This window comes from Megalobrama amblycephala, linkage group LG19 (assembly GCF_018812025.1).
Source record: "Megalobrama amblycephala isolate DHTTF-2021 linkage group LG19, ASM1881202v1, whole genome shotgun sequence".
Lineage (NCBI taxonomy): Eukaryota > Metazoa > Chordata > Actinopteri > Cypriniformes > Xenocyprididae > Megalobrama > Megalobrama amblycephala.
The window spans coordinates 12,755,412-12,999,204 of NC_063062.1; the positions used below are offsets into that span (position 1 = coordinate 12,755,412).

Consider the following 243,793-nt stretch of genomic DNA (forward strand, 5'->3'; position numbering starts at 1 on the left):
ACACAAAATTTCTGAAGAGTTTTAATGCAGCTGATTTGTTGTTAAGCCAAAAAAATGACTTGAAAAACAAATAAAAAACATGGAAGTACATATGACTACACTATTGTTTAAAAGTTTGGGGTAGTTACAATTTTTAAAAAAATAAAAACATTTAAAAAGTCTCTTATACTTACCAAGGCTGCATTTTTTTTATCAAAAAAAAACAAACAGTACAAATAATATTATGCAAATATTATTACAATTTAAAGAACTGTTTTCCATTTTAATATATTTTAAAATGTAATTTATTTTGTGAAGGCAAACTAAATTTTCAGCATCAGTACTACAGTCTTCAGTGTCACATGATCTTTTAGAAATCATTCTAATATGCTGATTTGCTGCTCCTTATTATCAATGTTGAAAACAGTTGCTGCTTAATTTTGTGGAAACCATGATACATTTTTTTTCAGGAGTCTTTGATGAATAGAAAGTTCAAAAGAACAGCATTTACTTGAAATAGAAATCTTTGGTAACATTATAAATGTCTTTACTGTCATTGACTTTTCTGACAGACGGAAGGATGTTGGCGTTGGAGTGTTAGTGTGAGATGAAAACACATTCAAACTCAAAGCACGTAGACAGGATGTTTACCTTTCACTTCTTTGTCCAGCTTATCTTACCACTTCTTGTTCTTTATCCTTATCTTAGTGTGTGTGTGTGTGTGTATGTCTCTTTGTGTTTGTGCATTCCTGCTTTAACAAAATCATTGTTTTACCGCCTTCAGATGGATGATGTTTGTCATGGTTGGACAAACCCATTGCACAAGTGGAATTCTAAAAATTGAGTGTATCTTCCTATAATAACAGCCTTATAATATAAAATGAATGCTATGTCTATGTTGGCACAGTATCCTCCCCTCTGTCCATCATTTGGTATGTTCCCAATGACGCATAAACGTCCCCTGTTCCCTGTTCGCCCATCAACCCCTATCATGCATATCCAGGTAATGCTAATGAGCGGCGCTGCCATGGAAATGTGTGACGAATGGCGCTTTCACGCTGCCTTAGATCTGGCCCTCGGCCGTGCCATTTCCTGTTCCCTGAGCCACTCGCCACTCAAAGCCTGACACTGATATCCACCATCTGCTCCACAACGACGGGACAAATCGCACACAGAGCCCTTCAATTTCCCCCTGCTGCCATTAAAGACAACTGATTCAATAGAGACCGAGAGTGCAGGCATGTGGGACTAATCTGTGAGGCAGTGCAGGAAAAACAACTCCTGCCCTGTAATTGACAAATGTCAGCCCCCAGCATTTATGCGCATTCATTAAAAGAAGGAAACCTTGTGATCCAGAATTTCGTCGTGTACATTGAATGAATTGTGTCTGCTGATAGAGTCGTTTATTTGCACACATTGTCTGTGTTGTTTTAGCACCCAATTTATGGAAGAATGATGCAAATCCGCTTTTGCTGCATCGTGGAACTGTATATATACGTACTGGATTATAATGCTGGATCATTTCTGTGCAAGGAGTCAGTATTTTATAAAATAGTATTTTTTGCAATAATATTTTATAATTTTTACTTTTTAACGCAATTGGCTAATGCTGATGCTTCTATCTGAAGCGACTTATCAGAATTTTCATCCATTTCTCATTTATTATGATGGACCTATAACTAGAACTTTATTCTGACTATATGAGTCTTTGATTACACACCTCACTAAGAAAAGAACAGCAGTGTGAGCCAAATGTAAACCTAAACAGACAATTACCATGCTATGGAAAGCTCTCACGCAGCATAAGGGGGGGTGGGAGAGTGTAGGGAGACTGTCAACAGACTCTCCAGCATGAACATATAATGGGAAAAGCAGAAGCCCCTTTGAGCTCAGGAAGAGGTTCCGTATTACACCCAGAAGTACCTTACAGATGTCCCAGAGAAGTGTAAGCAGATCCAGGGAGCACATCCTGAAAGAGCCCTTACAGGAAACACGGCCAGATGGAACATCCTGTGTCATAAATAGTGAGTGAACTGTGAGCACAATAAAGCTCCTCATACACCACGTCAGATGACTAGTGTTTCTTTAATTCATGACAACAATGATTAGGGCGTGGACTGAAAATAGCTACATCCTGTTCGTGACTTTTTTTGGAGATGAGCTGTGTAGACAGAAACGTCTTCCTGTGAAACGCCAAAGGATTTATTATAGCGAACACATCAATTACGGAAAGGCTAAAAAAATAAAGGGGGACATAGATACAAGTGGAAAAAAAAAATCATATATGTATGATATCTTAAAGGGTTAGTTCACCCAAAAATGAAAATTCTGTCATTTATTACTTACCCCCATGCCGTTCCACACCCGTAAGACCTTCGTTCACGTACACAAATTAAGATATTTTAGTTAAAATCCGATGGCTCAGTGAGGCCTCCATAGGAAGCAATGTCATTTTCCTCTCTCAAGATCCATAAAGGTACTAAAAACATATTTAAATCGGTTCATGTGAGCACAGTGGTTCAATATTAATATTATAAAGCGACGAGAATATTTTTGGAGCGCCAAAAGTAACAAAATAACGACTTATTTAGTGATGACCGATTTCAAAACACTGCTTCATGAAGCATCAGAGCACAAGTGAATCAGTGTGTCGAATCATGTTTCGGATCGCGTTTCAAACTGCCAACGGTTGAAATCACGTGACTTTGGCGCTCCGAACAGCAGATTCGACACACTGATTCACTGTGCTCTGATGCTTCCTGAAGCATTGTTTTGAAATCGGCCATCACTAAATAAGTCGTTATTTTGTTATTTTTGGCGCTCCAAAAAATATTCTCATCGCTTTATAATATTAATATTGAACCACTGTACTCACATGAACCGATTTAAATATGTTTTTAGTACCTTTATGGATCTTGAGAGAGGAAGTGACATTGCTTCCCTCACGGAGCCATCGGATTTCAAGTAAAATATCTTAATTTGTGTTCCGAAGATGAACGAAGGTCTTAAGGGTGTGAAACGGCATGAGGGTAAGTAATAAATGACAGAATTTTCATTTTTGGGTGAACTAACCCTTTAAGATATCAGAAATCTACTCTTCTACATTCAAACAGTGCATCGGAAGGGTCATGAATAGGCCAGCAGAATTCATAAGAAAACTGCAGAATTGGAACGCCAGTCGTTCATAAAATTCTACACATTCATTGTTCCATGTTTTTACTAATTTGATAGTGCTTGCATTATGAAATATTAGTTATTACAGAATTTTTAATTTAAAAAAAATTCTATGTAATTATGCATTCTCAAAATCTGAACCTCATGACCCAAATGTCCCAAATTAATTTTTATAATTAATTACTACTTGTGTAATGTTCTCTGTTACATCAGTGTAGAAAAGAAAGTTACACTTTTAAAAAAAAATAATAATGATAATTTTATTCAGCAAGGATTAACGTTGTTGATAATAATAATAAATGTTCCTTGAGCAGCAAATCAGCATATTAGAATGATTTCTGAAGGATCATGTGACACTGAAGACTGGAGTCATGGCTGCTGAGAATTCAGCTTTGCTGTCACAGGAAATTACATTTATTTTAAATTGTCTGTACTTTTTGATCAAATAAATGTAGCCTTGGAGAGCATACGGGACTAAAAACATTAAAAAACAAAACTATTCAGCGACAGTGTAAGTGTACACTATCATACATTGTGGCCCTCGGGTACGTTTTAAATGGTAAGAGAGAGTAGTTTGACCCCATGAATGTGAAAATGGAAAAGTAGACATCCAAATTGTATTGTAATTTAAATTTGTGACTGGATATCTGAAAGTGTGTTTAATTGCTTACAGAGAGCATTTGGTGTTCTGCAGCAGCGGAGTTTGGCATAGCTGTGCAGTGCTCAGTGGTTGGTTCAAACATTGGCCTCTTTTCCAAAGGAGAACTAATTTAGTGCAGGCAGGCTTCACAGCCAGCAGTGCTTCACTTCTAACAAGAGCAGGGTGCCTGCAGTGCTCTGATACAACCATGTGCTTAGCTAAAACAGGAATGGCCATGAAGGTCTTTTAAACTGCAGCAGACTGTCAGAGATGTATTGAAAATGCGGTAAAGGGAATGATGTCATTATAGCAGCATACCTAACTTTATATGTACAGAAATATCTCAGTATTGTGGAATACATGCTAAGCAGTCAATTACCTGATGCAAAACTGTATTATACAGACCTAATAATTATCATGCAGTGATGTCATTAAAAATGTAAACTGAGATGCTTTAGACACATTAAAGGGTTAGTTCACCCAAAAATGAAAATTCTGTCATTAATTACCTTAATTACCCGTAAGACCTTTGTTTGTCTTCGGAACACAAATTAAGATATTTTTGATAAAATCCGATGGCTCAGTGAGGCCTGCATTGACAGCAAGACAATTAACACTTTAATTGCCCAGAAAGGTAATAAAGAAATATTTAAAACCATTCATGTGACTACAGTGGTTCAACCTTAATGTTATGAAGCGACGAGAATACTTTTTATGCACCAAAAAAACAAAAAAACAACGACTTTATTCAAAAATATCTAGTGATGTGTGATTTCAAAACACTGCTTCATGAAGCTTTACGAATCTTTTGTTTTGAATCAGTGGTTCGGAGCGTGTATCAAACTGCCAAAGTCACGCCCCCCAGTGGTGAACCATTGGAATTTTGAAACACTTATGACGTAACGAAGCCTCGTTTACTGAAATCACGTGACTTTGGCAGTTTGATACGTGCTCTGAACCACGAAACAAATGATTCATAAAGCTTCGAAGCTTCATGAAGCAGTGTTTTGAAATCGCCCATCACCAGATATTGTTAAATAAAGACGTTATTTTGTTTTTTTGGCGCACCAAAAGTATTCTCGTCGCTTCATAACATTAAGGTTGAACCACTGTAGTCACATGAACTGTTTTAAATATTTCTTTAGTAGCTTTCTGGGCATTGAAAGTTTTAATTGTCTTGCTGTCTATGAAGGTCTCACTGAGTCATCGTATTTCATCAAAAATATCTTAAAGGTGGTACAGAAGATGTTTTCGTCGACTGAGTTTTTGAAATGAGCGCATGCGGAAGAACAATCCCCCTCCTTCACAGCTCATTTCAAGTGAACGCCTCCCAAAACTCATGCACGAGTGTTTGTTTACCACCGGCATTCGCTGTGTTATTAAGCCGGGCACACATTTTACGACTAGCTAAAACATTCTGACTGTGCTCAACATACAGCATTTCCTGCTCCTGAAGCAGATTTATATACTTTCACATGGAATTTGAACACCGACTGTAATCGCAGACTAAACGCAACTGACTCTGACTGGACGCGTTTGAGCGTGATCAGTCATAAGTATCAATTTACATTCATAATCGGCCTTACAATCGTTAAGCCGCGCACAAACTTAGTGGATTCATTATGTCGGACTCACCGCAGGTAACTCATAATCTGCAGTTGTTACTCCTGTCTCCCGACAAAAACATTGCAAGTGGTGCCTGTAGAGTGTGGAAAGTTACTAGAGCATGCAGCCACGCGTCTCTCACAAGGAACATGATGGCAGTGATTGACAAGCCAGAGGGCCAATCATCGCGTAAACGATTGACTGATGTTTTTAAGGCCCTACCTCGTGCACAGATGATGTATATAAATAATATTCCGTTCAGTGCACCTAATAAATAGTCTTTTATCAGTTAGTAAAGACAGTTTCAAGTAATATTGCAAAAATGTATAAAACAAAACATCCTCTTTACCACCTTTAATTTGTGTTCCGAAGATGAACGAAGGTCTTACGGGTCTGGAACGACATGAGGGTGAGTAATTAATGACAGAATTTTCATTTTTGGGTGAATTGACCCTTTAAGATTAAGAGTTTGTGTCCAGTCTGCACCATTCCTTGATTCCAAAACCCTCCGAACCTCCCTGGTTTAGTATGGTTAATTAAGTAGCTTCAGGTTCTGCTATCTATCCACATCCCTGCGCAGCGGTTGCTTGTCTTTGTATGGGCATATTTTATCTCCTCCGCTGCAACGCTGTAATATTCCCTTTATTGAGTGCATATCGCTTTTGTTCAGAAATATGAAGGTAAGTCGTGCCTTTGTCTGAGAGAGCCGATGATGAATAACTCCCAGGGCCCATTTGGGGCCTGGCTTGTGTTAACGGCTTGTACACCTAGATTTTCAGGGCGGCGCTGCTCTTTTCAATTGACGCTCGCCGCAATAAAGGAACGAACATTATAATAACCCAGCTGAAAGAGACGTCGGGTTAGCTGTGCGACAGCACTGGCAGCTATGTGCGGGCAGAGTGCCGTGATCCGGCAGGATTATCTGCGGCGGTGGTGTGGCAGGCGCTAAGGGAGAGGGGCTTTTATTATGGAGTGTTTTATTGCTGACGGGGGTAAGACTGGCAGGGGAGGAGATGCAATAAAAGGCAGCTGTAAAATATTGCGCCCTGAGCTTCCAGTTGTCCTGTCGCTTGGTGGAAGAATTACAGTGTGGTTGTGGGGGTGATTGAAGGAGGGTATGTGTATCTTGTCTATGATTTTAATGTGCATATACAAACAAGTGGGGCTATATATGTGTGTGTGTTTGTGTGCTGGGTGTCAGGCAGAAAGCTGGAGTAGGTGTTAATATTGGAGTTAGGCCTCTGGAATATAATAACAATCCTGAAATATCTTTACCTGTGGCGTTGCGAGATATGTGGCAATGACCTAAACCTAATTTCACTTTCACCTCATTCCTCACTGTATGTGTGGAAGATACTGAGCTCTGCTGGAAAATAGATACATCTTTAGCTCGTAGTTTTTGCGTTTTAGTGTTTTAGTACAAGGTGGTAGATTTGTAGCTGGCTGACCAGCTAAAGACCTGCTTAGACCACCTAGAAACCAGCTGCTATATTCCAAAACACAGTTACCACTTTAAGCTGGGTTTTCCAGCAGGGCGAACTGGCTGGCATTTTGAACACGCTGTCACCTCTGTTTTAGGACTTAAAAAAGGTCTGGCTATAATTAAGTGACCCAAATATCTCGCATCAACTCTGCAGTGCGAAAGGGCATTAGTGGGCTCATGCGTGAAATGTAAGAGAGCAATAAATCAGTCTTATGCTTGTTACATTGAGTTTAAAGCACTGTGACTGAGTAAATCAAAATAATAGCGACACATTTGCTTGCTGGTTAGTTCAAGCTCATCACTGCCAGTCACACTACTGTGTATGTGTGTGTGTACTTATACAACTATCTTTGTGAGGAACCAATTTGAGTTTTACACCATTGGAGTGAGGACAAAGAGTGTAAAGTGAGGACATTTTGGCCAGTCTTCACTTTCTGAGACCCTGTTTTAAGGCCTGTTTCAGGGTCAAGACTTTGTTTTAGGGGGTGTGTGTGTGTGTGACTTGGAACTTTTCTAGCTTATAAATATTAATTAGATAAAGTGACTGGGCAACCGAGGAAGATTATCTTATAGAGTGCAACAGTCAGGTTCTGGAAGTAAAAATGACATTCATTTTCTCCATAGAGGAACTAATTTTAAAAATTAACCATTAAAGACAGCTATCTGTGAGCTCAGAGGTTCTTAATCGATGTTATATGCTTTTTTTTTTTGAAAGTGGTATCTGTTCACATTATTTCAACTTATTTTTTAAATAATCATTTTTAACAGCGGAATCCCAGGTTTAAAACTACATTACCCATGATTCTGCAAATAAATCTTCACCAATCAGAGAATCACAACAAAAATCAAAGAACCACTCACTCAGATTATGTAATTGAGTCAGTCTCCCTATACACTCTCCTTTAACACATTTATATATATATATATATATATATATATATATATATATAAAAAAATACTTTTTTATTCAGGTTTGTAGCTGGTTGTTTTGGTTCTTTGCATTTAACTTTTAAAGGCACAATATGTAAGATTTTTGGATTAAAATATCCAAAAACCACTAGAACAATGTTATATATTTTGTTGACTTGTGTACTTACATTATCCCAAATGTTCCCAAGAATGTTTAAATCCAGAGAAATAAGCAATTTTAAACAGGACACGGGCCGTGTCCGTGCATCGCCTATCAATGATACCCGCGTTACCCTCGATTTTATTTTGTAGAAACTGAAAAGCTTTTTCTTTCTTTTGTAGAATGACGCTTTAATGTATTATGTGTTTTATTAGACAGGTGAGCAACTGTTTGGATACATTCATTGACAGAAAACTAATCATGTTATATAGCTCAACACAATGGCCCGGTTTCACAGACAGGGCTTAGCCTAAACCAGTATTAGGCCTTAGTTCAATTTGGATATTTAAGTAGCTTTTATAAAAGTACCCTAGAAAAAAAACATAGGTGTGCATCTTGAGAAAAAACAATAATACTGACATATTTTAAAGGTCCCGTTCTTCGTGATCCCATGTTTCAAACTTTAGTTAGTGTGTAATGTTGTTGTTAGAGTATAAATAAAATCTGTAAAATTTTAAAGCTCAAAGTTCAATGCCAAGCGAGATATTTTATTTAACAGAAGTCGCCTACATCGAACGGCCAGTTTGGACTACATCCCTCTACTTCCTTCTTTAATGACGTCACTAAAACAGTTTTTTGACTAACCTCCGCCCACAGGAATACACAAGAGTTGCGTTTGTAGAGTGTGTTTGTCGCCATGTCGTCGAAACGCTGTTATTTTCATCCTGCAGTCCAATCACCGGGTCTGATTCCGGCTCAAATTGATAGGGTAAAATTAAAGACATGTTTACAATAACATTGAGCGCGTGCATCTCCACGTTATGGTAAGAGGCGTGACCTTTCCGGGCAAGATGCGCTAAACTGCTGTCGAATCACAACACAGGAACCGCTGGCACAATCAGAACTCGTTACGTATTTCTGAAGGAGGGACTTCAGAACAAGGAAGTCATCAGCCCGTTTTTATGACAGTGGAAACAACGGTATACAGATAAGTAAATTATGTGAAAAATACTGTGTTTTTTACACGCTAAACATGAACACGTTATATTGCACACTATAAACACAATCAAAGCTTCAAAAAAACACAAAAAACGGGACCTTTAAGATATGTCAGTGCAAGTTGCTTTCAATTGAAACAGCTCAAACATTTTAGTCTGGGATTAGTTTAAAGGTGCCCTAGAACTTCTTTTTAAAAGATGTAATATAAGTCTAAGGTGTCCTCTGAATGTGTCTGTGAAGTTTCAGCTCAAAATACCCCATAGATATTTTTTGATTCATTTTTTTAACTGCCTATTTTGGGGCATCATTAACTATGTACCGATATATAGGTTGCGGCCCCTTTAAATCTCCCGCTCCCCCTCCCCTGGAGCTCGCGCTTGCCTTGAACAGCATAAACACAGTTTACACAGCTAATATAACCCTCAAAATGGATCTTTACAAGGAGCTCATTGCTTCTACGTTCAGTTAAACTGCTAACAGTGATTGTAAATTAATTGCCTAAATTATTACATTATTTGCTAACTGCATTCTTTAAATTGTAATGTTGACATGCATTCTCTGTAAAGCTGCTTTGAAATGATATGTATCGTGAAAAGCGCTATACAAATAAATGTGAATTGAATTGAATTGAATTGAATGTTCGTCATGCATGCTGCTTGCATACATCGGATCATGTAAGTACAGTGTTTATTTTTATGTTTACATTGATTCTGAATGAGTTTGAGGCTGTGCCCCGTGGCTAAAGTTAACATTACACACTGTTGGAGAGATTTATAAAGAATGAAGTTGTGTTTATGAATTATACAGACTGCAAGTGTTTAAAAATGAAAATAGCAACGTCTCTCTTGTCTCCGTGAATACAGTAATAAACGATGGTAACTTTAACCACATTTAACAGTACATTAGCAACATGCTAACGAAACATTTAGAAAGACAATTTCACAAATATCACTAAAAATATCATGATATTATGGATCATGTCAGTTATTATTGCTCCATCTGCCATTTTTCGCTATTGTTCTTGCTTGCTTACCTAGTCTGATGATTCAGCTGTGCACAGATCCAGACGTTAATACTGGCTGCCCTTGTCTAATGGCTTGATAATGGGCTGGCATATGCAAATATTGGGGGCGTACACCCCGACTGTTACGTAACAGTCTTTGTTATGTTGAGATTCGCCTGTTCATTGGAGGTCTTTTAAACAAATGAGATTTATATAAGAAGGAGAAAACAATGGAGTTTGAAACTCAGTGTATGTCTTTTCCATGTACTGAACTCTTGTTATTCAACTATGCCAAGATAAATTCAATATTTAATTCTAGGGTACCTTTAAGCCTTGTCTGTGAAACCAGGGGAATAAATCTCTTTTTCTTGATTTACAGCGAGTACCATGTTTTACCATGCCTAATATCAATCTAGCTTACTGCAGTGTGCAACTAGTATCTCATAGCAGCCGCCGAGCGAACGCAGAGTAGCACTATAATAATTTTCAACACACAAATGTATCTAATATGATAAAACAGCGCTGCGTTATCCCACACACACTCGACCGGAATGAAGCGGAAGCGGTGTCTGCGGCATAATAAAAGTTCCTGCTGCTCTCGAAGCCGTGTGTCGCACTCATCTCTCATTAGCAATCGGCTTCGTTTCTGCTCGCACAGCACTTGGACCCCTGCTCTGCTTCATACTACAGTAACTTCTGATTTGTGCCCGAGTCACGTCCCTGATTCTTTTCCACCGGCTGTAGACGTGAAGACAACACCTCCCATGATTCCACGAAATCAAGGCGTCCTCAAGCTACGCCTTGTTTTGCATAAGCGACCTCTGGCGGCGAAAGTTTACATATTGTGCTTTTAAACAATGATCTCTATGGGAAAAATGAATGGGAAAAAATACTTATTGGATCAACTGTGTGGGCACTGTCACATTCTATAACGTCACTCTAAGATAATTAATATTAATGAGCTCAATATTTGCCATATAGTGACATAACTACCAGTCCATCTTTGCTGGCCACAAACACTTTTCCAACACCTTACACTAACCGACGAATGTATAACACAGAATTTCTTCTGTCATGAGAGCATAAAAATGAATAGGTAGATTATGGATGGGATTCTGTCTGTGTGTGTGGCATGGTGTGTGATAGTGAGTTTGCTAGAGAGGGCATGTTTGCCGCTCTCTCTCTCTCTTTCTGTGTCTCTTATTACTGCTGTTTTGGCAGCTGACTGTGGGTAATGGACGCCGAGCTGTCAGGGAAATTTGTAGCTGTCTGCTTTACAGGGGCTCTCCATTCCAATCAGCAGCTGTCAGCCTGGGCCCGGGTGGATATTAATGACGGCCACTAACTGCCTCGCAAATTCTCCACACTATTTGGGAGCTGGCATGAAATAGGGTTGTGCTTTCTCAGTGCGCTGCGGTAGACTAATGGAGAGGGCTCAGATATCTCACTGCACCAGAGACACAAGCTCTAAAAACTCCAGCCAGCCACAGTCTCGCTCTTTCTGAAGGATTAGCACTGCCGCTGAAGGCTAAGGTGCCTCTTTAGCGGGTATTTACAGGTGAGTCCTGTTGCCCCCATAATTCTGCCCTCATTAATTGTCATGTACGACACAGTACGTAATAGCTATAATTGGGTAATGATCATAAATAAAGCTCGGCTGACTGGGACGTAGGAGGTTGAACTAATAGAAATGTTCAGGCGAGGCAATAAATGTGCGCCTGACGAAGAGAGCATGTGTGGGCTGACTGGAGAACATGGAGCGCATTTGCTTTTAAAGGGACTTTTGGGAGCAGCTGACCAATAAATCCTTCAGGCCAGAAGGGTAAGGGTGGGCAGAGGCCGCAGCTCATGTGGTCGGCTGCAGCGTGTGGGAAAAAAAATGGCTGGGAGATGGATTGAGCATGTGATGGGACACCTGAGAATCTACTGATGACGACCAGATATCCCCTGTCTGTCCCAGTCACTTCCTGTTTGGAACTCTCATGTGGAACTACTGAGTTAAGCCATGTCATTTCAGTTATCGCAATGTCAAGGTGAAACCCTACATTATCTCTTGAGAGCACAAAGGAAAATTATAGGTCACGTCAAAATGCAAACCTGTTTCATCTTGCCATAGCATCTCTGTTTTGATTTCATACAACCTCATTTTAACTGTGTTTTCATAAGAGTTTTCAGTTTTTATTGATTGATCTGCTGCGTGTGTTGTTCAGCTTTGTTCTGCTTTATCTTTCATCTCTGTCAGTTTTCACTCATCCGATGCCTTGCGATGTAATTAAGACTAATGCCAGTGGCCATTACATTCCTGACCTGTGACAGCCACTTATTATACACTTACAAGGTGTAACAAACCGTTCTTAAGATTTATTTCCCAGTCTCTCTCTGGGGGAAATGCCAGAAGACGTCTTTCACTTTCTTTAGACTAAGAGCAAGCCAAATATGTAAAGTGTAAGCTTTATTTGCAGGCTGTTAATGTATGTTTAAGCAGTATTACACAAACAAGAGTTGTATGCTGTTGTATGGAACACAGCTATGCTTATGGCCATAGGTAATTCAGCACTACAACACACTTGCTTTTATACAATTATATAAAAAGTTCTATAAAAAAAGAAAAAATTAATATTGAGTACATTACATTTAAGACAAAATTTGATCATTTGTATAATTTTTCTCCACCAAAGCATTTATAACACTCCGGTTGTCTTTGCTTGTGTGTTCCAAACAGGTTGTCAGTTTGTGCGTGGAATTTTTAGTAATCATTCAACTGATTTGTTTGAAAACACTGATTCTTTCAGGAAACGAAACAAGTGACCGGCTGCATCTGAAATTACATACTCTAAGAGTAGGTACTTATTTTGAGTAAGTTGTTACTTTGCGAATGTTAAAAAAAGAATGTTCTTTAATAGAATGAATGTGTGTGGTATGAATGTAATCCAGACATACTACATTCGTCATGTCATTGTCATGTGACTTATGGTGTCAGGTGTGTTTTTTTTCACTGCCATTCACATATCCTCCCTTGTGGGATAGTAAGATGTCCATCAGAATCTCGCCTGAAGTCATACACCGTAAAAAAGAATTGTTGGTTTAACTTAAAGTAAGTTACCTGGCTGCCTTAAAGTTCTGAGTTCATTGAAATTAAAAATGTATCACAATGAAGGTGATTGGTTTAATCAACAGAAACGTAATATTATGTTATCTGAACCACATTAATTATTGAAGTTGATTTGACAAAGGAAAAAATGTTGTGATAACAAATCATGAAAATATTTTTTTACAGTGTAGGTCATCTGTACTCTAAAAAGTAAAACATTGGTTCAACAAAAAAAAATATGTTAACGTTTTCCACTAGAATTTTTAACTTAAGCCAATTGGGAGAATTACATTAATTCAAAGCAATATTTTGAGTTGATCCAACATAATGTTTTAAGTAAGGTGAAGACGTTTTTTTGTCACAATAAAAACACATTTCTAAGTAACATGAACTTAATAATTGTCAACATGAATGCAACTATTTAAGTTGATCCAACATAATGTTTTAAGTAAGGTGAAGACGCTTTTTGGACACAATAAAACGCATTTCTAAGTAACATGAACTTACCAAGCACCGCTTGTCACCATGATGGTAAATCTCCAAAAACCCACATTAACAGACACTCCTCTAAATTAGCATAACAAAACACTAATTACTGCTAAATCTCCCTTACCATTAATCTTGTGCAAAAAACATTATATAACACTTAATTTTAGCATTTACTCTCCCTTTCAAGTGCCATGGGCAAAGCATGATGGGAAATATAAATCCCAGCCCAGTTTCGCCTAACTTAAGTTCGTCTAAATTAAAAGAAGTGTTCATACAACTCAAAACAATGAAACACGTTTACACGTCATCAGATTGTATTTTACATTAACAGAAATTAAAATTAAATACATTTTTGATTAACTGAAAATGTTAAACTATGACAAGTCATGATAGTATATTGAATCAATAGGCATAATTTGTGTGTCATCCAAGCTCAATAAAATAACAATTACAATGTAAAAAGTCTAACAGCATTTCAGAACTTGATTTTTTATTTCACAACAATATATATATTTAAGTAATGACTAAAGGTCCCCTGAATTAGTTTTTAGAGTGTGTACTTTTTTAACCTGTTTTATGCATTAATTCAGGTAAGTATAGGGAAGTATGCTTATTCTGATGCAGCCACCATCTTTATTAGTGAGTCATTGACTCATTGATTCAAAAACACAGTTTCTCTCAGATACAAGTCACTCACTGTGTCCGATATCGAATACTTTCCTACTATATAGTGTTCAAAAAACAGTTGGTGAAAAGTCCCCGAATGACCTTTTACTTCCGCCGAGATTCTGCAGTGCGCATTCAAAGGAGACTTTACTATCCCATGAGGCCACGGGAGGTGATTTATGAATGGAAGTGAAGCGACTTAACTTAAGCGACGCTGGTAGGTCACATGATAGTAACAACATGCCAGTTGTTACTGCAAATAAAGACAAAGAAATTTGATATATGTGACCCTGGACCACAAAGCCAGTCATAAGTCACGTGGGTATATTTGTAGAAATAGCCAACAATACATTGTATAGTTCAAAATTATCGATTTTTTCTTTTATGCCAAAAATCATGAGGATATTAAGTAAAGATCATGTTCCATGAATATATTTTGTAAAATTTCCTACCATAAATATATAAAAAATGTATTTTGTGAGTGGATATGCATTGCTAAGGACTTCATTTGGACAAATTTAAAGGTGATTTTCTCAATATTTTTTTTTTTTTGCACCCTCAGATTCCAGATTTTCAAATAGTTGTATCTTGGTCAAATATTGTCCTATCCTAACAAACCATACATCAATGGAAAGCTTATTTATACTATAGCTTTCAGATGATGTGTAAATCTCAATTTCAAAAAACTGACCCTTATGACTGGTTTTGTGGTCCAGGGTCACATATTGTGTCTAAAGTTACTCAACTATAAATTCTTGTTGATTGAACTTTATATAAAAAGCAATATTAATATCACAAATGTTAGAATAGGAAACAACATCACTCTTGCTCATGTGATATTGCGCAAATTGTTATTCTGACATACAGTGACAATTAAATCAAGTTAAGCTTTAAACAGGAAACCACTGCTGTGTTGCACAGATACACACATCAGCACATTGTGCTGTAGCTTCATTTGGAGCGGTTTTTGATGGTGGAGCAAAAAAAGACGACGCAACTTGATATATGTGACCCTGGACCACAAAGCCAGTCATAAGTCGCACGGGTATATTTGTAGCAATAGCCAGCAATACATTGTATGGGTCAAAATTATCGATTTTTCTTTTATGCCAAAAATCATGAGGATATTAAGTAAAGATCATGTTCCATGAAGATATTTTGTAAGTTTCCTACCATAAATATATCAAAAATGTATTTTTGTGAGTGCATATGCATTGCTAAGGACTTCATTTGGACAACTTTAAAGGTGATTTTCTCAACTTTTTGATTTTTTTTTTTTTTTTTTTTTTTTTTTTGCACCCACAGATTCCAGATATCGTAATACAGGTGCTGGTCATATAATTAGAATATCGTGAAAAAGTTTTTACATTTTTTTTTATTGTAAATTATTTTTAAAAATGAAACTTTCATATATTCTAGATTCCCTACATGTAAAGTAAAACATTTCAAAAGGTTTTTTTTTTTTTTTTTTTTAAATTTTGATGATTAGAGCGTACAGCTAATTGAAAGTCCAAAATCCAGTATCTCAAACTATTAGAATATTTCCTAAGTTCAATCAAAAAATGGCATTTTCAAAACAGAAAAGTTCAAGTTCTTTAAAGTATGTTTGTGCACTCAATACTTGGTCGGCAGCACATAATACAGCAAATGACTTTCTCCTAGTACAAATTACAGCCATCAGTGAAGTGTGGCATGGAAGTGATCAGCCTGTGGCACTGCTGAGGCACTACTTAGCCTTCAGATCATCTATATATTGTTGGATCGACTGTTTCTCATCTTTCTCTTGAAAATATCCCATAGATTCAGGGGTCAGGCATGTTGGCTGGCCAATAAAGCACAGCAATATCATGGTCAGCAAACCACTTGGAAGTGGTTTTTGCACTGTGGTCAGGTGCTAAAGTCCTGCTGGAAAAGGAAATCAGCATCTCCATAAAGCTTGTCAGCAGATGGAAGCATAAAGTGCTCCAAAATCTCCTGGAAGATGGCTGCATTGACTTTGCACTTGATAAAACACAATGGACCAACACCAGCAGATGTCACGCCCCCCCAAATCATTACTGACTTCAGAAACTTCCCACTAGACTTCAAGCAGCTTGGATTCTGTGCCTCTCCAGTCTTCCTTCAGACTCTGGGACCATGATTTCAACATGAAATGCAAAATTTACTTTTATCTGAAAAGAGGACTTTCGACCACTGTTCACTGTCCAGTTCTTCTTCTCCTTAGCCCAGGTAAGAAGCTTCTGACGTTGTTTCTGTTTCAGAAGTGGCTTGGTAGTCCTTTTCCTGAAGATGTCTGAGTGTGGTGACTCTTGATGCGCTGACTCCGGCTTCATTTGACTCATTGTGAAGCTCTCCCAAGTGTTTGAATCGGCTTTACTTGACAGTATTCTCAAGCTTGTGGTCATCCCTGTTGCTTGTGCACCTTTGCCTACCCAATTTCTTCCTTCTAGTCAACTTTGCATTTAATATGCTTTGATACATCACTCTGTAAACAGCCACCACATTCAGTAATGACCATCTGTGACTTACTCTCTTTGTGGAGGCTGTCAATGATTGTCTCCTGGACCACTGCCATGTCAGCAGTCTTCCCCATTAGTGTGGTTTCAAAGAACAAGGAGATACCCGGAATTTATACTGTAGGGATGGTCATTTAATGAAACTCAAATGTAAATATTCTAATATTTTGAGATACTGGATTTTGGACTTTCATTAGCTGTACGCTCTAATCAACAAATTTAAAAAAAAAAACTTTTGAAATGTTTTACTTTACATGTAGGGAATCTAGTATAAATGAAAGTTTCATTTTTTAAATAATTTACAATAAAAAAAATGAACTTTTTCACAATATTCTAATTATATGACCAGCACCTGTAGTTGTATCTTGGTCAAATATTGTCCATATCCTAACAAACCATACATCAATGGAAAGCTTATTTATACTATAGCTTTCAGATTATGTGTAAATCTCAGTTTCAAAAAACTGACCCTTATGACTGGTTTTGTAGTCCAGGGTCACATATTGTGTCTAAAGTTACTCAACAATAAATTCTTGTTAATTGAACTTCTTTTAAAAAGCAATATCGATATCACAAATGTTAGAATAGGAAACAACATCACTCTTGCTCAATGTGATATTGCGCAAATTGTTATTCTGACATACAGTGACAATTAAATCAGGTTAAGCTTTAAACAGGAAAAACAATAAGTTATTAAAACTTGTAATATGATACAAAAACAGCCCCAAGCAAATTAATCAGATTATATCTATAGATCTGCTTCCCGATACATCTAACCAGTGCAAGGGCAGATAAACACGCATGACGCATGTCAGTTTTTGCATGCATGCACGGTAATAGGAGATTTAAAAGAAACTTTTTCTTGGCACAGATCTAGTGATGGGGAGAAAGATATAAGCTGGTGTTTATGAGAGCTACTGAAATGTGGTAAAGCAGGTGAGGTGAATTACTTGTGTTTTTACACAAGGTTTAAATGAAGGGTAGAGAGGTGAAGCCATTCAGCCTGGAGGCTTCCTACACCCTTTCTCTACAACACTAGAGTACACACACCCAACCCTGTCAGACAAGCACTTCATGTAACTGCACATTCGCACGCACACACACACACACACACACACACACACACACACACACACAAAGATACACATAATGTGGGCCTGGACGGATCTCTCATCATAGACTTATTGGTTGTTTTGGCAACAGCCAGAAAAGAAACGCAAAGACAACACACTTGATAACAGACAACAGCTCACAAAGAGACTTGTCATAATGATAAATCCTAGCATAGTGATTTGGCCTCTGCTTCCGACAGCCTCTTGTGTTTGTGTGTGTATCTGTCTATCTGTCTGAAACGGCTCATTAAGAACTAGACCACATATGAGACACTGCAGAGATGCATTCCATCACACCTGGAGATGGGCAGCACTGAGTTATGAGTTTGTCTGATTATTCAGGTGATCACAAAAGAGAGTACCGACTGCCCTTGCCTCAATTGGCTTCCTTCAAGAGTGCACTAGAGCGTGTCCGAGCCCGTCCCTGGCACTATATTTAGCAAACTTTGACTACTTATTGTGGCGCATACATTCGTTTATAAAAGATCTGTGTAGCAGTACTGATTGTTCAAGTGGAGTTATGAGCCAAAGAGTTGTTTTGAAGGTATTTATTACTCACCTGAGGCATCAGGTGTGTGTGGGAGCTTGAAGCCTCAGTGCTGAGGTTGAGCCAAAGGTCTCCTGAGGAGCTACATGTAGAATATTGAATTTCTGTGTTTTATAAAGTATTTGGCTTTGTCACAATGATGTGATGTGTATGGGTCAATTACTTTTTTGTCTATATATATATATATATCGACAAAAAAAAAAAAAAAAAAAAATATATATATATATATATATATACACACACAGTATAGGGCGTTTCCTCCGAGGAGGCAAGAGAGGCAGTGTCTCCTCAAAAAATAAAATGGATGAGAAAATAATCGCAAAATATGCAAATATTACAAAATGTGACATTAAAAAGTGTAAAAGTAACTAGTTTTTATAAAGTAAGTGTCTTACAGCGACACCCGCAGGTGAAGTTACAGTGGGAGGCTTGCCTCCTGTGTCCTCATTGAGATAAAACAGAACCCCTAAAGCGTGCGGTGGGTTTAGTGGGGGTAATCGAGAATGAATGGGGGGAAGTCACGTGAGAGGAGGCAGTGCCTCCATTGTGCTTTGATTGGATATGATCGGTTATGAGTGGATATGATTGGTCAGTGGCATGCAGTGGTGTTCTGAAATGAGGAGGCATATATTTTTTTTATGAATCAATGTAAATTCATGTGCATTACTCTTAAAGTTGACACATCTTCCTTGTAAAATGAACATTACAGTACATCAAAAAAGAAAAAAAGAAACAAAATACAATTCTATTTTGCAAATTTAATTTATTAACAATAATTTATATTTACATTCCAAAATAATAACTAGAGGCAATAATAATTTAAACAATGTATTTTATTTGTGTATTGCGGTTTTTCTTTTTAATTGTCAACCTAGGATATTTTGGATCATCAGTCATGCTCCATTAACACCGTCTGTCACAGACACGAATTGTATTTTTAATTTCACCAAGCTGATTGCACTAAAAACCCCCGCAGTCATCATGCTTTCAGTCCATTTCAAGTTTGATTTTGACGTGACATAAAGCAGTGATATCTAACTCGGTGATCTGTTTACTTACTTTTCAATAAGTCTTCCCATTGACGCCATCATTTGTTCAGTCAAACTGACGCGCGGAGCATGCAAGTCAACAAGAGGCGGGATTTATTGCACAAACCAATCCATATCCAATCACAACCAATTACATCCAATCATAGCGCGATGGAGACATTGCCTCCTCTCACGTGACTTTCCCCCATTCATTCTCAATTACCCCCACAAAACCCACCGCACGCCGGGGGTCTGATGATTTTCTATGGATTTCTATGAGACGAAAGGAAGGCATGACTCCTCTGTGTAACTTTACCTACGGGTGTCGCTGTTGCGCAGTGTTTCTTAAGAAATACACGTGACTTGCGCTCTTTTTAATGTCATAATTTGTAATATTTGTGTTGTTTTATATGTAATATGGATTATTTTCTCATCCCATTTTTTTTTTTTTTTTTTGAGGAGGCACTGCCTCCCTTGCCTACTCGGAGGAAAGACCCCTGTGATTGGTTCACGTGATAAATCCTGGCTCTTATTTTTTTCTCATCAGCCTGAATGAAGATGGCGTTAAAGGGTTAGTTCACACAAAAATTACATTTCTGTCATTAATTACTCACCCTCATGTTATCCCAAAACCCGTAAGACCTTCGTCTATCTTCGGAAAACAAATTTTTGATGAAATCCGAGGGTATCTGAACCACACATAGGGAGCAATGTCATTGCACCTAATAGGGCTTTTCACACTTGAAATAGTTAACCCTGGGTCATTCTGAACCCCAGGTAAACGGAATCCTGGGTTATCTTTATTCACGTTTCACACTGCTCATACTATACCCCAGGTTAACATTTAATCCTGGGTATTCATAAGCTACCGTTTCACATTGCACATTTCTAAACCCAGGTTAAAGTCCTTATTTGAATATCTGAAACTGTCTCTCCAATTGTGTTTTCCATCGCCATTTGACATTTTTCCTATCATACGCAGAAACGACTGTTTATATACATCGCGCGGTGTTTCTGTGAATATAAGGCAGGCGATTGGTTGTCAGTTGCTAAGCATCTAGCTGTAACATTCTAACACCGCATCATTTCACACTGTACAAGTTTGGCACCGCAAAGCGGGGTTAACACCACAAAAACGGCGCTGCTCCAGAGCAGGGTTTCATAACCCCAGGTAAAAAGCGGTGCTAACCCTGCATCTAAATTAAGCCCTATTCGGACGGGATTAGTTTTACATGGGGAGGTGGTGGTAAAGTAATTATTACCAGAGCTTCTCTGTGATTTTAGTCCCATCCGAATGTGCCATCTCGGTAATCATGTTACTAACTAATGTTAGTAAAGATTACGGCGACTTTTACCTTCTGTAAAAATGTCCGGAAAAATTACCTCAGGTAATACTAATCCAGTTCGAAATAAATATGTACGGTAAAATTCCGTCATTTCCTGTTTAAAAGTAGTTTTCTGCGCATTTTTCAAGCATGGAAGCACTTGAAGAAACATTAATTTGTGTTGTAGGTGGTGGGACATGTCTGTGACAAACCTCAAGTATTTTCTACATACCATTCAGAGCAAAAAGAAGATCGAAGCAATTGTCAGAGGCACAAAATTAATTTTATCTTTAGCTAAGTGCCTATATCATAATCCAATCAGAATTTAATTAATAAATCAGACCTAACTGTTATTTATAGTTTATATATTTAGATTATATGTGTTTTCGCACATTGTATCAGGAAGCAACGTATACCTACATGACAACAGAGAGGTGACGGCAGTGCGTAAATCGAGTTACCCCTCCCACTTCTGCTAGTTTTACCAAAGTCCCTTTAAGACAAGTCATTTCACTCGGCAGCCATCTTTGAAACGCCTCTCGGGCATCCTGGGCATCATGCCCTATCTCTTTGAATGGGGAAACATCAAATTCTCCACAACTGTTCGCCAACCTTACGATTACATTTCATATTTGAAATCACCAATGAATTCTGACAACAGCTGTCTTATAAATGTTTTATCCAAACACTCGAATCATGACAAAAAAACTGTATTTTTTAGGCTGGATCAAGCTAATGCGCATGCGCAGACCTAAATGCGCGTCTCTTCTGCCATGTTTCAGAGGCGCGCGCCTGATTGTTTCTATAGAAACCGGTGCTTCTAACGGCTGCTGCAGCAGACCTGCCAACATGTACGCATTTTGCGTACCAGGTACGCATTTTGACCTCAAAATACGCTGGTACGATTTGTCATTCTATACTACGCAAAAACCCGGTGACTCCTCTGTGCACGCCTAGTACTCAAATCCAGCAAAAGAGTTCGACCAATCTGAGCGCTGGGTTCATTTCCCTAAATAGCAAGAGGGGATGATTGACAAATGCGTACAGCCTATCAATAAAAGAGACTGCAAATCGACAGCAACACAAAATCCCGCTCGATCCCTCCTTCCACTCCCGCCGTCTGTGACTGAATTCTCAAGCGAGGACAATACAGCAGTTATGGTACTTCTGACACCTTAAGGTAAACGAGTATAAAATGTACAAGTAATGTTGAACAACAAATCTAAATAAAATTGAAATCGCTGATTATGAAAATGTTGTGATGTGTGACTGACTGACAAGCGCGAGTCTGGAGAAACAGGCGTTTATTTATTTATTCTCAGTGTTGAGAAACATATATAGCCTACATGTGTTGCGTTATTGTGTTAATACTAACTAAAGTAACTAATTATGTTACATAGCCTACTTATTTTGTATGAAAACTAGCACATTAGTTACTTATGCATTTAACATGACCGTTGTCTCAATGCTGCGCGAGCCTTCTCTCATAAACACAAACGCGTGCGCGCACAGAGAGGTAAAATGAAAATTGCCGTGTTTGGTTTAAAATTTGTTCTTGCTTGTGTTATTTTTTTTTTTGTCAGAAAAGATTTTTAACTATCCACCCGTGTTTTTAAGATTCGGTAAATGACGAACGCTTTAGTTATCACAACCCCTCGTTATATGACTAACTTCTTGATATTCTTGAATACTCGATGCGTTTGCTCTTTTCTATAAGTATTTTAAATGAATCACAATGTTTACTATTTTCTAAGGGTTTCTTAATTGTAGACTAGTTTTTATTACAAAACCTGTATCAACGACTCAACTGTCAGGTTAGTTGTATGTAAATATAGCCTTCTTGAAATTGCAAACAAAAAATTTTGTCCATATTAAATATATGAATGTGATTTACTTGTGGTTTGTATAAGCACACATTATGCAATGCAAGATTAATCATGAATTTAAAAATGCGTTTTTGAGCAGGTGTAGTAATTAAAATTGTCAAATTAAAAAAACTTTAACAGTCAAAAATAGATTATAGAAGATGGGTTTGTGTGCTTTGTGTATTGTATTATCAAAAATGTAAAAAAATTACATCCTGAGGTAAAATTACTTTACTCCACCTCCCCACGTAAAACTAATCCCGTCCTGGGGGTTAAAAGCGGTGTTTAGAACAGCGATTACCCAGGGTTATGTGCAGTGCGAAAAGCCCTTTTGAGGTCCAGAAAGGTATTAAAGACATTGTTAAAATAGTCCATGTGACTACAGTGGTTCAACCTCAATGTTATGAAGCGACGAGAATACTTTTTGTGCGCAAAAACAAAACAAAAGTAACGACTTTATTTAACAATTTGAACTGTTGTCTTACGCAGTTGACGTAGTGTGTAGTGTTAACGTCCGAACGCCGGCTTATTATTGACTGATGCTGTACACATGAGCAGCAAGACGAATGTGTGTAATGCTGAAGCAGGAGCCGTTCTGTATTTTTTTTCTTCACTTACATTTTTTTTTTCTCACCACCATGTCCTTTAAGGGGCTCCTTAACATTTACTAATATATTATTAAAATCACACTTGTATCTGTTAATAATATTTAATGTATTTAATGTTATTATGTTAACAATGGTAAATATCACCCTGTCCAGATATCATTAGGATGAGAAAAGCCTCATTAAAAGGGTAGTTTGGCATAATCTTTTTGTTGTTATTTTATATATATCTGTTTTATTTATGATTGACCCTTAATCTTTGGAGATAATAGATGCAGACATATTAAAAAGAGCTCAATAGATTTTATGGGGGGAAAAAACATGTCAGAGACCCTTGGGTGTATAACAATCCTGTAATACAGAGGAATAATAGGGCCGGAGGGACAGAGAACAGAGCTAATGGGCGGGCGTTGATCTGTTGGCCCCAAGAAACCTGTATTTAGTGACGTGTGAGCTACGTGACTGAACAGAACACTGCGACCCAGCTGTACCACGGCATCATTAGTGAGGTATGTAATCTTAGATTTCATCAGATAGCATCGTCTATCTCTCAATAACAGTGTGCCTCTCACACCTGTTTTCCCAGTAAACTTTGAGTGAGCAGGCCTGTAAATCACTATCTAAAGGCTTTCATTTGTTCAAGAGTTTAAATGTTGCAACTAAGCAGCTGGCTGTCATAATGAAGTTAGTATACATAGCTTTTAGCATGACTTGATGGCTATGTTGTCCTTCAGCCATGGAAGAGATATATAGCAATTTTATGGTGGAAGTGTGGTTGTGATTGTCAGGTGAGAAGGTTGTTCCTCTACCAGACATGTTTTCGCAATGCTGTGGGATTTTTCATGCCTGACTGGCAGAGAAGTGATTTAATCTAATCCTCATTCCAAAGCGAAGTCGTTTTATTGTTTGGAAACTATGCAGAACCATTCTGGGTTCCTGTTAGTTCAGTGAAATTAATGCTCTGTGTCATCCTGCTTTACGCTTTTAAGTTTGCAAGTTACAGCCGAAGTGGTTTGGTTTATTCTAGGCCACAAGCACTAATTCTTATTTGGAAGAAATAAATGTGTCACTTCCTCTTTTTTTTATAGCCGTTTATCATCCATCTGTGGTGAGGATGATGATGCACGCATACACAAATCCACCCAGAATGCTGTTATTTCACACAAACACATTTCACAGGAATTTATTATTTATTCCATTTTATTGGAGGAGACATTTTAACACTTGTATTTAGCCAACAGATCTAATTTCATAAATACGTTTGCCAAATCATATATCATTTTGCAGGTAACATGCAAAAAATAGTGCAATTTTTTCCCACAAACGCCTCTTTATTTCACAGTGGGTCTTTTAATAAACCACCTTGTACAATGATAATGCTGTTTAGATTATTCAGAATAAATTGCACACTGTAAAAAATTATTTTCATGATTTATCACAACATTTTTTTTCTTTTGTCTAATCAACTTAATTAATTTGATTCAGATAACATAATAAATTGAGTTTCTGTTGATTAAACCAATCGCCTTCATTGCATTAACTCAATTTTTTAATTTCAATGAACAGGTAACTTACTTTTTTGAGTTAAACCAACAATTCTTTTTTATAGTGGCATCAACGAGGATGCACTGTGGCCTATACAAATTCTGTAGTGTGCTGTTGATTACCACAGAAAATAATTTAGACTCAAAAAAACAAACGAAAATGTGTTCTGCACGAACACTCGGGGGCAAGCGCAAACGTTGTTGTCCCATAGACTTTGATTTATAACTGCATTTCTGTACACATATTTTGTTGTTTGCTTTTTATAAAATGGGTTACAATTTATTTAGAAAAAAAAAATACTTTCTGTAAATATTTTAATTTATCTATATGAATTAGTGCCTCAGTGGTGCTAACGTTCATCTGTTATTTCCTGGTGGAATATTTCTTTGAGAAGAATAGTAATATGATCTTGACATCTTAAAAAAACATTTCATTCCAGAACAAGAAGCATTTGATACGTCTACTCAAAGATCAAAAGTAATAGCATGACTGATTTAAATTTTCATTGAAACATGAACGTTGGCACTTTCGTTTCTCACACCACAACGCTTAGGAATCAGATGGCACTGTAATTATTGCTTCTTGATGAGAGGTACAGTCTTTTCCATTAAACTTTGAAACCATCAACAGCCGTTGTTCTCTCAGAATGTGTTGAAGATTAGATTTAAAAAATCTGTTGTCTAGTTTGACATTAGAGAATAAGCTGTGGAGAGTCATGTTGGCTCATGGTCAGTGTAAATCTAATCCTGTTTTTCCTTCTTAGTGAAGTTCCATTGCTTTGAAGAGGTAGAGAAGCATATTATTCATAGGTTTGCCCAGCCACACCATCTGCCAGCCCACATCCTGCATATTATACCTCTCCATGGAGCAAATCATTTTGCTTACCCCACTACAGTCTCCTCACACTTAAATTAGTCCTTTGGACATTATTGTACTGTCATAATTCATTGTAATAATTTGTTGAGTTGGCTCGTGCGAAAGCGTAGCTTAATTTGTTATTCAGATGCTTCACCACCTGTTTGCGAGCCTGTGATTCTTGGTGCACTGCCATGCAAGAAAGGCATTTTAGAACACAAAGGGACCTTTCGTCTGTCACAGAGAGCTAGTTATTAGCGTCTCAGGATGGGAACAGACTGAGAGAGGTCTGAGAAGAGGCCAAAGCTAACCGTTTTACCAGGCTGGAAAATATTGTAAACATCAGACACCCGCAGCCAAAAGCCATGGTGGCCTATTACTGTATGTGGGCAAGTAATTGATCCAAAATAGTGCCCATCCACAGACAAAACAAGAGGAGGTATGGTATGAATTTAAGATATTTAAGGAACAATTTACCATTCAAAGGATTGTGGTCAGTAAGAAAGACATTAGAATTGTTTTATTAAAAAATAGTATTTTTATTGCATTAAAGGTGCCCTAGAATCATTTTTTACAAGATGTAATATAAGTCTAAGGTGTCCCCTGAATGTGTCTGTGAGGTTTCAGCTCAAAATACCCCATAGATTTTTTTAAATTAATTTTTAACTGCCTATTTTGGGGCATCATTAACTATGCACCGATTCAGGCTGTGGCCCCTTTAAATCGCACGCTCCCTGCCCCCTGAGCTCTCGACTATAATACAGTGCATTTACAAAGTTCACACAGCTAATATAACCCTCAAATGGATCTTTACAAGATGTTAACCACATTTAACAGTTTAACCACATTTAACAGTACATTAGCAACATGCTAACAAAACATTTAGAAAGACAATTCTCAAATATCACTAAAAATATCATGTAATCATGGATCATGACAGTTATTATTGCTCCATCTGCCATTTTTCGCTATTGTTCTTGCTTGCTTATCTAGTCTGATTATTCAGCTGTGCACATCCAGACATTAATACTGGCTGCCCTTGTCTAATGCCTTGTGCATGGGCTGGCATATGCAAATATTGGGGGCGTACATATTAATGATCCCGACTGTTACGTAACAGTCGGTGTTATGTTGAGATTCGCCTGTTTTTCGGAGGTCTTTTAAACAAATGAGATTTACATAAGAAGGAGGAAACAATGGTGTTGGAGACTCAATGTATGTCTTTTCCATGTACTGAACTCTTGTTATTTAACTATGCCAAGATAAATTCAATTTTTAATTCTAGGGCACCTTTAAATGCATTATGCATTAAAGGATTAGTTCACTTCAGAATTAAAATTTCCTAATAATTTACTCACCCCCATGTCATCCAAGATGTTTGTCTTTCTTTGTTCAGTCGAAAAGAAATTAAAGTTTTTGAGGAACAAATTCCAGGATGACTTAGGCGAAAGTATCAATCCAGTGTCTACAAAGTGAACGTGCAAAGATTAAGTGAAACGTCCTTTACAAAAAAAGGTAAAACAACGATGTCGGACGACTTTGAAGTTGGAGGAGAAAATTAGAGTTTTTTGCCCTACCGCAGTACTTCCACCTATTTCGTTCGTGACCTTTCCAACGTGATTACATAATACGTGGAGCATCACATTTTTTTTGTTTTTGTTTTTTTTTTTAGAAAATGACAGATTGTTTCGCTAGATAAGACCCTTATTCCTCGTCTGGGATTGTTTAGAGCCCTTTGAAGCTGCACTGAAACTGCAATTTGGACCTTCAACCTGTTGGTAGCTGTTGAAGTCCACTATATGGAGAATGTTTATATAGAATATCCTGGAATGTTTTCCTCAAACATTTCTTTTCGACTGAAGAAAGAAAGACATAAACATTTTGGATTCATTATAATTTTTTTAAAATTAAATTCAACCTTTTAACTCAAATTGTTAAAATAATAATATTTGTAAAGGAAAAAATTATATACCATTTTTAAAAGATGCAAAACAGAAGCATTATCAACTCAGACTCAATACAAGTAATGTATGTAATTTCTCAGGATCACAAATCATCCTGCCCACACAAGCCTTGCTGGTCTCAAACATTCGGTCTCGGTTTGAGGCGAGCCTGTATGTCTGAGGAAGTGGAGCGGATCTATCCGTCCCATCAAAACAAAACACTCAGACAAAAAGCCCTTAAGCATCCGAGCCAGGTATGGCATGGAATTCAAGTTCAACCGCAATGCCACCCACTCGCTTTACCAGCGCAAAGACTACGGATCAAATGAATTCGGAAATGCGCAGTTTTGTGGCTGAGCTATTAGTGGCTTTCGGAGCTGGCAGTTGTGGAGATAGATGGATTAGCTGACTTTAATAGCTGGCACAGCAGCATTAGAGCCGAGCTGAAGCAGGAGAAGAGGAACAATACGGCACATTAGAGAGCCAGCCAGCAAACACGAAGCTAGTTCTAATTAGCATTCATTAACTGTAGGGGAAAGAGCGATTATGGTCTTTAAGAAGTGCATTAGCTAATGTTGCTTTTTCACATGTCAGCAGATCTGAATTGGGGCCGTGTTGCTACATCAAAAGGTATTTGTGTTACGCTCTCGAGATCGGTTGGGGGGGTGTTATCTCAAACAATGTTCAGCCTTTGTTTGTTTGCTTCATATGCAACTCAAGCTCAAACGGAGCTTTAGGCCTGACCCTCAACTTAAACGTTACGCCTGCTTATCCATATCAAATGACCCAAACCAAATACACATGCAGGGAAAGCGAAAGCGAGAGTCTTCCCAGTACCTGTAATATTCCACACTTCGCACAGCCGAGCCAATTATTTGCTCAAATTAGCCAGTCTGACTTATGCATATCAGCACAAATTGTTCGCAGTTCGCCCCACGGCAAGAAAATATATTTTCTTTTGCCGTCATGTTGACACTTTCCCAGAGCCTTGAGGAAATTGCTTTGGGTGTATGTGTTGCTGAGTGAGGCCTATTCCCAGACGGTCAATATTTGTCTGTTTGTTTGCCAGCGAGGCCTATAGATTAAATGGGACAGGTTAGCAAGCCTCATCTAAACAGTGAGACACTGTCATTTGAGAAGTTAATCTTTTCCCCTTATTCGCATTCTCTAATGAGACGCAAGTCAAACATTAGTCAGCCGCTTGTTGTTATTAGCGCATTCACCTGCACAATCACTTCTATGTTAGATTATGATTCATGCGGAAAGCTTTCGGTGCGTTTAGGGTCACATGACAGCCACTGTTGATTCTACCAAACGAACTGTTTGCACAGCTCTCAGGGCATAAAAGTGTCTGTGATTACTGAGCAGACGTGTTGATACGGCCGTAGGTGGGGTGGGCGTGGAGCTTATGATTCAGTTACCTTTGTAAAGACAGACAAAGAGCTGACCTTGGGTCTGTTGTTTGTGTCCTTTGACAAATTGACCTTCCCCTGCAACCCTGAGAAGACACAGCCCTCATTAATCCCACAGCGCGCTTATAATAGGTTGTAAATATGTGCGATGTGGATGGAACGACGGGAATCTCTGACCGATCTTTGTTGGATCACCGGCTCCTTCAGCAAGAGCCAGGAGCAAAAGAAGGAGAAGAATGCTTTGCTAAATTCCTGTCATCTCTTTATCCCATGCTTTGTTGCCTCTGTTGTGAACGGTCAAGGTTCACCAAGAGCGCACACTAGGCCCCCTCACACACACACACACACACACACACTTATAGATGGTGCACTCCCCTCCCCCACCTTCCTCTCGCCCTGTTTGCTCAGCTAATATTGACTCTCCTGGCTAACACTGCCTCTATTGAGCTGAGCCATTCACAATAATGTTTGACCAGCATTAGAACATCATTGAGATAACAGGGGAGGCGAAGACCAGGCCTCGCTAGGGTTACACGGCTAATGAAAACCAGAAGGGGAATAAATGACAGGGGAACTGGGGAAAAACCACCTCAAGATGAACGCGGCTTCCAAACCATACCGTATTTACAGTGTTATGTACTGTGCCATTTCATTGAACAATAATGAGGAGGAACAAACAGCTTTACAGCACTTTTTCAATCCCATTCCAAGTACTTTGTAGTCGTGTATTCACATTTCAGCATTTCTGTCTCGGTAAGCTTCCATTACTCTCTTGGACGTATTTCAAAGGGTTTCTTATCTGTAATCTTGGATCATCATGTTATGTTTTTTGCTAAGAATTCCTAAATAGGATGTTTCATTTGCGATAAGTCACTTTTGGCGACCATCTTGGTAACGTCTAAAGGCGGCTGTTTTTCTATGTGGGTAGAAAAAAATATAATTTTAACATATTATTATATTCATATTAATGTTATTTTAGTATTTTTTTAAATATACTATTATAGAATGAAATTGCTTTATTTTAGAATAAGTTTTATTTTAGTATAGCTTATAGTCATTTAGTAATAAGTTATGTACTTCTGTAATTTTTTAATATTTCTATTTAGCTTAAATTTATATTAAATTCAATTTTAGTACTTTAATTTATATATTTCAGCTAGTTGCCAAGACAGCATTGTTAATTTCTTTAAATATTTTTCAATTTGTTTTTTATCTAATATTTATATTTTATTTCAGCTTTATTTCAGTTAACAAAATTGATTTTTTATTACATTTTGTTATTATTTTAGTTTTATTTAACAATAACGTCCCTGGGATAAGTTGAATAAGGAGAGGCCAAAATCTCAAAATTGCATTTTTTTTTTTTTGTTTGTTTGTTTTTGCATCAAATCATGCTAAATTCTGTATTTTTCAGGTGGGTTCAGTTAATGCTAAATTAAAGTCTATCCACAAAATAAATAAATAAAAGTTCTCTAATAGCATACTACTATTTCTGTCATATGGTAATATGCTGAATTCAACCTCCCATTCATTTTTATACAAGTGGTCCATCTCCTCCCTGACAATGTTTCTACCCAGCAGAGCGGAAATGAGGAGAGGAGATGGAGGAGACACGGTGAGAGCGGAGGAGAGTGCTGCCATCTTATGGTCGTATGCAGTCCTGCTCCTGCCTGCTGCTGGGCCCCAGTTCATGCCTTGTTTGAATGGCTTCAGGTTATATTTCCACTCAGCCATGTAAGCTAAATGAAGCATATATAATGCAAATGAGAGACTGAGTGAGAGAGAGAGAGAGAGAGAGAGGGAAGAAGTGAGGTGTGGAGGAGAGTGATAGCAGAACAGCCCTATAGTGCTGCTGGTTGAGGCAACAGAGGGAGATGAAAGCATGTTTTTGTGTGGAAATCTGCCCATTTTTAGGGGAAGAAACCAGAGAAAACTTTCATTAAAAAAAGATAATAAAGCAATTTTATTAGGCCATATTAATTAGACCATCGAAGGTTTAACTATAATCTAGTCAATTCTGTAACACTTGTCTCATTTGTTAACATTAGTTAATACATTAACGGTAACACTTTAATACGTGGAACAATTCTCACTTTTAACTAGATGCTTATTAAGCTTGCATATTACTAGAATACTGGCTGTTTATTAGTACTTATAATGCACATATTAATGCCTTATTCTGCATGACTATATTCTACATCCCAATACCTAAACTTAAATGCTACAACAACTACCTTACTAACTATTAATAAGCACTAAATTAGGAGTTTATTGAGGCAAAAATCATAGTTGATAGTGAATATGTGTTCCCCATACTAAAATGTTACAGCATTAACTAACATGAACTAATGAGCAAATATATTCTTACAGCATTTATTAACTTTTGTAAATGATAGTTAATAAAAAACATTAATGTTCATGTTAGTTCACAATGCATTAACTAATGTTAAGAGATGCAAATTTAATCTTAAAAGTCTATTAGTAAATCTTGACATTAACATTAAGATTAATAAATTCTGTAGAAGTATTGTTCATTGTTAGTTCCTAATGTAGTTAACTTATGCAAACAAATGAAACCTTATTGTAAAGTGTTACCGTAAATTCTGATGTTGTTTGAGGGAGTTTTATATATGAATAGACAGCATGAAAACATGGGAATAATCTAAAATGGCTGCGTGTCAGCGCAGGTGATTGTTATTTAACTTGATTTGGCAAGGCTGCCTCTGTGATATTTAGAATTAATTATTCTAAATGTCTGTCAGCAGCATTGGCAGACCATATGCATTCACATGACAGGTAGTATCTTGCATAACAATGCAGATTTAACCTTTATCAACAACCAAGTTTGTATATTTTTATATATATACAGTGCCCTTCCACAATTATTGGCACCCTTAGTAATTATGAGCAAAAGCAGCTGTGAAAATAAATCTGCATTGTTTATCCTTTTGATCTTTCATTCAAAAAATTCACGAAATTATAACCTTTCATTGAAGGAAAAGAATTGAAAGTTGGGGGGGGGGAATCACATTATGAAATAAATGTTTTTCTCCAAAACACGTTGGCCACAATTATTGGCACCCTTGTATTCAAAACTTTTTGCAACCTCCTTCTGCCAAGATAACAGCTCTGAGTCTTCACCTATAATGCCTGATGAGTTTGGAGAACACCTGACAAGAGATCAGAGACCATTCCTTCATGCAGAAACTCTCCAGATCCTTCAGATTCCAACTCCATGCTGGTGCTTCTTCTCTTCAGTTTACTCCACTCATTTTCTTTAGGGCTTCAGGTCAGAGGACTGAGATGGCCATGGCAAGAAGCTTCATTTTGTGCTCAGTGACACATTTTTGTGTTGGGTTTGATGTTTGTTTTAGATCATTGTCCTGATGGAAGATCCAACCATGGCCCATTATTGGATTTCTAGCAGAAGCGGTCAGATTTTAGATTTTTTATCTGTTGGTATTTGATAGAATCCATGATACCATGAATCTAAACAAGATGTCCAGGACCTCCAGCACAAAAATAGGCCCACAATATTAAAGATCCAGCAGTAGATTTAACCGTGGGCATGGGGTACTTTTTATCCATGTGTGCACCAAACCCATCTGGTGGGTTTGCTGCCAAAAAGCTCTTTTTTTAGTTTCATCTGACCATAGAAGCCGGTCCCGTTTGAAGTTCCAGTCTTGTCTGACAACTAAATATGCTGCAGATTGTTTCTGGATGAGAGCAGAAGATTTTTCTTGAAACCCTCCCAAACAACTTGTGGGGATGTAGGTGCTGTTTGATCGTTTTTTTAGGCTTTCTGAGACTCAAGACTCAACTAATCTGCTAATTACTGTTTTCCTTCAATGAAATGTTAGAATTTTGTGAATTTTTTGAATGAAAGATCAAAAGGATAAACAATGCAGATTTATTTTCACATCCACCTTTGCTCATATTTACTAAGGGTGCCAATAATTGTGGAGGGCACTGTATATAGTAATTATAAGTAAGCTTAGCTGCCTATATTCTGAAATCGATTTCATATTTAATATATTTTGCAGTATATGTAGCAATACATAGCAAATAGCTTGTACTAGCTATTTGGAATGTGTCCAGTGGACAAAAAAATCTGGCAGTGGCCTTATATTGGCTTTGACAGAGACGAGAGATAACAGAGAGACATTGGCTGTTCTTCATTAGATTCTCCTCTGCCCCTCAGCAAACAGAAGTAGCTCCGGCCAAACAAGCTCAATCAAAAGGTGGCTTCTCTGGACGATGTTAGCTCAGCAAATCCAGCTCTACACACACGGCTTCAAAGAATAGGCCCATCTCCACCTAACCTTTGATGTATTGTGTATTGATCACGAGGAGAGCCGGGAGAGAGTGATGCGATGGATGCCCTAAGAGGGATTAGTGGAGGCCTGGCCAGGCTCAAATACAAATGTTCCTAAAGAGCAGCTTGGTCTCTGGGGCTTGGCCAGCTGCCCTGTCCACAGAACAACACTATAGGAGTGGATGCTTTAAAAATGGTGGATTAAAATTTTTACTTTTAATTAAAACAGACATGCTTTGGTGGATAAGAACTAATTCCTTTTAAGTCGGTTGCTCTGAAATAACTTCAAAATCACTCAAAGCACAAAATGACTCCATATTTCACACTATTTTGCTGGTCTACTCCAAAGGGCTTCATAGACTATCATGTATAAAAAGCTCTTGTGAAGTAAAGGCCCAGTGATATAATCTAGTGCAGTCATGCATGGACAGCGCAGCACTCATCTCCCTACCGCAGATGTCTTTATACCTTGTTTCCTGTCTTTCGTCAGCTAAGTTAAGTTAGAATGACATTGTGATTTTTTGCTTCTTCTTTTTTTGCCACAACAGACAATTGGAACGGCCCGTTTTGGAACAGTGGGCTCACACCTGTAGCTGACAGCCAGTGTGACAGGTCTCTTCAAAGTCTGTGTTTACAGAACGGCTCCTCATGACTACATGAAAGAATGGAAGAGATGAAAATCCTCTTTGAAAGACAAGAGCTGGGTATCTAAGCAGCAGCCTACAACATTTCATTGAAATAATATTTTATTGATAAACGCTCACGGGGTAAAGGCACAGTGCATGTCGCAGCCTGCCAACATTTGCTTTCATTTCAATCAAATCAAACAGATTTCAGCAGGCGAAAAAAGCAAGGCATGCAGGACACTCAGTGCCTAATTTTAAGGAATTGAACTACTACGTGGTAGTGCGTACAATTAGTATACACAGTGCATACTAGAGGTGGTGCATACAACTTTTGTAGTATGTTATAGAATGTTTATGATTGTTCAGGAGGCTCAAGAGCTTTTCTGGACATATTATACCAGTACTAAAGTTATTTTGATCAGTAAGTATCCAATGGAAACAAGGGGGTTAACATTTAGACTTTATACACGGCTCTGTGGAATACTTGATTCTGATTGGTCAATCTGATTGGTCAGTCCTAATCACCCTAGGGGTTTATTCTGACATAACAACCGGCTGGATGTACATTATCCCCAGGGGCGTAAATCGCGGGGGGGACGGGGGGGACGGGGGGTCAGGACCCCCCCTATCTGAGTGCTGTCCCCCCCAAAAAAATATAATTAAAAACCACGCTAAGTATTGTACATAAATTCATATATAATCACCGGGTCTGATTCCGGCTCAAATTGATAGGGTAAAATTAAAGACATGTTTACAATAACACTGAGCACGTGCATCTCCACGTTATGGTAAGAGGCGTGACCTTTCCGGGCAAGGAGCGCTAAGCTGCTGTCGAATCACAACACAGGAACCGCTGGCACAATCAGAACTCGTTACGTATTTCTGAAGGAGGGACTTCATAGAACAAGGAAGTCATCAGCCCATTTTTATGACAGTGGAAACAGCGGTATACAGATAAGTAAATTATGTTGAAAAATACTGTGTTTTTTTTACACGCGAAACATGAACACATGTTATATTGCACACTATAAACACAATCAAAGCTTCAAAAAACCACGAAAAACGGGACCTTTAAGATCCTGATTGTTTGGGTCAGATGAATGAACACTTTTAATTTATGTATTTTTTGTTGTAGATAGCTTGCCTGCTGCATTTTCTAAGTCTCTAGCCCAACACTACACAATAGTAACTGGATGAACCCAACAAGCCATGTAACCGTGCAGCTCTCTGAAGGACTCGCTGTGGTCACAGCAAAAGTGAGTCAACGGAAATCAGTTCTGGCAGACTGTCACCGCTGCGAGGTCACAGCCTGTTAGAGTGTGGGCAGCACATGCACTAGACTTCAAGAATGAAAACAACTGACAGCTGCAGAGAGTTAAAGCACTGTCAGAAACAAAGACCCTGAGGGGAAAATAATGAACAGTTCATTCATCCTCATATTGTGATACACATGAAAGGATATTTATTCTGTGGAAACTACTTGTTTCTTATGCTGCTTATGCTGGAAGACTTCCATGTTTTTTATTATGAGTTTTTTGGCATTTGCGCTAGATCTGTTAATTGTAACATTCCTCTTTTTGGACGAATATCCTTCATAGAGAATCATTGTCTTATTTTTACAAAGATAATTACATTTCAAAATATAATGAAAGTTTCCAAACAGATGTCTGGCAGGCGTCCATTAACTCCATTAAAAAATATTTATCAGTATCTGTTAAAGGGATAGTTCCAAAAATGAAAATACTGTTATCATTTATTCACCCTCGTGTCATGAGTTATTGAAAGCAGAATATCCGAGCTGCTTTGTTCCCATTTTTTTAAGATGAATTTTAGCCTGTTCCTCACGCTATCACTTCCAAATACTTGGAATATGATGCATATGGACCTAGTTTTTGTTGGAGCTTGACAGCCCCTGGTCCCCATGCCAAAAGAGCAGCGTCAACATTCTGCTAAACTTGTTCCACATATAGGTTTGAGTAAATCAGGGCCGTAACCACCAACGACATTGAGGGGGGCAAGACCCCCCACCCCCCCAATAATTAGAAATGGCCAAATTGTTATATTTGATTTGATTATTGATGCTGCACTCTTATCACTTGGTTTGTTGTTAGGATGACAAAAAGTTTTTAAATGTTTTTAGGTTGGTCTGCCTCAGCGGGAATAACTGCGCTCATCAAAATGATTGAGATGGCCAATCAAATCAAGGAAGGCGGGGCTTACTGTTCACAGAAGACGAGTACGAATTCCAACGCAAAAAAATGTGTGGTAAGATGTAAGTAGCTAGACATTTAATATTTGACAACTGTTTATGATAGAAATGTTCAAAGAACGATAGAAATAGCCTATCCAGTAATGCAAACTACTCAACTTTTTTATGAAATTTCGCTGTTTTTAATTGAAAATATGCTATCATTTTACATGATTCATGTAATTCATAACTTAAAAGGTTAGTTCACCCAAAAATGAAAATCCTGTCATTTATTACTTACCCTCATGCCGTTCCACACCCGTGAGACCTTCATTAATCTTCAGAACACAAATTAAGATATTTTAGTTGAAATCCGATGGCTCCGTGAGGCCTTCATAGGGAGCAATGGACACTTCCTCTTTCAAGATCCATAAAGGTACTAAAAACATATTTAAATCAGTTCATGTGAGTACAGTGGTTCAATATTAATATTATAAAGTGATGAGAATATTTTTGGAGCGCCAAAAAAAACCTAAATAGCGACTTATATAGTGATGGCCGATTTCAAAACACTGCTTCATGAAGCATCGGAGCATTATGAATCAGTGTGTCGAATCTGCTGTTCGGAGCGCCAAAGTCACATTTGTGTTCTGAAGATTAACGAAGGTCTAACGGGTGTGGAATGGCATGAGGGTGAAGTAATAAATTACAGAATTTTAATTTTGGGTGAACTAACCCTTTAAGGTGACAAGACAAGAAATGTTTTGCATTATCGACATATTAGACATATAGTGAATGCATTCTTATTTATTTTTCTTTATTCCCTTGAATCCCTTTTAATCCCTTAAAGTTGTCATGAAATCAAAATTTACTTACTTACATTGTTAGCGGGTTTTGGCCTACAAAAATGCGTCACAGTTCCACCACTCTATAATGACAACTTTAATTTTTTGGTGAACTATTCCTTTAATAATCAGTAAAAAGAGTGATTACCAAGGAGGTAAAATTACACCCTTTTTGTTTCTTGAGAAACAAGAAATTCAGAGCATTTTAGATGGTCACATGCAGCAGCGGCAGCTCAGGCGATACAGAACACATTTTCAGTCAGTGCTCTGAACACGCCTCAGGACAAGGCAAAATAGACTAGAACCCCAGTGTATTAAAATGCAGCTCATATCTCAATTTACCCTGCATATTGGTATGCGTGATGATGAGCAGAAGCCAAAGAGGAGTGAAGCACCACAGTAAAGCAAGATGAGACCCCGGGGAGGGCACGAGATACGCTGAATGACAATTGCACCCGACTGTCAACACTCATCTGCATTTTAACCTCCCTTTGGACTGACATACTGGCTCACAGACAGCCACGATCCTGACATATCAAGATGTAGAGCGGGAACCCTGCTCTGGGCCTTCATTAGCAAAGCGCCGGGCTCATGCAGTATTTACAGAGTCGTCCACTAATTGAGTTTTAATGTCAGTGACTGCTCCCCAGGACACATCTAGATAGGTATATGGGCCTTTAAAGGGCAGGCTCATCTGCGGTTCAACCGCCACCAACACCAACATGCCCTTCTAAACCTCATCGCCCCTGAGGGGATCCTGCCATCATGATATGCAAGAGGAAAAACTCCCCCCTCATCTAATTCAGCTAAAAGGCTGGTAGAAAGCATCCTCAGCTGACCACCATAACCAGCCTTTGTCCCAGTGGTTAAATGATTAATAGAGTCAGCCTTGTTTACAGCATCTGAAGGAAGGTTTCCACTGCATAATGCCAAACACTAAGTGTTGACAATCCACTCCCTGAGCGTCTACATAATACATAACATCAACCAAACATGGGAAAACAGCAACAGCCCGTGCGCCGGAGACGAATTCCACTGACATGACCTGACAGGCCGTGAAGCTCAAGGACACCTGGTTTACACGTCAGATCAAAACGCCGATCAAGTCAACAGGCTACGCACAGACTATGATGAAAATCTTCCATTTTACCTGCATCTGTGGTGTCGGTTGAAATGGGAGTGGAATGATTAATGGCAAACTGAATATTGAGATTGTATTAATGAGAAAATGAACCTAGGGTGCACAGGTTCATTACATATACACATGAAATAAACATGGAGAAATTTGCATCTGTAATGGTTTGGTTTGGTGTGGTGGGGAAACGCAGTGAGAAGCTCATTAGACGGTCTGCCTTGCTCCAAATTATTTTGTGTCCGTTTCTCCAGCGGCAAGCGATAGACTAACAGAGGACAAAAAAGAGACTATTTGCTGGAATTAATCATCCAAATAGCAGATAAACCATGCAATCATTTATTTTGAAAAGCCAAGCTGACTAATTAGTGTGAATTCAAGCAGGCAGTATTTTCTCTCTGATTCTTTATTGTGTATTCTGGAGGTTAAGCACTTAAATGGAGAATTACTTTCACTTTGTTAAAAGAACTTCCTTCCTTAGAAAAGAGCCAAAAGACTACTGATGCATTCTGGTAAGTGGTTCTCCCCTGGCTTAGAGAATTTAATTGCTAAATGACTTTCATTTCCTTTTTTTTGAAGTCAACATAAAAATAATCATTTACTTTCTTTTTTCAATTTTAATTCATTTGTGCACTTTATTGCCAATAACTTTTTTTGTGCTTGCAATCGACCATGTTTACTTTCTATTTTCTATTGTAAATATTGCAAATAACTGTTTTGTCCATGTAATCTTTAATCAAAATATAATAACTTGCTCCTTTCTGAAATTATTTTTCTTGGTCCCACTTTATATTAAGTGGCCTTAACTACTATGTACTTACATTTAAATTAATCATTTGATACAATGAACTTATTGTGTACATACATGTTTTTGCATTGTACTTATATTTTAAAAACACCTGCATGTAATTACATCTGTAATTAATTTCTGTAATTGCATTTATAATTACACTGTTGACCCATCCCTTAACCCTTACCCCTACCCTTAAACCTACCCATACCACCAAAGCTTTCCCTAACCTTACCCGTATCTCACCTCAATAGCAGCAAAAGTGTTTTGCAATTCAATATGAACCCAATAAGTACATTGCACTTATTTTTTGGTGTAAATAAATAGTAGTTAAGGCCACTTAATATAAAGTGGGACCTTTTTCTTTTCTGCTAAAGTCACTTGGCTAAAAATTATTTCTGCATTGTTTTAATAGCGGCATATTGAGGTCTTAAAGCCAGTTCACACCAAGAACTATAACTATAAAGATAACGATAAAGATATATTTCTAAAAATCGCTCTAAATATAAAAAAATAGCACTGTCCACACCACAGCTATAACGATAACGATATAGAGAAACGATATTGTTGGGATCAGAACAATTTTTTTCCAACGACAAACACTGACAGCCAATCAGAATCCGTTGTAATGTAAGGGCTCGTGCATTTAAAATGGCAGACGACATTGCGGTTAATCGCCGAGGTCTAGAAAAATTCACCACTGTTTGACAAATCAAGCCCCTTTTCAAAGATAATTTAAAGAAAATGGATATATGAAAAACAATTGGTCATACCCTATTTTTTACAGTCTATGGTCATACCCTCGTAAAATATGGTAAGAGAAGTATAATTAACGGAGATGAGATCATTATGCCAGGCTAGCAAACACATAAAATTACCTCAGGTATCCAGCGCTAGTTTCGACAATACTGTCTTAACATTATTTCCTTTAGAAGTTGCAGTGGAAAACACTAGGCATTGTTTTTATTCCACTATATTGACTTCATCAGCTAAATTCACTGTTAGATTAGATCGATTACACTAGCTATTCACTCGAAACATAGCATGCTGAGGACATCTGCTGGTTAAAGCTGTGTAAATGCAACAAGAACAGCAAAAACATGTTGTACACATTTTGAAAATGCAGCATGTGAGCTTAGAATAAACAGACTGTTATCGTTCATTTGGTGTGGACGCAGATAGTTATTGTTCTCGGTGTGAACGGGCCTTATTCTGTTCTGGTATAGCCTATGTAAAGGCCACTTTTAACCATAAAATGAAAAAAAAAAAAAAACATTCCAGAGGTATACTTCCTTTTTAATGAAGGAAGAATTACAGTGCAACTGCCCTAAAATTGCTTTTCAAAACTGTTACAACATACATAAATCAATAAGCTCACCATAACAGCTTTACAGTGCTTTTCACTCCAGATCTGCTAGCATAAGTGAGTGATATATGCTTATTAGTTTAAAATTGCTATATTTTCAAGTGAGGAGCTCTCTTAGTGGTAGTTGCTCATGTGTCTCTCTTTTTCTTTCTCTCACTTCATTGGATCATAATCCTAATGCAGTAATCTAAAGCTCTATCATAGCATAACATTCTCGCTAGCTCCAGAGCCATTGCCAGCCGAGCCAAATGATTATATTGTAGTGTGGCTCATCAAGCTGTGTATGGTCAAAAAGCAGAGCACTTGATGGCTCGCACAAGTGAGTTTAATGTCTGCTCGTTGCTTGGAGCCCTTGACCCTCTCTTGGAGGCGCTCCATGTTAGTCACTCTCTAGTGCCTCCAAATTGAAATGGAGTCAGAGGAGCAGATGAGATATCCACCATCAGGCTTTGGCTGTGGAGGTAATAGAGAGATAGATACAGGGCCTATAGCTGCTCTCCTTACACAACTGAGACTGAGATGTCATAGAGGACAATTATTGTACAATCCATGGGCGTAGATAGTTTAAAGTGCCCTTATTGTGCTTTTTTTGGATATTACCTTTCATGTAATGTGTTGTATAGCTGTTTGTGAATGTAGAAGGACTGTAAAAGTTTCAAAGATCATGTACATAATAAATTGAGTTATTCGAAGGAAAGAACAGACTCTTAACAGCCTGAAATGAGTCATCAGTAAATCCAGTCTTAAGACCCCGATATACTTCAAAAACGAAATTGAAGAATGAACTGATGTGACGTAATTTCGAACAAAATCAGGCCAAAACGATGTTCGTTTTGGGAGTTCGAAATGGCTTGCTCCAGTTGCAAAACACCTTCGTACTACCATTGGTCCGTAACGATAACGTAATAGGTGTGCGCTGAGGCTCCGCCTTCTTTCACACGACACTCTTCTCTGACTCATTTCGTCTGTTTGAGTCATAGACATCGAGGTAAGATATCCGCGGATGAAAATGTGAACAGACCGGATAGCCGCTTTAGAGTACAAAATTAAGTTGTGCTTCTGATGGAGGTACTGATACTGTTTTTCATGTTTGATACAGTAAAGCTGCTTGCTTTTAAGCAATTTATTGAATAAAATGTCATATAAATAAATGTGATGTGACTTTACTGAAGTGCTAATTCGCAGAGCTCGTGCTAATACCCATGCTTTTCTTATGCTTTCTATAAAAAAATGCTGTTTTCTTATTTTTGTCGTGTTTATTTTGTTACTGAGAGGAAGCACGCAGCACATATTTACATATTCATCTAAACGTCGCTCTCAGCAGTGTGGGCGTCAGATGTTCGATAACAGTATGTCGCTGGTTACGTAGGCTATTTCGTTTTACCCCTAAATGAAGAATGAAAAAGAACTTTGCCGGCAGGGTTGCCAGGTTTTCTCAACAAAACCCACCCAACTGCTACTCAAAACTAGCCCAGTCGCATTTCATGGTGTACTCACACTAGGCACGATTGCCTTGAACCGAGCCTGAGTCCGAGCGCGATTGTCTGGGCACAGTATGTAGCGATCACACTAGTCAAATGAACTAGGCAGTCGGGCACAGTAAATATCATGTTATTTGGGGTCGCTTCAACTCCCGGACATGAAAATTGTGGAATTACAAATTTAAGAATCTGTTTAAAATCTGCGGATCCTACATCCTGACCATTTGGCAGGACAAGCTCAAGATACAGTAGTGCTTTTGTCTCTGATAATGTAAAGGTATAGGTGATACTGCCAGACTGATTGGATTAGCACCTATGCATTTGAATGACACAGTTATGCTGATTAGATCATGGCTGGGAAATGTAGGCAATGATCTGATTCCTGTACTGCATTTGCATCCTTTGTTTAGATTGTCCACACCCCTACTCTATGTATCCCTCCCCCTTGAATGTATATGAACTACCAAGTCACTGCCTTAGTTAGATTTTGGATGACCACAGCGACGCACAGCGTGTTTCTCAATAAAGAGTAACTTCTGCTTCAAGAGATCCCAAAGTCTCCTGGTCTATGCTTCTGAGATTTCCAACAGTTTTGGTGCCGTGACACGGATAGAGCTTCTCACCTCAATCCAGATTGGAACTTCAAGCACAACAAAGATCTGACCCAAAAGAAGATCCAGGCTGAATTTTCCTGTGCACCCAAGGGTTGGTGAGTGATACTCTATCCAAAAGAACCATTAAGACCAGTACAAATGTGTTATCCTCTGCACTGTCAGAGAAGAGTTAACAGACAGCTGTAGGGTTTGGTTAACTAAGTTATCCTCTAAAAATGTTCTTTTAGAGATGAAGTTTAGCCTCTGTTCAGGTAGAGAAGATTAGCATTACGTGCTAATAATTTGTGTTATCCTCTGTTTAATCAGGAAGGTGGTGTGTTAACAGAATAGCCATCCTCTACTTTGCTAGAGAAAAAGGTTCATCCTTTATTAATTCAGGGAAGGTTACAACTGTTACAGTGTGCTAGCAAGTTGGTTCTACTCTGCTCGCCAGAGAAGGTTGAATACATTACGATGTGTATTAACTAGGTTAACCTCTGCTCTGTCAGGGAAGTGTTGAAGTGTATTGTTGTGCCAGAAAGACATTACACAATGTTGAGAAAGAACGCTAGACTAATTCCAACAACTGAGAAAGGTGGACTAGCTACTCCTTTATGGACAGATGATGAGTTCAAATCATTGTTAGGAAAGCACATGGACTCAATAGTGACTGAGTCAGTCAGATTGGATTTGACAAAGAAATTTGGGATTCATCCAGAAAAAGTTTGGTCCATTGAAGAATGCAAAAAGGTACTTGGTGCTTGTATTCGGAAGAAAAATATGAAGGGCATTATCTGCTGCCACAGAGAATTTACTCTATCCATTGCACAAGAACAAATCCAACGTATTGCTAAGTTAGAAGAGCAGAACAAACAGTTGCACACTCGAGTGTCTCGTCTCACTCAGAAGTTGGGCCTTAACAAAGCCTCAACCAAATGTGACTCAAAAGACCAACAGTCAGATGAAAGCTATCCTGACATACAGTCTTTCTGTAGACTAGACGGCAATAGCAATACTGGATTCATGCATAAAGATGTAAATGCAGTTGAAGTGTGTGGAGTGAGACAAAAGGCTCAGAGTAGGGCAAAAGGGGTTGACACAGTTCCATCTGTAACCCCCATACTGCAGTTACAAGCAGTCAGTACCGCTATAGGTCCTGAAGACATAGAAAGAATTGCTGAGAATTTGCCATCAGTGCATAGAAACTTTTCTGAGTTTAGGACAGAGTTGTCCAGAAAAATGAAGCTCTATGATATGTCCCTAGCTGAAGTCACCCAGCTAATGTCACAAATCCTGAAAGAGTCAGAATTCAATGATTTTGAAAGTGCTGTAAATAATTCTGAGTTTCAGCATTCCAGCAAAGGTGAATTGAGAGAAGGAGTTCTGAGAGTGTTACAGAACCTTGTTGGACCAAAGGTAGACTGGTCAAAGATCACTAGTTGTGTACAAAAGAAGGATGAAACTGTAAGTGAGTACACTGAAAGATTTTGTCAGTTAGCTGCAGCATACAGTGGAATAGCTGACACTCCAGAGAAGGTGTTAGAGGATAATGGACCACTGGTCCGCATGTGGTTTGATGGGCTCTCATCAGAATACAGAAATGCATTGCCTTTCTTAGACCTCACATGGTCCAATGGAACTCTGCAAAACAACTTTAATAGGTTAGCTGTTTGGGAAAGAGACTCTGATGTCAAGACAAGAGTAAAATTGCAGCAGCATCCTTTAAGGTCAACACAGAGAATCGACAGAAACGTAAATGTCCTAAGAGAGAAGGCACTTGTCATTACTGTGGTAAACCTGGACATTGGATGAAAGAGTGTAGGAAAAACAAAAAGACATTTAAAGAAATGAACAGCTTTACTCAGCTCCTACTCAGTCTACTTGCTACATTGAAACTGCCCCTCCCCTCTTCTCCAAACTCTTGGAGCAGCAGCTTGCTGACATGCTAACCATTTGGGCTGTGAGTGCTTAATTTCCCCAGTCATTTACAAGAAAGCTGAAAGACTCATTCTGAACAAAAGAAAGTTGACTATCACTTCCACTATTTGGGGACACAAGTTAAGTACACTCACAGCCTTAAATGTATGCTACAGCACACTCCATTCACTTATCCATCCTCAATGGGTTATGATGTCTGCTATGACTGATGTTTCAATGGAAGATGGAGATGTAGCACAGTAAAGTTTGCAAATTAACTACAGGGAGAGAATAGGACACACAGACCAGTGAGGAGCCCAGGGAAGAACCGAAGTGCATAAGGCCTCGGGGGTCAACCCTGTGGTGAAGACTTCCTCATAGGTTTCCCCATCTCAGTTTATCCCCACCTTACTGGTCTATAGGTGTCAAATTGATTAAGACTAGGTTAAGAAAAAGAAGAACAAAACCACTATACGATCACTAGAAGGTTATGATGATCAGAGTTAGACAGAAAAACTATACGATCATCAGAGGTGTAACGTACTAAAGTCTATGCATGAATACTGCTGGTCTGCTGTCTCTTTGTTTTCTTGTGTGCAGGTATGTGTATATGCCATGACGTCTCACAAGCAGCACCTGGTGTAAAGCATCACCTCAGATATCCATGAACAACCTTCATGATGACGGAGTCATCTGAGCAACTCGGAGTTGCACGACGACAAAGAATCATCTTGGGACAAACATGGAAATGGACTCTACGGGGAACAGGCTCCACAGATATTCAGGCGCCATGGACTTTTAGGACTTCCACGCTTATGCTACATGGTTTTCTGTGTCATCATGTAGTTAATACAACATGTTACCACCCTGCGTTGTATATGTGTGTCAACAGTATACTCAAGTTAAAGAACAACACTTATGTAAATGTTGGACACGACACAGAATAAGATGTATGTGCCTGTAACTGTTACAAGTTGCATGACTGGAAGATGGAACTTATGTTAACAAACATATGTTATAGAAGGGATTTAAGAAGGTTTAAATTTGTATTATGTGAGAGTTATTAGAACTCTCAAAGGGGGAACTGTGGAATTACAAATTTAAGAATCTGTTTAAAATCTGCGGATCCTACATCCTGACCATTTGGCAGGACAAGCTCAAGATACAGTAGTGCTTTTGTCTCTGATAATGTAAAGGTATAGGTGATACTGCCAGACTGATTGGATTAGCACCTATGCATTTGAATGACACAGTTATGCTGATTAGATCATGGCTGGGAAATGTAGGCAATGATCTGATTCCTGTACTGCATTTGCATCCTTTGTTTAGATTGTCCACACCCCTACTCTATGTATCCCTCCCCCTTGAATGTATATGAACTACCAAGTCACTGCCTTAGTTAGATTTTGGATGACCACAGCGACGCACAGCGTGTTTCTCAATAAAGAGTAACTTCTGCTTCAAGAGATCCCAAAGTCTCCTGGTCTATGCTTCTGAGATTTCCAACAAAATCAACCCGCTGCAACAGTATTAAAATATCCCAATTCTGCGGTAAAACTGCAGACTTGGCAACCCTGTTCGCCGGGGCCTTTACTTCCTCCATAAACCGTATTGCAACAATTAAACAAATTTGCATAATGCCTGCCTACAGTCCTCATTGGCTGCCCGCGAACAACGTCTACTTTGACCTGCCCTCAAACACTGAAGTTGTAGCTGAAAACTGGAAGAGTTTGGTTCGTTAAAGGTGCCCTAGATTCAAAAATTGAATTTACCTTGGCATAGTTGAATAACAAGAGTTCAGTACATGGAAAAGACATACAGTGAGTCTCAAACTCCATTGTTTCCTCCTTCTTATATAAATCTCATTTGTTTAAAAGACCTCCGAAGAACAGGCGAATCTCAACATAACGCCGACTGTTACGTAACAGTCGGGGTGTACGCCCCCAATATTTGCATATGCCAGCCCATGTTCCCAACATTATGAGAGGGATTACATGTCTGGATGTGCACCGCTGAATCATCAGACTAGGTAAGCAAGCAAGGACAATAGCGAAAAATGGCAGATGGAGCAATAATAACTGACATGATCTATGATATCATGATATTTTTAGTGATATTTGTAAATTGTCTTTCTAAATGTTTCGTTAGCATGTTGCTAATGTACTGTTAAATGTGGTTAAAGTTACCATCGTTTCTTACTGTATTCACGGAGACAAGAGCCATCACTATTTTCATTATTAAACACTTGCAGTCTGTATAATTCATAAACACAACTTCATTCTTTATAAGTCTCTCCAACAGTGTAGCATTAGCCGTTAGCCACAGAGCACTGTCAAACTCATTCATAACCAAATGTAAACATCCAAATAAACACTGTACTTACGCGATTAGACATGCTGCATGACGAACACTTTGTAAAGCTCCATTTTGAGGGTTATATTAGCTGTTTGCACTTTTTTTATGTTGTTTAAGGCAAGCGCGAGCTCTTGGGGCGTGGAGCACGAGATTTAAAGGGCCACACACCCTGAATCGGCTCATTTATAATGATGCCCCAAAATAGGCAGTTAAAAAATGAATTAAAAAAAATCTATGGGGTATTTTGAGCTGAAACTTCATAGACACATTCAGGGGACACCTTAGACTTATATTAAATCTTTTAAAAAAAAGTTCTAGGGCACCTTTAAGACTATTTTCTGCACTCCAAAATCAAATCCACTTTGCATGCACTTCCAAAGGATGAGAACTGAGGCTGGTTTTGAAAGGTAAAACCAAACCATCGTTCAGTTTTTCATGTATATCAAGCGCAGAGGAAGCCTCTGGAGCTGAAATTCAAATATGGTAATGGATGTTTCATTTTCAACACACTGTAAGTGTTAGACCAATCAGAACTGACTGGACCATTTGGCGAATCAGAGCAGAGTAGACTCTCTGAAAGGAGGGGTTTAGAGAGACTGGATCCTTGATCTAACTATGAGCAAAGAGATGCTGCAGTGTATATTATGAAAAAAGTGTTTGTTTTTGACCTTGGATGCATATAATCCTATTGTAGGGGACCGCCAAAACAAAATTAGAAACCTTTAAATTAGCATAATAGGGGCACTTTAATCTTGTGAGAACACGACTATGGTTTCATTTTAAGCTGAAGGAGAAATCCCAAACACTTCAGAAAGACAAGGCAGATTCAGTTACAAAAACATTTTTTCTCAGAGCATGAAAACCTTTGCATAATGTCCACAAACCTCATTTCAGCTTGCTGTGGGAAAGAGTGGTAGAATACCAAATTCTTTCGAAATTAAATTTGCAGTCTGGACCTTGTAAGCAATCTTTTTAATCAAAAGGTAAATCCAGGAAGGAAGTTGAAATATTGGGAAAATATTTTGGAGGAAGTTTGCCTCATTTGAAATGGAATGTCTGGGCTCCAAACTCTTTAGACATGGTCCACTTCAGGTACTTGAGCAGAATTGCTACCGTTCTGATCCCCTTGACCTGTACACATAGGCGCACTTTTTTTTATCCCGATACAAAATTGCTTCCACTCAAAGCAGCAAACACTCAATCCCCCGATAACATCTTAATTCTGACCAACCGTAACCCACCAAAAAATACAATTACAAACATGCAGAATGACTGTATAGTCTTACATTTTGGAAAGGAAAGCTTGATGCAAGGAAAACCCTAAACTTTCCAGAGCCAATAACCTAATGACCCGTTTTAATAATTTACAACCTAATGTAATAGATATTATGCTAAGCACGAAGACAACAATTTTTGCAATATAATTGAACGGTCTGTCCTGGTGTATGAACAAACTGTTGAACTCTCAGGAAAAACAACTGATGGTCTGGGGCTGGGCTCATTCATTCCATCATAAAGATGTGTGTAAATGTTTGTGTTCGTACCACATGTGGGAGATGTGTGAACAGTTTCAGATTATATGAAGGTAATAAGTCTTATTTAAATCCAATATCTTTGTAAGCCTGAGACTGTATTAAATATTTAATTGAAAACAGAGTCATGACACCATACAAACATAAAGAACTCAACTACTCCAATATTCAAAAAGAAAAAGGAAAAAAAAAAAAAAAGCACAGCCCTAATGTTTTTCTTCATTAGTGCCAAAATGGAAGTGGCCAAATCAAGTGTTTCAACAGCTAAGCTTTTGGAACGTGTTTTGTTCTTGTTATACTCAAGCCACTTGTTATAATGTATAAACAACAGCAGTGCATGATTTCAGTAAGATGCATGACATCTGCACATTTACTTCTGGCCTTTGTGAATAGAGGCTTTTAACATTTCATTGAGGTTAAATCAGATTGACATGTTTAGTAAATACAATTACATAATCTAGTTCGTTATAATTATTTTAGACTGGATTAGAAACGTGTAATATAATGCAACTAAAAGATATTTTGTGAGCAGAATAACAAGCTAACAAAAAGGCATTCAATAAAATATGTCCACTGATATTCTAATGTATTTTATTCTTCTTAATGTGAAAATCACAATAAGATAATACAAAGGCCTAATGTGTTAAGCATGGGTTCCTGTAGGCCAAAGTAAATCTGTTGGCTTTTTAATTAGGGTTTTCTCAACTATGGCATGTGAACATTTAAAATATAAACCGCTCTTAAAACACTCATTTGTCTCAGTCCCTACACAAACATGAAAATGTCTATATTTATATTGTTTTATAATATTCCATTATAGAAATGATATTTAAACATTTTGGCAAAAAAAAGGGGAAAGAAAAGACATTGCTAAAGGCCAATTTCTTTAGGATTTTATGCATCTGATGAAATTAAGATTCACTCAACCTTACATAATCTGAAAAATACATTGGGGAACTGCATTGATATTTTCCTTGATTTTTCACCATTTTCTTCACAACTCTCATACTTCATCTTAAAGTATCCATTTACTATATGAAAATAAATACTACTGATGGCAGCCTTAGTGTAGGAATTCAAACAGCTGACCTCAATAGTTTAAACACTACTGCCACCTACTGATTTCTTATAGAATCATATCAAATGCTCTTCATGGCTTCTCAATACAATCAGACCTAAAGGTAAAAGACATAGACATGTGTAAAAATTAACCACTATCAAATAAGTATATCATATGCTGTTTATTAACAGATGTCTGCATCAATATCATACAAATGAAACTACATGGAAAGAGTGCTTTTCCAAGGTGCTGCCTACTGAAGTCATAAGAATGACTCTTAAAAGGAACACCAACAAATGCTTTGATTGTCCTAACTGCCCAATTTCAAAAAAGTATACACTTACAAAATATATATAAAAATACACGCAAATAGCTAATATGCTTGAGACAGTTAGAAAATAAAACATTTGTAACACTTTTTTTTTTTTGAAAACCACCCAGTTACACTAAATGTGAATTTTACATAACATCTAGGTAGAAAATGCAGTACAAGAACAGCTTTGGTGAACTTGTGTAGTGATGTATAAAAAAAAAAAAAAAAAAAAATTTACACATAAAAAGCATTAAAAAGTTAAATATTTTAAAGTGAATTTGCTATTGCACACAGTGAGGAGAGGCTTCGAGAGGAAAGGACTCGTCTGTGATGGCAATGCGAGAGCAGCATCAAGGCTTTCTGCGTCTACAAAACAAAATGGGGGGAGGGGGTTTATTAGTTTTTTATAAATTACTTTTTACCTGTGTGACTAAAGGTGAATGAAACGATATGCAGATAAAAAGCTTACTTTGGATATCCATGATGCTGGTATCCAGGTCCCAGGTTTGAGCCAGCTCTCATCTCCACAGCCACAGAGCACTACAGTAAAGACCACAGATGGATTAGGATTTTTAAGTTTTTTAAAATTTAAAATAAACATGCATGGGCACACACACACATTCAAACCAGAAAATTTTGAACGCAGGTGCTGAGGGGGTGCTAGCGTGATCATTGACCGGGTGAGCAGGGTAATTCTTAGTATATATGACAAAAACAGGGTTTTTTTTGGTGAATAAAATAAGAAAATTTGCCCACTTGATTTTGTAATATTCTTTATGTAGTTGTATGAAATGGTGCATTTCTCTTAAAAGGCAACTTCATCTTTGCAGCCGAAATGGACTAAGAAAACACTAGTTTATTAATAAATAATGTCCGTTTCCCCAAAACATTCATAATCATTTTTGTCTGTGCTTTATGCGTGAGCTTGAGCATGGAATCGAATATGCCTGCCTATGTATTAAACGATGGTTTAGTGTGTCATTATATTAAAATCAATTTAATACAAACGTGCAACTAGTTGACTAGAAAAATCTTTAGTCAGGGGCAGGCCTACTTAGCACAAGGAACTGCTCCATTTAAAAAAAAAAAAAAATGTTAAGACAATAAGAAAATTGCGAGAGTTGTGCAACGCAATATAACATGCGATTTGCAGCTAGTTATGCATGTGTAAGGAGTCAAATTTCTTTATGATCAGCTTATTTATTAAATACAATATAGCCTGTGATTCCAGAAAGAAAAAGAAAAAAAATCTGTGGGGGTGCTTTTTGAAGCATCTGCTAGTCCCTCCCTAAAGCCGCCCATGGTTTATACATATGAAGGCACACGTTTAAGGAAAAAAGGACACATTAAATCAAATCAAAAGTGACAGTTAAGACGATTAATGTTATAAAATAGTTGGGGGCAGGCCTACTTAGCACAAGGAATCGCTCCATTTGTAAAATAAAATGATAAATGCACATTACGAAAAGTGTGAGAGTAGCTGCAAATCCCAAGAAATTCAACAATTTCTTCTCTTCCCTGTCAGTCTTCTACACGGTTTACATTGTAGAGAGTGCAACGCTTCCAGGTTCTACGTCAGTATGCCGTCTCATTGTTGGCCAGCTCCTGCATCAGCATCACACGTGTCCCGTTTAAGCGTTAGTGTACACATTAAAACTAGTTGACACCAGAATGTTTTTTTACCCTCGTCTCCACATCAGTCCAGTCTCCTTCCATAGGTTCACCGTCTGGGTCAGTCTCTGATGATCGCCTCTTACGGCTACAATTTTAAAAAATATATATAATTAAATGAGCATTCAACAACGAGACCTAGAAATTATACACGTATGACCACCAAAGCATTCAAATTTGGCAACAATCACCTGGCTGCAACAGGGTTTTCCTGCTTGAGTGTTTCGATATCCGTGAATTGAACGGACTGTCCTCCACCTCTAGTTTTGAACACTTCACCCTGATGAGGAGCAAAGCATTTTAATTATTAATTATTTGAACTGACAAACAAAACCAGAATGAGCAAGACCACAAAAAAAAAAAAAAAAAAAGCTACCTTGATTAGCTTGGTCTGAATCTCCCCATCCGAGGCCACTTCCTGGTGCGTCAAAACGTACCTGTCACACTTGGACAGAGCTTTCTCATTGGGAGCATTTACTTTGATGGCATTAGGGATGTTTGGCTTGAGAACTGTATCCAGGTCCACATTACTGGTGGGTTTATGATCAACCCACCTCTCTCCACCTGCAGAGTGCGAACGTCTGTGTAGAGGCCGAACCGGCGGCCCAGTCTATTCAATTAAAACAAACACAGTAAGAAACAGAAGATGGGCCTCAAGCTTGCTGAAGCGTTAGTGTGTTAGTGAATTTCTAAGCACAAACTAAACGTACCAAGCTGTTAGGAGGGGGGAAAAAAAAACTGAAGATAAAATCCCATTCAAATAATCTCCAAAAGGAAAAATCTGTTTTTCAGTCTGCAGATATTAAAGCTTAAATAATTTAAGCTTCTACACAACTTGAGCATAATTTGTGCATAAAGAGCAGCTAAACAGTGTTATGAGTAACGGATGACATTGAGAAGATGAAAACTCATTTATTCATCTAAAAGTGCAAAACAAAGCCATTACATGGTTAAAATAAGCAGCACATAATACCTTATAATTTTAAATACAGATCTTCTGGATAATATTTGGTGCAGCTTAGAAACAGATCAAAAGGTCTACATTAGGCTACAATGTCTATATTAGTGTCTTGTTGAAGCTTTACCTACAACTACAGCAAGATACTCCACTGACCCAGTGAGTCGTTTCCTCTAGGTCTACATCTGCTGGCTGGACGGGCACCTCTCTGGCCCAACACCTGCCTCTCCTCCTGCTAAGACTGTTGGGAAGGCCCTGAGCTCTCTTCCTACTGTCTGGAGGCGACTGGCTACCCTGCCTGCGAGACTGCGGGACTCCCTGCTCCCACTCAGAGATGCAGGAAGCCACTGACACACTGCCTGGTCTGGGGAAGTGAGGATCTGACCTGACCGTCTGAGAGAAGTTATATATAGGCTCCAGGGAGGAGAGGGATGACTGCGAGCCATCGTAGGGAGACTGCAAGCAACATGAGATTAGTTCACACATGGTTTGCATGCAACACACACACCGCTACATTAAAAACAACATTTACAGCATTAAAAAGAGGCGGGGAATCTGTGAAAAAGTGCACAGGATAATTACACACACACACATACTGCACAACAGACCATGCATGGACAAATAAAGATAAGGCTCGTGGATTAGGTTAGGCAAAAACGTCAGGGTCAGATGGTCTAGAAACGCAGTTCAGTTAAACGTACAGGAACGGGTGACGGGGATGCAGATCTCTTAGGGGGCACTTTGTCCTTTTCTCTGGAGGGCCGCTGTGGCTGCCGGTTCTCCGTCTTCCCCTCCGTCACAATGGCTTTGAGCTGTTTGAGCTTCTCATCCTTCACCCACAGCTTATTCTGCATCTCCAGCTGCTTGGCATTTACCCGCCTCTCCTGCAGAGAACGGTCAAATGCATTACACCAACAATCAAAATTGTACAGAAATGAAAGATACAGTCTTTCCCAAAACAATCTCATTTCAGATATATGGTCTTTGGAAAGATACTCACACATTCCTTCTCCCACTTGAGCTTGGCATCAGTGACCATGCCCTGCATACGCGATTCCATGCGTCTCTTTTCAGACAGTTCCCTTTGAAGCCTCTGTTCTCTGCTCTCCAGTTCCTGCTGTAGAGATCGCTTGTCCTCTTCATAGATGTTGGTAGTTTTCTGTAGGATGTCAATCTGCATGCAGAAAAAAAAAAGTATTGCAGATGCATTAAAGTAGCCATATTCAACACTTTCGTTAGTCAAGGTTTGTTGCAACAATTTCAACTGGAATTATCATAGATACAGTTCAAAAGTTTGGGTTCACAAGATTTAAACTTTGACAAAGGACTTATTGCTCACTAAAGGCCAATTCACACATGAAAGATGGCGACAGACGGCAACAGACACTTTGTTGTGTTTTGACGGATCATTAGGTTACCCGTCGGAGTCTGTTGGCGTCTGTCAGAGCTTGTTTTCTCCGAACATGCCGAATCGGATCCGAGAAGTGACATGCTGTAATATGGTGACTGTCGGGTGTTGGTCTCCGTCTGTCGGTGCAGTGTAAACTGACCTTAAAGCTACATTTATTTGATCAAAATATTGTTTTTATTGTAATAACCATTTTCTAAATTACCATTTTAGAATGTAATTTATTCCTGTAATGGCTGAGTTTCAGCAGTCATTACTCCAGTGTCACATGGTCCTTTAGAAATCATTCTAATACGATTCAGTTCATAAACATCATCAACGTTAAACAGTTGAAAAGCTTATTTTCAGGATTCGTTGCGGAATAGAAAAGTTCAAAAGAACAGCATTCGTTTGAAATAGAATTTTGTAACAAAGGTCTTCACTGTTATTGAATGATTCAATGACTTTTTTTTAAAACAGTCATTTTGTCGCCACCTGGTGGCGTATCGATGTAATCTATACAATCGTTATTTGAAGTGCCAAGTCATTTTCAAAAGGTGATTTGCACTATTTTGATAGCTTTAGACATCAGTGCTTGCATCCAAACTACAAACATTTATCCCAGTTCTTCTGTAATAGGAATATTTGCAACAGAAATAACGATACTGTGTGGTTGAAAAGACAGCTTGTGAAACCTATACAATGATAACTGCTCTCTCTAGTTCAACAGCAAAGCAAACAGATTTGCATGTTCCAGCGTGATTGACAAAAGGTTTAATAAACAGGCGAATCGTTGTCATTTAGGAATGAGATTGCGTAGGTGTTTGAATCGAGATTGCAATCATTTAACAATTAATGGTGCAACTAGATGTCCTTGTAACAAAAGTATTAAATTAAATTGTACTTGAATTTTTTTTATTCTGACTCAAAAATGGTGCAAATACCTTGTACTCCAGCATCTTGGATTTCTTTTCCAGACGATCAATCTCATTCTTCTGGTTCTGTATCATTTTATCCTTTTCCCCTAGCCTGCCACGCTGCTCTTGGATGAAATTCTCCTTGGAGAGAATGTTGCTGTCCTGCTCTTGAAGAACAGACTTCAGCATGTTAGCTGAAACAGAAAAGGCCAGAAATTGATGGGGGGCAGGAAAGAAAAGAGAAAAAAAAAAAAAAAAAAAAGTTTGTGCTTAAGACAATTTAAACAGATCTGAATGATGATTTTACCAGTTTTATTGTACTCCTCAATCATCATCTGTCGAATCTTGTGTCTCTTCTCCAGGGCCTCAATGAGTCTGGGTAGAGTGACATCATCGTTAGGGCCAGAAATCTCACAGGGAGGAAGTGGAGGAAAGGACTGAAGCAGCTGGTTCAATACTGTTGGAAACTCTGTAAAACATGATCAGTATGAGATACTAGCCTGCATACTGCACATTTTTAAAGATGTTAACATGTTACATTCTCACATGATAGGCAAGTTCACACACACACACACACACACACACAAAAATACCTCCATCTACAGGACCTCCACGTTCCTCCAGTCTGCGGGTCAGCTCCTCTTTGAAGGCTTGGTTCCTCTGTCGGCGACCAGCAGCGAAGCCACAGATGGGCCGGTCAACAGGCCGGGCCACTTCCACCTCCTGAGTCATCTCAGCAAAGCGCATCACCAGCTACACACAGATGAGAAACCCAAATGTCACAGTACAAGTAGTATAAATCAAAAGAGGAACAGTCCATATTTTGACCTGTTGACATTGCTTACCAATGTCTCCTCATAATCATCAGCTTTTGGATTTACACACACAACCATCCTCACTTTGCCTTCACCATCAAAGTAGTTTTTGAACAGATGGGTCACTTTGGAGTCTCTGTATGGAACCATCTGAGGACAGAAGTCAAGAGTGCCTTGATGTTGCTGAACTTAATTTTTAAATCAAATAGTCAAATCTCACACATACCTTGTTCGTGCCACACATCTGGTTCTCCCTCAGTACCTCAATGCATGTGCGCAGAGTCATTAAAGATTGATTTATGTTGCCTGAGAGAGGAAAAAGAAAACCATATGGTCTTCATATAAAAACACACCCTTGAAATCCTGACATCAATCATCTTTAGTTCTTTGTGCCATAGGCAGACCTGCTTCACGGAGACGACTGCCCTCTGCCCGAGTTCTGCTAGTGCGTTCACTGCCAGCCAGATCCACCAGACACAACTGGCTCACGTTCACCTGATTCTTATCCTGAAAAAGGGAAGATCATAAATTAAAATCAATTCAGACCCCAAACAAAGATGTTTAACGAAACCAGAGACCTTTTCATTCCTCCATTCTACCAAAGTTGACGCTTCAAAAAGTTAAAGACATTGTAAAAGAAATCCATATGAATCAAGCAGTTTAATCCAAGTCTTCCACAAAGAAACAATCACTTTTTTAGACTTATTCACACATGACCATTATCGCACAGAGCACATCAAAATATGGTAAACCGAAGCTGATGGAATAGAAACCAATCTTGTGCATCACAAACAAGTTTGAGCTTCTGCAAGAACTACAAGAACTGATTTTGAAGGAATGGACAGAAATTACTTTGGTTTCATTAGAAATGTCTTCATTTATCTTTAAAGATAAGTCTTATGGGGTTTTTTTCTGTGAACTATCCCTTTAATATTTCTCATGATCCATTTAAAAGCTTTATCTCAGCTTTGACAATGTGAAATTACGCAAAAATATAAGTTTCTCAGAGGGTTGTATCAAAGACAGACTTATGGGTTAAATTGAAGGTGAAATTGCTGAATCATAATTGAACACTAGGGGGTGCCAATATACCTACAGATGTCACAATCATTAAAGGTCCTGTTTTTCATGGTTTTTTGAAGCTTTGGTCACGCCTCTTACCATAAGGTGAAGATGCACGCGCTCAGTGTTCTTGTAAACATGTCTTTTATTTTACCCTATCAATTTGAGCCGGAATCAGACCCAGTGATTGGACTGCGGGATGAAAATAACAGCGTTTCGACGACATGGCGACAAACACACTCTACAAACGCAACTCTTGTGTATTGCTGTGGGCGGAGGTTAGTCAAAAAACTGTTTTAGTGACGTCATTAAAGAAGGAAGTAGAGGGATGTAGTCCAAACTGGCCGTTCGATGTAGGCGACTTCTGTTAAATAAAATATCTCGCTTGGCATTGAACTTTGAGCTAACAACAACAACAACAACCTAACTAAAGTTTGAAACATGGGATCACGAAGAACGGGACCTTTAAACCTGAATAAAGATCAGTACACTACAATTGTTTAGCCATGCATAATAATGCGGTATTTAAAAAAAAAAAAAAAAAAGGTCCTCCTGACAATAATATGAACAACACCATTAGCCTAGAGTAGTTTATATATAGTTTGTTCCAAAGGATAAAATCTTTAAGGCATTAGAATTAAACTGACCTGAAGCACATTGTCTCCATCTGCATCCAGAGGTGCTTGTGCTAATTTAACAATGAACACACTGTGAGAGCGGCTGGACTCGCGGTTCAATTGCGTGTTTGCAATCCTGCGCTTCTTCTGACCTGTGTTCAGAAAACAAGTTCTAATACAATAGCTCTGCATGATAACCACAAACAAATCCCCTGAAAAAAATAAAAATAATAAAAAGTTAACATCTACATCAGTTTACCTCTCCAAAAGACTTCAAAAGCTTCCTCTGTTGACTTGACCTCAACCTCAGTGCACCCAGCCACGTACATGTTGTGATTTTGATCTTCTCGCAGTATTTTGGATTGGGGTGGTCTGAAATATGAAATACAGCATGAGATCACTTCTGTAGCCACAGAGTGGGAAAACAAATTATTCAGCCACGTTGCAATAAAGCGCAGTCTCTGCATGGGTGTCTACCGGCAAGTAAAACAAAAGCACAACACAGGCAGCCAAGACAAAAGCTGACAGCACTTGAAAGCAAAAAGACAGGACACGCAAAACAGCTACACAAAGAAAATCTCTAAAGGCAGAAAGTCCATCTATGAATGGATTTCACTGGCCACGTACATGAACTCAATGTTGTTTCTCAGAGGTGTGCCTGCACCATTCCACCTAATGAAAAAACAAAATACATTTGTCTATAAACTAAGCTCATAGATAACTATCTATAACTCAAAAAAAAAAAAAAAAAAAAAAACTGACTAAAAATCTACCAAAAGTTGTCAATTAAATATTTCAATTCAGTAAAAGTTGCCTAAAATTACTATTAAACCAGCTACCTAGTTCTGTGAGCCTAAAGAAAAACTCATTGATACAGAAATATAAAGAAATGGTGATATCGTGAATTATTGCAGTCATTCTCCAGTCTTTACTCACAACTCTTATTAAATGTGAAGTTCAAAAGAAAAGCATTTGAAGTGGCAAACTTTCGTAACATAACTGTCTGTACTGTCACTTTTGATCATCTATGCTGAATAAATGCACTTTCAAAAAAAAAAAAAAAAAAAAAAAAAAAAAAAAAAAAACAGTACTGCATAAAATAAAAGCAGCATACAGAAAACATACAATGCACAATGACAGTGAATGAGAAATAGCCACTAATTGTCAAGTCAACACTTAATATCAAACTTAGCAAGCTTACTTGGGCTTTATTGGATCAAAAGGAGTCTCCTCCAGGAGATCATAGATGTAGTTGTTGTAAATCTCAATGTAAGAGACAAAAACACTGTAACTGCTGTCCTCATCCACTCCATCTGCTTTACAAGCCTCCTCTGGGCTGATCATGTCAGCAAACTCTGGGTCAATTCGCCTACAAAACAAGAACAGCAGATAAACTTACCGTTTCATTTAAATCAGATTAGGCACTCTTGTAACTTTGATTTCAAATGTAAATAACCTTGTAGTTGGAGTCTTCGGTACAGTTGTCTGACTGTCTCGCTTCTGTCGGTCTAAGAGTGCATCGACCTGATTCTGCACCTCCATGCCGTTTTTATCATCAGGCTTGAAAACCTGATGAGGAATAGATCAAGATAGCTCAAGGACGGAAAATGTACTTATGCTCCTTTATTCTGTTAGGCAAGAATAAAAGTAAAGTAAACAGATGAATTTGCTCACATATCTCTTGGCCTGGTAGGGGCCAATGCTGTTGAAGATCATGTCAAGTGAACGTGGAAGCAGCCCACCTTGACCCGGTGATCCAGTCATTGTGTGAGTTTTACCACTGCCGGTGACACCGTAGGTGAACAACAGGCCTAGTTTAAAAAGAAGAAAACCGCTGTCAGTCTGAGTGTTTTTAAAATAACAATAATAATTAAAATGTGGTAAGAGGAGCATATTTACCATTTTTACAGTGAATGAGGTCTTCCACTAAAGGTTTAGCAACATCTTCAAATAATTCCCTCTGTGATGTTTTAATTCCAAACACCTTTTTGAAGGAATATTGTGTCTGAAACAGAAATGATTACAGTTCATTTCAGCAGCCCAACAAAGCCTGACTAGTGCCACAAGCTCTAAAAGAATAGTTTTCATTGAAGAAGGGCAGTTCATTAAAAAGATGGAGAAAAATGACAGTAAAGCACCATAAATGTGGTCTGTATAACTTGTTTTTCATGCTTGACAATCCTAGTACTCATTCACTTTCATTATATAAAAAAAAAGTGCAACCATTACATGCTTCAAAATCCCTTTGTGTTGCACAGAAAAACAAGTCATACAGGATTGGAGAGAAATTGAGGGGAGTAAATTCATTTTTTTAGGCTCAACTAATCCTAATTAACAAAAATAAGATAAATGCATGTTAAATAATTCTTGTGGCCACTCACCTCTTTGTATTCACCATTCCTGTTGGCTTTGAGCCCATCAGGGGCATGTAACTGAATGGTGGTGTTGCTTATAACCTCAATACAGCATTCCTCATCATCTGCACCCAATGGACGCACGCGACAATACACCTGCCAAATGCACATCGCAGATTAATGTGTTTATCATGATTTTGATTATCTTAATGTGAGCAACAAATTACAACATACTCCAACGGGGTCCTTCTGGTTGTTGGAAGGCTTTTTTGGAGGAGGGCGTCTGGGGGTCTTGCCCTTCCTGTTACAAAAACAACAATTCAGACGTCAATCAGTCAGAAAATACGTATAGATCAAGCAAAAGGAGTGTGATTATGTTTGAAAGAGTGCTAACAGGCGATATTTTTGGAGTTACAACAGGAAGATGAAATCAGCTGATTACTGATTTTAACGTGAAAGACCAAGGATGTCGCTTAGCGTACACGTTGATAATATGTATAACAAATAATCAAACTACTAACAAATAGAAAATATGAGAAATGAAGCGTGATTATGAACTGGTCCTAAAGTAAAAACGGTGGTAATAACGAGAAGTAAACTCAACGGGCGGCGAATGAGTTACAACAGTTAACTAATGTCTGCTAAGACCCACTTAACGTCTTTCCTGTGAGACAATAAACTCACTTATATGTTAATAAACAGACCTTTAATAATTCATCGTGGGTCTAATTTAACTAAAGCACAAAATAGGTATAAAATACTTACGCTTGCCTAATCATGTTGAGGTGTTTTAGTTTAATTCCGCGACTCCGTTGCCTTCTTCTTGTCCGTATACAAAATTCGAAGTTCAAACGTTCCCTCTACTGCGTCAGAAGCTGATTTTTCAAATGCGACCAATCAGCGAGCTCAGCCGCGCCTCAGAAATGCGGATGTCCCGCCTTAAGCCCACCCGATTTGCTATTGACAATATCCGGTTTTATCCAGAATATAATAAACTAGGAAAAATAAAACGCGTATATTTTCTGCCGAAAAATAACTAATATCTGCTTGTGTTGAACAAATATTATATATATATATATATATATACAGTACAGTCCAAAAGTTTGGAACCACTAAGATTTTTAATGTTTTTAAAAGAAGTTTCGTCTGCTCACCAAGGCTACATTTATTTAATTAAAAATACAGTAAAAACAGTAATATTGTGAAATATTATTACAATTTAAAATAACTGTGTACGATTTAAATATATTTGACAAAGTAATTTATTCCTGTGATGCAAAGCTGAATTTTCAGCATCGTTACTCCAGTCTTCAGTGTCACATGATCCTTCAGAAATCATTCTAATATGATGATTTGCTGCTCAATAAACATTTATGATTATTTTCAATGTTGAAAACAGTTGTGTACTTTTTTTTCAGGATTCCTTGATAAATAGAAAGTTCAAAAGAACAGCATTTATCTGAAATACAAAGCTTCTGTAGCATTATACACTACCGTTCAAAAGTTTGGGGTCAGTAAGAATTAATATTTTTATTTTTTTGAAAAGAAATTAAAGAAATGAATACTTTTATTATGCATTAAACCAATCAAAAGTGGCAGTAAAGACATTTATAATGTTACAAAAGATTAGATTTCAGATAAACACTGTTCTTTTGAACTTTCTATTCATCAAATAATCCTGAAAAAAAATATTGTACACAAATATTTTGTACAATTGTACACATTAAGTGTTTCTTGAGCAGCAGATCAGCATATTAGAATGATTTCTGAAGAATCATGTGACACTGAAGACTGGAGTAATGATGCTGAAAATTGAGCTTTGCCATCACAGGAATTACTTTGTCAAATATATTCAAATAGAAAACAGTTATTTTAAATTGTAATAATATTTCACAATATTACTGTTTTTTACTGTATTTTTAATTAAATAAATGTAGCCTTGGTGAGCAGACGAAACTTCTTTTAAAAACATTAAAAATCTTAGTGGTTCCAAACTTTTGGACTGTACTGTATATATATATATATATATATATATATATATATATATATATATATATATATATATATGTATATATATGTATGAAGACTTAAGATGCAAAAGCCTCTAAGTGCTTTTTCTATTAATGATAATAGATCCTTTAAAATAACTGAACATAAACATATAAGCTTGATAAAAATTATTTTAGAAGAAACTTTCAGACAGCACTTAGAGGCTTTTTCATCTGAAGTCTTCATATGAAGATATAAAAACATAGGCTAATGGGATATATAGTAAAAACTATTATATATATATACAAAGACATAAGACATAAAATAGGTTATCAGTTTTATTTTGTAAAAATAAAAAATGTTACATATTAACAGGATTTATTTATAAGAAATATAAAGATTTTACAGTTCAAAAAGGCTGATTGTAAAAAAGCACTTGTATATAAATTATGATAAGTGATTCATGTGCTTCAAAAACATGATTTAAATTGTGCAAATATTAAGCATGCAATCTGAAGTACAGAAAAAACAACACTGATCAAACATACAACCTAATCATAAATTATACAGACTTATACTCTTTCAGATTAAATAAAATCTTCTCAGGCTGTTCATAAAATTGTTTCCATTGAACACATGGCTACAATATACAATATATACATTTTTTTTTTTTCTTTCAGTTTTAGGGGAAACTAACTTGGCTGCCCTGAGTAACCTTATCAAATGTCACATTTCAAACGAATTAGTTCTTCACACCTCTGGTGGAGAAAAGTGCCAGACTGAAAACATATACTATACAAAGCCCGCTGATCACACTAAAGAATGCAGCTCCCACAGTGTCTGAAAGGGTGATTGGTGGCAAATGAGCATGAAGCCACTGCTTCCGTGCAGCCATGTCCAGTTCAATAGCAGTCATCTGGAAATACGTGCCAATAATGGCAAACACGTGGAAGAGCTGATGACTGTGACCTGTGAAGAATGCATAAAATTACCAAAGCTTATAATTAATAGAGTTTGCTGTAGTTTAAAGGTGCCCTATATTATGTTTTTAAAAGATGTAATATAAGTCTAAGGTGTCCCCTGAATGTGTCTGTGAAGTTTCAGATCAAAATACCCCATAGATTTTTTTTTTTTTAACTGCCTATTTTGGGGCATCATTATAAACGCGCCGATTTTATGCTGCGGCCCCTTTAAATCCCGTGGTCCACGCCCACAGAGCTCGCGCTTGCCTTGAACAGTGCCTTAAAGTTTACACAGCTAATATAACCCTCAAAATGGATCTTTACAAGTGTTCGTCATGCATGCGGCATGCATGCGTCAGATTATGTGAGTATTGTATACTGTTATATTGTTTACTTCTGATTTTGAATGAGTTTGTTAGTGCTCCGTGGCTAATGGCTAATGCTACTCTGTTGGAGAGATTTATAAAGAATGAAGTTGTGTTTATGCATTATACAGACTGCAAGTGTTTAAAAATGAAAATAGCGACGGCTCTTGTCTCCGTGAATACAGTAATAAACAATGGTAACTTTAACCACATTTAACAGTACATTAGCAACATGCTAACGAAACATTTAGAAAGACAGTTTACAAATATCACTAAAAATATCATGTTATCATGGATCATGTCAGTTATTATTGCTCCATCTGCCATTTTTCACTATTGTTCTTGCTTGCTTACCTAGTCTGATGATTCAGCTGTGCAGATCGAGACGTTAATACTGGCTGCCCTTGTCTAATGCCTTTTATAATGTTGGAAACGTGGGCTGGCATATGCAAATATTGGGGGCGTACACCCCGACTGTTACGTAACAGTCTGTGTTATGTTGAGATTCGCCTGTTCTTCGGAGGTCTTTTAAACAAATGAGATTTATAAAAAAAGGAGGAAACAATGGAGTTTGAGACTCACTGTATGTCATTTCCAACTCTTGTTATTTAACAATGCCAAGATAAATTCAATTTTTCATTCGAGGGCACCTTTAAAAGCATCGCCACTAGCATTATACCATCTGAATTCATGACTCTTTGTTTAAAGGAAATCTAAGGATCTGCAATTGTACCTATGTAGTCAAAACTACCAGGAGCCAACCGTTCAGGTAGGTGTGTGGCAAAAAGAAAGCCAGTGAAGACAGCCAATGACGTGTGCTGATAGTGAACCGCATTGGCCTCATTAACAGTGCAACCCTCACCAGCACACACAAAGATCTACAAAAGAAGGCCAAAAGTACTTTAAATAAATTCATTTTGTTCAATTCCACATTAAATTGAGCCAAAACACTTACTCTATAAAAGAGAGGGATGTTGTCAAAGAGATATGGATAGACAAAGGCGATTATCCTTAGACATTTACAGAGCTTCTGATCTAATTTCCCAGAAAACCTAAAAGAGAATAGCAAGTTTATTTACTGAAAATTAATTTTTACAATCAAATATGTCAAGGTAAGAATTGAAAAGAGGAATTACCTTTTAATGCTGTGATAATTATACTGAAAAAATGGTAAGCCAAGTCTAAAAACAAAGAAAAAAAAAAAAAACATTTTAGCACAATATGTACTTTTAGGAAAAAGTAAATTTGTAAATGTAAATCCACAAAGCAATATTAGAAAGTATTACCAGCTTTTACTGGAATTATATGTTTTATTGATTATCCTACCTTGAGTAGCAGGCCAGTGCAGTAGAGATCACAGAGTTGACAACAGCTATAGGAACATAGTATTTGTGAAATGTGCTATTAACCCATTTATCTGGAAATGAGTAAGAAGAGTAAGTGATGGCCGAACCTGTTGATGATCAAATACACAAAAAGTTAAGGAAAGATAATCAAGACAAAAATATTACAGAAGCTACATTTTGCTGTTGTATTTTCTGCATACCAAGGCTGTAGAAGCTGAGTGCTCCATAATCAAAGAAGAAGCAGATGTGCCTGGCCCGTTCTGACATGGTACTGAAGGTATGAGCACAGCTGGAAGCGAGTGGGTACACACAGCATGACAGCAGGAACACCAGCAAGGGCCAGGTGAAGGGATCCTGCCAGTCGTCCTGCACCAGCACTACTGTCAGCAGTTTCCATAAGAAAAACCTTGCAAAACAAAACACTTCTATTACTTGAAAATCTAAAATTGCAAGCATGCATCAAAGCTGTGGTGTAGAATGCTCTTGCAATAAAAATGCAAAATGCCCCAAATATGCATTGAAGTTACAAATTTGAATAAAACAAATGTACATTTGAGGTTTGTTTTTATTTTAATGTTTTTAAATATTCAGCAACCTCTCTAATGTTTTTAACTGTATACAGAGTAGAGTTCAGTCTCAATTTGCTCATAACAAAACTTCCTGTTTACACCTATATAAAAATGACCATAAATGTAAAATTTTATAATGCATATATGTGCATTATAACATTTTCCAAGACTGCATTTACTTATCAAAAATACAGTAATATTGTGAAATATTATTACAATTTAATTTTTTTTATACATTTAAAAATGTAATCAATTCCTGTGATGACAAATCTGAATTTCAGAGCTCCAGACTTCAGTGTCACATGATCATACAGAAATCATTCTAATATGCTGATTTGCTGCTCAAAAAGCATTTCTTATCATTATTATCATCAATGTTGAGCTGCTTAACATTTTTTGGAAATTGTGATACTTTTCTCAGGATTCTCGGATGAACAGCATTTATTATATTTATTTATTACATTTATTAAATATAAATCTTTTGTAACATTATAAACGTCTTAACTGTCACTTTTGATCAATTTAATGCATCCTTGATGAATAAAAGTATTAACTTCACTCTTTTTTTTTAATCTTACCACGAATCTTTAAATGGTATCATTGTTTCCATAAAAACGTTAAGCAGCAAAAGCTGTTTTCAACATTGATAATAATAATAATAAATCTTTCTTGTGCTGCAAATCAGCATATTAGTATGATTTCTGAATGATTTCTGTGACACTGAAGACCATTTATGATGCTGAAAATTCAGCTGTCATCACAGGAATAAATTACATTTTTAAATTTATTAAAGGTGATAAAGAGGATCTTTTCGTCGACTGAGAAACCAAAGACTGTTAGCGAGTTTTTGAAATGAGCGCATGCGTAAGAACAACCCCCCTCCTTTCGAGGGAACGCCTCCCAAAACGCATGCACGAGTATTGGAACACGAGTGTTTACCACCGGCATTCGCTGTGTCGTGTTAGTGGATTCATTATGTCGAACTCATAATCTGCAGTTGTTACTCCTGTCTCAGGACAAAAACATTGCATGCGGCGCCTGTAGAGTGTGGAAAGTTACTGGAGAGCGCAGCCGTGCACGTCTCTCACAAGGAACGTCATGGCAGTGATTGACAAGCCAGAGGGCCAATCCGTGCACGTCTCTCACAAGGAACGTCACGGCAGTGATTGACAAGCCAGAGGGCCGATTGGCTGATGTTTTTAAGGCCCTACCTCGTGCAGAGATTATGTATATTGATATTATTCCTTTCAGTGCACCTAATAAATAGTCTTTTATCAGTTAGTAAAGACAGTTTCAAGTAATATTGCAAAAATGTATAAAACAAAACATCCTCTTTAGCACCTTTAAAATAGAAAATTATTTTAAATTTAAATAATATTTCAAAATATTACTGTTTTTATTGTATTTTTATTAAATAAATGCATCCTTGGTGAGCATGATATAAATTAATGTGGCAACAATTAAGTTGATCTTACAGGAAGCACTAATAAAATTCTCAATTTCGTCTCAATTTTAACATTAGCAAATGTAATCCTATCCAAAAAGATGAATGCTGAAACTGAATTTACCATGTAGGCAGAAAATGAGTCCAAATATTGAGAGTTTCATTTGTTAGCTGGAAAAGACTAAGCACACAGTCTTTGGCAGAGCTGCATGGGTGGCGATACCCTGTAATGATGCCATCCTCATGGAAGACCTATAATGAAACAAAAATACAATTTTCAGTTAAATATATCAAGTTAATGTATCTGCTATAATAATTCATGACTGACATGTTAAAGTGTCATCTCAACCAGCGTACAACACATTCAACAATGCTTACTTACTTTTGGAACTTGGTTGATGGTGAACACTTGGGGTAGCTTGATGAGATTGAGCATAGTAGAGGACGACTCCAGCAATCACAAGGTGGAGAGACCATCTGCCATCTACAGAGCTTCTTCTTGATTCCCTATGATTGCTTTGGAAGTCTTCTCTTTAGCGTTCCCCTTGATTATAGTAACTCACAATCCAGTCACCAACTCAGGATGTTTCTATAAAACCCCTCCCTAAGTGCAACTATGGGAGTTAACAATTTCAAGATGACATTCTGAACCCATAAATCTTTCATACATAAAGCTGTTTATCTGGAAAAACACAACAAAAGATCACATCACATATTAACAAGTAAAAATGTGTTGCTGTTTAACCAATCACTTGTGTTTTAGGATACAGAAAAACTAAATGTCTCCAATAGCCTTTCACAAAGCTGTTATGAGCAGCAGTGTGATGGATATGGTTATAGTCATAAAACTTGTGGCCGCAATTTTACCTGCCTGAATAAACACCTATTTAATCATTAAACCCCTATTATCCTCATATTTATTCTCACAGAAAAACGGCTACCTGAAAATCACCATCTCTACTTCAAGTACAAAAAGGTTAGTAGATCATTAACTTTCAGACTGGAGAGGGGAACTGAGGAGAGAAAAAAAAAAATCACATATCTTTGCCCTTTGAATGTACAGTAACTTGACACTTTTTTTTGTTAGCCAGTAAAATCATCAATCATTGTTCAACATACATTAGAGGGATGTGTACAATCCTAAAAATAACATATATGACTGGTGTATCAGAGCGCGTATTTTGGGAAAATACATATAGCATAGAATACACATAGGATATATAAATACACCTCATATTGGGTGCTAAATCTTATAAATCAATATCATTAAATGGTGAACAATGAGGTACATTTTTTGTATTTGACACAAAAAGGTCAATGCACAGGTTCACCTGATGGGAAAAAACTGCTAAACATGCACTTAATAATTAGGTGGAATTATTAAGGAATTAAGTAATGGAAGTAATGATTGTTTTTAGCATGCTGATTTCAAATATTGATTTGATCAGTGTATACATCAAAAATGTGAGGACGTTTTAATCCAGAACAACAACCAAAGCTGATTTGAATATTAAAGCTGATAAGAATGTGCACACAACCGATTGTCCAGTTTAAAGTGAAGCGCATCACTCATAATGAACAACACGTGGCACAAGTTCACACTGAAAATGCCAGGCAGAATTAATTATTTGTCCTACACAGCGGATGTTAAATATAAAGACTGCAAAGGAATTGAATACTTTATCTCATTACATATTGTTCATAAAATACCTCACGTTTTATTTCTCAAAAGACAGTAGCTTTCATTAATATATGCAGCTCAAGTCTGTTCTTTGTCACACTTACCTTCAGATGTAGATGTGCTTTCGACGGTCAGTGTGTGAGCTGAATAAACAACAAACAGTGAATGTTTGATTTTTCCCTCCTGACAATGAGTGGCGAGTGGGAGGAAAACATGCCTTTCTTTGTTGTCGTTGTCAGCTGTAGGTCCCTGAGCTTCTGTGATTGGCCAACACACACACGCGTCGTGAACGCGCCGTATCCAAGACGCTGAAATCTCCCACTGCAAGCACGACGCGACGCCCACCGAAGAAGTGGTCTAGTTTTGCAGATGTTAGTATCTGAGATTTTATTTTTCTATTTTATTGTAAATTGATTTAAGATTTTATTTATGTATGTATTTTTGTTTGTTGATGAGATTTTTTTGCAAGTCCCAAAAATCGCAAACTATGTATAAAAATTAATGAAAAATGTATATTTTTTTATTAAATTGTTTCTATATTATAATTATATAGTATTATATCAAGCTCATATGTTATTTGGTTTGAACAGAGACTGCAATCAATTGCCTATGAAGTTTAAGCACCTCTCAGAGTTTTTCAGGCACTATCTGTGTATCCTAAATAGGAAAGGTGCAATGTTTTAATGAATATTTCTAGTTCAGTATATTTTAATATATTTAAAAATGGATAACTGAACAGAAATATAATCATAAAAAATGCTTAAAAAAGCATGTACCTGATTTACTCATGCCAAGCCTCCACTGAAACTGTTGACCATTTATTTTGGGAATGTCCCTTTACTTTGTCTTTCTGGAATAATATTGATGCTCTGATTGTCCAAAATGATTTTTTTGTAACTTTTCTTTATCATATAGACACATTCTTTTTGGGTTTTATGTTAAAGACAATATTCTACTTAATGTAAGTTTGTGTATAAACCTTCTTTTATTTATTGGAAAGTTTTATATCCATAAGTGTAAATACATGAAAAGTAAACCCCACTTTAACTTTTTCAAACAAGAATTAAAGATGTATTTAAATGCAATTTCAACTTCTATTAACAAGAAAGCAATGAAAACATCCAGAATTTGTGCCATGTTTAATATTCTTCCTTAATATGTTTATTTGCCCTCTTTTTTTCCTTCTTTTTCACTTCTCTAATTTCTGAAATATTGTTTATTTTTTGCATGTACCAACTTGTTCTGTTAAAAATTTAAAAAAAAGATTCACTCATGCATGTGAATACTTTAGTGCCATCTAGTGGGTAAATTGTGTATCGCGCTCAACGATTACAAAACAATCGGTCTCATACGTCACTAAATGTAGTCAAAATGCGTGTCTGTGCACGTGTAGAGGTGTTGATCTGAGAGGGATTGCCAGTGTAATGTAGACCGCTTTATATTTGTAGGTAAGAAAGCAAGTGCATGATTCTAGTCGGTCGGATCATATCTATGCGTTATCTTTATGTGTAACTCATAACTGATATGCAATGTCTCTTTGTTGTCCTTTTTCAAGTAGAAAGTAGACATTAAATGGCGCGAGGAAGGGCTCAGACAGACTCAACTGCTTCGAAGCAGATGAAGAACGTCAATTCAAAGAAAAGACCGAATGAAGAACCTCCTCAAACACTCTCCAAAAAGCTCAAAGCCAAACAGCAAGCCAAGACATCATCAAAAACAGGTGAGGAAAGTTATGAGTTATGTCTTAAAAATGCACAGTTTGGTTTAAATATATAAAAAAAAAAAGTTTAATTTAATGGTTTGAATGCAATAATAAAAACTTTTTTTCACAACTAACCAGTCACCAATCTAGATTTTCTAAACTGAGCTAAACTGATTTGTGTAACATAACAGAAACCTACATACAAGCAAGTGTGAAATGGACTGGAGGTCAAAAGAAAGTGGGCCAAACAAGTATCCTTCACTACATTTACAAAAGCTCATTGGGACAGAGCATCCATGCTCAACTGCGCCAGGTGATGATAAGCATATATAACATGTATTATTATGGTGTGGCCTATACACTGTGCACTTCAGCAACAATATAACAGTACTATATACTACTCTCTCTTGTGTTATAGTGTCTGCAAGAGCCTTTCGTACGCTCACTTGGAACCTACAAACTTCACCGCACAGCCAGTCCCTTCGACCGGAGAGTCACTTGTCTGGAATGGCATCCCACCCATCCCACTACTGTTGCAGTGGGATCCAAGGGTGGAGACATCATCCTGTGGGATTACGATGTGCTGAATAAGAGAACTTTCATACAGGGGGTGAGATGAAGCTGGATTGTGAAGTGAAGAAAATACTGTTCAAAATGAAGACAAAAAGTATTTGGACTCTTTCTTGTGTCTATAGCAGCATTTTTTTGCAGATGCAACTTGGTTTGATTTATCTAATCCAATGACATTCATACATCAAGTGTCCAAATACTTTTGGGGTCCCAGTGAAATCAAATTGTGAAATTTATACTATGTTCCTTACCATTGTAGTGTACTCATATAAATGGTTATCACTTCAAATTAAAGGGTTAGTTCACCCAAAAATGAAAATAATGTCATTAATTACTCACTCTCATGCCGTTTCACACCCGTAAGACCTTTAATCTTTGGAACACAAATTAAGATATTTTTGTTGAAATCCGATGGCTCTGTGATGCCTGCATTGCCAGCAATGACATTTCCTCTGTCAAGATCCATAAAGGTACTTAAAACATATTTAAATCGGTTCATGTGAGTACAGTGGTTCAATATTGATATTATAAAGCGACGAGAATATTTTTGGTGCGCCAAAAAAAAACAAAATAATGACTTACATAGTGATGGCTGATTTCAAGACACTGCTTCAGGAAACTTCGGAGCAGTATGAATCAGCGTGTCGAATCTGCGGTTCTGAGCACCAAAGTCATGTGATTTCAGCGGTTTGCCGGTTTGACACGCGATCCGAATCATGATTCGATACGCTGATTCATTATGCTCCGAAGCTTCATGAAGCAGTGTTTTGAAATCACTAAATAAGTCATTATTTTGTTTTTTTGGCGCACCAAAAATATTCTCGTCACTTTATAATATTAATATTGAACCACTGAATGAACCGATTTAAATATGTTTTTAGTGCATTAATGGATCTTGAGAGAGGAAATGTCTTTGCTGCCAATGCAGGCCTCACGGAGCCATCGGATTTCAACAAAAATATCTTAATTTGTGTTCCGAAGATTAACGAAGGTCTTACGGGTGTGAAACGGCATGAGGGTGAGTAATAAATGACATTATTTTCATTTTTGGGTGAACTAACCCTTTAAAGTGTAAATAGCTAAATAGTGTTCTATAAACTATTAAACATCTTAAAGGTGCAGTAGGTGATCTGGGAAAAGCTAATGTTAGCCTGCTGGCATTGAAAGCATACGATCCCACCCTCCCTGCAAATTGCCGTCCAAAGCCACGCCTCCTCCAAAACACATGAAGGCGCACAAACACAGCTGCTCTCGGCAAAGCATCACAAGAGACGGCGTTAAACTACCTCATGTCTCAAAGCACATAACATTACAATAATAATGAACGTGAACAACTTAGCTTATACCTGACTGCTGCAGATTCATTTCAGTGTTGATACTGTTGACAGCTCCAGTTAGAACGGTTAAACTCTGCATAGCATAAAACCAGCTGATGATGCGTGAGGATATGTAAAAATGTACGTTGACAGGCAGGTAGGACATTGTATTATTTCATTCATACCAAATATAATAATTGGAAGAACATTTTATGGTCCTACGCCTTCAACAGATGATATATTCATAAAAATACATTTAGACTGTTTATGAAAATACAATACCGTTTATAAAAATACATTTAGACCGGATATGAGGAGACTTTCAACCAGTATAACAAAAAAATTTTTCTATAGAGAATCACCTATTGCACCTTTTAAAGGATTAGTTCACTTTAAAATGAAAATAATCCCAAGCTTTACTCACCCTCAAGCCATCCTAGGTGTATATGACTTTCTTCTTTCTGATGAACATAATCTGAGTTATATTAATAAATATCCTGATGCATCCGAGCTTTATAATGGCAGTGAACAGGACCAACAATTATGAAGCTGAAGAAAGTGCATCCATCATAAACGTACTCCACACTGCTCCGGGAGGGTTAATAAAGGCCTTCTGAGGTGAAGCGATGCATTTGTATAAGAAAATTATCCATATTTAACAAAGTAAAATATCTAGCTTCCGCCAGACCGTCTTCCGTATTCAACTTAGGAAGAATGTGTAACGCCTGTCGCAGTTCAAAACGCTCACGCTACGTCCGATGCTGCGTCAGCTAAATAAGCTAGATATTTTACTTTATAACTTGTTAAATATGGATATTTTTGTTACATAAATGGATCGCTTCACTTCAGAAGGTCTTTATTAACCCCCTGGAGTCGTGTGGAGTATGTTTATAATGGATGGATGCACTTTCTTGAGCTTCATACTTGTTGGTCCTGTTCACTGCAATTATAAAGCTTGGATGCCTCAGGATATTTATTAATACAACTCAGATTATGTTCATCAGAAAGAAGAAAGTCATATACACCTAGGGTGGCTTGAGGGTGAGTAAATCTTGGGTTAATTTTCATTTTTGAAGTGAACTAATCCTTTCAGTAAGAGTAAAGTTTCAGATTTGAACAGATAATTGTGAAAGATGCAGTTTTAGAGACTGCTGAGATTTTCTCCTGTTCTTTATCCTAGATGGGTCCTGGAGATGCAATAACAGGCATGAAGTTTAACCAATTCAATACCAATCAGCTGTTCATCTCATCTATTTGGGGTGCTACCACCCTTCGGGATTTCAGTGGATCGGTTATACAAGTCTTTGCCAAAACAGATTCATGGGAGTAAGCTCCTTTTTATTATTATTAACAGTTGTAGCTGTTTTCCCATTTACTATCAAAAAAACATAGACCACACAGAGATTTACAATACGTGAAACTGGCACTTTTCTTGATTTGAGGCTTAAAGGGTTAGTTCACCCAAAAATGAAAATTCTGTCATTTATTACTCACCCTCATGCCGTTTCACACCCGTAAGACCTTCGTTAATCTTCGAAACACAAATTAAGATATTTTAGTAGAAATCCGATGGCTCCGTGAGGCCTCCATAGGAAGCAATGTCATTTCCTCTCTCAAGATCCATAAAGGTACTAAAAACATATTTACATCAGTTCATGTGAGCACAGTGGTTCATTATTAATATTATAAAGCGACGAGAATATTTTTGGAGCGCCAAAATAACGACTTATTTAGTGATGGCCGATTTCAAAACACTGCTTCAGGAAGCTTTGGAGCACAAATGAATCAGTGTATTGAATCATGAATCGGATCACGTGTCAAACTGCCAACGGCTGAAATCACGTGACTTTGGCGCTCCGAACAGTAGATTCGATACACTGATTCATTATGCTCCGAAGCTTCCTGAAGCAGTGTTTTGAAATCGGCCATCACTAAATAAGTCGTTATTTTGTTATTTTGGCGCTCCAAAAATATTCTCGTCACTTTATAATATTAATATTGAGCTACTGTACTCACATGAACCGATTTAAATATGTTTTTAGTACCTTTATGGATCTTGAGAGAGGAAATGTCATTGCTCCCTATGGAGGCCTCACGGAGCCATCGGATTTCAACTAAAATATCTTAATTTGTGTTCTGAAGATTAACAAAGGTCTTATGGGTCTGGAATGGCATGAGGGTGAGTAATAAATGACAGAATTTTCATTTTTGGGTGAACTAACCCTTTAAGCCGATACTTTGTCCTGATAGCAAGTGTGCGACATCAGTTATCGGTATTTGATTCAGTTGGCTCTTAAACATGTTTGTGTTTGAAGTTTCACGCGTTTCAATAACATCAAGATATAAAATTCAGTTCTATAGATAAAGTGGGTATATTTTGGTCTTCTGATTGGTATGAAGTTGGATAAACCTTGTGATAGATCAGAGGATGGTCTTTTTTTTGCAGTTAGTTATGCTATACATGACATTATGTTCATCGTCTCCATGTCGTGATCATTTATTAAGCTGCTTTTGTGTAATGTTTAATGTTCTGTTGCCAAGCTAATAGGCTTTAGGTCCAGTCCTGCTCCCACTGTCCTGCAAAGTTAAGCTCCAACCCCAATTAAAAACATCTGAACCAGCTAATAAAGGCATCTTACTAGGCATACTAGAAACTTCCAGGCAGGTGTTTTGAGGCACGTTGGAGCTAAACTCTGCAGGACAGTGGCCCTCCAGGACTGAGTTTGGACACCCCTGCTTTTGGACATTTTGTTAATAACATTGTCATTCATCATTTGTAGTACGTGTATTTGAATGTTAGCATGTTATTGGCGAACATGAAGAACATTATTTGTCTTCACCTTCCTCATGTTGTTGTGCTGGTTTAGTTTCTTTATAAATTTGTAAACATGTTCAACCCATAGTCCTCCCTGACCATTGAGTCCTCCCTCATCACAGCCATACTTGGTTTGGCAGTTGTATCTAGACCTTACAAGCTTGTGTTTGTCTATTGTGTCCATGCAGAAGGGAGCGGGTGACTTTATTGGGGAGATGAAGTTCTGCCCCACAGATGTGTCTAAAATCTTTGTCGCTTCTGGTGATGGCACAATCAGCGTGCAGAGTTTTGAGGGCCTCCAAAGTCAGATATTGTCTCGAACCCCAGACTGTGGCCATGACCACCATGATCTTTGGTGAGGACAGTGCTTGTGTGAATTGTTCAGCAGTGTTGGGAAATATTTTTAGGTGATGTTTGTATCTATTTCATATTTATGTTGTTTAGTATTCCATATTGCTATAAGAACTGCTCTTAAACATGCAGGATAGATGGGTTGTTGATTTATCTGCGATTGCTTGACACACTTGTCTCACAAAGTCTCTTGTTCTTTCACTTTATTAGGTATAAATTGGATATTACATGAATATGTATATTTCTGTATATGGTTTTAATGCCACAAATCTCACTCTCCCAGTTACTGGTACTGCTGTGTGGACGTGTCCGTTAGCCGTCAGATGCTTGCGACTGGGGACAACACTGGAAGACTTCTCCTGCTTGGCCTGGATGGACATGAGGTAAGTGAGGGAAATATCTAAATCAGTTCTCATTGCCAAAATCAAGAATAAAGCTGTCTTATATATGTATTTTTGAAAACATATTAAGATTTTCAAAGAAAAGCTGCACAAAGCCAAGGTGACCCATGCAGAATTCAACCCTCGCTGTGACTGGCTGATGGCAACATCCTCTGTTGATGCTACGGTCAAGCTGTGGGACCTCAGAAATATTAAAGACAAAAGCAGTTATATTGCTGAAATGCCTCATGAAAAACCTGTCAATTCTGGTAAGAGACCAAATGATCAGAAAAGTGAGGAGGGGAACATGTAATAATACATCTGTACAAAAGGTTTAAATGCAAATAAATTGAAATTAATGTTTTTTTTTTTTTTTTCAGCGTACTTTAATCCAACAGACAGCACCAAGCTCCTTACTACAGACCAGAGGAACGAGATCAGGGTATATTGTTCATATGACTGGTCTAAACCTGACCAAATAATTGTTCATCCTCATCGGCAGTTCCAACACTTAACGCCCATCAAGGTCAGAGTTCCTTTAGTCTAAACTGCATGTTTTACCTGCTTGCATTTTCCAAATAGTTTATGTAGTAATCATGTTTATAGGCATCTTAGGCCCTGTTTACACCTGGTATTAAAGGTGCCATCGAATGTTTTTTTACAAGATGTAATATAAGTCTAAGGTGTCACCTGAATGTGTCTGTGAAGTTTCAGCTCAAAATACCCCATAGATTTTTTTAAATAAATTTTTTTAACTGCCTATTTTGGGGCATCATTAAATATGAGCCGATTTATGCTGTGCGGCCCCTTTAAATCTCGTGCTCTCCGCCCACGGAGCTTGTGCTTGCCTTAAACAGTGCCTAAACAAAGTTTACACAGCTAATATAACCCTCAAATGGATCTTTACAAAGTGTTCGTCATGCATGCGGCATGTATGCGTCGGATTATGTGAGTATTGTATACTGTTATATTGTTTACTTCTGATTTTGAATGAGTTTGAGGCTGTGATCCGTGGCTAATGGCTAATGCTACACTGTTGGAGAGATTTATAAAGAATGAAGTTGTGTTTATGAATTAATAATTATACAGACTGCAAGTGTTTAAAAATGAAAATAGTGACGGCTCTTGTCTCCGTGAATACAGTAAGAAATGATGGTAGCTTTAACCACATTTAACAGTACATTAGCAACATGCTAACGAAACATTTAGAAAGACAATTTACAAATATCGCTAAAAATATCATGTTATCATGTATCATGTCAGTTATTATTGCTCCATCTGCCATTTTTCGCTATTGTTCTTGCTTGCTTACCTAGTCTGATGATTCGGCTGTGCACATCCAGACGTTAATACTGGCTGCCCTTGTCTAATGCCTTTTATAATGTTGGGGACATCATGGGCTGGCATATGCAAATATTGGGGGCGTACACCCTGACTGTTACGTAACAGTCAGTGTTATGTTGAGATTCGCCTGTTCTTCGGAGGTCTTTTAAACAAATTAGATTTATATAAGGAGGAGGAAACAATGGAGTTTGAGACTCACTGTATGTCATTTCCATGTACTGAACTCTTGTTATTCAACTATGCCAAGATAAATTAAATTTTTCATTCGAGGGCACCTTTAAGCATTTTGGTCGATTGGGTCACAAGTGGACGATGCTATGGGGTCTATAACATTTGAGCTTGTCCACTTCCAGAGGAAGTCGAAAATGCATTCGACCGGATTGCTTTCATAGTGGAAACGCTCAAGTGGTCCAATGTGTTCGAACAGCCACAAAAGACTCTTCGCCTACTGACCTAAATACGTTAACATTATGGGCAGCACGCTAGCCAGACAGGATTTAAACTTTGTAAGCTGAAGACCAAAGTTTGGTTTGAAGACGAAAAATGTACCAAGCACAATGTTCTCTCACCATTCCTGATTTCTAACACACACTCACAGCATTCGGCGTGGTCTTTGCGGCTGTCAGAGCAGAAATGAAAGCTGTTGTTCTCCGTATGTTTTTCCATCATCTCTGGTCACATTCATATCTAAATTACGTGAGGTTTTTTGTCCGTTACATCGAAAGATCTAGAAAAGCCCTTACATTTACCCACCCATAGACCCTCTCCTCAAATAAATCAGTGGTTGAAAGTGGACAAAAGAGACGGAAAAAACACCAAATGTAAATGGGAATGTGTCTCCCTCATCTACAGGGCCGTAGTGATCCAAGACTATTGATGTCATATAGTTTAATTTTGGTCTTTTTTTTCTCTCTCAGGCAACCTGGCATCCCATGTATGACCTCATTGTGGCTGGCCGTTACCCAGATGATCAAGTATTAGTCAATGATAAGAGAACTATTGACATTTATGATGCCAACAGTGGTGATCTTGTGCACCAGCTGAGAGACCCCAATGCTGCTGGTATCATATCTGTAAGCATGTTTTTTTCCTTTTAAATATTTTACAATATTTAACATTTATAATGTTAATTAAGAATAATAATATATACACTATCGTTCAAACATTTGGGTTCAGTAATCATAGGTTTATACAGGTATATTTACTTGTTTACTGATACACATTGCAGGCGCCACTATCTTAATATCTCACTTTATTGTATTTCAGCTCAACAAGTTCAGTTCAAATGGGGATGTGCTAGCTTCTGGAATGGGTACAATATAGTTTCTTTTTTTATAATCATAGTATAATCAGGAGTGCTACATGATTCATTTAATTTGAAAAGTTGTACACTTTAATTACAGGCTATAACATTTTAATCTGGAACCGAGAGGACACACTGAACAGTATTAATCGGAAACAGGCAGCGGAGAGAGTGGAGAGTGGAGGCAGAGCTGGAACCTCCAGATCCCAGCGCAGCACCCAGCAGCGCACGAACAGAGGTGGAAGAGCAGCTGCTGATGATGCCAAGCTCAAGAAAAAGCTAGCATCATTGTCTTCAACAGAGACCAAATCAAAGACCAAGAGCAAGACCGAATGCAAGACATCAAAATTGAAGAAAAAGTGAGAAAGAATATACTGAGCTTTAGGATTAGATACTTAGTGGATCAGGTCTCATTTGTTCTGTTCGTTTCAATATATAAATCCTGTAACAGTAAAAATTAAAATAAGGGCTTGTTACCATTTTATAGGGCCTAAAATATGTATATTCTGTTCAAAATAAACTTTTGTACTTTTTTACGTTAAAAAAAAAAATGTTGTGTGTCTTTGTGAGTGTATTAAAATATGGCTCAAAATATATGATTGTATTTGCAGAACCAAAAAATAAGCTTAGGTTGAAGGTGAAGAAAATCAAAGCAATTCAAACTGACAACAAAGACATCTGAATTTATTACAAACTGTACTTTGATGAGTCATATAAGCCAGATACAAATGATCAGGATGTTACATTAATAACTGGTATGTTTATTGTTAGTTAAGACTTGCGTAGCTGAACGAAAGTAACATTTGCAAGACGACCAAGAATATCAGTCCAGGCCTGCTGTTCTGACTCCAGCCTCTGGTTTCGGGCCTGGTAGGCTGAGTAGATAGTCCCGAGGATGAGGGTCTCAAAACGGGTTTGAGTGAAAGAGTTGTCTTGCTCTTCCAGCGTAGCCAGTAACTTCTCCATTGCAGACACAGTCTTTGGAATACTGTCGTTTATAAGAGATAAGAAAGCTCGACCTTGTCGCATGGACGCTATTTCTTGATCCCGCATGACAACGTTACTGTCGACATCAATCTCCAGTCCTCTCCATAAGAACTAGGATTTAAAAAAAGAAAAATGGGAATGTAAAAAATACATTTTGTGAGCTCATCTGTATGGAAAATTGCAATGCAAGAAAAATTATATCTCAATGCTTCTGTTTGTTCACCATGTTCATTTAAACGAGAAACTTGAAATATAGTTTTACCTTCCAACTCAGAAGTTTTTTCTTTTTTTTAACAAAATAACGCAAAAGTTTTGCAAGCAAATGCAATGTTTCTTGGAAAAACACAAAATTATTGCAATCCATAGATTTGTTTCTTCAGTATTTGTCTATACCTGTAGTTCAATCAAAAATGTAGATAATAATTATAGTATTTATTTTTATAATTCTGCTTCTGTAAACTAATAAACACTTTAAAACTTTTTAACAAATGGTCATCATCATGTCAGAATGTATTTAAGAAGAGGTTTATCATTCCAGTGACATAAATGATGTTTTAAAGGGATAGTTTACCCAAAAATGAAAATTCTGTCATCATTTACTCTCCCTCAAGTTGATCCAAACCTGTATGAATTTCTTTCTTCTGCTGAACACAAAAGAAGATATTTTGTAGAATGTCGGTAACCAAACATTTGATGAACCCCATTGACTTCCATAGTATTTTTTTTTTCCATACTGTATTAGTCAACTGTTTGGTTACCCATATCCTTAAAAATATCTTCTTTTGTGTTCAGCAGAAGAAAGAAATTCATACAGGTTTGGAACAACTTGAGGGTGAGTAAATGATGACAGAATTTTCATTTTCGGGTGAACTATCCCTTTAACAACAATTGAATTCGATTAATCTAAGGTGGAATTGTGACTTTGAGTGCTTTATGTAATGTATGGTTATATTTTCTTACCTCAAACATCAAGTTAGCATCACTTTCAGATCTGATAAAACCCTGGGTTGCCAGTCCTCCGTGCAGAACCGCTGAAACATCTGCATGACACAGACTCACGAGATTACTGAACTGTGCGACAAACAAGCCTAAGCTGTTCAAGAATTGTTATGCTATGTGAGCAATGCTATGTGAGCAATGCCATGGCAAAGTGAGTATAATTAACATAAAACAAAAGATTTCAGCATTAAACAGTGCTCGTGGAATTTAAAGTAGGAAAATGTTCGATTCTGGCGTCATGATTGGCACGAATCACGCCCAGCATTCCACAGAACTGCCAGTGCCACATTCCAACAGCACTGGAACAGCTATAATAAAAATCAAATAGCCTACTACTACTATGATCATAAGGAAAACCAAAAGCATATATGACTAAAATCAAAATTAAACTGTATAGCAACAAGATTTACTGCACATGTCGACTCGTCAAGATCAAAAGTCTTTACCTGAGGGCTCCCTGAAGCCAGTGAGACACAGCACAACACATGCCACTTTGATCTGAGTCAACAACATTGCCACAAAAAATATAATTGCTCTTGATTCACGAAGCTTTCAGTCGTCATCCGTTTAGCGCCACAAAAAAACAGAATTCCTAAGTGCGTCGCATTTTTCCACCTGCGGAAAAAGACAATTTGAGCCAAACTGGGAGAGCAATAAATTTTACTACAAGACATAGTGACTTATATAATTTCATTTTTATTGCAAATACTAAATAGATGATGTTATATAGGCTAATTAATCTTAATGAAAAGAAAAGTTACTTCAGCATACTTTTTAAATAAATACTTTTATGCAGTGCGATGACAGTCCTCCAACACACGGTGGCAGCAGAGAGGCACGTAAACGCGCGGTGACGTCAATACGAAGAAATGTGCTGTTTACTTCCTAGGGCTGACTTTTACAAGCAGTCTTCTGGTATGGCAAAGATTTAACACATGCTAACATTTATAAATAATATTATCTGAATACGCATGTGCTGTCTACTGCTGCGTTTGATTAGGATGGTAAAAGTTAAATAGGCCCTTATCTAGATGGCTTATGTTAGCATTAGCTACATAGCTGGCCAGTTTACCATAGATGGACATAATTTGGGTAGCAAATTGCTCAGTCAAATTTGACGCTTATTTGAATACCAAGCCGCTCAGTTTCATGTTTTGAACTGGTGGAACCGTATACATGCAAAATCACCCATGAACGTCTTCTTAATCTGCATGAAATATTGTTTGTGTAGATAGCAAGCAGCAGATTCCTTCATAAAGAATGCTACATATGGCTTTACATCAATCTGTCAGTTGTTTTAGAGCCTAGATAGAGTTATATCCCAAGGCAAACCCCAGCCTGCCAGTCAACAATTAAAGCTACATGAATGCAACCATCTGAGAGACAGCTGACACAGTAAGTCATTCATCTAGTGTTCAGGTGAAGCTGCTTTAGATTTAAGGTGCCATGGAGTCCGGTGAGGACGGGGGTTACAGTGTTGGAGGTCCATCAGGGGATGAAAACTACTTCCAGGGCTACACCTTCACCGATCGCTCCCATTCCAGCCGTGTTGTGAAGAGCATCATGGACTTGTGTCTGGAGGATGGTCTGTTTGCAGACGTCATCGTCACTGTGGACAGCAAACAGTTCCAGCTTCACCGTCTGGTGCTCTCGGCACAAAGCAGCTTCTTCAGATCCATGTTCACCTCTAACCTTAGAGAAGCTTATGATCGTAATATTGAGCTGAAGGACGTCAGTGCACCCGTCTTCCAGTCGCTGGTGGACTACATCTACCACGGAACGATAAAACTAAAGGTTGAAGACCTGCAGGACACCTATGAAATGGCTGATATGTATCAGCTCACTGCCCTCTTTGAGGAGTGCTCTCGCTTCCTATCTCGAACTGTGGATGTTAAGAATTGCCTGCAGGTGAAACCTTCGGTTTTTATTAATAATGCATACACAAAAACGCTTTGATTAAGGTCGGCTGAATCAGTAGGAAACTTTTGACCACTCTTTCTTTCAGATTATGTGGTTGGCGGACAGACACAGTGACCAGGAGTTGTATACGGCTGCCAAGCACTGTGCAAAGATTCACCTGGTTCAGCTGCACCAGACAGATGAGTTCCTGAACATGCCTTTGTGTCTTCTCATAGACATCATTAAAGGTGAATGAAATTGGTTTCACTGTATATGAGAGTCTGAGATTAGAAAGAGTCAGAGATAATGTTAACTTCTGTGTGTAATTTGCAGATGGTGTGCCAAGCTCACAAAATCCAACTGCTGCTATTGGATCTTGGATAAATCACAACAAAGTCGAGCGAGAGGAGTATTCTGATATGCTTCTAGACAGCCTTAAGGTTAGTGATGATTAGGAGTTGGGGAAATAATAGGCATTACACAGTATTTTATGCAATATTTTACCTCACAGTGCTGTATTGATATTCTATATCAGGGGTGGTGAACACAGTCCTGCAGAGTTTAGCTCCAACCCTGATGATAACTCACCTGGTTGTAGCTTCCTACTAACACTTAAGACTTTGATTAGCTTGGTGTGTTTGATTAGGGTTGAAGCAAGACTCTGCAGGACTGTGGCTCTCTAGGACCGGAGTTCGCCACCCCTGTTCTATATTCTTCAGATGAAAATATATCCAGGGCTCAACTGTAAGTTACATTTATTTGTAATTTTTTGCTGGCTCAGTCAGGTCAGTAGTTAAGATTGCCACCTGCCTTCCAAAAATGTGCACTGACCCTAACACAAACAAATATAAATTCAATTGAAATTAATTTAAATTGATTATTTTATATATTTACATGTCATTTTAAATGTATATTATTTGCATGTTTAACATATATTTTAATATTTAAAAAAAAAAGTGTTTAAGTTCAAGTTTTTCTATAAAGCACATTTAAAAACAACAAATGTACAAAAGTCCTGTACAATCAAGAAGAAATACAGTATAAAACCAGAATTAAAGGTTTAGTTCACCCAAAAATGAAAATTTTAGACCTTCGTTCATCTTCGGAACACAAATTAAGATATTTTTGTTGAAATCTGATGGCTCCGTGAGGCCTGCATAGGTAGCAATGGACACTTCCTCTCTCAAGATCCATTAATGTACTAAAAACATATGTAAATCGGTTCATGTGAGTACAGTGGTTCAATATTAATATTATAAAGCGATGAGAATATTTTTGGTGCGCCAAAAAAACAAAAAAACGACTTATATAGTGATGGCCGATTTCAAAACACTGCTTCATGAAGCTTCGGAGCACAAATGAATCAGCGTGTCAAACCGCCAAACTGCTGAAATCACGTGACTTTGGCGCTCCGAACAGACACAAAATATTCATAATGCTCCGAATCTTCCTGAAGCAGTGTTTTGAAATCGGCCATCACTATATAAGTCGTTTTTTTGTTTTTTTAGCGCATCAAAAATATAAAACAAAATATACTCATCGCTTTATAATATTAATATTGAACCACTGTACTCACATGAACTGATTTAAATATGTTTTTAGTACATTAATGGATCTTGAGAGAGGAAATGTAATTGCTGTCTATGCTGTCTGTTTTCAACAAAAATATCTTAATTTGTGTTCTGAAGATTAAGGGTGAGTAATTAATGACATTATTTTCATTTTTGGGTGAACTAACCCTTTACATAAAATGTTTAATAAAAAAAAAAAAAAAAAAAAATCCAATCACCCTTGGTTTTCAAGCAGAAACGAGAAGATGAGATTACTGATGGAACAACAATCATTTGACCTGATAGGAAGGTAAAGTTGTGTATCGTCAGCATAACACTGTACACTGTACTTCTGAAAGATAGAGGCTTGAGGAAGCATATACAGAGGAAAAAAGGAGGGGACCCAAAATAGAGCCTTGTGGGATGCCACATGTAATCAGTGTAGAATATGAGGAGTGATTATAAATACTGATAGAAAAAGTTATTAAAGTCATTAAGATATGAGGAAAACCAACTTAATGCAATGCCCTTGATTTTTATTATGTATTTTCTAAGTTTTTTTTTTTTTTTTCAATTTATAATTTTTCTTTGCAAAGAGAATTTGCAATTATAGCTGGAAATGATACAGTTAATATAATTATAAAGGAAACTTTAAAGGAAAAGCACTTTTGACTTTTAATTGTCATTTTAATACAAAGTTCTGTCATGAACTCTAGATGGCACAGGCTAATAGGTCCTTTAACTCAACTGCTCGTAATCACATCATTATCTATAGGACACAGATGATTGGTTCCTGCTGTATTAGTAGCCAATGAGCTTGCATGCTCAGTCTTCAAAAACATGAGTTAGCATTTGCTTTAGCAGTGCAGCACGCTTTCAGAAACCCTCCACCTTCCCCAGCTCCACCTGTATAGATCAGCTACGGGTAATTAATGTACTCTATTGTGCAGCAGCATGCTTGCTCTCAGTAGTGTGTTGTGTATTGGCAGTAGCAAGTCCTGTACTTGCTCTGCAGCAGCAGCAGTGCAGCAGATCTATTTTGCCAAGACCAAACATATCAACATTGTCATTCCCATTACCATGCCAAACACTCAGAGAGCTGTCATGACAGAAATACATTTTCCTACTTATGCTACTATCAGAAGTCATTCTTGCAATGTCCAGAAAACCTCATCTATGTTAACCATCTAGATAGTTTTTCCTATCTAACCAGTTTAAAATGTTGACAAGCAGAATTCACAACCAACTGTTGTTTATTAGTACTGTATTGCCCGCATGCTCATTTTTGGCTTTGTTGTGATTTAGGAGATTGGTGAAAAAGTGCACATATACCTAATTGGGAAAGAAGACACACGCACACACTCACTGGCGGTGTCTCTTCATTGCGATGAGGACGACGCCATCAGTGTGAGCGGCCAGAACAGCCTGTGTCACCAGATCACGGCTGCCTGCAAGCATGGGGCTGATCTATATGTTGTAGGGGGCTCCATACCACGTCGCATGTGGAAATGCAACATGCACACTATGGACTGGGAGCGCTGCGCCCCTCTGCCCCGGGACCGCCTCCACCACACGTTAGTTTCTGTGTCCACAGAGGATGCCATATACTCGTTGGGAGGCAAGACCCTTCAGGACACTCTCTCCAACGCTGTCATTTGCTATACAGTACAGGACAACATATGGAAAGAGACCACTCAACTAGACACAGCCGTGTCGGGTGCAGCCGGAGTCAATTTGGGAGGCACCATTTACCTTTTGGGTGGGGAGGAAAATGACATGGACTTCTTTACCAAACCTTCTCGCCTTATCCAGTGCTTCGACACGGCCACACAGAGGTGTCAAACCAAGCCCTACATGCTGCCTTTTGCCGGATGCATGCATGCAACCGCTCATAAGGACCTTATATTTGTGGTGGCAGAGGGCGACTCTCTGGTGTGCTATAACCCACTGCTGGACAGCTTCACCCGGTTGCGCTTCCCTGAAGTGTGGAGCTGCGTGCCATCTCTATGGAAAGTGGCCAGCTGCAATGGCTGCATTTACGTTTTTAGGGATAAATGCAAGAAAGGTGATGCAAACACTTTGAAATTGAACCCTGCCACGTCGGTGGTCTCGGTAATCAAGGGAATCAAAATCCTTCTTACAAACTGGCAGTTTGTTTTGGCCTGAGATGTTTTAGGTAATGCATAGGACCATGATAAAAATGTACTATGGTGATTTAATAGACAACAGTCATGTAAAAGTTGTTACTGTGATACAGTGGTACATGCTTTATAATGTCATGTGAAGTGTTACACAGTAGGACGCCGTAAAGTGTTAATGAAGGCCAAATGTAACGTGATGTTTGTCAGTACTTGCAGTTGACCATGGTAGTTTGTCAAGATTTAGCGAAACCTTCCAACATGCTCAGTTCATTCATTTGGATTTCAAAAGAAATTTGTTTGAATTTCTTTTTAAACCATTAACATTCCAAAACACATTTCTTTAATCTAACGCCACAAGGACTAAATTGTACACACCATTTACTGTATTAGTCGAATACGTATGTATACAGCTGTGAAATGGATATCATAACTACCCTTAAATGAGTGATAGTGTGCAATATACTGTATGGTGTCTTTCAAATGTCTGCCAAGGTATGCTGAACACAAGGAAATGTTCTCAGATTAACACTGCAAAACATCCTCAAGAATGTTGATAAAAGTATTTTAGTACCACTGTCATGGGGCATTTAAATAATGTTCATAATGAAAGTTTGTCACTTGTATAATTTCTCCATTGTCATCTCAGATCCCCTGTTCTCAGTGGTTTATGACTGTATAGGAACTTTAAATTGGTTCAGGTTCCACCTTAACTGTTTACATTTTACTACATTCTCTTCATGTAGTATATGAAGATGCAGTCCATTTTACATCTGCCAGAGGCATAGGTTAGCATATTCTTGTTGACCTTTTGGGGTTGGTTCAGAATATTGTTACTTAAAATGACTTATTTGACTTTTGAAGTCATAGTTAATCTGTGTTGTTCAACTCTGTACTTTTGGTCAACCTTTATCTTGAATTAAAAGGCAAAAATAAGTTACTTGTTTCATATTTTCCCCCTTTGCCTAACAGTTATGATATCACCTTCACCTTTGTGATCTTCCAAACCTGTATGACTATTTCTTCTGCAGAACAGAAAAGAAGATATTATGAAGAATGTCAGCAAAAGTCAGATTTTGTATATCCAAATGGGTTTTTGAAAGTCTGGAAAGCAAAAAAAACATGAAATCTACAGATGCATCTCAGTCTGTACTCTCTGTATTCTATGGAAAGTGGCCGGCTGCAATGCCAGCATTTATGTCCAAAGATTTTCGGCTGTGACTACGGCACGGAACATCACAATATATACCAGTCTCCTCCATTCCTGAGTTTTTCTTGTGCGACAGAGCAATTCTGCACTACGATTGGACAGGGTGCTTATTTAGAGAGGGAGATGATGCAGATCCATTTTTCTTGCATCAGTTTTGAAAGCCTCGTCATGTGGGTACACCTACATCCTTACCAAAGCAACATAGGATGCAGATAGGTTGGTTATGTCTGGAGTCTGGACACACCAATCTTATTTGATCACTTGCAATTACTAGTGCAGACAGTCTGCCTGAAAAGATCTGATTTGAGGAAAAAATCCAATTTGCCTGCAGTCTGAACATAGCCTTAGTCATTTTTGGCCATATAGTGAAAATCAATGGGGTCCAATGCGGTTTTGAAATGTTCTTCAAAATATCTTATTTTGTGTTTCACAGAAGAAAGTAAGTCACCAGGTGTGACAGAATTTTCGTTTTTGGGTTAACTATCTCTTTAATAAGTCTCTGGTGTCCCCAGAATGTGTCTGTGAAGTTTCAACTCAAAATACCCCACAGATAATTTATTATAGCTTGTCAAATTTGCCCCTATTTGGGTGTGAGCAAAAACACGCCATTTTGTGTGTGTCCCTTTAAATGCAAATGAGCTTCTGCTCCCGGCCCCCTTTCCAGAAGAGGGCGGAGCTTTAACAGCTCGCACTTCGGTTGCTCAACAACAACAATTGCTGGAGAATCTCGCGCAGCAAAAATGACGATTGTCAGTAATGGTGTTCAGCATTACATTGTTCAAACTGGAGTCGGACACTGATGAAGAGACTCAGGAAGAAGTTACAACTTTTAAAATGCATCTGGACATTTCTGAATGGCTAGTGGATAAATTTATGTAGTCGCTGTGGAGTTGATTCAACTCATCGACTAGCACGTGCCGTTATGTTAATCTTTTGTGCAAATCCAGCATTGAATTGACCTTTGTTTGTGAAGCAGTCCGACGTGGTAACAACACTCTACTACAACAACTCTTCCTCTTCACTAAAGCAGCCCAACATGGCCTCACCCCCTCTGTAATGTGTTCTCGCGGGCAGGGTTTAAGTAAATTTTGGGGTTTGTGATGTCACCAACCCTGGAAGAAGCTCATTGTAGTCCCTACCAGCCGTTTGTTTTAGTCCTTAAAAAGCGATTTCTGTAAAAGAAAATATCTCCCTTTGCATTGAACTTTGAGCATTGTAACTTTGCAGATGTTGTTTATGCTCTAACAACAACATTACACACATTAACACCAAAAACTATTGGTTTCGCCATTTTAAAACAGACTTGTATCATTTAAAATAAATACTTGTGTTGCTGTGCTTTCAAACTTATATTTACATATTGACTATTATAAATTCTACACATTACGTTCCCCAAAACATGCTAAGACAGCGCGTTAGCATTTCAGGAATTGTGCTATAACAAAGACGTGACTTACAACCACCAGACGGTTATCTTTGGAAAGATAAACCATCTTGTGAATGGCAAGGTAGTAAATACTCCCAATTTGTCTCCACGAAGCTGGGTGTAAAGGGGGTAGGCAGGGCCGAAGAAAGCCAGGTTCAGTTGAGAACCCGACAATTCGATCCCATTGATGTTTTTCAAGAAGCAGCGGTACTGTAACTCAAGACAAATACCATGTCAGACTTTGTGAACTATTCTAAGCATCAGTTGCTGACACCAAGGCTGGGGGGCTGGGAGGTGGCACACCAAGCGGCTTAACAAGGCCCACCCACAGGAACTGCCACTCTCTATGAGGAGCATTTGACTCGCTCTGCTTCACCGTTGTGAAATATCTGGCTGTTTTTAGACTTGTTCACATGATGTCCAAACCTCTGCCGTGAATGTTTCCGTAAGTTGTTTTTTTTCTTAAGGGTCATTCATAGTTGTGGCGCTTGAGCCTCTTAAGGGTGCGTGGATGTGGAGGTGAACAGCACTACTCTTGATATGAAGATCGGCGGATAAGCGTCTTTTGTGACCTTGGCTCTTTTCAGAGGCTGAAGCTGGATTCCACCAGGGACACATGGTCCAGAGTGACAAGGCCATCTGTTGTAGCGCCAGCACTGCAGTGGGAGGGAGGAGAAAGATGAAGGGGTGGTTTGTAGGGGGTGAGGGTACAGAGAATTCCTCCTCCTCGGGTGTGGAGGGACTAGATATTCTGGGAGATCATTGCCAGCACCTTGGATTGAGACTTATTTCTTTAGCGTCACATTTTTTCCTTCAACTTTCTTTCCAAAGGGACTGAGGTTGGGTCTTTAACGTCAAAAGAGATCATGATTTTGTCATTCATATGAAGTGCTTTCAAAGTGATGAGCAATGGGGATCTGTACTCTGAAGACCTTGCAAGCTGTGGATCCAGTTTCTTCAACATCTCTTTGCACCCAAAGCTGAGAGTTGTGGATCAGCGAAGCAAGTGGGTGCAGATCTCTGGGGTGGATTTGACGGGTGAAAGACAAAAAATTGCACGCTTGCACTTCCCCAGACGGCCGAAGAGCCAAACGGATGGTTATTTTTATGAGGGACTTTGTAGCAGAAATGGGTCAGGACCAAACCAAACAACAGATTGAGAAGGGACTGAAGCTCTACCAGTCGAATGACACAGAAAAGGCTTTATATGTCTGGATGAAAGTGTTAAGGAAGACATCTGACCCTGGGGGGAAGTTTCGAGTTTTAGGGTGTCTGATCACAGCACATTCAGAAATGGGGAAATACAAAGAGATGCTACAGGTAAGAGCTACTTTTACAACAGTCCTCCTGCTCTCGTACCTTGATATTCAGTTTGCCAAAAAAGTTGATTCATATGTATATTCCATCTACTGTCATGTGGAGTAAACTGTTGAAAGGATCATTTAAATTACGGCATTGTTCACTGTATGACTTTATTTCTTCTGTGGAACACAAAATATTCACCATATTTTTTTCCATATAATGAAAGTCAAATTGGGTCGAAAACAAAATTGGACCCCATTGACTTTCATTGTATGGATAAAAAAAGCACTTTTTTGTGTTCCACAGAAGAAATACAGACAGGTTTGGAATAACTTAAAACATTGATATCTGGTAAATAATTGATAAATACACACACTTAGACGTGATTTGCATTAATTTGCTTGCAACCTGATTTCTGACATACTGATATATATACCAATGCGAATAATGCGGAACATGCATATAATATATAACATCCATAGTTACATGGAAGGTAAGGAGAGCCACATGCAATATGATCCTCAGCACTGAGCATCTTGTTGACATAAACCTCCTTGCAGAGGGACCTGCTTTCCCAAGTTCAGCAAAGACTTCATTTGCACTATGATGTGTTTAAACAACTGTAGCTCTCACATAATAACATTAAAGTATGCTTGATATGTACTATTGATGTGTTGTGGTATGAAGACCATTTTAACAGGAGTATTGTCTTGTCTAGAACCATATCCGGTTGCAACAGGATTCGTGTCACCCTATGGGGAACACCTGAACGGGCTTTTAACTATCTGTCATTTTTAGACTCCTATAAAATAATTTTAGTAATGAACAATTTTCTATTGTTTTCTGTCCCCACGTACATGCAACCACCGATCAGTACTCCCTAGCTCAGATAAACACAGCCAGAGAGATGGAGGACCCTGACTACCTGACGGAGGGCTACCTGAACCTGGCACGCAGCAATGAGAAGCTTTGTGAATTCCAGAAGACAGTCTCATATTGTGAGACCTGCTTAAACATGCAGGGCACCACAGTTAGCCTACAGCTCAATGGGCAAGTGTGTTTGAGCATGGGCAACGCCTACCTGGGCCTTAGCGTTTTCCAAAAGGCCTTGGTGAGCTACGAGAAGGCCCTGCGATACGCTCACAACAATGATGATAAGATGCTGGAGTGCAGGGTCTGCTGCAGTTTGGGCAACTTCTACATCCAGCTTAAGGTATCACTGCTAAATCCTACCCTTTTTATCATTGTATTTTGCTTGTGACACATCTACTTATTTTCATTATTACTATTATTTACACATTTTAGTATAATAGTAAAGTCAATGGCTGTTAGGACATTATGGAGTCACCAAAAAAATATACATATATATATATATATATACACAGTCATTTTTGATATTTTTACTAGTGGGTGCAGGACACTATAGTTAATTTATGTAAGTGAGGATAGCAAAATAAAGTAAACTGTGACATATTATACCCAAAAAATTCTTCATACAGTGGACTACCAGTAAAATTGATCAAAATTTGGAACCAAAAATTATTCAGACACTTTGACCTGACCATGTTTTGCTTAAGTGTTATCTGACATAATTAAGATTATTATTTTTTTGGACAGTTTAACTCTGAGATCTTGTCATATTTTATTACCATTTTTTAAACAATAGTGAATGAACTGCATTAATGAATGAAATGTTCAATGTATATATATATGCGAACCGTGAACCATGTTGAAGGAGTTCACAAGACTGCTGGACATGTGTTTCCTTCACTATACACTTATCAATTAAAACTAAATCTATTTAAATAAATAATGTATAGAAAATCATTAATATCATCCACAATCTAGCCTTTAGATCAGGTTTTGGAGATCATGGGAGGCACAAATTCATTCAAGTGTGTCTAAATGTTTGACTGGTAGTGTATACTACTGTCCAAAAGTTTGTGTTTTGTCCAAAAGTTTCTTATGCACAACAAGGCTGCAATTATTTGATCAAAAAATACAGTAGAACAGTAATATTGTGAAATATTACAATTTAACAATAAATTACTGTGATGGTAAAGCTGAATTTTCAGCATCATTACTCCAGTGTTCAGTGTCACATGATCCTCCAGAAATCGTTCTAATATGCTGATTTGGAGCACAAGAAACTCTTCCTTTATTACCAATGTTGAAAATGTTGATATGGAAACTGCAATATATTTTTTCCTAGATGATTTCATGAATATAGTTCAACAGAACAGCATTTATTCAAAATAGAAATCTTTTATAACAATGTAAATGTCTTTAACACATTCTTGCTGTATTAATTTCTTTAAAAAAAAAAAAAACCTTTTGAACAGTAGTGTATGTCTACCAGCATCACTGTATAATGTATGTTCTATTTCACTGACAGAGTAGTAAGCATGACTAACAAACTGCCTACATGTTATGTACAATGTATCCAATTGCAAGTCAGACAAAGTAGGTTTGGCTAGATATAGGCATTTGTACTCACCTTGACACCAGAGATTTAAAGAGAGCAAATCCCTTGGATTCCCAGGAAGGCCTGCTGTAATATGTATGTGATGAAGAGGCATGCAGAGAATGTAAGCGCTACTAGGAGCAATAATAAGACAGCTCCTTTTAGCTGTGGCAGAGTTCAATCTCCCTGCCACAGGGGAAATGATCAGCTTTGAGTGCTTGCTTGCTTTGAGCATTCTCACTTACACACTCTTTGATAATCATATTTATTTAAATTTATTCATGTATTCATGACTTGAAATATCTCATTTTTTGTTTATCAGTTTGCAGAAGTTTTCTTTACTAGTATTTGGTTGCTGTTTTAAATCAACATTCTTTTAAATGTTATAAGTTTATATAATTGATATAAGTTCCTAATAATTACGTACGGCTTGTTTTATGCTTCCAATAAGTGTCCTTATCTGCATATTTTGTGCTGTTGCAGGATTATGAGAAAGCACTCTTCTTTCCTTGCAAAGCAGCTGAACTGGTGAACGACTATGGTAAAGGGTGGAGTCTAAAGTACCGCGCCATGAGCCAGTACCATATGTCAGTGGCCTACAGGAAGCTGATGCGCTTACCGGATGCAATGGAATGCTGTGAGGTACAAATATTTCTTATGATTTTATGTTACATCAACCATTTTTAAATTAATAATGTACGTACAGGCTTTTTATCACATACAGTGTAAAAAATAATTGTAATTTTGGTAACACTTTATTTTAGGGTCTTTTATCTAGTTGCTTATTAGCATGCATATTACTAGAATATTGGATATTTATTAGTACTTATTAAGCACATATTAATGCCTTATTCTGCATGACTTTATTCTATATTCGTAATCTTACCCAATACCTAAACTTAACAACTATCTTACTAACTATTAATAATCAGTAAATTAGGAGTTTATTGAGGGAAAAGTCGTAGTTAATAGTTTGTGTTACCTATACTAAAGTGTTACCGTAATTGTAACTGTAAAAGACTGTACAAACATGAGAGTATAAACCTGTTAATTGGTTAACACTAAATGTCCATACTATATAGGGGTAAAAATAATATATTTTGTGTCATTTTACAGTAAAATACTGTTAAATGTACCATTTTTGGAAGTAAAAAGAACAAATCATCTTATAATTTACAGTAAAAAAAGCATATATTGACATTACCAGAATTCCCTGTGTGAAACTTCACATTTGAGGGTTTTTAATTTTAATTATTTACTTCTTCTTTTATGTACATTAGGGTTTTATGTTACATCTTATGTTGTTTAACCCTCTTGTGTGCTTCATGTGGCGGTCAAAATTTACAGATTTTTTATTTTTATTTTAATGAAATGAATGTAACATATTTTAGTTTGATAATGTTAAATAAATTATATTTACAGTGTAGTTATAATCCATTTCTTCACTTTTTGAGCATAGACTTTACAAAATGTTATATTTATTGTTATGAAAAATGCACAAAAATACTATTTTCACTTTTTATGAACTACATATTTTCCAAAACCACGTTTTACTCTAAATCTGTGAGAAAATCAAAGCCATAAATCTAAACAAGGTTTTAAATTTGAGCTTGATATCTCAAAAAATGAGCTTTCAGTAAGATTTTGTTTGGGCGCAGTATGAAATTAGTTTCTTATGTATTTCCAATGCGATCATTTTGACCGCGAGGAGTATGAGTGTACTTATTTTTTTATTTAACCTTTTCAAATCATGTCCATCATTTGTGTGTTTGTGTTCACATAGTGTTCACAAAGCAAGTGGCAAAACCTTTAGCAAGTTTCGTAGCATCCTGATGAAGTAAAAAATTCGAAGAAAAAAAAAAAAACATAACATTTTCTGTCAAAAATTTATGAAGAGTACCAGAGGGTTAATGAACGTTTATTCCATTAGGTGTTGCGTGTTACCATGATGGAGTTTTGCATTTGTATGCATAACACTGCTTGCACCTTCTATATATTAGTATTTACCTCAGCTTGTGTTACCCCCAGTGTTATGATGAAAGTCAGTTTAAGTAAAAAGTACAAAACAGCTTTTAGTAGCAGCATGACCTTGCTAATTCAGCAGAAAAAGGTGTTGGATTTACCGATTTAATTAATTAATTAATCAATTTTGTAAATTACAGTTTTAAATTGTGAAACGTACAGGTTGTTCTGTAAATATCTTTACATTTTACTGTATTTTTTACAGAATTATTTAGGCAACCTCAGCTGCCAGTTATATTCTGTAAAAATGGCATTTTTATTGGACACTTTGCTATACATTTAGCATGTGCATTTATGTTGTATTGCATCATAAACTTACAAATATGGCAGCTTGTGTCAATGGTCACCTGGCCAAATTTAAGGCAACATCTTAATCCCCCAGGATGCCGCATGTTGATCATATTTATCAGTCCCCTTGGCGTAACCCTGGCCTCTGAATTTCTGCTGCTCGGCCCATGGCACAACTGACAGGTGCAGCTATTTGTAGGACTATTTGTGCCAGCCCCCTTTACTATGGCTGATAAAAATACGCCAGTCGAGAGTCCATCCTGCTGAGGTGCCGTCTGAGTGGAGTGTTAATGAAGAGCAGAGCTTACACTTAGCCCCTCGCTAATGACAAGGAGAGAAATATCACAGCCAGTCATTGCTTTGGACTGTGAGCGTCACAATGTGCTGTCTGCAGCAGTGATTTACTGACGTCTAACAGTGGGGATTAATGCAGGCTCTCTTCCAGCTGTCACGCAACTTTTCGATTGTGTATGGGGTCTGTTGGTACATACACTACTGGTCAAAAGTTTGGAATAATTATGATTTTTGAAATAAGTCTCTTATGTTTTGCATTTATTTGATCAAAATACAGTAAAAATAATTTCAATTGTGTAACTATAACTATACGCACGTTTTATAAACAAGGCCCAACGTGATTACATAATTTCTAGGTAATATTTGAAGCCAAAGAACATCTGATGGTGGGACATTTGAGCCACCTGGGGGAATGTCTGAGGGAGGATATATTGTCTGTCGTAAATGGAAGTGACAGCAAGATTAACTTTATGCTTACTTAAACTGTATACTGTACTGTATGTGCAATATGTGCAACGTGGAGCTGTTCTTATTATGGGTTACAAAAATATGTAAAGCAATATACTTGAAAGGAGTAAAAACAAGCATGCAAAAGCAAATGATGTTGTAAAGAAAAATATAAACCTACATGCTACAGTATTTGTGAAACTGTGGAGAACAATATGCATAAATGATTCCTTAATATTGTAAAAAATGTTATGTCTCTCAGGAATCAATGAAGATCGCACTGCAGCATGGAGATCGACCTCTTCAGGCATTGTGTCTGCTTAACTTTGCTGATATTCATCGCTGTCAGAAAGATGTTGATGTAAGTTTAATGCAAACCCTTTCTTTTCAGTTTTCTTTTTCATTTTTTTTTTTATCCTTAATATCACATTGGATATCATTGTTAGGGATCCTGGTGAAAATGACTAGTGCATTTAGCACATAATGTTCAAACAATTTTTTTCACTGTCCCACTTACACATTATTGGAGAATTGTGCTTTACGGTTATGACTAAAATCATAATTGTCATTTATTTCCTTTTATATTATAATCATGATTAGTTAATGTTGATTAATGGAATTTACATTAAATGGCTAGTTCACCCAAAAATGAAATTTCTGTCATAATTACCCTCATGTCATACCAAACCCGTAAGACCTTTGTTTATCTTCAGAACACAAATTAAGATATTTCTGATGAAATGCGAGAGCTGTCTGACTTCTCCATAGACTGCAATTTAATTGCCACTTTCAAGGCCCAGAAAGGTGGAAAAGACATTGTTAAAATAGTCAATGTGACTACAGTGGTTCAACCTTAATTTTATGCACAAAAACAAAACAAAAATAACTTTATTCAACAAATTCATCTCTTCCCTGTCAGTTTCCTATGCTGTTTATTAGTGATCGACCGATATCGATTTTTTATAACCGATACCGATACAGATTATTTGCATGTTTATGTATCCGATAACCGATATGCAGAACCGATATTTATTTACTGTTATACTTCTGTTTTTGACAATTATTACAACACAAATAAGCTGAACAAACCATTTTATTTATAACAATCCCTCATTCCTTGCATACAAAAAAAAAAAACTTTACTGAATAATATTAGCTGGAATATATAACATTGTCAGGAAAGTAACAAACAAAACAGCATACATCATTGCATTTTCCAACTAGTGTTATTAATTATTATGTTTTGTCGGTCTAGATCATGAAATGCTTTCTGACAAAGTGCTGTAACTTATCTATGCATTTACACAAAACTATAAATTGGGCTACTCAACCGCGATCGCGTGTGGAGATACTAAATAATTTCCACAGAGCTGCATTTATTTAGATTTGTATTAACTAAATAATGGTTATGTAGTAAATCAAATGATTATATAATCTAATAAAGTTAAACAGCACTTGTCAGTTGGCATTTTATGATCTAAATTTAATCTAACGTTAAATCATGAAATGCCAACTGACAAAGTGCTGTTTGACTATAACTTAATCAACCGCGATCGCGCATGGAGATAATAAATAATTAATTTCCACAAAGCGGTAGGCTAATATTTATATGTGTATTAGCGAAATAATTATGTAGTAAATGATAATATAATCTAGGGTGTTTAAACAAGATAATCTTGTCAAAAGTTTCATTCAGTGGCCGTGCTTAAGCCTCCTGATCATCCGTCAGTTGCTAAACAATATGAACGAACTTTTTCTTCTAGACTAATGGTGAGCAAATACAACAGATAGAGAATTAAATTCAGCGCTTTTATTTTCAACATGCACTCATTCATGTCTGTTTTATTTAATTCATGTAAAGTTACGTCTTTATTGGGGCAGGACATGACGAATTACACTACGTGACTCAATGAGTTCGTCTCAATTGTTTAGAAAGCTGCATAAATTAACTATATCATGAATTTATGACTCAGATCTCATTTGTGCATGTCTGTTATTTTAAATAAAGTTGATTAATTAAAGCAAACTAAGTAGAACATATACTTTACCTGTGCACTGAGTTGTTGTTGACTGATCTCCTTAGACGGAGGAAGTCTCAAAACGGCCACAAGATGGCGCCGTAAATCGGCGAATCCGATATTACAAAACCGATACCCGATTATGGAAAAATGCTTAAATATCGGGAAAAATATCGGTAAACCGATACATCGGTCGATCACTACTGTTTATGTTGTATAGACAATGCAGCACTTCCGGTTTCTACGTCAGAACGCCGACTCATTATTGGCTGACTCCTGCATCAACATCACACGCATGCGTCGTGCTGCTCACGTGTACAGCGTCGGCCAATACTAAACTGCCGTTCTGACACAGAACCTGGAAGTGCTGAACCAGTGACGTAGCGCAAATCCCCCTCGTGCGCCAAAAGTCCTCTTAATATTGCCAATATTTGATGCTTTTGACAATATCTCTGGCTACTCTCTGTATGTGATCATCGTCTGTTGACGCAACCCGGGTTATCACGGGGGCCCCCCAACACGTGGGGCCCCCGCTGTGCGTGCCCTGTGTGCCCGTCTGCTACGCCACTGTGCTGAACGTAAACAGCATAAGGAGAATGACACAGAAGAGAAGAAAATGTTGTGTTTTGTTTTGGCACACAAAAAGTATTCTCGTCGCTACATAAAACTAAGGTTGAACCACTGCAGTCACGTTGACTATTTTAGCGATGTCTTTAGGAGTCAGAGAGCTCTCGGATTTCATCAAAAATATCTTAATTTGTGTTCCGAAGATGAACGAAGGTCTTACGGATATGGAACAGCAAATGAAAGAACTTTCATTTTTGGGTGAACTAACCCTTTAATATACAACATTCTTGCAACTAGCTACAATGTTCAACGCTGCAAAAGAAAAGAAAAAAACATGGTAAATATGCATTCTGTAACCAACACTTTTTGCAATTACTTAATTACGGCAGCCATAATCGCAAATGTTTTTCTATTATTCCTGGATTCCTATTGCAGAACACTCAACCAAGCATGTTGTAAATGTTGCTTTTCTTCATGCGCTCACCTTCAATACAGAAAGCATTCCCTCGCTACGAGTCCTCCATGTGCATAATGTCAGAGATTGGCAACCGCCTTGGACAAGCATCCATCTACGTCGGGGTGGGAAAGTGCTGGATTCTGCAGAAGGAATACGACAAGGTCAAGAAATTGATTTGATTGTGTAGTTTTCATGATAGATGTCCATTTGTGATCGACACATCCGAAAAATCTCAAATGGCCAATTTGTTAATGATTATTTCTTTATAATTGTATGGCTTTCACAGGCTCTGGACTCAATGCAAAGAGCACATGATCTGGCCGAGGCGATTGGAAACAAGGTGATGATGAATCTATTTTAGAAAAAGAGACAAGCATCTCATTTTCAACGCTGCTTCAGAAGCAGTGGAGTTTTAATGACATACCATCATCTCTCTATTCTTCTGTTCCAGCTGTGTATCCTGAAGGTGCACAGCCTGTGTGAAGGCATCTACCGCTGTAAGGAGCAGCAGGATGAGTTGAGGGAGCAGGTGGTGAAGTTCCTGCAGTGTGTGGAAGAGCTGGAGCTCTACTGTGGCATGTGTGGGGAGTCTATCGGAGAGAGGAACCAGCAGCTGCAGGCCTTGCCCTGCTCTCACATTTTCCACCTCAAGTATGTATTGGTTATTACTCTCTGTAGCCACCAGCTCATAGCTACACAACTCACTATGTTCTCTTCACACAGGTGTCTGCAGACAAATGGCACAAAGGGCTGCCCAAAATGTCATCGTTCATCAATGAAGCTGGGTTTTGTATGAAATTGCACACCTGCTTTGGACAAAACGGCTGAATCCCATCACAGTGACTCGACTGGGAGCAGAAGTTCCGGGGCCTTCTTCCAGGAAGCTTTCTAACTGGACAAAAGGAGGTTTTCCAGTGTTTCCATCCTGTCTTTATGGCAACTGGGAATAATGTGGAACTGACAGGACATGGATTAATAGTTCAACACAGAGACAGAAGATATTTCTTTGAACTGACCTTATAATGCTGCATTGGTTAAGAAACATTAAAAACTGCCTTTGATTGGACCATGCAGCGTTGCTGTCCTCTCAGTGAGGATATTCATCAAAGAGGTGAGAGCTTTACAGTACATATCACGTGGTTTCATAGTGGACATTATTGTTATATTATCACAGCTGAACAGAACAAAACATGTATTTATAACTTTCTAAGCAAGATTGTGTAAATGATTCATGAATGCTATGATCAGTGTAATTTGAAAAAGATAAAGGTGTTAGACATGCTGTTCTGTTTGAGTTTGTTTGAGGTTTGTTTTGAGCTTGTAGTAAACTCAAATGTCTCTAACTGCCTCCTGAAACTAATATTCTGAAGTAACAGGGGCGTGTGTTCAACTTATTAACTTGACCAATTATGCATTTTGTTAACTATTTATATGACAATTATTTATGTCTTTTAATAAGAAACCTATACAGTACACACATCATTACTTCATTGTTTCTGATAATAGTTGAATGAATTTCTTTTACTTTGAATCAGCAAAATGTGAAAAGTAGTCTTTATTCAGTTCTTTATTTCTTTATTCAATGCATTTATAGGATGTGCGGTTAGAAGTATAGTTTTCTAATATCGCCTTATATTTCGTCTCCATTATTTTCTACAACCTTCAGAGATTTACAAAAGAAAATGTGCTCTGTATTGAATCAACAAATGGTTTATACCTTTGTCCAACCATGTATAGCACTAAAGTATTTGAGTATGTTTAATCAGAAATGGCCCAAAATTAGTTTTTATCCTTATTTCTTTGTGGGCACTTTAATTGAATTTTTCAACCAAAAATAAATAAGCAAATTGTTGTATATATTATCATTTTAAAATATGATTATGCTTACACATCACAATCGGTATACATACGATAGGTTTTCATTTAAACAATCTCTTTGATGATCTGACAAATATTCATATTCATTTATTAATGATTAACTAACAATTGTCTAATCTTTCATTAATTCTCTAAACTGCTAAATTGATTTCTCATCTTTAAGGATTTCAGGTCATGTGCATATTTCTTTTGACTCTTATTTTTATAAGTGGATCTTTTTTCTTTGCCACTTTAATTATTCCACAACTAAAAATAACTAGACATATATTTTATAAAATATAACAAATTTTGCTTATGCTCGCCCCAAGTATAAGAGTTTGCAACGTTTAATGTTGGTTGTGATCAGACATATTATTGCAAATACACTAAACGTGACATGGAGATTTATAATTGTTGAATTGATTAATATATGGGAGCAATATGTAAAAATGCTGCTTATTTATTTCTCTTTTACCTTACTTTCATTTTTATAGTAACTTTTTCTTTCTATCCTAAGCTAATCTCTCTGCATGCTGTGTAAAGCTGTTTCACTTCCTGGTTACATACAGGTCATAACTACCTCTCCACGTTTTCCCCTCACAATACTCGCATGTTTATGCAGCAGAATCTTCTGAAAATGAGACTGGACATATTGTTTAATTAAGAGAAGTCCTGTATATATACATATTCAATAAAAGACATTTTTTGCAGCTTCTTTTCTGATGAATTATGTCTTTTTAATCAGACCACAGCATGACTCATGAACAAAAGACCTAAGCTATATTTAGCCAAGGACATACGTGTCTTCAGAGTAACACAGCGACATTTCTGACATGTTAAAAAATCAGGTCGAACCAGTCTGTCCCAGTCGCACTGCTCACTACTTTCAGATTTGCAGAAAACACCCGTCAAAGACTTTGTTACACATCAAAGACCGTCAAAGGATCTGGAAATTCACAACCGATGGCTGAAGACTGTCCATTCACTGTGGAGGATCTACGCTGTCCTGTGTGCTGTGAGGTCTTCGATGTCCCCGTCACACTGAGTTGTAAGCACAGCTTCTGCAAAACCTGCATTCAGACACACTGGGACAGTAGAGGAACACGGCAATGTCCTCTGTGCCGCCGTACAGAGCGCTCATCCAGGCCTCCAGTCAATCAGGCTCTAAAGATGGCCTTGGATGTCTTTAAAAAGAAGCCGGAGCAGTTCATGGTTAAATCGGTGGAGCTTTGCTCAGTGCACAATGAGGAACTGAAGCTTTTTTGTCGGAAAGATGCAGAACTTATCTGTGTTGTTTGTACGTCATCAAGGGGACACAGAAATCATGATTACTGCCCGATAGCAGAGGCAACATCGGAAATAATGGTAAGGAAACATATGATAACCTGTATGAAGATGAGTCTTATGGTTTTTTTTTTTTTTTGTAGCTAGATAGTAGCATTTTATATAAACTAAAGTGTGGGCTATACAGTATGGAAGGCCATTTCTGCCACACAAGAAAAAAACATGCTTTTGAAAATCATAATTATTACATAAAATGTGTAAAAATTGACATACTAAGTCATAATTATGAGATGAAAAGTCGAAATTATGACTTAAAAAGTAATAATTATGGCATAGAAAGTCAATTTTAACTTCTATCTCAATTTCGACATTTTAAACTCATTATTATGATTTAGCGTAATAATTCTTACTTTATCATAGTTTCATAATTTTGACTTTTTATGTTATAATTTCATAATTTTGATTTCATAATTACCAATTTAGGGGCCATTTACACCTAAAAATATAAATCTTTTTATGCATTTTGGCTGTTCATTTACATAACAATAGCGTTTTGGGGACCTGAAAACTCAAACTTTTGAAAACAGGATTCAAAGTGCAAGTTTTTGAAAATGATACAGTTATCATCTCTGTGTAAAACACAAAAAAGATAGCATCCATATAGAGTGCCCCAGGGATGACGCATTTTTGTAGGCAAAACCCGGAAGCGAGTTAGCATTTTAGGACTTCCGGTTCCAACGCCGTAAAGTCTATGGGTTTTTTGAATGGGTTTTTGCTAAATCGCCTGAAATAAGGTCTGTGGTTAACAAAGCCTCTAAATACTTTCACGTTTTGATCTATGACATAAAACACACCAGTTATAACCCACTTGTGATTTTTTTAAAACTTTTACTGTGTCTTAAAATCTGCAGTTGCTAACAAATTGCTAAAAGGGACTACTTCCTTTGGCGGGGACTTTAGACGTCATCATTAAAAACGGGACATTTGGACAGCATTTCTCATGAAAAAGTGGATAAGTATTAATAACAGCGCAGATCATAATCACCGAGCATGTTTTTAAATAAAGCTGTTTTCTAAATAAAGTTTAAGTTTGGTGGTGACGACGTTGATCCGCGACCATGGTGTGCTGTAGTCCGTTTATAGCCTACTGTTAGCCTTTTATATCTGACGACTTTATTTAGGCTTCAAAATCTATAAATGTTGTGTTAACTTGTAAAGATTATCTTGATAGACAAAACGTGTAAGTGTCATAACCCTTTGTTAAACACAGAGCTTATTTTCTGCGATTTTCCAAAAGTCTATGGGAAAAATGCATAGGCTTTCAACCGAGGGAACCCGTGCGCTGCTAACTTCCGTGTTGGCCTACAAAAACGCGTCATCCCTGGGGCACTCTAGTACTGCCGCGTTCCAGGCAAATCGTAACCAGTGTTTTTCCAACCTTCTAACCGTGAAAGTGCACTGGAACAGCAGTCAAAGCCGTGACTTCCCACCCGTGAACTCGTACTAGATTGATGTACTCCCAGTTACGGGTTCTGACGTCACATATCCGCGAAACAACAATGGCAGCCCCTACGGATGCGGTGTTTATGCAAGTGCGCGGTAAAATAAAAGGTATAACAGCTTCTCTTGCCTTATGCGCCGTTTTCCTCCTCTGTTTCCCTCAAATAAGCAAGGAGTAAGCACCTTTGGCGATAGAAATAATTGTTAATGAGCATAAGCCCCGTACGGTCCGCCATGTTGGTTTGTTTACACTTTTACGCAGTTTGCCGTGACTTTCCTGGAACGCTACAAAGTCGTGAGTCGTGATTTTAAGTCGTGACTTACGGGCTCAAAAACCTGCCTGGAACGCAGCATAAATATTCAGTCTAAGCAGAAAGTCAGAGACACAATGTTTTTACAAAGTGACATCGCCACCTACTGACCTGGCATGCATAACACAGCGTTTTTAGTCATTTTCATCATTTTGACAATGTTGTCATCTGTACGTGAAAAACGCAAAGGAAACATTTTTCTGTTTTTAGTACATCGTTGTTGTGTAAATGTACCCTTAGTATGTCTAAAGCTGTGTTTCCTCCGAAATTACCCAGAACAATTTGTCCCAGGAACTTTTTTCCCCACAGACCTGTTGCTGTCTGCGTTTCCATCACGATCTAAAGTACTGTGAAGATTAGGCAAATTAGTCCAGTGACGTAGGACTGCGCACGACTTTCCAGTTCCCGCTGGATTTCGTCCTCCTCATTTAAGCTTAATAAAGCCTGAACCTCGTCGTCAGTCCATCGGTCGTAATTTTTAAACTCCATTGTTTATTCGAATAGCAAACAACTGTTACTGCACACACAGCAACAGACTTTTAAAAACAGGGAAATAAAATGCTGCGTGGAGTCAACCAATCAGCATATTCAGCACCCAAGTCCCACCTCTGAAAGTTCCTGAACTTTGAGAATGTACTACCTCATGAGCAGGGACTTTCTGAGGGGGAAATTGTTACCTGGAACTTCATTTAGACCCTGGTTCCTGTAGTCAAAATACACTGAATACCACTTGAAAGTCCCTAGTTCCTGGGGAAAGTTCCTGTGGTGGAAACGCAGCTATAATTTTTTCTGTGTGGCAGAAATGGGCTTCCATATACAGCATGTGTCAAAGGTCTCAAGTTCTCTAGGATTGGTTTATAATTTCCCTTTCTATACACTTACCCAACAGAAAGAGCTCACAACTAGGTACAATCCTTTGAAGAAACATCTAACCGACTTTAAAAAATTAAAGGTGAGCTTGGAGGAACTGGAAGCATACATACAGGTAAACAATGTACAAACCTACAGTCCCTCAACATAAACTTCCTCATGAGTCATCCAGTCCAATTCACTGTTATTCTAATTTACAGAAACAAGCAGCTGAAACTGCTGCAGAAGTAAAACAAGAGTATGAAAAGTTATATACAATGCTGAGGGAGGAGGAGGCAGCTCGACTCATGGTGCTTCAAAATGAGAGAGACAGTAAGACCGAGGTGGTGAGAGAGAAACTGGAGGAGGTCAATAAGAGCATTGAACAGCTCTCTGATATCATCAACTACATTGAACCCATCATAGTAGCAGATGATCAGACATTTTTAAAGGTCAATATGCTTTTAAACCATTATTTTTACTTAAAGGTGCTGTGAGCAATGTTATAGATATTCCTGAATTTCCTCTTTTAATTAAATACATGATGATACTATGGTATCATTACTTGTCACTCTTAGCTCCTGTGGGCGACGAAAAGCTTAAATGATTTGCTCTTGGTTGTTACAGAGATCAGCGCAATATCTCAGGACAGTTTTTCAGTGACATCTTTTGGGCATTATATTATGATTGCATAGTATTTCATTAAAAAAATCACTCACAAAGCCTCTAAGTTAGGTTCCTTGTTTGGCCCTATCTGATGCAAGAAATAAAGTCTGGTTCAAAGGATTAAAATTATGCTAATACCTTTACATTTTCTCTACCTGCAGGAATGTAAGGAGGCAATAAGACGGTACTGTAAGCAATAGCTTTTAATTTAATAAGTCTGTTTTCTCTTGTCACACTGAAATCAACAAATAATGCATTTATTATAGGACTAGCTCCACTGTACCTGAACCAGAATATCCAGCAAGGGCACTTATAGATGTTCCTCAGTACCTGGGATCATTAAAGCACGGGGTCTGGAAAAGAATGGAAAGAGATGTCAGCTACTGTAAGTACACATCAAATGTCTTCAGAGTACAACATGAAATGAGAGTTGAGATATTCTTTTCTTCCTTATTGATACTTACATCCGAGTGAAATGGCTCCTAGGACAAGAAAAAATGTACGACGAGACCTGATTTTGTCCATCAGGAATTGATTGGATCATTGGATCGTTGTCATTTGCGCAATCTCATGTGAGTGACAGGTTGTCCCGCCCTTATGCCAGTAAACATGCCTTCAGAGAAGAGAATTTGTTGCAAGGGAAAGAGGAAGTTATTTTGATTAAAACAAATGATGTGCACAGATAAATCATTTACAATAAATACTGCGATATTCAATGGTCAATTTGATCTTTATGGTGACCTTAAAGGGAATGTTCTTCCCAAATTGAAATTCTGACATCGTTTATTAACTCTAGTGTTGTTCCAATATGACTTTTTATTCTTAGGTGTAACACAAAATGAGGCATTTAGCTTACTTATCCAAACTGACCATTTCTGTACAAAAGTATACAGTGAGTGAACAGGGGCTGAAAAAAATCCAATAGTAACTACTTCTCTTCATTTCAATCCTTCTGAAACTAATGTCTTGGTGTCATAGCTCTCAAATTTCGTTTGCACCTCAAGACGTATACATATTGCACAATGTTTGAATGTTTAGGGTTAGGGTTAGTTTTACAAAATGTGTCCGCCAATATCTGAAAAAAGATCTACTAAAGTAAATTAGTAACCACTACACTGCTACAGTAGGCGTATGCAAAATCATGAAAAGACAAGTATCTGTTTTCTTCCTACTATCTCTCCAGGCTCTGTCAATTTTGATCCAAACACGGCACATCCTAACTTGATCATCAGAGATGAACTCGCCACCATCAGCTATGGGGAAAAGCAGCAGCTTCCAGATAACCCTGAGCGCTTCACGGGCCGCATGGCAGTACTCGCTGCTGGCGGCTTCAATTCAGGAAAGCAGCGCTGGGACATAGAGGTGGCACACAGCAAAGAGTGGTACATTGGAGTGGCACGAGTGTCCATAAAGAGGAAGACTGCAGTTTTCCTCAACCCGACAGATGGTTTCTGGGTAATTGCAAATAATGAGGAATCCTATTGGGCTCAGACCTCTCCCCGTACTCGACTGACTCTGAAAAATAAACCACAGATAATCACAGTTGAACTGGACTATGACAAAGGAAAGGTTTCTTTTTCTAACGCTGCAGATGGTGCCAATATTTACTCCTTTAAAGATAAGTTTACTGAGAGAATCTTTCCTTATTTTGCTATTGGGATAAATAAGGGGAACACACTTAGAATCTGTCCAGTTTAATGTGTCAGTAATGGGGTACAAATATGTACACACAGCAGCAGAACACGGTTGTCAGTCATGTATTTGAGTCCTTAAAGGTGATAGAGAGGATTTTTTCTAGTGAGTTTTTGAAATGAGCGCATGCGTAAGAACAGCCCCCCTCCTTCATTTTGAGGGAACGCCTCCCAAAACTCGTGCACGAGTATTGGAACACGAGTGTTTACCACCGGCCTTCGCTGTGTCGTGTTAGTGGATTCATTATGTCGGACTCACCGCAAGTAACTCATAATCTGCAGTTGTTATTCCTGTCTCCTGACAAAAACATTGCATGCGGCGCCTGTGGAGTGTGGAAAGTTACTGGAGCGCGCAGTCGCGCTCGTCTCTCACAAGGAACGTCACGCCAGTGATTGACAAGCCAGAGGGCCAATCGTTTACGCGATCATGTTTTTAAAGCCCTACCTCGTGCACAGATGATGTATATTAATATTATTACTTTCAGTGCACCTAATAAATAGTCTTTTATCAGTTAGTAAAGACAGTTTCAAGTAATATTGCAAAAATGTATAAAACAAAACATCCTATTTAGCACCTTTAATACGGTTACATTTATGGGAGTGACAACCACATTCTATAAGCGAACTCACACCCGTAGATTTTCAGGACTCAAAACTGCATTCTCAGAAAATCTGCGCTGTGTGAACAGAACAGGACTGGGCAAGTAAGAGAATATGAGCTTGACTCTCGTTGCGCGTTCATACAGACAGTGTTCGAGATGCTACTGTAAGTTGCTGTGTGAACGAGACACCTGTAAGTAAATGTGATTGTCAATCCCAAAAACGCAGTGTGAACGTGGCCTATTAGCACACAACTATAAAACAACTTAAGGGTGAATTTCATAAGAAAATTTTAAGGTCATATGCGAAAAAATATTTTATCATAAAGAAATGAAGCTTATTTTAGGATCATTGAGAGTTTGAGCATTGTGCCGTTTTTTATGAGACAGTAATTTTTTTAAAAACTACCTTTATTTTCAAGGGTCATTATCATTTAAATTCCATTAGTGTAAAAAAGCAGTTTTTACTATCAGCTTAAATCAGCATACACAGTTTATGTTCTAGTTTTTAGTAAGGAAAAGCTTACCTGTTTTTGCCAGAATTTGAGTTTGTGACTAGAGTTTATACAATAATAAAGCTGTATGCTGGATCTCATTCAGATATATTTTGATTCCATGTTAATGAAGTTATACAATAAACATTATTGAACTTAAGCTAAGCATGTTCTTTTCATTACTGAACCACTTTTTTATGACATGATTATGATGTGAAATGATGATAAAGTGCAGCAGCACAGTATGTTTCAAACTCCTTTAAGGATATTTCTATTTTGTAACTATTTACTTGAGCTAAATGGTTATTCCTGATTCAGAACATTGCAGAGCTATTTTTAGGGCTAAGCATTTCAAGCGCAGAGTATCATCTACCTGAGTCATCTACAAGTCACACAGGACAGCCAAAGACTGCTACTACTACTGTACTTACAGTAGTACAAATTGTTTCAAACCATGCTCTTAAATTAACATGAAATCCTTTATATAACATATTAAAATGCATTTTTGACACCACTTTGAACTGTACAAGAAAAGGAAGGTCAGCCATTACAAGAACCTCTGTAAAGCATGGTATGAAAAGGTATATGCAAATAAAGCAAACAATTCTGCTTATCTTCTGCATAGCATATTATGATCTTTAACCACTGCTTTATGTTACCATGGTGCTCTACCGTTCCTACTGTAATCATTTGATTATGTTTATGTATGAGTGATTCTGTTAATAAGAACTACTATTCATATTGCAGTTCTTCATCAGAAAAAACTTTTGTTTGCTATTTCTTTTCATTTCATTCAGTTTTGTCCCATTCATAGGCCAACATCTGTAATAAAAAAGACAAATCAAATATGATCATATTGTTTCAGTTTCATACAACCACTGCAATGATATCACACACAAACAAGTGCAAACCAAACCAAGTGGCTTGAGGGAACTTTTAAAAGCATTTTAAGTAGTTAAAAAAAGGATTAAGTAGTGCCACATAATTTCTTGTGTCTATTTGAAATACTGACCCTTGTAGTGCTCCTCCTAATGTGTTCAGAAAGCAAATCCCAAAGCTCACAATGCCACCTCAGTCTCTTATGTCCTCTTGTGGACAGATATACTGTACACAGACACCAAGCTGTGTGAGTACTGTAGTAGACTAAATATATTAAAGGGAGTATTAAATGGACCTAATCCAAAGCTTTGCTTAGACTGTGCTCTTCAAAGCTTAATGGGATAGTATACAATAATCAATGCATCAATCACTGAGAGAGAAAGTGGAGCAACTACCTAAGCTCCCAACAACAATTCTGCAAGACATAAATCTTGTAAAGGGATTTCAGACTAGCATTAGAGGTGGTATTTCAAGCTCAACCCGAGTCATTCATGAACCCATTTTTCATTGTCAGTGCCAGTTGGGAGAATTAGATATGTCTGGTCTTTATGTTTTATCTTTATGTTTGTATTTTTGCTTACCATTTAGCCATGCCAGTATGGATCTGCAATAAATAGCAGCTGTTCTCAGCCTTATTTGGGAACTTATCAGAATCACCTACTGGTTGAAGATCCAAGTTAAAGCATAGAAATCTTTCACATTTAACACACATTTAAATTAAACAGCATTAGAATGTCAGTTCTCTTTGTCTTTGGCTTTAGTTTTTCTTTGAGATGCCATATCCTTAAGTTTAGAGTCTAGTTTTCTCTGCAGATATGCTTTTTTATTCGGATCCATCGATTTGTCCTTCTGCCCACTTCCTGCGTAGAGCACGCCTTCTTTACTTATCCTCATTCTAGCCTGAGCTTTTGCTTTGTCTCCACATCCGTGAACCTAAAAAAAAGACAATATATTATTTACAACACATCTTGCATCAAAAATGTCTTTAGTGTAAATGTTTTAAATGTTTTAAAGATGTCATACAATACATTTTTTATGATTTCATTTTAATGACTCTTTTCAACCCTCTCTCTCTCTGACATATTTATTGTATGACATGGTTACCCTTTGGGCTTATAATAAATTGAACTTGAAACTTTCTAATGTCAGCACCCTTTTGCTTGTAAAATGAGAAAAAGCACTTAAAATGATCAGGAAAAGAACTTCAGGCACACGTTTCAAATGTAGAGTGTTATGTGTTTATAAATAATAGCATCTAACCAGATTCCTCAGTATTAAGTCATTTTGACTGTAATGGCCATATTTCTGATTGCTGAATACAATGAATTCAATAAATGGTTTATTTAGACTGGCAACAAAGTTTCAGTCCGTTTTCATATTAGAATGAACACATTTATTAAAAGATAAAGGACAATGTGGCTCCTCATGATATGACCCCTTTAATATAAAATATAAAGCAAGTTGTACCTCAGGTATATGGTGACTCAGACAGTATTGTCTGTTACAGTAGAGGCAGAGCTGCCCTAGTGTGAGGACGCTGGCTTTGCACTTCACAAAACTACAGACGCTGTCAGCTTTAACCACAGCATCGATGAGAGCATCAAAATCGCCATCAGCTGAGGCAGCTGCAGCTATAGCTGTGACTCCTGCTTTTATCTTGGTGTTTCCTATGAAAGAAAGACCATGATGTTTAAAACAGAGAATGAAAGCAATGAAAGAATTCAGATACTGGAATAGAAATCACAAACCTTTGGAAGTCCCTTTGGGTTTCTTAACAGGCTGGTTTTTACTAGCATTGAAATCTGGTTCCAGTCTCATACTCTGCTGTTTTTGCTGTTTTTTCTCCTCTCGTTTCTGCTGCTCCCGGCGCATTCGCTCCAAATGTAGGCTTTTCAGATCAACAGCTGGCTCTGAGGAGACTTTTTGTGATTCTTCTTGTAGCTTTGCTGCTGTACATCCAGTCACATCTGGTTGTTCAGGCTCCTTTACAGGCTTTTCTGCTCCTGATTTAGGCCGGGACACAGTTACGCGACGGTTTTTCCCTTCTCCCTGGCTTACGTGCCTCAATCCCATTTCTTCAGAGAGTTCATGGATCTGTAGACGCTCATGGGAATTTAGTGTGGAAGGAAACTGTAGTTCTGTCTTGTTTGGGTCTTTCAGAAAGTTCAGAAGCTGCTCCTGTATCTCTTTTCTCATATTTTGCGTCTGATCTGCATCTTTGGGTTTAGAATGGAGTGAACTGGTGTTTTTATGTTGATCGGGCTGAACACTGGACTGACTCGCTCCACTGCTTTTGTTGTTTGCACTTTTCTTGTGTTCTTGCTCTACTTTCTTGCCTTGGTTTTTGGGCTTCTGTTTTGCAGACACTGTGTCTTTGTCTTTGACCCGTTTGTCCTTTTCATCACGGGTGTAATTCTGTGCCACACAGTCTTCCAGGTACTCAAAGCCAGTACGAACTTCTCCGTGTTCAGACATATAGTCCACTAGGGATTTGAGGAAGTCATGGTTTCGAACAGTCTGAGAATCACACACTACCGTGAGTTGGCGTCTGGCACGAGTCACAGCCACATTGATCCTTCTGTCTTCAGCAAGAAATCCAACCTCACCTTTGGGGTAAATGTAAGACAATTAATTTTTTTCAAGTATTCCTTATGTTGAAAAAGCTGATGCATTTTATATGTCACACAGATTTGGAATGTCAGTCATGAATGTAGTCATCATTTAGATCTGGCGTACCCTTCCTGTTGGATCTGACCAATGACAACACCACTGCCTCCTTCTCTCTACCCTGAAAGCCATCAACAGACTTGATCTCCAGCTCTGTATATTTATGGGACAGTTTCTGTCTCAAAAGATCCACCTGAAATAGATAAAATCCTGTTTTTTAAAATGCGTGAATGATATTCATACTGAAACAGCAGTGTAATACTAATGAACGCATTGCTTTGCAGACATATAAAAAGAAAGCATGTGTTTTTTTACACATCGATACTTTGAAAAGTATCTCACCTGGAGATTATAGGGTGCAATAATTGCAATGTCTTTGACTTGAACTCCAGCCTCAGAAAGAGCTTTGATATGAAGAGCCACAATGTCTACTTCTCCTGTTAAGAGAATAAAGACAAAAGCTTTTTCAAGCACTAAAATAATATGGCACTGGCACTACTATATATCAGTATATTATATTAGATATATTAAGTGATATAAGGAGGAGGTTGTATTTGGAGCTGATATCAACCTTGATTGCCTTTGGACTGCTCATCGGTGTCCTCCATCTCATTCAGGCCACAGCCTGCAGTGTCAATGAGCAGAAGGGGAATTCTGGTTTCCTCAACATCAGCAACACCAGCCAGGTCTCTGTTCAAGATACAATCAGTTATCTTCATATTTATCTTCCTCCGTATTACCTCCAACACAAGTTAGCTTGCAAACTTAAAATATACATTAAAAAAATAAATAAAACACTCTCTAAAACAGCAGTACTGGGGGGAAAACAATCTAATTTTAAGTCTTTAGGGGAAACTACAAAGTAGAATTTCCCCAATTTAAAATGTACTTTAAAGGGGAAGTTAAAAAGTACAGTCGAGGGACAAGCCCAAATAGTTCAATTCTACCACTCTTAAAAATTAAGAAAAAGTAATTAAAGATGCACAATAAAAAGTTTGGTCACACTTTAGATTAGGGTCCAATTCTCACTATTAACTAACTATCAACTACAACTCTAACCTCAATAAACTCTTAACTGCTTAGTTGTTAAGTTTAGGTATTGGGTAGGATTAAGGGATGTTTATATATGCTAATATGATAAGGCATTAATATATGCTTTATGCTTTGTACTAATATATAGCCTAGTAATAAGCAACTAGTTAATAATGAGAATTAATTAGTGTTAGCAAACGTTTTTATAAAGCTATTATAACCTACCTTAAAAATTCAGTATTTTTTAAAGGTGCTCTAAGTGATGTCACGCGTTTTTAGGCCAAAACATTTTTTGTCACATACAGCAAACATCTCCTCACTATCCGCTTAGCTGCCTGTCCCCTGAACACACTGTAAAAAAACGCCGTCTCTGTAGTCGCCACAAGCTCCGAAAACGGCAATAAAAACAAACTGGTGCAGCCTGGACCACGAATCATAATAAACATGCTCCAGCCAATAACCGATAAGAATGATTTTAAATGCGCGTTCATGACTGTTTCAGGAAGCACGGAGGGGAGGGGGTGGGGGGGGGGGAGGTCTAGCTAGCCTCTGTTTTGTTTGACATCACTTCGAACATCAACAGGAAGTTACTCCACCCAGGATCACTTAGAGCACCTTTAAATACTCTTAAAGGAAAAGTTTGTCTAATGGAACAATAAAACATTGTAACAATGACCAACAGTGCCAAATAAAATGTTTAAATGTTTTCCCCAGAAACTTCTAACATATTTTACACACCTAAGCAAGTGTTTCTCCACTGAAGGGTGTGCAATCAGCTTTCCCTGATACATCTGCTCTGAAGCCCACTGCATGATGGCACTGTTCATACGGTACTGAGTGGTCAGCATTCGAACCACTGAGTCTCCATATTTCTTTATTAGCCTCTCCATTAAGCTGACAGACAGGCCTTTAGATGCAGCACTGTGAAAGATAAAGATAGATAACATTTATAACACGGACGACATTTTATCATTATGGGAGTATGTTAAACTAAATGTAATTCATACTTGAAGTTACATAAATCAACCAAAAATATTAAGTGTTTAATGAAAACATTAGAGCTCATCAAGAATGAATATCATAAACCAAATAATTCACAATCTTAAGATACATTTCCTTTTCCTTCATACCTCTGTGATTTGATCGTGGGCGGCAGCTGTTTGTAATCCCCAGCCAGTATGCATTTGCGTGCTTTGAGCAGAGTGATCCAACAGCTGCTCTCAAGAGCCTGAGCACACTCATCTATCACCACCAGGTCAAAATGATCTTTAGGAAGATGCTTGAGAGGACCATCATCAGAGGCTCCTATATTACACAAATCAATCATATTTGAGTTTAAATTAGGCATAAACAAACAAACAAACAAACATTTCCTGAAATAAAATTCATGACTGCTAGAGAAGGTTTACTAACCAGTGTTAGTTGCCAGAATAACATCGGCTCTTTTCAAGATCTGAGTGATAGCCGTTTCCTCCCTGGTCCTCAGCTCTCGCCGCAGATCCTTGATTTCCCGTTTCAGATTGCTCCGTTGGCCTTTGTCACGAGTCTTCTTCATTTCATTCTGTCAATGCATTTGATGTTTTTTATCATGACTGTGTTACAAAACACAGTTTGACAGATGGCCCTAAATCATATTTGAACACTTGAAGGATTAGTTCACCCAAAAATGAAAATAATGTCATGTATTACTCACCCTCATGTCGTTCTACACCCGTAAGGCCTTCGTTCATCTTCGGAACACAAATTAAGATATTTCTTATTAAATCCGATGGCTCAGTGAGGCCTGCATTCACAGCAATGGTACTTCCTCTTTCAAGATCCATAAAGGTACTAAAAACATATTTAAAACAGTTCATGTGAGTTCAGTGGTTCTACCTTAATATTATAAAGCGACGAGAATACTTTTTGTGTGCCAAAAAAAACAAAATAACGACTTTTCAACAATATAGTGATGGGCCAATTTCAAAACACTGCTTCGGAGCTTTACAAATTGAATCAGTGATTCGGATCTCCTATCAAGCGGCTAAACTGCTCAAATCACGTGACTTTGGCGCTCCGAGTCACTGATTCAATTTGTAAAACTCCGAAGCAGTGTTTTGAAATCGACCCATCACTATATTGTTGAAAAGTTGTTGTTTTTTGTTTTTTTTTGTTATTCTCGTCGCTTTATAATATTAAGATAGAACCACTAAACTCACATGAACTGTTTTAAATATGTTTCTATTACCTTTATGGATCTTGAGAGAGGAAGTACCATTGCTGTGAATGCAAGCCTCACTGAGCCATCGGATTTAATCAGAAATATCTTAATTTGTGTTGCGAATATCAATGAAGGTCTTATGGGTGTGGAACGACATGAGGGTGAGTAATACATGACATTATTTTCATTTTTGGGTGAACTAACCCTTTAAACCACATTTTAAAAATGTTTGAACTTCATTGTATCATATATTGTAGTATTTATTATTGAGAAATCAAAATTCTTACAAAAGCTTTGTCCATATCCTTGCGAATATCAGAAATGATGTTGGTGTTGTCACTGTGTGCAAGGACCGCATCCAGCGAGTGCTTCTGAATCGACTCGAGGAGACGGGCTGGGTGACCCAATCTTAAAACCTTGACCTTGCTCTTCACCAGGCGCTCCACCAAGTTATCAACAGCCACATTGGAAGGAGCACAGCAAAGGATCTGTTAAGATTTACAAAGATGTTCATCACAATGCTGCATATATACTACATCAAATAATTTATATCTTAATTATCTAAATTTAGAGTTTGATATCTTGCTCGCCTTTTGTTCTTGTTTTACTGTCTGCAGGATTACTTCAACCACTGTAGTGGTTTTGCCAGTCCCTGGTGGTCCATGTATGATTGCAACGTCTTTTTGAGATATTGCAAAGGACACAGCCTCTTTCTGAGAAGTATCCAACCCAGTGTTGCTATATTCCAAAACATCTGCAATAAAAGAAATACAAACAGGATTAGGACCCCATTGAACTAGGCAGAGTGATTTTACTAGAACGATACTGTATTTTAGATCTCTTTCACATGTCATTCCATGTATATGCTTACTTTGATGTGATAATATCCCTGGTTCTGAGTAACCAAAGAGGACACTGATGAGGTGAGATGCAGGACCACTGCTGTATCCATTTAAAGACTTTAAGGCACTGCAAGTAGGTAATACATTACATATGCATCAACAATTTCATGTTGAAAAATATGACAAAACAAATAAACCTGAGCATGCAGAGCATATTTCATCAGCACAGCTGATAAAATCTTCTAAAAAATATGACACTTGATTTTGATGAAAAAAGAATAAGCAATAGTATTTAATGATACGAGCTGTATGAATGAACTGATAATTGCTCGTACTTTGACAGTCGTCTATAGGTCACATCATTTGCCAGCTTCATTAGATTGTAGAGTCCATCTCTGTCCAAATTAATACTATCCTGCGTATCATCAAAAGCCACGGTCAGGGACGTCTGGGTAACACGTGTTACCACACCTGAGCCCAATTGAGATGGCTCACCCTCTGACTGATACAAACCTATAATATCACCTATAAACAGAATACAAAAGAGAGCAAGTAAATCATATTTGAGTTAAAATGTGAAGTGGCTCACTGGTCAGAGGCTTCGTTATTGTATGTATTCGGTTTCAATAGCATTGTTGTGTGAAATAGAAGTTTTTGCACAGAATGTCTCACCAGGTCCAAAGGTATTGCTGGGAAGAACTGAAGGTCCTATACTTTTCCTGGGTTCAAAAACTACTAGACGCCTGCCATACATGCCAGTATGTTGGCTTCCGATCTGAAGTTTCATCAGAAACACTCCTTTGTGCTGTAGATTCTTGTGAGACAAATTCTCCTGCCATGCTCTGACAATACAAACAATATTTCATAGTTAACTAAAACATTTGGGTAATACAAATGAATGGGTACATAAATACACGATTAGAACATGTGTAAGACAGCAAAACGTATGTAATTTACCGTGTTTCTTCTAATTCAGCCTCTCTCTCTTCTTGCAGGAGCTCGAGGGTCTTTGAAACGAAGTTTTCAACCTCCATAGCTGTCAAATCGACTCGAAGAATAACTAAAAGGATAAGCTTGTTGAAATTCTTACTCTGGTTATTTACAACTTATCTATTAAACATTCAGAGGTTTATAATGTCAAAAAAAATAAGTTTGCTAAGTGACACAAGTGTATGTATATGAAGCTGTCATGTCTGTTTGTATATTACAGCGCATGCACTGGAATGGGTCCGTCTCTAAATTCAATCCCACTCTGTACAGACGATCCAGTCAGTATAATTCCGTCCTGAACAGAAATAGTATTCAACTGTTAAAACAAAGAACGGCTACAGAATGATTTCAGGTATATAAATTAACTTTTATTACAGATAAAAAAAATTATAAAATATTTAATTTTAACCACAAAATTGATGCGGAACGGATATTCCCCTTGAGGAGGAATATTGTTGTTGCACCGGTCATGCTTTGGGAGAACGATGGAATGTCAACGGTGAAGATCCATATTCAGTCCTACTCGTTTTTCCGTGCAATATTGTACATTCAGTGGGATATCTAGAAAGTCAGTATATAGAGAATAATGGCTCGGGTGGTGAAAGTGTTTCGGACTTTAAGAAATCACTGGAAAAAGTCCACATTTGCTGTGTGTGTGCTGTCATATGGAGGACACTGGGTGTATGGAAAGCACTGGTTTGTATTGACTGTCCGTCTCTCTGTCTATCTATAAACATTTTAACTCATGTGACGTACTTATTCATTTTAATACTTTTTCACAGTGACAGTGTGCTGCTACGAGAAGCATGTATAGAGGCCAGGGTAAGGAATATTTAGTTTGAAAAAACAAACAAACAAAAAACTCGCTATTTTTTCCATTTAATATTTAATTTATTTCAAGTAATAAATATGTTTTTATGGTTTTAGCTTATGTCAACAATAATAACCTTGATACTGCATTAAAATATATTGTATTTGATGGTTTCACAGGAGTTTGGTCATCAGCTAATTGGACCTCAGGAGCATCTGAAGAAAGCCACAATCATTCTGAACCCTGCTGCCTGTAAAGGGTACGATTATTTATATATATATATATATATATATATATATATATATATATATATATATATATATATATATATATATACTGATTTATGTCCCTCACTGTGTCATAGCCGTGTCGGTTTGTTTGTGTTATTAGAGTTACCTTTCTTTTTTCTTTTTTTTTTTTTTGCAGAAAAGCCAATAATTTGTTTGAGAAGAATGCAGCTCCTATTTTACACTTGGCTGGTATGGAGGTTAAAATTGTGAAGGTATTATTCTCTATCATCCTTTTTACACTTTTTTTGTATGCATTTTTTGAACTTATTATTGATTGTTTGCAATCTGTTGTTCTATCCTGTAACAGACTGATTATGAAGGCCAGGCAAAAAAGCTCATGGAATTGATGGAGCAAACAGATATGCTGATCATTGCTGGTGGTGATGGGACATTACAGGAGGTACAAAAGTATCTTCATAAAGTGGTTTCTGACAATTTGAGCATATTTTAAATGCTTTCATGCATTGTATTTCACACAGGTGATAACTGGGCTACTGCGCAGAGCAGATGAGGTACTTACTAATAATAAATCTGTTTTAAGACTTTAAGTTATGTTGAACATTTCAATGTTTTCTGAATTTGAACTACTATAATAACCACAGGAGACCTTCAGTAAAATACCAATCGGCTTCATTCCTCTGGGTTCCAGTAACTCTCTAAGTCAGAGTTTGCATCTGGTTTCAGACAATAAAGTACAGTAAGTCTCATGACTTGACTTTTCAAGAAAATTCTTTGTCCAAATGTTTGTTGTGATCAAATGTAATTAGATGTTTCTGGTTTTTCAGGCACATTACCTCAGCAACCCTGTCAATACTGAAAGGAGAAACCGTTCCACTGGATGTTCTGCAGATAAAGGTGAATTTGACAGGCATTTTGAATAAGAACTTGACAGCATTGACTATTTTCATTCTTTCACACAGAGTTAATGTAATTCTGTTCTTAGGGTGAGAAGGAGCAGCCAGTGTTTGCTTTGTTAAGCTTACGTTGGGGTGCATTCAGAGATGTCGCTTCTTCTATTAGCAAGTATGCTTCTGCTTAATTTTTTATTCACATAAATAAATACAAATTGCAAATGTGTATTTCTAACGTGATTTAATTTGATTCTTCCTTGTCAAGATATTGGTATCTTGGCCCCTTGAAAACGAGAGCAGCACATTGGTTTAGTAGCCTTAAGGTAAGTATAGTCCTTCATTGACAGTGATCATATTTCAGTTACATCATATATGAGGCCTTCATATCAGTGAGTATTGGATTAATCAGACTATCTCCTCTCCTACAGCAGTGGCCACAGAGTCACCAGGCATCCCTCTCCTATTTGGATCCTGTTCCTCGTCCACCTGACCTGCCCACTGAAATACCACCCCGGCCGAACCTCCTCTACCGCATCTACCGCAGACTCCAGAACTACTGGAACCCTCCTATAGAAGGTATTTTATCATTTTTACAAATATCTCTTCATATAGAATATAGCAGATGAATTGGGACTGGGCATTGACACAAATTTTATGATTCAGTTTTATTCAGATGCTTTGGATTCAATTCAGTTCACATGACATTTTTTCTGAAGGAAAAAAAAAATCTTTTAACCAATGCTGTAAACTATACATCAGTTGGTACATAACTCTAATATTGAAGGTTTAAATTAACAACTGATTTGTATACAAACATAACTTTTTAATGCCATAATTATGGTTCAACTCCAATTGTTTTTTTGTTTTTTTTGTTTTTGTTATATGAATAGGGCTGTCAAGCGACTAATCACGATTAATCGCATACAAAATAAATGTTTGAGTTTGCCTAATATATGTGGCTATACTGTGTGTAATTATTATGTATATATAAATACAAACACATCCATGTATATATTTGAGAAATATTTACAAGTATATGAATTTATTTATATTTTTTAGATAATTTATATTATATATAAATAATTTTTTTGTACATAAATAACATATTTCTCTTAAATATATACATTAATTTGTGTGTATTTATATATTATATATATATATATATATATATATATATATATATATATATACATATATATATATATATATATATATATATATATAATTTAAACACATTACTCAGACATATATTATGCAAACTCAAACTTTTATTTTGTATGCGATTAATCGCGATTAATCGTTTGACAGCCCTAAATATGAATGTTTAAATGGTGGCTGTCATACAAAATTGTTTGCATGACGGATTTATTAAACATTAAATATTGAAAAACAGTTTAAATAAAAATATAATAAATATGTAATATAGTCCATATATATATAGCAAAATTCTCCTCTAGAACACTCTGTAATTACATCAGACATGATACATATCAGTACTGTTTCCTTTTCAACATACCTTCTGATGATCATTCATTCATTTCGAATTATAAGTAGTAGTAAAGAAGAGGAAGAGATGATTGGTTCATGTGCAGCTTGAACTGAGGCAGTTTCAGCGATCTGTCACACCTCATTAAAGAGCTCTAAAATAACATTTATTATTTAAATTTGTTATAAAATGATAATTGACAGAATTTGAAAGCTGAAACTTTGTTTCATATCAAAAGTAAAAGCAGAAAGCTTACTGCGATTTATGAAAACCAACTCAAATTAATTAATGGGATTTAAAGGTAGGTAGGCAATTTCAGAGAGGTTAGCAAAAGCAAGCTAGCTTTGAAAGCATAAGATCCCACCCTCCCTTTAGAGCGCTCTCTCCAAAGCCACGCCTCCTCCAAAACACATGAACGCGCACAGCCAGAGCAGTCTGCAAAGTGTCATGAGAGACAGTGTTAAATTACCTCGTGTCTCAAAACACGCAACATTACAATAATAACAAATGTAAACAACTTACAGAGATCTTACTTGTACCACCTGACTGCTGCAGATTCATTTCACCGTTGATAGTTTTGCCATAGAAGTGCATAAATCCAAGTCTGAAGATTTGAACAGCTCCGGGTCAAATGTCACAGTAATTAAGGTTATGACATGGCGTAAATGCAGCAGAAGCTCATTGTTTTTGTTCAGGAGGAACTAAATGAGAATCAATTAAGATTGATATTTTCAACCCAGCCCTAATAGGAATAATGTTACTTTAACTCTCAAAGCAGGTTTAGACTTATTACTAAGCAAATCAGGGAAATTGTAGTGTATCTGTAGCATTTAATTCGTTTAAATCTGTTTGTGTTGGTAGAGCCACCGAAAGAGCCCGAGCCAGAGCGATGGGAGAGCAGGGACGTTTCCACATTGGAGCTCTCAGTTAGCACACACAATAAGAACCCTGTGAAGAGAGTGAGTACTGACATAGTACTCTTTATTGGAATATTTTGTATATCTAAATGTAATATAGCCTTGAGATTTTGTTCTGATTGGTATTGTCTACTGTCTTCAGCGTGTGGATGATTCTATGCTGATATCTCTGGACCCAGACTCCCTCACAGTCGGTCAGTTCATCACTGAGGGGTGAGTGTCCTTCACAAGACTGCTTGTGAAAAGAGAAATGGAAAATAAAGCAAACTTTCTGTCTGCTGAACTTCCATTACCTCTATAACTTTTATTTAAAAATCGTCATGAAACGGATGTTGCGATAGTGTTTTCTTCCCTATTGTGACGTATATGTCTGAGTGAAATGGCTTCTCGAACATTGAAAAATATAGGGCGGGGCTTGATTTTGTCCGTTGGGAATTAATTGGATGGATGTGGTTTGCTCATGCTGTGATTTCATGTGAGTGACAGGACGCTGCAATATTCCTTAAAGGTGCCCTAGAACTTTTTTTTAAAAGATGTAATATAAGTCTAAGGTGTCTAAGTCTAAGTTTCAGCTCAAAATACCCCATAGATTTTTTTTTTATTAATTTTTTTAACTGCCTATTTTGGGGCATAATTAGAAATGAGCCGATTCAGGGTGTGTGGCCCTTTAAATCTGGTACTCCACGCCCCAAGAGGTCGTGCTTGCCTTAAACAACATAAAAAAAGTTCAAACAGCTAATATAACCCTCATAATGGATCTTTACAAAGTGTTCGTCATGCAGCATGTCTAATCGCATAAGTACAGTGTTTATTTTGATGTTTACATTGATTCTGAATGAGTTTGACGCTATGCTCCGTGGCTAACGGCTAATGCTACACTGTTGGAGAGATTTATAAAGAATGAAGTTGTGTTTATGAATTATACAGACTGCAAGTGTTTAAAAATGAAAATAGCAACGGCTCTCTTGTCTCCGTGAATACAGTAATAAACGATGGTAACTTTAACCACATTTAACAGTACATTAGCAACATGCTAACGAAACATTTAGAAAGACAATTTACAAATATCACTAAAAATATCATGTTATCATGAATCATGTCAGTTATTATTGCTCCATCTGCCATTTTTTGCTATTGTCCTTGCTTGCTTACCTAGTCTGTTGATTCAGCTCTGCACAGATCCAGACGTTCTGCCCTTGTCTAATGCCTTGAACATGAGCTGGCATATGCAAATATTGGGTTACGTAACAGTCGGTGTTATGTTGAGATTCGCCTGTTCTTCGGAGGTCTTTTAAACAAATGAGATTTATATAAGAAGGAGGAAACAATGGAGTTTGAGACTCACTGTATGTCATTTCCATGTACTGAACTCTTATTTAACTATGCCGAGGTAAATTCAATTTTTGAATCTAGGGCACCTTTAAAAACATAAGAATTGTCTTTTTTGATTTCATGGTAAATTTAAATATATAATAGTATATTTTTAAATTACTATTTTTCCAATAATTACATATTTAATTTGCAATCTGAACTTTTATAACATCTCTCAAACCCCTAAAGAATATATTTGTGGACATGAATGAATATTGATTTATGTCATGCAGGACTAAGAAAGCAGTGAACCCAATGGAGTCCATAGAAAATACTTTGCAGTTAGAAGCCAGTGCTGCTCGTCTCAATCTTCCAGAGGTCAGTATGTTTTTTGGAACAGATTTCTCCTTTGATCTATGCTGTGATACAGCCGTTCTCATCTTTTGCTTTTCTTCTCCTGTCCACAGGAGGGCGCTGGATTTTATGACATTGACAATGAGGAATATGAGGCAATGTCTGTGGAAGTGAGACTGTTGCCACGGAAACTGAGATTCTTTTGCAATGCAGAGCGCAGAGAGCAGCTTGCAGAGGCTCAGTGATGACAGTGGTTATGTAACAAATTGTGGAGAGGACTGCTGATTTTTTTGAGATGTTTTCCTAAAACTGGAAAACAAACCAGTGGAGTTAAATGAACTTTGAGTCATCATACTCTGACTGAACAATTTGTGTTCTGTGGACTTTAAAAAATATGAAAAACTTGTCATCATTTACTCACCCTCATTTCGTTCCAAACCTGTAAGACGTTTGTTCATCTTTGAAACACAAAGATATTTTAAATTACATCGGAGCGCTTTTTCTCCCTCCATAGACAGCTACGCAACTGACACAAAAGTTTATAAAGAGATCGTTAAACTAATCCATATGAATCGAGCGGTTCAGTCTAAATTTTCTGAAGAGACTCGATTGCTTTATATGATGAACAGATTGAATTTAGGCTTTTATTGACATATAAACATTCATCAGTGCACACATCTTTTATGGTAAAAAGAAGCTTAAGCATGTTTGCTTGACATTCAAGAACCAATGAGGTTCATTTGAACTTCTATTTATGTTCGCTGATCAATATTATATGTAAAAAAATAAATCTGTTCATCATAAAGCGATTGTGTCTCTTCAGAAAATTGGGACTAAACCACTCAATTCATATGGATTTGTTTTACAATCTCTTACTATCTCTACCAACTTTTTGAAGCGCCAAAGTGGTATTTGCTTGGACTGTCAGTGGAGGGAACGAAATTTCTCAGATTTCATTTAAAATATCTTCATTTGTGTTTTGAAAATGAACAAATGTCTTACAGGTTTGGAACAACATGAGTGTGAGTAAATGATGACAAGTTTTTAATTTTTGGTTGAACTATCCCTTTAAATGAAAAGGCAGTTTTATGTGTTAAAGGATTAGTTCACTTTTAAATAAACTTTTCCTGATAATTTACTCACCCCCATGTCATCCAGGATGTCCATGTCTTTCTTTCTTCAGTCGAAAAGAAATTAAAGTTTTTGATGAAAACATTCCAGGATTTTTCTTCTTATAGTAGACTTCAATGGGCACCAAACAGTTGAAGGTCAAAATTAGTTTCACTGCAGCTTCAAATTGTTCAACACGATCCCAGATGAGAAATAAGGGTCTTATCTAGTGAAACCATTGCTCATTTTCTGAAAAAAAATTAAAATGATATAACCTTAAATGCTCATCTTGAACTAGCTCTCTTCTTCTCTATTTGAATTTCAGCAGTGTAGTCGCTGCTAAGCGTATTACTGCCCTCCACAGGACAAAGTTTGAATAGTATATAACAATTATTTCAGGCTTTGGCAGTGTCTACACTGCTGAAATTCAAATAGAGAAGAAGAAGAGAGCTAGTTCAAGATGAGCATTTAAGGTTAAAACTTATATAATTTTTTTTTTTTTTTTTCAGAAAATGAGCAATGGTTTCACTAGATAAGACCATTATTTCTCAATTGGGATCATGTAGAACAATTTGAAGCTGCATTGAAACTAATTTTGACCTTCAACTGTTTGGTGCCCATTGAAGTCCACTATAAGGAGAAAAATCCTGGAATTTTTTCATCAAAAACTTTAATTTCTTTTCGACCTGAAGAAAGAAAGACATGGACATCTTGGATGACATGGGGGTGAGTAAATTATCAGGAAAAGTTTATTAAAAGTGAACTAATCCTTTAAAGTAAGTTTATGTCTCATTAATGGTGTCATTTTGATGGTTTTTTAACAGCATGGATGAGGTTGTCATACTGTTATTAACGTATTATAGTCCCTGCTGGTTTATTTTGAGAGCGCAAACATGGCTGTAGAACTTGCTTAAGAAACGATACACAATACTGTAAATATCCAACCAGATAAGGACCAAGAAATAAAGACATTATCAATCTCTTATTTTTAAAGACTTTTCCATGCATTTAGGTTATCAGGCATTTTGTCTTAAAACTACCCCCAAATACTGTGCAGACAAAGCATGTGCTAGAAAAGAAAGCTGTTTATTTCAAAATGGCAGTGAATAAGAATCACTGGCTTTAAAACAACAGACACATGCTGTTTGTATTACTGTATAGGTAGTGTGTAAGACAGAGGCATTACACTAGTGCTTTGTGATACCAGTAGAGTAAAACTCAACATTCATTTCGCTTGTTATTATGACAAAGACTTGTGTAACACATAGATAACGCACAAAAAATATCTCACATACACAATACCAGACAATTCAACCTGTACAATTATGTTACATGGCTGCTTACTTTACATTCTCCATTCATTTACAATCAGACACTAAATAACCGACCCACATCCTTCAAGAGGATTTAAAATACAGAAGTTCTCTCTTAATTTCTCTGATAGTTAAATGTAAAAAAAAAAAAAAATCACATTTAAGCAAATCTAGGTTATAAGCAACAGTATTATTGATTAATTTAAATATTTTATTCAATGCAATTTAAGAACCATCAAACTGTTACAAACCTGAGTGCCTGCACTCATTCCTCAGAAATGTGTTATTTCGTTAGCAGGTTGAAATTTAGATGGATAGAGACTTTAAAATGTAAACTGAATAGGTCAAGTAAATACGTTTCCATTTAAATTTTCTTTTAAATTTCACCTATATTAATGCAGCTCTACAAATCATTTGAATAATTAAATGTCTATTTTGGGTTTTCACAGGATGAACATATAAACACACACAAATTCACAATCAATCAGCCTTTTTAAGGCCAGTCTGCTGCTGTTATTCTGAAATGATCGACCCCAATACATTTAAATAAGAAACCCCAAATATATACAGTCTTTCACGAGTAATAATCATGAGCATTCACTAATGACAAAGACAGGAATAGAATCACAATCGTTTCTTCAGAGCAAGTTAAGCTGAATGTCACATTTCTGTGTCCATTTGCATCATATGTGCATCAGCCGGTGCATTAAATGTACAATTTACATTCAATGACAAGGGTGATAGTGATTAAAGGCCTATCCAGCAACAAAAACACAACTCCATTTCATCAGTTTTTAGTACAATGATACCCGTTCAGTGGGCGTAATAACAGCAAATGGGAGGCATTGAAATGACAAATCACATTCATCGGCCAACATTTGGGGAGTGAAATAAGAATGACCGAGAACCTTCTACAGTGTTGTTCATTCCCATTCATATACATGAATAAGTTCTGTGCCAAACTACAGTAGCAAAACTGATGTGTCTCTTTGTTCATGCACAATAGATCACAAATAACACAACAAACACACTGACAGATGACAGTTTTTTCCCCAAAACGAAATGACTGTTCACATGTACATGATTAAGTTCAAAAAATGTGGCAGAGATTGTGAAAATCTTCACCATCACAGTAGTGTATTATATGCAACAACCATAAAACTTTTAGAAATACGGATATGACATTCAAAGCAGACTTTACCAAACCGTCGTTACCAGCAAAAAACAGGAGGATCCAGGAAGTGAGAGTTGCTTTTCCGATTCTCTGGTGTCCGAGTGAAGCAGATTTATATCCACTGGGGACGTCACATCAGTTCCCCCAGACAGCACTGGCTAGAAGAACAAAGTCACAACTGAAGACCACAGATTGAAAAGCAGTAAAGAGAGGCACAGAGATCATGTTTTGGAAACAAGCTTAGGCAGAGTCGAGAAGAAATCCAAGATGGCTGGAAGGATACTAAGCGCACAAACAGACAGACTGACAAGCAGAAAGATGTCACTGGATTGACTGGCCGCAAAGTGCACAAAAAGCCTGCAGTTGGATTGCACCTTGTTGGTGTTGGCAGTATCAGTGTGGTCCAGAGGTGTCAGGAATGGCTCCTGAGATAGCCAAGCCAGAGAAAGAGAGAAAAGAAAGCAGGTAATCAGTAGGCAGTGTGTTGTAGCCCAAATAGAAAATGGGCTCCAGAGAGAGCGGCAGAGACAGAGAGTCTTACGGGCAGCAGGGGTTGTCGATAACCAGCATGACGTCGATGCCGTAGATTTCCAGCAGGTCGACGAGAAAACCGCGGTCGCCCTGAGGATCCAGCCCCATGGCTCTCATGTGCTCAGCAGTCAGGGTAGGATCGGCGCTCCCCGCCAACTCGGACAGAGTCTGGAAGATTCTGTTGTTCTGTTCCATGAAGAACCTGGATCACAAACAGTGGCAAATTCCATTCAGATTAATTACAACAAAATAAATGTTATTTTTCCATTGTTTTTCACAAGAAACAATTTTAGACACTCAAGAAATAGTTGTTGCTTCATGTTACTAACATAAAATAAGGCTTTTTTTTTTTTTTTTACATACTCAATGCAAAGCATAATGCAATTTACATTTACAATGCAATTTATTTCTATGAAATTTACATCAAATATACTACCATTCAAAAACCTGGGGTCAATAAAGTTAATTTTAAATCAGCAAGGATGCATTAAATGAATCAAAAGTAACAGTTAGCAATGCACTGATATGAAAATTTTGGTCGATACCGATATCCGATAATTCTTTATATTTGAAAGCCAATTAATGATATATTGGCCGATAAATCTAAATCCAAATTTTTATATAATTTTTGAGAGCCTGATTACAAAAACAAAAGTCTCAAGCACATAATTATAATGTTCTCATTATAATATTATGTAGCCTATATGACAGACTTGCGTTGTACATTGCACTGTATTTTTCTTTTTTGAAGTGATTTCAATCATATTTTAAGCAATTCAAAACCATCTGAAGTGTCTCAGCTGAAGGAAATAATCCATTATTTATCAGCTTTAATATATCGGCCAAATTTTTTTAACGGGCCGATAACGATAAAATAAAAAATTAACATATATTGGCCGATACCAATATGGTGGCCGATATATATCATGCAACCCTAGTAACAGACATTTATAATGTTACAAAAAATTTCTATTCTAAATAAATTGCTGTTCTTTTGGACTTTCATGGTTTCCTGAAAAAAATTAAATAGCACAGCTGTTTTCAACATGTTTCTGAGAAGCAAATCAGCATATTAGAATGATTTCTGAAGGATCATGTGACACTGAAGACTGGAGTAATGATGCTTAAAATTCAGCTTTGGTCACAAGAATAAATTACTTTTTTAAAAATATATTTAAATAGAAACAGTCAATTTAAATTAATAATATTTCACAATATTGCAGTTTGTACTGAATGTTTAGTCAAATAAATGCAGCCTTGGTACACATAAAAAATTCTTACTAACCCCAAACTTTTGAACTGTGGTGTAGAAAGAGAAATGGATTTAATCAAACTATCCACAATTCAAAGTATGGAAATATAGTTGCATTTTTGCATTTTACATCAATTTTCAAACAATATATGTGAACCTGGACCACAAAACCGGTCATAAGGGTCAAATTTTTGAAATTGAGATTTATACATCATCTGAAAGCTATAGAATAAATAAGCTTTCCATTGATGTATGGTTGTTAGGATATGCCAATATTTGGCCAAGATACAACTATTAGAAAATCTGAGGGTGCAAAAAAAATCGAAATATTGAGAAAATCGCCTTTAAAGTTGTCCAAATGAAGTCCCCAAAAAATACATTTTTGATATATTTACTGTAGGAAATGTACAAAATATCTTCATGGAACATGATCTTTACTTAATATCCTAATGATTTTTGGCATAAAAGAGAAATCGATAATTTTGACCCATACAATGTATTGTTGGATATTGCTACAAATATACCCGTGCGACTTATGACTGGCTTTGTGGTCCAGGGTCACATATATGGTTTCATCAAACTTAAAGGTGCTAAAGAGGATCTTTTCGTCAACTGAGAAACCATGTTAGTGAGTTTTTGAAATGAGCGCATGCGTAAGAACAACCCCCCCTCCTTCACAGCTCATTTCGAGGGAACGCCTCCCAAAACTCGTGCACGAGTATTGGAACACGAGTGTTTACCACCGGCATTCGCCGTGTCGTGTTAGTGGATTCATTATGTCGGACTCACCGCAGGTAACTCATAATCTGCAGTTGTTACTCCTGTCTCCTGACAAAAACATTGCATGCGGCGCCTGTGGAGTGTGGAAAGTTACTGGAGTGCGCAGCCGCGCACATCTTTCACAAGGAACGTAATGGCAGTGATTGACAAGCCAGAGGGCCAATCGTTCACGCGATGATCGCGTAAACGATTGGCTGATGTTTTTAAGGCCCTACCTCGTGCACAGATGATGTATATTAACATTATTACTTTCAGTGCACCTAATAAATAGTCTTTTATCAGTTAGTAAAGACAGTTTCAAGTAATATTGCAAAAATGTATAAAACAAAACATCCTCTTTAGCACCTTTAAAGCTTAAATTATTTAAATTTAAAGTGTATTGAGTTGTTCTTCCATTTCCAAACGCTCTTTCTGTCTCACTAAAAACCACTGATGTGATAAACTGAGGTGTGTATTTCCATCACTTACAAAATGAAGAGGTCTTCCTCACTGGATGCGCAGTCTCCATCCACCTCTTGAGAGTACAGCAGCATCTGCCTGCAACAACAGCAACATAATCATTCATATGCCTGTGGAATTATGTTTTCATGTGTTTTTTCTCCTCATATAAGCCTTTCAGATTTTAAAAGGCTGGTGTACCTCTGCTCACACAGCTTGCGATACTTCTCTCTGTCTGCACTGTTGAGTCTGAGCAGAGGCTGGAGGCTCTCTCTGTGTGTCTTTACATTCTGATTGTCAATGTAGACATCATACAGCTCCTTCTTTTCCTCAAAGATCTTCTCTGTTGTACCTGAGAACCCAAATAAATGCAATCTAAAATGCAAATCACACTGATTTATTCTTACTAATACTAAGTTACTGTACATTCTTCTTTCTCGAATTTATCAACTAATACTGATGTTGGAGGAAATGGTTCTTGTTTTTTGAGGACCAAACAATAACTACACTTATTACGACTTAAAGGATTAGTCAACTTTTAAATAAACTTTTCCTGATAATTTACTCACCCCCATGTCATCCAAGATGTCCATGTCTTTCTTTCTTCATTCGAAAAGAAATTAAATTTTTTGATGAAAATATTCCAGGATTTTTTTCCATATAGTGGACTTCAATGGGCACCAAACAGTTGAAGGTCATAATTCGTTTCACTGCAGCTTAAAATTGTTCAACATTATTACTGCCCTCCACAGGTCAAAGTTTAAAGTAATTGTTATATACTATTGAACTAGCATATTGCATATAAAAATTAAACTTCAAACTTTGACCTGTGGAGGGCAGTAATACACTTAGCAGCGTCTACACTGCTGGAATTCAAATAGAGAAGAAGAAGAGAGCTAGTTCAAGATTAGCATTTCTGGTTAAAACTTATATAATTTTCAATTTTTTTTTCAGAAAATGGGCGATGGTTTCACTAGATAAGACCCTTATCTCTCATCTGGGATCGTGTTGAACAATTTTAAGCTGCAGTGAAATGAATTTTGACCTTCAACTGTTTGGTGCCCATTGAAGTCCACTATATGGAAAAAAATCCTGGAATGTTTTCATCAAAAACTTTAATTTCTTTTCGAATGAAGAAAGAAAGACATGGACATCTTGGATGACATGGGGGTTAGTAAATTATCAGGAAAAGTTTACTTAAAAGTGGACTAATCCTTTAAATGTTATTTACATCAATGGTTAAACATTTTGTGCCTGTGGAATTATGAATTTTGCCAACTTCAGTCCTTCTCTTGACTGGGACACTTACAGGCCACATAAGACGGCTCAGCCTCAAGAGCAGTGATGTCAGCAACATTGATGTAAAAGAAGGGGCGGAACTCCGGAACAGACATGCCCATCCCAGGAATGGACACATTAGCAAGGCAGCAGCAACAGTATACTAATGGATGCAAAACATTACATAGCAAAATGATCATGAGTTAAATGTGAAAACACACATATTTTTATAATATAGTCACAGATTAAAAGAAATGCGCAAATCATTAGCTATGTTTCCATTTATACTTGTGCATTTTTTATGTGATATCCCAAAATTTGCATTAAAAAAACATAGCTAATGACAATTCCAAGACATTGGCAAGTGCATGTAGATAATCTATAACACTGGATTCTCAAGATATTTTAATTTGTTATGTAAAATAAGCAGAAACGTTATGGCAGCCATGTGTCAATGTGCATGTAAGCGAGTTTCCTTTCTCACCTCGATAGCAGACGACACCGACAGGGGGAGGAGAGAAAATAAGGATGCGTTTCCTGAGCAAAGCAAACTTCCACAGCACCATAATCTGCTCTCCAAAGAAGCGGATGAACTGGGACATGCAGCCAGCCGGGTGTGTAATCTAATCAGTGTACAGAGACGAGAAAATTGCCATGATTTGTTGCATCAGATTTTTTATTAAATGACTCCACTTGCGGACACACCACGTATATTAAACCGGCCCTTACAGATATAATTGACAAATATTCGAAATATATAAGACTGTAAGTCTATCCCTCACAGCCTTGTTTTCATCTACGTTTAATTCAATATGCCGTGACTAAGGTCTATTCAGCCAATAATCATGGCTGTTTAGCAGATTAATAGAAGTGGGCATTCTATCTAGTATCGTTTTTAAAATCCTCTGAGAGGCTTATCATTGCATATTGCAGTTATTCAAAGTTCAAAGAGAAATTTCTTTTCAACTACTTTTTTAATATAATTTGATGTACTTTTGTGTACTTCATACATTTACCAGCAATTTTATGTAACTATAAAAACCATAAGCATGGATTTAGAAAGTACATATTCAAGGCCTTATTCAACAAACAGCATAACCAAATCTAGTTCTGAGCTCAAGTATGCATCACCATATATTTCAACAAGAGTATCTCCTCATATGGAATTCTTCTTTAACAATAGAGGATCTTGTGGTTTTTACACAGAGAAATTTGTCTCACAATAGTTCTTTTTTTCTTTTCACGAAACTGAGCTCTCCCATGCTTATTGCTGCCAGGAGACGCAGAAGTAATGCACCCAGATTAATCAGTAACACAAAATTCCCTGAGTGGCCTGGCCTAGATTTCTTCAGAAACTAAAAAAATAACTTTAAAAAAAAAAAAATTAATTATCTAAAACTACTTTCATCAAAACATATTTAAAAGAGAGATCCTTCAAAAAGTTTTGATTGGTGACAGATAATACTGGGTTATATCTTCAAACCTTCATCTCTGGATGCATGCAGCGGTTGACTATGGGTCCAAGAGCACTGGTTGGGCAGGCTGTGACCAAACCGTTCCCTCCTGGGGGCAACACTGCCTTTTTATCCTCATAGAAAGCTTCCAGTGGAGAGTACTGGCCTGGACACTGCAACTGGTGCCTGTAAGAATGCATTTGCAGAATTAAATGTAGTGTAGGCAATGTTTTTCATAAACACTTTTTGTTATACTGGTTGAAACTCTCTTCACATCCTGATAGCAATCAATAATTAATTCATTCATTAACCATTTCAGGTTTACCCAACTCTTGGTGATTCTATGGGCCATCTCATGCCATACGCAAAAGACTGTCCATGAATCCCCAACCCACCCCATCACATGGCTTGGGACTCACACCTACAGACAATTTTTAGCATCTCCAATTCACCTTTACTGCATGTTTTTGGATTGTGAGGGAAACCCACGCAGACACAGGCAACTCCACACAGAAAGGCCTCATGGCTTAGCTGGGACTCAACCTGTGGACCTCCTTGCTTAAGGCAACAGTGCCACCCTCAGCAATCAATTAAAAAATGTACATATCTTCTGTGTTCGTCCAATCATTGCATTCGGTCCTAATGCAATGATTGGACGATGTTATGTGCTTTGAGACATGAGGTAATTTAACGGCGTCTCTCGTGACGCTTTGCAGACTCTGCTCTGGCTGTGCGCGTTCATGTGTTTTGGAGGAGGCGTGGCTTTGGAGAGAGCTCTGAAGGGAGGGTGGGATCTTATATCAAAGCTAGCTTGCTATTGCTAGCCTCTCTGAAATCACCTACTCTACCTTTAAATGGTGTTGTTATGAAATGCATTGCACTTAACAGGGACTTGCTTTATTTAGAGTCAGAAATTAGACAGCAGACATTATAAAAAGGGCTGAGAAACATGGATTTATATTGCAGTTTTAGCATGCTGAATTTTAACTGATTGAAGAGATGAAAAGGGAATCAAAATTAAACAAATTCCATCTACCTATCTATCTCAAACTTAAAACTATTTCAAACTTAAAACCTTTTAAATATCTGGGTAACTTTTTAATCCAAACTAATCTCTAAAAAAAAAAAAAAAAAAAAACATTTTATCTGTCCCACTTTCTGTGGAATAAAGTCCTGGTATTACAGTAGATGCTTTCTGTCTAAACCAAATGAAACTTAAACTAATGGTTCCTGCAATAATGTGTTTAATTATCCACCATATTCCTACCTAAATGAACATCTGCACTGGACAAAATATTTGGCACTGCCTTTTATGCTTAACTTGAACAAGAAAATAATTATTCATCCTAAAATGTGAAATAAATGTCATAGAAAGCATTAAATCTAACTTTCTCATATATATCAACACATTGTTACAACACTAATTTTATGTTTTAAAACAAAATATAAGTAAACTGTTTGCGTTTCTTGAAAAATATTACTTAAAGGTGAATGGATCGAATGGAAAATTGAATTTATCTCGGCATAGTTGAATAACAAGAGTTCAGTACATGGAAATGAGATACAGTGAGTCTCAAACTCCATTGTTTCCTCCTTATATAAATCTCATTTGTTTAAAAGACCTCAGAAAAACAGGCGAATCTCAACATAATACCGACTGTTGCGTAACAGTCGGGATCATTAATATGTACGCCCCCAATATTTGCATATGCCAGCCCATGTTCAAGGCATTACACAAGGGCAGCCAGTATTAATGTCTGGATCTGTGCACAGCTGAATCATCAGACTAGGTAAGCAAGCAAGAACAATAGCGAAAAATGGCAGATGGAGCAATAATAACTGACATGATCCATAATATCATGATATTTTTAGTGATATTTGTAAGTTGTCTTTCTAAATGTTTCGTTAGCATGTTGCTAATGTACTGTTAAATGTGGTTAAAGTTACCATCGTTTCTTACTGTATTCACGGAGACAAGAGAGCCGTCGCTATTTTCATTTTTAAACACTTGCAGTCTGTATAATTCATAAACACAACTTCATTCTTTATAAATCTCTCCAACAGTGTGTAATGTTAGCTTTAGCCACGGAGCACAGCCTCAAACTCATTCAGAATCAAATATAAACATCCAAATAAATACCATACTTACGCGATTAGACATGCTGCATGACGAACACTTTGTAAAGATCCATTTTGAGGGTTATATTAGCTGTGTGAACTTTATTTATGCTGTTTAAGGCAAACACGAGCTCCGGGGGCAGGGAGCGTGAGGATTTAAAGGGGCCGCAGCCTGAATCGGTGCATAGTTAATGATGCCCCAAAATAGGCAGTTAAAAAAATTAATAAAAAAAAATCTATGGGTTATTTTGAGCTGAAAATTCACAGACACATTCAGGGGACACCTTAGACTTATATTTCATCTTGTAAAAAAACGCTCGATGACACCTTTAAATTCATGTTTTGCAAGATAGAACCTTAAAATTTCAAGTAAAAAATTATTTTTTTAGAATTAGAAGGTTCTATCTGCAGCTGTTCCAAAAATCACTATTTAAAATTTGAGAGGATTTTGATATTGTACAATTAGAATAAATTTAGGGTCTCTGTCATTTTCATGTTTGAAAGAAACTTGTTCCTCATATAATTTTTGCTATATGGAATGAAAAAACTTTGAAGCTCAATATCTCAAAACTGCTCAGAATGCAGATAGAACCTTATAATTCCAAGGTGGCGACTGACTTCATATGCAACTCAAGAGTTTATGTTTAATGCATAACAACACCTTAAAATAGTAATGATGCGTGCAAAAGAGTGAGAGATGGGGACATAACAATGTAAAACATGACGCAAGAAAACACTCACCGGACTTGGTTCTCCAGGAAGTGCATGTAACGGTATAGCAGTGTGTAAGAAGGAGACAAAATCCCTACAGATTTCATCCGAGCTCCTCGTTCCAGCTCACTTTCCACAGGCATGTTGGCAAAGCACGCTAGTCCAAAGTAACAGCCTTTACGGAAATATCTACAAAAAGAGACAAGCACATTTAATCTGGATTAATCTACATACAAAATTATCCTGTTTGAATGCAAGAATGAAAATATGAAAATATACTAATCAAACAGTTTGCATCGTGATTACAAATTATCTTGATGAATGTGACAAACACATTACAAAACAAAACAATTAGTCAAACCTTATGTAACAGGATGGGATGGAGAACAACAACAACACACAGTTCACTTTTTTAATGGCCAATATTTGGATTCAAATCATTTATTCCCTTTCTAGGTTGCTGGTTAAAATGTAACATGAATAACAGATAGAAACCATAAAGGATTTTATAATGTGAGGTCCAGGGCAAATGTAACACTAGATATGAAATAGAAATCACATGACTAAATTTTATCTGAATTTCATTTAGAAGATTTATTAAAAAAAAAAAATAAGTCATACTTACTTAAACTTTATTTAAACTGTGCAGAAAATTATTGTAGTGTGTTTTACTAATTTCTAAATCAAATGTATGTTATAGGAAGGTAGGTTTGCAGCAGTGCGTTATGTAGGAACAGGTTAAAAATGTTACAATTGCCCTCGGCTGTTTATAAATGCAATGGGATTTAAGAAAGAGATTCCTACATGAAGTCACTTGAGATCCGATGAGAGCCGCTGGCCATTGACTTGAACTCTACTCCCTCCAGATTCACATCTTGAGGTAGGCACCATTCTATCATATTCCCTGTGAAAGACACAATGAGGGAATATGTAAACAAGTGTGAAGCTGTTGGACCAGGTTTTAGTCAAATAGTGTTTGCAGAAGAACACAAAAACTCTCCAAATGCCTTTCTCTGCAAAACTAGAACCAAAAGAGGAAGTTGGCTAAGAACAGTACAGTAGTCAGCCGGATGACTTATACAACTCTCACTTCATATTCTGTTCATTTCCTTACATATGATATTACAAAACATCCTCCCATATGGGATAAATGGGGATGCCTCTGTCACACACATGAACTATAAATATGATGAACTATAAGTTTTCAGTTTCATAATTAAAAGCCATTTTGATATGTTTTGTTAGCTTGCAGTCAAACATAAGTGGTGTAACTGTTTGGAGACTGCAATAAAGAAACAAAGTCTCATAAAAAGTATATAATTTTTGAATGTAGACATAAGTAGTTCAGCATAACCTTTCATTAACAGCACTGACCTTAACCTCAGTGTAAGTCTTTGGGATGTGCTGGAGGAGACTTTAAAGAGTGCTCACCTCTTGCATTGTCAATACAAGATCTTGACCAAAAAATGTTGCACCTCTCAATGGAAATAAATGTTGTGATGTTATTTCCATCAAGAGGTGCATACATTTTTGGTCAAGATCTTGTATTGACAATGCAAGAGTCGAGCACTCTTTAAAGTCTCCTTCAGCACATCCCAAAGACTTTCAATGAAATTAAGGTCTGGACTCAGAGGTGCCAATTCATGTTTGAAAATTATTCTTCATGCTCTCTGAACCATTCTTTCACAATTTTAACCCTGATGAATATCAGCATTGTCATCCTGCAATATGGCCATGATGTTGTTTAAGAAATTAAAAGCTACACACTCCATCTTTAAGGGTTAAAAGAACCGTTATCCAAACATATAACATGCTAGAAACATAATAATCACTGTAATAATGATTCGTAAGTATCTGCCTATTAAAATCCAAACAGCGACTTTTTTGGGGGGCCAGGCAGGGTACATTATTAAAATCAAAAGTTGTATTTGTTAGTCAACGCAATGTGAACTAACATGAACAAACAATGAATGACTTTTTATTAACTGACATTAACAAATGTTAATAAATACTGTACCAAATGTATTGCTTATTGTTAGTTAATACATTAACTTGTTAACAAATGAGACCTTATTGTAAAAGTATTGCTGATATGGTCAACAGGTGTGGGAACCCTGTACTAAGCAAAGGATAAAAGAAAGGCTGAAATGAAAGCTTAATTTAAACAAAATATTGGTCATACATGATTTCTCAAAGTATTGATGTAATTCAAGATTTGTTTTTGTGTGCATTCAGTGTTTAGATGAATCTTTTACAACTTAAATTAATCTTTAAACCTGTTCTCACATCCTATGATATTTAAAGAACAAACAGCAGAGAGAAAAATATAATAACTCTTTTTTTTTTTTTTTTTTTTTTAAACTAGATATTTCTCCTCCTCTTCATCATCATCTCTGACGTTCTTGTTTGTATCTGCCACATATACAATTTTTTATCTCACTCAGTCATTTTACAGTATCTGATGATTAACCTCACCCGATCTGGTGTCGAAAGTCACAACGAACACAGCAACAATCTGATCTTTTTCTTCCCATCCAGACCCCGTGATCCTCCGATCCCTGACTGACAGTCCATGAAAGGCGCAGTCTCCCTCCTCATCAGTGGCAGAAGCATCTCCTCCCGGGCCGCTGTACTGCTCATAGGGAGAATGTGCACTTTCACCTGGAACAGCTGTTACACTATTCGGTCTCGCTGGGCTTCTGTTTAAGGAGAAATCTGCTCCTACACTGCCCTCGGCCGGGTAACTCGATAGACCGGACTGTATTGCATCCCCAGTCTCCGGTGATGGAACCGATGGGGCAAGTTCGGCCGGGGGAACCTCCTCCCAGTCCAGCAGCGGAGCGCGATCCGATTGCTCAACCATAGCGTTTTTCGATATTGGCTATCGAAGAAATAAACAAAGTCGCCGCACTCGGTACAGAGCGGTCAGTCGGAGCGACCAACGCCACGCGTGAAACGGAACATAGCGCGTGGAATTCAAACAATCCCTAAATGTAGTAATACAGACAGGGTAACAGACGCTACCCAGGCGTACACTGTTTTGATGATGTCACACACTTCCGCTCACGTGGTGCGAAAGGGTTATTGCTATGGGTTATTGTTATCAACCTCCTCCCACCCGAAAAATAAATACACAGTATGATGTCCGTGTGCGCAGTCCCCTAAAATAAATATGCTGACGAGTTTGACGACCATAATTAGCTTTCCTTAACAGTCAGAACTTTTTAAAAAATGTTTTCTATAAAGAAATAATTTATATGATGATTAGTTGTGGTGGTTTCGAATGAATCTTTTCTAAAGCGCGTGACACCTTCACTGCCTTCAAAGACTAATCTACGCCCTCTTTACAGTTAACGTAGTTCACAAGGAGAAAAAAATGGAGTAAAATAATTTGTAAAGATAACTGGTGAGTATAAAGGGGTATAAGGGCGATATTGAAATTCATACTTAATTTAGGCTTATTATATTTTATGAACCTATGCTTAGCCCAGTCACCTGAGGAAAACACTCATGATGCTTAAACCAAACACTTCAATAGAGGAAATACTTGTGATGATCGGTTCTGTTACACACACACAAAATTCACGCCTTCAGATCAAAAACGCTTGATACTAGTTAGCGGAGTTAATTAAAAATGGCGGAGCCACTCCGCCCATAGTTAAAGGACCTCATTAACTTTGACGCGTTAAGATCAAGCGAGGTGGTGGTTGAGCTCGTCTCAAGGTAAGTTGGAATTGCATTTATGTTGTTCAAAATAGCATAATAAGACCATGGAAGCGATATTTATTTTGAGAGAATCTGTGAATATTTAGCTCCACTCACAATAAACGTATGAGATCGTTTGAGGCCTAGTTAAGGAGACATGCTCTCATATATCTCTCATATCATCAAATTTGCTAGTAATATCTTCTCTTCAAATACGTAATGTGTAAACATAAAGCTTCAGCATATCTCAATTGCTATAATTAATTTTAATAATCCCATATACACCATATGACCCTGGACCACAAAACTGGTCATAAGGGTCAGTTTTGTGAAATTGAGATTTATACATGATCTGAATAAATAAGCTTTCAATTGATGTATGGTTTGTTAAGACAGGACAATATTTGGCTGAGATACAACTATTTGAAAATCTGGAATCTGAGGGTACAAAAAAATTAAAATATTGAGAAAATCACCTTTAAAGTTGTCCAAATTAAGTCCTTAGCAATACATATCCACCCACAAAAATATTTATATATATATATATATATATATATATATATATATATATATATATATATATATATATATATATATATATATATATATATATATATATATATACTAGAGATGCACCGAGATATATTGGCCAATAGTCGGTATCGGCCGATAAAAGCAAATTTTCACACTATCGGCTGATAGTTTAAAAACAGCCAATAGTCGGGGCCGATATATCCTGTCAATCAAAAGAGGGCAGGAAAATGCACTGAATTTGTGCTTTGTATAAGGAAAATTCTAAAGAAACTAGTTTGATGTTCCATATTATTAGTAATTATATGAATTAATAACATTCAGAAGGTTAAGAAATATTAATTTAATCTTCAGAACTTAATGTGTTAATATTAATTTTGGTAATGTGTTTGTTTATAACTGATACCAGTTACTCTGAAACAAGTTGAATGAAATGGAGAGAATTAAGTTTTATTTGCATTTCTTTCAAAATATAATTAAAAATATGATTAATTATTATAATGACCTTATCATTAATTTAAAATAAGGTATAAGAGACTGAACCCCCAAACTATTGGTACTGACACATCACTCTGAATAATTGGCTATCGGTATTGGTGGATACATTTAGTATCCGTGCATCTCTAATATTTACTGTATGAAATTATCACTCATATCTTCATGGAACATGATCTTTACTTAATATCCTAATGATGTTTGGCATAAAAGAAAAACTGGTCATTTTGACCAGCCCAGAGTTTTTTTTTTTTTTTTTTTTTTTTTTTTTTGGACCATCCATCACCTCATTTTCTAGTTGTTGGTATTGCATTGACCAACCCATATTGGTTGATGGCTAATTTACAGTATTGTGGTTGCCATTCTAAACCCCTTTTTTCTTATATCTGTGAATTTTTCTTCTGATTGCAGTGGTCTGAAATGGCCTCTGTGAATGCAGTGCAGCAGCATCTGAACTTCTCCAGCAGTGGAGAGGAGGACAGCAGTGACAATAGCTTTGAATGGGCACACAGAAGTGTTCCTCTCAGAAGCCCCTGTCGGACACCCCGGATACAGCGCCACCGCACCAGGAGTATCACGGTTTCCCCTTCCATCCCTACTTCTCCCATACCATATGCTGCCTGGAAAAAACTCCGGCTTTGTGACTCGCCCAGTACACCAAAGGTAATCGTCCAGCACTTTAGTTTCCTGTGAACTTTGATGCAATAACCGTCTACTCTGTGCTTTTGTATTAGCAGTACATTATACATCTGTCCCTAAAGATTTTATATCCTCCAACTTCCTCCGCTTACAGAGTTTGCTATCTAAATCGACCCTCCCTTGCTCTAGCAGCAAGCCGTGTCGGAGTCAAAGGTTCCTTCGTCCGCCTCCTGCTTTTGACCATGTGCCCTCAGTGAACATTAACCCTTTCACACCAGACACGGTGCGCAGGAACAGTGAACGCCACCACAAGAGGAAGAGCCAAAGGAGTGATGATTATGAGGATGATGCACAAAGGTAACACAGCTCTTGCATAGATGCATATATAAGCAATGCCCACTTGATTTGAAGCATCTTTTATTTCACCAGATCTACAGACACTCAGAACTCCTCAGAGGATGAAAATTTCTTCCTCCCCTCAAAGGTACAGTTTCAAACACATTAGTTCATCCTTGTCTTTTATGTAGTAGGTTTAATGGACTTCATAATCTCGCTGGAAGCTTTTGCAAATCTGTGTTCTCTCACATGGTCTCCCATCTGTTGGCCTTTAGAGGCCAGCAGTGTCATCCCGCATGCTGTCACGTTACGAGAGTGAGTTTCTAGAGCTGAGCTGCATCGGCGTGGGCGAGTTTGGTTCCGTGTATCGGTGTGTGAAGAGGCTGGATGGTTGCATGTACGCCATCAAGCGCTCACGCAGGCCTATTGCAGGCTCCGCCAATGAGTGAGTCAGCACTGCCACAGTGCTTAATATTCTTTGTTTCCCAAATGGAATCTTCTAATTTTTCTGGTATTCTCAGAAGCAGAAGTCATGTGGAAAGGGTCCATTTTAAAAACTATAAAACCTCCTATTTGTATCCGTGAACAATTCTGTCCCCTGGTTTCACAGACAAATCTTAAAGGTGCCCTAGAATTAAAAATTGAATTTCTCTTGGCATAGTTAAATAACAAGAGTTCAGTACATGGAAATGACATACAGTGAGTCTCAAACACCGTTGTTTCCTCCTCCTTATATAAATCTCATTTGTTTAAAAGACCTCCGACGAACAGGCGAATCTCAACATAACACCGACTGTTATGTAACAGTCATTACATAATGTGTGAAAAATTGGCATTGAACTTTGAGCGTTAAAATTTTACAGATTTTATTTATACTCCAACAACAACATTACACACTAACTAAAGTTTGAAACATGGGATCACATCTTTTAAAAAGACGTTCTACGGCACCTTTAAGCCTAGTCCCAGACTAAAATGCGTATTTGAGCAGTTTTAGGTCCAGTCCACATGAGCACGGGTATTTTCAAAAGTGCAGCTTTTTCTATGCGGTTTCTGTTTATAAATATACCACTGTACGTGTGGACTAGGCCTTAGTTGAAAGCGACTTGCACTGACACCTTAAAATGTCAGTGCCATTGTTTTGACTACAGATGCACACCTGTAGGTTTTTTTTTTTTCTAAGGCATATTTATAAAAGCTACTTAAATGTCCTAATTGAACTAAGGCCTAATCCTTGCTTAATCTAAGCCTTGTCTGTGAAACCAGGCCTGTATGTAATTAGGTGTTTTTTTTTTTTTTTTTGTTTGTTTGTTTTGTGATTCCTTGATGAATCTTAGACTTTATTAATGTAAAACAAGTTCCTTTTTTTTTTTTTTTTTCAGGCAGTTGGCCTTAAAGGAAGTATATGCCCATGCAGTGCTGGGTCATCACCCTCATGTTGTCCGATACTACTCTGCCTGGGCTGAAGATGACCACATGATTATTCAAAATGAGTACTGTGATGGTATGATAAATCAAAATACAAACACCCAACCCCCCCCCCCCCCCCCCCCTTTTTTTTTTTTTTTTTTTGAGAATTAACTCTCAGGTCTTTTTGGTCTTTTAGGTGGTAGTCTCCACGATGCTATAACTGAAAAGGGAGAGCAAGGGGAGTACTTTAGAGTTCCTGAGCTAAGGGATCTGCTCCTACAGGTCTCCATGGGGCTCAAGTACATCCACAGCTCAGGCCTAGTGCACCTCGACATTAAACCCAGTGAGCTTTGTTTCTTTTGTTGTTTTTCACAAGCCTCTACCACTTAATGAGAAGTTGGACTTTTTGACTGGAACATGCTTAAATTTCCATCTTTTTCAGGTAATATTTTCATCTGCCATCGACCCAGTTCAAGTGCTGGTGGTGAGGGAGAGAGTGAAGAAGAGGATGAAGGCCCCTCCTCTGGGGTTGTATATAAAATTGGTATCTTCTTACCTGTCCATGTCCACCTTTTTAATAAATGTAAATGTTTATAAAAAACATAAATGTTTTGCTGATCATTACATATTCAGGTGATCCGGAAGGTTTATGTAACACGAATAGATCTCTAAACTGCCTCAGTAGTATAAAACTGTACTGATATAATTACTAATGCACCAAAATGTTTTTCTTTTTGCGAAAACCTAAATTAAATCTTTCATTCAGCCAAAGACTTAAATTTGGGTACGGTGCTGGGTAGATTACTTAAAGGTGATGGAGAGGATTTTTTCGTCGACTGAGAATCCAAAGACTTGTTACTGAGTTTTTGAAATGAGCGCATGCGTAAGAACAACCCCCCCCCCCTCCTTCACAGCTCATTTCAAAGGAACGCCTCCCAAAACTCGTGCACGAGTATTGGAACACGAGTGTTTACCACCGGCATTCGCTGTGTCGTGTTAGTGGATTCATTATGTCGGACTCACCGCAGGTAACTCATAATCTGCAGTTGTTACTCCTGTCTCCTGACAAAAACATTGCATGCGGCGCCTGTGGAGTGTGGAAAGTTACTGGAGCGCGCAGCCGCGCACGTCTCTCACAAGGAACGTAATGGCAGTGATTGACAAGCCAGAGGGCCAATCGTTTACGTGATGATCGCGTAAACGATTGGCTGATGTTTTTAAGGCCCTACCTTGTGCACAGATGATGTATATTAATATTATTCCTTTCAGTGCACCTAATAAATAGTCTTTTATCAGTTAGTAAAGACAGTTTCAAGTAATATTGCAAAAATGTATAAAACAAAACATCCTATTTAGCACCTTTAATTGTAATTTGGAATCAGTAATGAACTACATGACAAATTTAACTAACATTTTTATGTAATATAATCTGACTACTTTAGACTACTTTTGACCCAACTCGTTTATCACATTAAATTGAATAAGATAATGTTATACCATTTTTGATATAAAAATAGAATTTGAAAGAAAATATATTCCATTCTTCAAACATGACATGCATTAAACTTGTCAGGGTTTCTCAGACTGGGGTTCACGAAGGAACTGCAGGGTATTTGTATTTTAAAACATTAAATCTAATTAAAAGCATTTAATTTTTGGAGTCTGATTACATAATCCAAATTACATGTAATCAGTTACTACCCAGCACTGCTCGGGTCATAAATTAAACTAGTCATAGTAAAGTTCTTCGGCATCAAGCTGCCTCTTGATTATTTCGGCCAAACACATTTTGCATATTGCTATTCTAGCATAATTTGATCATGTTAAGATCATGGTTTTACAATGTCAGCTGTATGGAGTCAATGTTTTGACATTTATCTATCGTTAATAGCAGACGATATGGCTCCCTTGTTCTTTAGGTGACTTGGGTCATGTAACGTCCATCTCCAGCCCTCAGGTAGAGGAAGGCGATAGTCGTTTCCTGGCCTATGAGGTTCTGCGAGAGGTACAATATCTGTTTGAGCTTTCTTAGGGTGTTCAGTTTGCTGCCGAGGTTAAATGATCGTGTTCTTATGCAGAAAACTGCACTGATCTTATATACAGTCAGTGACTATGAATGTCAAAACAAGATGATTGTGGATGTAACCAACTGTTGCTGATTTTTGCTGGCTGCACTTTTGCTTTTTTGTTCACAGGACTACACTCATCTTGCTAAAGCAGATATTTTTGCACTGGGCCTGACCGTGTTATTAGCTGCTGGAGCTCCACCACTTCCTCAGAATGGAGACAACTGGCATAGCCTCAGACAGGGTGAGCTACCCAGCCTGCCCCAGGAGTTACCAGCACCCTTTAGAGACCTTTTAAAGGTACTGTTTGAGTGAGCACATCTGAGTGGTTTATCTCTTTCCAGAGTAAGTTAAGTTCCAAATAATTAGTTTATTTCATATTTGGTTTTACACCTCAGAGACTGAATGTATGAATCCACTGTAAACCAAAAAAAAAAATCCCCTTCAAAACCACAAACACATTCATGAGAATTCTTCAGAATGGCAGATGACTGAACCTAAACTAAATGTGTCAGCATTTTAAACTTCCTGATATAGATGGAGAGACCTTAAATAGTCAAACCAATAACATTCAGTGGTGTCTAATTCCATTTAAATTACCGTGGTGTGTATATTTCTCATATATTGTGTTAGTCTTGAGTGGTTTATAAAAAGCACTTTCCACCACCAGAGGGCATAAGACCAACTATCATGTAATGCTCAAATGCTTCAGTTCTCTGCTATTATGAAGAATTCTCACAATTAATGTGCTGGTGGCTTTGAAGTTTTGTTTACCATGGATTCATACATTCTGAGGTCAAGATTGAAAACCTAATATGGACAATACATTTGTATTTGATAGACTATGTTAGATCCTGACCCTACTACAAGGCCATCTGCATCCGTGTTGTGTCGGCATGATGTACTGCGCAAGGAGAGAGCCGGCAAACTGGCTGCACAGCTTCGCAAGGAGCTAAATGTGGAGAAGTTCAGAACAGCTATGCTGGAAAGGCGAGTTATCTGGCATTGCACTATTCTCCAAGTACTAGGTAGCACTACTTGTATTGTTTACCTCCTCGAAATCGTATTAAATGCAATGCCTTCTGTTTCTACTTAGAGAACTCAAGGAAGCCAGACTTGCTGCTACCTCACCACAACAATCATCTCAACCGGGGTCTCTTCCGAAAGCTGGGAGGAAGCTTGTGGGTAGAAGCGCAGCCCGTTCCATGAGCTTTGGTTTTCCTGGATACTAGCACTGACTCTGCACTGAGTTTGTCATGTACTGCATGTCAACATGCCTATAAACTGTACTTCTGGTATACAGTAGTCAGACACTTTTGCATGACTTGGCATGTCACTGGTAAAATGGGAACTTCATATCCGCTTCAGTGACTCAATGAACGTGGAAATAAACACTGCCACAGCTGTTTTTTTGGTGCGTGAATCGGCGCATATTTAAGGTTTACTGTTGAATGCCAAATTTATCTTGTCAAATAACCAGTGCATTTTAATTGTAAATAAAGTTTTTAAATGTTTTTCTGAGTGATGCTGTTTGATGTACCTTCAACTCTTTATCTGCTTTGGTGATAAAGAAACATCACTCTTACCAAGAAAAGATGGCAAACCTGGTCCACCAGGTATGCATTTTAGTATTGACCGCCTGGGATGATCCTCCTAGAAGAGTAGATGAAATGGTACAGTGGTTCTCAAACAGGTGGCCTCGGTATGTCTTAATTTTAGTAATATTGACAAAATTAAAAGCTGTACAGCTTAAATCTGACCCCCCCCCCACCCCTTTTTCTTTTTTAGTTTATTACAAAGGGGGGAAGGGGACATAAAAATATAATTTAAGGTTGATTTTGAATACTGTCTCTCTTGTCATAGTCCATGGTGCACGTGGTGTAAAAGTTAATTTCGAGCCAAATCTTCCTCAGAATTCCTTATCTGGCAAGTCCAGTCTAACAGAAGGGGAAATTCGTTTTCAAAAGCCCCTTTTGGAAACTTTTTCTTCCAAAAGTGCAGATCAGAAAGTACATAAACTCAGACTTTCAAGTCAAGTCTGTTTACCTTTGCCTTCTCGGCGATTGCTATATTCAAAAAACACCACATCTTATTTTAATGCCTTAAAACTTTAAACAAACAGCGAGAATAATTTCTATCATGTTTTCAGACTGTTACTGCCACTAGGGGAATTCCGTCAGCCATTGACCACGCCCTCAACGTGACGTGGTAGTGATGTAGAGGAAGGCGGGGATTAAATATTCATTCCACATCATAACACTTTAGCGTTTGTTTGTTTGTTTTTGGGGGGGAATAATGCTTCACCGGTTTTGACTGAAAAGTTAACGTAAGTAACGAATGTTTAATTTTTTCACTCAAAAGCAAGTTGACAGATATATATACACGATTTTGAACATTTGCTGTAAATATTTAATATAGTATTAAAATAGTACACCTCCCCGGTACTTTTGCTAGTCTATCATAGTCCTGTCAAGGTTTGTGTCAATAATGTTACGACAGTTCATGCAGTTCCTTTAAATATAAACATCCATTCACGTGTGTGTAACTTACTCTATTTGACTTCGATAATATTTTACGCTTCCATCAGTTTGACTAAACTTTCTTGTTAGTTCAGAACTGCACGTGATATTAATGTTCAGAAATGTGCTGCAGCTGGCTGATATTTTTAATTTTTTAACTTCATTAATCATTTCGCTAACATCTTGGTGTTGTTTGTGTGGTCCCTAGAGAGGAATTTCGACTTCTTTCTTTGTTTTGATCTGAAAATCTCTCTATTTTGAAACTGTGCAGTTAAATTTGTAATCTAAACGTCACTAAGACATGTAGAACATTAGCCCAAATCCTCAGTAACAGACCGAATAATGTTAGCTAGCTTAGCCACTAATAAACAGGCTAATGTTTTCAGCTGCTTGCTAGAATTGGTTTGAACTTGGATATTTCATCAGCTTGTTACAAGCCAACCGTCACACAACCATGAACTACATGTTTGCGTTCATTTAGCCATAAATAGCTGTCTATAGACTTATGTTTTTATGTACAATGCATTATATTATATATAATACACAGATGTTCCTGTATGGGTTTGATTCCCAGGGAATGCATGAACTGATAAAATGTGTACCTTGAATGCAATCGCTTTTGATAAAAGAGTCTGCCAAATGCACAGAAAGTACTATGTCCTAACAGAAAACGTTATGAAGTTTAACAATTAAAAAAAAGGTCTTTATTTATTGTTGTTTTTACAAAGGATGTTAGGTTTAGTCAGGTTTTTAGTACATATTTGTCCCTAAAATATGGTAAAATCGACACACACACACACACACACACACACACACACACACACATATATATATATATATATATATATAATATAATATATATAAAATATAACATATATATGGAAAAATGTTAAATACATTTAAATATCAATCAGGCTATATATATAGTCTTGAAAATCATTGCTATATCTTTTGTTTTTGTCCTAATGAAACTAACTGCCTTTGTGTTTTTCTTTATATGCAGAGCACCTTAGTGAGGCTTTGCATACGTTTGCAATGGACTGCAATAGAAACTATAACCATTTTCAGCACACTCCCCTGCTGCTCCTTTCCTTCTTGGAGCAAAAAGGCTGCCAAAATAGTGAGCTTGCCAATCACAATTATATTGAAATCGACGAAGAATTACAAACCGACGGTCACAGTTCCTCAGTCACCTACAGAGACTTTTTGAATGACCTTCAGAATCAAGTTCAGCCTCAACTGCCAGGTATTTTTACTATTTTTTTCTGATCTTAATGAAGGCTGCACCTAAATTGATAAGCTAATGATTATATTCATGTTATATGACTGATAACTATGGAAGCTTGTTTCCACAATAGAATAAATAAGGAAATTGCAGCTTTTTATCTCACAATTATGACTTTATTCTCGCAATTGTGAGTATATGTCTCACAATACAGACTTCTTTTCTCAGATATGTGAGATATAAAGTTACAATTCTGAGAAATAAAGTCAGAATTGCAAGATTGTGATTTTTTTTTTCTTTTTTTTTTTTTTCTTTTTTTCTTGAATTTTGAGTTTATATCTGGCAATTCTGACTTTTTCTCTCAGAATTGTGATATAAACTCTAATTCAGAGAAAAACCTTTCTTTGCAATTTCAAGTTTATAACTTCCAATTCTGACTTTAAGGCCCGGTTTCACAGATAGGGCTTAGACTAAGCCAGGATTAGGCCTTAGTTCGATTAAGGCATTTAAGTAGCTTTTATAAATGTGTAAAAAAAAAAAAAAAAAAAAAAAAAAACATTACTAGTGTGCATCTACAGACAAAACAATGGAACTGACATATTTTAAAGGTCCCGTTCTTCGTGATCCCATGTTTCAAACTTTAGTTAGTGTGTAATGTTGTTGTTAGAGTATAAATAACATCTGTAAAATTTTAAAGCTCAAAGTTAAATGCCAAGCGATATATTTTATTTAACAGAAGTCGCCTACAGCGAACGGCCAGTTTGGACTACATCCCTCTACTTCCTTCTTTAATGACGTCACTAAAACAGTTTTTTGACTAACCTCCGCCCACAGGAATACACAAGAGTTGCGTTTGTAGAGTGTGTTTGTCGTCATATCGTCGAAACGCTGTTATTTTCATCCCGCAGTCCAATCACCGGGTCTGATTCCGGCTCAAATTGATAGGGTAAAATTAAAGACATGTTTACAATAACACTGAGCGCGTGCATCTCCACGTTATGGTAAGAGGCGTGACCTTTCCGGGCAAGATGCGCTAAACTGCTGTCGAATCACAACACAGGAACTGCTGGCACAATCAGAACTCGTTACGTATTTCTGAAGGAGGGACTTCATAGAACAAGGAAGTCATCAGCCCGTTTTTATGACAGTGGAAACAGCGGTATACAGATAAGTAAATTATGTGAAAAATACTGTGTTTTTTTACACGCGAAACATGAACACATGTTATATTGCACACTATAAACACAATCAAAGCTTCAAAAAACCACGAAAAACGGGACCTTTAAGATGTCAAGTACAATTTGTTTTCAGTTAAAACAGCTCAAACATGCATTTTAGTCTAGGACTAGCTTAAGCCTTGTCTGTGAAACCAGGGGTATATCTCACAGTTCTGACTTTTTTTCTCAAAATTATGAGATATAAACTTAAATTCAAAGGAAAAAAAGTCACAGTTCACAAAAAGTCACAATTCCCTTGCAATTAGTTTATATCTCACAATTCAGACTCACAATTGTGAGTTTATATCTCACAAATGTGAGTTCAAAAAGAGAAAAAAGAATTGTGAGATAAAAAGTTTTTTATTTATCTTTTATTTAGTGGTGGAAACAAGTGTCAATAGATAACCAATAAATAGACAATATTTTATTTAATGAAAATATACCATACAAAAAAATGATTTTCTCAGTCTCAAATCAGTGATATTGTTTGAGGTGGATTCTCCATTAGAGTAAAGCACTTCAAGTAACAGTGCTACATATTTGCCTTAATCTAGTGTTATCTCTTTAAATTACAGCTATATGATAGCAGAAATTATCTAAAATATAAACATTGGAAATGAGTGGCTGCAATTACATTTTACTTGTACTACTACTTTTACTTATACTCACTTTTTTTTTTTTTTTTTTGATAGCGGTGCATCCCTAATTTTTAGTTATATTAAAACTACTATATAATTTTTGCTGTTGCCTGTATCTGTTAATACCGCTCTCATGTATCTCCATCTCAGTCGATGATGAAGAGGCTCGGGCCGCAAGGGAAATGGCGGCAGAATTGATCAGAATTGCAGACCTGCTTGAGCAGAGAGTCCTGTTCCAAGCCGCTGAAACACTGACTAAGAAACTGGACACATGCCCCGAGCAGGTAAGAAATAAATCTGAGCAGTTATTTATTCTAATGGTTCCTCCTGGCATCGTTTAACACTAATATCTCACAATATTCCTTAAACATTTGCAGTTTTGGGCCAGACATCTATCTGATGGAGTGCAGGGCTTGCTTCGCCAGGTGGCAGAAGCCAAAGAGTTTAAGAAGGAACTTGTGGAGATGGCATTCACTTTTGTGCTCATGAAGACTGTGTGTGAGCGAGTGCCCCAGTTTCTGTTCAGACTTTATGGCTCAGTGGTCCAGTATTTCGGATCCCGCTGATCCGTGTACAAGTTATACAATTGTAAGGTTGAGAATGTGAATGTTTGTATAAATAAAATATATATTTGAATGTCTTTGCCTTCTGTAAAAATCAAAATGACAAAATGAATATCCTTCTTAATTGTTCATGATTATTAGATTTTGAAGTCCTTATGGAAATATATATTTTTATTTTACAGTTGTTGGTTTCCTTTTTTAAATTGTTTTTCATTACTCCGTTTTAATACTGTGTGAAACAAATAAACACTTTTGTCCAGTTTTGTCATGTTTTGTTTTCTTGTTAGGCATTAGATTGTTTCTTTAATTGCCATGGAAAAATAATATCCTGATTAACAAGGAAATTGTATATTAAACCAAATTAGAGGGGGAAAATGTGCATTATTCAACTCTCCTCTGATAACTTTGTTTTGATGTCCCTTAAAAAACCATCACTGAGCCTGTAAGGGAAATCACATGATCACCCGTTCTTTTTACATATAACAAATCTGAGTCATATCTGTACTAAAATAGAGGAACCAAATTTAAGTTTCTGTCAGTTTGCATTGTCTTTATTTTAATTTTATTATAAAATTCATGCTTAAATCAGGACACAAAACACCAGGTTCACCCTTGTTTGAAGTTTTATTTCACAGCTTTTGTCCATCTATGATACAAAAAACCTCACTTGCAAAAAAAATAGCACTTTTTTTTTTTCTCTGACGTGAGGTTGCCAACCACTGACATAACAGGTGTCTGCCTGTAGATGTGACTTCTGGTTATGTTTTTTATTGTTTTGACAAAGGTCTCTATTGGATAGGCACACAACAGGGAAAGGGGGGTGACAAGGCTGTGCCGTGCAGGCCTTTTTAGCTTTTAAAAATCAAACAACAGCACAAGATACAAGCCCGGTGTAAATGAGAGGTTGCAGACAGGCAATACTTTGTATGAAGAGACAAAGAAAAACAGGACTGATGACTCATTTGTGTGGCTGAGACATTCTGGTCCCCCAAACCTGAAGTCAGCACTTGATTTGAGCAACGCAGTTAAAGGTAAGGTAGGCAATATTTTTCATAAACATTTTATTATACTGGTTGAAACTCTCTTCACATCCTGATAGCAATCAATAATAGAAATGGTCTAAATATTTAAAAATATATCTTCTGTGGAAGTCTTAGGACCAACAAAAAAAATGTACATCCAATCATTGCATACATCAAACGTCATCAGCGTGTTTCATGAGTCTATGCAGAGCTGTAGACAGTCAGTCACCGAGCACCACAAACAAACAGCAGCCGCCATTTACAGTTCCTCCTGAACCAAAACAACTAGCATATGCTGCATTCACGCCATAACTTCATGTCAATTTAACTTTCACGTCCTCAGACTCGGATTTATGCGTCTCTTTGTCAACACTATCAACGACGAAATGAATCTGCAGCAGTCAGGCGGTACAACTAGAGTTCTGCAAATTGTTTACGTTCCTTATTATTGTAATATGTGCTTTGGACATGAGGTAATTTAACACTGTCTCTTGTGACGCTTTGCAGACTCTGCTCTGGCTGTGCGTGTTCATGTGTTTTGGAGGCGGCGTGGCTTTGGAGAGCACTCTGATGCTTGCCTTTACGAAATTGCCTACCCTACCTTTAATGTTATCTAACACAGCAAATCTTTTTTTTTTTTTTTTTTTAACTCTAGAATTACAAAATCCATTTGGATGCTTTTGGAACACGTTCTGTGTAATGTTTCATCATATTGTCCTATCAATATTTCACAAAAAGATTTTATTGAAATTGTTTCTGACCCAGAATTAGGGACATTTAATTACAAAATGCATTCTTGGAAACATCATATTAGAAAACTAAATATGATTTTTCTCGTGTAGCATTATCTTCTGATTCCTGATGCTGAGATAAATTCAGTCAATTCAAAATTGACTGTGCTGGTGTAGAATTTTCACATGAGCCCTAAAGAAACATGTTTTAGTTCCTTAAGGAACCAATGTTCACATTAAAGCAAACTGACAAATGACAAAATTCCTAAACAAAATGTAATGGACAAAGTGGAGGGGTTTCCCATTTCAGGCTGTGACCTAGGCTTCTACTTTTAGTTTAAAAAGGGGAATTCAAACAAAAAGCATTCATGCAAGCCTAATCAGGCCCAATTTATTCAAATTTTACACTAACGATGGTTAATATGAATGTCCAACTGATGTGTAAAGGAATCAAGGATGCGTGAAGACCTTGCTTTTGACTGTTGTGAGTAATCTTGTTCAAATATTGATATATTTTAGAAGAGTATCACACAATTCATCTAAAGGGCACGGCCCATGAAGGTTTGCGATTTAATATTTAATAAGGTAAAATCATAATCATGCACTCACACAAGCTAGTGCTTTAAAATCAAACTTAAGTACATTAAATCAACTATATGTTAGAATAAACATGCTTAACAAAAATGAACTTCCTATGGATCTGAAGGAACCAGGCAAAACCTAGGTCACAGCCTAATGAACGGATAACTACCATGTTCACGAGTACAGCACAAAAGTAACCTGAATTTACACCTGCATGTTCCCCTCCAGTCATAAAGCTGGTTTAAAGAACTTAGCCAACAAATTAATGCAAGGAGAACAGAAAACAAAATGGTATGACACATATCAGAGGAGTACTTTTCCCATAAAGTGCAGCTTGTGGCGGCACGATGAGCCACAGGGCTCCATTAGGGCAAGAGATACAGTGGACATTCACAGACTTTCTACTTCTTCCTGTAGGCCAGCGCTCCAAAGGCCAATACTGCAGCAATGGCCACCAGGGCAGCACCGCTGTATAGCAGCACAGGGAGGTCAGTGGACTCGGGTTGTGGCTCTGTCTTTGTCTGCAGAACCTCAGAAGGGGCCGGGACAGGGAAGTCGTAGGCCGGGGACATGGTCTTCAGCTCAACCTCTGGTAGTATCTCTTGCTCCAGGATTGCTTCTGGTTCTAGATCGGGTGGGGATGATGACTGTGGCTCCACAGGAGCTGGAACAGGCTGAGATTGAAGTTCAGGCTCAGGCACGGGCAATGAGGCGGTAGCAGCAGCATGGGTGGTCTCTTGCTCTACTGAGGCCGGAGGTGGAGGGATCTCCATCACGATCGGTTCCACAATTGGCTCTGGTGCAGTTGGTGTCGGCTCTGCGTTTGACTCCGCTTCTTCTCGGACTGCAGCGAGTTCGCTTTCGCTGCCCAGCACGCTAAGTACGCTGCTCTGCAGCTCCCCTTCCTCCGCCGTCTCCCCACCTTCTTCAAGCAGTTCAGCGTCTTCACGCTCCACATGGACAATGTCAGAGTTTGAGGAGTTGTTCTCGCTTTGCTCTTCGGCTAACGCCACTCCTTCGGCGCTGTCCAGACTCTTGGCATCTTCTGGGTCCATCATACCTACCTGCGCCCAAGACTCGTGTCCTGTCAGAGACACAGGAAGACTCTCTGTCTGCCAGGAAGCCGGCCCACTACTATCTCCAAGAGTCAGTAGTGAAGCAGGAGGGCTTAGCTGATCTGAGGCCTGTTCACCCGACAGGATGTAGATGTCGTTACTGTCCTCAGCTATGATCACACCCGGGTCCTCAGCTTCATCCAGGCTGAACACAGTGCCCTGTAATGTAAAGAGAGGAAATATCAATCAGTTGGTTCATCATTGTTTTGTTTTTTTTATTTCAAACACCAGAAAACCTCTATACCTAAAAACCGATGTGTTTATAGAGAATTGGGTAACACTTTACAATAAGGTTCATTAGTTAACATGAACTAATAATGAACTGTACTTATACAGAACTTATTAATCTTTGTTAATGTTAATTTCAACATTTACCAACACATTATTAAAATCTTGTTAACATTAGTTAACGCACTGTGAACTAACATGAACACACAATGAACTAACGTTAATGAAGATTAATAAATACAGTAACAAATGTATTGCTCATGGTTAGTTCATGTCAGTTAATACATTAACTAATGTTTAACTAATGAACCTTATTGTAAAGTGTTACCGAAAATTGTGTATACATAGTTCATGGTCTGTCTGAATACTCAATTCTGATTGGCTGGAAGGTTTGCAATAAAACCGTTTAATGCAAAGTTAGTCAGTTTATTCACCATTCTATATTAATGTGCTGCTTTCATTGAAACACGCACACATTATTCGAACGCAGAGATCGGAGATTGTGCTGCGCACACAGAAGATTCAGGAGCCCAAAAACTTGTTGCCAGTACTGCCCTAAACCTTTTATTGATAACATAGCTTTGCTGCTGAATTGCTATATTACATTTCTCAGCAACGAGGTTAAGGTTGCTGTTGAAGTTTCTGAAACCCACAGCTTCATTATTAGTAGAGACACATTGCACAGATGCATGTAATTCACAAGCTTCTCTCTCTCTCTCGATAATAAATTTAAATAAATGGTAATTTATCTCTGTCTGATTTAAAAGAAGAGAATGCTAGATCGAGCCGTAACTGATGAACATAACCACCATTTAAACCCTTCTGGTCAAATAGTGCTGCAAACATCTATAATATCTTTAACTTGTCAATGTTGGCAAATGACTATGGTATAAGCAGGACAATCCACAGCTAGCTGTGCATTAAACAATCTGAATGCACTCCGCAGAGGTAAAGAACCAAAGCGGAAAAATATATATACACACACACACACACATATTATTACATATGTGTGTATATACACCGATCAGGCATAACATTATGACCACCTTCCTAATATTGTGTTGATCCCCCTTTTGCTGCCAAAACAGCCCTGAACTCCACTAGACCCCTGAAGGTGTGCTGTGGTATCTGGCACCAAGTTGTTAGCAGCAGATCCTTTAAGTTCTGTAAGTTGCAAGGTGGAGCCTCCATGGATCGGACTTGTTTGTTCAGCACATCCCACAGATGCTCTATTGGATTGAGATCTGGGGAATAGGGAGGCCAAGACAACACCTCAAACTCGTTGTAGTGCTCCTCAAACCATTCCTGAACCATTTTTGCTTTGTGGCAGGGCATTATCCTGCTGGAAGAGGCCACAGCCACCAGGGAATACCGTTTTCCATGAAAGTGTGTACATGGTCTGCAACAATGCTTAGGTAGGTGGTACGTGTCAAAGTAACATCCACATGGATGGCAGGACCCAAAGTTTCCCAGCAGAACGTTGCCCAAAGCATCACACTGCCTCCGCCGGCTTGCCTTCTTCCCATAGTGCATCCTGGTGCCATGTGTTCACCAGGTAAGCAATGCAAAAAGAAAACATGATTCATCAGACCAGGCTGCCTTCTTCCATTGCTCCATGGTCCAGTTCTGATGCTCACGTGCCCACTGTTGGTGCTTTCACGGTGGACAGGGGTCAGCATGGGCACCCTGACTGGTCTGCGGCTATGCAGCCCCATACGCAACAAACTGCACTGTGTATTCTGACACCTTTCTATCAGAACCAGCATTAACTTCTTGAGCAATTTGAGCTACAGTAGCTTGTCTGTTTGATCGGACCACACGGGCCAGCCTTCGCTCCCCACGTGCCCATGACCCTGTCGTCGGTTCACCACTGTTCCTTCCTTGGACCACTTTTGATAGGACCACTGCAGACCGGGAACACCCCACAAGAGCTGCAGTTTTGGAGATGCTCTGACCCAGTCGTCTAGCCATCACAATTTGGACCTTGTCAAACTCGCTCAAATCCTTTCGCTTGCCAATTGTTCCTACTTCTAACATATCAACTTTGAGGACAAAATGTTCACTATCCCACCCACTAACATGTGCTGAGATGAAGAGGTAATCAGTGTTATTCACTTCACCTGTCAGTGGTCATAATGTTATGCCTGATCGGTGTATACAGAATGCATATGCCTATTTACACACACTTACATTGTAGTACATTAAGAAATTGAAACATGACTGTAGGTCAGTGTTTCAAGAAGGACTACCACGTGATAAATAAAATTAAGGGTAAGATATAATACAACTTCAGTTACAAGCTTTTCATCAAGATAAGCTTCTTAGCAAACAGTCATAATTACTGTATTTTACGTTTCTTTCTCTTTTTTTCTAAACTGTGGTTAAAGCAATGTACGCATTTCCTTTGTGGATCGTCTCATCGCATAACCTTATGCCACAATAAGACACACACCGTGCATTTCCTTTTATGGTCAGTCTGATCATGCAAACCATTCTCACATAGATTAGTGTGGCTCATTCACAGAAATGATAAACTTTACAAGGAATTGAGAGATACACAGAAGACTTAATAAAGAAAAAAAGGAAAAAAAAAAAGGAACTTGTTCTCATACAATTAAATTATTTGTTAGACATCTTGTTTTATTAATATTATTATACTCCACGTATAGTCATATAGTACTTTTTTCAGCAAGAACACATTAAATTGATCTTACCAACCCAAAAATTTTAAATGGTAGTCTAGCTTGTTAAAATAAAAAGTATTTTACTTTTTTTAAACACACAAAAAAATTGTTTTTAGATCAACAAGTGAAATTCACCATAACAGGGAGCATTTGTCATTTAATTTCACCCAGTATGCCACCCAGTGGAGTGTGAGAGTAATACATCTATAATAATAAATTCTCTTCATTCATGGATTAACTAAACAAAATCAGCTTTAAAAAGACTTACATAACTAGAGATATGATAAGTCAGGTCAAAAATATGGGGGCAAAAGTGCCATCACCTTTTAAAAAAAACACATTCACAATAAAGGAAGAGCTCTATACGAAGTGTGTTAGTCCTCATTTTCAGCCTGTATTCACTGAACTGAGAGTCAGGGTCCTTTCTATTTACAGTCATGTCATCTGCACAATAACGACACCATACAGCTATGGTGTCTGTCTGCTTATGCTGCTGGTTTCTGTATGTCTACCACAACTAGGTCAAGCATGCAAAACAAATCAATTTTAACTCATTGTCTGTTTCTGCTCATTTGCATTAAACAAACTGGAGATATCACCCTAAATGACTCATCATAAAGGACACTCTTCTGCTCGCTGTGCAGGCCTTTCTGGCCTTTTCAGTCATCAACCACTGTGCACATGCATCTAGTATCACATGTAATCCTGCCTCACAGAAACGCTTTCAAAAGCACATTAGATCCCAGCATCTGGCTTAACATCTGATGGCCATCAGAGAGAGGATCATAAGGACACAACCAATGGAATGTGACAGCGCATTATATATTATGTAGAATATCTCACATGGATAACCATCACGTGTAAGTAGTGGTCTACTCTCCACAACCCTATAAATGAATTATTCATGATTTAAACAGTTTCCAAAGAAACCAGCTGACCTTTATGCAGTTTAATAACCATACATGCAGACAGGTGTTCAATTTTCTATGGTCTGCATGATAAACACAACAAGGAAGGAAGGAGGAAGTCTCTTATGCTCACCAAGGCTGCATCAATTTGATCAAAAGTACAGCAAAAAGCAGTATTACAGCTAGATATATATATATATATATATATATATATATATATATATATATATATATATATATATATATATATATATATATATATTTGAATATTTTTTAAAATGTAATTTATTCCTGTGATGGCAAAGCTGAACTTTCAGCATCATTACTCCAGTCTTCAGAGTCACATGATCCTTCAGAAATCATTCTAATTAGCTGATTTGGTGCCTAAAGAATGAAAATAAATGAAAATTCTGTCATTAATTACTCACCCTCATGTTGTTCAACACCTGTAAGACCTTCTTTCATCTTCGGAACACAAATTAAGATATTTTTGATATATAGATATAAGATATATATTGGCGCACAACAAGTATTCTCGTCACTTCATAACATTAAGGTTGAACCACTGTAGTCACATGAACTGTTTTAAATATGTTTTTAGTACCTTTCTGGGCACTAAAAGTGTAAATTAACTTGCTGGCAATAGAGGCCTCACTGAGCCATCAGATTTCATTAAAAATATCTTAATTTGTGTTCCGAAGATGAACAAAAGGTCTTACGGGTGTGGAACGACATGAGGGTGAGTAATAAATGGCATTATTTTCATTTTTGGGTGAACTAACCCTTTAAGAAACATTTCACTGTTGATCCGTGTAACGTAACAAAAACCACATGCACAAAGTCTGATTTGACAACAGCTTTTTACGAAATGGTGGAGCAAGACGTAGGTTTTCTGCAAGATTAGGCTTGCTGTCCTATCCAGAGACTGTCTTAAAGTAGAGTTATGTTGTTAGGCGTTTCCTCTTAGGTGAGCCACAGGTGCCTATGCAAAACTCCACCCAAGATACATGTACCCACCCTCGCCTAAAGACAAAAATTCACGCATACCTGCCAAACTCAATGCTTTCACATTCATATGATGGTGCAATATTGAAGATTTTATTGTAATATATTAAAAACGTTATTTCTTCCTGTAATGGCAAAGCTGAATTTTTTTGCATTAGCATTCCTCATAGACTTGACCCATTTCTCCTCAAAGCATCTGAACACATCCTAAATGTATTGTACATAAGTGAATATTTAATATTGTTAAAGTAAATCCAAACCAACTTTGGTAAAAGATTTGTCTAAAACTCCCAGAGTATGTCAAGCATACAGGTCACCATCTCAACTAGCACAGTGAGCAGTTTTGAGTCAGTCAAACTGGGACAGCCCTGCTCAAGCCGAATTCATACGAGGATTTATCAGATTTATTTCTGTTCTTCATCTGGAGCGTGTGGGGGTGGCGTATAGCCTCTGTCTGTGTGTGAGAGCAGCACATCGCCTGTAAAATGCAGTTACGCAAGAGGCCAGACTGAGCGATGCGCAGGGTGATGCGACCTGACGTGGTTTTGAGCTCTGCTCTCAGCACCTGCTGATATACGGACCGGGCGCTCTGGTAGCAGTTTGACTGTACCACACAAGTGGAGTCAAATTACATCACATCATGCCATCTCAAGAATCTTTGCTGGGCAATGTGACACAGACACACTGAAGGTCACCCCTGTGTTGCGTACATTACAGACAGAGGGACAGGAAGGGGATCACGGGGTGGGGTTACTCACAAGACAAAATGTCACGCACATCCCACATATTGGGTATCCCTTCGGTGGGGTGTACTGAACAGTTTCCCTTGACCTACAGGAGTTTATTATGATCAGACCAGACGGCATGATTCAGCGGGGCATGTCATTGATGCTACGTTTTAGTTTTCAAAATGGCTTCTTGCTGCTTTGCCCTGGGTTTTGCAGAATAGACACACACATGTTAGGTTTTCATGATTTATGAGGACTTTCCATAGACAATGATTTTTATACTGTGCAAACTGAATATGCTATTCTCTAGCCCTAACCCTACCCATTACAGAAAAAGTCTGCATTTTTACATTTTCAAAAAACATCACTTAGTATGATTTTTTTTGGGGACATTTGTCCCCCTAACATAGGGTTTACCTGAACCACACATATGCACACCCACACATAGAGAGAGATCCCTTCTCATTCACGTCACTGACATTAAATCTCATTCATAAAACAATATTCTGCATAAATCATCCATCAAAACAATTCGTACATGAATCGTCACAGTGAATTAATGCTATAATTTACACAAAAGCGCAAGAGCAAACGATATTCTCAGAAATGTATTCTCGCGTGTCACGAGAACTGAGCAAACAAAGTAACTCCCAGCTGCAGTCATTTCTACACTAAGTTAAACGTTAAATTCAGTATTTACTGACTGACCTATTTAATGGAGAACTAAATGTAGAATTAAACCTTCTGAGAGTGTCCTTGCTAAGATTAAGTGTTTGGTATTTTATCAAAGTGATGGAGAGCAAGCGTGTGGACCTAAATTGCAAAATTCTGTTTCGCAAATGGACCATGAAAGTATAATCTCATCTGGTCCAGCGCTCCAGAAGAAAGCAGCTGTCCTACCTGCCTGTGTTCAGCTCCTAAGTGCGCAGAACTCCAGCAGTGACCACAAGGAATACAGTGAATGAGTGACGGAGAGAAAGTATACACAGGATAAAGGTTGCTGTCAGAATAATAGGTCTGGGAGTGCTGAGCAGGAGGTCTGGTTTGTTTGCACACGGTCTCCTCCTCCTTGTCAGACTCCTCCCTCCTGCATTCAAACTCTCACAGACGCTTATCCAGTATCATCTATGCCAAAGCTCTCACTCCATCACTGGAATGTGGTCCTATACCGAGCTGAAGTATAAAACAATGGTCTGCCCTCCTCCCAGCGTAAGTGTCAGTGCTCTAATTAAATTATTCCTTCTGACTGAGTTCTTCAGCTCGCACACAGAACGCATCAACTGAGCCTTTCATAAAGATGGCCCTTCTCTGAGATACAGTGTGACCCAAATAGGATGTCATAAACAAACAAGACTTTATATTCCTTTACAACATCATCTGACAGAAGTGAAGAACTCTTCTCATAAAACATTTGCATGACGGAAAGATAGCCTTCTGAAATGAACAATCTTCAGTTTGAACTGTCAAATTACGTACATTTTGATAAGCTAAATGGGAATGAGTGTGCATATTATGCAAAACATTAAGTTAAAGAGGAATTATTTATTATGCAGTTAAAATGAAGTAGCGAAGAGCTAAACAAATAAGCTCAATCGCAATAAAGTGACAGAAGCACCATGAAATTAGCACTGTCCATGAAAGTGAGAGGAAGAAGAAACACTAAAGTTATCTTGCTCATCAATCCACTGTAGCAGCATAATGTGTTTAACCTACACGTAGCCATACTTTGAGAAAAAATTTGGAGGCAAAGTATTGTTTGTCAACACACAATGTGTTGGTAACATTGGACTAGCATTAGCCACCAGCAGCTGAATGAGATAATTTTTTAAAAAAAAAGGGAAAAAAGAAAAAAAAGGAGCACAGCTCTGGCTCCCTCTCCTGACAGAAGTCTTGAAAAACACTGTGTACTACAGTTTTGTAAAGCAACCCGTTTTGCCTTTTAGTAACTGACCGTAACCACTTAAAGTCAGTGGTTCTCAGCCAGGGGACATGAACTAGAAGTTTTCACAGGTCCACTTAGATCTAACAACAAAAACCGAGGTCCAACAGATTTTAGGACCCGAGAAGACCTCTAGCTGGAACTCAATAGGATGCCTCAGCAAACTTCCGCAGGATGACTTAACATTATTCAAATTAATATATTATTCTTAAAGGTCGGGTAAGTAGATTTTGAAAAACGCTGTTGGACATTGTTGATATTAGAAATCAACCCAAACAAACCCACCCCTCTCTTCACTGCTCCGCCTCCAAAACTCACCCTCCAATCCTAAACACCCTGCTCCGAGTCAGTCTCGAACCCCGCCCCATTCGTTACTGACATGTGAGGTGAATGCACTAACAATGACGCTAAACGCCACATTCTCTAGCGGTCGTCAGTGTGCAGTAATTTACCTGCACAACTCTCATAAGCTGGCCTCTGTTACACACGCAATGCGAGAGTGGATGTCTGGTAATCATAGCTGACGCACAACAAAATTCTTTACGAAAAATGAAGCGCAGATGACGAACAAACGAAAAGCTTGTCCCTCTTGCTCATTCTTTCTCCTCAACCATCATACGCCCCCTAATGTTGATTGGTTACACGTTTGTTGTTGGTGTCGGCCCAACTAACTTCCAAACAGTGTTTTTGAAATTCTACTTACTCCACCTTTAATACAATTACTATTAATATTATTATACTTAAAGTAATTAAAATAATCTAATTAAATGCTAAAAAAAAAAAAAATACATGAAATCAAGAAATTATTTCTGTTCATTTTCTGTTTATAAAAAAAAAAAAAGATTAAAAAGAAACAACTTTGTCATAATTTATGGAAGCTTGTTTCCACCACAGAATAAAAAATTTAAAAGAAAAAGATAATTGTGACTTATCTCCCAATTCTGACTTTCTTTCTCAGAACTGTGAGATATAAACTCGCAATAGCAAGTTATAAAGTCCAATGCTGATGGGAAAAAAAAGACTGACTTTATATCTCGCAATTCAGACTTTTTTTTCTCACAATTGTGAGTTTATATCTTGCAATTCTGACTTTTTACTCGGAATTGGGAGTTGACCCTTCACAAAGACCCGCCCCCCCTTAGTTACTGTTGCTTTGTCCGACAAGCCGTGGCGCTGTCATGCCACACGCAGTGAAAAATACATCGCGGAGCAAAGAGGACAGTGACAACACGTCGACAGACAAGACAAAGCAGGTTACTTATGATATTAAACAAAGTTTTTTAAGAAATTCAAACAATAAAAAACGTTTTGTGGCTCTTTAATGTGTCGTGACAGATTGCTGTAGTGCCTCAGCTCATGAGGCTTGTAAACCGATCATCTCTTCCTACTAGTTCATTTATAGCATCAAATAAACATGAATGAACATGAGAAGGGATGTTGTTTCAAACGCGGAAAGACGTTAATACACAAAATATTTTGAGTTTAATGCCGCGTTCCAGGCAACCCGTAACCCGTGTTTTTCCAACCTTCTACCCGTGAAAGTGCACTGGAACAGCAGTCAAAGCCGTGACTTCCCACCCGTGAACTCGTACTAGATCGATGTACTCCCAGTTACGGGTTCTGACGTCACATAGCCCGCGAAACAACAATGGCAGCCCCTACGGATGCGGTGTTTATGCAACTGCACGGTAAAATAAAAGGTATAACAGCTTCTCTTGCCTTATGCGCCGTTTTCCTCCTCTGTTTCCCTCAAATAAGCAAGGAGTAAGCACCTTTGGCGATAGAAATGAGCATATGCTGAGCATAAGCCCCGTACGGTCCGCCATGTTGGTTTGTTTACACTTTTATGCAGTTTGACGTGACTTTCCTGGAACGCTACAAAGTCGTGAGTCGTGATTTGAAATCGTGACTTACGGGCTCAAAAACCTGCCTGGAACGCAGCATAACTCCACCGAGGTTAATCTTCTAACTCCTGACTGCTTCGTCGGACAAAATGGCGGATTCGGTGTTCTGATGGTTAGATCGCTTGTCAATCAAACTCCCGGCGAAGGGTCAATTCTGAGAGTTATAAAGTCTAATGTTGATGGAAAAAAGACTGACGTTTTTTCTCAGAATTGCTAGTTTATATCTCACAATTGTGACTTTATAACTCGCAATTGCGAGTTTATATCAAGCAATTCTTAGGGAAAAAATCTGAAACGTAAACTCGCAATTGCGAGATAAAAAGTCGCAATTAAGTTTTTTATATTTTATTCAGTGGCGGAAACAAGCTTCCATAATAGTTATATGAGGAAATATCTTGCCTCCAGATTTGTGTTGGACATTGGGGGGAGGGGGCCTTTGAGTCAAAAAGATTGAGAGCCACTGCTTTAAGGCAGTGTTTCTCAACTCCAGTCCTCGGGACCCACTGCTCTGCACATTTTGTATGTATCCCTTATTTAACACACCTGATTTAGATCATCAGCTCATTAGGAGAGTCTGCATGAACTGAATTGAGTGTGTCATTTAAGAGAGACATACAAAATGTGCAGAGCAGTGGGTCCCAAGGACTGGAGTTGAGAACCACTGCTTTAAGGTACACCCATTTAGACTATCAAACATTTTGTAAGTTGCTAACAAGTTGCAGAGATGTTCATTTGTCATTGTGAGTAATCCAAGTTTATTTGGAGAACAACACATTACTGCATCAGAAAGAGAGGCATGAAAATGTGCATTTTATGCTAAATTCTTTTTCATGGATTATAATGTTTTTGGAATTTAAATTTCACTATGATCGCAATTATTAAATATTATCAAATAATCAGTAATAATTATGCAATAATTGCATTATTGATGAAAATAAACTTTTGATATGGTTAAGAATAAACTGGTTAAATGATCCAGCTCGAACTAGACTAAGTCACTCACCCATCCTCCCTGCATAATGATGAAGTCTGCTAGTGATTCCTCAAGGTATCGCAAACCATAGTTTAGCAGAGTTTCCAGCGGCTGCCCCTCAGTCTGCAGGGTCTGTAACAATACTAAGGGTACCAACACCTAAACAGAGTGACACAATGATAGAATGAAAAAATGAAAGACAGAGACATTCACAAACAAGTGAAAACATCCCAAAGGGCTTTGTGTGCACCTACGTGGTGAGTGTTTTGAATTACCTTGCTCCATCCTCCTTGAGCGTGAGAGGACACCTCCTCCACCGCTGCTCTGAAGTGCTCAAAACTCAAATCGCTACACAAGAGACACATTCATATAATCACTGTTCAGAACATTTCTCTGCATTTATTTGAATTTGCTAGTTGTTCCGAAAAACATCAAGATAATATATGTTGAAAGCTTTCAGTCAATATTTAAGTAAAATGTCAAGAATAGTCATTTAAACTCCCTTTCCAAGACAACTTATAATAACTGTGTGTGCAGGCTGTTTACACAATACATTTTTCTAGCATAGACCTCTGCCAAGTACGTTTCAGTTACTAGAGCTTTTTTCCAGCTACTAAAATTGTCCAGGAATTCTCCCTGGACCGTTAAAAGGACCTGCGCAGAAGCGTGTGAGTGGCGGAGGACAGGTGTACATCCAGGTCCCGGGAGATACGGTCCCCCAGCACTGCCAGACTGTCCTCTATGGAGCTCTCTGGATTGGCTGGACTGAACACAGGGGATGTGTGCTGATCAAAACCAGTCCTGGAAAAAGCTGAGCAGAAAAAGAGGCAGACGACTTTAAACCATGTTCCAGACTTCAGATTTATTTTATCATGGAATTACAGTTATAACAAAAAACATCTTACAGGCTGCAATTTCCTCTTCCAGCTGCTTCATCTCATTCTCAATATGTTTCTTCAGGCTGCTGTTCCGCTCTCTTTCCACTTCCTGTGTAGAATGGCTCTCTCCTGCACAGAATCATAACACAGATTTATTTATTACAAAGAAAGTTTATTGAAAATAACATTATTGCTTTCATATTTTATTAAAAAATAATCTTGGGTCATCGGGTGTAAAGAAAACATGTTTAGGCATTATTACATTTTCATCAGCTATTTTGATAAGTACTTAATTTTTGAAAACAATCTTGATTATTTGAATCTTGAACCAAACATATTATGCAAGCAAGCATAAAACAAGCCTGGCAACTCCAAGTATTAAAATATTTAGCTGAATAATTTTCTGCATGACTGATGAAGCTAAAAAAGGTGAAGTGGAAAGAAACTAAAGGTGAAACTGAACCAAAGATACTGGACTGAAACACAAATGCACTCATTTTCTTCAACATAACTTCTAAACAATCCAAAATCTGTGCATTTTATCAGTGGAGATCATATCAACTTTTGCAAAACAGGTCATTGGAGTGACAGAGTGAATTTTGCATGAAATATTAGCATCTCATATCCAACAGACAGAAAGAACAGAAACTAACAAAGCTTTTGACATATTACTGCATTCAGATCTTCTATAATGTCCAGTATGTTACAACCTCAAACACAGCATTTTTGAACACAGTCATATCCTATGCTCCAAATAATATATGTAAACAGCCTGTTTTTGACCATTTCCTCCTAAAGTTCTCATGTGTCCAGGCATTTTAGTTTAAGCTCCTTTTAAATTAATTCCCATTGTTCTCAGCATTGATTCTCATTACTTTTACTACATTTTAATACTGTATTAAAAACCATTCTGTAATACAGCTGGCTTTTCTGTGGCGCCGTTGTGTGGCTGTTCATTCACACACTGGTGAATTATTTAGTGCTCTACAGCCCAGGCTTACAGGGACCAGCAGATTCAACATTCAGCTCTCTCAACCACTCAGACACCAGTGACTGACTATGAAAAGAGGAAGTGTTGGAGACAGAAATAAACAGACAGATAGACTATAAGAGAGAGCAAGAAAGTGTGTAAAAAGACTGAAGTGGACAATATAAAGCCTTTAACAGCATTAAAAAAGTTGATGGGAGCTCACTTTGGTCAGATTTGAGAGGGCTGCGCTTCACTCTGAACCAGTGGCATGTGAACAAGCCAACGCTGATCGCACATGACAGTCTGTCAGAGTGCAGAGCGGGTCGAGTGGAAAGAGGGATCAGAAGCTACTTTCAAAGCTGACTGATTGAAAACCAGAGCAGGACACAGGACATTCCTCACTGAACCGCTGATATACCCAAGGCTCCAAAATCTCCAGCAGGCAGCTTAAGCCCATACCATCCTCTGTGTCAACCAGATTAACTGTCAGTGACATACTGCATGTGTGCTTTGCATCTTCTTCTGAAGTCCACAAGAACTAAATAAAAGGACATATGCTAAGTCAATATCCATGAGAATCAGTACTACAATGACTCCAAGCAAAATGCCAGGGCTTGAAGTGAGAATTGGTCAAACGACATCAGAAGACTAAAAAAATACCACTGTGGGACCAAATTTGCCAACCATATACAGACTGCCACATAAGTATAGACAACACACGCACTCTGAAGGATTTGTTAATGCATTACTTGCAATACCTGAAGGCATTTTTCAATCAAATTACACTAGTTACAGCAGTCTGTATACAGCACTTAGAGTTACAGCCCATGTTCAAGGGCAAAATGGAGATTCCTGGAAGAGGAATGTGACCTCAGTAACTGTGGACAAACCCTTCTAGCGACTGAAACTGTGTAATGGCCGAATTAGCAACCCAGATCCTTAGCAAAGCAGTTCTATGGATAGTATGAACAGTCCTAGGGCAGGTACTTTTAGCCTGTAGAGGGAAAACTCAACTGCATAGATAATTTTTGGAAGTTCTAAGGTACATCCCAATTTGCATACTTATACTACAAAATAGTGCATAAATTATGAGTAGTTTGTTCACACTTAAATTCCAACAATAAGTGGACTTGAAGAACCTGGATGATGTACTTATTTAACTGAAAAAAAGTGAAAATGTGGACACTAAGTATTGTAAACACAAATTTCCTAATCAGAAACTGGACACGAACAGCCTCTCCAGTCGTAATTATGACTGCGAAACTTATTTGTGTTTTATGATAACTGAGTTCAGCGAGCCATAATCTTTAAACATTGTAAAGAAGAGAACTACTGCTATATTGACTGTTAAGTTTTATTCATTTTTCCCCACACCTACATTGCTTTCTCTGGCTATTACAAGTCATGTATATTTTTCGTATATAAATAAAAATTGGATGAATATTTTATTATATTTATATGAATACTTTACATATTGAAAAAAGCATTTATTTGAACGAAATTCCAGAATCTAGATGTCACGGTGAATGTATACAATGGGGCGGGTATGTTTATATGGTTGTCAATGAATGGCACGCTAAATTTTATTCAAATTCCATTGGATATTGACTCACAATAACTCATAATTACGACTTCAAAATTGGGAAGTAGGAAATTTCCAACAGGACTTGAAGGCAGCATTTGTAGTTGTCGTCTTCACCTCCACAGCCAGCCGATGGAAAGCAATCCGACAGGCCTCAGGCAGAATTCACATTCATGGATGAGCTAATGTATTAAAGTTATATTAACATTACTGTGGTATGAAGCAGGGTGGGGCTGGGAGTCTAACATTTTACGTTGCTGTTTTTATTATGCTTATATGCCGCAGTCGGCAGCTGCCGCTCCTTTCATTTTGTTTGTGTTTTTTATGATCAAGGGTATGATTATAGTTACGTTTAATGTCTGCCTCCTTTTCCCCTGAACTTTGTTACAGTTAAATTTGATCACTTAAATTAACATTATTTTATTTCATTCTAATGAAATAGCTGCAAGTGCTGAATTACTACTCATACAGGTCACTTTACCTGACTAATAAAAATTGTGGGTTAACACAGCGCTGTTTTACTTGGTCAAAACAATCATACTAAAAATACATTTGAGTGTGTTGAAAGTTATGTTAAAAGGTTAGTTCACCCAAAAATGAAAATTCTGTCATTTATTACTTACCCTCATGCCGTTCCACACCCGTAAGACCTTCGTTAATCTTCAGAACGCAAATTAAGATATTTTAATTGAAATCTGATGGCTCCGTGAGGCCTCCATAGGGAACAATGGACACTTCCTCTCTCAAGATCCACAAAGGTACTAAAAACATATTTAAATCGGTTCATGTGAGTACAGTGGTTCAATATTAATATTATAAAGCGACGAGAATATTTTTGAAGTGCCAAAAAAACTAAATTACGACTTATTTAGTGATGGCTGATTTCAAAACACTGCTTCATGAAGCATCGGAGCATTATGAATCAGTGTGTCGAATCTGCTGTTCGTAGTACCAAAGTCACGTGATTTCAGCCGTTGGCAGTTTGACATGCAATCTGAATCATGATTCAACACACTGATTCATAATGCTCCGATGCTTCATGAAGCAGTGTTTTAAAATCGGCCATCATTAAATAAGTCGTTATTTTGTTTTTTTGGCGCTCCAAAAATATTCTCGTCGCTTTATAATATTAATATTGAACCACTGTACTCACATGAACCGATTTAAATATGTTTTTAGTACCTTTATGGATCTTGAGAGAGGAAATGTCATTGCTCCCTATGGAGGCCTCACAGAGCCATCGGATTTCAACTAAAATATCTTAATTTGTGTTCTGAAGATTAACGAAGGACTTACGGGTGTGGAACGACATGAGGGCAAGTAATTAATGACAGAATTTTCATTTTTGGGTGAACTAACCCTTTAACGTTACTCTGTGCGTTCACTCGGTGGCTCCTATGAGACACTTGTTGCACACTGCGGTAAGCTAGATTGATATTAGAATATCATATGACTTCTTGCTAAATGGCATGCCATTCATTTTAAAATATATTATATGATGGAGAAAATGCTGTATTACTGTTTACTGTAGTTATGTTAGCCACTTGACAAAATAGCATTGTCTGAGGTAGGAGACAAACATGTTATACTCACAGTAAATCAAGAAAACAAGAGATTCAAACAAGACTAAACGCATTGAGCTATATAACACTGGTTAGTTTTCTGTCTGTAAATGTATCCAAACAGTTGCTCACCTGTCTAACAAAACACATAATATATTAAAGTGTTTGGTGTTTCCATGGTTTCTACGAAAGTAAAACCAGAAATCGAGGGTGACGAGGATATGATGTCATTGACAGGCGACGCAATGACACGGTCCATTTGTTAAAATCGCCTATTTTCTCTGGATTTAAACACTGTTGGAAACATTTGGGATAATTTAAGTACACAAGTCAACAAAACATAACATTGTTCTAATGGTTTTTGGATATTTTAATCCAAAAATCCTACATATTGTGCCTTTAAGAGTATTTGTTCAAACCACTGAATATTGTTAAAGGTGCCCTAGAACTAGTTTTAACAAGATGTAATATAAGTCTAAGGTGTCCCCTGAATGTGTCTGTGAAGTTTCAGCTCAAAATACCCCATAGATGTTTTTTAATTAATTTTTTTAACTGCCTATTTTCAGCCATAATTACATATTCACCGATTTAGCGCGCGGCCCCTTTAAATCTGGCGCTCCCCCGCCCACGAGCTCGCGCTTGCCTTGAACAGTGCATAAACAAAGTTCACACAGCTAATATAACCCTCAAAATGTATCTTTACAAAGTGTTCGTCATTCATGCTGTATGCATGCATCGATAAATGTGAGTATGGTATTTATTTGGATGTTTACATTTGATTCTGAACGAGTTTGAGGCTGTGCCCCGTGGCTAAAGTTAACATTACACACTGTTGGAGAGATTTATAAAGAATGAAGATGTGTTTATGAATTATACAGACTGCAAGTGTTTAATAATGAAAATAGCGACGGCTCTTGTCTCCGTGAATACAGTAAGAAACGATGGTAACTTTAACCACATTTAACAGTACATTAGCAACATGCTAACGAAACATTTAGAAAGACAATTTACAAATATCACTAAAAATATCATGTTATCATGGATCATGTCAGTTATTATTGCTCCATCTGCCATTTTTCACTATTGTTCTTGCTTGCTTACCTAGTCTGATGATTCAGCTGTGCACAGATCCAGATGTTTTGCCCTTGTCTAATGCATTGAACATGAGCTGGCATATGCAAATATTGGGGGCGTACATATTAATGATCCAGACTGTTACATAACAGTCGGTGTTATGTTGAGATTCACCTGTTCTTCTGAGGTTTTTTAAACAAATAAGATTTATATAAGGAGGAAGCAATGGATTTTGAAACTCAACGTATGTCTTTTCCATGTACTGAACTCTTGTTATTCAACTATGCCAAGGTAAATTAAATTTTTCATTCGATGGCACCTTTAAATAAGGTTACATACCATTTTAATTCTACAGGTATTTGTATTGCATAAAGCATGTACACAGAAAACATGATTCCTTGCCTCACTACAATATACATACATTACAATATATACAACATGCTTCCCGTTTTCTTGCATTTGGGACATACGCGGACCACTCAAAGTTGTCATTGTTTTGAGATGAAATTAAACATTAATTGCCAGGCAGAAAATTTGTACATGCTGATTTGTGGATGTGATCTCTTACCCTCCGCTGTCTCTGAGGGTCTTGATCTTGATGGGGGGAGCAGGCTGAGGTAGCTGAGAATGACATACTTGGTCTCATAGTGAAATCCTTCAGGCACTGTGGTGGAGGAGCCAGAGGCAGCCATTTAAGAGAAATGTCAGGCTCTCAGTGACATGCACGAACAAATTACAGTTTTCACAAGTCCTAGAACAAACAAACAAAAAAGGCATTTATAAGCACTAAGTTAAGAGTACAATTTGGGATTGTCTGAACTTCTGGCATTAGTTACACAAAGAAAAAAAGCTATTTTTTCTCTTAAGTATGTGAACAAACTATTATTATGACCTCAAGGGAATGACTTTAACCTGTGGAGCACAAAGGAGAGGTTAGCAGAATGTTAATGACTGACTGACTGAAAACCATTCACGTTTATTGCAACTTTTCTATACATTGAAAGTGACTGAGGTTGTGTTCAACATAAGCAGACATTTTAATGTTAAGTTAGTGGTGGACCATTTAATGACAACTAAACTGCTTTTGTGGGAGTTGCCAGTGTGAAACAAAAATAGATGTTACTAACACGGGTTCGACTTTACAAAACGCTTGACTGCTTGATATGAATTCTTTCCATGCATGCAACACTAAGACATCCACATCCAAAGTTGCTCAAGTTTGTCTCACAGACCACTTAAAAACTGAACAGTTGTTATAATACAGCAACGCACCTTTTTGATAGCAAATGTCCCGAAAGTAAGTGATTTATTTTTTTTTTTTTTTTGCACAAACGATGTCCACCACATTTATTAGAACATTGTGTACAATGTAACGCACGCGGACACCCACTGCACGCCACACCTACTCGCATGCCCGAGCAATCATCAGCTAGCCGCTAAAGTTTAAACATAACCTCTTTAGTGCCACTCATAACATAACATGCTATCTGTTTAAGGTGAACATGCAGCAACTTAGCTTGAATATGTCGTACCTCTGCGCCAGTGATAATTTTGTTCACTCAGAGGGGGCGACTAACCGGTTTCTCTCACTGTTACTATTTTACTGCTTCGACTGTGGGATAGCTAACTGTGTTCAGACATGCGCGTGAGTGGTGTCCATGTTGCGCGTGTGCAAGAGGATGAAGCCACGCTCGCTGCTCCGCCTTGATTGTATTCCTGCTACTATGACGCGGGACGCACACGGACGTGGAAACGAGAAGGTCAAGGATAGAGAGGGGAACAGAGAACAGATTCTTATTCAGCACCTGTTCCATTTTTAGCTAAACTTATTTTCATTTTACATTCAGTTCCGTTAAAAGTTCTCGACGAGCAGAAGTGAATCTTATGAGTCGGTTAATTTTAGTGAATCATGCTGGTCGCGCTGAACATACACAATATGAGTTTTATTGTAATCAAATTTCATAAACATGAATGAATGCAATGTTATTACATTTTTGTATCTACTATAAAGTACCAAAATTGAATTGCACTGTCTGTAAAAACTAAATAATAAAAAAAACATGAAAAGTCAGTCTGTCCATCTTTGCAAGAATGTTATTAAATGTATGTCTGTTCTGTTGCAAGTTTTTGACCTTTATAACCTTTAGAGTTTTCTGTCTGCCCTGAGCTCAAATACAAATATGATGCATGGATATGAAATATAATATGAGCTCCAGATGCAACCATAATACAATCCAACAAGTCATGTGCTCACATGGCCTTTAACTGCATTTGCTTTTGCTGCCCTCAAATGGTGTAAGGCCTGCACATGAATTTCTTTTTTTTAATCCAAAGTAACATGAAAAACATTCACATCCTTGAAAATGTATCACCATGTCAAGTTCACAAATACATTCCATACCTATCAGAACAGAGCGTAAAAAGTAAACTCATATATATATATATATAATATATATTTATATATATATATATATATATATATTATATATTTATATATATTATATATTTATATATATTATATATTTATATATATATACACACACACACACACACTACCGTTCAAAAGTTTGGGATCGGTAAGATTTTTAATGTTTTTAAAAGAAGTTTCGTCTGATCACCAAGGGTGCAAAAATACAGTAAAAACAGTAATATTGTAAAATATTATTACAATTTAAAATGACTTCTCTATTTGAAAATATTTTAAAATGTAATTTATTCTTATGTTGGCAAAGCTGAATTTTCAGCATCATTACTCCAGTCTTCAGTGTCACATGATCCTTCAGAAATCATTCTAATATGTCAATTTGCTGCTCAAGAAACATTTATTGTTTACAATTGTACAAAATATTTGTGTAAAATATTTTTTTTTTCAGGATTCTTTGATGAATGGAAAGTTCAAAAGAACAGTGTTTATTTGAAATCTAATCTTTTGAAACATTATAAATGTCTTTACTGTCACTTTTGATTGATTTAATGCATCCTTGCTGAATAAAAGTATTAATTTCTTTAATTTCTTTAAAAAAAAAATAAAAATAAAAATTCTTACTGACCCCAAACTTTTGAACGGTAGTGTAAAATGTTACAAAAGCTTTGTATTTCAGATAAATGCTGTTCTTTTGAACTTTCTATTCATCAAGGAATCCTGAAAAAAAGTACACAACTGTTTTCAACATTGATAATAATAACAAATATTTCTTGAGGAACTAATCATCATATTAGAATGATTTCTGAAGGATCATGTGACACTGAAGACTGGAGTAATGATGCTGAAAATTCAGCTTTGCATCACAGGAATAAATGACTTTGTAAAATATATTCAAATAGAAAAATTGTTATTTTAAATTGTAATAATTGTTCACAATATTACTGTTTTTACTGTATTTTTAATTAAATAAATTAAGCCTTGGTGAGCAGACGAAACTTCTTTTAAAAACATTAAAAATCTTACCAATCCCAAACTTTTGAGCGGTAGTGTATATACATATATATATATATACATATATAGAGTAGTATATGAAGTGTTGGGGGTAATATGTAATCAGATTCCTTTTTTTCAAGTAACTAGTGAAGTAATGCATTACTTTCACATTTACAACAAAATATCAGTCACTTTTTCAAATAAGTAACACAAGTTACTTTGTTTTCCATGTATTGACTGACACCTTTCCTGTCCCTGTGTTGAGAGAAAGCTGGAGTAAGTGCAGAGGTGTTGTGTGCGCTGCATAAACATGATGATTATTGTAGTTCTAAACTAAATTTGAGCATCCATTTACTCATCTCACTTGCACAAAAACAGATTTAGTATTCCTCAAAATTGATAAAAACAATGAAATGCAAACTCAATATTATGCAAACCTGCAATAATTAAATATGTTAAATTACACAAATATGTATTTAATCAGACTTTATTAACCAATGTCTTTGCAGCTGACCTCTGATGATCCAATTCAACCATTCCAATAAGCAAAAATGACTTTAGATAAACATCACATTTCTTTTTCATTGCTTAAGAGTGTTGAACTTTTCCTTCATTCTATTCTTCTGCAGTCCAGAATATCAGCACAGCTGTAAGGTTTGTTTGAGCTGCGCCCTCTACTGTACAGGTATGATTTTGCATTTCCTTCAGCCTGAGGCTTATTCATTTCACTTTTGGTGTGAAAGGGCCTTTGCATTTGCCAAAAAACATGTTATTAAAAAAACAAACAAGCAATTCCAGCCCAGGTGAGAAAAAGTAATGCAACATTGTAAAGCATTACTTTTAAAAGTAATTTTTCCCAACATTGTATATGTGCACATTTACTACATAATCAAACTCCCTACAATAATTATGATAATTATTGTGATAATAATTGTGATAATTATATATTATAATGCTCTTTTAGGGAATAATACACATTCATGTACTGAAACATTATCATTTGGACACTGTTGGGGCAGAATTCATTAACTTCCTATGAGGTTTCAATCAACAGATTAATTATTGTTATAAAGCATAAATATGTGAAAAAAGACAAATTACAAAGTTTTGTTTTTATAAAATGCTTTATGTTATTACTTTTGAGGTTAGAGAGAGACCATCTATTTGAGATGTCCTGAGGGTGTCAGCACTGAGGCTTTTTGAGGGCTTTTTTGTCAGACAGTTTTCTTTCAATCCTCTTGCACAATAATAATGTCTATTTTTTTTTTTTTAATCTAGCTCTTATTTAGAGCCACTAAATGAATGAATCATAGGTTTTCTAGCCTTTATACAGACTGAATAGGCTATACTTCAGACAAAAATGTTTATTCCAAAGTGATGTTTACTCCATCTAGTCATTAATTGTTTATATCACATTTGACATATGAAAAATGACCAATTTCAGAAAGCAAAAATATAGTTTATAGTGTTTACTGCAAAACAGGACAACAAACTTTTGATGAATATTTGATGTAACATAGATGTAAGTTTTATTTTAAATTACATAGAGTTTGTATTTACATTTCAAAACATGAAATACATTAAAGATAAACATTCTTATGCTCCAAAGCAGTAATAAATATTTGTATTATTGGGGGGGGGATGTTTTATGAGCAGTATGTTAATATCTCTCTCTTCATCCGCACAGTCACGCAGTGCCAAAGCACAACCAAAACAATGTCCTTCCACAAAATGCAAAACTTACATAGTGTACCTTTAAGTTGCTGGTCATTTGTATATGCCATGCTGCAATGTCTGGTCTACTTTTATCTAACTTGCCAGAGAAAAGCACTGTACAAGGTCAAAGGTTTGAGGTGGGATCTTTCATTTAGAAGGTAACTGAAGTGCAGGAGTTGTGAGGTCATGACTGGGTTTTGCAGGTATGCACATCTACCTCCTCTTCGCAGTCCCTGCAGTGAACAGCACAACACCAGTGGAACTTGCACTCACACTTGGTGGTGCGGCTCACACGTGATGTGTCATAGCCCCGCCCACAACACATGACCTCACAGCTGTCAGCTCCACGGGATGTACGGTTGCATACTCGCCCACCAGTGCCCACAGATCCTGCAATAAGACAAAAATGAGACATCATAAGAAACTAAATGGCTACATCAAAAATGTACAAGGTATAGGTCCTCACTCAAATAACCATGTTTTTATGCCCTGGGCACTGATGAACAGCACATGAGTGTCATTTAGCCAACTAACATACAGTAGATGAGGTTTGGTCGAAACTGCAAAAATGACTTGCAATAATCTTGAAGCATCAATAAGAATGTGTTGAAAACTACAAACCAAGTGAATGAAGTGAATAACACTGATTATCTCTTCGTCACGGCACATGTTAGTGGGTGGGATATATTAGGCAGCAAGTGAACATTTTGTCCTCAAAGTTGATGTGTTAGAAGCAGGAAAAATGGACAGTTGAGCGAGTTTGACAAGGGCCAAATTGTGATGGCTAGATGACTGGGTCAGAGCATCTCCAAAACTGCAGCTCTTGTGGGGTGTTCCCGGTCTGCAGTGGTCAGTATCTATCAAAAGTGGTCCAAGGAAGGAACAGTGGTGAACTGACGACAGGGTCATGGGTGGCCAAGGCTCATCGATGCACGTGGGGAGCGAAGGCTGGCCCGTGTGGTCCGATCCAACAGACGAGCTACTGTAGCTCAAATTGCTCAAGAAGTTAATGCTGGTTCTGATAGAAAGGTGTCAGAATACACAGTGCATCACAGTTTGTTGCGTATGGGGCTGCATAGCTGCAAATCAGTCAGGGTGCCCATGCTGACCCCTGTCCACCGGCCGAGGCAGTGTGATGCTTTGGGCAATGTTCTGCTGGGAAACCTTGGGTCCTGCCATCCATGTGGATGTTACTTTGACACATACCACCTACCTAAACTTTGTTGCAGATCATGTACACCCTTTCAAGAAAATGGTATTCCCTGGTGGCTGTGGCCTCTTCCAGCAGGATAATGCTCCTGCCACAAAGCAAAAATGGTTTGAGGAGCACAACAACGAGTTTGAGGTGTTGACTTGGCCTCCAAATTCCCCAGATCTCAATCCAATCGAGCATCTGTGGGATGTGCTGAACAAACAAGTCCGATTCATGGAGGCCCCACCTCGAAACTTACAGGACTTAAAGGATCTGCTGCTGATCTTGGTGCCAGATACAACACACCTTCAGGGGTCTAGTGGAGTTCATGCCTCGACGGGTCAGGGCTGTTTTGGCAGCAAAAGCGGGACCACCACAATATTAGGAAGGTGGTCATAATGTTATGCCTGATCGGTGTATACACACACATATACATACCATATATATATATATATATATATATATATATATATATATATATATATATATATATATATATATATATATATATTTTTAGAACAACAACAACAACAACAATAATCTTATTTTAATAAAAATATAAAAATGCATTGCCACAAATACAAAATAATCATCTATGTAAGAGTATTAGGGCCAAGCAATAATAAAAAAATAAAACCATCTCGAGATTAAAGTTGTTAAATTTCAAGAAAAAACGTGTTAAATTTCGAGAAAAAAGTCGAGATAAAATGTTGAGAATAAAGTCATTAAATTACGAGAACAAATTCGTTAAATTATGAGAAAAATGTTGTTAAATTTCGAAAAAAAAGTCGAGATAAAATGTTGAGAATAAAGTCATTAAATTAACAAATTTATTCTCGTAATTTAACGAATTTGTTCTCGTAATTTAACGACTTTTTTCTCGTAATTTAATGACTTTATTCTCAACATTTTATCTCGACCTTTTTCTCGAAATTTAACGAGTTTTTTCTCGTAATTTAACGAGTTTGTTCTCGTAATTTAATGAGTTTATTCTCAACATTTTATCTCGACTTTTTTCTCGAAATTTAACGAGTTTGTTCTTGTAATTTAATGAGTTTATTCTCAACATTTTATCTCGACCTTTTTCTCGAAATTTAACGAGTTTTTTCTCGTAATTTAACGAGTTTGTTCTCATAATTTAATGAGTTATTCTCAACATTTTATCTCGACCTTTTTCTCGAAATTTAACAAGTTTTTTCTCGAAATTTAATGAGTTTGTTCTCGTAATTTAATGAGTTTATTCTCAACATTTTATCTCGACCTTTTTCTCGTAATTTAACAACTTTTTTTCTCGTAATTTAATGACTTTATTCTCAACATTTTATCTCGACTTTTTTCTCGAAATTTAACGACTTTTTTTCTCGTAATTTAATTACTTTATTCTCAACATTTTATCTCGACTTTTTTCTTGAAATTTAACGAGTTTGTTCTCGTAATTTAATAAGTTTATTCTCAACATTTTATCTCGACCTTTTTCTCGTAATTTAACGACTTTTTTTTCGTAATTTAATGAGTTTATTCTCAACATTTTATTTCGACTTTTTTCTCGAAATTTAATGAGTTTGTTCTCGTAATTTAATGACATTATTCTCAACATTTTATCTCGACCTTTTTCTCTTAATTTAATGACTTTTTTTCTCGTAATTTAATGACTTTATTCTCAACATTTTATCTCGACTTTTTTCTCGAAATTTAATACGTTTGTTCTCGTAATTTAATGACTTTATTCCCAACATTTTATCTCGACCTTTTCCTTGTAATTTAACGACTTTTTTTCTCGTAATTTAATGACTTTATTCTCAACATTTTATCTCGGCTTTCTTTCTTGAAATTTAACGAGTTTGTTCTCGTAATTGAATGAGTTTATTCTCAACATTTTATCTCGACCTTTTTCTCATAATTTAACGACTTTTTTCTCGTAATTTAACGAGTTTAACAACTTTAATCTCGAGATGGTTTTATTTTTTTATTATTGCTTGGCCCTAATCCTCTTCCGTAATCATCTGTTTGTGATAAGGCCAATGGAAATATTAGAGGGGCAGGTAAAATTGTTATTGTTGGTCCTATTAATTAAAAGGGGTCATCAACATACTTTTATCCATTAGTATTGATACGTTGTACTGCTGGAATCTATTAATGCAGTGAATATTTGAACAAATTCCTGAAGCAAGCAGACCTCGACTGAATAGTCATGTGTAGTGCCTGGCAGATGTCTGATAGTGTCCAGACAGCGCTGTCTTGAAGAGGCTGGGTTTGTCGGCACCATGTAAAAGGATGACCGCTTGGTCCTTGGTCAGATGAGGGACTGATGATAGAAGCTATCAACCATTGCTCTGGGTCTTCATCACATACTCATTTCAACAGCTCTAATCTCAACAACCCCGCCCTCTATGAGGCTGACGCGTCGCTGATTGTTGCTGATACAGAAATTGCTAAAGACCTTGTATAAACCCTTGCTTTAATGCCCCCTCTGAGTGACAATCTACAGTCTTTGTTTATAAAGATCCCTTCGATGCCAATCAACACTCAGAGCTATACAAAAAACATTTTTCTTAGTGGTTTAACCAAGGTGAGAACAATCCTACAGAGAAGGCCAGAACTGTAAAACACTTCAGTAGCACCAGCATTGGTATGTCACCGCTGCTCTATTGAACTCAATTGCAAGTAGGCAGGCATGTGTCTGGGCATGACACGGCCACTCCCCCCCACCCCACAGCAGTTCATCAGGCTGGTATGCTGGGCGGATATCGTTTACATCATGGGCAGCCCTTACCTGAGCGTGGATCTGCTTATTGAATTAAGATGAGGGGGTGCCAAGAGATGAGTTTAACATGTGTGACCATGGTGAGAGCTAGTAATTGATTTCACACTTATGCAGGAGAGGTATAGTATATGTCTCCTAAAACTGACATCAAACAGACTGCCCGGCTGAGAGTTTCTCACAAACCACCATGCTAGAGAGGTCAGCACTAAAATATGGTCGTCATGATTTTTTTTTTAAATGCACCTTCAGAGCTAATGAGAAAAAAATGGACAAGATTTAAAAATATTACATTAATAAACATGACATTTCATATCTTCCATCAAAAACGAAACTGTCTCAGACTGCATCCGAAATCGCATACTTAGTTCCCTACTTTATAGTAGGTGAAAAAAGTATGTGAAAAGTACTCGGATGACCTAATTCTTCTGGCGAGATTTTGAAGTGAGCATCTGATGGACACTTTACTATCCCGTGAGGCCTAAGGAGAGGATTTGTGAATGACAGTGAAGCGATGCAACTGACACCGAAAGTCACATGACAATGATAACGTGACGGATGTAGTATGTGCGCATTATATTCATACTACATACATCCATATTACACTGCCCTGGCCAAAAAAAGTTGCTGTTTGGATGCAAACGCTTAAGAGTCTATGATTGGATCATTATTTTTTTTGTTATTAATTGATGGAGTGTGTAGCTTTTCATTTCTTAAACAACCATGTATGAAGACACATCATGGCCATATTCCAGGATGACGAAGCCAAGAGTCATCACGCTTAAATTGTGAAAGAATGGTTAGGAGGGAGCATGGAGAATAATTTTCACACATGAATTGGCACCTCTGAGTCCAGACCTTAAATTCATTGAAAGTCTTTGGGATGCGCTGGAGTAGACTTTACAGAGTGCTCGACTCTTGCATTGTCAATACAAGATCTTGACCAAAAATTGATGCACCTCTTGATTGAAATAACATCACAACATTTATTTTCATCAAGAGGAGCATCAGATCTTGTATTGACAATTAAAGTCTACTCCAGCACATCCCAATGTTGTTTTGGACCCCAATGACTTCCACTGGATTGACTAAAATATTTTGTGTGTGTGTGTTTTTGTATTCTGGCAAAGAAAGTGGTACAAAAAAAAAGTCTAGGAACAAGTTTGGAACAACATTTTTGGATGAACTAGCCTTTTAACTGTATTTTATGATCATACAAAATATATATGCTTATAAATGAGCAGTTATACTGACATACAATAAATAATAAATACCTAAAGTGGGTTCAACCTTCATCTCAGGGCACTTAAAAGAGACATGACCTACCTCTCTAAATATTCCTGCCAGTTTTAGGCAGAAAATATAGAGGTGCCGCCGTGGAAGGCAGTGATTTATAGCATTTGCGCGTAGGGATTAAATTTCAGCTCCCGTTCTGCCCACAAAACTGTGGTAATGTGTCTAAACACAGCGTCACCTGATAGCAGGGATCATCTGCAGTCTGACAGGCACCCCCTCCCTTACTGCTTCCCACATAGGTACACCTGGTGTTATTCAGTATGTACACACACACACACACACACACACACACACACACACACACACAGAAAGGTAAAAAGAGATAAACCTCAGCCTTAGGGAGGGAATCTTTACCGGCATTCGGGTTACAGGATTGGGTTATGACTATTGTGTATGTAATAACCAGCTAAATAGCTCCCGTCCTCTGATTACAACGGTGTTTGGGGGCAAAGACTAATGCCTTGCTGATTTTGAGCAGAGTGTGGGAGTCTTGCAGGGTGGAGACACAAACAATGGGTTATGAAACATGTTGGAACACTACAGATTTGATATAACAACATAATTCACCTCTTGAGGAAATAATTAAAAGGATTGTTCACCAAAAATGAAAATTCTGTTATTTACTAATTTACATGACTTTCTTTCTGATGCAGCACAAAAGACAGTATTTTGAGGGAAAAAAAAAAGTCCATACAATGAAAGTCAATGGGATTCAGTGTTGGTTTGTATGGAAGCTTGTTTCCACCACGGAATAAAACAATTTGCGACTTTTTATCTCACAATTTTGACTTTTTTTCTTATAAACTCACAGTTCTGACTTCTTTCTCGCAATTGCGAGTTTATATCTCACATTTCTGACTTTTTTCTCTTAATTGAGTTTACATCTCGCAATTCTGACTTTTTTCTTATAAACTCGTAATTCTGACTTTTCTCACAAATGCAAGTTTATATCTCGCAATTCTGACTTTTTTTCTCACAACTGTGAGTTTATATCTCACAATTCTGACTTCTTTCACCAAATTGAGGTTACATCTCGCAATTCTGACTTTTTTCTTATAAACACGTAATTCTGACTTTTCTCACAAATGCAAGTTTATATATCTCGCAATTCAGACTTTTTTCTCGCAATTCTGACTTTTTTCTTATAAACACGTAATTCTGACTTTTCTCACAAATGCAAGTTTATATCTCGCAATTCAGACTTTTTTCTCGCAATTCTGACTTTTTTCTTATAAACTCGTAATTCTGACTTTTTTCACAAATGCAAGTTTATATCTCGCAATTTTGACTTTTTTCTCGCAATTCTGACTTTTTTTCTCACAACTGTGAGTTTATATCTCACAATTCTGACTTCTTTCACCAAATTGAGTTTACATCTCGCAATTCTGACTTTTTTCTTATAAACACGTAATTCTGACTTTTCTCGCAAATGCGAGTTTACATCTTGCAATTCTGACTTTTTTCTCGCAATTCTGAGTTTATATCTCACAATTCTGACTTCTTTTCTAAGAATTTTAAGATATACATAAACTCGTAATTGCAAGTTATAAAGTCCAATTCCGAGGGAAAAAAATACTGACTTTTTTCTCAGAATTGGAAGTTTATATCTTGCTATTCTGACTTTATAACAAGCAATTGCAAATTTTGATCATGCAATTCTGACTTTAGAAATTGCAACTGCGATTTCATATCCCAGAATTCTTCTTTATAACTTGAAATTGCAGTTCTGAGGAAAAAAAGTCAGAATTGTGAGATGTAAACTAGCAATTGCGAGAAAAAAAGTCAGGAATTGTGAGACTTTTTTTTTTTTTTATTCAGTGGCAGAAACAAGCTTCCATACATTTGGACCCCACTGACTTTCACTGTATAGACAAAAAAAAAATAAAAAAAATACAGTCATTCTTTTTTGGGTAAACCATGGGTTATGGTTTTCGCCCAGCACACTTACCAGACTCATGGTCCCATATACAGTAGTCAGGCGAGTCTTCAAAGTAGACAAGGTCATTTTTGGTAGGCCTCTTAAACATCCTGTAGGCACTGGTGAAGCCTGTTCCATACTGGTTCATCACCACCTGAATGGCATTGTTGTACTTTTTGCGGAGATAGTCTCCAGTCTGCCTGAAGTCTGCCATGGCTAACCAGCAGGTACGTACATTGCATGAGCCACTGACACCATGACACTTACACTCTAGGTTCATAAAGCGCTTCACTGCCTGTAAATAAAAAAGAAGACAATGTCTGTAGTAAACCTCTGACTGCTCCGTCTCCGATTGCATGAGAATATGGTCATGGATTATTATTTGTCAAGATTTCATTTCGCAATATGTGTCTCAAAATCTGTTTGCAAGAACACAGAATTGTTACCTTCCTCCCTGCACGGTTGTTGTGCAAGTTCATGAGCGCTCGTGCATCTCTCTCCTTCCTCTCCTTGGCGTCAATGAAGACCTGAGTGAACTTGATTGCATGGTCAACATGATCGCTGCACCCACCCCAGTCGAAAGCTCCCTTGGCATCACGAGATGAGCCCTTTTTTCCGGGGTCGCAAGAGCAGTTTTCCAGTTCACCCTGACTGCATGCCCTGGTCAAGGTGTAGACCATACCTGCTGAGGAGATGGCATAGACAAAGGCGGCCTCACGACTGCCTAAAAAAAATAAAATAAATAATAATAATAATAATAAATGGCATCGGAACCCTACAACCCAATAAACCAATATTTACAAGAACAAGAACAAAGTATGTACAAATTAACAACCAAAATACAATCTCAAACACAAAGAGAGGAGCTGGTAATTATATAAACTTTAAAAAAAAAAAAAAAAATGTAATTATATAATTTTATGTTTTTGTGTGTAGTGTATACACAGGCAAAATTATTTTAATAAAAAAAAAAAAAAAAAAAAAAAAAAAAAAAATATATATATATATATATATATATATATATTATAAAAAAAAATTACATTTAAATTTTATAATTAAGATATACAAGAGGGTAATTATTTAAACTAAAAAATATAATACACAAATTTTTGTGTGTATATCTATATATTTATATACTGTATACACACAAAATTTGCATTATATATATTTAATTTGATCTAAAATTCAAGTTAATTACTTAACTTTTGTATAATTGTTAATATATGTAGGCTACAGACACGCATAATTATTTTAAATGTATGTTATATATATTTAATTTTATTTTGTATGTTATATTATATAAGTATTATAAATATAATAATAATTAAGGTAATAAAAATCATAATAAATTATTACTCATAATTTATACATTTCTGTTTAGTCATTACATTTACAGGTCAAGTCGATTCATAAAATAAATGCTGGCTTTATATATTTTCAAACTGATCTCATAATCCATTATAGAAACACAAGGTTTACTTCAGAAAGATATATGTCTGAGAGAAAAACTATACGTCTGCGTTTGAGCATATGTGTGAAGGTTATCACGGTGAAAAGCTGTCTGCTATGAGCGTATAAAGAGAAGGAAGAAAGAACAACAGCAGCCACAAACGACCGCCTGAACAAAAGTTCTAAGCTGCAGCTTTTCACATGTGTACCAAAGATGTTTCCGTTCGGCAGCTTTGTCAGACAGAAGGAGAAAGCCTGCCATGAAATCCCAATTGTTTTAAATTAGTGAGCTGACATTGACAATAAGTAGATTCTCACAGTGTCACAGAGAAGTTAGCAGTCTTTCTGGGAGGTCTGAATACCTTAAAGAAAGAAGATTAAAGTCAGAGGTTTAACCTAACTTTAATGTGCAGAGCAGCTTAGAGGCCTGGGACACAGAGTTACTTTGCGGATGTTCCCATTAATATGATTTTACACGGAATGAGAAAACAGAGACAGAGACACTTACAGTCGCAGACCTAAAGTCACAAAACTGCCAATTACACCTAGTTAAAGCATCAAGCTGCTGAGCAGTTCTGAATTAACTTACCAGACACAATAATCCAGCCTTTGTTCCCTAAACTGACATAAATCTTGAACACAATGGAAAGTAAAGGATACACTTGCATGCTAAGTGAGACTTTTGTGAGGTATCGATTCAGATTACACCTAGACATCTTGAGATGATCACAGAACAGTATTGTGTTGTTTACGGGTCAATGACATGACATTTTTTTCAGATATGTATTTAGTTATTTAAATATATAGCCTAAAATGCAATACATACAGACAATGACTAGAATCGTTTGTGTTAAATTTATAAATTTACACTCTAAAAATTCTGGGTTTATTTCAACCCATGTTTGGGTTAAAAATATGAACAAACCCAACCATTGGGTTTAAGGCTGGGTTTGACTATATTTGACCCAAACATGGGATGAAATTTTTTTTTATAGTTTAAATCATTTTGATATTTCTTATGGGGCTTAAAGTCACAATCCATGTGTCAACTTTACCAGGTGGTATAAATTTGTATTATTTCTTTAGAGAAATACAAGAAGACAAAGTTATTTCAGTATAAAATTTTCAAAGTCAGTGTTGGTATAACCAACATGAAGGGAATTTTGCTGTCAACATGTTGACAACATTTTATTGTCTTGTGGAAAAATTCCTTTTTACTTGGTTACACTGCTTTTTCAAGAGTCAATAAATCAACACCGTTTTGTAGAAAATGGCATAACTGTTTAAAAAAAATGTATGCTAACATGAACAGGATTACATTTCCACACGTTTTAAACTTGATTTTTTCTCCTTTTTAATAATCTCAGATATCCTTTTTATACTATCTGATAAGAATCAAACCACATCAAAACAGTGCTGCACACACAGATGAGCAAAGAAGGGTCAAAAGCACACCCAGTTCATCAAGTTTTACTTTCTGTAATAGGATCTGATATCAGATAAGGAATTTCACTGCAGGTTGAGTGTAGAGAACACACTGTATGTACAGCCCTTATACTTGAAACAATACACTTAAGGCTTACTCACTTCGATGCAAAAGCCTCCCAAAAAGATTGTGCTCGCGCGCCATGGTATTGCAATTCCACCGGTGGTTCCTGAACTGGTGCTGACATTCTCCAATCCAGTTTTTAATCCCAGCTCCTATAGCCTGCATCACCTTGGGATGCTGGCGGCACAACTGGCGTTGTTTGTTAATTAACCCAGGGATGTTGTCGCACATCACTTGCGATCCAAGAGTGCCCATGTACCTGCATAAAAGATGAAAGCAGAGGGAATGAGCGATGGGAATCTCTGAAAGTCATCATGTTTCAACACACAACCGCGTAGTCAGCAAATTCATTTCATAAAATAAAATACAGTTCAGCGTAGTTTAATTTTTCAGTGCAAAATCCAACGCAAACATGACTTTTTTTTAACCACATCGTAGTCTAAAACTATTTTAATTAATTAAAAGCCTCACTAAAACATATTTAAAAGAGAACAAAAACTGTACCCACCACCACGATGCGTCGACCCTTGATGTGAACCAGCAAATTGCCACGGACAGATAAAAACATATTCCACTTGGCAAAAAGTTCATATTATAAAATTAAGTATTGATACACTCATTCGTTCAGGCACTTGTCTGCAGTTTAACAACAAATAAATGAAACGCAGAGTGCATCGAATGCTGAGGCGGTCGGAGCAAATTGGTTATTTACTCTCTCCGATCAAAAATCACTGGAGTGACGCGACACAAGCGAGCTGAGCGTCAAAGCATCGTGAAGTGTGATGTGTGGAGCTGCAGACACAGCCTGATGCTCGTCCTCGGGCTGAAGTGGCTGCAGATAGCTGATGATCTCCTATCAGGTTTAAATTGCTTACACAAGGGGTGGGCGCAGTCCTGCCTCAGGAATGAAGTGAAGAAATTAGATGTCTGAAAGTATCTGTTCAGGCTAGCTTGACACCAGCCACAGGTTTTGGCTCATTTCCAAAGCAGCGAAAGTGTAGAATGTGGTCCAACGTGAAATGCCTATCCATATCCTTCTCCTGAGACCCAGAACTAAATTATAATTATTAGGCCTATTATCTTTATAGCCCGTTATATTAAATTGATCACTTTGTCCATAGCTATTAGGCTATTGTTAAATTGGGGATCAGATTTGAAAAACCTGAAGAATATCTCTAAGTGGTCTTTTCTCAGAGAATAAGGATTAATTGGCTGAAAGCACAAATACTTCTCATCCTATCTTTTCAACAAACAGCTCTTGATGATGTGCATTGAAATTGGATTATCACATTCTTTTGAACTTTTCACGAACTGTTCAATTGTCGCACAGAATTTCCTCTATCTTTGATCACCAGTTATGTGAAAGAATTAATTTGTCCTTCTTCCTTGTATTGTGAGGTCCTTTCTACCGATGGGAACCAAGATTATAAGGAAAACCGGATTCTTCTTGTGATCTCCGTGAAAAAGGAGCGGTCGCGAGAGTGCGGAGAAGACTTGTCATCGGTAATATGATGGAATTTAAATTGGCCTAATTTCATCCTTTTCAAGTCAATACGGAATGACTTCTGAATCCTCTCAGTGGTTTTGAAATATCACTATCCCTAAAAAATACATATATCATTAGTCAAGAGATTGTCTAATGAGCCTGGCAGCTCTGATTTATTTTATTACAAACGTTAAGCCTTCCAAATTGGATAACCAGTGAGCAACTTATTCAATGACTCTCAGGCCAACCAACTTCCTTCACTTCCAACCAACAAAAAATCCTTCTGTAATTGTCTGGGCAGAAAAAAAATTGTCTAAAACAGTACTACACTAATTATTTTTCTGTTACATTTGTAAAACTATAATAATCTGACAATTACCGTTTGTAAGTTTTGTTGCGTATTTCCCCCCGCTAGTGTAGGCCAGTATGGGTGCGCTTAAGTCATGTCGAAAAGATCGTATTTAAGTGTTGAACGCACATGAACGCCACCACAAAGTCGTAAAGAGGGAAGCCGTATTGACCGTAAAGTCGTATTGACTACCATTTGTATAGCCACAACAAAACCATAAAACCATGCTTATTCATGGTTACCATGGAATAACTACAAGAACCATGTTTTTCTGGTTTTATTTGTACTAAAACCATGGTTATTTAAGCCCCGATCTTTACCAGTTGGGGTCGTGTCAGTGAGAAACATGGCGGAATAATTTTTAGCCGTGACATTGTCAGGCTTTTTTATTTACAACAAAATAGGCTAATTCCCTGCACAAAATATAATAGCATTGTAATAACAATATAATATATACACTGTAAAAAAAATAAGCAAAATTTACTTAAAAATATGTGTGCGAAAGAAAAATTTAAGTAAATTTCAAATATGGAATTAACTAACTCTACTTGATAGGTAAAATGAACAAAGAAAATAAGAAATTTTAACTTGGCCAGTAAAAGGTTGAGTAATTTATACTTTGTTGAAGTTTCTTTTGCAATACATTTTACTCAAACAATATAAAACTGAATTAAACCATGCTTTTAAAGTAAATAATACAATAGATATTGTGTAGACACCATATCTTCATATTAGAAGTAACACGGCACCTGAACACAGAGACCTCAATATTTGGTACACAATGACGGTAGCATTCGAGATGGATCGTTTTGAATGTGAATGTGGCATTTTGAGTAGAAAATGAACTTCAAATATCACAAAATGGCAAGTTACTAAAATACTACATCAAAAGCAATGACAAAACAGTGTAAAAACAGTGAAAAATATTCAAGGCCCAGTGCATGATGGGAACACCAGTATCAGAAAGGTTGAGTAGTTTTACTTAATTTTTACGCTTTAATTTCTACAAGCTTAAATTGAGTACTAGTATAGAATTTAGTTTAATTCTTGCCTGAACTAACTTTTTAATGTAAAAATTACATTTGTTTTTTTCTGTAGTATTTACTTCACCATAAAATCATTTTTTACAGTGTACCGATAAAGTTTACTGTGGCTTTTTAAATTAATTAAAAACATCAAAAAGCAAAACACAGCTGATGCACATTCGTTCTAAGTAGATTTCAAAAACCTTGCTGTGTAGTTAAATAAGAGAAGGAAAACCACCATCTTGCTCCGATGAAAGCGACTTGAACACACCTGACATCTTAAACAAAACTTCCCACCTGGTAAATACGAACTTCCCAGGAGGACTTGGAACTTGTAATCATTTAAAAACATTTTCATATACTCTGTAGAAACGCAAGCATGCTTATTCATAAATACAATTATAAACTCAACAGCAGAGAACCTCCAGAACAGTGCTGGAAAATGGTCCAAAAAAAATAACAGTTCTCTGCAAGACTTAATTGCTAGATTTTAGCTTGTAGAAACTGTTTTACACTGCCTTTCCCTCAAGAAATCCCAACATTATTGTGAAAAAGGTTTAAACTCATACCCAACGCCAAATACTTGACATTGTTACAGCACCTTGGAGAACAGGTTCATCTCTCACTTTTTTCCAGTGAGAGTCAGATGTCAAGTGGTTCTTTTAAATGCATATTATTTAGCATAATTTCTGCTTACAAATATACAATGCATGCAACCAAAAGAAATCGCCTAATAAAAGAGCCGCCATAGACACGTCTTATGTTATACTCAGAATGGGGCTTTCAGGAAACTGTATGCACACGCTATATTACATTTCACTGTCAAACAATGAACATGTAACGAGTAATTGTTCAATATAACTGAACAAGACTGATCAAGCAATCAGCTTTCATCATGTGTAAGGGGGTCCTGCACCCCGGTTGGACTCACTAAGCACCCGGAAATGACATTTCAGCACCACAGACAGCGACTGGCAATGACTTTTCTTTTTGGGCCACCCAGCAAAAACAAAACAGGATTTCCAAAACACCCAAGCCTCCAGCACTTACTGACAGATGCTGCTGAAATAGAAGTTGACAACCTAATACAAAGCAATAAGAACGATAACACACTGGGTTGGGAAATGTTTTAATATGTTGGAAGTGCACTGCCTGCAACACCAAAAGAACACTTAATAGATTTACTTAAACAACAGTCTAGAATAGCACCACAAACAATCATAACATACCGTTAACATAAATGCAGAACATATGATGATTAATAAAATACTGAGATAACTTGAAATGCATACATCACAGCAATACGTAACCTCAAAAACAGTTTAATTTTTTGGATTGTGACAGCACAAATAGCAGCCCTGCTCCAAACATTCCAAGTCCAAGCACTGCAGCAAACCTCTTGCGGGCCTTTCCTCGCTGACCAATATTGGAGTTTGGTTGAAGAGGCTGAAAGGTATATTCTGTGTGATCCGTCTAAGGGAAAATTAATGGTTAAAAGAGAATAAATCATTTTGGAATTCATTTTAAAATGTTATGCTAATATTATTCTTTTGTTAAACAAAACTAATTACTGATTGTCTCTAGATTTCAGTGAAAAACCATCCCAAAACCCAGTATTTCACAACATCAGTATCCATTATATGATGTAGTGGAATGTTGTTTATGACTAAAGACAAAACACTGAGAAAGTGTTGTATTTAGGCATTTCTATTCTGATAGTGTGGCACAATAAAATGCTGAATGCTTTGAGAACACCAGGAGCAACAAGCAGCTGCAAACAAGTCTCACTAAACTAATTCCACAGTGGAGATTGATGAGTTGTGGAAATTCCCTGAAAAGTTCTGGCGGATAAGCTGATTCTCAATTAATCAACCGATTACCCTTCATCCTCATGAAAGAGAGTATGGCGACATCGGAATGGGATGCAATGGCTGCCCCTGTTGGTCTCTAAACTATTGTAAATAGAAGCGTCAGAGAAGATGAAAGATGAGGACATAAAGGAATGTGGACAAGACTGACCTTGCTGAGCAGGGTCTTAAGACAGAGTATCTCTTTCTGAAGGTCTCCTGTCTGAGTTACTAGCTCAGTGCAAAGGGCTTGAGCCTCTTTCTTGGGATCACATGTGAGAACAACCTGTCAAACAAAGGCATCACAAACAAGTGAAATGCACTTAAACTCATTTTAAAATACACTTAAACTCATTTGTTCACATCTATTCAAGGCTGTACTCATGGATAAATTCAGGCACTTAGGACAGTCACTCTCAAACTGTTTTTAGCACGTGAAGTGATTTTGACATGTCAACTAACTCAGAGTATTAGTAGACTGTCTACTTAATATCTGCTAACATTTTATTTTGATGATCCCCCAACAGACATTCTACTGACTACAAGTAACTACACGTCAACTTATTTTACTAAGCCTAACCCTAACACTGAACCCTAACAGTCTACCAATTCATAGTTTTGAGTCACATGACTGGCACAGAGACAAAACATCCATATAACTGCATTACAGGCCTGTCAACACATTATAATGGTTTTCTATGGAAATGTTCTGGGTTCATCTGCTTTCCTGTACATTAGTATTCATCAATAAGATGTCTACTGAATTTGGTCTTTTAATATTAATGTCTTACTTCATTAGTACTACAAACCTGATAAAAAAAAAAAAAAATAAAAAAAAATCACTGGCGGCTAATGGAGAAAAGCCTTGTTTTGCCCTCCAGGTGGGCATTCCTATAAGTGTGTGATATCATGTGAAAACTATGAATACTCTAATGAGAGTTAGTTGACATGTAGAATGTCATCATCGAAATAGTGTTACCCAAGCAGTGTGTTCCAGACGGCCACACAAGACTAAAGAAACTGACAGGAATACTTGTTATTGGTCTTATTTTACAAGGGATGCAGATACAGTACACAACGAACCTCAGAGGGGCTACGCGGGAACCTGCTGATGACGTCCTGTAAGGTTTCTGTCAAGTAACAGCACTGCTGTTTCAGGCTGATCAGAAAGTTAAGGAAATCTTCACTCCTGAGGAAAAGATGACATCTCACAAATGACACCCTGTGTTTAAGAACTTATGAAGTAGTTATATAAACATTCCACTTCCTTTATGCTTAGCCTTTTTAACAATGGAGTGCTGCAAGGATGATGTATTTTTATAGACCTAAAGCCAGAAAAGAATTAACAATTTAGCACTTCCAGCTGCATCTTCCTTAAGCCAATGGGTTTTTTTGGATGCGTTTTTGATTAGAAGCCTGAAATAAGGTCTGTAGTTAACAAGCTCAGGATATTTTCACATTTTATTCCACAACATAAAATATATCAGTAATGCCCCTTGTGGTTTTTTTAAAGCTTTTACTTTTTACTACAATTCCTAACAAGTGGCTAAATGGGACTACAGAGGTTGTCTGGTACATTAAACATCACCAGCCGAACAGGTAAACTCATCTACTCATTATTTCGCTTTTACAGCCCCATTGTGTATATAGACAAACTCTTGCAAACTATTCAAACTTTCAGGGAAAATGTTTATTTTTTTTTTTTTTTTAAGACTAAAAGTTGTCGGAAGCTTAGGGATGGTGATGAAGTAACGCTATCATGGTGAAGTTCGTTTACAGCCCATGTTTGGCTTTTTACCTCCAGCAATTGTATTGAGGATTCAAATTTCATAAAGTTATTTTCATTTGTGTAGATTACCATGATGAACAAAACATGTACGAATCATTAAAGGATTAGTCCACTTTTAAATACACTTTTCCTGATAAATTTACTCACCCCCATGTCATCCAAGATGTTCATGTCTTTCTTTCGTCAGTCGAAAAGAAATGAAGGTTTTTGAGGAAAACATTCCAGGATTTTTCTCCTTACAGTGGATTTCAATGGCTACCAACAGGTTGAAGGTCAAAATTACAGTTTCAGTGCAGCTTCAAGGGCTTTAAACGATACCAGATGAGTAATAAGGGTCTTATCTAGCGAATCGATCGGTCATTTTTGAAAAAAATACAACCGTTTATGCTTTATAAACAAAATATCGCATTGAACGTACTTTCCCTATTCTACTTACGGAACGTTTCGGTTTCGTTTTTTTCCGTAACTTGAATAGGGAAGGCGTAGGACATTCAGCGTGAGCGTTATGAAGAATGCGGAAGCGGAAAGTACGTTCAATGTGATATTTTGTTTATAAAGCATAAACGGTTGTATTTTTTTCGAAAATGACCGATCGATTCGCTAGAAAAGACCCTTATTACTCATCTGGTATCGTTTAAAGCCCTTGAAGCTGCACTGAAACTGTAATTTTGACCTTCAATCTGTTGGTAGCCATTGAAATCCACTGTAAGGAGAAAAATCCTGGAATGTTTTCCTCAAAAACCTTCATTTCTTTTCGACTGACGAAAGAAAGACATGAACATCTTGGATGACATGGGGGTGAGTAAATTTATCAGGAAAAGTGTATTTAAAAGTGGACTAATCCTTTAATTTTTGTTTATCACAGAACAATTTCAAAAGCCAACAGAAAAAAATCTATTGGGTTTTTAAATCGAAGGGACCAGGGGGATGCTAACTTCCTACAAAATATACCACACACTATGCTATACCCCTGTACACCTATTCAAGATGATCGCCATGTTTTATATTTTAGCAAAAAAGTACATAAAATCTTTTCTTTTTTCCCCCCAATGACAAACATTGAAAACAATCAAATATTTCTTAAACGACCAATGGTATCGCTTAATTTGTCGACAGCATTCTTGGCGCACTTTTGCCATCACTTACAATTTCAAACTCTTGTAATGGCTCACACATACCATGCGATGTTGATAGTGTTATCTTAACAGAGCATTTCCCCAAGCAGCCGTTTTCTTCTCCTAACACTCTGTCAGAGCCCGTGGTAAACACTGTCAGACGCCGTGGAGTTACTATCTTCTCCAGGACAGAGAGATGGGCTCTGAGCGCCACTTTGTTAGTTTTTCTATGACTGAATGAGTGATAGGCTCTTGTGGGACGACTAAGTGCTGGGTTAATGCCACCGTCCCAACAGGCACCATGAGCAGATCCATCAAATTGTATCAGGGCATGTATGCTGGTAATTAATTGTATTTTAAATAATTTAACCACTCAAAATAAATAATTGCAGTTTAATCTATTAATAATATTTGTAAATCTTTTTCATCCTAAAAATAACATCAGTATCAAAGCTACACATTATTACCGTTATCAGCCGGAAACAACTTATGAACTCTTGTGAAAGCGGCAGTGCTTATGTTTACGTACATCCCATTAGGCAGGAAATCAACTGTGGCAATGAATTTCACTGTAACTCTATATCCTTTTAATGTGTGTTTACGGAGGACCTATCAGAAGAGGATTTAACTGCACAATTTACTGTGTGTCCGTCTGCCCTCTCTGTACCTCCCCGACTTTGAATAAAGAAATTACAGATTGATTAGATTCATTAAGTGTGTACTTTAAAGTTAAAATGGCCAACTCACCATCATCCGTCAGAGCCCGGAGCGTGCAGAAATGGCACTAGTTCATTTCTCACCTTACAAATCACTACTAGAGCTTAAACCATTAAGACAGGCTTACATGGAAGACTTGTCAAGACACTGTTGTCCTGTTATTAGCTTCGCAGCTCATAGCTGCACTGCAGACTATTACCAGCATAAGAAACTGTTCATAGGACTATATAACTGATGATGAATGAATAAATATGGTTTGGATTTGATGTGAATACATAAACATACAATAAAGTTTAGCTTAGCTTGAGGCTTGATGAGCTTTACCCGCTGTCTATGTTATTAAGAGGCGTCAGGGTGTCCAGATCTACTTTATCAAGGTGCATCTGCTCCATGGCGCTGAGAATCTTCTTTTGATCCTCAGGATCAGTTATGCCAATCTACAAAGAGAAAGAGAGCTGATTTATCAATGTAAACATTTTATTGCATGGATATGTGTGTAAACCAAATAAAAATATACATATTTATTTCTGTTTAAATATAATTGTAATTGATCTTGTCAGTGTTATATTTACACACTGCATTATTATACTACACAGTGACTGTCAATAAATTCTTGAGCAAAACAAACTGGGAAAAATAAACACACACAAATAAGCAAAGCTGCTCATATGTCACATAACCAGAGCCTAAAATCAAATCTTATTTAAAACTGAGCAGTATTCTTTCACTGCCTTACAAGAACGTTTCTGCATTTGGAACAGTTCTATCCACTAGCTTTGTAAGTGATTGCTTTGCAAAAAATATATTTTTTTCTCTTGCTATGCTTGACATACCTTTTCTAAATCCCCCTTCTCCATCATCAATAAGTCGCTCCAAGTGACATCATGATCCTGCCAGTGTAAAAAATAAACAGAGGTGTAAATGAAACTTAAATTGAACATTAGAGATGATATTGATTACCTCCGAGTCTGAATTACAGTGTTGGTTACCTGTATTTTCTTTTACAATGCAGGTCTATAGGGTGACCGTAGTATAGCAGTATAATTTAAAAAAATCTTCACAGATCAGATAATAAACATGCAAACAAAATATAAGCTTAATACGTCTTGAACACCAGCCCTATAGAATTTGATTGAAAATGCATTACTGTAAACATTTGTTTTAGCGCAACAATAAAATAAATCAACTGGCTCACCACCATGATGCCTGAGAGATAATCCAGATTCAGACCATGCAGCAGCAGTTCAACATCACTCAGCTTAGAACAACTGTAAGATTAAACTCAAAGAATGAACCCTCATTTACAATATCAATATCTGAGTCCAAGTGTTTCTATATTGATTTGTAAAGCTATTAGATTTATAGTGAGGAACAGAATATGACTTATGTTCTTCTGCTACCCATCTACAGGTGCTGGTCATATAATTAGAATATTGTGAAAAAGTTCATTTTTTTTAATCGTAAATTATTTTTTTTTAAAATGAAACTTTCATTTATACTAGATTCCCTACATGTAAAGTAAAACATTTCAAAAGTTTTTTTTTTTTTTTTTTTTTAATTTGTTGATTAGAGCGTACAGCTAATGAAAGTCCAAAAATCCAGTATCTCAAAATATTAGAATATTTACATTTGAGTTTCATTAAATGACCATCCCTACAGTATAAATTCCGGGTATCTCCTGTTCTTTGAAACCACACTAATGGGGAAGACTGCTGACATGGCAGTGGTCCAGGAGACAATCATTGACAGCCTCCACAAAGAGAGTAAGTCACAGATGGTCATTACTGAATGGGGTGGCTGTTTACAGAGTGATGTATCAAAGCATATTAAATGCAAAGTTGACTAGAAGGAAGAAATTGGGTAGGCAAAGGTGCACAAGCAACAGGGATGACCACAAGCTTGAGAATACTGTCAAGTAAAGCCGATTCAAACACTTGGGAGAGCTTCACAATGAGTCAAATGAAGCCGGAGTCAGCGCATCAAGAGTCACCACACTCAGACACCTTCAGAAAAAGGACTACCAAGCCACTTCTGAAACAGAAACAACGTCAGAAGCATTTTACCTGGGCTAAGGAGAAAAAGAACTGGACAGTGAACAGTGGTCGAAAGTCCTCTTTTCAGATAAAAGTAAATTTTGCATTTCATGTTGAAATCATGGTCCCAGAGTCTGAAGGAAGACTGAAGAGGCACAGAATCCAAGCTGCTTGAAGTCTAGTGGGAAGTTTCTGAAGTCAGTAATGATTTGGGGGGCTGTGACATCTGCTGGTGTTGGTCCATTGTGTTTTATCAAGTGCAAAGTCAATGCAGTCATCTTCCAGGAGATTTTGGAGCACTTTATGCTTCCATCTGCTGACAAGCTTTATGGAGATGCTGATTTCCTTTTCCAGCAGGACTTTAGCACCTGCCCACAGTGCAAAAACCACTTCCAAGTGGTTTGCTGACCATGATATTACTGTGCTTTATTGGCCAGCCAACATGCCTGACCCCTGAATCTATGGGATATTTTCAAGAGAAAGATGAGAAACAGTCGATCCAACAATATATAGATGATCTGAAGGCTCAATAGTGCCTCAGCAGTGCCACAGGCTGATCACTTCCATGCCACACTTCACTGATGCTGTAATTTGTGCTAGGAGCAAGTCATTTGCTGTATTATGTGCTGCCGACCAAGTATTGTGTGTACAAATGAACATACTTTAAAGAACTTGAACTTTTCTGTTTTGAAAATCCATTTTTTGATTGATCTTAGGAAATATAATATTAACTAATATTTTGAGATACTGGATTTTGGACTTTCATTAGCTGTACGCTCTAATCATCAAAATTAAAAAAAAAAAAAAACTTTTGAAATGTTTTACTTTACATGTAGGGAATCTAGAATATATGAAAGTTTCATTTTTAAAAATAATTTACAATAAAAAAAAAAGAACTTTTTCACGATATTCTAATTATATGACCAGCACCTGTATATTTATATGTTCACCAAGGTTGCATAAAAGGTTGCATTTTTTTTTTTTTTTTTTTTTACACCATGTTAGCATCATGGCTATTTACATGGCAAACACAAAGGTCATTATCACAATCTGTAAAATTTACATTATTATATAAAACATTACTCCAGTCTTCAGTGTCACATGATGTTTCTTCAGAAATAATTCTAATATACTGATTTGCTGCTCAAGAACCATTTCTTATGATTATCAATGTTGTAAACCGTTTTTTCAGGATTTTTCTAAGTTCAAATGAGCAGGATTTATTTGAAATACACATCTTTTGTAACATTAAAATGCCTTTTTCTTTAATTTAAAAAAAACTCACTGACCCTAAACTTACAGTAGTGAATAAGCATTCAAAGCATTTCTTTTCATTTTTAGGCACCACTAGAGGGTGTTACAAGCCAAGTCACAGACACAGAGGCTCACCTCTCTTTGCAGGCAGAGTGAGGGTTTTGATTGAGAAATTTAAACAGAGCCTCAGCTTTGGACTGTGCATTGGCATTTGCAGCAGAGAGCTCTGGAGAATCAAAGATCCTGGAGATCTGAAGGAGCACAAGTTAAATATTCCTCATTCTCAAGAGCAAGAGTCATGCATTTTTTTTTAAAAGTGCCCCATTATGTTTTTTCGAATATCACCTTTCATGCAGTGTGTAATATAGCCGTTTGTGAATGTAAAAGGTCTGCAAAGTGTTGAAGATCGAAGTGCATGAGAAATAAAGTGATTGTCTTCTAAAAGAAAGAATTGATTCTGAACAGCTGAAAACAAGTCTTCAGCAACTCCAGTCTCACTTCCTGTGACATACCTACATAATGCAACACATTTGCATAATGGTGTTCGACATGGTGTCGAGAAGACACTATTTTCAGCGTTGCGAATCCTTTGCACACTTCAAAAGGATGAGGACTCGAACTGAAATTGATATGGGGAAAACAGTATAACTGTGTATACAAGTGCTGAGGAAGCCTCCAGAGCTGAAATTCAGATATAGGGGTTTCGTTTCCGACACGCACTGTAAGTGGTAGACCAAGTGATGCAATTGACGCTGGTAGGTCACATGATAATGACAACATGGCAGACATAGTACGTTCAGATTACATTCATTCTATATAGAACATACTTTTTTAGGGGTCGTGAAGTAATTACTTATTCAAAATATGTACCTATAAAATAATTATGCGATTTTGGATGCAGCCTCTATCTTCAAACAAACCGTTTTCAGACTCTTTGAGAAACGAGGTGATGTGCAATGTATATTATGAGAAAATTAAAGTGTTTTTTTGACCTTGGATGTATGTAAACCTATTGTAGGAGACCTCCAAAAACAGGAAATAGCATAATAGGGGCACTTTAACTATAGTCTAAAAGTAACATGTCTATGATTTCTGACATTAGAGATCACAGCAGAGAAAAAGGTGACCTACCTCAGGGTAATTGAACACTTTGGCCATGTCAGCTGCTGTCTTCCCTGATTTGGTTTTGATGGACTTCTCCGCTCCTAGTTGAAGCAGTTTCAACACGGCTCCTTGGTGTCCGTACTGAACTGCTATTATGAGGGCCTGCTCCATCAGAACAATATTACAATGGATTCCAGAGGAGAACGAAACAATATTAGATGCTCAGTTATATTGATCTTTTAAGAACACCTGCTAAAAGAAGCCCGATAATGATTACGATAAAATTGATAATGATTATGATCGTGCAGGAGGAAATAAGTTAAATGTATTCTACATCTAATTATCACAGCCTTTATTGATGAGCTTACCGTATGTCCATTTTCGTTCTGAAAGTTCAGCTCTGCTCCATGTGACACCAGCAAATTAATCAGCTGACAATAGCCATCTCTGGCAGCCAGCATCAGACACGTCATACTGCTCCTGAGCAAGGGCAAAAAACAAGACACAACAGAACTGCCAGATGTTACTGTGATCTTGGTGCTGGATACAAATCACACAGACGAGGGATATGTTCTCTGCCACATTTAGATTTAACACGAGTCATTTATTGCAATAAACTGAGATGGAATTGTTAGAAGCAATGTGTAATAGTGATAAACTAAGCCTAGTGACTTTCTGCTATAGTCACCATCTTAAAGTACACTGCAGAGTGTTTTGGCAGTTTCATGAAAATATCTTAAACAACAACAAATGAAACCCTTGAGAATGACAGATGGCACAGTAATTCAAGCTTGTCACCCTTTACTTCTCACAGTAAATTTATATGTAAACAGTTGCATCGTACCCTTTCAGATTTTTGAAGCAAGTGGATTTTGAACGCAACTTCCACAAATTTTTAATAAATTTGCACAATTAATTGTAGTCAGTGTTATTTTAGTATCATTGAGATACTATAATTATTAATATTATTTTCCATTATCTTTAACTTTAAAAGTTTTTTCATGCTTGTCATTTTCATTTTTTTTTTTTTAAATGTCCATATAGTTTTTAATTAAAAAAAAAAAAAAAAAATTAAAACACTGAATAACAGAACAAAGCTAATCTGTTGTTGTGTGCTTGCTTGTATATATATATATATATATATATATATATATATATATATATATATATATATATATATATATATATATATATATATATATATATATATATATATATATATATATATATTTATTTATTTTATTTTATTTTATTTTTTTTGATGTTTTTGTTTAGTTATTTTAGTACATCAAGTTAAACTAAATTAAAATAAAAAAAAATCCTTTACTTTTATTTCAGTTCATGTGTATATTTTATTTCAAGTAACAAATGTTTATGGTTTTAGTTTACGTAATAACCCCAACTGTAGATTAAAAAAAAACACTGAAACAGAGTCTAAAACACTGAATTTTTTTTAATGTCCATATAATTATTTAATTTAAATTTTAGTTTATTTTAGTATAAAAGTTAAACTAAATGATTTTTATTTTTTCAGATAATGCGTATTTTATTTCAAGTAACAATTTATTATTTTTTATGGTTTTAGTTTACTATATTAACCCTGATTGTAGATTTGATTCATTACAAAAATAACTATATATTATATTAGGTCGCAGTTTTAAATAAAGGCCTCCTTGCATGCTAAACAAAATATGTACCTCTAGGCTAACAAATCTGACAGTTCTTAAAGAACAACTAAAATGCAAATCATCATGTCTGATCTTGCTTAGGGCACCAGGTGAGTGTGGACAACCACTGAACCCCCCCCATGACACCCCTGTTTGTAAATCACTCCTTAAACGAAACCTCCATTTAATCAAATCACCATAAAGAGTACTACTGTGCCAAAGTAAACAAAGACAAAAACATTTTACACCTAGCTCAGGACAATCCATTACCTGCAAAAAGCACAAAAGAGGAACTTTCTAGTCATCTGTCCTCAGAGCTTGCGTCACTGTTGTAAATATACAGTTTTATCTAAAGGTCACGGTGTCAAACATCACACCTCAAGTCTATGGGAAAATCCTGAGGCTATTAATCAACATGGGTGGCATTTCCCAGAGAAGGTGACGATGGCAAACTGAACTCTACAGTGTAAGGCACAGGTAAGCAAGGGCGCCATCATTCTTCATCCTGACATTATCTCCTCGCTATCTACGCATTTCCCCTTCAGTGACTGTATTTGTGACAAATGTGTACAAGTCTTAAAAGCATTTTCCCAGGCTGTCCTTTTACTAGAACCAATGGAGCATGAAGAAAAGTTATTGAATCAATAAAACAAGATGCTAATTGCTGTAAACAGGGTTTATCCTATGGGTAAGATCATAATTTTTAAGTATCTACGTAACTCGGAGTAGTAAGAAGCAGTTATAAATGCTTCTCGTATACTAAACTGATATTTGAAATTAGAATAATTTGGAACAGCATATGCTTATTAAAATGAATGCTCAAAACCCTCACTGGGCACATCATCAAATAAACTACATGAATGAAAGGAAGAGGCACTTGCAGAAGTCTTGCATAATCAGCCAGCAAAATAAGGCCACCCGGGCCCAGTGAATTTTAGATTGCGCTCTCTTCACAATTAAAGCCTGAAACATACTGTACTCTATGGAAGACTTGAATCCAACTGATACACAATTAGCTACACAAGCTCAATATTATATGTTGTTGCATTTCAAAATAAATGTCTGCAATTCACAACATGAAGCAGGTATGCATGCGGTTATACGCAGGTAAAATGACAGGTATAAATGACTTTCTTTGGTGAAACGCAAAAGATGATAATTTTGATACATTTTTTTAATGAAAGTCAAAGGAGTCCAACGTTGTGGACCACATTTGACTAATAAAATGATCGTGCCAGAAGAATAGTGTCAGAACTTTGTCTGCTCTCTCTGTATCATCTCGTGAGCTTTTATTACATCTTACACAAGCGCGGTGAGGCGATTTAAGCATTTTCAGATGTAGATGAGGATGAGCAACTTTTGGAAAATGCTTGAAAACGTTAGTGTGGACAGGGAGTGTTTTGAAATGACATCACATGACATCCAAGTAAACAAAATATCTGTTTACTTATATAAGTAAGTGTTTTATTTTGATGTCAAAGCAAGATTTTAAAATGATTTACATCCAGGGCTGCACAACTTGAACAAAAATTATATGCTAATGTTTTGTCATATATTGCAATGATTATTATTATTATTATTATTATTATTATGATTAGGTTAACACCTTACAATAAGGTTTAATTTGTTAACATTAATTAAATACTTTAGTTAAACTAAAAATGAACAATACTTACAATTTATTAATCTTAATTTCAACATTTACCAATACATTATGGAAATCAAATGTTGTATTTGTTAACATTAGTTAATACACTGTGAACTAACATGAACAAACAATGAACAGCTGGATTTTTATTATCTAACATTAACAAAGATTAATAAATACTGTAAAATGTCTTGCTCATTGTTAGTTCGTGTTAGTTAATACATTAACTAATGCTAAAAATATGACCTTATTGTAAAGTGACTCATTATTAGATCTCCAAATATAAAAAACCCCCAGATAAAACCATTACTGTTATACTGTAAAATAAATCAGGTTACTGTACTAATTTTTCAATTTCAAACACTCAATCCCTCAAGCCTTCAACAGCTTTCAGATGCTGTAAACTTCTGTCCACGTTAGAAATTAAATTATGCCTACATAAAGTAAACCTAGCACACAATGTGTACCCAAATGCACATTAATCTCACAGTTATTGCAGAGATGGATTTTACGACAAGCGGCATTTACTGTAAATTAAGCCACTGAAAACAATGCTGCGCTTCACTCTGAAACACAAATTGCAGCCTTTGGGTGATATTGCTATTTCAGTTTTATTCTGATTGATTTTGCAGCCCCATTTATTCATTTAAATTATACTTTATCAACATACAAACCACCAGCAGTTCACTAATAAACCACTGTTTGAGAAACCCTGGCATAGACATTTGCAGGTGTGTATATAGCAGCTGGTTGGTGCAGTTTGATGACCCCGTTATCGCATGTAATCAGAGACAAAATGTGTGCAAATTAAAACCACTCACCCCAATACCATAATCACAATGTTACATGCATCTATTCTATGCCTGTGATTTCACATGTGAAAGAGAATGGTAACCAAATGCAAAATTTTAGTCTCAGCAATTTTCAAATAATGAATCTCAACTAATCTGAAACAGACCCCCTTCCCAAATTATGTCTGGCTTTGTGTTAGCATGCTGTATTTGTTAAAAGATTTAGGGAAGTGCAGCTGCTGCACATTGTAAGTTATGTGTGGAGCACTGAGAGGGCAGAGGAAGAGGATGAATGTTTCACAGGTCCAATGTCTCCCTGTACCTTGTTACCGAACTTTAAATATTTTGTCTGGATGAGACACAATCACTTTCTCACCAGTCAAGTGAGCAACATGCTTGTTGACACTCCAGATCATGTGAGCGGTTCGGGTGGCAGATGATAAGCAGCTGGAGGCTGCCCTGAAAAATGCCTGAGTCAATACACTATTGAGTACACATCACCTCCCAAATAGAGTCGTTAGGAAGACTTGTTTAAAACACTGTCTGGCCAGTGTTTTGAAGCTGGTGCGAGCATTTTTTCACATACTCTCAAACAACAGAGCTAGACAGTGCTTGTGATTATCTGTTGTTAGATCTGGATTCATGTGGATGAGATTATGGATCACAGGGCCCGTTTACACCTGGTCACTTCATGCGTTTTTACTGATCAGAGATAGCTATATGATTTATCAAAACTCCATTTACATTTGCCACATAAATGTGTCTCCGCAAAACGGATATAAATCCGATCTTCAATTTCCACGCAATAATGCAGATTTAATGGAGTTCACGTCACGGAAAGAAACAAATATGAGCTGCATTTTATTGATCATCGGCTAAGAATAAACTACAGAACCAAGGTACTGTCAGAAAACAAATTAAAAGATTGTAAAATTTATTTTAAACTCAATTGTTTTTTTAATTCTTAAGCCCAAAGTATACTTCACTTTTTACACGTAGGCATGGGGTCAGCGTACAGTGCGCGTGGCGCAAATTTTGTCATCAGAAGAGTATGCGCAAGTCGCACACGTGCATATACATTTTTCTTGCAGTAATTAGTTTATCCTCAAGTAATTTGTTTATCCACAACTGTGCCCTGGGGCATCGATTCACAAGGTATTCAAAGAAAAACTGCATAAACAGAACAGACCGGAACGCATAAAAGCTACACTGACAATGGAGGACGAGAGAATGTGCGAAGAGGTTAGAAAGTACCAATATTTGAGCAACTCTAGCATGAAAGAACACAAAGATGTTTACATGGGTTGTAACTCGTGGCGAAAGGGCTTGAGGGCAACCCAGGGCTTGAGACTGAAAATGGGCTTCCATAATATCTAAAGTATAAAGGTTGACACAATACCATAAAGATGATTTAAAAGAACTTAAGCATTTTACTCCATGTCATTTAGCAAAAATAAATGAATAACATTTGGCTAGTAAAATTCCACAGTAGTATTCATCATAAACTGAACCCCAGCTGCATGCCATGCATGAGCTGTCGCACCTGCAAAATAACTTTCTTACCTGTTGCAGATATTCGGGTCAGCGTTGCGACTGAGCAGCAGAGCCACACACCTGCAGATCATCTCTTCTGAGGCAGACGTTGCTGTGCAAGCAGCCATCAGAACTGTATAATTGTCTATGGAAAAACAGAGACATATTTATCGCAAAAATATCCTGCAATGGTAAATGTTCATACCACAGGATAAACGTGCTTTTACATACGTCATGTGAGTCTCACATGGCCTAATGTTGTTGGACAAAGACACTGTTAGTGCTTCGATCAAGTATCTGACCGGGAGCAGTTCTAGTGTTGTGTTGATGCAAAGAAAGACCGATCTAAGTTAGGGGTTTGTGTGTTGTGATGATAGCCGCGTTTAGACTACAGGAGCAGGTCTGCTAGGGAGTAGGATGCAGACATAGTTTAGTTGCGTCTGCGGTGGAGCAGGAAAATAAATAAAGCTCCGGTGTTGGGCCAACGCAATGACGCCAGCACCACGCTCTGTATACCGCCATTATCAATCACTTCTACATTCTTCCCCTTCTGTGCGGAACACAGACCAGGAAGTGGCAGCTGCATTCACATTTAATTATTTCCTGTCTGTTAGGCCTGCAGCTTCAGTTGCTCGAGACCCCCTCTGGAACTCCCCCTCCGTCTCTTCCCAGCGGACGCAGTGGAAGTGTCTACATCGCTTCAGTCGCTCATGTGCCGACATTTCACCGTGACCAACAGATGCATTCAATTTTGAAAAAAAAAATTAAGAGAGACAATGTGTAAACGAAAAACACCAGCAGATTAATTACACGTTACAATAGTTCGGCATGTGCGTCACAAACATTAAGTAATGGCAGATGAAGGACACTAAGGCAAACTCTAATTGGTTTCCATCCTCGCTAGCATGTGGGTTGAAATCAAAAGAATGTAACCTAATTCAATGTTAAGCGTATTAATGAAAACCAAACTATTCCCCCCTGAAGGATTAAGTCTAGCCATGCTCTTTTGATTTGATATCATTGGGTTTCTTCCCTGTGGCTGATGCAAAACCCCATCCTCTCCAATAAAAACCCACAAGAGTCAAAGGAAGGCCATGTGGTGCAATGCCAGATTGACAGTACTTGCTCTCACCTTATCAAACTAAACTTTAAAAAGGTTCACCAAGTGTAGTGCACCTTTATGCATCTGATAGGTTACTGATGCCATTGTAGAAATGTTCAAAATGGTCATATAACAGAAAAAGGGCCTATATCAATAGACACGCATGTGGTTTTTGCCACTTCAAAGCATGCGCATGCGACAGGAAGTAAGTGTACAAGACTTTCCCAGGTCTGAAAAATGCTGGAGCTCAGGGCCCTTAACACACACTCTCTCTAAGGCCCTGTTTACACCTAATATCAAGATGCATTTTGGTCAATCGGATCACAAGTGGATGACAACAAAGTGTCATAAATTTACCCACCCATAGACCCTCCCCTCAAAGAAATCAGGACAGAAGTGGTCTAAAGTGGACAAAAGAGTTGGATTAAAACACCAGGTGTAAACAGTCATGTGTCCGCCTAGTCTACTTGTGATCCGATCAATCTTAATACCAGGTGTAAAGAGGGCCTAAAACTGCTTTGCACAATATCCCATCATTCATCATGTACAGGAACCCATGTGCCCCAAAATCTTGACTGAGGAAATCTTTCCAGCCCAAGTTAATTTAATTACGTATAATTTGGTGGCAACATGTAAAGTGTTGCGCATTTTATTGGTGCAGAGATGAGTACAAGTATGTGTATTTTGTGAAACGTTGGCAAATGCTTTTAATCACTTTAGCAGAAGCACCACAGTTAAATTGTTTTGTGTTAAATACTACTGAACAGACATTCAGAAGTGTTGAAATGTGTAAAAGCTTAAAAATTTGAACACTTAGACCAATCAATGGAAATGCATCATGTAAGTAGACAAGTGGTCAAGTGCAAAGTATGGGTCCCCTTATCTCACATGAGTTTACATGTTAGTAATATTAATTTCTTTAAGTAAACGTTTCTATTGAGAATGATGTGCTGATTTAAAGACAACCTTAAAGTTAAAAGTGACATTCAGAATATCTTAATATCTCATTTAATCTTGCAATATAAAGCTCTGATACATGCATTAATGTTTTTATGAGTGCCTTTTGAGAATCCTTTGGTACTGGTTTAAAGGGTTAGTTCACCCAAAAATGAAAATTCTGTCATTTATTACTAACCCTCGTGCCGTTTTACACCCGTAAGACCTTCGTTTTTCTTCGGAACACAAATTAAGATATTTTTGTTGAAATCCGATGGCTCAGTGAGGCCTGCATTGCCAGCAATGACATTTCCTCTCTCAAGATCCATTAATGTACTAAAAACATATTTAAATCAGTTCATGCGAGTACAGTGGTTCAATATTAATATTATAAAGCGACGAGAATATTTTTGGTGCTTCAAAAAAAAACAAACAAAATAACAACTTATTTAGTGATGGCCAACTTCAAAACACTGCTTCAGGAAGATTCGGAGCATAATGAATCAGCGTATCGAATCATGATTCGGATCGCGTGTCAAACTGCTGAAATCACGTGACTATGGCACTCCGAACCGCTGATTCGACACGCTGATTCATTATGCTCCGAAGCTTCCTGAAGCAGTGTTTTGAAATCGGCCATCACTATATCACTATCATTATTTTGTTTTTTTTTGGCGCACCAAAAATATTCTCAGCGCTTTATAATATTAATATTGAACCACTGTACTCACATGTACTGATTTAAATATGTTTTTAGTACCTTTATGGATCTTGAGAGAAGAAATGTCATTGCTCCCTATGGAGGCCTCACTGAGCCATCGGATTTCATCGGATTCATTCATTTGTGTTCTGAAGATCAACGAAGGTCTTACGGGTGTGGAACGGCATGAGGATGAGTAATAAATGCCAGAATTTTAATTTTTGGGTGAACTAACCCTTTAAGGAGAAACTCCATCTACCTCTGCTGAAGTTTGCGCTTGCGCCGTGATCCAGCAGCAGCTCAGCGAGCTCATAGTGGGCCACATGGACGGCGCACATGAGAGGAGTCCAACCAAAGCCAAGCCGCGTCTCCACGTCCAGACCTGTTAAAATTAGATTGGCGTATTTTTACCCCTTGTTTAAATTTTGTAGCTTGTGTCGCCATAATAAAAACTTTAAATACAAGCACATACCCCCGTCCAAGAGCTCGCGCACCAGGTCGACATTTCCTGCAGTAATGGCTCTTTTCAAGGTGGATACTTTATCATCTCCATTCAAATGTGCTTGAGCTGAGATCTGCCAGACAGATAAACATGGTTGTTTTTTTTAATCATGCAAATAATTTGTGTACATAACCAGCTTATATTTAGTGGCTGAATGCTAGCCAAAATATAACATGGGACGAGACGAGTGTTGGAGGTGTTAAAGAATCTTTTCATTAAGTTTACCTCAGCGCACGTTTTTTTGTTATTATCAGAATATCCAATGTCCCACTCGTCGTTACTCCCATCACTTTCATCCCCAGCAGGAAAGGCATAGCCAATCTCGTTTGACATAATTATGGCGGACTATTAGAAGTTCCCGTTCACCTGATTGCGTTCTCATTAATGTCCGGCGTAATGACGCATGCGGAAGCCACGACCATATCTGTATATTAATGAAGCGACCAACAGAGAAGCGCGTTCTTCTAAAGCAAATTCTTTTAAAATACCTATTTTATTTTTTTACTATGTAATATTTTGCTGCCTCACATATATCTTAATTTTGCCAGAGGACGCATAAGGATGCATATGGGCACAAGTATAGTTAGATAGATAAATAGTTACTGCATATTTGATAAACTACTCTAATTTAACTGGCTAATTTTGTTAAAATATATGATTTAAATACATATATGAGCTCTGTGATGGACTGGCCATCTGTTCAGGGTGTTTCCCCTGCTTGCAGTCCAAGATGGTGGACAAGTGGTTTGGATGATGGATGGATGGATGGATGGATGGTTAGGCCTATATATAATCTAAATATATATTAAGATTATTCAAAGAAATAATAAACTTCATTTGCAACATTTACAGTCAGTAGTCATATCAATAAAATGGTTAAGATTGTTAATTTGCTAATGCACTTTTCATGTAGAATGAGCACCAATGTTTATTTGTTTTGTTTTTGTACATTATGTGTTGTTAAAGATATGTGTGTTCAAGAAAATGCTATTAAAAAAAATAGTATTTAAGATTGTCAATTTACTAAATTAGTCTGCTCTTGTGACTTGCATGCTGTGGCTTATCTGAAACTTTCTCAGTTGAAACAAAATTGCCAGCTGAGGAACACTGAATAGACTTCATGTGATCTTCTTTCTTATCGCAACATGATGAACTGCATTACAGATCTTGGACTTATCAAAATAAATTACATAATTTAGCCTACTTGGTTAAACAAAGGCAGCCCGGGAAGTAACCTATATTAAAGGGATAGTTAATCCAAAAATGTATATTTTGCAATAATGTAGCCTAGTATACTCTCCCTTGTGTTGATCCAAACCTGTACGAGTTTCTGTCGAACACAAAAGAAGATATTTTGAAAAATGTTGGTACCAGACAGTTGATGGACCCCATTGACTTCCATAGTAGTTTTTTCCACTATGGAAGGCAATGGGGTCCATTGACTGTTTGATTACCAACATTCTTCAAAATATCTTCTTTTGTGTTCGACAGAAACTCGTACAGGTTTGGAACAACTTGAAAGTGAGTAAATGAAGACAATGTTTTCATTTTTGGGCAAACTATCCCTTTAACAAATAGCCTCAAGATGTCACTCTGCTGAGATACATCTAGCCTTTTTACAGAATCATGAATCTGTTTGGGACAATTTAAGTGAAAAGTTAAAATGGAAAAAAAAAAAAAAAAAAAAAAATATATATATATATATCGATAAGCTATTTAATAAGTCCCCTTTTGTTGTAATGGCAGGAGTTCTTGAACTCTACAAGTGAAACCTGATGATCATGTTATCATCCAAAGAGCATCTTGTGCTTGACCTTTTGCACAATGGAATTAAAAAGTCACAAATATGCTGATTTGATTAGTGACCTAAACAGTGCTGCATCTTAAATATTTCTTCCTCATTTTGACAATAAGTGTTTTATTTTTTATTACAGTATTAGGACTATTAGTCTCTTTTAATTGTGTTAAGTCATTCGTTTCTTTCAACTAGCTTGAAAATGTATTAATATAGGCTACATTTATTTTCCCATTTCAAACATTAGGAAATCAGGAAAGGTGCGAAATTAAACAATAGCAACAGAATTTCATGTGTTAAAAGAACTATTAACGTTCTTTTTCGAACACACGAGAATTCTCTGATGATGACACGCCACTTGCTCTTGTAAAGCAACACGTGAGCATCTCTGTAAAAGACTGACAGTTTGAGGATGACATGCCCAAAGGATCTGTGGCATTTGGGGTTGAGAGAGCGCACTTTTCTCACTGAATCACAGCGCTGCTGTCAGCATGAGCTCTTTATAAGCGCGTTACTTCTCATTAACGATTTGAGATACGAGAAATTTTCCTCATCTCCTAAGTACTGGCAGCGAATATCGACAATATCAGCGCTCGACTGTGCGCGCGGTGACGGACAGCGCTCGCGAGCTTCATTCAACGGAGAGGCGTTAAGCTGACACCCGATGTAAGCTCTGTCACCCACGGGGTACTTTTAGGATGCAGCGTTCACCTGTGGAGGATGTCAGCTGCCTCTCAAGATACTTCTTTTGGTAAGACGAAAGCAGAATTTCAAATTCACTTTCAAGTTCACTTTTGGACTAGCAAACCTTAAAACCAAATGTTGTGCTTCAGGACACGTGTGTTTAAATACCATTTTTTCTAGTTACCATAGACATTTTTCTAGTTTATTTACATTTATTCGTCTCTACTGGATGGCTTCTCAGACTGCACCTGATGACTTAAACATTCATTCAAACACTTTAATTACAGACAGTTTATTTATAAACCAAGTTCTAGAACTCTAACCCCCCTAAATAAGTTTTTTTTACTGCTTTACACATACAAGTGTGTGTATATATTCACGTTTCAGTGTTTTCGAATAAACTTTTTACAACCTCACAAGTTACATTAGTACAGTTTAATCAGAGTGCGATAAGTACAGTAGACGCTTACAAACACAAGTTGGGTTCGCCTGAGGAGGTAACCATAGCAACAGCACGCCGCTCGAGCACTTTTCTTTAAGATCAATATTGGATGATATTACAATACTTTATTATTTTGATTTACATAACAGTGATAGCAAAATGTTTAAGGGCCCTAAAAGAAAAATGTTGTTTGCTCTAGAACGATATTACATCAAAAGATTCCGCCCTGTAAGTTACTGGAACAATTTGATCGAGACTCCAGAGTGTTTTTATAGAACATAGACTAGAAAATAACTACACTTTCTTGTACATCTCCTTAGAAAATAACCTAAGTTCATTTTAATTAAAATAATCACAATATTAAAGTTTTCAACATCTGTTCTGGCTGTTTACAGGTGGACAAACCCTTTAATGAGAAAGGGTTTTAGGGAGAAACTGAGGCCATCTGATGTGTATCAAGCTCCCAGTCAAGATGCAGCAGATACTCTTGCAGAGCGTTTGGAAAAGTTAGTATTTGCATTTTTACCTTTTCATGACATATTCAATTTGTGATTTAAAAATGTTATTTACAACTGATTTGTTCATACAGCTCCAAATACATATCCTGGCGAATCTAAAGTGTTTCTTTTCCAATTACACTCAATTTTTAATTTGCACGAGGATTTCATTTATTTATTTTTAACCATTTTATTTAATATTAAAGGTGCCATAGAATTTTAAATTGAATTTACCTTGGCATAGTTGAATAACAAGAGTTCAGTACATGGAAATGACATACAGTGAGTCTCAAACACCATTGTTTCCTCCTTCCTATATAAATCTCATTTGTTTAAAAGACCTCCGAAGAACAGGCGAATCTCAACATAACACTGACTGTTACGTAACAGTCGGGCTCATTAATATGTACGCCCCCAATATTTGCATATGCCAGCTCATGTTCAAGGCATTACACAAGGGCAGGACGTCTGGATGTGCACAGCTGAATCATCAGACTAGGTAAGCAAGCAAGGACAATAGCGAAAAATGGCAGATGTAGCGATAATAACCGACATGATCCATGATATTTTTAGTGATATTTGTAAATTGTCTTTCTAAATGTTTCGTTAGCATGTTGCTAATGTACTGTTAAATGTGGTTAAAGTTACCATCGTTTCTTACTGTATTCACGGAGACAAGAGCCGTCGCTATTTTCATTTTGAAACACTTGCAGTCTGTATAATGCATAAACACAACTTCATTCTTTATAAATCTCTCCAACAGTGTGTAATGTTAGCTTTAGCCAAGGAGCACCATCAAACTCATTCAGAATCAAATGTAAACATCCAAATAAATACCATACTTACGTGATTAGACATGTTGCATGACAGACATTTTGTAAAGATCCATTTTGAGGGTTATATTAGCTGTATGAACTTTGTTTATGCTGTTTAAGGCAGTCGAGAGCTCGGGGGCGGGGAGCACGAGAATTTAAAGGGGCCGCAGCCTGAATCGGCGCATATTTAATGATGCCCCAAAATAGGCAGTTAAAAAAATGAATAAAAAAAAAATCTATGGGTTATTTTGAGCTGAAACTTCACAGACACATTCAGGGGACACCTTAGACTTATATTACATCTTTTGAAAACACGTTCTACGGCACCTTTAAAGACAAATCACTATATTCAAAAATAATATATTGATATTTCCCTTGTATTTTGATGTTAATTACTGAGAACATTTTCTTCAGGGTCTAAAGAAACAGAACTGAAAGGCTCATGTTTTTGTGAAGTGAGCAAATTTACATCATGAAGTGATCCAAACAGAACTCTTGGTTTCTATTGTGACTTTCAGAGTCCTCAGCTCACCTCCTGTGACTCACCAAAGCCAAATATCCCACCTTTAGGTGTTTGTATGCTGTTTTTGACAAAAGAAGGGAGAAAGAAGAATAAAATGTAGGCAACCCCCTTTAAATGTCACCCTGCCCATTCCAGTAAAGTTTCTCTCATGCCACATAAACCACAATACATTCATGCCAGTGCCCTGCTAATGGGCATCAAATGCGACCTTTTAAATGGCCAGGCCCCTGGTGAGTGATAGATGATGAGCATTTTTGTTATTCCTCTAAGGTGAAGCACTGCCGGGAATTTGAACTTTTTTTTTCAATTAACATGTTGGAGCAGTCTCCCCTATTTCCCCAAGCTTGTCAAGGTCTCTATGCTCTGTTTAATAAGTTCGCTAAATCACCTTGGTTATACAGGGGTGCACCAAACAATGTGGACAAACCCATTTAATTGTGGGTGGGTGGGATGCTGTTTAACTGTTCCATTCAGTTTTCTCTCTCTACCTAAACAGAGAATGGGACAGAGAAGTTGCGTCTGGAAGGAAAAAACCCAGTCTCCTGCGAGCCTTGGCACGATGCTTCATAAAACCTTTTCTGTTATTTGGCTTCCTCCTATATATAGGCGTAAGTGTTCAAATAGTCTGTGTTTGTTTTATGATTCTGGGATTGGAGTGTTGATCTCTTAAATCAGCAGTTTGTCGATTTAATTAAGAAATCTACAAAAGGGTTCAAACGCACATGTATATTTGCTAATTGTTTGCACATGGGTGGATATTGCTGGCTCATTGGTATGAAGTTATGTGATTCCTAGCTGTGTACTGCAGGTAACAGTGCAGTGTGACTGTCCCAGTGAAGAAGTTTACAGCATCTAACCTCTTGCTAGATGTTGTTTCACTTGTCACTTTATTATTTTGTTGTTATCATACTTTGGACATCAATTTAGATTTTCTGTAAATAGCAATTATAAGTTTGTCAAATTGAAGGTGTTTTGTCTTTTTCTAGTAATTTCTGTTACTATTTTTCAGGAGGCTACAAAAACAGTTCAGCCACAGCTTTTAGGGCGGGTCATTGCGTCATTTGACCCGGCCCATGAACCGGAGCGAGCCAATGGTTACTTTCTTGCCTTTGGTCTTGGCTTGCTATTTACTGCCCGCTTTCTCCTGCTCCAGCCTGCCATGTTTGGGCTGCACCGCCTGGGCATGCAGATTAGAATTGCACTCTTTAGCATAATCTATAAAAAGGTTTGTTATCTATCTCTACTATCATCTTTCTCTGATATCAGTATCTTTCCCAACAGTATATTAAGGGTATGATTTTCTCTGATTCTTGACCCTTAGACCTTGAAACTTTCTAGCCGAGTCTTGGACAAGATCAGCACAGGTCAGCTGGTCAGTCTGATGTCAGCTAACCTGGGCAAATTTGACCAGGCGAGTATTAAAAAGAGCAAATCACTTCAGTTTTCCCTCATGTTTGCTGGATGATAGGTCACCAAGTCGAAGGGATAGTTCTATTCTAGAGAACATTAAAGGGTTAGTTCACCCAAAAATGAAAATTCTGTCATTAATTACTCACCCCCATGTAGTTTCACACCCCTAAGACCTTTGTTCATCTTCAGCGCCAGAGTCACGTGATTTCAGCAGTTTAGCTGTTTGATAGGATATCCGAATCACTAATTCGAAACAAAAGATTCGTAAAGCTCAGAAGCAGTGTTTTGAAATCGGCAATCACGAGATATTGTTGAAAAGTCGTTATTTTGTTTTTTTGGTGCACAAAAAGTATTCTCTTCACTTTATAATATTAAGGTAGAACCACTGAACTCACATGAACTGTTTTAAATATGTTTTTAGTACTTTTATGGATCTTGAGAGGTTCGGTGGCTTTGCTCTCAATAGAGGCCTCACTGGGCCATCGGATTTCATTAAAAATATCTTAATTTGTGTTCTGAAGATGAACAAAGGTCATACAGGTGTAGAACGACATGAGGGTGAGTAATAAATGACATTATTTTCATTTTTGGGTGAACTAACCCTTTAAATTGTACAAAAATCTGTGCAGTGCACATTATATATATATATATATATATATATATATATTACTATATATTACTACTACAGACTATATATATATATATATATATACATATATATATCTGTAGAAAAAACAAAAAGATAATGGTATTTTTTTTGCCAGGACATTTTCTTTTAAAGGTAGGGTAGAGTTTTTCATGAACAGTTTTTGTTAAAAGTGGTCTAAATATTAAAAAAAATATACATATATCTTTTGTGGAAGTCTCAGGACCAAAAAATGTTCGTCCAATCATTGCATTTGTTCCAAACAATGAGCTTATGCTGCGTTCACGCAATGTTGTAATTACCGAAATTATGGGATGGTAACCCGTGATGTTCTACTCTAAGCTGTTCACGTCCTCAGAATAACTTGTAATAATGTGTTTCTATGGCGATGCCAAAATGAATCTGCAGCAGTCAGGTGGTACAAGTCAGACTAACGCTTTACAATAAGGTTCATTAGTTAAACATTAGTTAAAGTATTAACTAACATGAACTAACCGTGCGCAATACATTTGTTACTGTATTTACTAATCTTCGTTAACGTTAGTTTATGAAAATACAGTTGCTCATTGTTTGTTCATGTTAGTTAACAGTGCATTAACTAATGTTAACAAGATTTTAATAATGTATTAGTAAATGTTGAAATTAACATTAGCAAAGATTAATAAATGCTGTAGAAGTGCAGTTCATTATTAGTTCATGTTAACTAATGTAGTTAACTAATGTTAACTAATGAAACTTATTGTAAAGTGTTACCATTATTATTGTAATGTTGCGTGTTTTGAGACATGAGGTAATTTAATGCTGTCCCTCGTGATGCTTTGCAGACTCTGCTCTGGCTGTGCGTGTTTATGATTTGAAGGAGGCGTGGCTTTGGAGAGCACTCTGAAGGGAGGGTGGGATCTTATGCTTTCAAAGCTAGCTTGCTATTGCTAGCCTATCTGAAATTGACTACCCTACCTTTAAGTTTCTGAACTTTTCCTTTAACTGTAAAACGACACAATGCATTGTGTAATTCAAAATACAGGGAAAACACCTGTGAAAAATGTATTTATTTTTTTCTCTACTTTTTCAGATTTTTTTAGAATATATATATATATATATATATATATATATATATATATATATATATATATATATATATATATATATATATATATATATAAAATGCATCCTTGCTGAAAAAACAATTAATTTCTTTCAAAAAAATAAATCATACTGACTCCAAACTTTTGAACCGGACTATAGCCAATTTGAAAAAGAAAAAAAAAAGAGAGAGTTTGTATCTAGCACAGAGGCCGAACATTTGAAATAAATACACTCCTGCCAACCTGTTGGTTGAGCATTAAATTTAAATTTGTCATAAAGCTTCAGAGGGGAGCGTAGCTGAACTCTGGAACGTCCTAGGAAGGTAGAGCCAATGTGCTGAATATTGATACACTCTGTAAGTGGTCTAAAGCAATTAGCACCTGTGTTTAATGTGGGTTCTTCGAGTGTCCTTTCTTTGGAATGTATGAGATGGTTTTGTTATGTTTTGTAGCCATTGCAAATGTGCTGAAGTGAACAAACTTTTCTAAATGGTTTCAAAGTGTTCTTAGATATGGTTCAGCATGCCTGGTATAGTAGGACATGGGTGGCACAACAATACAAAAAAACTCTGGCATTTAGCTAACATATAAGGCATAGACATAAAGAATGACCATAGATAAAGAAGAGTCTAAATTTAATGGCTCTTTTAAGCTTTTGAAACAAACAAATTTAAATAAAGCTTTTAATTTTTAATTAATGACTAAGATTCAATTTTGTATTCACTGTACCATGATGCTTTTCTTTCTTTTCTTTTCTTTTTCTTTTTTGGTACAGAGCCTGGGTATGGCCCATTTTGTTTGGATATCACCATTGCAATGCATCCTGTGTACAGGGCTTATCTGGGAACTCATTGATGTCAACAGCTTCTGTGCACTTGCTGCCATCTCTTTATTGGGTGTCTTGCAGGCCTTTCTCTCACATAAAATGGGTCCTTACAAGTAAGTCTCGAATGTACTTTCAGCCTACATGCAAACCAAAAAGTTCCCATTGACAGACTTACACTGGCACATATCTGTTTAAGAGATTTCTCTCAAAGTATCCTTTATGCTCCCACAGAAACATTCCATTTATGATTCATGCTGGTTAAAGGCTTTGAAGAGTTTGGACAGGTAGTTCAGTTCTGCTCCTGTAATCAGGAGGCTGGTTAGCCTTGTGCCTTGGAGAAATGTAAACATGTTGGTCAGAACCGCTACTGAGACAGTATCACACACACACAAGCTTACAATCAATTATAATTCAGTCTGTATATTGTCTGTATTCAGTGCCTTCACTGCACCATCGACATTACAACTATGCTTAGTCATATGTATTAAACCCACACTGGAGTGTTTATTATGTACAGGACATGAAGTTCTGTAAGCACAGACACATCATTCCCATTTTCTGTCTTTTTCCGTTTTCCACCAGAGCACAAAAAGTGCTATTGACCAACAAACGGTTGGCTCTGACCTCAGAGATCATGGAGAACCTGCATTCGGTGAAGGCCTACGGCTGGGAGGAGATAATGGAGACCCTCATTAAGAACATCAGACAGTAAGACCCAAACAGTTTGTGGGTGTTCTCCACTTTTTATTAAAAACAAGTCATGAGTGTTGCTTTTATACAGTGAATAGCCTCACATAGCCAGACCTTTGAGAAACTTGAAGAGACCATCTGACTGACATGAAAAACAACCAATTTTTACATGCCATTTTACATGCCATATTTTTAAAGGGTAAGTTCACCCAAAAATGAAAATAATGTCATTTATTACTCACCCTCATGTCGTTCTACGCCCATAAGACCTTTGTTCATCTTCAGAACACAAATTAAGATATTTTTGATGAAATCCGATGGCTCAGTGAAGCCTCCATAGACAGCAATGCCACTGAACTTCAAAACATATTCAAAACAGTTCATGTGAGTACAGTGGTTCAACCTTAATATTATAAAGCGACGAGAATACTTTTTATGCACCAAAAAAACAAAATAATGACTTTTCAACAATATCTAGTGATGGCCGATTTCAAAACACTGCTTCGAATCTTTTGTTTTGTTTGAATATGTTTTGAGTACCTTTCTGGAAACAGTAGTGTGTATATCAAATAGTCCAATTTGTTTTACAGTTTTGCTACACAGATTTGATGCCATAGACCTGGAAAATGTTGGCGAATTGAGTGATTATTTCACATTCAAAGGCACTTGCTGTATCAACCCAGTACTTTGTAAACACAAATTTGTTTCCAGGCGGATTGATAAACAACTGGAACTCCCATATTGAGAAGAGCTTTCCATTTTTGTGTGCAATATGCAACAGATCAAGGTGGATCAAGGGTGTGCTGTCTGAAACTGAGACTAAATAAGTGATTTAATTAAAGTGAACAGTTGATATTTCAGTTAATTACATTTCTGTCCTACACATTCTTTAATTCCTATTCCTTTAATATTAAGTGAGGTTCATTCAGAAGAGATTATGGACCAGAAGAGTGGGCCTGGGTCAGGAAACTTGAAGCCACAGTCTCCTACTGTTTCTCTGTAGTATTACATTTATGGCAGCACACGGCGTGCCTTTGTGTTTTTGTTATCAGCTCAGTCTTGGAGAATCAATGTGCCGTTGTTTTTTTAGCTATTTGATATCTCATGACACAGTCTCCAAATATCCTACCCATCTAGCATTCCCTTTCAGTTTGTTATTCTTGCTTCCCGTAAACTGTTTTTAGGGATGAGGTGAAGTTGACCAGGAAGATTGGCTCCCTGCGCTACTTCTACAGCTCTGCATACTTTTTCTCAGCCATCTTTGTGATTGTGGCTGCAGTGGTGCCCCATGCCCTGAGTCGCGGTATCAACCTGCGTCGCATATTCACCACTCTCTCCTACTGTATGGTGCTGCGTATGACTGTTACTCGACAACTGCCCGGCTCCATCCAGATGTGGTACGACACCATGCGGCTTATTTGGAAGATTGAAGTGAGTCCACACACTCTACAAGAGACACAAGTGTAGCCCATTCTCACGGCACCCTGTCAGGACTGTCAGATGATTAAAATAATTGCGTTCCATTTTAAAATTAAATGGAAAAAAATATTTAAATATAAAATAAATTTTGTCAACTTTTGTCGTTGTCATTTGTAGTGTAGTTTGTACTGTACAAACTATATGCAAATTCTATATTTGTTTGTATTAAAAGGAAGATACTTTGTGAAACAGAGTTTTTTACCAATTGAATAATTTGTGAATCTTTGTAATAATACCATTTTAGTAATATTAATGATAATGCTAAATGATATCTGGTAAAATACGAGTAAAACATCTCTGGTTTGGTGTTGATAAAAGGGAAACACGGCTCTACACTCAAATGCTGGGTTAAAAACAACCCAAGTTGGGTTGATAATGGACAAACCCAGCAATGGGGTTGTTTTAACCCAGCGAATTGGATGTTTTAACCCAGCGGTTGGGTTGTTTTAACCCAGCGGTTGAGTTGTTTTAACCCAGCGGTTGGGTTGTTTTAACCCAGCAAACTGGATTCTTTTAACCCAGTGAATTGGTTGTTTTAACCCAGCAGTTGGGTTGTTTTAACCCAGCAGTTGGGTTGTTTTAACCCAGCGAATTGGTTGTTTTAACCAGCGGTTGGGTTGTTTTAACTCAGCGAATTGAGTTGTTTTAACCCAGCGAATTGGGTTGTTTTAACCCAGCAAACTGGGTTGTTTTAACCAGTAGTTGGGTTGTTTTAACTCAGCGAATTGGGTTGTTTTAACTCAGCAAATTGAGTTGTTTTAACTCAGCGAATTGAGTTGTTTTAACCCAGCAAATTGGGTTGTTTTAACCCAGCAAACTGGGTTGTTTTAACCAGTAGTTGGGTTGTTTTAACTCAGCGAATTGAGTTGTTTTAACTCAGCAAATTGGATTGTTTTAACTCAGCGAATTGAGTTGTTTTAACTCAGCGAAATGAGTTGTTTTAACCCAGCGAATTGGGTTGTTTTAACCCAGCAAATTGGGTTGTTTTAACCAGTAGTTGGGTTGTTTTAACTCAGCGAATTGAGTTGTTTTAACTCAGCGATTTGAGTTGTTTTAACTCAGCGAAATGAGTTATTTTAACTCAGCGAATTGGGTTGTTTTAACCCAGCGAATTGGGTTGTTTTAACACAGAAAATTGGATTGTTTTAACCAAGCAAATTGGTTGTTTTAACCTAGCGGTTGGGTTGTTTTAACTCAGCAAATTGAGTTGTTTTAACCCAGCGAATTTGGTTGTTTTAACTCAGCGAATTGGGTTGTTTTAACCCAGCAAATTGGATTGTTTTAACCCAACGAATTGGTTGTTTTAACCTAACGGTTGGGTTGTTTTAACTCAGCAAATTGAGTTGTTTTAACCCAGCGAATTGGTTGTTTTAACCTAGCGGTTGGGTTGTTTTAACCCGGGGAATTGGTTGTTTTAACCCAGCGAATTGGTTGTTTTAACCCAGCGTTTGGGTTAAATGTTTGCCCAACCTGCTGGGTGTTGGAAATGAACATTTATTAATATATTTACTTATTGAACATTTATTAATAAGTTTAATGAATAATAATTAAACAACAGACATTTATTATATTGCTTATTAATAAATGTTCACATTATTATTGTTGCCTCTAGTAGTTATTTGTCAGATTTTTAATTTCCAACCTATTTTGGGTTAATTTTAAGCCAGCCACATAGTAATATTTAAACAATAGCTGGGTAATTAAACTTCCCAGCACGTTGGGCAAACATGTAACCCAAACCGCTGGGTTAAAACAAACCAATTGCTGGGTTTGTCCATTTTCAACCCAACTTGGGTTGTTTTTAACCTAGCATTCTAACCTAGTGTATTCTATTGTATTTCTGAAGACCACTATTCTTGGCATCAGTAAATTGTAAATATTGAATCAGTAAATATTGTGTAATGCTGTAAAGTGTACTTAACTTCTACTTCCTCCAGGAATTTCTTAGTAAGGAAGAATACAAGTTAATGGAGTACGATCTCAGCATCACAGAGCTGGAACTTAAAGATGTGACTGCTTCTTGGGATGAGGTACAGTCTTTTAGATTATCACACCTTTTTGAAACAGATTGAGACTGAAAACAATTCCTTTTCACTTTTGGGAAGCAGGTTTAGCGAACTAATTGCTATGTCTTTTGTTGACTGATTTGAATAGAATTGCATGTTCAGTTGAGTAGCTACAAGGCTAGTGACCCATGAAGCCTAACTGAGGTCAACAACTAACTTTAAATTACTTGAACCACATTAGGTGATATTCCAAATTAAAGCAAATGACTTTGCTATTCCTTTTCACCACTCAGAGAGAACAGAACAACAGGAAGAATCAATCAATGTTTGAATGCATTCATTGTGTATGTGTAAATACCCTCTATCTATGTTCCTTCAGGGTCCTGGTGAACTTCTAGAAAGGATAAAACAGGAGAACAAAGCTAATGGCCATCACAATGGAGATGCAGGCCTCTTCTTCACCAACCTTTATGTGACTCCTGTACTGAAGGACATCAGCTTAAACCTGAAGAAAGGAGAGATGTTGGCTGTTACCGGTTCTATGGGATCTGGGAAGGTAGGAGTGGTTGCCATTTTTATTCACTTGTAATCTGTCATTAATTCCATGAAATTGTGATAAAATAATATGGAAAAAGTACTGGTAATTTAAGGACATTTCCTTTAATCCTTAAACACAACACAATGCACTTCATAATAAAATGAATGTTGGACAAGAGACTAAGCAATTCTGACAAATAATTCACATTTATAACAATTATAGTGGATACATGAAAAGCCACTACAGTGTGAAACCTTTAATAAGCCTAAATATAAGCTACAATATAAAAGGATGAGTAAAGCCAACTGTTTAAGTGAAAACAAACATTTGCTAAAAGGAAATGGTAAGATTGTCATTGTTCAGACATAATGCCTATATTTATAGAGCTCATTGTTGATGACCATCCTCGGGGAGCTGGTTCCCTCCTCTGGGAAGATCCGACACAGCGGCCGAATCTCCTACTCCTCCCAAACAGCCTGGATCATGCCTGGAACCATCCGAGACAACATCCTTTTTGGCCTGACCTATGATGAGTATCGTTATAAGAGTGTGGTCAAAGCATGCCAGCTCGAGGAGGTACTGACACATTGATGCTCTTCAGTCCACTCTTTGTGTCTGTCATTTCCTTAGTCTTACTCCCATCTCCAATTCCTGTCCCCCTCTCTCATTTATATTTCAATCCCTCTGTCTACAGTATATTGCCTGACGTCACTCATCTCTTTGCTCAACCTAACAAGTCCTCCTCTTTGTCCTGTCTCAAGTTCCTACTTTGCTTCTGTTTCTGTCTTTCCCCTCTCTTTCGCTCTCTACATGGAATGTTCACCTGGCAATGGAACTGAGAACCTTTGTTAGATGTAGAACTGTGTCATATTACCCTGCTCATGGTTTTCTCCCTTCACTCTCAATCTCTTGATACCAAAGCAGCCAATCGTCTGCAACTATCAGCAACCAAAGTGTTGAGTGACAGGGCCCTTGTTTAACCGAGTCTTACATGAAAGAACGGTCAGAAGGGAGATCTGATGAGAATACATTCATGTCCAAGCATTAGGCTCAGTGTAAGATTTATCCATGCTAGTGGATGATATTTGTCTAGCGATAATCATATTGTGAAGCTTTTTCTTACACTGCAAAAATAAATAAGTAAATTAAAATCTTCAACAAACAAACAAACAAACAACAAACTTAAATTTGCTTCACATGATATTTATACTTGTTTTCAGGGAATATACTGAACATTTTTCTATTGATTTGGTAAAAACAAAGCATAAAGCTTACAAACTAAGTGAAGGTATACACTAAAAATAATATAATTTTTCTGAAAAAGATTTTTGATCATTTTTGTAGTCTAAAGTGTATATATATATATACACACACATTATGACTACTGACAGGTGAAGTGAATAACACTGATTATCTCTTCATCACGGCATCTGTTAGTGGGTGGGATATATTAGGCAGCAAGTGAACATTTTGTCCTCAAAGTTGATGTGTTAGAAGCAGGAAAAATGGGCAAGCTTAAGGATTTGAGCTAGTTTCACAAGGGCCAAATTGTTATGGCTAGTCAGAGCATCTCCAAAACTGCAGCTCTTGCGGGGTGTTCCCGGTCTGCAGTGTTCAGTATCTATCAAAAGTAGTCCAATGAAGGAACAGTGGTGAACCGTATATATACACTGCCCTCCAAAAGTTTGAAACGCCCTAGAAAAGTGGGGTTTTGGACAATATTGGCATGAATCCTTTTTAATTTGTGATAATTTCGCACTGATAAGGGATAACACAAACTACAAAAACATATTTTATTACATAAACAGTTAAATTTTCGATTCCTCAAAATATCCACCATTAGCAGCTATCTGACCTAAACTGGGTTCAAATTGGTTCATTGTATTCTAAACTTAATTGGCAATCAATTGTTGAAGCTATTAAGGTGTGCTGACCCAAAAATCTTTTACAAACCTGGGCCAAGTTTAAACCAGTAACCAGGCATCACAGCTGGCAAAGGGGCATGTCTGACTTTGACATGTATATATTACCATTATTATGTAATCAAAATGAAAATTATTATTGCTGGTCTTCAATGATAATGTCAAGTTACTGTAATGTATTTGGACCAAAAAATGATAAGGATTTATGCTGATATCGTCCAAAACCACACTTTGCCCGGGGTGTTTCCAAACTTTTGGAAGGCAGTGTATATATATATATATATATATATATATATATATATATATATATATATATATATATATACATATTCTTGAATGGTTTACAGATGTTCAATCACAGTTAAATGGCGTAGTGTGTTTCTAAATGGTGATCCTGTGATGTTTACAGTCAGCCAGTCTATCATTTTCCATAGGGAGAAAAGTTAACATGTTTCCTCTCAAACAAAGTATGTTTTACAGTAAATGGTTATTACAAGTGTAATTTATGACTGTTTGTTGCGAAACATTCAGACTCTAACAACAGTAGATCTTTAAGAGCAGTGTGAGGTGGCTATTGTCATCACAATGGTTGGCAAGGCCATATCAACAGAGTGTGAGAAGTTAGTCTCTTGTGTGCTAACTAGCAAAAAGTTATTTTTTATTGTACATAATGAGTCTATTCAGTGTATGCTGAAAGATCAAGATGCTGACACTTAGACTTTCTCAGCATACTTAATCTTTTGAGTAATACACACTCGAAACAAGCTCTCAATGCAAACGACAAGAATAGCAGGATCTAATAAATGGTCTTTAAAATGTAAAGTGGAAACGCCCAAGTTTAGTTGGCTTGTGTTATCCATGCATTTCCTTTTGTAGCACTGATATACTAGCACTTCAGCCCTCATTCATGTTGTGTCTGGGCAGTAAACCTCAGCATTTCCATCTTTAAGACATCAGTGCTCCAGTGCTCCCCACTGATTTGTTTGTGTAGTGTTTTAGAGTCTTTCTCACTGCATCACTTCATTTAATTATTATTTTTAATGCTCCTAAAATGGACAAACAGAGTTGATGACAAGGTAAGAACCTTCTACATGAGAATCATTCATCTCAAGTTGCATGTGGTCTCTTAAAAAAAACAACAACCTTAAACCAGCCTAACATTGTAACGCTGCTCTGCTGGTATTAGAGGGGTTTTGGGAACTGACAAAACTAGCTGAAGAATACCTGAAAGCATCTTAGGCTGGTTTAAGTTTTGAGTTTGTTTTAAGCACCAAATATAGACAGTTTACCAACTATTTCTGCTGTGAGTGTGTTGACCTGTGTGTGTCTGTGCACTTCAGAGTCATGTAAAATAGCATGTGGTGTTTTCCCTAAATTTCTCACAATGTCTTACTTGCTCTGTGTGATGACATTGTCTGTTTTATTGTTAGGATCTGGCTGCTCTTCCTGAGAAGGATAAGACGCCTATGGCAGAGGGGGGTTTAAACTTGAGTGGGGGTCAGAAAGCACGTGTAGCCCTGGCCAGGTATGTCACACATTTCCTCACCTACACTTAGACATCTCTCAACTCCTCAGATGTACACCAGCACCTGTAGTTTAATCCACACTAGAGTCCTCACCTGCCTCATGGTTGCTCTTTCCCACAAAACTTTAGGGAAGAATGTAATTCATATAAGTATGGCATTTTAATAACTGTCACAACACATTGTTACATCATGTCAGGAATGTAACAATCTCTTAGATTTACATGGCCATAAAGTCAATATTAAATCTTACAATTGAATACAATCATGCAGCCATAAAATAAGAGTTTGACAACTTTTTATTGTTTGTTTGTATGAAAGCGTCCCTGTGTCTCTGGGCTTGTGACTTTTTTTTTTTTTTTTGCAAAGTATTTATTGTTTTCAAGTCTTATTATAGTGTGAATTTACAGAATTAAAATATTCCGTAAAGTAAACTTCATTTAATATACTTGATTTGTATTTAATTGATCAAATTCTCAGTAGTTAAACTTCATTTTTATCTGCACAGGGCTGTTTACAGAGATGCTGATGTTTACCTGCTTGACGCACCATTTACTCACCTGGATATTGCAACAGAAAAAGAAATATTTGACAAGTATGTATATCACATTCTCTTTGTCATGGTAGGAATTTTGCTCTTCAGGATTGCACTTGGATTCACTTGACTAAGTAATGAACTTATTCATTTCTTGAATAATTAAATAATTACATCATGTAGCATTTTGACTTTCATTAATTCTAAGATTGCTTTTTGCCTGCATTCTGCCATGGAAGACTCGGGATCAGAACTTCTGTCTGTCCAAAAGAAATAAAAACTAATTTGCTACTAAGTTGCATTAAACAAAACCAGTATCTTTTTTTAGAATTTCCATGTAAAGTTAATAGAGTTCAACAGTTGGGTTCTGCAAGTAAAAAATCCCATTCATTTTCTCCATAGGGAATTGATTTTAATCAATTTTAATTTGATAAATTACAATTAACCGTTAAAAGACAGACCTACTGTGAGCTTTGATGTTGTTGATCGAAGGTATATGCTTTTGTTGAAGGCATCGGCCCACATTATTTCAACTTTTTTTAAATAATCATGTTTAACAGGATTCCTAGTGAAAAAGAAACTCTTTAGCGCTTGCTCACTCCCATGAAGCACTGCAAATGACATAATAGAGTCATGTGTGTATTCTATTATGTCATTTGTATATATACAGTGGGTACGGAAAGTATTCAGACCCCCTTAAATTTTTCACTCTTTGTTATATTGCAGCCATTTGCTAAAATCATTTAAGTTCATTTTTTTTCCTCATTAATGTACACACAGCACCCCATATTGACAGAAAAACACAGAATTGTTGACATTTTTGCAGATTTATTAAAAAAGAAAAACTGAAATATCACATGGTCCTAAGTATTCAGACCCTTTGCTCAGTATTTAGTAGAAGCACCCTTTTGATCGAATACAGCCATGAGTCTTTTTGGGAAAGATGCAACAAGTTTTTCACACCTGGATTTGGGGATCCTCTGCGATTCCTCCTTGCAGATCCTCTCCAGTTCTGTCAGGTTGGATGGTAAACGTTGCCATTTTTAGGTCTCTCCAGAGATGCTCAATTGGGTTTAAGTCAGGGCTCTGGCTGGGCCATTCAAGAACAGTCACGGAGTTGTTGTGAAGCCACTCCTTCATTATTTTAGCTGTGTGCTTAGGGTCATTGTCTTGTTGGAAGGTAAACCTTCGGCCCAGTCTGAGGTCCTGAGCACTCTGGAGAAGGTTTTCGTCCAGGATATCCCTGTACTTGGCCGCATTCATCTTTCCCTCGATTGCAACCAGTCGCCCTGTCCCTGCAGCTGAAAAACACCCCCAGAGCATGATGCTGCCACCACCATGCTTCACTGATGGGACTGTATTGGACAGGTGATGAGCAGTGCCTAGTTTTCTCCACACATACCGCTTAGAATTAAGGCCAAAAAGTTCTGTCTTGGTCTCATCAGACCAGAGAATCTTATTTCTCACCATCTTGGCAAACTCCATGTGGGCTTTCATGTGTCTTGCACTGAGGAGAGGCTTCCGTCGGGCCACTCTGCCATAAAGCCCCGACTGGTGGAGGGCTGAAGTAATGGTTGACTTTCTACAACTTTCTCCCATCTCCCGACTGCATCTCTGGAGCTCAGCCACAGTGATCTTTGGGTTCTTCTTTACCTCTCTCACCAAGGCTCTTCTCCCCCGATAGCTCAGTTTGGCCGGATGGCCAGCTCTGGGAAGGGTCATCCCAAACGTCTTCCATTTAAGGATTATGGAGGCCACTGTGCTCTTAGGAACCTTAAGTGCAGCAGAAATTTTTTTGTAACCTTGGCCAGATCTGTGCCTTGCCACAATTCTGTTTCTGAGCTCTTCAGGCAGTTCCTTTGACCTCATGATTCTCATTTGCTCTGACATGCACTGTGAGCTGTAAGATCTTATATAGACAGGTGTGTGGCTTTCCTAATCAAGTCCAATCAGTATAATCAAACACAGCTGGACTCAAATGAAGGTGTAGAACCATCTCAAGGATGATCAGAAGAAATGGACAGCACCTGAGTTAAATATATGAGTGTCACAGCAAAGGGTCTGAATACTTAGGACCATGTGATATTTCAGTTTTTCTTTTTTAATAAATCTGCAAAAATGTCAACAATTCTGTGTTTTTCTGTCAATATGGGGTGCTGTGTGTACATTAATGAGGAAAAAAATGAACTTAAATGATTTTAGTAAATGGCTGCAATATAACAAAGAGTGAAAAATTTAAGGGGGTTTGAATACTTTCCGTACCCACTGTATATATATATATATATATATATATATATATATATATATATATATATATATATATATATTTATCCATCATTTTTATTTCGATTATGCCATTTGTAATTCTTAGGATTGTTGTTCTTTCCCTCATTAAAGTTGATAAGTACTTAGTCTTGTACCTTTGCTTTTCAAATACTTTTTTTATTTCAAATGACTTATAACTCTTTGATAAAAACTTTTTCAAAATTCCTATGGAAAATACTTTTGGAACCATAGCCAAGAAAAAAGTTGATTTTTCGTGGCTATGGCTCCTGTGTATAGAGACACTGTTGCTCTCTATACACGATTAAAAAATTAATAGTGACCTCTTACCAATAGAAGAGACCAAATCGAAAAGAGACGACAGCACATACTATACTGTTAATTTTAGCTTAATTGTGAGTAATATTAATGAGTAATCTCATTCTTATGTCTTTACCCAGATGTCTGTGTAAGCTGATGGCCTCCAAGACACGCATCTTGGTAACAAATAAGATTGAGCATATGAAGCGAGCCGATAAGATCATACTGCTCCACAATGGTGAAAGTTTTTTCTACGGCACCTTTTCGGAGCTTCAATCGGAGCGTCCTGATTTTAGCTCTTTGCTTCTGGGTTTGGAGGCCTATGACAACATCAGCGCTGAGCGCCGCTGCTCTATCCTGACAGAGACTCTCCACCGCGTCTCGGTGGATGAGAGCGCAGGCATGCGACCTGAACGCTCCTCTTATCGCCAGGTGGCCCCGCCCATGCCCAAGTACATAGATGAGAGAAAAGCTTCAGTGATCGTTAACCCCCTTGGAGCAGCTCGTAAGGCATCTTTCATTCAGGTACCAGAGGAAGAGGTCCGCAGGACATTACCTGACCGGAAGTTCTCCCTGGTACCCGAGAACGAGCTAGTAGATGAATCCTTCATGGGAAGCGACGTCTATCATAACCATGGGGTGCACATGGCTGGTCAGAGGAGGCAGTCGGTGTTAGCCTTCATGACCAATGCACAAGGCCAGGGCCGTCGTGACCACCTTCAGTCTTCTTTCCGCAGACGGCTGTCCGTCGTGCCTCAGAGCGAACTGGCTTCTGAGCTGGACATCTACACTCGCCGCCTGTCGGACAGCACGTATGACATCACCGGGGTCCTAGAAGAAGAGAACATTGAGGTGTGGAAAATTCCTGCACTATGCAACACATTAATTTACATACTAGACTTTAACATGATCTGATTCGCTTCTCTTTGCAGGCATGTTTAGTTGATGAAATTGATGAAATAGAGGAGGCATTTGAAACAACAAAGTGGAACACATATGTCAGATATGTGTCAAATAATACAAGTCTTCTTTATGTACTGATCTTCATCCTCATTGTTGCAGCAGCTGAGGTAATCTGAATATTTTCTATGTTTATCTCTATGTATTGTCTACTGTATGTGTACTGACATGTTCTGCATAAGAGATGTCTTTCAAAAACATAAAAAAATCTTACCCGAAAAACTTTAGAACAGAAGCGTACATCTTGATTTACTAATCCTAATGATTTCTTATGTGTTTTAGGTTGCAGGATCTGTAGCAGGGATCTTTCTGATAACTGAGTAAGTGTTTTTCCTTTCCTTAAATACTAGTTAACAAAACATATTTAGTTGTCAAGCATTCTTCAGAATTGTAATCAATCCACAAAAAAAACTGCGTTTTAACTATTTTGTTGCAGTGAACTTTGGAAAGAAGAGCAACAGCGATTTGACCCAAATATGACAAAGCACTCCAACATGTCTTCACCTGGACAAAACTATGCAGTCATCGTGACCCCCACTAGCAGCTATTACATTCTCTATATCTACGTAGCCACGTCAGAGAGCCTCCTTGCAATGGGATTTTTCCGGGGTCTTCCATTTGTGCACACTATGATCACAATCTCCAAGAAACTGCACCAGAAGATGCTGCGTGCTGTTCTCAGTGCACCCATGTCTGTGCTCAATACCATGAAGACAGGTCAGTGTTATGTAAGGCTGAAAATATCTTATTTCCAGAGGTCCAGTTTCTGACTTAATACTTTACCGTTTGTGTCCTAATATCATTTTTTGGCAGGCCGAATCATGAATAGGTTCACCAAAGACATGGCCACAATAGATGACATGCTTCCTCTCCTCATGTTTGACTTTGTCCAGGTTTGTGAATATTTTAGTCAAAAGCATTTAATTGATGGGTAGATGGGTTTCTGTTTAGTGCAGGGTTGCTCAGTCTTGCTTTTGGAGATCTGCCATTCTGCAAGTTCAGTTTCAACCAGGGTTGGCAGGTCTGCACAACAAAACCCCCTGTGGTAGTGATGGTTAACCGGAGTGGTGGTTGATGTCGCATCAACCCGCAGACTACAATAACTACCTGCGGCAACAGTGTAAAAGTAGCCCGATTCCGCAGGAAAACCGCAGCCTTGCCAACACTGGTTTCAACTCTGACGAATTCATACACTATCAGTACTATTTAGCCAAACAATAACATGCTCTAAAATAATTTTTCAAATGGGCAAGAATGTTTCCTATAGGCTTTTTAATGATTTCTAACACACATTTATGCTTTTTGGGACAATATTGCCCACACTGTCTTGCAGTATGGAAGAGGTTTGACACTTCTGTATAGACAAATGTGATGTGTTTAAAGGGTTAGTTCACCCAAATCACCCATGAAAATTCTGTCATTAAAGGTCCCGTTTTTCGTGGTTTTTTTGAAGCTTTGTTTGTGTTTATAGTGTGCAATATAACATGTGTTCATGTTTCGCGTGTAAAAAAACACATTATTTTTCACATAATTTACTTTACTGTTCTATGAAGTCCCTCCTTCAGAAATACGTAACGAGTTCTGATTGTGCCAGCGGTTCCTGTGTTGTGATTCGACAGCAGTTTAGCGCATCTTGCCCGGAAAGGTCACGCCTCTTACCATAACGTGGAGATGCACGCGCTCAGTGTTATTGTAAACATGTCTTTAATTTTACCCTATCAATTTGAGCCGGAATCAGACCCAGTAATTGGACTGCGGGATGAAAATAACAGCGTTTCGACGACATGGCGACAAACACACTCTACAAATGCAACTCTTGTGTATTCCTGTGGGCGGAGGTTAGTCAAAAAACTGTTTTAGTGACGTCATTAAAGAAGGAAGTAGAGGGATGTAGTCCAAACTGGCCGTTCGATGTAGGCGACTTCTGTTAAATAAAATATCTCGCTTGGCATTGAACTTTGAGCTTTAAAATTTTACAGATTTTATTTATACTCTAACAACAACATTACACACTAAAGGCCTTTGCACACTGAGTCCGAAATTTTCGCATGCGTTTTTTCGTATTCGCAATCCTAAAAATTTGTCACGCACAGAGACCTTGCACACTGAGTCTGATGCGTATTAATGAATGCGTTGCGAAAAAATCACAAAACAAATCGCAAAACAATACAAAATGAAGTCTTCAAGCAGTGAGCACGATTAGTTGTCTCCTCTCTTCTTAAAAAGAGAAAAAGAAAGAGGAAATATTGGGTCCCTTCAATCCCGAGATTGCATAGCGAGAAAGGAGAATTCACCTCATCAAGGAGCTGCGGGATTATCCGAGCGTTTCAAAGATTACTTCAGGATGTCAGTGGCTCTGTTTGATGCTTTACTACTGGCACAATCTGTCTTTATATTCGGTCTCTTTGTATTCCTCACGTTGTTTGTCATTCAGTGCTGCTGTTTTGTGCTGTAGACGACGTGGATCAACTTGTCAGATGGCATTCTGGAATTTTGCGTTCGTGTACGGTGGCTCTGAATTGTCAAAACGTCTCTCAAAATGCGTGCCACGGATGCGAAAAACGCAGAAAATCGAACCTGATCCGAATATTTTTTTGACGGACGAAAGTTTCGGAGGCAGTGTGCAAACACGATTGACATAACGTGAGGTCGAATTTATTTTTTAACGTGCGAAAGTTTCGCATGCAAATTTCGGACTCAGTGTGCAATGACCTTAACTAAAGTTTGAAACATGGGATCTCGAAGAACAGGACCTTTAAGTACTCACCCTCATGCCGTTCAATACCCGTAAGACCTTCGTTCATCTTCGGAACACAAATTAAGATATTTTTGATCAAATCCGATGGTTTAGTGAGGCCTCCATTGACAGCAAGATAATTACACTTTCAAATGCCCAGAAAGCTACTAAAAACATATTTAAAACAGTTCATGTGACAACAGTGGTTCAACCTTAATGTTATGAAGCGACGAGAATACTTTTTGCGCAACAAAAAAACAAAATAACGACTTTATTCAACAATATCTAGTGATGGGCGATTTCAAAACACTGCTTCATGAAGCTTCGAAGCTTTACAAATCTTTTGTTTCAAATCAGTGGTTCAGAGCATGTATAAAACTGCATGTAAGTTATGCCCCCCAGTGGTGAAACATTGAAATTTTGAAACACTTATGACGTAACGAAACCTCGTTTACTAAAATCACGTGACTTTGGCAGTTTGATACACGCTCCGAACCACTGATTTGAAACAAAAGATTTGTAAAGCTTCATGAAGCAGTGTTTTGAAATCGCCCATCACTAGATATTGTTGAATAATGTCGTTATTTTGGTTTTTTGGCAAACAAAAAGTATTCTCGTCGCTTCATAACATTAAGGTTGAACCACTGTAGTCACATGAACTGTTTTAAATATGTTTTTAGTAGCTTTCTGGGCATTGAAAGTGTTAATTATCTTGCTGTCAATGGAGGCCTCACTAAACCATCGGATTTGATCAAAAATATCTTAATTTGTGTTCTGAAGATGAACGAAGGTCTTACGGGTGTGGAGCGACATGAGGGTGAGGAATTAATGACAGAATTTTTATTTTTGGGTGAACTAACCCTTTAAATTTTTTCAAATATAAAAAAAGATTTCACCAAGGCTGCATATTTGATCAAAAACACAATAAAAACTGGTGTTGTGGAATGTTATTACATTTTTCTATTCTAATATATTTTAAAAAGTTTATTCCTGTGATGGCAAAGCTGAATTTTCAGCATCATTTCTCCAGTCTTCAGTGTCACATGATTCTTCATAAATCATTCTAATATGCTGATTTGCTGCTCATTTATCAAACATTTATTACTATCAATGTTGAAAATAGTTGCGCTGCTTAAAGGTCCCGTTCTTCGTGATCCCATGTTTCAAACTTTAGTTAGTGTGTAATGTTGTTGTTAGAGTATAAATAAAATCTGTAACATTTTAAAGCTCAAAGTTCAATGCCAAGCGAGATATTTTATTTAACAGAAGTCGCCTACATCGAACGGCCAGTTTGGACTACATCCCTCTACTTCCTTCTTTAATGACATCACTAAAACAGTTTTTTGACTAACCTCCGCCCACAGGAATACACAAGCGTTGCGTTTGTAGAGTGTGTTTGTCGCCATGTCGTCGAAACGCTGTTATTTTCATCCCGCAGTCCAATCACTGGGTCTGATTCCGGCTCAAATTGATAGGGTAATATTAAAGACATGTTTACAATAACACTGAGCGCGTGCATCTCCACGTTATGGTAAGAGTCGTGACTTTTCCGGGCACGGTGCGCTCAGAGCTGTCGAATCACAACACAGGAACCGCTGGCACAATCAGAACTCGTTACGTATTTCTGAAGGAGGGACTTCATAGAACAAGGAAGTCATCAGCCCGTTTTTATGACAGTGGAAACAACGGTATACAGATAAGTAAATTATGTGAAAAATACTGTGTTTTTTTACACGCGAAACATGAACACATGTTATATTGCACACTATAAACACAATCAAAGCTTCAAAAAACCACGAAAAACGGGACCTTTAATATTTTTAGAAAAACATTTTTTTTTCAGAATTCTTTGATGAAAAGAAAGTTCAAAAGAACAGCATTTATTTGAAATAGAAATAATTTGTAACATTAGAAATGTACTTTCTCTTTTGATCAATTTAGTGCATCCTTACTGAATAAAAGTATTAATTTCTTTAAAAAAATACAGAACATAGAGTCTTTGCTTTTTTGCTTTTCTTCCAACAGTTGACTCTGGTGGTGGTTGGATGTATTCTTGTGGTGTCCATCGTGCGGCCGTACATATTCCTTGCGGCTACTCCCCTGGCCATTATTTTCATTGTGTTGAGGAAGTACTTTCTCCGTACCGGTCAACAGCTTAAACAGCTGGAGACAGAAGGTAAGGCCAGATAGTGTGTGCATTCTTTGCATGCAGTTGTTAGATACGTCTTTGCAGTTGGCAAAGGGATTCCTGACGCACTCTGCATGCTGGCGTGTGGCTTGTTGCCAGTGACGAGAAGGCCAGTTTGACAGGGCCCTGATGGGAGGTCAGTGCTAGGTCCGAAAACAGGGGAGGAGCAGAGGATGGATGAGACAACCAGAAAGGGAGAGGATATCTCAGAGGAAGTGGCATGGGCGGGAGGTCAGAGCTTGGTCTCTCAACCAATTATCTATGGTCTATTGCCTCTCTGAATAAGGCAGACCGTTTCTGTTGGTTTTTTGTAACTCAATTGTCGACACTCTTCCCACTGTCAGTCTGTCCAGGGCCACAGAGAAAGCAACTAGGGCTTTCCGTACTTTGTAATACTGGGTTGGCAAAACCCGATCAGGGATTTCCTCTGCTGCTATCCTGATATCATTCACTCATCGTCCACAAGCGATGAGCAACAAGCTTTATGGCGGGGATCCCAGAAAACTGCGCAACTCTATTGTTTTTCAGACAAGAGAAACTAAAGGCATTGTCTTGCCTATAGAAAGAGAAAGGAATGCCGCAAGGAAAGCCGTAATGAATGAGAAAAATGTGATGATTTAGTGATATCATGGGTAGCTGAACTTGAGGATTAGTTAATTTTGTTTATGAGGTTGCCTGGAGGCCAAAGGACAGAGGGCAGGACATTTATTTCTTCCTTCCTGTTCCTGACGCCTTCTGTTATTGGAAATGTGTGGCAAAAATGTTGAAATTCAATAAGTACTTGAGATTGACAGTTGAAGGAGTAGTTGACCCAAAAGACAGAAAATTCTGATCCGTTCTAAACATTTAGAATTGAATTAAGGATGTGTTTTAAATTCTACCTTTATTCCTGGATTTACATTGAATTTGAATTGAGGTAGCAAACAGGATGCAGAATTGCAATTCAAAATTTTAAATGAAAGTAATATTAAAATTAATTGAAATTCATGTGGATTGTAAAGGACTTAACTAGAAACATACATATTAGTACAAACATATTGCACTGAAATTTTTAACTAGAAACAAAGAAAACGAGGTGGAAGGGGTGGGAAAACATAATTTCCCAGAATGCATGAGTTTCTGTGGTCAATTCAATTACATACAGTTCAGGAATTTGGGATTGATAAGATTTTTGTAATGTTTTTAAAAGAAGTCTCTTATGTTCACCAAGGCTTTTTTTTTTTTTTTTTTTTTTTTTTACAGTAAAAACAGTAACTTTGTGAAATAAAATTAGAATTTAAAACTGTTTTTATTTTAATACTATTTAATATATTTTAATATATAATTTTTTGATCCTTGATTTTAATATGCTGATTTGGAGCTCAAGAAACATGTCTTATTATCAATGTTGAAAACAGTTGTGCTGCTCCTTTATATTTTTGTGGGAACCGTAATACTTCTTTTATTTAAGGTTAATTTGATGAATATTAAATTCACAAGAACAGCATTTATTTGAAATATAACTCTTTTATTACATTATAAATGTCTTTACTGGTGTCACGTACTTGCTTGACTTGATAATCCAGATTCGAGAGGCTTGACGCAGATGAACGATGAAATCACATTTAATAAACACAAGAAACAGTAACGAGAAACACCAGCCAGAAACGTTAACACAAGACAATGAACAGACAATGACTGAGGGTTTAAAAAGTAACAAGAGGCTAAATGAAGGACAGGTGTTTGTGATTAATTGACATGGTAACCAACAAGGGTATCTATGGAAACCAACAAGATGGCAATAGAAACAAGGAAACAGAAACTAAACCACAGGAAGAGAACACAAGCTGTGTCTCATTTCATTTAATTTCAAAGGCTGCATCCTCAAGAGGATGAATCCTGTGAAGGATGCGGTATATGGAGTGTCCTTAGCCAGAATTAAACGAGACGTCCTTTGTAGGACACACAGGCAGGAAAGGAAACAGGAAGTATATCGTTGCTATGCCAACGCGTTCACGGCAACCTTGTTACGCTCTCAGCAAATGAATGAAAATTATTAATAAATTTGTATGTAATTTGAAAATAAAATGTATTTACTTGTTTTATTTTGGTTAATGCTTGAGGAGCTGGCTTATGTACAACATATCTGTTACAGAGACAAAAGAGGAGGATATTAGGAAGAACAAAGTTTGAAACAAAAACGAGAATGAAACTACTTACATTTAAACACATCTTCGCTTGTATGTACATTTGATGACGCCCGCCATTTATTTTTTATTTTTTTCAAATAAATGACGGTTGTTAACAGCGACGCAAAGAATTGTGGGCTATCTGCAGCAGTGAAGGATACACCTCATGCATCCTCCGAATTCCTGTGAAAGAAGGACGCATTCCAAGGTCGCGCTCGGAGAGTCCTACTTACTTTTCTGAAACGATACAGCCTCAATGACGTATGAAACCTTCGAATGCAACCTCCGGAGGATGCACCCTTCGAAATGAGACACAGCTACAGGCACAGCAAGACAACAGAAAATCAAAATAAGTGTACATGAAACTCCAATGACAACTGGGACTTTTGATCAGTTTAAAGCAGTGGTCACCAACCTTTTTAAGCCCAAGATCCCTGACTTCGACCTTTTTGAAAGACAAGATCTACTTGATAGAAAAAGACAGCCCAGATTGTATTTAGTATTTTTTTCGTGGTCAATGTAGATTCTGATTTATTTATTTATTTTTACAAGCAAATTGGCCCATTCTGATACTGGTTGCAGATATTTATTATTAATATTATTATAATAAACAAAAATACATAGCCATTTCAAATTAGAGGGAACCACTGCTTTTTAATCACAATCCAAACAAAGATGCTACGCACGTTGCATGAGCAGTTGTTTTTTTATTTGAATTAGATTTAATTTCAAGATTTAAAGCAAAAACAGAACAGTCTGACTTTATCTTTGTAAATGCTACACACACAAAAAAAGCATGAAACAAAAACAGCAGGCTGAATGAGACGTAAATTCACTCTCTGACAGCAGGAGGCGCTTATGGAGCAGCAGTGATACAGCGTTTCCTTGGTTACCGCTGTAAACAAAGCTGAAATGCGCTAATAATTAGCTACTTTATTCGGAGGTAAGAGGAAAATAAAATGCCATTGCCATCGAAATCTTCCTGAAGACTGATCTCCTTTTAGAGATGAATTCATAAGCCCTCACCCCTAATTCAATATTTATATTTTCTTCCTATATTTCGAGCATCGTGAACAGTGAGCTGCTCTGCCTGCTACAAAATTTTCTCCTCTTCGCGTCCGTCTTCAGCGTCTCTGGCCTCTTGTTAACGGCCGTTTACAGGCTCAGACATAATGTGGGCTATTTACCTTTATCTGTCTGCCCCAGTAGTTCCAGAAAATAACATAAAAATAAATACAAAAATACAGTACAAAGACTGGAGAAATGTAATGTATTTTTGTACTCATATTTCTGTTATTTTCGCGAGCTACTGGAACAGTGATAAAGATCAACCGGTCGATCGCGATCGACGGGTTGGCGACCACTGATTTAAAGGGTTAGTTCACCCAAAAATGAAATTTCTGTCATTAATTACTCACCCTCATGTCATTCCAAACCCATAAGACCTTCGTTCATCTTCGGAACACAAATTAAGATATTTTCAATGAAATCCAAGAGTTTTTTTTATCCTCAATAGAAAGCAATGAAAGTACCACATTTAAGGTCAAGAAAAGTAGTAAAAACATCATTAAAATTGTCAACTTGACTACAGTGGTTCAACCTTAATGTTATGAAGTGATGAGAATACTTTTTGTCTGCAAAAACAAAACAAAAATAACAACTTTATTCAACAAATTCGTCTCTCCCCTGTCATTCTACTACGCTATTTATGTTGCAGCGCTTCCAGGTTCTACGTCAGAACGCCGGCTCAGTATTGGCAGATGCTGTTCACGTGAGCAGCACGACGCATACGCCAATACTGAGCCAGCGTTCGGACGTAAACACAGAAGCTCTAAACTGCGTTCGTTGCATCACCTGCGCACACGACTGATTTGTCAAGGTGAGAGACAAATTTGTTGAATAAAGTCTTTATTTTTGTTTTGTTTTTGTGCACAAAATGTATTCTCGTTGCTTCATAACATTAAGGTTGAACCACTGTAGTCACTGTGACTATTTTAATGATGTTTTTACTACTTTTCTGGACCTTGAATGTGGTAATTTCATTGCTTTTTATTGAGGATTGAAAAACCTCTTGGATTTCATCAAAAATATCTTAATTTGTGTTCTAAAGATGAACAAAGGTCTTACTGGTTTAAAAGGACATGAGGGTGAGTAATTATTGATAGAAATTTCATTTTTGGGTGAACTAACCCTTTAATGTGACCTTGCTAAATAAATTTATATTTAAAAAAATCATACTTTTAAACTTTATACGAAAAGTCATCATAAAAATGGCTCATACACCAAAATTAGGTTTGATTTGAGCGTTACAGTGGAGGAAAAGATTTGCACCGAATGACTTGCTGTGCACCGAGCGACACGTCGTATTGCTTAAGAAGTATATACTACCTGACCAAAAATATACCAAAAATTGATGCACCTCTTGATGGAAATAACATCATAACATTTATTTCCATCAAGAGGTGCATCAGTGTTTGGTCAAGCTCTTGTATTGACAATGCAAGAGTCAAGCACTTTCTAAAGTCTACTCCAGCACATCCCAAAGACTTTAAATTAATTTAAGGTCTGGACTCACAGGTGCCAATTTATGTGTGAAAATGATTCTTCATGCTCCTTCCCAACCATTCTTTCACAATTTGTGCCTGATGAATCTTGACATTGTCATCCTGGAATATGGCCATGATGTGTCTTCCTACATGGTTGTTTAAGAAATGAAAAGCTACGTACTCCATGAAATAGGGAACTTTTGCTGCTAGAAACATAATAACCACTGCAATCCAGTCAATCTCTTAAGAATTTGCCTATTTAAATCCAAACAGCGCCTTTTTGTTTTTGGACATTGTTGACATGTTTCATTCTTCTCTCATCACAGCTCGGAGCCCCATTTTCTCCCACCTCATCATCTCCCTGAAGGGTTTGTGGACAATCAGGGCCTTTGAGAGGCAAGGTTACTTTGAGAACCTGTTCCACAAGACCCTCAACACACACACAGCCACCTGGTTCCTCTATCTGTCGACCCTACGATGGTTTCTCTTCCGCGCCGACATCATCTTCGTGTTCTTTTTCACGTTGGCCGCCTGGATTGCGGTAGGAACCAACCGTAAGAGCGCTCTTCCATCTGTATCTAGGCAAGATATGTGAGAGTGACCCAAGCAAGCAGTAGAGCACGTTGAGTCAGCGGATGCCACTGTTTATTTGATGGTTCTCGGTGGGTCCAAAAAGCCAATGAACGCTTGATTTAGTAGGTTTTACAGACAATTGGTTGTATAAAGAGATAATTGCAAACAGTGCTTGGAAAATGCCTTTGAAGTGTAGAAGTGAGGTCATTGTGAGCACCCTTGTACTTGATGTTTATACTTGCTTGTTGGTGCACGTTAATGCATGCGCGTTATTCCACAGAGGATAAACCGGGTGAGATTGGTATCGTCATATGCCTGGCAATGCTCATTCTAGGCACCTTCCAGTGGTGTGTTGCCACCAGCATTGCGGTAGATGGAATGGTAAGTGCCTTTTAGTTTTTCCTCCCTGAAAACAGCATGTTTTTCCATTGTTCTAGACTGCAGAAATTGTCCTGTTCTGTAATGCTGTTGAAAATATTGCCTGAGTGAGTTAAAGCAACATTAACTGGGTTTATCAAGGTGCAGGACGTTTTGTTTTCCCTCACTATGGCCCTATCAGGAGAATAGTTACAATAATACTGATACACATATATATACAGTAGTGGTGCTTTATTTTTGCCACATGGTGTAACTGTTTGCGTACTCATACTGCCTTCCCAAGCACACGCAAACACAGAGGCTAAGCATCATTTAAAGGCTAAACAAACCACATGCAGCTTGGACCTCAGTGGACCTGATTACATCATAGCTCTTCTAATCCTTCTTCCTCCAGATGCGTTCTGTTGACCGGGTGTTTAAGTTCATCGACCTACCGTCCGAGACACCCAAACCAGACAAAAGCAAAGGCTCGGATCTGATTATAGAGAATACCGACGCACAGGCTGACTCAAGCTGGCCTAATCGAGGTCAGATCGATGTGCGGAATTTAACAGTCAAATACACAGAAGGGGGTCACGCTGTCCTTAAGAACCTCTCCTTCGCTGTGGAGGGTGGACAGAGGGTATGTACAAGCAATTCCCAGACTTAAACTCCTCTTTAAATGTTAAAAAAATAAATGCTAACAAGCTAGGTTTTCTTCAAACGGTGCATTTTGTAACAGGGTTGTCTCACAGCAAGACAAAACAATGGGCTATAGCTTGAATTTTGCCTTTATTTTATACGGTGGTGAGTAAAAGTCAAAGGTTACTAGTGAAAATGCTTGTTTTTTTTGTATTAAGTCTAATTTAATCAAATTTTTCATTACAAATTATATTCTCAGCATCACATCTGAGCTTTTGTGTAAAGGAGTTTTGTGGCACAAATTTGCTTATTTGATTAGTGGCCTATAAATAATCTAGAATTGCAAATATTTCTTATTCATTTTTAGTCATAAAATTTCTGTTTTATGTTTTTCAGAATCTATACTTTGAATATAAAACAAGATATTAAATTATATTTTGAATCCCAGATTTTCAATTCGTAGAATTTGGATTGTACTGCTCTGCAAAGGCAAAATGTGGTAATTACACCAACGCTGGAGCTGAGAAAAATGGATTCAAAGTTCTTCGATTTTGATAGTGGTTTTCATGTATCTTTTTCTTTAAATCTGAGCACAGTTGAGCCAAGTCACAGGACTTGATTTTGGTCATATTTCTGTTTTGACAAAGTTACTGCATTTGCCTTTCTAACAATGTCGGTGATAAGCAACATATAGCAAATTAGCTAAAGGCTAAAATTCATTTTTTGCATAAGAGTCTCATGTGTTCAGCCTTATATTTGTCAGATTCTTTTGTACAGTAATTTCTGTGAGTTTTGCGATGTATATTGTGAGAAATCCATGTGGGAAGGGCATAAACACAAGCATCCATTACAACAGTATTGCTAAAGATGCACTTTTGTATTTCCATAGCATTTTTCAGAAATTTCAAGTCATATTCAGGGTTGCCAGGTCTGCACAACAAAACCCGCCCAATTGATAATGAAAACTTGCCCAATCATGGCCAAAACTAGCCCAGTCGTGTTCCAGGGTGGTCCCCCATTAAAAATCTTACTCCGGGGGGTAAAAATCATGTTCGAGGGTGGGGGGACTACATAAACTACCCATGGCAACAGTGTAAAAGTAGCCCAATTCTTGGCAACACTGCTCAGATTGATCATGTGCTCTTTTTCAGGTGGGCATCTTGGGCCGAACAGGTTCTGGGAAGAGTTCTCTGTTCAATGCTCTCCTGAAGCTGGTTTACACAGATGGAGATATCTCCATTGACGGGGTCAACTGGAACAAAATGCCACTTCAGAAGTGGAGGAAAGCCTTTGGCGTGGTGCCTCAGGTAACAGCAGTTCTGGGAACAGCTTTCATCCTCTCTCTTGATCAAGTTATATTTTTGTAAATGTCTCCTTCTGCACCACCACAGAAAGTCTTCATCTTTACGGGACCATTCCGCTTGAACCTAGACCCTTATGGCTGCCATAGTGATGAGGAGCTGTGGCGGGTCACGGAGGAGGTGGGTGTCTTTGCTGCAGGGGTCCAGAGCAAATGATCAATGACTGTGAGGTCAAGTGGTTTGATGACCCTTTTTTCTAGAGCAGTTCAAAGACACTGGAAAAGCATTGTCTTTACTGCCTTTACTATGGCAACACTTTATTTGCCATTGAGCATTTATAGGTGAAGGGTGTAATTCATACAACTTTCAAACACCCCATCTGTCATTGAGCAAACTGATAGCTCTGCTTCAAACTCACACCACTGGTTAAGCCAACGTTGTAACATTGTTTTGTAAAACAAAATAATTTGTTTAAAAAAAAAATGAAGACCAGAGATAGTATAGACAGCAAATAGGATTTTAATACAGTCAAATCCCAATAAGGTAACACTTTACAATAAGGTTAACATGAATTAACCATAAACAATACTTATACAGCATTTATTAATTTTAGGTAATGTTAACTTACAGTACAGTTACTAATACATTATTAAAGTCAAAAGTCTGTCAACATTAATTATTGCACAGTGAAGTAATATGAATAAACAATGAACAATTGTATTTTTATTAACTAACATAAACCCAGGTTAAAATATGCTGTAAAAATATATAGTTCATAGTTAATGTTAACTAAAAAACAATTACAATAAACTCCATATGCAAATAAAATGTTACCTTTCTTAGTTAGCTATACACTTTCATTACCTAATTACCTAACAATTTTGTAAAAGATCACATAAAGGTTTCCCATTTAAAAAATGTCATTAATAAATACAAAATAAATGTATTCTATTTAGTCATGTGATCTTTGTCAGCCACAAAAAAAACATTTTTTAATCCTTGACGAATGTCGGACTGAAACGTTGCATTAAATATATTGCATGTTTTGCAAGCTGTGGTAGTGTGTGGGCTTATTTTTCCTTCTCTGATTAGTTGTTAACTTACACACATACCAATTTCTCCGGCGTTTGAGGTTCCTATTTATTGTTTATAAAATAAGTGACCTTTTCAAAAGCAAAGCATGAGGTCATTTGGTTTATCCATCAAGAAAACCCAGGACTTTTTTGTGAACCAGTGATTACATGCTTAACCTCTAAATGCTGTCATGGCGGGCCAAGAGATAACACACTTCATCTTGTTACAGTACCTTTTTCTTTATTTAGTTTTAACAGTATTTAAATTCAATGTCATTTTTAATTTTAGTCATCAAAATTCAGTGCACCATTTTATGAAGGCAGAACATTAGATCGAAAATAGGGTGAATGCTAGCTGTAATATCTAAGTGAACATACAGTATGAGTGTTATTTAAAGCGTTAGTTCAGCCAAAAATGAAAATTCTGTCATTAATTACTCACCCTCATGTCGGTCCAAACCCATAAGACCTTCGTTCATCTTCAGAACACAAATTAAGATGTTTTTGATAAAATCTGATGGCTCAGTGAGGCCTGCATTGACAGCAAGATAATTACTTTCAATGCCCAGAAAGCTACTAAAGACGTATTTAAAACAGTTCATGTGACTACAGTAGTTCAACCTTAATGTTATGAAGTGACGAGAATACTTTTTGTGCGGCAAAAAAAACCCAAAATAACAACTTTATTCAACAATTTCTAGTGATGGGCGATTTCAAATCACTGCTTCATGAAGCTTCCAAGCTTTATGAATCTTTTGTTTCAAATCAGTGGTATGGATCGTGAAAGTCAAGTGATTTCAGTAAACGATTCTTCGTTACATCATAAGTGTTTCGAAGTTTCAATGGTTCACCACTGGGGGGCGTGTCTTTGGCATTTTGATACACGCTCTGAACCACTGATTCGAAACAAAAGATTCGTAAAGCTTCAAATCTTCATGAAGCAATGTTTTGAAATCGCCCATCACTAGATATTGTTGAATAAAATCGTTATTTAGTTTTTTTCTCATCGTTTCACAACATCAAAGTTGAACCACTGTAGTCACATGAACTGGTTTAAATACGTCTTTAGTAGCTTTCTGGGCATTGAAAATAATTATCTTGCTGTCAATGGAGCCCTCACTGAGCCATCGGATTTTATCAAAAATATCTTAATTTGTGTTCCAAAGATGAACGAAGCTCTTACGGATGTGGAACGACATGAGGGTGAGTAATTAATGACAGAGTATTCCTTAATGAACTGCAAGTATGACCAGTTCCCTTCCTGTAAAAAGCATAGATGATTTGCTGGAAGGTTTGAGTGAGCAGTTATTTCTGTGTTTGTGTGTGAAGGTCGGACTCAAGACACTGATTGAGCAGTTTCCAGACAAACTGGACTTCCAGCTGGAATACGGAGGTTATGTACTGAGTAACGGCCACAAACAGCTCATATGTCTGGCTCGCTCCATCCTCAGCAGAGCACGGATCCTCCTCCTGGACGAGCCTAGCGCCCATCTCGATCCAATGTGAGTCCCAACATCACTGTTCCACAAATAACACCACTGGCTAATTCCAAAGTACAGTGAATTCATGTCATGGTTAATAACGGTAGCTGTGCTTTGTCTTTGGTTTCAGAACAATAAAGGTGTTAAAGAAGACATTGCGACAGTCTTTTTCCACGTGCACTATATTACTGTCCGAGCACAAAGTGGAACCGCTGCTCGAGTGCCAGTCTTTCTTGGTAAAGCTCTTGCACTACCTCTTTCTCCCTTAAAATCAAATCAAATTTTTTTTTTTTTGAGAATTATTATTCACATTTTAGTTATTTTTACTGGTGACAAAAAGGCAACACCTAACAGTAGCAAAAATAATGAGTGCTTTTTACATTTACAGTCATTTCTGTCAGATAGTAGGGACAATTTATCTGTGGTATTCAAAAAAAAAAATGCAAACGTACACTACCGTTCAAAAGTTTAGTGTCAGTATTTTTAAAGAAATTAATACTTTTATTCAGCAAAGATGCATTAAACTGATAAAAAAGGCAGTAAAACATTTGCAAAAGACTTATTTCAAATAAATGCTGCTCTTTTGAACTTTATTCATCAAAGAATTCTGATAAAAATCAGTTTCCATAAAAATATTAAGCAGCATGTTTTCAACATTGATAAAAACAGAAGAAATGTTTGTTTCTTGAGCAGCAAATCAGCATATTAGAATGATTTCTGAAGGATCATGTGACTAAAGAATATATTATTATATTATATTATTAAAAATATATGTTATAATAGAAAACAGTTCTTTTAAATTGTAATAATATTTCACAATATTACTGTTTTAACTGTATTTTTGATCAAATAAATGCAGTCTTGGGGAACATAAGAGACTTTGTTCAAAAACTAGTTTTAGCAGAAAATAGATTTTTAAAAGTTTTCCTCGATCTCTGTCGCAGATGATGGATAAGGGTCAGGTGAAGACCTACGATTCCATTCAGAAGCTGCTGAATGAAACCAGTCATCTAAAGCAGGCCATAAGTCCAGCCGAGCGCCTCAAACTCTTCCCTCGTCGGAATTCCAGCATGCGCACCCCTCAATCCAAACTAAGCTCTGTCACTCAGACACTACAGGAGGAGGCAGAGGACAATATCCAAGACACTCGCCTCTGAGCGTCTTAAACTGGACTTCATACGGACGCTTCCCTATCATGCTTTCTAAAGGTCTCCGAATGGTACATTATATTGGATGACCTGTCTTCAGAACACATCTGACATTTGTTATGAAAAAGATATGTATTTTTCCTTAATGTCACAGGAGGTACTCAATATCCACTCACAATGGGACATTGTGAGGCCAGGAATAATTGAACACTGTAAAAAATTGTATAATGCATCTTTTGTGATTCGTCTGTTTTTTTGTTTTGTTTTGTTTTTTATCATATCAAATGTATTCTTTTCATATTTCTCTCTGAATGCTTAATTTATTAAATTATCCTAAGACCATCCTTTGAATGTGCAGGAAAATGTGATCATATGAATCATGTAAATGGCAAAACAATTACTCTATTTTCTCATTTCTTTAGGCACGTCATGGAACTAGGAAAGGCACAAATAAAAACATTGATTATTTTAACTTGTAAATATACACTGCCCGGCCCCAAAAAAGTCACTGTTTGGATTTAAATAGGCAAATCCTTAAGAGACTATGACTGGATCATTAATGTAGCGATTATTGTTTCTAGCATGTTATATGTTTGGCAACAGTTCTTTTAACCCTAATTGATGGAGTTCTTAAACAACCATGTAGGAAGACACGTCATGGCCATATTCCAGGATGATAATGTCAAGATTCATCAGGCTCAAATTGTAAAAGAATTGTTGGGAGAGAGCATGAAGAATCATTTTCACAGTCCAGACCTTAAATTCATTGAATTCAGTCTTTGGGATGTGCTGGAGGAGACTTTGTCATTACAAGATCTTGATGCACCTCTTGATGGAAATGAATGTGATGTTATTTCCATCAAGAGGAGCAAAAAGCTACACACTCCATCAATTAAAAGAACTGTTCCCAAACATATAACATGCTGGAAACATAATAATCACAGCACTGATGATCCAGTCATAGACTCTTTAGCATTTGCCTATTTAAATCCAAACAGAATCTC

General features: G+C 37.3%; 16 protein-coding genes and 2 long non-coding RNA genes across 38 annotated transcripts; 9 read left to right on the forward strand and 9 right to left on the reverse strand.

The window, feature by feature from the left end:
* The first annotated feature begins 5,845 nt into the window (after positions 1–5,845).
* On the forward strand, positions 5,846–35,903 carry LOC125254627. Of its 3 annotated transcripts, XR_007181707.1 has the most exons (4): positions 5,846–6,513; positions 30,533–30,685; positions 33,815–33,970; positions 35,028–35,903. It is a non-coding gene; the product is annotated as an uncharacterized LOC125254627 (long non-coding RNA). The 3 variants fall into 3 exon arrangements; XR_007181706.1 differs by lacking the exon at positions 35,028–35,903 and having other exon boundaries at positions 33,815–34,496; XR_007181708.1 differs by lacking the exons at positions 5,846–6,513; positions 35,028–35,903 and adding an exon at positions 21,372–21,906 and having other exon boundaries at positions 33,815–34,496.
* Positions 35,904–49,317: 13,414 nt separating this feature from the next.
* Positions 49,318–60,163, reverse strand: kif23 (kinesin family member 23). Of its 4 annotated transcripts, XM_048168877.1 has the most exons (24): positions 60,011–60,163; positions 59,480–59,546; positions 59,273–59,401; positions 58,791–58,896; positions 58,566–58,702; positions 58,348–58,460; positions 58,093–58,260; positions 57,519–57,563; positions 57,151–57,263; positions 56,922–57,043; positions 55,617–55,719; positions 55,439–55,518; positions 55,243–55,362; positions 54,991–55,150; positions 54,705–54,866; positions 54,425–54,591; positions 53,094–53,267; positions 52,795–52,977; positions 52,250–52,549; positions 51,512–51,745; positions 51,327–51,415; positions 51,148–51,223; positions 49,934–50,004; positions 49,318–49,830 (listed from the first exon to the last, which is right to left on the reverse strand). In XM_048168877.1, the coding sequence occupies exons 1-24, from the start codon at positions 60,022–60,024 to the stop codon at positions 49,815–49,817; spliced, it is 2,949 nt and encodes a 982-aa protein (XP_048024834.1). In that variant the 5' UTR covers positions 60,025–60,163; the 3' UTR covers positions 49,318–49,814. The 4 variants fall into 4 exon arrangements, with proteins under 4 accessions (XP_048024834.1, XP_048024835.1, XP_048024836.1 ...); XM_048168878.1 differs by lacking the exon at positions 57,519–57,563; XM_048168879.1 differs by lacking the exon at positions 52,250–52,549.
* Positions 60,164–61,558: 1,395 nt separating this feature from the next.
* paqr5a (progestin and adipoQ receptor family member Va) lies at positions 61,559–67,844 on the reverse strand. 3 transcript variants are annotated; one of them, XM_048168291.1, is made up of 9 exons: positions 67,706–67,844; positions 66,303–66,534; positions 66,045–66,172; positions 64,108–64,313; positions 63,888–64,014; positions 63,698–63,742; positions 63,517–63,613; positions 63,295–63,439; positions 61,559–62,203 (listed from the first exon to the last, which is right to left on the reverse strand). In XM_048168291.1, the coding sequence occupies exons 2-9, from the start codon at positions 66,354–66,356 to the stop codon at positions 61,977–61,979; spliced, it is 1,029 nt and encodes a 342-aa protein (XP_048024248.1). In that variant the 5' UTR covers positions 66,357–66,534; positions 67,706–67,844; the 3' UTR covers positions 61,559–61,976. The 3 variants fall into 3 exon arrangements, with proteins under 3 accessions (XP_048024248.1, XP_048024249.1, XP_048024250.1); XM_048168292.1 differs by having other exon boundaries at positions 66,303–66,524; positions 67,706–67,843; XM_048168293.1 differs by having other exon boundaries at positions 66,303–66,602; positions 67,706–67,840.
* ddb2 (damage-specific DNA binding protein 2) lies at positions 67,840–77,922 on the forward strand. Of its 5 annotated transcripts, none has more exons than XM_048168288.1 (11): positions 67,840–67,972; positions 69,160–69,321; positions 69,495–69,616; positions 69,722–69,913; positions 74,193–74,359; positions 74,639–74,738; positions 74,827–75,004; positions 75,116–75,261; positions 76,997–77,152; positions 77,346–77,391; positions 77,483–77,922. In XM_048168288.1, the coding sequence occupies exons 2-11, from the start codon at positions 69,174–69,176 to the stop codon at positions 77,743–77,745; spliced, it is 1,518 nt and encodes a 505-aa protein (XP_048024245.1). In that variant the 5' UTR covers positions 67,840–67,972; positions 69,160–69,173; the 3' UTR covers positions 77,746–77,922. The 5 variants fall into 5 exon arrangements, with proteins under 5 accessions (XP_048024245.1, XP_048024244.1, XP_048024247.1 ...); XM_048168287.1 differs by lacking the exon at positions 67,840–67,972 and adding an exon at positions 68,914–69,049; XM_048168290.1 differs by lacking the exons at positions 67,840–67,972; positions 74,193–74,359 and adding exons at positions 68,927–69,049; positions 72,370–72,515 and having other exon boundaries at positions 69,157–69,321.
* Positions 77,923–78,045: 123 nt separating this feature from the next.
* Positions 78,046–80,268, reverse strand: LOC125253990 (protein FAM180A). The gene is made up of 4 exons (XM_048168294.1): positions 80,140–80,268; positions 79,815–79,983; positions 79,330–79,409; positions 78,046–78,480 (listed from the first exon to the last, which is right to left on the reverse strand). Exons 2-4 carry the CDS (start codon positions 79,879–79,881, stop codon positions 78,154–78,156), a joined length of 474 nt encoding a protein of 157 aa, XP_048024251.1. The 5' UTR covers positions 79,882–79,983; positions 80,140–80,268; the 3' UTR covers positions 78,046–78,153.
* On the forward strand, positions 80,162–85,891 carry kbtbd4 (kelch repeat and BTB (POZ) domain containing 4). 2 transcript variants are annotated; one of them, XM_048168285.1, is made up of 5 exons: positions 80,162–80,283; positions 80,781–81,276; positions 81,374–81,515; positions 81,601–81,707; positions 84,123–85,891. In XM_048168285.1, exons 2-5 carry the CDS (start codon positions 80,815–80,817, stop codon positions 84,981–84,983), a joined length of 1,572 nt encoding a protein of 523 aa, XP_048024242.1. In that variant the 5' UTR covers positions 80,162–80,283; positions 80,781–80,814; the 3' UTR covers positions 84,984–85,891. The 2 variants fall into 2 exon arrangements, with proteins under 2 accessions (XP_048024242.1, XP_048024240.1); XM_048168283.1 differs by having other exon boundaries at positions 80,232–81,276.
* Positions 85,892–87,545: 1,654 nt separating this feature from the next.
* On the forward strand, positions 87,546–100,022 carry rapsn (receptor-associated protein of the synapse, 43kD). Its single transcript, XM_048168970.1, has 8 exons — positions 87,546–88,911; positions 89,768–90,106; positions 91,841–91,999; positions 94,671–94,769; positions 97,489–97,611; positions 97,737–97,790; positions 97,902–98,101; positions 98,174–100,022. The coding sequence occupies exons 1-8, from the start codon at positions 88,687–88,689 to the stop codon at positions 98,244–98,246; spliced, it is 1,272 nt and encodes a 423-aa protein (XP_048024927.1). The 5' UTR covers positions 87,546–88,686; the 3' UTR covers positions 98,247–100,022.
* Positions 100,023–100,178: 156 nt separating this feature from the next.
* On the forward strand, positions 100,179–105,775 carry LOC125254374 (zinc-binding protein A33-like). Its single transcript, XM_048168969.1, has 6 exons — positions 100,179–100,672; positions 103,292–103,387; positions 103,473–103,703; positions 104,079–104,101; positions 104,184–104,302; positions 105,101–105,775. The coding sequence occupies exons 1-6, from the start codon at positions 100,271–100,273 to the stop codon at positions 105,613–105,615; spliced, it is 1,386 nt and encodes a 461-aa protein (XP_048024926.1). The 5' UTR covers positions 100,179–100,270; the 3' UTR covers positions 105,616–105,775.
* On the reverse strand, positions 100,405–105,028 carry LOC125254377. 2 transcript variants are annotated; one of them, XR_007181650.1, is made up of 3 exons: positions 104,382–105,028; positions 104,201–104,270; positions 100,405–100,491 (listed from the first exon to the last, which is right to left on the reverse strand). It is a non-coding gene; the product is annotated as an uncharacterized LOC125254377 (long non-coding RNA). The 2 variants fall into 2 exon arrangements; XR_007181649.1 differs by lacking the exon at positions 100,405–100,491 and having other exon boundaries at positions 104,076–104,270.
* Positions 105,776–107,161: 1,386 nt separating the features above from the next.
* ighmbp2 (immunoglobulin mu DNA binding protein 2) lies at positions 107,162–115,549 on the reverse strand. 2 transcript variants are annotated; one of them, XR_007181645.1, is made up of 16 exons: positions 115,279–115,549; positions 114,994–115,163; positions 114,657–114,846; positions 114,351–114,448; positions 114,070–114,233; positions 113,767–113,967; positions 112,693–112,840; positions 112,410–112,584; positions 112,018–112,200; positions 110,819–110,937; positions 110,590–110,684; positions 110,317–110,440; positions 109,329–110,186; positions 109,048–109,247; positions 107,714–108,513; positions 107,162–107,523 (listed from the first exon to the last, which is right to left on the reverse strand). XR_007181645.1 is itself a non-coding variant. In XM_048168948.1 (15 exons), the coding sequence occupies exons 1-15, from the start codon at positions 115,353–115,355 to the stop codon at positions 108,316–108,318; spliced, it is 3,000 nt and encodes a 999-aa protein (XP_048024905.1). In that variant the 5' UTR covers positions 115,356–115,549; the 3' UTR covers positions 107,162–108,315. The 2 variants fall into 2 exon arrangements, 1 of the variants encoding a protein (XP_048024905.1); XM_048168948.1 differs by having other exon boundaries at positions 107,162–108,513.
* A 204-nt stretch (positions 115,550–115,753) lies between these two features.
* Positions 115,754–121,838, forward strand: agk (acylglycerol kinase). The gene is made up of 15 exons (XM_048169286.1): positions 115,754–116,007; positions 116,094–116,133; positions 116,302–116,381; positions 116,549–116,624; positions 116,720–116,812; positions 116,892–116,924; positions 117,015–117,109; positions 117,198–117,267; positions 117,356–117,435; positions 117,529–117,586; positions 117,692–117,839; positions 119,611–119,708; positions 119,809–119,879; positions 121,271–121,355; positions 121,445–121,838. Exons 1-15 carry the CDS (start codon positions 115,898–115,900, stop codon positions 121,574–121,576), a joined length of 1,269 nt encoding a protein of 422 aa, XP_048025243.1. The 5' UTR covers positions 115,754–115,897; the 3' UTR covers positions 121,577–121,838.
* Positions 121,839–123,508: 1,670 nt separating this feature from the next.
* dennd11 (DENN domain containing 11) lies at positions 123,509–136,860 on the reverse strand. Of its 4 annotated transcripts, none has more exons than XM_048169435.1 (10): positions 135,966–136,860; positions 134,295–134,394; positions 133,521–133,679; positions 130,691–130,847; positions 129,692–129,830; positions 129,239–129,370; positions 128,131–128,281; positions 127,960–128,028; positions 125,470–125,661; positions 123,509–125,082 (listed from the first exon to the last, which is right to left on the reverse strand). In XM_048169435.1, exons 1-10 carry the CDS (start codon positions 136,351–136,353, stop codon positions 125,064–125,066), a joined length of 1,506 nt encoding a protein of 501 aa, XP_048025392.1. In that variant the 5' UTR covers positions 136,354–136,860; the 3' UTR covers positions 123,509–125,063. The 4 variants fall into 4 exon arrangements, with proteins under 4 accessions (XP_048025392.1, XP_048025391.1, XP_048025393.1 ...); XM_048169434.1 differs by having other exon boundaries at positions 123,509–125,086; XM_048169436.1 differs by having other exon boundaries at positions 123,509–125,353.
* A 13-nt stretch (positions 136,861–136,873) lies between these two features.
* wee2 (WEE2 oocyte meiosis inhibiting kinase) lies at positions 136,874–144,186 on the forward strand. Of its 2 annotated transcripts, none has more exons than XM_048169433.1 (12): positions 136,874–136,896; positions 138,633–138,884; positions 139,015–139,217; positions 139,290–139,344; positions 139,472–139,641; positions 140,579–140,700; positions 140,803–140,949; positions 141,049–141,150; positions 142,526–142,611; positions 142,802–142,972; positions 143,514–143,662; positions 143,769–144,186. In XM_048169433.1, the coding sequence occupies exons 2-12, from the start codon at positions 138,642–138,644 to the stop codon at positions 143,902–143,904; spliced, it is 1,584 nt and encodes a 527-aa protein (XP_048025390.1). In that variant the 5' UTR covers positions 136,874–136,896; positions 138,633–138,641; the 3' UTR covers positions 143,905–144,186. The 2 variants fall into 2 exon arrangements, with proteins under 2 accessions (XP_048025390.1, XP_048025389.1); XM_048169432.1 differs by lacking the exon at positions 136,874–136,896 and adding an exon at positions 137,056–137,213.
* Positions 144,187–144,840: 654 nt separating this feature from the next.
* Positions 144,841–148,928, forward strand: bida (BH3 interacting domain death agonist). Its single transcript, XM_048169441.1, has 4 exons — positions 144,841–144,998; positions 146,195–146,437; positions 148,422–148,555; positions 148,649–148,928. The coding sequence occupies exons 2-4, from the start codon at positions 146,227–146,229 to the stop codon at positions 148,835–148,837; spliced, it is 534 nt and encodes a 177-aa protein (XP_048025398.1). The 5' UTR covers positions 144,841–144,998; positions 146,195–146,226; the 3' UTR covers positions 148,838–148,928.
* Positions 148,929–149,439: 511 nt separating this feature from the next.
* Positions 149,440–170,473, reverse strand: bcl2l13 (BCL2 like 13). Of its 3 annotated transcripts, XM_048169440.1 has the most exons (8): positions 170,252–170,473; positions 169,612–169,631; positions 169,288–169,470; positions 163,559–163,660; positions 163,308–163,464; positions 162,929–163,001; positions 162,684–162,812; positions 149,440–152,443 (listed from the first exon to the last, which is right to left on the reverse strand). In XM_048169440.1, exons 3-8 carry the CDS (start codon positions 169,409–169,411, stop codon positions 151,571–151,573), a joined length of 1,458 nt encoding a protein of 485 aa, XP_048025397.1. In that variant the 5' UTR covers positions 169,412–169,470; positions 169,612–169,631; positions 170,252–170,473; the 3' UTR covers positions 149,440–151,570. The 3 variants fall into 3 exon arrangements, with proteins under 3 accessions (XP_048025397.1, XP_048025395.1, XP_048025396.1); XM_048169438.1 differs by lacking the exon at positions 169,612–169,631; XM_048169439.1 differs by lacking the exons at positions 169,612–169,631; positions 170,252–170,473 and adding an exon at positions 169,992–170,240.
* Positions 170,474–173,258: 2,785 nt separating this feature from the next.
* Positions 173,259–185,241, reverse strand: wnt2 (wingless-type MMTV integration site family member 2). The gene is made up of 5 exons (XM_048169109.1): positions 184,527–185,241; positions 184,057–184,277; positions 181,467–181,744; positions 181,051–181,315; positions 173,259–174,243 (listed from the first exon to the last, which is right to left on the reverse strand). Exons 1-5 carry the CDS (start codon positions 184,607–184,609, stop codon positions 174,038–174,040), a joined length of 1,053 nt encoding a protein of 350 aa, XP_048025066.1. The 5' UTR covers positions 184,610–185,241; the 3' UTR covers positions 173,259–174,037.
* Positions 185,242–187,990: 2,749 nt separating this feature from the next.
* On the reverse strand, positions 187,991–206,024 carry asz1 (ankyrin repeat, SAM and basic leucine zipper domain containing 1). Its single transcript, XM_048169108.1, has 13 exons — positions 205,842–206,024; positions 205,587–205,689; positions 205,374–205,496; positions 202,407–202,521; positions 197,106–197,217; positions 196,765–196,899; positions 195,769–195,884; positions 193,542–193,614; positions 193,180–193,236; positions 192,671–192,783; positions 189,809–189,914; positions 188,898–189,011; positions 187,991–188,351 (listed from the first exon to the last, which is right to left on the reverse strand). Exons 1-13 carry the CDS (start codon positions 205,947–205,949, stop codon positions 188,190–188,192), a joined length of 1,437 nt encoding a protein of 478 aa, XP_048025065.1. The 5' UTR covers positions 205,950–206,024; the 3' UTR covers positions 187,991–188,189.
* Positions 206,025–207,713: 1,689 nt separating this feature from the next.
* Positions 207,714–243,133, forward strand: cftr (CF transmembrane conductance regulator). Its single transcript, XM_048169133.1, has 27 exons — positions 207,714–208,162; positions 208,933–209,043; positions 210,869–210,980; positions 211,382–211,597; positions 211,694–211,783; positions 214,289–214,452; positions 214,922–215,047; positions 216,214–216,460; positions 218,446–218,538; positions 218,894–219,070; positions 219,437–219,628; positions 222,405–222,499; positions 223,006–223,092; positions 225,756–226,467; positions 226,548–226,685; positions 226,858–226,895; positions 227,012–227,292; positions 227,389–227,468; positions 231,338–231,488; positions 236,541–236,768; positions 237,068–237,168; positions 237,560–237,787; positions 238,938–239,093; positions 239,178–239,267; positions 241,490–241,662; positions 241,772–241,877; positions 242,586–243,133. Exons 1-27 carry the CDS (start codon positions 208,110–208,112, stop codon positions 242,796–242,798), a joined length of 4,458 nt encoding a protein of 1,485 aa, XP_048025090.1. The 5' UTR covers positions 207,714–208,109; the 3' UTR covers positions 242,799–243,133.
* The last annotated feature ends 660 nt before the right edge of the window (positions 243,134–243,793 follow it).

Coding starts and splice junctions, on each gene's coding strand:
- paqr5a (XM_048168291.1), bottom strand. CDS start 66,356: ATGCTCAATCTCATCAAGCTACCCCAAGTGTTCACCATCAACCAAGTT. Junction 63,743..63,887: donor GCACTGGCCTGCTACTCAAG/GTAGGATAATCA, acceptor CTTTGTTTTTAG/ACTTGGCTTACCATTTTTTC. Junction 63,440..63,516: donor ACATCCCTCTCTTTTATAGA/GTAAGTGTTTTG, acceptor CTTCTTTTGTAG/ATCTTTGTGTGTGCTGGTGA.
- LOC125254374 (XM_048168969.1), top strand. CDS start 100,271: ATGGCTGAAGACTGTCCATTCACTGTGGAGGATCTACGCTGTCCTGTG. Junction 100,673..103,291: donor AGGCAACATCGGAAATAATG/GTAAGGAAACAT, acceptor CTTACCCAACAG/AAAGAGCTCACAACTAGGTA. Junction 103,704..104,078: donor ATGATCAGACATTTTTAAAG/GTCAATATGCTT, acceptor CTCTACCTGCAG/GAATGTAAGGAGGCAATAAG.
- ighmbp2 (XM_048168948.1), bottom strand. CDS start 115,355: ATGGAGGTTGAAAACTTCGTTTCAAAGACCCTCGAGCTCCTGCAAGAA. Junction 114,847..114,993: donor CAGCAATACCTTTGGACCTG/GTGAGACATTCT, acceptor TTCTGTTTATAG/GTGATATTATAGGTTTGTAT. Junction 110,441..110,589: donor TTGCACCCTATAATCTCCAG/GTGAGATACTTT, acceptor TATCTATTTCAG/GTGGATCTTTTGAGACAGAA.
- bida (XM_048169441.1), top strand. CDS start 146,227: ATGGACTGCAATAGAAACTATAACCATTTTCAGCACACTCCCCTGCTG. Junction 146,438..148,421: donor AGTTCAGCCTCAACTGCCAG/GTATTTTTACTA, acceptor TCTCCATCTCAG/TCGATGATGAAGAGGCTCGG. Junction 148,556..148,648: donor TGGACACATGCCCCGAGCAG/GTAAGAAATAAA, acceptor AAACATTTGCAG/TTTTGGGCCAGACATCTATC.
- kif23 (XM_048168877.1), bottom strand. Junction 58,897..59,272: donor GGAATGGTGAATACAAAGAG/GTGAGTGGCCAC, acceptor TTTCTGTTTCAG/ACACAATATTCCTTCAAAAA. Junction 58,461..58,565: donor CCTACCAGGCCAAGAGATAT/GTGAGCAAATTC, acceptor ATTCCTCATCAG/GTTTTCAAGCCTGATGATAA.
- rapsn (XM_048168970.1), top strand. CDS start 88,687: ATGGTTATTTTTATGAGGGACTTTGTAGCAGAAATGGGTCAGGACCAA. Junction 90,107..91,840: donor ACTTCTACATCCAGCTTAAG/GTATCACTGCTA, acceptor GTGCTGTTGCAG/GATTATGAGAAAGCACTCTT. Junction 98,102..98,173: donor TCTCACATTTTCCACCTCAA/GTATGTATTGGT, acceptor CTCTTCACACAG/GTGTCTGCAGACAAATGGCA.
- wnt2 (XM_048169109.1), bottom strand. CDS start 184,609: ATGAACTTTTTGCCAAGTGGAATATGTTTTTATCTGTCCGTGGCAATT. Junction 184,278..184,526: donor AGGGTCGACGCATCGTGGTG/GTGGGTACAGTT, acceptor TCTTTTATGCAG/GTACATGGGCACTCTTGGAT. Junction 174,244..181,050: donor TATATGGGACCATGAGTCTG/GTAAGTGTGCTG, acceptor GTCTTATTGCAG/GATCTGTGGGCACTGGTGGG.
- bcl2l13 (XM_048169438.1), bottom strand. CDS start 169,411: ATGGCTGCCTCTGGCTCCTCCACCACAGTGCCTGAAGGATTTCACTAT. Junction 163,002..163,307: donor ACTCACACGCTTCTGCGCAG/GTCCTTTTAACG, acceptor TCTCTTGTGTAG/CGATTTGAGTTTTGAGCACT. Junction 162,813..162,928: donor CTCAAGGAGGATGGAGCAAG/GTAATTCAAAAC, acceptor CACTCTGTTTAG/GTGTTGGTACCCTTAGTATT.
- asz1 (XM_048169108.1), bottom strand. CDS start 205,949: ATGTCAAACGAGATTGGCTATGCCTTTCCTGCTGGGGATGAAAGTGAT. Junction 196,900..197,105: donor AGAACGAAAATGGACATACG/GTAAGCTCATCA, acceptor CTGATGGAGCAG/GCCCTCATAATAGCAGTTCA. Junction 189,915..192,670: donor CTTAATAACATAGACAGCGG/GTAAAGCTCATC, acceptor TCTTTTCCTCAG/GAGTGAAGATTTCCTTAACT.
- dennd11 (XM_048169434.1), bottom strand. CDS start 136,353: ATGGTTGAGCAATCGGATCGCGCTCCGCTGCTGGACTGGGAGGAGGTT. Junction 134,395..135,965: donor GACTTTCGACACCAGATCGG/GTGAGGTTAATC, acceptor TGTCTTTCACAG/GGAATATGATAGAATGGTGC. Junction 133,680..134,294: donor CGGATCTCAAGTGACTTCAT/GTAGGAATCTCT, acceptor CTCTTTTTGTAG/ATATTTCCGTAAAGGCTGTT.
- wee2 (XM_048169433.1), top strand. CDS start 138,642: ATGGCCTCTGTGAATGCAGTGCAGCAGCATCTGAACTTCTCCAGCAGT. Junction 139,345..139,471: donor ATTTCTTCCTCCCCTCAAAG/GTACAGTTTCAA, acceptor GTTGGCCTTTAG/AGGCCAGCAGTGTCATCCCG. Junction 142,973..143,513: donor CCTTTAGAGACCTTTTAAAG/GTACTGTTTGAG, acceptor TGTATTTGATAG/ACTATGTTAGATCCTGACCC.
- kbtbd4 (XM_048168285.1), top strand. CDS start 80,815: ATGGAGTCCGGTGAGGACGGGGGTTACAGTGTTGGAGGTCCATCAGGG. Junction 81,277..81,373: donor ATGTTAAGAATTGCCTGCAG/GTGAAACCTTCG, acceptor TCTTTCTTTCAG/ATTATGTGGTTGGCGGACAG. Junction 81,708..84,122: donor TGCTTCTAGACAGCCTTAAG/GTTAGTGATGAT, acceptor GTTGTGATTTAG/GAGATTGGTGAAAAAGTGCA.
- agk (XM_048169286.1), top strand. CDS start 115,898: ATGGCTCGGGTGGTGAAAGTGTTTCGGACTTTAAGAAATCACTGGAAA. Junction 116,925..117,014: donor TACTGCGCAGAGCAGATGAG/GTACTTACTAAT, acceptor TAATAACCACAG/GAGACCTTCAGTAAAATACC. Junction 117,436..117,528: donor GTCGCTTCTTCTATTAGCAA/GTATGCTTCTGC, acceptor TTCCTTGTCAAG/ATATTGGTATCTTGGCCCCT.
- cftr (XM_048169133.1), top strand. CDS start 208,110: ATGCAGCGTTCACCTGTGGAGGATGTCAGCTGCCTCTCAAGATACTTC. Junction 227,469..231,337: donor TCATGTTTGACTTTGTCCAG/GTTTGTGAATAT, acceptor TTCTTCCAACAG/TTGACTCTGGTGGTGGTTGG. Junction 237,169..237,559: donor GCATTGCGGTAGATGGAATG/GTAAGTGCCTTT, acceptor TTCTTCCTCCAG/ATGCGTTCTGTTGACCGGGT.
- LOC125253990 (XM_048168294.1), bottom strand. CDS start 79,881: ATGTTGTTGACTCAGATCAAAGTGGCATGTGTTGTGCTGTGTCTCACT. Junction 79,410..79,814: donor TGGCTTCAGGGAGCCCTCAG/GTAAAGACTTTT, acceptor TGTGTCATGCAG/ATGTTTCAGCGGTTCTGCAC. Junction 78,481..79,329: donor ATGCTAACTTGATGTTTGAG/GTAAGAAAATAT, acceptor TTTAAATCCTAG/TTCTTATGGAGAGGACTGGA.
- ddb2 (XM_048168288.1), top strand. CDS start 69,174: ATGGCGCGAGGAAGGGCTCAGACAGACTCAACTGCTTCGAAGCAGATG. Junction 74,739..74,826: donor TTGGCCTGGATGGACATGAG/GTAAGTGAGGGA, acceptor AAACATATTAAG/ATTTTCAAAGAAAAGCTGCA. Junction 77,153..77,345: donor ATGCTGCTGGTATCATATCT/GTAAGCATGTTT, acceptor ATTGTATTTCAG/CTCAACAAGTTCAGTTCAAA.